Source organism: Osmerus mordax, chromosome 7 (genome assembly GCF_038355195.1).
Source record: "Osmerus mordax isolate fOsmMor3 chromosome 7, fOsmMor3.pri, whole genome shotgun sequence".
Lineage (NCBI taxonomy): Eukaryota > Metazoa > Chordata > Actinopteri > Osmeriformes > Osmeridae > Osmerus > Osmerus mordax.
Genome location: NC_090056.1, coordinates 14200641 through 14488998, shown reverse-complemented (window position 1 = coordinate 14488998; position 288358 = coordinate 14200641). Strand labels below are relative to the sequence as shown.

General features: G+C 44.1%; 11 protein-coding genes across 19 annotated transcripts; 6 read left to right on the top strand and 5 right to left on the bottom strand.

Moving 5' to 3' along the window:
* Positions 1-84248: 84248 nt before the first annotated feature.
* On the top strand, positions 84249-157697 carry prdm16 (PR domain containing 16). Of its 2 annotated transcripts, none has more exons than XM_067239851.1 (16): positions 84249-84299; positions 136586-136726; positions 142024-142126; positions 144831-145032; positions 145192-145339; positions 145587-145740; positions 146127-147590; positions 147669-147744; positions 147917-148004; positions 149843-150015; positions 150148-150225; positions 153455-153624; positions 153802-153973; positions 155780-156040; positions 156934-157111; positions 157620-157697. In XM_067239851.1, exons 1-16 carry the CDS (start codon positions 84252-84254, stop codon positions 157695-157697), a joined length of 3534 nt encoding a protein of 1177 aa, XP_067095952.1. In that variant the 5' UTR covers positions 84249-84251. The 2 variants fall into 2 exon arrangements, with proteins under 2 accessions (XP_067095952.1, XP_067095951.1); XM_067239850.1 differs by having other exon boundaries at positions 157563-157697.
* Positions 157698-162135: 4438 nt separating this feature from the next.
* Positions 162136-164455, top strand: tprg1l (tumor protein p63 regulated 1-like). The gene is made up of 6 exons (XM_067239997.1): positions 162136-162504; positions 162753-162844; positions 163130-163180; positions 163453-163578; positions 163824-163977; positions 164136-164455. Exons 1-6 carry the CDS (start codon positions 162277-162279, stop codon positions 164328-164330), a joined length of 846 nt encoding a protein of 281 aa, XP_067096098.1. The 5' UTR covers positions 162136-162276; the 3' UTR covers positions 164331-164455.
* A 1554-nt stretch (positions 164456-166009) lies between these two features.
* wrap73 (WD repeat containing, antisense to TP73) lies at positions 166010-176487 on the bottom strand. Its single transcript, XM_067239158.1, has 13 exons — positions 176379-176487; positions 175593-175686; positions 175185-175337; positions 174637-174753; positions 169425-169497; positions 168564-168667; positions 168383-168469; positions 168135-168269; positions 167923-168000; positions 167668-167770; positions 167423-167548; positions 166657-166848; positions 166010-166477 (listed from the first exon to the last, which is right to left on the bottom strand). Exons 2-13 carry the CDS (start codon positions 175659-175661, stop codon positions 166368-166370), a joined length of 1347 nt encoding a protein of 448 aa, XP_067095259.1. The 5' UTR covers positions 175662-175686; positions 176379-176487; the 3' UTR covers positions 166010-166367.
* tp73 (tumor protein p73) lies at positions 174653-199006 on the top strand. 2 transcript variants are annotated; one of them, XM_067239155.1, is made up of 14 exons: positions 174653-174892; positions 180018-180113; positions 180213-180354; positions 184978-185223; positions 191815-192001; positions 192136-192251; positions 193160-193269; positions 193469-193611; positions 193721-193809; positions 193982-194106; positions 194463-194620; positions 194947-195079; positions 196317-196410; positions 196558-199006. In XM_067239155.1, exons 1-14 carry the CDS (start codon positions 174861-174863, stop codon positions 196930-196932), a joined length of 2046 nt encoding a protein of 681 aa, XP_067095256.1. In that variant the 5' UTR covers positions 174653-174860; the 3' UTR covers positions 196933-199006. The 2 variants fall into 2 exon arrangements, with proteins under 2 accessions (XP_067095256.1, XP_067095257.1); XM_067239156.1 differs by lacking the exons at positions 174653-174892; positions 180018-180113; positions 180213-180354 and adding an exon at positions 183780-183963.
* A 481-nt stretch (positions 199007-199487) lies between these two features.
* rer1 (retention in endoplasmic reticulum sorting receptor 1) lies at positions 199488-205255 on the top strand. Of its 4 annotated transcripts, none has more exons than XR_010876881.1 (8): positions 199488-199548; positions 201214-201295; positions 201465-201569; positions 201782-201881; positions 202382-202460; positions 202981-203116; positions 203392-203805; positions 204720-205255. XR_010876881.1 is itself a non-coding variant. In XM_067240600.1 (8 exons), the coding sequence occupies exons 2-8, from the start codon at positions 201215-201217 to the stop codon at positions 204728-204730; spliced, it is 567 nt and encodes a 188-aa protein (XP_067096701.1). In that variant the 5' UTR covers positions 199488-199548; position 201214; the 3' UTR covers positions 204731-205255. The 4 variants fall into 4 exon arrangements, 3 of the variants coding, with proteins under 3 accessions (XP_067096701.1, XP_067096699.1, XP_067096700.1); XM_067240600.1 differs by having other exon boundaries at positions 203392-203446; XM_067240598.1 differs by lacking the exon at positions 204720-205255 and having other exon boundaries at positions 203392-203944.
* A 434-nt stretch (positions 205256-205689) lies between these two features.
* Positions 205690-209168, top strand: tas1r2.2 (taste receptor, type 1, member 2, tandem duplicate 2). Its single transcript, XM_067240568.1, has 6 exons — positions 205690-205892; positions 206166-206463; positions 206670-207410; positions 207657-207860; positions 207946-208066; positions 208246-209168. Exons 1-6 carry the CDS (start codon positions 205690-205692, stop codon positions 209166-209168), a joined length of 2490 nt encoding a protein of 829 aa, XP_067096669.1.
* Positions 209169-214757: 5589 nt separating this feature from the next.
* her3 (hairy-related 3) lies at positions 214758-219636 on the top strand. Its single transcript, XM_067239072.1, has 5 exons — positions 214758-214808; positions 214933-215028; positions 215127-215208; positions 215414-215614; positions 219611-219636. Exons 1-5 carry the CDS (start codon positions 214758-214760, stop codon positions 219634-219636), a joined length of 456 nt encoding a protein of 151 aa, XP_067095173.1.
* Positions 218378-233866, bottom strand: LOC136946057 (probable G-protein coupled receptor 153). Its single transcript, XM_067240238.1, has 5 exons — positions 233499-233866; positions 230509-230938; positions 225818-226007; positions 223531-223715; positions 218378-221522 (listed from the first exon to the last, which is right to left on the bottom strand). The coding sequence occupies exons 1-5, from the start codon at positions 233864-233866 to the stop codon at positions 220692-220694; spliced, it is 2004 nt and encodes a 667-aa protein (XP_067096339.1). The 3' UTR covers positions 218378-220691.
* Positions 233867-243576: 9710 nt separating this feature from the next.
* On the bottom strand, positions 243577-272823 carry acot7 (acyl-CoA thioesterase 7). Of its 4 annotated transcripts, none has more exons than XM_067239740.1 (10): positions 272661-272823; positions 268771-268888; positions 267763-267919; positions 262996-263087; positions 262522-262636; positions 262293-262307; positions 262012-262098; positions 254515-254631; positions 250383-250567; positions 243577-243994 (listed from the first exon to the last, which is right to left on the bottom strand). In XM_067239740.1, the coding sequence occupies exons 1-10, from the start codon at positions 272708-272710 to the stop codon at positions 243896-243898; spliced, it is 1035 nt and encodes a 344-aa protein (XP_067095841.1). In that variant the 5' UTR covers positions 272711-272823; the 3' UTR covers positions 243577-243895. The 4 variants fall into 4 exon arrangements, with proteins under 4 accessions (XP_067095841.1, XP_067095839.1, XP_067095842.1 ...); XM_067239738.1 differs by lacking the exon at positions 272661-272823 and adding an exon at positions 271394-271528; XM_067239741.1 differs by lacking the exon at positions 262293-262307 and having other exon boundaries at positions 272661-272811.
* Positions 272824-273944: 1121 nt separating this feature from the next.
* On the bottom strand, positions 273945-274883 carry LOC136945306 (transcription factor HES-2-like). Its single transcript, XM_067239065.1, has 4 exons — positions 274806-274883; positions 274596-274691; positions 274390-274474; positions 273945-274270 (listed from the first exon to the last, which is right to left on the bottom strand). The coding sequence occupies exons 1-4, from the start codon at positions 274881-274883 to the stop codon at positions 273945-273947; spliced, it is 585 nt and encodes a 194-aa protein (XP_067095166.1).
* A 3786-nt stretch (positions 274884-278669) lies between these two features.
* Positions 278670-279483, bottom strand: LOC136946385 (transcription factor HES-2-like). The gene is made up of 3 exons (XM_067240697.1): positions 279394-279483; positions 279102-279285; positions 278670-278995 (listed from the first exon to the last, which is right to left on the bottom strand). Exons 1-3 carry the CDS (start codon positions 279481-279483, stop codon positions 278670-278672), a joined length of 600 nt encoding a protein of 199 aa, XP_067096798.1.
* Positions 279484-288358: the final 8875 nt, after the last annotated feature.

The window sequence follows — 288358 nt, the reverse complement described above, 5'->3', positions numbered from 1 at the left end:
CTATTTCTTAGTGCGGATTTGTTTTCAAATACTGTAGACCCACTTTATGATCTATTTCATAATGGCTTCTGATTTTACACATATTTGAATTTTCAAATGAACGAATTATTCTAGCCCATGCAGACAAGACGCTTGTTGGAAATTCAGGCAAAGCCACAATTAGGCTACTGTGTGCATTTTGTCCATCAATATTAACGAATGTTGACGCAGATTAGGAGGAAGACAATGACCAAATTACATGTTTGGTTGACAACTTTAAGTCCTATGAAAACCGTTGTTTATGGCTTTCATAGAATCAGTAATCACAACATAGCCAATTTTTAATAATTAACAAAATACTTTCAACAAAGTGTTGTGATTAGGCGAAGGCCTTCTCTAATTTAGTGTCTCCCATTTCTACATATTTTTGTTAAATAGGCCTTCTATAGCCTATTGGCATGTTAATAATTGAATTTATGTAGCAGTGAACATTTACAGTTTTGTTTGTGTTGTTTGGACCACTGAATAAACAATGAATAAACTGCAGAGTTTTGCTGTTGTCATAGTTGTAAAGATTGTTATTGAAGCATGCTTAGGCCTATTGTCTAGGCTATATCTCACACGGACATTTAAGTGTGTAAAGATTTAAAGATGTAGGCTAGCCCTATGTAATGCTGCCTACTTGAAATTGTTTTGTGCATGTTGAAAGGTTATAGCCTATATTTTTACCTTTACCGAAATAGGACTTGATCTCTAAATGGCCCCGATTATGCCTGTTGATCCGAGTGCTAATTAACAGAAATGCCTGGCTTTGTAGACCCTCGGAGTCTCTGCGAGCAACTTTTCTTGTGTAACAGCTAATCCGGAATTTATTGCACAGAGAACTTTCAGTATATACTTTATTTAGACGTTACTGGCATTGACATTCAAAACAAGATCCAGAACGATGAACTTGTAAGCCTTAGGGCTAGCCTACATTTTCAGTAAAAATTCTGTAACGATTATGAAACTAATTCTTTAATTCTCAAAGCTTATAGGTCTATAGAACACTGGCTACATTTTCTGTTTAGTTGTATTCCAGTATTTGCGAGTACCTACATTGAAAAGGAAATGGCTGATGTTTTAGTAACTTGAAAAGACTTGCCGACTTGCCTGCTCGAGAATGCTAAATCCACAGGGATTCGGCACTCAGAATTGCCTCTGTGCATTTTTGAGAGTTGTCTAAATTGATAAACCTGGCATTGATCAATAAATAGAGTGACGGGTGGTAGCCTAGTATTTACAAACACGGTTGTTTACATATTACATATTAGGCCTATCGTAGCCAGGTGGCCTGTAATTTAGATGAATGTTGGTTTGTTTTGCTTGTTTAGGTTTGACAGGCCTTTATATTAGGCTACAGATGGGCTAATAGTCCATTTGTTCACAATGAAAAAAAAAAAAAAGATTATTAATTGAATTAGGCCTACAATAACAAACCACATTAACATTCTTATTAATAGACGATCGTGATCATAATGATAACAATAGCAAAATTAAGAATTATAAATAAAATGTCAATAGGCCTACGTTTCATGATTTTCAATAGAACTTTTAGGCTATATTATTGTTATCGTGCACTTATGTTTGTCATCAAAGTCTAAGATAGAATATTTATTCCATTACTCCCCCCCCCCCCCCCCCTCTTCATTATTGTTTACTAGTGGAGACCATTTTAGGCGGCTATGTTAGAAGCTATATGTAATTTTTTATGTAGCAATATTTGAAGGTTGGTTTAATTTCTTATACTTAGTAAAATAATATGCCATACTGGTTCAAAAAAAAGAAAATACAGGTGAGATCGTTGGCTATGGGTGTCTCAAAGTTTTGTAAATTAATATGTAAATAAAATAAGACATTCTATTGGCAGCGTTAATGCTGATGAGCTAAGTCGTTTGTCTTGAACCTTTGCAGGTTAAACCTTTGTAAGTGCCAAATATGAAATTCTATAAAGTTCAATTAAGAAGCTTAATTTGATTCTCGGTCTATTGGGGTTGCAATAATGCAGCCGAAGACACTGGGAATTGAAATTAGCCGCCAGATTGGAAAAATTGAGCATTTTATAGATTGCGCAGGTTTAGAATATGGTATAGGCTACTCTCTCTCTCTCTCTCTCTCTCTCTCTCTCTCTCTCTCTCTCTCTCTCTCTCTCTCTCTCTCTCTCTCTCTCTCTCTCTCTTTTACACACATACAAACATTATTTCCCTTAACGCATGTATCCTATACCACTATCGATGTGAGAGCTGCAACATCTAAGAAGATGACGCAGTCCAAACGGTGTGACTTAAAAAATCACACTATAACACCAGCAGCAAAGTAGGGCGACCTGTAACGAGATGCTTTTCCCCACAACCGTGATGGATATTTGATTAGAAAACGTACGTTTATTTTCTCATGGAGCAATACTTTTTACAAATGGCACATTTAGGTAGGCTGGTTGGCTGGTAAACAAGATTGCTACGTGAGAAACCAAGATGTCAAGCAGTTTAGACCAAGGAAAAGGTGCGTTTATCCACGTTAACAGCGAGGATAACAGACATGATCCTACAGTAGTAGCGTTTTCATTGAAAGTAGGCTAGGCCTTAACATTGCCATGTCGCATGGTCGCTTTCTGTTGGGCCTAACATAGCACTGCTTTCTCGTTAGTGGTCTTCTTTAGATGTGATGTGTGTCATGAACCCAAGTGTTATTGTACAGCTTCTGATGTTTTGACAGAACTAATAAAACCAAACCCATAACACTGTAAAACAACAATGGGAGCAATGTAGAATTTTTGGCTCAAGCCTCAGAGCCCCACGAAGAAGACCCTGGGCGAACACTGCTAAAATGGCTGTCAACTATGAGCTCTTAGCTCAGGTAGAGCTGAATAAAATCTTGCACAAGCCTTAACTATATTTTTTAGAAATGTTCTTATGTCAATCTCTTGGCTACCACTATATTTGCAGTGGGTTTATCACAATGAAAGTAATAACCATAAAGGTTGTGTGAAGTTGCATTGTGGATCATTCCTAACAAATGATTGTTTCTTTTACTTTCTGATCTTTGCCAGGCTGTTTCTGGGATAGTCAATCCAGTAGTACTGCTTAGTTCAGGGTGACTCCTCCATACAGGCATGCAATTTTGAGCTAAACCAGAGTGACTCGGCCTAGATAGACAGCAGATGATTTTTTTCAGTCTATTTTTGAATTTTTATAAACGATGTGAATCAGAGATGTTATATAGTTTTCTTTCTTTTGTGGACTGTCCTTTTAATAAATCATACTCAAGTGCACATCCCGAAAAGTACACACACACACACACACACACTGAGAGGAACACACACACACACACACACACACACACACAGAGGAAAGGGTGCTTGCAGCTGACAATTTAAACCCAAACTATCACAAATTGTAAATGACGTCTAGCAAGCAAGAGTTGGCATTGCTGGTGTATGTGTGCTTGTGTGTATGTATGCATTTGTGTGTGTTCACTCAACCCTTTGGATCCACAGTTTAGTTCTGGGAGGTTTAGTCAGTGCTTTGGGCCTGAACTTTGCCCAAATCTCTCTCAATATGAAGGCATGCCTCATTACAACTAAATTTGGTCATGACGTAATAGACACACCTAACACGCACATACACACTCATAAAACATCTCTTGTCTCAATCTCATCCCCTATGATGATATTGTGCCTCATATATCCACATCACCATGCTTTTCCTCCAGTCGCTGGTAAATCATCCGCCATATTTGTTAAAGCTTGAATGTGCATGCCTGAGAAAGTTAAAGATATCTGTGTGTTTTCTCCTCAAACAAGCCCTGCTTTTTGTCATTCTCCGTATCCGTCATTTTTAGACGAAGATGAGATGGATAAAAATAGACAGGCAGCATACTAGAGAGTGGTATGCATTAGGCGAAAGGGGCAAAAAGGAGCCATTACATTGCATTTAAAGGCATTTCGGGGTTGACCTGCGGTGCTTATCGAGTTACAGCCTTGTGCTGAGCTATGTCTCGAAGACTGTCTGCTCTCTCACTGGCCAGCAAGGCCCTCTAGCTTTGCTGTCTTTAACAATTTTATTTTAGTAACCATTCTGTTCCCAGTGACATAAAATGGAATTATTATGTCACTATGTGCACATGTGGTTACATCCCCTGCTGGTGGACCGTCTGTTTTGATTGCAAAACAGGGGTGAATATTATTAAAGAGTTCATACATGGAACTAATTAGCATGCGTTAGCTCCACACATGATTCACTAAATGTAATATCCTAGGGATTTCTCCATTGTGACAAGTTTTATCAGGATATAATACTTGTTTGTTTGGCATAAGCTCTCCGCATCCATTTCTCTCTTCACCTTTCTTCTCTTCTTCTCTTTCTGCCTCTTTGTCACTCCCTGCTCCTTTTCTTTCCCGCATATCTTTCTTTATACAGTAAATATTCTTTCTCTTCTCTTTCCTTCTCTTTCTTTCTTTCTTTCTCTCTCTCTCTCTCTGTCTCTCTCTCTCTCTCTCTCTCTCTCTCTTTCTCCTACGTTAAGGATCATGCAGTGTGGGTATGCTTGTGTTTCCTCAGGGTCATTGAGGCTTGTCCATGGTCAAGGGCACACCTCAGGAGACTCCAACAACACTCACATTCAGTGTGCTGTATGTATATATACAAGTCTGGAGTTTAATAACTAACTGCTTTTGGACACAGAGAAAGCACTAAATTCACAGATTCCAGCAACACACTCACTAATTTTCTATCAATCTACAGTACATAGAGACACAGTCATTCCTACCTCCTCCCAGCTCAGTCCCTCGTCACTGACTCCCCCCACCTACTCCTACCAGCAGCTGAAGGGTGCTCGTGTGAAGACGCAGGCCCTGATGTTCCATCCTGTCCTCATGATAAGGAGACAAATGCCCTCTCCCCGGAGGAAGGAGAGGGAGATGAGTTTGGGAGCGGCGTCACTTTAAAGCCGGCGTGTTCAAAGCCCTGGCTCCCTCGCCAGTTATCTCTTTCCCTCCCCTCCCCTCTGTTTTGTCATTAACACAAAGACGTGCATGTAGTGTCTCATTAGAACGGATTAGAGTTGCTGTCTCCCACTTGGGTGAGGGGGGGGGTGATCAAGGAAGAGACATTTGTCTTTATAGTCTCCTCCCTCCTTAGCCCCTCTGAGATCAGGTTCTTTGATTTGCCACGATAAAGCCCCCCTTTCATGTTGGTCGGGACGGTCGCGATTATACTGTCAGCCTCTATAGTTCGGCGGTTTTGACAAATTTGCTGCGGCGGAGAGGAAAGGGGGTGGGGGTGGCGACGGAGAGAGTCACAGTAATTGAGTCATCATTATCCAATAGCTTCAGCAGGCGAGTGGCCGGCCGTTTCCTCAATACTAAGCTAACTTTCTTTGAAAGTAAGATGGACTGTGAGAAAGACGAGAGAGAGAGGAAGATAAGAGAGGAGAGTTTGAAGGGGAAAGAAAGAGAGCGAGAGAGCGAGAGAGAGAGCGAGAGAGAGAGTGAGAGAGAGAGAGAGAGTGAGAGAGAGTGAGAGAGAGTGAGAGAGAGTGAGAGAGAGTGAGAGTGAGAGAGAGTGAGAGTGAGAGAGAGAGAGAGAGTGAGAGAGAGAGAGAGAGAGAGAGAGAGAGAGAGAGAGAGAGAGAGAGAGAGAGAGAGAGAGAGAGAGAGAGAGAGAGAGAGAGAGAGAGAGAGAGAGAGAGAGAGAGAGAGAGAGAGAGAGAGAGAGAGAGAAGGGACGAAGACAGGGGTATCTGTCCCTGGATGAATGGTCTGCTTATTTGACTGCCTCTCCAAGCACTCCTGTCCATGAAAATTGGCTTCATTATATCAATGCTATGCCTGCCCCCTCCCTCTCCTCTGACCCACAGTGTTTGCAACACAATTAGCCCATCTCACCAACTGCCATTTATATTGCAAAAAAAAAAGAAGAAATTAACCAGTGGCATGTTGATTACGATTTTCCCTTGAGAGAAAGAGCTACTATTGGTTTAATTTCATTAACTCCACGGCTTGTAAGAGAAATATATAAAGACCTCAACCTGCCTCCGTTTTTCTATGCCACCAGTGTCGGCATGCTAAACAAATCATTAGAACAAGTCCAAGCCTAAACTGTGGAGGATCGGTTCTCTCATTCCACAGGAGCCCCAAAGTTATTAACACGGTGCATATCTTCTCTCAATTGTTCTTATTTCGCATTCTACTTCTGTATGTCCAATCATTCATGAGTGTGTCATAGTCTCCAATAAGATCCAACAACCGTTTGTTGAAGTCGCTTAAATTAAACACTTCAGAGTTTAACATATTTTCACACATCACAAATAAGGCACATAGTCAATAGTGATCCTGTGGACATTATAGTGTATTGTGCTTATGTTGATGATTAATGGAAAAAAAATTGCCATCCTTGTTAACCTAGAGTCCGATTGTTTGCAAAATGTTGAGTTTGGTGGTGTGTGTGTCAGTCATGTGGGAGAGTGGTGTGGGTGTCAGGGGGAGGGGAGGTCTTCACTAAAACATTTCAAGATGGGCCATTAGTCCCCTCTGCCCGTCCGACACTGTGATTCCTCTATGCTGCCCCTCCAACCCCCAGCCTCATCCTGCCCAGTGTCCGGTTCCAAAGTAACGATGAGGCTTCGTGTGAAAATATTGAATTGCAAAAACATCCCAGGGTGAGAGGGTGTGTGAATGGAGCTTTCAGCGCAGGGGCCGGGCAAAACCCGCCGCTACTGAGTGACGGACAACAAATGGCATTTGTGACCAGAGAGAGAGAAAGAGAGATAGAGATGGGTGGTGGTGGTGGTGGTGGGCGGGGGGGGTTCATGGCTCTTAGGCCTCATTTCAGACCTTTGGGCCTACAGGCCTGAAGAGCGTTATCACATGACCCATCTGACCTTTGAACCATGCATTGCCATGGCTGCCAGGCCACGCCTCAGTGGGTGGCCGCAATCAAAGCCAGCCATTCATTACCCCCCTTACAGAACTCTAAAGGTAATAGGTAAAAAGTTATATCAGAGACCTCAACTTTCCTGCACAGTAAGAGGTCAAACCTCTTTAGATCTGGGGATAATGTCAAAGGTAGGCGGCCATTTTAAGTCCTCTTGCGCAGGGAGATTTGATGCAATTGCACTCATTGTTTGAGAGTTTATCTTGCATACCGTTTCATAGAAAGTCCATTCCACACAGCTTTGAGAGCCACTTGTGAGTCTTGTGATGTCAGAGGTGATTCTTGGATTCTTACTAAATGTACAGTATGTGTTGGAGCGTAGTCATGTGCCTTTTATGTGATTGTGTGTGTATGATATCATGTGTGGGTGGGTTGGACGGGGGTGGTGCTAGTTGATTCCTGATGTCTCAGCAGACTTGGTGCCCCCCATCTCTGGCAACCCACATGTTGGCATCCTGTTCTCCCTTGTCTTTCTCTCTCTCTCTCCCTTTGAGTTTTCCTCAAGAACGTTGGTCTCTCTCTCTTTTCTTTCTCTCTCTCTCTGGTCCTTTGAAAAAATGCGGTGTCTTTGTCCTCGTCTGATAAAAGATGCCATAGTTTCCCTTTTCCTCTTCTTTGTGCCCCTGGCCGGCGGCTCCTGTAGAAGTGCAAATTGTAGCCTCTCGGAGGGGCTATCCCTGAGCCCCGGAGGGCCCCTACTCTAGCCTGCTAATTACGGACCAGAGCCCACAGCAACCCGGGCCCTGGAAAGGAGTGCATTCCCACAACCACCTGGCCTTCTTTTCTCCTCGGTCTTTGATGGCTGACACCCCGCCACCCCGCCAACCCTTTTCCACCCCAACCCCCTCCATCCTCCTCATCTCCAGCCCCCCCCCCAGCCCCCGCCCCCATCCCAACATACTACCTCACATGTCTAACTCTCTCTCTCTGCCTCTCATTAATAGGGGTTTTAAATTGCTTTCTGACCCTGACAAACTCCTTGTTGAAAAGGGAGATGAGGAAGAGGGGTGGGGGGTTGGGAAGGTGGACTGGTGGGGGTGGGATGCTGGGGGAACGAGACGAGGGAAAGGAGGCAGAGGGTTCCATGCTCTGGAGGTAGTAAGGAGGTGAGGCATGAATCTGAGGTCCAATACCATGGGTCTGGGTTGTGTAGGATCTCCCGAGGAAGACGTCTCCTGGCCGGCGTGACCGCCAACACATCGAACGTGCATTGTGAGAAGAGACTACACAGAGGAAGAGAGTTAACGATTCCAATCCTCTCCTCGTTCCATTCAGTGCACCCTCTTCACCCTCTGCCCCCTCTCGCCCCTCAGCACGTGCACTCTCCTCCTCTCATCCCTAATTCTTTGCAAAGTTTGGTCAAATAGTATTTGATAAATAAGTGCATTCCCCTCCCAGTCAACTTCCAGTGTTGGGAAGGATTAAAACTGTACAAAGAACATGTACACAGGTAGGGTTTGTTGTGCACCTTCTCCATCCGAATGTTTCTAGATGATGTGGCCCTCCTGGTCAAAATAAAACAAAACAATAGAAATGTACCGTATCTAGCTCTTGAACTACTGATATCTTCTGAACAGAATGTTTATTGTCGTCAATTAATAGGCTTCCTTTCTTTTAAGGTTATTAACATGTTTAACTACAGGCGAAGGTTGGTTCCGGCCTTAAATCAATTTGTGGAAAATTTCTCATTATAAGTTATGCTCACTCACACACACACAATCATGTAATTCACCCTCTTATTTGCGTTCTATTACAGAAAGCTCTATTAAAAGCCAAAAATCAATAATCCTTGGTGCAGTGTGCCAATTAAAAGCTCCATTTTACCGGGGAGAATGAGGTGGGAGAAGCAGGGCGGCCCTTCACAGGAAAACAAATGGCTCTATTAAAACCCCCAACTCTATGATGCTATCACCTGGGACTCCCCAAGGCAAAGCACTGGCCCACTATTTGCTTCTCCTTCACAAAGTAAAGGAGGCCTCCTGAGTGGAGCTTACCTTCCGACCGGCCTAGTGCATAGCTGATAGCAGAAGTAAAGGAGAACAGAGAGATAGATAATCATTAACCGGCTTCACAAACAGACAGGCAGATGTCTTGTCATCTGTTTTTGTCGTTTGACAAGTAGTCTGACTGTACAATAACCAGCGACGATATTTGCTCAGAGGGACATATTTAGGTTTAGGATCAGGAAGTATTTGATTGGCTTTCCCAGAAGTGAGATCTTCCTGGCCAGATTTATAATCATTTACTGGAGGAAGAATGGGAGAAGGGCATACAGTACAGAGAATACTTTTTACTTCTTCCTGCCTAGTATTTCCTCATAACTCCCTGGCTCTTCACGGGCCAGACTCTCCAATCACAATAGGTCAAGGAGCACTCCCCTCTGTCACCAGCCTATCGGTGGCCCCCATTCCAGCTACAGCTGTCCTCTTCAGACGTGGCCCTACTGTTAACAGAGTCCTGTGATGTAATGACTCATAGTAACTTAATTCCTTCATCTTCTGCAGTGCCTCAACCTCAATGACTATCATGGTCAACTGGATATTACTTCAGCATTGCATCATTCAGTCATCAGGCTTTATGATCTGTGCTTTGTGTGGGTAGAGGTTGGCAGACACACATCCCAACATGGCCATAACTATGGTTTAGTATGATGGGATCCATGGATGAATAGCAGTTTGATGCTAGGCTGTGATTGGCAGGCTGATGCCTGTACTTGGTATACATTGGTAAGTTATAGAATATAGACAAAACGAGGATGCTAAGATTCACACAAGCTTTTATTTAGTCCTGCTAGAGTGCGTTTCTCTTTCTCTCTTCGACTCTCCATCAAGTCAGCCCACATCCTTTCCTTTTCTCGAAAAAAAAAGCAAGATCCTGTTTCTGAACAGTGTTTTATGAGTGGTTGAAACGGCAACTTTTGCGGTATCCTTTGACTGCATTGACCGTTCAACTTAAGCTCCTGAGGTTTTTGGAAGATGTCAATTAAAAGTTTTAATTGGGAAGACGTTATTTGAAACAAATGCTTGTGCTTGGGGACAGAGCTGTCAGTCACACTGGGCTTTTAGCCGAGCTTCTTTGCGTTTGACTTTTTTTTTCTTCCGCTTACTGCTGGTCTTGCAAGTTCTCTTTTCCCCATCATCCAAACTCCAATAAAAACATGCTCGGATGACCAAAGGGAAAACACACAAACACACCCACCCACGCACACAAAACACAGACACACTCACACACAGACATCTTTTTTTTCAACACTGGAGAGCAATACGCAGCACGCTGATGTGATGACACTGAAAACTTGGGAGACCACGGCTCTGACTGCTTATTCAGGAAGGAGCTACTGGATGCTAGATTTTTTGTACTGTTTTAACAATCTTTTCTATAGGTACATTAATGTACTTTCATGCTACCCTCTCCAGTAACTACCAAACATGGGAAAGGACACTACAGCAGGTGAATACATTTAGTTTAACTACATTTTTGTCCAAATAAGTTTCATATTAGTCTTAGAATAACTACAACAACTTCCGTAGTATCTCAGTCATGGACCTTTTGCTATAAGACTGTTTTTCCCAGCAGTTTGGAGAACCAACTCTCAGGGAAATCTAATGACACGGGGACATTAGTGTCTGTATCCTATCCTTAGTTTGACCTCATAGCCCTGACCCTTCAGGACACATCACATAAACCTCCTTAAAACCTCTCCCTCCTCTCTCCCTCGTTCTATCCCTCCCACTTCTCTGTATAAGTGAGTATGAGGGCCATCACCACTCCTTCAGCCCTCTTTTCATTAAAAATAGGTGTGTGGATTCCTCTCCTCTCTTTTGACACCTCGCTATTTATCTACCGGACACGGCTCAGGGCAGGACCCGCGGAAAAGAGGGAAGATTTTTGTTTTCAGAAACACTTTGATGCCAAGTTCCTCCACGCAAAACACGATCCCCGCCACACATCTGAGATGGGTTTACTGAAATAACAGCAAATGTTTGTCTTGTATTGTATGGCATGCCGCGCAAGGAGCAATAAAGCCCTTCTTCCAGCGCCTAAAGCGCCTCTTAATAAAATAGTCAAGAATAACTTCTTTACCTTAATCTCCCCGATAGATTACAGCTCTGAGGGTGGGAAATTAGCAGCAGGCCTATTCCTCTGTTTCCCTGTTTCTCCATCTCACTCTTTCTTTTCCTTTCCGACCTTTCTCTCACTCACCATTTACCTCTCTCTCCCTCCTCCTGGCCATCCTTCCTCCTCCTCAGTTCTTTTCCTCTTTTCTCTATCTCTCTCCTCTTCCCTCGTTCCCTGTGTTTGCCTGGTAATGAACTTTTACACGGCTTCTTCACAGCTTGTGGGGGGATGGGGTTTTATTGAGGAGATATTGGAACAACATGTGGCTAATGGGAGCAGAGTTTTCCATAGCCTGGTCCTCATCAGCAGAGAGAGGGGCTAAACAACTAAACATGGCCACTGACAATGGATATGAGTCCTTTTAAGTGGATCTGGGGGGATCACAGGAAATAGGTATTGTGTTTGTGTGCGTGCACTTTATACGTGTGTGTGTGTGTGTGTGTGTGAAAGAGAGAGTGTGCTTCTCTATTCCTTCGGGGAGATACAGTCCTATTGGATAGAAGAATGCCAGTGTGTGTGTGTGTGTGTGTGTGTGTGTGTGTGTGTGTATCCCTTGTGTCCAAGGTGTAACACACACCTTTACCTCGGCGGCGGAGGCTTTGAAAGCTGCGCGCCTTGCTCCAGCGTCTGATCTTCGTAAAAGGCTGCTCGTTTTACAGCTTCCTGTCGTCCCGGGCCGCAGACGCCTTCGCCCGCCATCTGGGGCTTCCAGGGGGCGGAGCCAGACGGAGCTTCTAAAGCAGCCACCGCGCCATGGGACAGGGGTCCCAGCCTCTACCCTGGAACATCCCCTCCCTCACTTTGAAACCAATATCACACAGAGGAGAGGAGAAAAGCAACCTCCTTCCTCTCTCTTTCCTACCTTCCTTCTTTCTTTTCCCGCTTGTTCCTTGTCTGGTGCTCTGAGGACCATGACTAAGATGATATCATCCCACCCGCAGTTAAGACAGGTGTGTGGACTGGATGTGTGTGTTCATGAGATGGTTGCGATGGTTGACCGGTCCATTCAGGTAAGGACACCCTTGAAGTTCTCAGCCTTGACTTCTGTCTGACCGCTGGGGTCGAGTCCCCTGCTCTAGGACCAAGGAGTCTGGTAGAGCTTCAAAGGGTCTCGTACACTCAAAGATGGCGAGAACATCAAAGCGTGGTGGCATGCCCCTAGTTATTTAGCTCCCGTTGGCATTTCTTTGTGTGTGTGCCTTTATGTGTATATGTGTGTGGGTGAGAGTGTGTGTTTCGAATCAGGCCGGTGGACCGAGAGGGGGCGGTGTGGTTTGTGGGATGTTGCTCTTTGATGGTGCTGTGGTGTCTGGGGGGTCAGATCAGCAGATAGCCCACCCCCCAGCCCTCTTCTCTCCCAGGACAGGCAGTGTCAGGTGTACCAGGGGACAGAGCTGGCTGGCTGGCAACAGGCCAGCAGGGTGTTCATGACAATGACAGTGTTCGTGCGCTCCCAAAGTGACTCCTCTCCTCTTTCCTCTCCCCGAAACACTCAGCGTGCTACAATGTTGACATAAACAAAGAGAGAAAAAGAGAGAGGAATTGAACTTTTCCGATTTTGTATCGGAGTAAATGTGAGGGTTTAAAGATACAATTTGTCGTTGGTTGAGAACATACCATCCAAAAAGGAACACAACTTGAGCGACAAATGGTTCCTGGCCAAATTACTCCAGTGTGTTAATTGTGCCTGCGAGTGCATATGTGTGTGTGTGTGCGTGTGTGTCCAAGGGCAGAGGGCAAAGATGTGTGGGGCGTGCAGCTGGCTAAACAGACTGTTTGCTCCTCGCTGACAGTGAGAGAGAGTGTTTGAATGATGAAGGCAAGTTTAAGTAGCTGTGGAGAGAGCGGGAGAAAAAAAATGAAAGCATGATGAAAGTGGATAAATAGAATTGTTTTTGCTGGCGGTGCGTGAGCTATCCTCCGAGTCAAGTGTTTAAGGAGAGCGAGAACAAAAACAAATACAACTTATTTATTTTTAGTGCCGCAGGTGCCTGTTAAAAGCTTATTGGTTTTAGGGTGACTTGTTCACTTTCAGAGAGTGACGAGCCTCTCTCCCACTTGGAAAGAGAAAGGGAGGAGGGAGGAGAGAGATGTTGTCAAGAACTACAGCATACAAGGTTTACTGGGAAGAGCAGGGTGAGATATGATGGGACAGGACAAAAACATTTTTTTATTTTTTATTCTATAACTCCTGGAGTTGATGTGTGGGTGAGTGTGTGTTAGTATACAGTACATGTGTGTGTGTGTCCATCTGTGTATGTCTCCATGTGTACAGTAGCAGGTCATTGAGATGAGTGTGGAAAGGGCACCAATTCCCTGGGGAGGGAGACTCTTGAGTTACCCCACTCCGAGTTGTCCTTGCTCCCTCTTCATCCATTATTAAGCACATTAATTCAGACTGCGGACAAACTCATTACGCTCTGAAATGGGGACAGCCTTGGGGTCAATCGGCTAGGTAAAAATGTCAGCTTGTGGTACTTGGAAATGCTTTTTCAAGGCTTTTTTTTTGTTGCAAAAGATATAAGACGTCCCTTGTTGTTTCGTTTAAAATGTATCTGGGAAATGAAAATACATTTTTTGTTTAATTAAATGTTAATCTAAAAACACGGTAGGGTTTACTGTAGGGTTTCAATGGAATAATTGGACTAGAAATATGAAAAGTGCCAGCAAGGCAAGAACACTGTTAGTTTTTATAATATTCAGAGGCATAAATCAAAAAGTTAAATATTATTTTAGTCCAGCACCTGGTCTGGATTTGACACTTCATGTGTGGTTTGTAAGCAGAAGAGCATATTTGTTTTCCCAAGTTTCCTCCAAGGTATGATATAATCTGAACACCTGTGTGTGTGTGTGTGTGTGTGTGTGTGTGCCTGTGTGAATGCCCAAGGATGAGCTCATAGTTCTGCTCAAGGTGACCACTGTAGAAGGTGGGCTGTCATGTGGATAGTTTAGGGTTTGTTGTTTCCTAAACACTGCAGTAAGATACACACACACACACACACACACACACACACACACACACACACACACACACACACACACACACACACACTGATGTTATACGTCAGAAGGCAGTGTGCTGATGTTCAAACCTGCCGACTGACAGCAAACTATATTAATATGGCCTGGCTGGTAATAAAGTGACCCATATGACCCCCCCCCCCCCCCAACTCCATTCCCACTTAGAAGTATCAATAATGTGATTGATGTCTCAAGCTCAGACCAATAGCCTTGATTCCATTACAGGCCCTACAACATCAACCTACCTCACAACCCCTTTCCTCCTCCCTCCCTCCCTTCTGTCTCTCCCTCCGCCTCGGACTCCCTCGATCTCTGCCTCCCTCGATTTCTGCCTCCCTCGGCCTCTGACGCTGCCTCCTACTTAGCAGGATCTGTTTCCAGCAGCAGACAGGGTCATGCTTTTTGTCATGGTCATGACGTAGTTCCTAAACAAGCAGAGGCTCCCCTCTTCTGAATCAGATCTGGAAATGAGAGGGAGGAGTGGAGAGGGAGGAGTGGAGAGGGAGGAGGGGGAGAGGGAGGAGGGGGAGGAGGGGAGAGGGAGGAGGGAGGAGGGGAGAGGGAGGAGGGGGAGGAGTGGAGAGGGAGGAGTGGAGAGGGAGGAGGGGAGAGGGAGGAGGGGAGAAGGAGGAGTGGGAGAGGGAGGAGGGGGAGAGGGAGGAGGGGGAGAGGGAGGAGGGGAGAAGGAGGAGGAGGAGAGGGAGGAGGGGGAGAGGGAGGAGGGGAGAGGGAGGAGGGGAGAGGGAGGAGTGGGAGAGGGAGGAGGGGGAGAGGGAGGAGGGGGAGAGGGAGGAGTGGGAGAGGGAGGAGGGGGAGAGGGAGGAGGGGAGAGGGAGGAGGGGAGAGGGATGGGGGTAGAGGGAGGAGGGGGAGAGGGAGGAGGGGGGGTCACTTGTGGTTTAGTTTGAACTCTTCATTGTCTGCATTTCCTCTACTTTTTTCACATAAATGTGATTTTCCTTCCCTCCCCTGTGTTTCGTGTCAGATCGGACTAGGAGATCTTTGAAGTGGGGAGGGTGGCTCCCCTCACCCCCCCAGGGTACGACCCCTTCATCTGTCCCCCACGCGACCGCGCTCCCTATCGCACACCAGACATTGTTCATTACCTGTTGGTATCAGAGAAGAAAGAGAGGCCTCTAATCAAATTGACTGAAGTTCATTTTGTCTGACAAAGAATTGAGTCCGTGGAAAAGGTCACTGGTTTAATTTGAGTCTGTCTGTAAATGTTGAACATTTATCCAGTGAAAAGCTAACTCCTTATCTTCAACTAAATCAAGACTGGCACTATTAGAACATCATGAAACCCAAGCTTTATTCACTTACATGTTTAATGTTTTCCGTGCTAATACTAGAATGTACCCTCTGTAACCAGGGCCAAAGGAGAGGAGAGCAGAGACACATACAGATACGCACTACTATGTTTGGCAGATCTTGGGTGTTAACATCTTGACCAAGGCCTGTCCAGCCCAGCCAGCACAGCCTGGCCCTCAAAGAGCCCTTTCAGAACACACACACACACGCACACACACACACACACACACTCCCATCCAGAACACATCAACTTGTGCAGCTGTTTAGCCAAAGGAGTAATTAGCGTCCTGTTCACCAGGTTGCAGTTGGCCCTTCTCCTCTGGGCTTCTGGGAGACTCTGGGTTTGTTTCCTGGGCTGCTGCCGCTCAACGGCACTCTCACATCCTCCGAGGGGGTTAGCTTATCCCAGAGATATGCTGCATCTGTCACAGTTCGGTGTAGTGTAGAGAGGACGGAGAAACGTTCTCTTTAATATCTGAGGAGGAGCTATTCATGCTAGTATTTTTGAGTTTTTTCTCCTTTTACCGAACTCAGGGGGCATCGTCAGACTCGGGCTTTGTTGCCGTCTCCCTGTTACTCCTACGCCGGACACAAATGGCCAAGTTATGGTTCTCAGCCCCCACAAAATGTGGAGTTCCTTTTGCTCACATGTATAATATGTCTGTGAATTCAGTTTTGCGAGAGATGAGCACATTCCATATGAATGAGTGTCCATCTGATAGAGCCTTGTGTGACTGCCATCAATAGTCTTTTTCACAATGGGTCCCTTTTTACACCCTGCCACTGGAATATTTATCTCTCAACTGTCTTAACTATGAATTGACTGTCTCTGTCCAAAACCCCAACCATAAAGTTGTGTAAGTTAGAGAGGTTCAAAAAGAAACATAGAATGAAACCATTATTATTTTATGGCATGTTCTTGAATACATCAAGTATTCAAGTCAAGCCAGCATTGTATCTTGGGAAAGTATTTTTTGAACAGTCACATCCATCAGTTTATTGCAACAAAAAAAACTGTGCTAGACCATCAGTTTGCGCTGATAGGATTTGCGACAACACACATCTTAGAGAGAGGCGTTAGGTAAAATGCCTAGGGTGCTTCTCTTGACCTTTCAGGAGTGCTGCCTCTTACCTACTTGAGTGGCCTGCCTATCAGAGTGTCATCCCTCCGGGCTCTTGTCACTGGTTGAACAGATACAGAGGCTGGAAAGCAATGGTGAAGAGTGTGCGTGTTTTACTGTGTATTCCTCTGTGTGCACGTGTGTGTGTGTGTGTGTGTGTGTGTGAGCTTGTGTGCATTTACGTTTCTGTGCTTGTGTGTGTGTGTCAGTGAAGGGCAGTAGAATGGCATGTCCTCTGTCGCTGATCGCCTCTGCCTCGGCACTGACTTCTCACCCAAATTAAAACTTCTGCAAGTCTCTCTCTCTCTCTGTCTCTGTCTCTGTCTCTGTCTCTGTCTCTGTCTCTCTCTCTCTCTGTCTGTCTCTGTCTCTGTCTCTGTCTCTCTGTCTCTCTCTCTCTCTCTCTCTCTCTCTCTCTCTGTCTCTGTCTCTGTCTCTGTCTCTCTCACTCTGTCTCTCCCACTCCCCTCCTTCCTTGACTTTTCCTGTCTTCTTTCCCCACTTCCAGGCGCTTTTGTTTTCACATGCCCGACTCAGGGAACACACTCATATTTGCGGCTTTTGGTTGGCAGCAGAGTGTGCTAGGCCTGTCAAGTCTTTCAACTTTGACTTACCCGGCGTCGAAATTCAACTGTTTAGTAATTTCCTGTCTTTTTTTTCCTTTCAGAATCATGTCAGATTTTAAATTCAGCCTTGTGTGCCACAAGCACAAGCATTATCAGCACCGACGCCTAAAGTATTTCCTCTCAATTTGCCAGCCATTGTTGTGTCCGCTTTAAAATGGAAAGCGCTCCCATCAACAACGTTAGAAAAAGAGTCCTCGCTGCAATTTAGACGACACTGTGATTGATGGAATCACTCTAGAAAAGTCAGCCTTAGTTAGGGTTATGAATATGTACTATGCATTTGTTTACATGACAGAAATACAAACAAATGACTCTGTTTCCAAGTGGCAACAATAACACTGGTTTAAAGGCAGGATCAGAGAAATCTGCCTTAAATAGCCCAACCCCGTCCACAGATTCCCTATAGAGGGAGATTTCTATCTGAGCTGAGGTCAGATATGAAACATGTCATAGCAAATTAAAACCATGTTGTTTGAATTACTCCTGCATGCCCCTTAAAACACAGTGTAGAACAAAACAAAAAATGTCGACGATGGAAATAGACAGCAAGAGAGAGTGGGTAGTGGAGAGGACAAAGGCTGAGATAGAACAAGTGGTGGGAGGAGAGAGATACACAGAGAGAGATATATAGAGAGGAAAGGACAGAGAAAAAAACAACACAAAAAGCAAAAAAAGTGTTTTCTCTGGAACAAATAATATCACTAGGGCTGACTCATGAGCCTGAGCAAAATGAGGAATGATGAGAAGAAGTCCCAGTCATTCCTCTGGCTAAGTTTGGGGCATCATTTACTGAAAACTGGCATAGGCCTCTGTGTGCAATAATAACCACATCCTCCAAGCATCTTTAGCTCTGGCCTGTTTTTATAGCTGGGAATAGGGATGGGCAAGCACTCGTTAAGGAGAAAAGACTATTTCTGAAAAAAGGAGAGGGGAAGATGACCAAAAAGGGGTGCACAGAGGGATAGCCGGCCACAGAACAGTCACTCCAATCAGTACGTGTTACGGGATGGAAAGCGGAGCAGTGTGCATGGGAGAATCACTTCTAGACGTGCTTTATACTATACAAGCGTACAGGGGAGAAACTGACTGGTTGTGTAGCTGTTCCCTGGTATTGACGCTTCCATTATCGATGGTGAAAATCTACATGGAGGAAATGCATATTCAGCTGAAAGGCTCTCATCTGTGACCATGTCTTATTCCTCCGAGTGTTCGGTTCTTTTCTATTCTCAACTTGTACAAAACATGTTCAAACAACAATACCTCCCTTATGGCAATAGACATTCGATTACAAATGGTAGTCAACAACCAATCCTCAATTCTCAGCTGAAACCAATGGGCTGACACTGTGGGGGGGGGGAAAAGAAATGAGAGGGGGGGGGGAAGGTGTGAAGGAGTGATCAAGAGACTGAGAAAGGATTGATTAACTGAGAAAAAGAGAGGGAAAGAATCTGAAAGAATATATATCAGAGCTGAGAGAGAGGGTGTGTGTCTGTGGATGTGCGTGTACGTTAAGGTCGTAGTGTTAGTAAATGCTCTCAGAGTATATGCTACATGGGATCTCCACCCTCTCTCCCAAGGTGAGGATACTGTTCCCAGGCAGCTGACTAAGAGTCAGCGAGTGTGTTGGTGCAGTGGTAACTAAATGGAAACCCCCCTTCCTTGCACACGCACATGTGTATGTGTGTGTGTATGTGCTGTTCCATCACCAGTTCTGTTTAAACAAAGAAGAAGATCCCACATTGATAAATAAGAGTTAAATACCAAGTGTTTATGTGCCCATCAATCCTAGCATCCAAAAGTCAACATTATCACTGCATTCACCACTGTCTGCTTTCTGTTTAGTGTTAAACAGCCAGCAAACGGGCAACTCTTGTTTGTCATCGGCAAGAGGAAAACTCAGCGAGCGTTTGAGCCTCATGAAGAGCAACAGTGTGTTTGTACACCATGTGATTTTGAACACATCAGGCAAATCCAGGCGGAGAATCAATCACTTCGCCACTGACAAGTCCAGGGATGGGAAATAAATATTTACGCTTGAGAAATGACATCCAGTCCCCCATTTTTCGTCTTTTCACCATACGCCCAGCAACAGCATCTCCCCCCAAGCCACAGACAGTGTACCCACTGAGGTCCCCACAAGATGCACAGCAGAATGGGGACCCATGTGGATGAGGAGCGGTGGTGAGGTTATGGTACACACACAACACACACACACGCACAACACACACAGACACACATGTACTGTACACGCAGGCCCGAGAAATCCATCTGGGGTTTGTCATGTTAGACATGGGCCCATGTCTTTCTCTTCTGTAATTATGGGAATATTTATTTTCTCTGCGTCCCACTGTGGAGAGTGTATAGTGGCTTGGTTTTGGACGCGGCTGAGCAGGAAAAGCTCTGTTCTAGAGCTCAAGCTTTGCAAAAAAAGAAAGAAAAAAAGGAAAGTATATTGACTAGAAATTGCAAACCCATAATTCCATGATTTAATGTAATGTGAGTTTGGGATATATATAAACGTTGGTGTGTGTGTTCATATATGTGTGTAGGTCTGTGGTAAAAGCTACTCTCAATGTATGTTAAAACACTTCTGAAAAGCAAATAGTTAGAGTTTTAAAGCCTAACCATGCCAAGTGTGAGATGTGATACACTAATACCCTGAGATCCTTTACCTCAGTACTGCTATCCTCTCCACCACATCCACTGTGTTGTGTATAATAGCCTTGATGCTTTCTTATTGACCTATGTTCTACTAAATGAGACATAGTTACATAATCCATACTGCCTATCCACCCCCTCCTCTCTCCCTCTCTTCCAATCAATACTATTCAATATCTTAGATTATGCTCTTTCTCAATATTCATTAGGCACATTCTCCATCATCAAATTGGTCGGCACTTACGGGACTGTCGCTGTGCTTTTTTTTTGGTTGAGAATGATGATATATGTATATTGGCTGAGTTCAGTCAGATAAATCAAAATCTCCATAAAGAGTAAATGGAAGCGATTTGATTTTTGCCCTGGGAATATATGATGTGTCCTGTCTTTAGCTCAGCAGGCTGTTCTGGAGGCCAGCGAGACACTGATTGCTGCCCAGCAGGGTTACACACACCAACGGCTCTACCCTCTCTGGGATCCAGTGTGTGTTCTCCCTGTGGAATATCTCAGCCATCACACACATGGTCACACGCACACAGGCACACAGACACACACGTGCATCACTTGTAGTCTGATTAAGCTTACTTCATATTCAGTGGCATGACATGACATGGTGTGCATTATTCTACTTTTTGAGTTTTGGATCTCTCTCTCTCTCTCTCTCTCTCTCTCTCTCTCTCTCTCTCTCTCTCTCTCTCTCTCTCTCTCTCTCTCTCTGTCTTCCTCTCTCTCCCTGTCCTCTTCTCCCCTCTGTCACTGTGATAGTGTCTGCTGACCCAACTGGCATCCGTCTGTCCCAAGCACACTCAATGAACTTGGCACACAAAACCCTTTTCACTCTCTACCTCTCTCTCTCTCTCTCTCTCTCTCTCTCTCTCTCTCTCTCTCTCTCTCTCTCTCTCTCTCTCTCTCTCTCTCTCTCTCTCTCTCTCTCTCTGTCTCTGTCTCTGTCTCTGTCTCTCTCTCTCTCCAGTCTCATTTCTCCCCTCTCCACTCTCCCAGTCTTCCTCTGTCCTCTTTCTTTACTCCCCCATTTCCATCCTTGACAACAAATGCAGACGATTCAGAGCAAAAACGAGAGATAATGGCCACCGTCCAATCGGGGCCTGTGCTAATCAGCGAGCATCGTGGGAAAAGCGCAGGATGAGGGAGGAAAAACAGGCCATTGTCCAGAGGAGATTAAAGTCCCCGAAAAGGCGGCATTGTCTGCCCAGGGGATAAATCTTCCTGCTGTCACTCAAACCTGAATTAAATTCTCCTTCGCCTCTAAAAGGGGCTTATCTCCGCTCAATAGCTTGTTGCGCTACAAGCTAGAAAGGAATGTATTTGGTTGAACCTCTGTCTCTGACACCCTCTGGAAAAAAATAAATAAGGAGCGAAGGGAGAAGGAGAAAAGGGAGAGGGCCTGGACACAGTAGCCCCCCCAACCCCTCTATTTTGAGGGAGGATGTGCATTTGGGGGAGATTGGGATCATGACAGAAGAAGGGGACAGGAGGACACAGTTTGATTGACTGCAGCTCCGGTATTGAGGCCAGAGGAGAATATATTCCTCCTCTTGCTTTCTCTGCCCACTGCCGACATGGCAGCAGCAGCAGGACTTGGAAGGAGAGGGAGTCGCACTCCGGAAAGAGCCACTGGGGACTTTGGCACGATGCAAGCACAACGTGGTTGTTCTGTCTCTCTCTCTCTCTCTTTTATTGTGACCTCCCTCTAACTCCTACCCCCCCAGCTCCCCCGCTGCCTTTGCCGCATCACTTTATCTCCTGTCCAACGAGCATCCCGACTTGCCAAATCCTGCTTCTTCACACCGAGGGACTTGGAATTGTCCCGGCATTACCCTCGGGGACATTCAGACCTCCTCGTCCCCAGTCAAAGGACAGCGGGAAGAAAGAGAGAGGAAAAGGGGGAGTATAAAAGAAAGTTGTGCAGAATCTGGCCCTATAGTTTCCCTGCCCCGCTTGGCGAAGAACAAAAATGCTCGGGTCCCCTATTTTTCATCCTTTTCTTTTCCTCCCTTTCATTCCCTCTATTCTGCTATCTCTGCAAAGAAACTCCAAAAGGAAGAGAGATATTGATGATTCATCCCCCCCTTCTTTTAGAAAGAGTGAAAACAAGTGCCCCCTCCCTGGTCGCCCCTGATCTTAAACTGGATTTTCCGCTTTGCCATTTGGGACGATTCTCTGTTTGTTGTTTACGCCCCACTTTGACGCAACACCCACTTTGACATTTTTCACAATCTAACCCCCTAACCCCCCCCCCCCCCGCCTCCCTCATCTGCCCCCCCCCCCCCCCCCCCCCACCAAGCAGGATCCTGGGACCGAACTTTGCTCCCTGCCGATCCGACTTGGCTCCCTAACGAGGAGGCTTACACCTGCTTACAGGATTAAATTAATTAACACGAAACAGAGATGGGTGTGTGTGTGTGTGTGTGGGGGGTGGGGGGGGGGGGGTGTATGTAGGAGAAAGTACAGAAGGAGGCACAATGGAGGCAGGGTGAGGGACGAGCGTCCCTGATCCCTCTGGCACAGGCTGTACCCTCCTCCAGGGCCCGGATGCTGGGAGGGGGGATGCTTTTAGCGGAGGAAGCAAGGATGCCAAATAGTCAGAGGAGGTGGGGGGCACAAAAAGTCTCTACGTCTGTGTTTGGGTGTGCGAGGTCAGAGGTCAGTCTCCGAGAGAAAGAGAGAGAAAGGAGGAAGTGTTGTGGTGGATACGTCTGGGCACAGGCACTCCGTTGCTAGGCCGCTGTCCACTCAAACGGCTTTGAATCCGCTTGGTCACTGAAGGACAGCGACAAATGGAACAATTGTTCAACAAATGGCGTTTATTGGGCTTTTTCTTTTTCTTGAAACGATGGCTCAGACATGTATTCCAGAGGTCTTAGTTTGATTGTCTGTTGGTGGTCATTTTCAGGACATCCAGTACAGAACCTCATAATCCAGCACTGTTTCCCCATACTGACAGGTAACATACACCTCATCTGGAGGGACATTCTTCCTCAGTGAGGTACCTGAGCCTTCTTTGGCAAGTTCTCCCTCATCTGTCCCCTCCCTCCCTTCCTGCCCTCACTACCATGGTAATCGAGTGGCTGGAGTAAATCCATCATGCTAAACACTTACAGATGGGTTCCTGCCCTTGTCATGTTCACAGACTCAACGCTCCGTCTCTCTGTCTGTTTCCCTCTCTGCCCCCTCGCAGTTCCTCCGCTGTCTATCTAGTGAGTCATGATAAAACGATAGCAGGAATAATCATTGAAACGCTACAGATTTTTGGTGTACTGGGTGCGACCCTTTTTCTCCTCGTTCTCTCTCTTTTACGTCTCCCCCCCCCCCCTCTAGTTATGAAGGCCTGTTCCTTCCTAGAATGTCCTGGCCCTGCCTCCCTAGCCCCCCTTTTGTTCCCCTCCACCAGTTCTGTCTGAGAACAGTGACAACGGGGGCCACTTGACCTGTCACCCCCCATGAGAGAGAAGTGACCGTAGGAGTGCAAGAGGGGGCCCAAGAGATTGACTGACCAAAGCCAAGGGGACAAAAAAAAGGGGGGACAGGAGGAGGAGGTAGGGAAGGAGGGAGGGTGGGGCCGGGGGGGGGGGGGGGGGGGGCTGTGTCAGACGATGGGCTCGGTGAACAGTGTCCGTCATCAGAGCGGTTGAGGTAGTGAGGCTTGATGGGAGACAGGTGGGTCGTTGGCCTTGTTGCAGAGAGACGGCCTCCAGACCTCCTTTAGAACTTGACACGCGCACACGCTCGCACACACACACACACAGTGTTTTTCAGAGAGGGCTTGAACAGAGCTGAGCTGGGTATTGCTGTGGGGAGCGGTACGGCGTGGGCCTGTTGCATGGCATTGGTGCTCCAATCCCTTCCGTATGACAGTGATTAGGCAGGACGCAGACAATGAGGGGGTCTGAGCCTCTTGAGCCTGCGCATTCCCCCCCCCCCCCTCACCTAACCCCCATAACTTCCCCACACTCCCCCTCTCTCCACAGTCTGCTCGGCTTAGCGCATTCTTTACCTTGCTTAACAAACAGCATGCTAAGCTAATTGCATCCCATTATTAGTGCCAACCCTTGATCTCTGCTATAATGGAATGATCTATGAAGTGTATTTCTGATTGTGGTAAATAAGGATTTGCGGGTTGAGTTTTGCTTGTGTTGAAAATAGACCTACCTGCAATGACTCAAAAGTGTGTTTGTGGGTGTGTATGTGTGCGACAGACTCCAGCTGTGTCAGCCTCTGACCTTGGGACACCTGTTGATAACACTTTCAGCAAACAGATGGACTGACAAACATGCAGGCAGGCAGACCAGTAGACAGATAGACAGTAGATATGGATGTTTAGCTGACTCAGATATAGAGAGAATAAAAAAAAGAGGGCTCAGCTCAGAGAGGGGACACCAGCTCAGAGAGGGGACACTAGCTCAGAGAGGGGACACTAGCTCAGAGAGGGGACACCAGCTCAGAGAGGGGACACTAGCTCAGAGAGGGGACACTAGCTCAGAGAGGGGACACCAGCTCAGAGAGGGGACACTAGCTCAGAGAGGGGACACCAGCTCAAAGAGGGGACCCCAGCTCAGAGAGGGGACACTAGCTCAGAGAGGGGACACCAGCTCAAAGAGGGGACCCCAGCTCAGAGAGGGGACACCAGCTCAAAGAGGGGACCCCAGCTCAGAGAGGGGACACCAGCTCAGAGAGGGGACACCAGCTCAGAGAGGGGACACCAGCTGAGAGAGGAGACACCAGTTCAGGCTTTAAGTGCAGCAGAAGGCCTTTTGATCCCCTCCCCCACTCGCCTTTTTTCAGAACAAAAAAAAAGTGGAAGAATTTGAGTAAGAGGACTAGTCCCAGAAAGAACCTTGATCCCATCAGGTATTCACGCCATTGTCAGGGCTGTAGAACGCCTCTCTGTCAGGCCCTTCTTAGCCCAGCTCCCCATCCTGTGCTCCTGGTCCCGCCCAGTCCTGCCCTGGCCTGGTCCCGCCCCAGCCCCACTCCCTCCACCTAATCTGCTTCTGCTCCCCACCATCAATAGGACCCCAGCGCCATGTCAGGACGACCCACAGGCTGCCCATTCACTCTCCCCCGCCGAACGCAATCAGTAGACAACCTTGGCAATAAGTCTCTCTCTCTGTTTCAAACACCGACACACACTCTTCCCCCCCTTCTACCCGTCCCTACCCTACCGGTGTTCGGAGAAAAAAAACTAAAGACGGACGTCTACACAATGGGAATTTGCTCTGGCAAGATAAATCATGCGCTCAAAATTAACTTCCATTCAGTGGACAGCGGCAGGAGAGGAAAAAGAAGGAGGAGGAGTAAGAGCAGGAGGAGTAGGAGGAGGAGGTGAGAGAAAGAAAAGAGGGGTGTGTCTGTGGGGCCAGAGGGGCCAGAGGGGGCCCAATCCCGGCGCTCTGAGGAGCCGGGACGGCCGTCGCTAAATGTCAAGCCGGATCATTTGAGGGGTTGTGATTAAGATCTTATCGAGGTGGGAAGTTAATGGAAAAGACTTCATAACCTTGTAGTCCTCTCTCCCCCCCTTTTCTCTCCTCATCTACAAATTCAGCTCCTCAAATTGGTCCCTCTCCCCACCTCCCTCCCTCCCTGTCTCCTCCTCCCTCTCCTATTCTTCCTCTCTCAAAGGGTGGTGACACATGCTCATAAGTGGGACATCCTACTGCTCGCATTGAGAGAGAGAGAAGACAATGACACACTCCTCAGATTGTCCAATAGCATCAAAGCGATTAGAAACTGCCCAGGTGATCCCCGCAGCTTCGGCCCCTCCTCCTTCCTGCCTCAGCTCTCTTATCAGGCTAATTGAAGACAAGCTCTTTTCAGACGGCCGGACAATAGGACCAACAGGAGAAGCATTTCCACTCAGGGGATAGACCCGGCGGGTAGCACAGAGAAAAGGGACTCCGACACCAGACTTCAGGCCCCCACCCCACCAGCCCTAAGCTCCTCTCTCTGATCCACTGAACACCATGCATCTCATTCAATGGCCTACTTGACATTGGGTGACCTCTGAACTCCCTAGTTTATAACCTAAAATGTTCTCTCCTTTCGAAGAGTTTTCAAGGGGCGTTCTTTCCTGTGGTCGGAGTGGTTTTAGCGGCGGTGAGGTCACTGCGTTGATCTCTGTGTTGAAGCTGATCAACTGTTAGGGGAATGAGAAAAATGGAAAGAGAGAGAGAGAAGTGAGGAAAAGAAAGTTAGGGACAGAGAGTAAAGGTCTCTTGTTGGGTTCCTGCACTGCTCTCTGGCAGAAACAGAGTGGAGAGTTTCACACTACTCACCAGCACACATTCACACCAGGAGTTTTATCTAAGCTGTGCCACCCTTTTGCACCTGCTCTAACAGATTAACACCAAAACACACACAGGGAGTAAATATATTTGATAAACATCTTTAAGACTGTACATGTCTGAATGCGCACAGGCATCTTTTGATATCCACAAGACAATCAATAGAAAGAGTTTGATACAGTAGGGTGTCATTAGCATAATGCCCAAACATACCCCGCATCTTGCCTTAACAAGCCATCGCTTGTACAACACAAAGGCGTGTGTGTGTGGAGGTGTAGTTGGGAGATGGTGTCAGGGGCAGGATTGGAGCATCAGGTTAGAAGTGTCTTTGGCCTGGCCTCTGAGGAACGCCAGGTACGAGCAAACAGTGAAGCCTGCTAAACAAACAGTGAAGCCTGCTAAACAACCAGGGGAGGACAGGAGAGCAAGACTAATGGTGAGACCGACACAGCTTGCAAACACACCTCACACACACACACAGTCACAACCCAGGGGGGAGGAGGCAAGAATGTGTCCTCCCTCCTTGGAGCTCAAAGAAAGAGGTGCGGAGGGGATATTTGTACAATAAAGAACAAAAGTGAAACAGTCCCTCTATCTCTTCCCAAAGGCATGTCTCTTTTGTCTTTGAACCCCATGTCAATATACAACGCCCTCTCTCCTCAGGCAGAAATTTGCCTAATGGTTACATTTAGGACAGGTGGGTTATGCTGGCCAGGCTTGTAATGTAGCAAAAGGAGTGGAGTGGCACATGCCCAGCCTGTACAGCAGAAGCCCTGCATTTGTTTATCACACAGCCAACAGCCACAGATGACTAATATTCAAATCCTATTTGTTCCGGACAACAATAATCCAAAAGCTCTCCATGGTTTATGATCTACTTGTCCAGACTACACTCTCTGTTTGCCTGCACATGCATCGGGGGTTTGTGTGTGTGCATGTGCGTGTGTCTGCCTACATGCGCACATAAGCGCATGGGCGCCCTGATGGCATTGTGTGTTGTAGTCCTTGACAGAAGTGAATTAATCAGCCCCCCCTGGCCCATTTGTCTCTATTTGGGGGCTAATTGGAAAAGAAGCAGGTGTTAATAGAGCAAGGGAGAGAAGGGGTGGGGCTACTCTCCACGCTTCACCTTGTAATGGAATTCCCAGGGCCAACTTAACCAGACTTAATTAGACTTCTTCAGGCGCAAAGCAACTCTGTGCCTTTCACCCTCTCCCATCCTCATAGGTGAAGGCTGGAGAGAGAGAGGGAGAGAGGGAGAGAGGGAGGGAGGGAGAGAGGGAGAGAGGGAGAGAGGGAGAGAGGGAGGGAGGGAGGGAGGGAGGGAGGGAGGGAGGGAGAGAGGGAGAGAGAGAGAGAGAGAGAGAGAGAGAGAGAGAGAGAGAGAGAGAGAGAGAGAGAGAGGGGAGAGAGGGGAGAGAGGGAGAGAGAGGGAGAGATTGCTGGGTGTTGTTTAGTGCACGCGGCTGGTTCTTCTTCTGTGGTGACTGAGACATGTGTAGAGCCCCTGTCTTAACGTTTAGGCGCAGATATGTCTGCGCCTTTGTGTCTCTTTATCTCACACACACACACACACACACACACACACACACACACACACACACACACACACACACACACACACATACATAGAAGGCTTTCAAAGCCTCCACGCCCTCCTTCATAAGTTGTTTACTTCCTGTTTTAAATGTACACTCTGTTTGTCTTCTGTTGTTTGAGATGCTCAATTAAGCATCTGTAACATGACGGCTAGTCACTAGTAGTTTGAGAAAAACGCTGCCATGTTTGGAAGGCCGAGCTCTTCTCCGGCGGCCTCGTTAACTCAGCGACGTACTTAGCCGACGTACTTAGCCGTCTAAGTGATGTCAGCAAGTTTTAATGGGGGGCAGCTTTTCCCAATTACACAGAGAGAGGGGTGTACACTGTACACTGCTGTGTACGAGTATGTGTATGTGTGTGTTTGTGTTTGATGTGGTGTTTACTCAGGGGAGAGCTGTCTTCTGTGTGGTCTCTCTATTCAGTTATCCCCATGGATCTCTCTCTAGCTCTCTCTCTCTTTCTTTCTTTCTCTCTCTCTCACACAAACACCTTCTGTGGCAAAGGTTATACATGTCTGTGTGTGTGTCAGAGAGAGAGTAAAGGGTGTGGCTAGAGAGTAGGTGGTCATACATTAAATGTGTGTGAATATTTGTACTGCTTCATCCAGACCATCCACTCTACACACACAGGCACACAAACAACAGCACAGCTATTTCTTCTGAACAATAAAAAAATATAATTCATTGATTCATTTGTACCCAAAAAAGTAAAAAACACAAGATAAAAGAGACAAACACACCGAACACTTCCGTACACACACACAAGCACACACAGACACACACACACACGCACACAGGCACCCAGGCCAGCTGATGCTGGCAGCCCTAGCTCTCCTCCAGCAGCTCTCTCCACATGAGAGGCAGCAGGCCCCCTGGTTCCATCTGAACCACTGAGATCTCTCATTACTGTCAGCCAGCGGCTTGCTCTGAGTTATAGCTCTCCAAACCTTCCTCTCTCTCCTCCTGGCTCTCCCTCCCTTTTGCAGCCCGCCAGAACTCCTGCCAAAACAGCAAATACATGGTCGCTGACAGCCACCGCACTTATCCTGGACACAACAGATAAACAAACAAACAGACCAACAGACAGGCCCGGGCCAGCTCTTCATCTCCCATAGCTAGGGTGGAGACGCTGAGGGAGACATCGTTCTGGCCTCCCAGGGGCGTGGTGGGGGTTCACAGATGACATCCATCCTGAGATGCCTCCTTGGGGGGCTCCACGTAGAGAGTTCCGTTTCAAAGTAGTGAGTGTGCTGGTCCCTCCTGGAGGTTGGGACACCATAGGGTCATGTCTCCAACCTGTGTGTGTATTTCTGGTTGTATGTCTGTGTGTTAAATTGTGTGTAAATGTGTCTGTGTGAACAGCCTGCCCTCCTGAACCTCTGACACCCCCTGACTCTGTGTTACACACTCACTCACACACACACACACACACACATCCTCTCGGAGGAGCCCAGTCGGTGGTGGGATGGCTGCAGGCGGGGAGGCTGCAGCGATTAGAGAGGGGCTATGTGTGTAATGGTTGCCATGTGCGGACCTCATCCCATCCACCATTACACAGACAGTTCTCTCTCTCTCTCAACCCCTCCATGATACCGTACACTTCCAAAAACATTAGCGCCTAATGCTTTAATGCCCACTCCCTCTGCCCGGGTTTGACTGGATAAATGGAAGGACTGGAGGAATGCGCTGGTGTTTACTTAGCATGTAGCAATGGCACAGGGTTTTGGCTTTTGTCTGATTCAAACATGATGCAGGCCAGTTATGCCTAGTTTCATGTTCCCGGAATCCATGTTTTAGACGACTGAGGCACCCAGGTGGGTGAATGAGAGACTTGCTGTTGTCCTGTCTGAGAGAATGGGCTTTACCTTTTTGTTTCATATCCAAGCTACTCAGTTCCATGAATCAAGGGAGGGAATGTAATCCACGGCCAACTTATTGATATACATCACTGTCTGTCATGCAAAGCCCCAGCTCATCCAAGTATTTACATAATAATGATACCAGGTAAAGCTAAATGGCTAACAAACGAGCCATGGCAAGTAGTATTTCTTCAGAGCTTGGCAGGTGTTTGTTCCAGTTGAAGGTTCGTGAAAAGCAGGTCATGACCTCAGGTTGAGCGTGTGTAACATGAGCTCTCCTCTATGTCAAAACTAGGCACCTGAAAAGTACGTGCCCCTTCTCCTTCCGCCCCTCCTCCTGCCACACAAACAGAGCCTGCGTTCCATTGGATAAGAACAGCAGCCTTGTCCATACCTCTGGGCTTAGAGAGAATAAACACAACTGGCTAGGGCACAAAAACAAAGTGCTATTGCTCCCTAGATTCAAAATGTCAACATCTTAGAATCATACGGCGGAAAGAGGTCTCAATACGGGGTATTTACTATGTATATGAGGTGCCGTGAGATGGAGGTCATACTGTATGGCGCTATCAGAGAGGAATGCAAAGTTCACCTTCAGTTGCACCCTCTCTTCCAATCAGCAAGAGCAACAGTTTCACACAGAGGGGTTTTAGGCCTACCTCTCAGGTTTCTTAGAAAGCCCTGTTCCAAATCCAATCTGTACAGGAACAGCCCCTCTATTCTGACTACAGTCACTGGGGTCATGTGCATTCATATATATATTTTTTTAATGCGTTGTTGGAACCAGGAAATTATCATGGAAAATAAAGCTCAATTTGTTTGTATGAATATTCACATGTACTTTTTGAAGGGTCTTTAGGCTGTGATCTAGCGTGCACATATTTACACATTTGAGTTCATTGTAAAAAGCAACATACCAGGAACTTGAAGAAAAATGTTGGTTTCTGGCTGTGTGGGGTGGGGAGGATGCTAGGCTGTGTGGGGTGGGGAGGATGCTAGGCTGTGTGGGGTGGGAGGATGCTAGGCTGTGTGGGGTGGGGAGGATGCTAGGCTGTGTGGGGTGGGGAGGATGCTAGGCTGTGTGGGGTGGGGAGGATGCTAGGCTGTGTGGGGTGGGGGGGATGCTAGGCTGTGTGGGGTGGGGAGGATGCTAGGCTGTGTGGGGTGGGGAGGATGCTAGGCTGTGTGGGGTGGGGAGGATGCTAGGCTGTGTGGGGTGGGGAGGATGCTAGGCTGTGTGGGGTGGGGAGGATGCTAGGCTGTGTGGGGTGGGGAGGATGCTAGGCTGTGTGGGGTGGGGGGATGCTAGGCTGTGTGGGGTGGGGAGGATGCTAGGCTGTGTGGGGTGGGGAGGATGCTAGGCTGTGTGGGGTGGGGGGATGCTAGGCTGTGTGGGGTGGGGGGATGCTAGGCTGTGTGGGGTGCCCCCCTCCTAACAGAGAGGTGTGGATGTAAACTCACCCCTGTGTTGTATTAACACGGGCTTTGGCCTCTTTGTGTTTGCTCTCAGCCCGAGGGAAAGAAAAATAAACTTTTTCCTGTGCCCATTGACACAAGGGCATATTTATGCAGTCACTTAAACATGGTCTTTCAGCTCTCTGCCGCTGCAACACACCAGCTCAGTAATTGTTGCTCAGGCTTGTTTAGCTTGATTAGTAATTTGGGAAAAGCGACAATGGGACTGACGATATCTCAGCACTTAAACTCAATTAGCTAAAGCCAATGGAGGTCAATTCAGATGTGGTGCTAAAGGCTGGGTTAGTTAGTCAATAGACTGACCCTCCCCATGCCTGTCTGAGGCTGGCCCACAAGTTTGTTTACATTACACTGACCATATATTCCCCTGGCCCGGCTGTAGCCGCGGGCTAGCTAAAAGCTAACATGCTAACACGCTCAAGCCCCTTAACTCTCTTATCACTACTGTGGATGTGGTAGGAAAGCACCGAGCTGGGGAGTGTTTATTTACAGACTGACAAAGGGCAGCCTGTGAGTAGGACACAGAGGTTGAGGGAGGACGCTTTCAAAATGGAGAATGCAAGGCTGGCGGAATGATTTTGTGACTGGTTGTAAATAAATCTAATCATATTTTTGGCTATTAAGTCATAAATAAATAAAAATGTTGTGTGAAGTGGTATTGGATAAGGAGCAACTAACAGTAGGCTATCCCCTTTTAAAACTAAAGGTTGCCTTGACTGCTGGTGGTCATGCTTTGTTGGAAAGGATAGCTCCAGTGTGTGACTGCAGGCCTCCACCTCAGCCTCTCCTCATACATCACTTAAGACTGTTAGGCCCTTCAGAGTGGTGGAAAATGAACCACACCAAATCAATACGTGGGGCTCTCTCTCTCCCTGCACCCTTCACGTTGGACTGTTTACCATGAGCCAAGTCATTAATGCCTAGCGCTCCGCCTTTCACTCAAATGAACAAGACAAGGTGCACAATCAACTGGCCTGCCAGTGCTGCCCTTCACACCAATTAACAACCTCTTTAATTATGGCCTGAGCTGTAATCAGAGCAGCTGATCAGGCCTCCCCTGTAAAAGGACCGACTGCTCTGTCCCACATACACACCCACACAATACAGCTCTCCAAAATCTAGTGTCATTTATCTCTCATCACATAGCTCATTTACTCACACGGATAATGAACAATGTCATTAGTAAAGAAAACATCTCCGCTGTGTTTTCTGTTGAGGAGGCGCAGTGGAGCTAAGTCTCTCCCTCCCCTTAGACTTAGTTGGCCCAACCAGCCACTGCTAACGTATCTGGGCTCAAAATAACCCAAATACTTCTTTTGCATCACCAAGGCAGCCCAGGGCACAGCCACGGTCCAAAAACATGAAGCAAAAAGAAGAGAATGTCTATGGGCTTGGTCTGCCAACTGAAATTTGGCTTCTATTATTAGAAGGAAAGAACATTGAATATTTCACTCATAGCATGTATGGTAATGTCTTAACTTGTAATCTGCTGTTGACAATTCAAACCAAAGGAAATACTGGGGGTTTAGAGAATGAATGATTAGTTGTTGATTCTAGCTTTACGATTAACGAAAGTCATTTTGTTTACCTTGTGTGTTGTATAAATCACAGTCTCCTCCCTGTCTCCTCCATGTTATTATAATCACAGTAGGCTTTGTTTCACTGTCCAATTCTCATTATGACAGATACACAGAGAATAGACTAACTCCCACCCAAACACATGCTCGGCATATCCACTGCTGTATGTGATATATATATATATATATATATATATATATATATATATATATATATATATATATGATAAGAACAACAACAATGAACCAATCGCCACCCCCCAGGGCACTGTGGCCCAAAGGTCAGGATCAATATCAAAGGTCGTTTAGCTAAAAGGCAAACGGCTCCACAAGTCTCAAATGTCAGATTTGAAATATGTGCTTGTTTTGAGCCATGCAGTATGTAAATGTGATGTAGGTGTGTGTTTATGTGTCTGTGTGTTTGTTTGCATGTTCTGTGGTCAGGTTAGGTGAGGTCTAGACTGTTCTTCTGAGATCTGCAGTAAGATGTAAAGTGGATTTTTATCTCTAAAACAACGTAACAAGCACGTAACCAATCTCCTTCTCTGCCTTAACATGTACTGTAGGATACATCAACTAGCTTGTAATGTCTCACTGCACAACTTTGTGCAGATCTCTTGGTTGAGTATAGACAAAGACAAATTGTTGTGTAAAAGCTAAAGAAAAATAAAGGCTACAACTTCTCTTTGAATGTTGATGTTTCCCTCCCTCCCTCCCTCCCTAGACTATTTTCTCTCTCTAGCCTGCTCCTCTCTTTCGTTCCCTCCATCTTCTTTTTCCCTCCTCCTCTGCATATTCCCTTCTGCTCGTTAGCAGAACTCACCTGCTGTTTCCAATCAGCTCTCTTTGTGTAGAGCAGCACAGTGCCAGCACACACCAGAGCGAGCACTCACACACGCGCACACACACACACACACACACACACACACACACACACACTGGAGCGAACACATGCACACACACGCACGCACACATACACGCGCCCACACAAAGCAGTAGGAACCAGAGCCTGTGCATCTTTCCAGAGAGCGCCCCTCAAAGGTCAGAGGTTAGGGTCAACACTATCCAAGGGCCACCTCCTCCCCTTCCTGCTTCTCCTGATGATGATGAATGTTCCTCGGCTGCTTGCTAAAGAGCAAGTTGTGAGCAGTCAGTGATGCTGGGTAACATCATAGGCCCTGGACACACACGCGCACACACATTTTTTCCACAGCTCAAGACTGATATCCCGATGAACTCATTAGCACAGATGAATGGAGCTGAAAGAAAGACCACTTCTTATCACTCAGAAGTGGTATGTTGTCCATGGTATCCCTGGAACACACCTGAACTGCTCTCACCAAGCTCGTCTGACAGAGACAGGGACACTAATCTGGCTCCTATAGCGGCTCCATTATGGCTATCTTTCAAAAATAGACCAGATAACTCTGGGTCCCATTGACCCGGCCTCCTGTTTGAATGAGGCTGCAGGTGCTGTCTAAGAGTCACCAGGGCTCTCAGGTGAGCTTCCTGTAACCCAAACTGCTTTCATCCCTCAGTGAGGGAATTAGTATGTACTTGCACCCTATGCCTGGGTGCATTGTCTGCCACGGTGTCTGGTGTCTGGATCGTCTTACAACGGTAAATAAGGAGACAAGCAAGCTGTCACTCAAGGCTTCGTAAACCCCTAGCACCAATCGTGTTTTCCCCTCCCCTACACTATTTAGTTTAGTGTATGCAATTATGCGATTAGACTGGTGTCTTCTTACACCCACTCCCAAGCAGACAGAGGTGTGTGTTTTGAGCTCTTTTTAAAATGTGTGTAAGGTGTGTTTGTGGTGTAAATGACACCATGTGGATGCAGTGTGTCCCCACCGCCGTGTACATGATGCCACGCTTGAGAGATTGTACGCGTTGCATTCCTCTGTGATAGGGGGACACTGTTTTGATTCATCTTAATACACACTGTTTTCCCCCCAACCATGGGGTAGTGTGTGAGGTTAGATCATGCGTGTGAGGCTCCCTAGAATTCTAGATACACCCCGGACCCACTGAATTCTCCGGGACAGAGAGAGACTCACCGATGATATTTGACCCCCCATGGCGTTTTAAAGGGTCTGTCTAATAGGCCAAAACGTTGACACCTCAGAACACCCAGAATTCCATAGGATCTGCTGGAGGATGGACCCAGAGTCTACCAGATCAAAGTAGCCATGACCTAATTAAAGTGGGCCGTATAACAGTCAAGCAATAAGAGTCTGCAGGGACGTGGTGATGGTTTGGGGACGTGGTGGAGATTGTGCGTAGGGGTGGGGGGTTTGGGGGGCTCACACAAATCTCAACTTAAACGTAAAGAGATTAGACAACTTTTGCAAGATATTAGCTGTTCAAAAATGAGAAAAATGTCCCTAAGCCTCTTGAGCGAGCGTCGGGTGCCGAGCGAAACAGGCAAGCCTTTTGTTTTCCCCCTCGAGGGGCTGTGGCGGTCGGGGATAGGGTGGGGGGTGGTAGAGGAAAGGGGGGGGGCGGGGTGCGAGCCCTCGGTGTGTGGGACGGGGGGACACCACTGATCCCGAGCCAGTAAACCCAATCAGCCAGGAGAATTAGCCAGAGGATTAGACCCCCCACCCCTGCTTGCCCCTGCTAGCTAGCTAGCTAGCTCTGCACTTGACAAAATACCAGGAAGGGAGAGAGAGAGAAAGAAAGAAAGAAAGAAAGAAAGAAAGAGAAAGGAGAAAGTTTGGCCACCCACGAGGTCAGCTGCAGCAGTGAAGAACCAGGGCTGGAAGGTATGAAGGAAAACTTAGGCCTACAGAGAAAATGACTAAATGACAGGCTCCTCCAACTGTCTCACAACAGGGGGGATCTCCATCCAGCCCCTATCTAGTGACCTACGCTGTCTACAGCCCCCACCGCTAGAGACAGTGAGAGGGCTTCACTGAGTGGAACAACCTGTTGGTTGTCAAATGGTGGTATAGGGTTACGTGATGGTTTGTGTGTGTGCGTGCGTGTGTGTGAGTGGGTGAGAGAGAGATGGAGCAGGGGGGGGCTGTGAGATAACGAGCCATGGGAGCCCGGGTGTGTGACAAGGTCTGGCCGCTGTCATCGCTGACCGCTTGTTGTGTCTCTGAAATCTCCCCCTTCTCCCCCCTCCCTGCCATCCCCTGGCCCGCCCATGAAGAGACAGGTCTGGGTGCCCAGACAGGGCCATGTGAGGGAGTGTCATATGGAACAGATTTAGTCCCAAAGAGCCCCCCCCCCCTACCCCCAACCTCACCTCGGTATCATCCTATCAAAGGAATGCTTCCCAGTCCGCAGTGAGCAGAGCAAAGCTGAGCAGATCACCCATACAAAGCTGCAGCCTCGTGTGTGCCAGGAGGAGACGGGACCTGGAGAGAGAGGGACCTGGAGAGAGAGGGACCTGGAGAGAGAGGGACCTGGAGAGAGAGGGGACATGGAGAGAGAGGGACCTGGAGAAAGAGGGACCTGGAGAGAGAGGGCACATGGAGAGAGAGGGACCTGGAGATAGAGGGACCTGGAGAGAGAGGGGACATGGAGGGAGAGGGACCTCGAGAGAGAGGGACCTCAAGAGAGAGGGACCTGGAGAGAGAGGGACCTGGAGAGAGAGGGACCTGGAGAGAGAGGGGACATGGAGAGAGAGGGGACATGGAGAGAGAGGGACCTGGAGAGAGAGGGGACATGGAGAGAGAGGGGACCTGGAGAGAGAGGGACCTGGAGAGAGAGGGGACATGGAGAGAGAGGGGACATGGAGAGAGAGGGGACATGGAGAGAGAGGGACCTGGAGAGAGAGGGGACATGGAGAGAGAGGGACCTCGAGAGAGAGGGACCTCGAGAGAGAGGGACCTGGAGAGAGAGTGACCTGGAGAGAGAGGGGACCTGGAGAGAGAGGGGACCTGGAGAGAGAGGGGACCTGGAGAGAGAGGGGACCTGGAGAGAGAGGGACCTGGAGAGAGAGGGGACATGGAGATAGAGGGGACATGGAGAGAGAGGGACCTGGGGGGGAAGGAGGGGGATGACGGAGAGGGGGGGAGAGACCTGTGGGGGAAGGAGGGGGCAGACGGAGAGGGGGGGAGAGACCTGTGGGGGAAGGAGGGGGCGGACGGAGAGGGGGGGAGAGACCTGTGGGGGAAGGAGGGGGAGGATGGAGAGGGGGGGAGAAAGAAGGGCAGGAGGAGAGTGGAAATGTTGAGAAAGAGAAGAAAAGAAAGGAGGTGTGGGCATCAAAGCACGACATTTAACATTGTTTTATTGACAATACAATACCCCTCCTCAGAATGCAATCGGTCACTTGAGTTTACTCGGCCTTGACCTGGACGTACGACAAAGAGAAGCTCTTCTGTGCTGTTATGTGATCAATAATAGCCAGGCCGACTGTCTATCAGGAAGTGATATTCACACTTCCCTGGAGTGTGGGCAGCTCTTGCGTCCCTGTGCTTGACCTCTGCTGCGACCTTCACTTCAGCTCATCGTCTCGCCGCACTTCCACTATCTCTGTCACATTGACACTCGCATTCTTTCACGTTAGCGCATCGCGGCGGCAGATATGACCGCTCACTTCAGCCCTCCAACACACACACGCGTGCACACACCACGTGCACGCACGCACACACACACAAGTGCATATACACACTGTTAATTGATAACCAGGGTTTATGGCGACGGGGAGCTTCTAGTTTCACCAGCATGCTTCAGAGGACACATGAGATAATAATGTCTGCTCCTGGTGAGTTTCTGATATTTATGGCAGTTGTTTAAGGGGGATTTGGGAGTCTTTGCTTGTTTTCATCACAGTGACTGGTGTTGGTGTAGGTTTAACATAGTTTTTTTGTTGTTTTCTGGGTGTCGGGAATGTATCTCTAAGATGAGACATCTGTGTCGGGTCTGTCAGCATCTTTCGTTGAAGTGTGGAACGCGAAGGGGAACTGTTGTATGTGTGGCTGTGAAAGATTGTTTAATGCCTTGCTCTGTACAATTGCAGGAACGAAGGGAAACAGTGATTTGCTGTGTTGTTAGTACAATACGTTTGACTAAAAGCAATTCATCATTCAAACCTTTTTGAAATCTGATGTTCTAAAATCAGTCTGGAGGCCTTCGTCCTCTCCTCAGCTTCCCAGTCAATATTAGTCAAGTTCAAATCACTTTAGTCTAGTCATCCATTACACCACCACTGGATCAATTCTAGTGTCATGATCTCACACACTGTGTGTCCGTGCCCTTTTGAAGATTCTGGGTGTTCGATGTTCTAGTGTGCCTGAAGAAACTGGTTTGTACAGACTCTACAGCCCGTTGCTTTGAGGGCATTTGTCACTCAGCGTCTTTAACAGTTTAGCTGGTGGATTTCCAATTGTGTGTTCTCGCTGGTTAACCCTGGGTAAGTTGCTTGGTAACCTCCCATGTGTGGATGCCTCAGTGGGTCATCCATATTCCTGGATGTCATGGCCCCCTAACTGGGTCCATCCCTCATCCCTTCCCCTCCGTTTCTCCCTCTTCTCATCCGTCCATCCGTCTGACAGGCTGAGGTTGACCTCTCACCCCTTGCGGACATGTGAGAGCCGCCCCCCTTGTTACCCAGAAGCCCTGGCTGACTGGTGCCCGTGACCGGTGTCTAACAAAGCCTTTCTTTCTGATCTCACTAGACCAGGTCCACACTCCCTCTCTCCGGATGAGTTAGAACCCACAAAGTCACGGAGATTTATCTCAGAAACAGCAAGGAGGACCTTCACACTCTCTCCAGTGTGAAAGTCAATGAGAAGAACAAACCAAGGAGGAGGGGAGAAACAGTGTTGATGTTCTTTCTCCTTTCTCTGTCGTCTCCACCCTCCCTTCCTCCCTCCCACCTGCCTCCCCCTCCCCCTCCCCCGTCCTTGTACCTTGATTCCTGTTTAATATCTAGACTGATGAGCCCAATTTGGGCTGCTTCTCGGACCTGACCGCTGTGATTAATGGGCCTGGTGAGGTGGCATCAGCACCGCCTCGTCCTCATCTCCCACACTTGTCACACACACACGTAGGCAGATACGTGTGCATTTGTGCACACACACATTGTGCACCCATTGCAGTCAGGCGAGGCTTGTAATTGATGACAGAGGTCTAGCCATTTGCAAACCAAATGCAGGGGAGAGAGACCGGGCAAACTCTGCCCCTAACACCTCTCTCTCTCTCTCTCTCTCTCTGTCCCTCTCTCTCTCTCGCTCTCTCTCTCTCTCTATCTCTCTCTCTCTCTCGCTCTCTCTCGCTCTCACTCTCTCTCTCACTCTCTCTCTCATATCAATATCTTCCTCTTTCTTTTATTTTTGCTTTTGCTCTCTCGGTTTCTCTCTTCCTCTCTCTCTTGTCTTTTAGTGTTGCTCTGTTGTTGCTGTCATTCTCTCTCTCCCTCTATATGTCTTTTTTCTTTTCTGTTTCACTTATTTCATTAAGCGTTTGTCATGCAAATTGAGAATCCGGGGTCGGCTGTGTGACATCTTCTCCAACAGCACCATAAATATTAGATCAGGCGTAATGGAAATTGTCAAGCCGGTCTAATTGTGCCACATATTATCTGAAGCGAGATATCAAAGTCGGACATACCCTTTGATCTTGTCTCTCTCTCTCTCTCTCTCTCTCTCTCTCTCTCTCTCTCTCTCTCTCTCTCTCTCTCTCTCTCTCTCTCTCTCTCTCTCTCTCTCTCTCTCTCTCTCTCTCTTTCTCTCTCTCTCTCTCTTTCTGTGTCTCCCTCTTTTTCCTTCTCTCTCCCCCTCTCCCTCTCTCTCTGTCTACCTTTGGTTGTCTCATTCTCTCTCGCCCCCTGACGTTGCTCCCTCGCTGCGTGTGAGTCTTTGCATGTGGTTCCTGGTGTTTTGTCATTCTCAGTCCCCATGCTTGCAGTGGTGACTCTGGTCACTGAAGTCTGTCTTTCCTGTGTGTCAGCCTCCTTCCTCCTCCGCCTCCCATACTCCTCTCCATTGTGTCCTCCTTTGGCTCCCTTTGCTGTTGTTTCCTGTTTGTGGAAATGCAAAGCTGTGGCTTGGAGTGAAAGAAGCACACACACACACATCAGCTGTTGTCGATGTAGTACTGTAGTTTTAGACATGGACATCCATCATGAAAAGGCGTTAACACCCACCAAGGTAAACGTGTCGAGAATTGCCACGCTGTTGAAACCCCGATGCCATTGCATCACTGTAGCAGATTTACAACTGGCTTTTTCTGGTGAGTTCACTTGGTGTGAATGGGGAGAGCATCTGTTGTCCAGCAGAGTGTCTCCATGGTGTGTCTCTGGGAAAGCCTTGTGCCGCTCCAACACGGTGGACAGCAGGGGAAGCGGGATAGTCGTCTCCCCTCAGACTAAAGGACTGTGTTTGTTGTTGTTGTTTCATGCCGTGACTTCTAAAGGTCCACGGCGCAGAGTTGTTTTTTGCACCCCCGTTTGCGTTCCCCCCCCCCCCCTGCCTCCGACTTCTCCATTTACTCAAAGACAAAACAAGCTAATTAGATCGGAAGCGCAGGCTATCAATGGGGAATCAGTATTCAAATCAAGCGTTGTCTAAACACAAAAACAGCAGGAAGCCAAACAGGCCCCAGTGCTGATGAATAGGAGTCTACAGGCCTGGCTTTGGCAGTGTGCTGCACTCTGTCTAGACCTGGCTCTGTCTACAGTATGCATGTGTGTATGTGTCTGTGTGTTTGTGCGTGTGTTCATGTGTGTGTGTGTTTGCATGTGCACATGCTTGTACCAATTTCACAGAGGAACCATGGGAAATGCATAGTCTACCTTCGCTTTGTCATACAGCACTAGGATCTTGACCAATTGGGTGTCAAATGAAACTTTATTGGCCTGTTTTATGATCACATTGTGCCTCTTTTCTGGCACACTTCCCAAGCCATCATACTCATACAACAATGGGATAGGATGAGGCCTGTATAGTTAAACAGGCCTACTGTCCTGATTAAGGTCCAAAGGTGACAGTGGAGAGAGAAAGATATTACTGCAGTAATCACAGTGTTAAAGTGAGTCTGCTAGCAGATTAAGTGTATGGTGTCAACAGCTATATTTAGCAGCAGAAGCAGCTTTAAAAATGAACAGGTGCACTGGAGGAAGAACTTCTAAGGAAGCAGGTCCATTGTGTGATTTGTCAAACATATTAGCTGTCTGTGTAGTGTTGTCCTTAGGTTATGTGTGTGTGTTTGTATGTGTGTTTGGGCGTGTGTTGACAATGTTTCAGTTTGTGTGCTACTTTCCATACCCTCCCTTTCTCTGCTCGACTGACACTTAACTGTCTCCCTATTTTCCTCCTTTTCCCCTCCCTCGCTCGCTCTCTCTCTCTCTCTCCCTCCACCACCAGTACACACACTTCCCATTCTCTCTGGGCAATGCCCACTGGCCTCTCTCCTGACCCCTGCACCTCTGGCCTAGAGAACTCTAGAACTCTCTACATCTTGACCAGGGTAGTTGGAGCCAGCAGGTCCCAGGACAGAGCCCCGGGGTCTTGAAGCAGACAGGCAGTAGTTGGAGCTTGCAGGGACAGCCAGCCAGGGCCCTTGTCTAGCTGGTGACTAATAGGGAGGAGAGCCTGGGCAGCGGCCTCTGTCCCTAGAGCCCTCCCCGCCCTCCACCAGCTACCAGCCAGCCTTATTTGGGATGACACACACACGCACACATGCACTTTCTCTTCCAGCCCTAGATAACAGAGACAGAGGAGAAGGAGGAGGAGGAGGGGGGAGGAGGAGGTGAGCCTCCCATTAGAGCACAGGGAGGGCCACCTGAGCTAAAGACAGACATTTGTTCTCAAATCGACCTGCCGACCCCCGTCTAATTACCAGCCAATTATCTCCAAAATGGACGCAGTTCCCCCCGCCACTCTCCAAAGGGTGGGGGGGAATTGCTTTTTTCTCTATCTCTGGCTGCCTCGCTCGCTCACTCGCTGTCTGCTGGTGTCCGAACACACACTGCACCGCTCTCAGTAAGGTCAATGAGACACACACACACTCACTCACTCACAAGCACATGCAGACATGGGCAAAGTGTGCTGTTATTTATTCACAGAGACAGGAGGGAGAGGGCATAAATCACACACGCACACACACCTGTACAGGGACACACAAACACACAGGCTCTGGGACCTTACCCCTACACAGCATTGTGACTGTTAATTAATAGGAGCAGTTACAGAAGAATCAAGCAGGGAGAGAGGATGTTGATATTGTGTTCATGTTATTCATCTCGAAAAGGAACACTCAGGGAACACAAAAGTCATAAGTACTATATAATCTCCTTTGTGTGTGTGTGTGTGTGTGTTGGGGTGGTATTTATTTTGTGTGTATGCATGTGTGTGTGTATGTGTTTGTGTTTTACAGCTTAGCTTATCTAATTAGAAGTGAGTGTGTATGCTTGTGCAATGTCATGGTGCCATAATGTGACACTGCAGACCTGGGGGAGGGGGTCCCTGGTGAGAAGTAGGGCACAAACAAACATGCACACGCGCATTCGCACACACAAATACACACACACACACAAACACACACTCTGGACACTTGACACAGACTCACAATGGGCCTGACCACGTTCTCTCTGTCGCTCTCTCGCGTGCACACACACACACACACACACACACACACACGGAGTGGTGGTGGCACCAGTCAGTCTCTGCAGGGACGGCCAGAGGGGTCCACAGCGGTTGCAGCCGCGGAGAAGCGAGCAGTGCCCCTGTTCCCAGAATTCTTTGTGGCGGGCCCATTGTTTGCGTGGCTGTATACAGTATTGTGAGGCTTGTGATTGTGCGTCTCCGCTCTCAGCCCTCGCCTTCGGCTGCAGAGGAGAGCAAGGGGGAGGGGACGGGACCTGACGCATTGTCCCCCCCTCCTCCTCCTGCACTTGTTGCCCATTCTCCTGGTTTCCCCATCTGTTTCCCAGTCTTCCTTCCCCCTGCTCAACAAGATGGTTTCCTCCCCAGACCAGTCGTAGTGATACTGGTCCCGGGGAAGCTGCAGAGGAGGGGATGAAACAGAACGATCCCCGATATCATCTCTCTCAAGTGGCATTCACCGGCATCTGGCACAATGGCTTTTCGCTGGCGACCCTGGACGTCAGTCCACTTTGATCTGATTATCTTACTGATGCATGAACATAGAACGTGTGTATGGGTGCTCTTATGTATCAGTGCAGGTTTTCTACGGAGCCCTACACTGATCCATTTCTCACAAGACGTCTTGCTCCTTCAGGCCCAGGCTGGCTCCAGTGACTACAATTATTTGATGTTAAGTGGATTAGCATCACTCCTATGGGAGCCACATCCATTCTGACAGCGTGATGAAATGTGCTGGCTGAGGACTTCAGGCCACCTGAGGTGTGCCTGGGCCAGCTTGTCAGGTGCAGCCAGTCAGGACCAGCCTGTTAGGACCAGCCTGTTAGAACCAGCCTGTCAGGAGCACAAGCAGGTGGACCAGATGGAGGGCGAGCAGAAGGGGCGGGGCTAAGGAGTCTGCAGAGGTTTGCCCTTATATACTGAAGCTCCTAGAATCGCAATTAAGATATTTTGTCACATACAAATAATGAAATGGTCAGTCCTTACGTCTCCTCTTCTCTCTTCTCTCTTCTTTCTTTCTTTCTTTCCTTGTGGGCCAGCATGATGTGATCTGTCAGGAGTGTGTGGGTTCAGTTCAGTGAGAACTGCATGTGTCTTCTCATCCATGTCTAGGACGTGTATTACAGTGGAGTACAGTGTTGCTGGAAGACCCACGTTTTACTGCATTCTCCCTCTCCCATTCCTCCCATTTTGTTTGACCAATGGTACTTTTATACTCTTACTTAACCAGATTTTCCCATTGAAATAAAATATTTATTACAGGGAAAAGCTGCTCCAAGGTAACTGAACAAAGTTCTCCTGATATAAAAAAATGAGTTGATATCAATTTTCCAAAGAAATGTCCTCCTTAACAAAATCCATTGCCAAGGCCTTTTTAGTGTTTCTGTGACAGATGCCCAGATTTACACAGCCCAGTCCAATGGGTACCATCCTACATCCATGCACTCACAACTCTCCAATGACACCCTAAATCTATTCATTCACAGTCCCCTCTCAACATAAAGGAAATAATTCACGAATGGCATTCATTAGATCTTCAGTAAACATTCTGTTCCAGAAGCAATCATTTTGACCCCAATTATCATCCCCAACACAGCTGTGTACACACTACATCTTGAATGTGGGCTCTTGTCCTTCTCTCCAGATAGTCATCATATCTGCTACTCCTCTACTTCATTTTTTTCACTGGCTTGTTTTTATTCAACATTTTGAAGACATTTGTCTTTGTTTTTTAGTGCTGTGAATATTTGGAATGTAGCCCCATTTTCTATAATGGCTGTTGGTTTTGGTGTGAGTGTGGTGTTTTCTTACTGTCCCTGAACTTCTCTGACATGAAAAGTGTTCTGGCTGCAAACATTCTTGGGTAGAAAGTGTTATTCAGTATGTGTGTGTGTGTGTGTGTCTGAGGGAGAGAGAAGAGGAGGGAGAGTGAAAGACAGAAAAAGTAAGAATCCCTGGTCTTCAGGGTAGAGTGCAGTGATCTTGTAGTGATCTGTGGTTTCTCATCCCAGTTTCCCCCCAGGTGCATTAGACTCTATTGAGGAAGGGTTCCTGTTTCCTTTTCCAGCATTCATCCTTCTGTGCCTCTTTTCCGTTCCCGCTATGTATTTTTACCCTCTCTGTACGGTATGTCCATCCTTGCTATTTTCTTCTATTCTCTTTTTGCACCTGCCCGTACTGAATCCTTCTTTCCATTCATTCATTCATTCATCCATCCACTCATCCATCCATGTGTCCATCCATCCATCTGTCTGTCCATCCGCTCATCCATCCATCCATCTACTTCCTAATCACTGCTTAACTCTCCTCCCTTTACCTCACTTTCTCCAACCCCCTATGTATTCTCTCCTCCTCCTCCTCCTCCTCCTCCTCCTCCTCCCCTCCTATGCCTACAACCCCCAACCTTCCCTCCCTCCCTCCTTCCCTCCTTCCCCCAGCCCATGCTCCCAGTGTACTCACGCAGGTCAGCAGCGGTGCTAACACTTTTGTCAGTGTGATTAATAGCACAGTGGATTGCCGTTAATTCAGTGGCTAATGACTGGGAGCGGGGCGCGGGCTGGGAGTAATCGGGTGATGTATGTGGGGAGGCTGCACCCCGTGGCAGAGGTGAAAATCATTTCCCCCCAGTCAGATAGCTAGCGTTCGGCACCCTGCACACACACATACACACACACACACACACACACTGCACTGTACACACGTGCACAGATACAGACACACAACACAACTCCAAACCTACTGGCTCTTTCTCACCCTGTTAATAAAAATGCTGCATTTTCTGTAGTTGCTGCCGGACTGTGTGGCTGGCAGGCTGTATGGCTTCCTGGCTGGCTGATTTCCTGGCTGGTCGGCTGTTTGACTGCTGTCTGACTGTGTCACTGGCTGGCTGTTTGGCTGGGTTATTTCTGTCTGGCTGTGCTACTGGCTGCCTGGCTTCCCACTGACCTGCTAAATGAAACTGTGTGGTGAATGAGCACAGAGACTTGGGCTCTGGAGACGCTGGATGGCTCCTTCCTTTAACCTACTCTCTTCCTCACACACACACACACACACACAATCATAGGGATCTCTCATGCACCTTTATGGTTGGTGTCCATTCAGGAAATGGCATTGCATTATTATGTAAAATTCACACCTTTTGATTATACAGAATAGAACACAATTAAATAACTGACTTGATAAAAATGAATTGACTGAATTGAAAATGAATCAAGCCCCCGGTATTTGCCATACTGTAGCTTGTACACATGCCATAATGTAACATACAAAGCAATATTTTTCCAGGGCTGATTTTGAATTTGTATTTAATGAGTATTTTGAGGAATAATTGATTTCAGCCATCTAATCAAGTTGACCCTGTGTCCTAAACAACTGCAGTAATCTAAGGTCAACAGCATGTATGAGAGGACCTATTTTACAGGCAACTTATGTTGTTACCAACAACAACAGTTGACCTCAGTGTCTCTAAGCAGGTGGATCAGTTGTTTAAAGACAATGTAGACCTGCAGGAAAATGATCTGTGTGTGTGTGTGTGTGCTATCTCACACTGTTCACACTCCCGTTCACTGCACACACACTTTTCCCCCGTTCCTTCCCCTTTTCTATGCTCACGCCATGGTTACGTTGTCTGCTCTCTCTCTCTGTCTGTCTCTCTTTCCCCCTCTCTCTCTCTCTCTCTCTCTCTCTCTCTCTCTCTCTCTCTCTCTCTCTCTCTCTCTCTCTCTCTCTCTCTTCCTCTCTCTCTCCCCCTGGGTGATGTTTGCAACTCAATTTGGCAAATGTAAGTTGCTATTGATTATTATTAATATTTATCATGTTTGTGAAAATGTCTTTACCCAGTGCTATTAATCTGCTGTGTTAATAAATGTCTGAGCAAGCCAAGACTGGGCCCCTGGGGAGAGCCACTGACCAGAGGGGCAATATCCTGGCTGACAGCCGTGTAGACATTCACACACTCACACACACACATACACACGCACACACACAGCATTTAAACACACAAACAATAAACATTCACGTAAAAAATATAAACACACACACGTACACACACACACACCTGCTCTCCACAGCAGGAGGTTGGACTTCCATTTGCCTGGAAGAGGTTTCAGTCCACACACACAGACGCACACACGCACATCAGGTTCTGCTCTAGGCTGCTCAGCACAAATGATATGTCAATATATCAACCCTGTGGTACAGGCACACACACACACACACACACACTCACAGACACACAAACATTTACTGAACATCCCTCGAGTAAGTATTTGTGCTCTTTTCTATAATGCACAGGAGCCACACCCCACTGCATTTACAATGAGAATGGTAAAGACAGAATATTATGTCATGACTGCTTTTAAACAAGCATGTCATTTTAATGTCCTCTATGTCTTCCTAATCATCTCTAAGGGAAGAGCAGCACTTTAAAACCATGGTCCTGCAGTACAAATGAAGCGGGTGTTCAGGACTACAAGTCTGACATCGACACAGAATACACGTGGGCGCGCATATACATGTGTGTAGAAATGGATGTCATGTGACCAAGCCTTTAACGATGTAACCAGTTTCAACAGGCATGACTGAGTGGAAGGTTCTTCTTTAACATGCACCAGGGCTAACCCAAGACCTTTTCCGGAGGCCTCGGGCCTCCATTGCACTCACCCCTCTCTGGAGAAGCAATATTGCTACTTAAAGTGTTGGAAATGTTCCCCACTGCTTTAACAAGGGGAAACAAGTGTGCATTTCTGGAGAGAGTCGTCTGTATTGTAGTTGACCGTTCCTCCCTCCACCCCTGCACCCCCCCACCCCTCCACCCCTGCACCCCCCCACCCCTCCACCCCACTCCCTTTACTTTACACCCACCCACTCTCACCTTCTCTCCTCCTGACTCCCTCCCTCACCACCTCTCCCATTCGTAATGTATACATACGTCATCGTCAGAAAACCGCTGCCATGGAAAAGCTCGCGCCGTCATCTCAACCCCCCCACACACACACACCCTCTCATTCGCTCGCGTTCTTTTGATTTTTACGGCCGCCTCAATCCTTTCTTCCCTCCGCTTCCCTCCTCTCCTTGGTCTAAAACTGGATGGCGATTAGAGCTTTGTGTTGAGACAGAATCATCAAAGGGCTGATTATTAAAGAGGAACAGGTAAGGGGGTTCTCCCTGCAGCTCTTGCGGCACCAATAACTTGTCTAAGTGGGACCACATTTGCAGATTATTGGGGGCACGAGCGCCAGATTAGGCCTCATCGGGTGTTGGAAGCCCCCCCCCCCCCCCTTCCTCCCCCCACCACTCACCACCCCCAGACTCTTCCACATCAAATGTTTTTCACATTTCTTGCGCAACCAGTCAGCCGCTCATTTTTCATATCTGTCATGGTCTCCCCCCTCCGACCCCCCCCCCCCCCCTCCCCTTACTCTACTTGTACTGAACAGACAAACTTTTTTCCCCATATTTGGAGCGGAGGAATATTGCATATTTGTGCGTTTTCCCCCGATGCTCGCTTTTCATCAGAGCCGAGCTCCTTTGAATTGAAATATCAACTTACTCTGAGACAAAGATACAGTCTCTATGTGCATTGGGGTGGGGAGACTTGACCACCATCATAAGGCCCAGCCGTCCAATTCCACTCTCTTTATTGTTATTTTAGCCATAGCTGGTCTGAGACACACTTTTCTTTTGGATTCTTTTACCTCCAGAGTGTGGAGTGAATGGTCCATCTGGCTTCTCACTGTGCTGGTGCTAAGGCTATAGAGAGGCTCCAAACATTCCCACATGAGAACATACATTCCCCGCCACTCTGACTTGCTACCGGTGTGTGTCTCCTCATTTAGATATAAGCATACTATAGGATTTGTTTAGGAAACAGGAACCATTTTTTTCTGTGGTAGAGGTTTGATTGAACCTCATTGAACTGGACCTATGCTTCAGGGCAGCATCTGTGTCCTACACATCAAGTCAGTGTTCCAGCTCACAGCCATTCCAAATGCAGTGGCTCTCAAACCAGACCAAATCAACAGGTTCTCTGCCACAAGGCACATGTGTTTGTGTGAGGCCATGCAGACTGCAGAAAATTGCCACAGATCTCTATCTCCATGTTTCAGTCTATAGAGGCTTGATTAAACAGCGCCCCAGAACAATCTGGCTTTTCTAAACTCTCAGATCATGTGGATGATTGTCATGTCAACACAATGTCCTTTTGATTGAACTTTACCCATCCACGGCACTGTTGATTACCTGGAAATGTTGTTCTGTTTCTTAATAGTGGTTTTATTTTCCCTTCTGCCATTTTGTAGACTTTTTAAAATGATCTTACAATACTGGTGCATGATAGGGTCTTTTGTTTTCACTCCTTTTAAAAACGATGTATTACACTGATTCGAACAAATCACCAGGAGCTCATCTTTTGTTAATAACATGGTGACCCCTGACACAGCTGTTCACAGACAGTCCGCCCTCTCCCACCGGGTGCCCGGGGAGAGAAGTGTACACCCCAATGTCTCTTTGTTTTCTAGCATGGCTAACAATAACAAAGGGGGCCGTTTAAAGGAACGCATTTACAATTTATCAAATAAATCTGATGCCTTCATGTCACTGGGCCTGGGGATCCCCGGCTGCACGGTAGTTTTCCAGTGGAATAACACGGGGCGAACAAGCGGACCATTGTAGGCCTAGCCAGCGCCGGGACCCCCAAGGTGCGAATTAATGATTGACCCCTGATGTAATCAGGATAAATAGTTCCCCGTGAAAGAGCGAGGGAGAGGGAGAGAGTGTCTGGGAGAGAAAGAACAACACGGGGAACTGAGAAAGGAAGGGCCTATCTGGCGGGGCTGTTTTTTAAGAAGCCCTCTAGGAGACAGGGCTAACATCTTTTTCTTCGTCTTCAGAGACCAAGGACAAACAGTGGAGTTCCAGCTCTGAGTCGTCAGTTTGGAGCTCTCTCACTCCCCCTCCTCTTCCTGGCCCCCTTCATTATTTTCCTGCTTTCCTTTCTCCTCTCTTTTTTTGGGGTCGTGAATTTCATGGTCAAACATGGCTCTCTGCTTGAATGTCACAGTCAGGGAGGGAAGTTTGTCTGTGGTAATTAATTTGAAACTTTCTCTTTTTTTGGGTTAAACATTATGAATAAGAGACCAGAGGATCTTAACTCTTGGCCACAATTCCCTTTTAAATCACATTGTGTTTGCAGTGGTTGCTTCACTCCGGTGGTTTCTGTCCTACACAAATGATGTTTTGTTCATTAAAATTAGGGCTGTTAATTTTTTTTTCTTCCTCTTTGCTCTGTTTCGACGTAGTGATCTGTGCCTTTCTCGTCTGAGGCTCTTAAAGTCGAACAGTATTTAATAGATTTTCCAAACCCTGTCTTTCGAGTTGTTCAAATTGTGCTCGATGGGTCTGGTGCCAACTCCAAGAGTGAAAAAAAAGTTTTTAATAGCTTGAAAACACTTTTGATTTTTGAAAAAAGTACACACTAGATAGGCCGCGGTTATAAAAGTTTAATTGATCTGTGAAAAGTGGAAGCTACTGCTGGCACACATGTTCCATGCTTAATTGCCTGCCTGCTCTGGGCTGCTATGAAACTGGGATCATTAAAAAAAATGGGTGAAACGTTTCTTTCCCCTCAGAATCTCTAGATGACGCAAAATCGGTCATAAAAGCCTTCTTTTTACAGCTAGAGTTTTATATGATAAGTTTCCCGGATCTCTCAGGAAGGCCCCGACTTGCCAGTTGCTGAAAAGACTGTCACATGATTTCATAGTTCCCATGTACATTTAAGACTAACATGTCAGTTAATTCAGAAGCTGTTAATTCAGATGTTCTCCAGTATTTTATTGGTGGTAGCACAAGCATTTATAAAATATATATATATATATATTCAGCATTGTAATCAGTGTCTGATTACTTTGCAATTGAATTTTTCAACTGTTTAAACATTTTCTGTATAAATTCTAATGTCCATGCACAGATATTTTCATTTGTTATATTTATATTAAATGAATCTTATCTTGAGTCAAATGTATATTTTACTACTACTTTCTGTATACAGAAATATTTCAAAAGTTACTTCACCAGACCCAATGTATTACACAGTGCATTCTGAAAGCAGTGAGAGTAACTGAATGTGAATGATTCAATACCATGGCGTTTTGAACTTCACTAACAAGTTAATGGCTGCCTGTGTTTGCGCCAAGCCCTCCCAGTGCTCCAGGTCCTGAAGCGGTGTTGTTGGCAGGTTTGGCAGCAAGCTGCGGGGACGGGCGATTGGAAACACTCCTGCTGTAATTGCGGGCCTAGTTAGCCCCTGATTGCCGGGACTGTGTTTAGATAGTAAAACTGCTGTGGTGCTTTCACTAAAGACACCAAGGCTTGTCCATGTTCACAATCAGGCATGCAAACACACTCACACATGCACACAGATACGCCCGCTTGCACACACACTAACACACACACTCACTTACTTATGATACAGCATGTTCATTGGTGAGTTTTGTCTATAATCCGAAAAGGCACCTTCATGAATGAGCAGACAGAATGCATTTTTCTAACTTCCTGAACATTGTGCAGAATTGACCTCAAGGTCAACGTGAGTGTCTAGACTCGCACACTTACAGTCCCCGTCCTCATCATTGTCATTGACATGGGATGGTGGAATCCACAGAGCGCCGCAATTATACTGTCAGACCAAAAGTGACAATAAACATAGGTGACTAATCTAAGCTGGCGTGAGACTGGCAAGGCCTGGGTCGTTTCTACCTATTATCTGTAAGATGACCCTGGCAGGAAATGGCAGTGGTTGTGACTGAATGGAACACACAGTCTCCATCAAGGCCTCCCAACATTCTAGAAGCTTCTGGGAACTCTGTGGCTAGCTGTAAACTCTCATTGAAGCCTGTTCAGGTTTTCCGTCTTCAACTGTGTTGGTTGAATTGAGTCAGTTATGAGGCAACAAGGATGCTCCTTCAACCTGAAACTGAGAACCAACCACATTACTGAGACAACGACCTTCTATTCAGACGGTTCCACCCATGAATTAATGACCTCATTAAAGATCAAAATAAAAGAGTGACGGACGTTGACTCCATGATGCTGTGCTAACACAAGTTACTCTAATGCCAGCTTTTTCTCTGTCGCCTTGCTCTTCCATTATCATTGAAATGATGCCGCTGGTGGACAGATGCACTACGAACATTACATATGTAAAGATTGTAGCATGTCCCCCGGATTGTAACATGCCCCTCTCTCCCCTCTCTCCATCGCTCTGCTAGATGACAGTGAGCCAGTCGACAGCATGTACGAGACAGCGCCTGGCCTCCAGGGGGCGCCGTCAGGGGGAGGCGGCGGCGACAGCGGCGAGGAGGAGAACGAAGACGGCATCGTGTCCCCCGTTCCCATCGAGGGGCACCCCGCCATGTCCCCCCAGCACCCCAACAACCACCTGCACCCCCACCTGCACCCCCATCCCCTACTTCACCACCGCCACCACAGCAACAACAGCAACAGCAATGACGAGGACTTCACGCCCAAGGAGGGCTCACCCTACGAGGTGCCCGTCTACATTCCCGATGACATTCCCATCCCCAGTGACCTGGAGCTGCGGGAGTCCTCGGTCCCCGGAGCCGGTCTGGGGATATGGGTCAAGAGCCGCATCACGACGGGCGAAACGTTCGGGCCACACAGCGGACTGCAGAGCACCACGGACAAAGACGGCTCCTTTGGATGGGCGGTAGGGTCATACCATTCTTATTTCTTTATTTGTATTTATATTTAACATTTATATGATTATATACATTTATTATATGAACGTTTATTCATTTAGCAGACCCGTTTATCTAAAGGGTCATACAAATAGGGAGTAAAGAAAGTACAGCAGAATATCAAGGATCATAAATGCATAGTTCTAACAGTATTGTGGTGGTCAGAATCAAGGTAACCACCTCAGATACCAGGCACAGTGCAAGAAAAATCATATTTCAACGACGGAGCACAAATAACATCTCACTCATATGTTTTATAGTAGAGTGCAGCAAAACAACATTTTATATATATCTAATGGTATATCTATATAAATTAGAGAACATTAGAACATTAGAGACGGAGGTACAACAGGATTCAATTTAGCATACAGAGAAAAGACAAATGTGCAGGTATTACAGAAGCAATGCACTGCTACTGCTTGTGCTGCTTTCGGTGGCCTAAAAACATTCTGCATTTAGCAATAGATGTAATACAGGCGCACTTTGTTTTGATAAATAATTCACAAGTTTAAATCTGCTTTTATAACATTATAGCTCATGTAGTATGAAACAATCGAGCCCAAAGTCTTTGCAGAACCCTTTTGCATGACGCGACCTTGAAATAGGTAAGTACCCTGCTACAAGCCATGTCCCTCTCACTGCTTACCCATGCAGTGTTTCTATCTCCCAGAGCTAAGACGCTCATGTCATGTGACACTCAACTTGGGATTGATACTCATCCTTGACTACACATCCTCATCCCCCCTTCCACACTCCCCTCCCCCCCCCCCCCCCTCCACACTCCGTAAAATTCCATCGCCGGCCAATGTTGGAAAATCCAGCTGATTAGGAGAGGTATCAGCTTATGGCGGTAGCCCTCGTCCATCCGAGCCGGGCGCTCTCATTTGGTCACGCCACCCGATATGGAAATGGAAGAAGCGTGGCATGAGTGGCTCAGGCCTGGATTGAACTATTAATTTTCATTTCAACATGACACTAGGATATCGAAGTTGCTACGGTAAAGCTCATTAAAGGGAGTCCTGATTTCTCTCTCTTCACCGCACGCTTAATCAGAGTCGAAATGGTCCCTGCTTTTCATTTCACAGACTTCATTTTTTCTGTGGGGAAAGGAGGTGGTCATTCACATAGTTTTATATTACTTTCATATGTAATTATGGTCGGAAACGAAGACCTCAAGTTAATCACATTGCTGAATATTGGAGTGGAGAGTGTAGTCTGTGGCAGCCATCTTGGACAGGGTGTACTGGGCTGAATGTACAGCACTGTAGGCTGTGCAGAACTATGCTTGAGCCAACCGCGGGGCTCAGTTGCTGGGTTCAGCCATAGTCTGTAGGGACACTGGGACCCTACAATGGCCACCTGACTGGATAGTTGATAAAATTATCAGCTTGTGTGTGGAGGAGGTTCTAGAACAATTATGCATAGTACTTGTCGATACATCGTTTTGGTTCCTCCTGGAGTCCAATCACATGAAAAACATGCAGGCGATTAGAGCACCGAGGCACACGCTATGTGGCATTTTGCCAGGGAGAACGTTTTCCTTTGTAAAGTTCATATTATGACTAGACCTTAGGGGCACATGAGACGCCCCTCTAAAAGCTACACACTCGGTTCTCTCTCTCTCTCTGTCTCTCTCTCTCTCTCTCTCCCTCTTTTCCCCTGTTTCCTGGACTACCCCCACTAATGTGTACTCCACAGCCCAACCCTGGTAACTTGGCCTGTAAGAAAAAAGAAAAGAAAAAACTCTTCTACACCTTGACAATACTCACATTACCAAATCCCAAAACCACCCTAACTCAGCACATTGTTTACATTTATTTAGTGGGGTCCACTCTTTGCCCGGCTCCATGGTGAAATAACTGATGAGAGACTGATAGCCCTTGCCTAATCTAGACAGAGGGTCAGAGAGAGCGCTGTCTGTATATGTGTCCGTCATATCAATGATCTTGTATCAATAACCCCACTCATGTGGCTAGCTAAATCAAGTGACGACCACATTTGAAATCCTACCCCCGTGTTTGAACCTTAGTGGATGATTTCGCACAGGTTTTATTTTGTGGCTGCACTCCTGTAACCAATGTCTACTTTACTGTTTATCTCAAAGGTCACCTTTTCTAAGTCTTTTATCTTTGTCCTTCAAAAGAAAATAGAAAAAAAGAAAACAATCATCTCCCCATCCGTTTTGCCCCCGGGCGTGTCAAAAGGAGGGCTCAAGCCTTCCCTGTCCCTACAACAGTCTGTCGAAATCCCACCTTACCGTGCCTCGCCTCGCCTCTCTTGGCTGGGCTGTGTTTTCTATGAGACATCCTGTCTGCCTCTCTCAGCGCTCTGCGGCGCTTCGGGGGCTCTTAGAGCCCCTTATCACAGATAGTCATAACAGACTGACCGTCGATAGCCATCACGAGACTCCCCCAGGACTCCCTCCCTCCCCCCGCCACACATCCCCCCCCCTCCAGCCTCTGGTCTTAGAAAAATAGACAGGGTGGGAGAGAAAGAGAAGGAGTGAGAAGAGTCAAGAGAAGGGAAAATGGAAAGGAGTGAGAAAGGGAAGGAGAGAGTGAGAGTGATAGAGAGATCGTTGGGGCCCCTAGACAGACAGGGGGAGGCAAAAGCTGTTAATAGGGCCTGATGTCGGAGCCTCTCCTGTTGTGTGTCAGCCGGGACCCCCTTCCTCCAGCTCCAGACAAAGGGCGTGTTTTGAGAAATAATATTTGATCCTAGATTCTCATTGTCTAAACGTGATCCATATCTACCCCCTGACCCTTTATGGAGGGTCAAAAGACTGGCTGTATTGGTGGGAATTTGAATGGAACAGAAAGTTGATGTCATTTACTTTAAGAGTGGGTGTATGCTTGAGATGGTATATAACCACAAAGTACTGCCACATACGGCTCTGTGAGCGCTGCAGTGGATGATTTGTAAGGCCTATATGATACATGGGCATGGAGAGGAGTGTGTGTGCATGAGGTCTCTGTGTAATTGGGCCTGGGGAGAGTTAATGGCCAATGTGAGGATGGGGCTCTATGGGTGATAGGCTTAGAGGAGTGTGTGTGTGTGTGTGTGTATGTGAGTGTGTGTATGTGTGTGAATGTGTGGGGGGGTCCTTGTGTGGATGTGTGCATGTGGTGTGTTCTGCCCCGAAGCCTGGCACAGTGCTCCTGGATAATGAGAATGATCCAGGTTGGAAAAAGGAAGCCCACTCGTGTCTGTCCTGGGGCGGCGGCAGTGGAAGAGGTGTTAACTCAGATTCATTTTAGCGAGACGGACAGCTCAATCTAGAAGATGCTTAGCTCCAGGCCACAGCCATTCAGCCTGTCTGTGCGCCGCCACTATAATAGGAGAGCCACCCCAAGTCATCCATTTGAAAACCATTATGCTCCCCTCTATCACAACATAATATAACGCCAATGCTCCAGGACAGGGCCCTTTTCAATCAGGCACGCCCCTGGATGGAAGCCCCTTACCGGGGCTAGGTATGAGGAAAGTGGGAACCTTTGAGAGAGCTTCTGGCCAACTCCAGAGCTCCCACATCAGAATGACTGGCTCTATTATCTGAGTGGGATTGAGCTGGGATTGGGCCAGATCTGGTATTGACGAGAACATACAGGCTAACAATGACACAGGAGTGAAGGTGGTGGGGCCCTGGTGGAACCACGCTGCCTCTCACCAGTTCTCACTCAACCCCAGCATCCTGACACACCTCCCAGAGGGTGGAGCGCTGCTGGGAGCCAGGGATAGAAGGCAGGTGTGTGTGTGTTTATGACTGGAAGAATGAAAAGTACAAGTGGCCACGTGTATCTTTTGTCTAAGCCCATGTGTGTCATAGGGACTCCAGTATATCCAGCCTTGTCAGTGACTGATGAACCCAACAGACACATCCTTCTTTGTTTCAGCCCTGTGATCCACAGGAAAAAGAGAGAATCCAATATCCTCTGAATTGTCTCTGACAGTTGAGTGAACATTGCAAAGCCCCAAATCAAACAGAGGCCAATCCCCTTTAAAGCTATATTAATGGTGTTTACTCACCCTTCTCCTAACCTTGTGTCAGAGAGGTGTGTCACCTTCTCTGATTCATGCCTTTTGTTACTCTTCTAACACCTTTTCTTGCTTTTGTCATCTGGCCCTTTCTTTGTCCCTGACGTTGAAGTGTTTGCTATCTGCGAGAAGCACTCGCGCTAAGTCAACACATTGTTCAAGGGTGGGAGAGAAATTTCACTCAATGTGAAGACACTGCACATTGACTGGAAAACACACCATGCCATTATTTCTGTGCAATTAAAAGGGTGATCTCCAACAGTGTAATTACATACTTGCTATTGATTTGACTGTGTTGGTCGATAGGATGCTGGTTGTTCGCTGTCTGGAAGCCAGGCTTTCTTCAGATGGTGACGTTGTGGCTTTGGTGATCCATAGGGTGCTGGTTAACCTTGTTTGTTCATTTACAAGGCCTGTATATTTCAGAGTATAAGGTTTTCCCCAAACACACCATCACGCATGTCCTACTAATGCATATTACTGCTCATCACCCTTCTTTTGGGTGTCTCTTGTTGCTTCAAAGACAGCTCCCAGCCAAGGACCTTGAGTTGACTTTGTTGCCGGGCAAACTTATTCTTCTGTTTGCTCTCATGCCGTTGGGTATTTTTCCATATCGGTATCATTCATCCGATGATGTGAAGAAGGAAAAAGTGGTACACAGTGTTACCTCTTCTATTTACCATGTTGTTGACTTAACGATACGCTAAGACGTTAGATGGGCGCTCTCAGCACCCACGAGCCTACGTGACAGATACCCACCTCACCATGGTGCTCACCTCATATTTCTCCCTCATACTTCATTGTGCCTTGATCCCCTGGATGACAGAAAGCTTTTCATGCCATCGCTTGGCCTCCTTTTGTTTGCTAGCAGGACGCGAGCTAACGGCCCTCTTCGTTCCAACCCCAAGGAGCGAAGAGTGCCGGTCCCCGCCCTGACACTTATCTGTCCTAACCCTACCTCTCACCTCTCTCTCTGTTTGCTCACCTTTTGTGTTTCAGGGTGGATAACTGATCCCTTATGCAGAGCATGTGCCAAGATAGCAAGCACTTATGGCGTTCAGTTAACAACTTGTCTGGTCTGTTTGTCGAACGAGACAGATTTTATCTCGAGTTGGGCCAAAGGACGAATGGTACCAAACTGATAGGGCAGGAACCGCCAAGGACTTAAATGAGACAATAGCCACACCATGGGAATGGACTAGTGGACACATTGCCAGATAAGGATAGGTTACTCCGTGATTTAAACCAGGACTAGTGTCCTGCCAATGTCAGGCACATTGCTGTGTTGCCGTTAATGGTCTCAAGGTTAACATAGAAGACTGTAACCCATCTAAGTGTATCACTTCAGAACGTGTTTTGTTTCAGGGCAAGACACTGACTGTCCGACTCTTTCCAATAAGTCCCTGAGGACAACCCTACTGTGTAGACCTTCGAATATGTCACAAGTTGAGCTCTTCAGGTAAATGGGTTATTAGCATCTCTTTTAGTAATCAAATCAGAGCCATGCTCTGATGAGCTCCTGAGTGCATCTCGTCTGGAGGCCACTTGACTAAGAAAAACAGCAGACCAACTGGGTTTCTGCCACAGCACCTTTAAAACCCAGGTAATGAACATGCAAAAGGAAAGGCAGGATGAACTGCATTTCTTTTTCCTGTCTAGTTCAAGTAAGATGCAAGATGTGATGTAATGTACCGTTTTCCACTTTGTATGAAGTGATTGATTGTGAAAAGATTACAATCGATGTCTAGGATTATTGGAAGTTTCCAAAGATAGAAGGATCCTAGGATCTAATACTATTGAAAAAATACTTTTTTATTGGATTCTCCGTTCTCAAGATACTGGATATCATACAGAAACAAATATCAAACTTGTGGTATTTCCTAGATGTATTGACCAACACATTGTGGTTTTCTGTCATCATTATTTGCGTTTAAACGAAACCCCAAGTTTATACACAGAGAGGGAAAAAAACGAAGAAAACGCTACAGTACAGTGAGAGTCTCGGCCTCGTAATATCTTCCATTTACGTTCATTTTATGTAGGTTTTAAACATGCTATTAGCCAATTTAATCCAATTTTCCCAGCTTTCGGAGCACTCCAGTGGAACGGATTACATCTAATATTAAACATATGGTCCCGGTTGCCTTAGAGACACCATAGCAGCCCTTTCAGGAGCTGTTAAAGACACGTTCCTTTTGTCTCTCCTCGCCCAGAACCATTGTCAATTATGCACCAGAACATGGCCATTGATAACAAGGAAGCAAGGCAGCAAATTAAATGTCAGGTTTGATTAGAACACTGATGCCTTATCATTTGTTCATAACTCGTTACCAACATCTGTTAATTAATCTTAGACCTCCAGATGAAAGCTACGCTTCAGAGAAGGATGCCAACAGAGAAAGTCATCCATCTTTGAGGAGTGGAACTCCATAAATATTGTCCCTGGGATCTTGATGTTATTATTCGGTCATTGGTTTCAGACCTCATAGACTTGAACGAGTTGATGTGAATGGAGTCTGTGTCTGCCTGTGAGAGCCAGCCACAGTGCTACACGCATCTCCTCAACAATGCCATCCTTTATTGCAGAGGGTTTCTCTAAGCTGTGGCACAAACAGCACTTTACTGTAACCAATGTTTAAAGCCTGTGCATTTTCTAAACGTTAATTTAACATCTCGCGCCGTCCCTCTGTCCTTAATGGCCAAAAGCAGGTGAGTCGTGCCCCCCCCACCTCCCCCCCCCCCCCCCCCCACCTCCGCTGAGTGTCTAGTGAAACCTCATCGTTCATGGCTGTCCTGAGGAGAAGCCACATCAACACTGCTGGGAGCCCTGGGGCAGTGGCAGACAATGACACTGCTCTGTGCCGGCAGAAAATGATGACATTTGTCAAACGCTGTTTATGTTGTTAATTAGATTGATGCTTTCACTGGGAAAGGCAGACTTGGGGCCTGTGCAAAAAAAAAAAAAACCTCACCTCCCCTTCCTTCCAGACCATCTCATTTTATGAATTAGCCATGAGGCAGCTTTCATTTTCTTTCTAGGCCGTTCTGTGCTTTCCCAGCATGTTTTGCTGTGTGGAAAAAGCGATGTGTGTGTCTGTGCACTTCCATGAGTGCGAGGCTGTGCGTGTGCATGCACCCTCACATGTGTATGTACAGCCTGTGTGTGTACAGCGTGTACAGTGTGTGGGTGTTAGTGGAAGGGGAGGTGTCAGAGAAGGGTCAGAGTGGGGTTTGGCAGAGCCTCCAGCCCATACAGCCAGGGCTTACCCAGGCTTAAACTGCCACACACAGGAAAGACCGAGCGCCAACCAGCCCCCACCACACACAGGCAGACTTGTCAGAGACCCCCTGGTACAAACTCTCTGTTCACGAGCACTTCATGTACTGCAGCCCCCCTCACCCCCCCCCCCCCCCCCACACACACACACACACACTCCCTACCTAAACCTCCTTTAAGATAAAACAGTTTAACTTTCAATCCCCTCCCAACTTGCCTTTATCGGCTTGAAGTATTTCCTAAACATTTCTGTGAATAAGAATGGAGGCGCTGACCTATTCATCTGGCCCCCGTAGCTATTTTGATTACTATTGCCGATAATCAGGTATACAATACAGTCCACGTTGAAATCAAGTCAGGCTTAGGTCTGGAGAGGGAAGAGATTTGCTTTGCTTAACACGTTGTAGTTCTTTGTCTTGATTTTAATTAAGCCAGCAACACTCCCCAGGTGTCAAGAACTTGTGTGTTCGGGCGCACACTCTCTCTCTCACACACACACACGCGTGCGCACACACACACTGGAAAATAACAGATCTCTAATGTTATTTTTTCCTGGAGTTGGCTGTTTAGAATAACAGCACAGAGTGAAAACCCAAGCACAATGACGACATTGGATGTAAAAACAGTGTTGAATTGTTGAAGTGTCGAATGGGTCTTTACTTTGGAAAGTGTGTGGAGTCGCTCGAGTGATTTTGGTCATAGTCTCCAACGATGTGATTGGGAGCAGAGCAGTGTGCCTGTCCTAGATGAGTCTATGCTTCGGGTGGTGAGGTTATGAATCATCCCAGGCCTACCCTAATGTGTCCTCTGCCCAGCTCATATCCCTAAATCTGTCATAACTCCCCCACATCGCTGCTATGGATTTTATTTTACCTCTATGATATATCTTGGGTTCAGGATGTTGTGCAAATATGTATAAATACTGTTCATTTCTAAAGAGGGGTGATATCATTTCTGTTTACTTTGGACTGTGTCATTTGAACATAAATGACTTTTGCTGAGAAAGAAAGAGCGGGAGAGAGAAAGAGAGAGAAGAGATTTTCCTCCTTTGTCTCCACAATGCTGAGCTCAAACCTTTCAATCATTATGGTCCTCTTGGCCTGTCTCATGATTCTGCTCTTTGTCACCTTGTCGGAGGAAGGCCAGGCTCCCTGTGCCAGCCGGTCCCAATCCCGTCTGATAAAGGAGGCAACATCTCGGGCTGAGCCCACGGGGCCAGCACCATGTGACTGCATGGTCATGCCAACAGATAGAATGTCAACTATTCATGTCAGTCCTGGGTGTGTGTGTCGGGGAGAGGCGGGGGGCGGAGGGGAGGGAGTTTGGTGTTATTTGTATAACCTTTTATGTGTGTCTGCGTGGGTGTGTGCACACTTCACCTGTTCGACTGCATGTGTGTGTCTGTGTGCATGCATGCGTTGGTGAGGGGCTAAGACTTCATGCGAAGGCTCAAAGTCACAAAGGCCAGCTTTCACAGAAACATAGGTGACTTTTTAATGGTGGTCATCAAGCTTACCACCCCCTGCTGGTAAGAGGTGACAATGCAAGGCTGGGAAGGAGAGTGGCTGTCCCTTTCCACTGGAGAGGAAGCCTGCCTTTTGTTCTCCGTTTCGGAGAGAGACCTGTCTGAGGTCGGACTCCTACTTTCTCTCTCTCTCTCTCTCTCTCTCTATCTCTCTCTCTCTCTCTCTTTCTCTCTCTCTCTCTCTCTCTCTCTCTCTCTCTCTCTCTCTCTCTCTCTCTCTCTCTCTCTCTCTCTCTCTCTCTCTCTCTCTCTCTTTCTCTGTCTGTCTCTCTCTCTTACACACACACACACACACACACGCGCATACACACCCAAACCATACTTTGAGCGTGACCTCTAAGTGCTCCAGCATTGCAGAGTCAGCTGCTCTCCAGTTCTCTCCCTCTTTCCTTCCCATCGGTCCAGGGTTATAGCAGAGGACCCTCGCCCACCCAGCGCCTTCTCTCTCCTGCCACTTCTCCGTCCTCGCACGTTCACATTACACACACACACACACACACACAGACACACAGTCACATGATGGATCACCACAGGGCCTATTGAGCATCCCACACTGTGTAGGGAGCCCAGCCACACACACACACACTCACACACACACTCACACTCACAAATGTGAGCGCTCTAACCAGGATAGAACAAGGGTTCCTTTTCTCTTGGTCTTGTGTCAACAGACAGGGTCTCAGAGACACAGTCACATTTCATGATGTTCGTCCCTAGAGCTCCTCAGTTATATGGCAGGTAAAAACATGAACGTGGAACATGGTCCCTCATGGCTAGTTCTAAGATGAGAGTGTTCAGGGAAATAGTGAGGAATGTTTTCCTTCTGAGACTTGAGAGCAGGCTTTTTATTATGTGCTGAGGCTGGACCTTCTTTTGGGTCAGCTTTATTGATTTTTCACTGCCAGCATCCACCCCTTCCCTGCCCTTCCTTGGCCTCCCTCTCTACTCCCCATCCCTCCCTCCTCCTCTTCTCAGCTCTGGGATCCCGGAGCTTCTAATTCCGCCTTATCAGTGAAGTAATTTAGCCAGCACAGCTTGGGTTTCTGTCGCGCGGCGAGCGCCCCATTGTCCCACGCCGCTGTAGCCCAGATAAACTCTCAGACGGAACAAAGTCCTGCCTGACCTTTACAAACTCCAAATCTCACTTGTTTCCCCCCATCCCCTTCTCCCTCCTCCTTCCAGGCTCCTTTATTGGGGGCTCGGGCCCACTGGCACTGCGGAGGGTACGACACGGAGGGGTGTGCGTGTGTGTATTCAGGGTGGATTGAGTGAGCGTGAGATGGACAGGGGAGAAGGATTAGGATGCCTGACTGACCCTGTCTGTATTTCCAGTGGCACTCAGAGGCGGGCCGAAAAAGTGCTATGCAAGCAAATCATCCAAGTGTGTGTGTGTGAGGGTGTGTGTGTGTATCCATGTGTGTTTCTGTCTTACGGGGTGGGTGGTAGCTTAAGAATGAAGCACAGATTCAGTATTTTAAAGAAAGGAAACCATATCGGGTCAAACCAACACATGGTCATATGCTGTTTGTTGTTTTAATTTGTTCAATCATGTATTGTTGTCTTGGACTTAATATGTTTCCAGTACAATATTCCGAACAGTGTGTCTGGGATAACTTTGCAGATCTAGGTTTATCCCTATTGCCACTTGTTCTAAACCAGACCTCCTTCCTCAAAAGGACTATTTCATTCCCAGGACTTTCTCTTTTTGTCATTTATCATGTCCCTCAGTCCTCTACCTTGGCACATGGCCCAAGAGGAGTCTGCTCGGATTGTTGCTTTGACACACAGTGAAGCGCTTGAACAGGAACGGTTGAAGTGAAGTGGTCCGGGTAGCACTCGAGAAGGGGAGAGGGAGCGACAGAGAGAGAATGCATTGAAAATGGGGGTCTCTCCATTTTGAACCACTGTCATCCTTCAAAATCCACTCGATGAACACTCCAAGATGTAAATCCAGCCCAATCCCATCGTCTGTCCATCAGGGAGGGCACCTCATCAAAAGCCCTGGGAGGGGTGGGTGGGGGGGGTGGGCCTGAGGGGGGTGAAAGGGTGGAGAGGGGGGGGGGTGGGCTTGTGGAGGGCCATGAAGGCATGACAGGCCCGGTGGTTGGTTGAGTGAAGAGGGGTTGTGGAGGGGTGGGTGGGAGGTTGGAGTGTCTGGCCTTGTAGAGCCCTTGGCCTCAGCAGCTCTGCTGGCCCTGGTCAGGGGGGGCCCCGGGGCCCCCACAACCCAGAGGAGGGTTCCCAGGGAGATGAGCGCCACGGAGAAGAAGGCCCACGAGGGATTAACTTTTCACATGGCTGGGAGTCCTCGTCTGAAAAGACCTGACAACCCCAGACGGCTTTATTAAAAAAGCCCCAGAGAAGAAGAGAAGAGGAGAGGAGAGGAAAAGGGAGGGAGGGCACAGGAGGAGGAGGTGGAGAAGAAAAGGGGGAATTCTTCACATGATGGCCCTGAGAGAGGGATTTTGGATATAGGGTGTCTTTTTTTCTTACAAAGCCCCCCTCTTCATTGAGAATGACCAAATTGTTCCCTGTGCTCTCTGCTGTCCTTGTGTTTCTGGGTGGCTGCTGGTTCAGATAGCAGGTTCCTGTCACTGAACTGGCTCAAGATGTTGTCTATGAGAAAATGTTAGGTGGACATTGGTGGTGAGACTTTGGGCTGCACAGATATAAGAGTCAGATAATGCTGCTCTGAAATGTCTTAAGCACTATGCTTTATGGAAATGTACAATGTACCTTGGTTTGCTATTTGTACATTTGTTTGGCACTTTTCCCTGTCAAGTACATGTTGTATTGATATGTCTTCACATAGCAGCGTGTCTTGCCCAAGTCAATGACGCGCTTGATTCTTCAGGTTCTAATGTTTAACAGCCGAGCCGCCCTATTTCCCCTCTCCGATGAATCACCTCTCTCAGGTTGTCTATGAGAAAAGAGGCAGAATCAAAACAAACGCTCCCAGTGAGATTGGGTTGGCTTTCTCCCGGTAGCGGATCAGCAACTCAACCTTGCAGGACACCAGGCACTTAATACCCTCGGTCTAGCCACAGCAGAGTGGCTGGACAGCAGGGTCAGTGAAGGTAGCAGGGTGTTCCCTTTCAGCCTGCTCACCCTCTCGCTTCCTCAACATGGCTTTCTTCCCCCCTGGGTAGCTCCACACTCTGGCTGGAGGGACCTCACTCCTCCAGTCATGCTCCCCCAGAGACGTTTAACAGGGCACCGGTCTGTGTACTGCACATCCCGTCCAAAGTCATGGCGTTGGATGCATCCTTACGGCCATTTCTTTGAGGATTCACAGCACTTTATTTCAATTGCAAAAAAGACAAATCCCAGGCCAGATCTGCACTCGATGTCTTTGTTAGACTGAAATGCTTCTGTGCATTGTGGTCACAAAGTGATTCAGCTCCTCACAGGTGAGAGCCTATTGACATCTTGGCAGCACTGATCAGGGATCTAATCATGTCACCGAGAGGCAGTTTGAAGTTGTCGTGGCTGGTGCTCACCCCATAGTTCGGAATGCATTAGCAGCTACAGGCTCAGCAGTGAGCCTTCAACCTCAGGAACATTGAACCATCATTATACTAACCACATGATCCCTTTGAGACAATCACACGGAGACACGCACGCACACACACACACACACACACACACACACACGGGGTCAGACGCACTTATACACGGTCACACACTTGCACACGTACACACCTCCCCCCCCCGTAGCTCACCTCACATCTATAGTTACAGTGTTTACTGTCCAACTCTGGCATGCACGCCTGCCGAAAGCCAATCACGTTTCAAGATAAATCTCTTGTCTCGTCCTTCCTGTCTCAGTATCCTGAGCCGGTAGAGTCTGAATGGACCACAGGGAAAGCTGATCTGGTGGCGGTAACACTGAACGCACACACACATGCACACGTACAGAAGCATGCGAACACACTCACGCGCACACACACCTAAGCCTACCGCATCTGCAACACTTTAAGAAGTCTCTACTCAACTTAATAACAATCTCAATTATTTGGGGAGGTTAAAACTCAATATTCAAGACTATTTTTGCTTCTCTTTCCATTTATACAATCCACCTTTGTCTGACTAAATACATCCAAGTGATTTCTTCCACTTTCCTTTTGCATAATTCAAATATATATCCCCCATGTGAGCACCTTGCACTTGACCTAGCTAGGGAAAGGTCTTGATTGCTTTAATAACACTCCTTAGACATGGAAGGTAGGAGTGTCAGGGCACAGAAGTGAGAGCTGTGTGTGGAAGGAGGGGGGGGGAGGGTCTGGTTCCGTGGCTGTCGGGTGGTTGATTAGCTTGGTCTCAGACAGATGCAGGAAATTCGAAATACAAATATGTGAGGGGATGTACTGGAATGACTGTGGGTCTATAGAGAAGTGACGGTGTGTGTTGTGTTTTCTTGCTGTGTGTGTCTGTCATCACACAAACGAGCCAAACCCGCGTTGTTAGCAGTAGCAGTGTTCTGCAGGGTTACTTGGTGCTCTGAGAAGGGATGGTGGCAGGATTGTTCCTGCATTAGCCAAAGTCAGGAGCCTCTAAATAGGGCCGGGATGCCGGGGTGGGAAGGAGGCCTGGGCCCAGACTGAGGCTGAATTAGGCCCACTATTCAGGGCCAGTGAAAGGACCCCTGAGCCTGCCTTTCTCCACCAACAAATTGAGAGGAAATCTGGCTATTGTCAGGAGTTTTGAAGTGACTGGGGGGTTTTGTGCACTGCTTACCTATAGATGAGTGGCCCGACAATGGTGCTGCACATCCAAGGGGCTGCAGACCAGTCTGGGGGAAGCTTGGGGTCCTGACTGAAAAGGTCAATTGAAGTGCTCGGTCAGCAAAGAGCAAAAGCAGCCCAATCAAAATGCAGCATTTTTTTAATCAGATCCTTATCTCCTAATCCCTGGTGCCGTATTAGGGATTATTGTTGTCAGCTCACTTACAAACAAGAAGAGAGTGTGAGGTTGTATCTGACAAGTTCTAGCCAATGAGAACCATGTTCAGCCACCTTAGTGAGTAGCGCCCCAGACCTTAAGCGGTGCCCACTAACTAAGCCACTTTATTCAGAGCAGGCGCGATATGCTGGGAAGCTAGCCAGACTCGCTGCGGTTCAGAAAAAGAGCAAATTGGTAGGCCAGTTTTGTTCCCGCTTCTTCCCCTCGCGTTCCCCCTCTGCCTCTTGTCGGCCTTTCATGGGTGTTTGGAGCACGCTGCCGAGACGTTAGCTGGTCTTCAGGGAGCAGTAGACACGTTTGGAAGTCTGTTGTTTGGACAGGCGTAGTCTGCTGACCCAACCATGAGGAGCCTGGTGGAGGAGAGCCCACTCTGCCACTCCATCATGTGGCTGGGTGAACAGGCCACGCATAAATACATACAGCATGTGTGAAACGTCATTCCATCAGTCAATTGGTCACACACGAAACAGGTCTGGGCTGCTGCCCCCCCCCCCCCCCCTTGGCAGGCTGGGTCCGAGTCTCTTCCTGGCCAGCAGTAACCCCCCCCACCACCACCACCACGCACACACCCACCACCCCTCCACCACCAAGCTCTTCCGGAGGCTGGCCGCCCTTCCAACCTCACCCCATCAACCCCCCTGTCCATTATGCCCATGTCCCTTCTTTCTATCTCTGTTTCTCCTTTCCCCTCTTTCCCTTTATCTCTCTTTTTATCTCTCTCCTTCTAACTCTCTCTCTTTAACCCCTCACTCTTTCCAACGCTCTCCCTATTTTTCTCTCTGTCTCTCTAACTCTCGCTCGCTCTCTAACGCTCGCTCTCTCTCATTAATCAACGTCAACCACCGTCCTAGCCAACAAGGCCAGTATTCTTTTCCCTGCTCCCTTGGCCCCCTCCAGCTCCTCAGTATATCTCATTGTCACCCCCCTCCCCCTCTTCCACTGCCACCACTACACATTCACATGGCCATGAGAGCAAGGCCCATACACCAACATGAAAGGGATGCGACAGAAGAGTAGAGAGGAAGCAAAGGAGGAGGCATTTCTTTCTTCACTTTTTTTTCTCTGTCTCTTTCTTTCATTCTCGGGGAGAAAAAAAAACTCGTTTGCGCACAGTACGTGGAGTTGGAAGAGATGCCCTGTTTAAATAATTCATGGAGAAATGAGAAAAAGGCCATTGATAAAGTTGGGGGGTTGTATGGCTGTCTTTGTGCATCCCCCCGCACCCCACCCCTCTACTCCCACCCCCACTCATTGTCCCTTGTTTGTCATTAACCTCTACTGTAACTCCAGGCTGGGTACTGTCACTTATTCTACCAGGACAGCATTTCTCTTTCTCTCCATGGGAAATAAATAATTTCATCATGTCTTCTGGGAGGGAAATGCTGTGGTTTTCAGGCCCAGTTTTGCTGATGTAGATGTTGTGATAGACAACAGAGAGTGAGGAGTCATTAATCTGGATGGCCTGCCAGGGCCGGTAGTGGTGGTGATGAGGGCTTTTGTATAAACGATATTGAAACTAATTTAGACCGAGAAGCGCACACACACACACACACCTTCTCTCTCACATTCTCAATGATGCCAATGCTCACATTGTACATACTATAAAACACACTCGTCACAGAAGCCTTCATACCCTACTTGGCGCTCTCTTTTTCTCTCACACACACACACACACACACACACAAACCATACACAGTGTGACATGCTGAGTCTCGCTTCGAAGTCGGCACATTTAGCAGGATCAGCCATCCCCTGGGTCTGTTTCAGTTCTCCACCAACACCTCACTCATTCAACTGGCTGCTGTTGCCTTAGGGTAGGGATCTATACTGTCCTCTAAGTCATGTGTCGTCACATCTCTGGGGCAGAACATACACACATTGGATTCATAGGAGAATTTGTATCTATTGAAAAACATAGAAACCAAAACCAATGGTCCTTTGGGGAGAAGTCTGGGGCTGTTCTGTTGCCACACAAGCCCAGCAACTGTATGGGTTTGTCTGAATAATAAAAGGAACAGAAGTTTCGGGGGTCCGGTGGAAGGGGGGGACAGACAGTGAGTGAGCGCAGCCCCGGTGAGTTAGCGTGAAGCTGTTAAACCAAGAGCTCCGTCTCTGCAGGGATGACAGACTGGAGGGTGAGAGTGATGGAGGCTTGACCCCCCACCTCTCCCTCCCCCTTCAATCACCCCCTCTAGATGATAGATGAGCCCCCTCCCATTCATGTCAAGGCTCTTGCCCCCCGGACCCCGAAAGTCACATGGAACATTGTGAACACTACCGTCTGGATACTAGAACCCCCGCCCCGCTACCCCCCCCCCCCCCTAAAAACACACAGTCTCTCTCTCTCTCTCTCTCTTATATATATATAAATATATATGTCGCTCTCTGTCGTCTATCGTGGAAAAAGGCAATCAGTCTTTTCATCTGCAGCGGTGGCTCATGAGCCCCCCCTCGATCCTAACCTCCGCTCCCCGTCACAGCCGCACCAACATCCACGAGCATACACTTCCTCCAGGCACAAGGTATGGATTTGGGAAGTGAGGGAGAGAGGGAGAGAGGGAGAAAGAGAGAGGAGCGAGAGAGAGACACAGCAGAGAAAAGGGGGAGATTGAGGGGAGGATGGTCACAGGGCAGTAAATTACCTTGCCAATCAATCTAGCCCCAGTGGCCTTGATGAAAGCTGTCCAAACTTTTCCCTCACTTTAACTAACCCTCCGTGGTCCATCAGGAGGGCTGGACATTCACTGGATAAACAACAGAAGATTAAAGACTGTTAGGGAGGAGGTGACTGGAGAGAGCGAGGGAGAGAGGGAGAGTAAGAGTAAGAGTGGTAAATGGAGAGAGAGGTTTTACTGGTGGAGGAAATGGGGATACTGGTCGGCAAAGGAACGTTTGTAATGTCACACTCCACCTCTTTCTCCTGGCTACTGGACTTGAGCACACGGACACTATCGCATGCGTGCACTCGTGCACACACACGTGCACGCACACGTACACGCACACCTACGCACAAAGGCAAGGAGAGAATGGTCTCATGGGTCTTCATGGGTGGCATGCAGCCGTGACATGCTGTGACTTAAACATGTGACACCTTCCAATTACAGAACACACTGGACACCGGCCACACGGCTCTGGCTCTGCTTGCTTACAGTGACCCAGTCACACTCACACACACACACACATACCCATACACACACAAACACACACACAACATTTCACATATGCACACATTTTGGAAGTCTTTCTTCTGCAGTGCTTGTTGGCGGGCTCTAAGGTGTCCAAGTCCAACACTCTGCAGGGGAACAGTGGCCGTTGAGAATGTTAATTTGCTAATTTGTTGTTTTATATAAGAGGAGGGTAGGGAGGGGGAGAGAAGCAGGAGAAAGTCAGAGAGCAGCCAGTCTGGGTGGGTGGGGAGTAGGGGGGAGCGGGGGTTAGCGCTGGGTGACAAGGTCTGGCTCAGTGATGCAGATGACTCCCGACCAAGTTATTTTTCTCAGAGAAATCGGGCAAAAATACCATGACGGTCGGAGAGCATGAAGCACCCCATGCCCATAGAAGGTATTAAGATGTTTCTGATCCATAGCCACCTCTCCCTCCCCCGCCATTCCCCTGTCTCTCACTCTCCAAGTCTGGGATGGTGGCCAAGTGCCACCAAGGACACTAGGGCTAATAAATCATCCCCGTTTCAACATCTGCCCAGCCCCAAAGGCTGCCCCCTTCTGAAGATGGGCCCTTGGCTTTATTTCTCACCCAGCGTCCTCACCCCCTCCACCCCCGCTACCGACACCCCCTCCCTGACTGACAAAACGTCCATTGTTCCGTACTCAAAGTGAAGAAGAGACCCTCTTTTCCCCGCCTGACAAAAGCCGTCTGAAGCCAAGATGGGGGCTGCCAGTGTGGAGGCCCGGGCCTCGGCAGGGTGCCCCCCTGTCTCCACTTCTATCCCCCTCTCTCACTCTCCTCCCTCTCCTTCCCTCTCTCCCTTTCTGCTTTTAATACTCTCCTCCTGCGGGGGTCACTCGCTCTGCTTGCCCGCCCCCCCCCCCTCCCCCTTTCATACCGCTGCACTCTCAGCCTCACATAAAGACATCAAGTGACAGCGGGGAAGAAAAAAAGGCAGATTTGGTGGAAAGAGATATTAGACATGGCTGTCACGGCCCATTCTAGGCAACTTTTGTTCATGGGTGTAGTCAAAATAGATAAATAAACAGCCATAGGCTGAAAGCTGGGATCAGAAGCTTGTCGCATTATTCATGTTCAAAGTGAAGAAAGCGAGGCAAAACCTGCTGCTGCCAATTAAGGAGGATAAAAAAACGCAGTTCAGTGTTGAGATGTTGACCGGCTCAAGTAAAAACTAAGCTATTCATTAGCTGTTTCAGTGTTGTTCTAAAGACGCCGCGGTCTTTTAGCTATGTGGGTGTCTCCAGCAATCGTGATGCTGTCTCGGGGCTCATCTGGTATAGTCTCTCTCCCCACAACAACACACAATGCTTCATGCAGCATGTGTAAAGCTCTCTCCCAGTGCCTCAGCCTCACCCTCTACAATAAGCAGACACACATGGACATGTGTGCCAGCCCAGGCATTTGTGTGAGTTATTTCGGGATAGGCCCTCCATGAGCCAACCCTAACCATCTTTCCACACAGTCTCGATCTGCTTTGTCCTGCTCCCGTGTTCAGCTGGGGCTTTCTGTTCTCCAGGTTGGCTGTGTACTCTACAGCTCTGATCATCAATTCTAAGAAAACAAGATGTTTTATGACAGTAAGGCAAGGCAATCACTCATTTTCTTCAGGGCGAGTGCCACTCCATTTTCGGCTCAATCAAGCCAGAACGCACCTGAGAGATTGCATTGATTTAACATAAACCCCCCCCCAATACTCAAGGGCTTTGATACACAGCATGGTTCTCTCTCCCTCTCTCCCTCTCTCTCTAAACCTCTTCTTATTTAACCATGCTAGCACCCTCCCTCCCGCCATTTTGGCGTCGGTGGTGTAAATCTGTGACTATGCAAATGCTTTCATTTGCCCAAACCTGCTCAAGCAGGGAATAATGAACAGCGTTTACCGACAAGGTCCCCATGATGAATTAGTCAATTAGCGTTGATGCCATTTTTTCTTAATATTTTTTTCTGAATTATGTAAATGTAAGCAGTGTAATTAATGTTTTTGGGCTGTTCATTATGCATAGGGATGTATTGCCTGGGATGCGGAGTGTGGATGCATGTTGTTACTCATAGACATCACAGGGGTTCCTTGATTATGAGAGAACAGGTCCAGTTGAACCCTCAGTAGAGTTTCCGTATATTCTTAAAGACAAGTAAAGCTTTATTTAAACTCACACTACACTATCCAGGCAAAAATGTAGTTAGAAACTACAATGTAAAACGAAATATCTCCATACCCCAATTCACTTCCTTAACTTCAGATTGCACTTCTTCAAATCTCTTCCTTTCGTCCCCCCTGCAAAACATTTAGATTTCCAATTAGCTTCGAAGAAGAACTGCTAATTTGCCACAGCCAGACCAGAGTCCTGACGTCTCAATCTGCAGAGTGTCAGTGCAGTGAAAAGAAGCTTTTCACACACACATACACAGCGCCCCCGAGAGAAAGAGAAAGAGAAGAGAAAGGGGAGGGAGGGAGGGAGGGAGGGAGGGAGGGAGGGACGGAGGGAGGGAGGGAGGGAGGGAGGGAGGGAGGGAGGGAGGGAGGGAGGGAGGGAGGGAGGGAGGGAGGGAGGGAGGGAGGGAGAAGACAGCGAGTGACCAAGAACAAGGAACCAGATAGAATTCAACTTAGACCTGAGACGTACACAGAGAGGAAAATAAATAAAAGGCAAAGAAAAGGGTTGGATGGATAGCATGTGAAAGGCAGAGTGGAGGTCTTCTGAGAAGGTCAGAGTGAGGTAGCAGCAGCAGCCAGAGGCCTGCTCCAGATTGACTCGTCCATGGACATCTAGCTCACACAACCCCCACATTGTCCGGTCTGCCAGCGCCCAGCCGCTCTCCTCTCCTCGGGGGGCTCGCCTAGCTGAACACATTATAGATACATGTTAGCCTTGGCAGGACCTTTGTATACAAAATGGGGCGCTCACAGGAAAGGAGAGCAGGAACGAGACAGAGAGGGAGGGAGGGCGGGAAAAGGATGAGAAATGAGACGCACATGGAAGCGATCGAACGTGCAGAACATGGAAAGGAGGAGCTGGAATGTGACTCATGCCACCCTCCCTGAAAAAGTCCCTTTAAAAGTCAAAAACAGAATAGACGAATGAAGACTATTCCAAACTCTAGAAGAAGGAAATGCTCTCTCTTCAACATACCAGAATGATTAGACATCATTTTGTGAGGCGAGAAGCATGTTGGCTTATATTGGCTTCTTCCAAAGGTGGTTTTGGCTGCGTGTAAGTGTCAGTATCAGCTCGCTGTGTTCTCCATCTTTTCATTGTGTTGTTAGGCCCCCTCCCTTGGAAACCCTGTGTCCGTTCCCCATCACCCTGAAATGGACACTCATGTGGGATGGCCTGCCCAGATTGCTCCCTGGGCTCTGATAAAGTGGGATTCCTGTCTGGGTCCAAAACCCAAACAATATTAGTGGCGCTCTTCTACGTCCCCCGTGGCCCTCTCCCACCCCCCACACACACACACATTTATCCCTAGCCCGTTTCGTTGTGTGTGTCATTCACTGCCCTACTGCTATTAACCAGAAGCAAGCTGGCTGACACTCTTTAAGTTGTTTTCGCCCTGCCCCCAGTGCCTCACTCACTTACCGCCCATCAGCAGAGGTGCTTCTTATCTGGTCAGGACGGCCCTGTGATAACACTGTTAACAGCCCCAATGTGTGAGGTAGGAGACACAGAGAGACGCCTCTGTCATGCCAAGCGGGTCGAGACAGCTCACAACCCTGCACTTCCCATAGGCTGCCTCTCTCCCTCTATCTCTGTCCCTCGTTCTACCTCTGTCTCTCCTTCTCTCTTTGCCCCCAGCCTTCTCAGCACATGCCCTGAACATATACCTCCTCTTTGCTCACTTTCGCGCCCTCCTTCCCGCTCTCTCTCGCTGTCTCTCGCTCTCTCTCTCTCCCTGCGTCTCTCCCTCTCTCTGCCGCTGTCCAATGTTAACACGGGAGAGAAGCCGAATAAAAAAAACACCAGAGGAGAAAGACCTCTGCAGACTGAGCAGGCCTTCTCTCTCCCAGAGCCTTGGGGAAACACTCTTGTTATTATAGAAATCACACTGCTAAAGATTAATGTCAGGCTGGAGGAGTGTGTCATCGTTCCTTAACGACGGGGCCGAGGCATAAAGCTAGCACTGTGTTCTCTCTCTCACGGCCAGGACGGATGAGTTCCCTCTCACCACGCTCGGCTCTCTGTCCAACTTCTCCGAGCGTCATCCATTACAGCCCCGCAGACACTACCGAAAACATGTATGGGACAGCGACTTCAAAAATTCACGTCTCCCCCCCCCCCCCCGTCTAGCCGTGTAAGCCTGGGTGTAGAGTATATTGAAGCCTTGCAGATACAAAAACAACAAAACAGGTCAGAGGCCTCCGCAAACATTTTCTATGCTGATTGCTCTACTTACATGACTAATGGAAAGTTCCAATGGAATCATGGCCATTTGACTCCCCCATAAAGTGATCCATCATCTGTCGAAATAATCACGAGACAGATAGTTATAAACCAGGGTTCAGAGACTAAGTAACTGCATCCTGGCTATCTACACCAGGAGGAGACCAGAACACACCTTGATGAGGGCTCTCCATATCAAAACACATCTGCATGGATGTTAGCGACAGCAAATAAATATTAACAAGGAGATGTTTAATGATGCGAATGATAGCCGGAGATGATCTCATATTGCCGAAGAGAGTGTCAGCTAGGGGGACTCGGTAGACTAGCAATCCGAAATTGTTTTAATATCCGTCTGAAAGTTTCAAGTCCTGATAAGGACTAGTTGATAAGCCGGGAACATCAATCTCCGCTGGAGATAGTGTCTCCTTCTTGTTACAGGGCTGTAAAAAGGCCTCTTTATCTTAGCTGCAAATAAAGCCAATTGTGATGAGCCCGAAGGTCAGTCCTCTGTGCCTCGCAGAGGTCATCTGGACAGAAGAGGTCATGCGCTGTCTTATTGTCTTAAGTCAGTTGTGATGTCCATTGCACTTGTCCATTGCCACCGGAGAACAGTAAACCTGGTATGACAGCAAGAGAGCAACAATTACATCATCAGCAATCTCCAGTAGCTCATGAAGGTCTGACTTGAAACAATGTGGCGGCTGAGTTAATGACACATCGACTCATCATCTCGAAAAAGGTCAAGGCCTTTCTGGAAGGGAGTATGACTGTTCCACTATCTCTTCTCTTAAATATGTTTCTCAAGAGAGCACCAAGGCCAGCCATAAAGGGTGGGGTGGGGGTCCTCCCAGGATGTGGCTATCTGTCGTGTCGAACGATGGCACTTGGAACTGAAGTCGCCTCCAGGTTCATCCGCCCACCGACCTCCTGACACTGAGTAAACAGGACACTGGTGAATCATGGGAATGCAATGTCCCTGGACACAGCCCCCTAATCAATTTCATTAGCCGCATCAATCATCACATCCTGACGTTTATTGTGGAGGTGATGGGTTGATCTGGTGGACTTGGAGACAGCCCGCGAGTGATAAATGCTGCTATCTCTGGAGAGCAAGGATAAATAGAGTGTGAAAGGAGAGAGGGAGGGGAGAGGAAGAGAAAACACGGACGTGGGGGATGACAGACCTGCCGTTGTTATCTTATAGCGCCGGATGTCAGAGATCACACAACTCCATACGTCATATGGAGGGAATCAATGAGCACACGATGCAGCCGATTCGTCTTCACAATGGGCTTCAATTTGTCTTAAGCATTAGATTGATCATATCAAATGCTCAGTAACTACTGGTTAAATCTCTGCAAGTGTCCAAGCAGCATTTATGACCTCTGGCTTTTAGCGATGCCTGAAATCTCGGAACCAATGAGCATTTAGTTGAGAAATAGAGCCATTTCACCGGAAATAAGATTTATAACTTATTGTTTTGCAATTCATCTAAATACTGTAGAGAATCACCATTGCTGAAGGTGTTGGCATTGGTTTGAACTTTGCACATATTTGATGCAAGGGAGTGCGGTCCATCATCTAGTAGAACATGTATGACTGTAAGTGAATGTCCCTCTATGTAGACCAGCTGATGGTTATTACAATACATCTAATGGTTAATGGAGCACAACTTAGAATAGCAACAGCTACTGTACCCTTCAATTTCCCTTAGAACATACAGTGCTTCTTGGTTGCAAGTCATTCTTGGTTCATTTAATGCATAAAGTGACATTTGCATATTTTTCTGGAGAACTTTGGCCCACCCTGCCCATTGTTCCTCATCAGCCACCGTAGTAGAGTGAACCGCTTACACTGGTATCAGCAGACGCTATCTCTTGGCAGTAGCGGATGACTTCAATCCTGGAGTTATTACTGTTTGGAAACTTCAATAATCTGATTTCCCTCTCATCAGATCAGTGTGTAAACATACTTCAGCTACAGTCCATTTACCAGACACAAACACTTTTAAGCTTTTATCTTATAATCAGCACAAATTGCTATTGTGCCATTATTATTGCTGCAATTTTTATCGTGCGCGCACTTTTACTGCTTCAATTATCATCAGCAGGTATTTAAATGTATTTGCATTGAACATATAATGACCTTAAATTGAGGAATTTGATAAAATATTGTAATGGAATGAAACAGTAACAGTGAACAGACGCTGAGATTTCATAAGGTGCATTTCCAAGTAACACTTAATTGGACTGGAAAATACTTTGTGGAGTGGCGGTATCCAGTACACCCATGTGTCACATGTACACCCACACTCGCCCACTCACACGCACACACACACACACAAACACAAACAGGGTGCCTGCCTTCCTGTTGTTGATGGTCTGGCTCATGTCCTGTGAGTGGTAACAAGGCCATCTCTCTCCCTCCGTCATGGACCTGACAGCTGCAGGACTCTCTCTGTCATCATGATGGAGAGGAAGAAACGTGAGGGAAGACACACACACGGGCACACACACACAAACACACACATACACGCACGTACACATAAACACACACAGACACACATGCACGATGGAATTCTGAACTCAGACTCAATGGATCTCAAAACATTGTACCCTAACCCCAGACCAGACAGGGTTAGGGTTAGGTTTAGGGACATATTCTGTTCTCATATTATTACTGCATGATCTACAGAATGATCCGCTAGATAACCACACTATAGAGAAGGTGGGAGAAAGCAACACACAGACAGAGAGACTGAAAGACGAACGAGAGACAGCGAGAGAAAGACGGTCAAAGCATGCGTACTCAGAACAAAAGCTGTCCTATATGAAACAGGCGCTGTTTGTTCAGGGTCTTTGCACACGCGACGCCATTTACTTCTGTCGAACTGATGAGACAACTTTGTAGTTCCGTTACGCTCCTTCTTCCCCCAGTAAACATTAGCCAGGGTTCAGAACAAAAGGACTATTGAGAGAGTGCAGGGGGGTGGTGGATTTCTATACTAAATGTTTGGGCAGAAAGGAACACCAATGGTCATATCATTTTTTTCCTCTTCCTCCTGGCCTTAGAGAGTATGGAGATGAGAAAGACCAGTAATAATCCAACGATTTCTCTACTGAGATGGAGGGTATATGTGTATATCTTCAAATACCTTCTTCCCTAACCCTTTTGAAACTCCTAACATGACACAAACACACATGCGCACACACACAGTCCACCCTACCTGCATCAGACGTCTGCGTGTATGAGCAGGAAATCCATGGTCAAGGTATTTATTTATCTGGGGGGGGGGGGGGGGGGGGGAAGAAATCTCATCAGTGAGTCACTCTGCATTTCTCTGGACTGGAAGGCCTCGTCTTGGTCCTGACCTCAGCATAAACCCTGGACCCTGAAGAAAGCCCTCACTTGTGCTTGGTCGACCCACACATACATGCACTTAGCCTCCAACTCACAGGAGACCTTTCAATTTCATGTTTGGGGTTGGTCCCACACTGCTTACTACCCTCTCTCTGTGTCGATATGTGGAAAAGCCACAGGACTGATCTTAAAACACACACACATATAGACACAGTTTTTCCGTAAAGTGTTGAAATCTCTAAACATAGAATATACTTTGAATATCCCTCACCTTCAGCCTCCGGCCGCCCTGCTAGCATGACAGACATGTCCGAGCCGTGTGAGTGGAGGATATGAGCAAAGAGGAAGAAAGGAAAGACCAAATCCCTCAGTTTAGGCAGAAATATGTCAACTCTAAATATGCAAACTGTAAATATTTGGCCAGGGTCTGATAAACGATACCCAATTTACTCGGCGGTCGTCCGTCATCACGTGACAATATCTCTTTGGCTTGCTTCCAGAAAAACTGTCTGATGATAGATAGCATCTCTTAAGTATGTTTCTGTGTTCCTCTCTGCATTCTGAGGTATTCCTGGTTTCAATTAAGAGATTTGTGTAAATTTTGTATGAGGGGGCTTAGAAAATGGCTTTATGTCCAGAAACACTCATTCAACTCACAGTGGAAATAAAGATATAGAAAGCCAATATCAGAATGAAGGATGTTCCCAAATGTAAACACCTCTAGACTTGTGCCTCATACACAGACCCATTTCTCATCTCTAACAAATAGTTGCTACTTGAACTGCATCCACATACTGACCCCTTTAACCAATCTCTACATCCTAGGTCACCACTAAATCTCACTCCCTCATTCCCCCTCTGTGTTTTAAGAGGCAATATGTGTCACAGGAAGAATATGATCATTAGAAATGAGGCTGCATTCATCAATAGGCAGCAACCCTTATCAAGTAAAGATGGAAGATGTGATATATCACTGTGTGAAAGGGCCACAGGCTGGCGATGCTGTGTAGGCAATCCTCTTAGGCCACAAGGTAGCCTTATTTATTAGACCGCGGCCGTGAGGCTGTCAGTGCATCTGTTGAGAGAAGATCTATTGGTCCAACCTTATTCACTTATGATTATAACTGATCATCCTCCCAAATGGCTTATCAATAAAGTGGAGGCTGGACAGATAATTTATCTGTATTGCTCTGTCGATATGAAGTTCAGAGTCAACGGCTTAAAAGGATAGGGCCTTGGAACGTGAGTGATGTATGGTGCTGCAGGACCTCTATGAAAATATGACCCTTTTAATACATCCCTCTCTCGCTCTCTTGTTCTCTTTCTCTCTGTCACTCTCATCCTCGCTGTTTCCCTCTTTCCCATTCTCTTGGTTGGTCTCTTGGTTGATTTCAACACAAATACAAAATGCTTATGACAATGTATGTTGGCTGACTAAATTCCCCTCTTCAAAGTCAGAGTTCAGTTTACCTGTTAATATTTTACTAACTATCATTAACATATGTGTTTGCTTTGATACTGTATGTAGAGGCATTTGTCTTTTTGGTTCCTAAATAGTCTTTGTGAATCATGAAACGATGAAAAAACCTGTCCAGGTTTATTGGAAAGCTCCAGTGATATTTCACCAGGACGTTTGACCCCGGCACAAACCATAAAATGACTCTTAGGATGAACAGGGTCACCGCTCGTACAGTAAATACTGCCGTTTGTGTTTGAGAAATGGCCGTGACGGAGGCCTACAATAGGCTTTAGTGTTTACCCTCTACATCCACCTTTGTGTGCGGGAGTCTATCTCTCCCAGGTTGGTGTTCAGCCTGGGCCACACCCTAAGCCTCGGCCCATCTCGGAGGCGGTTGGGTAACCTGTTAGCTTTAGCCCCGTGTGATAAGTGGCGGACCAATCGGATCTGCACTCTCTCGCCTTTGTGTGAACAAGAAGAACTGAGCATTCCTTTACCATCACCCCACCCTCCACCCCTTCGGCCCCAGCCCTCCAGCCCTCCAGCCTTCCAGCCATCCAGCCCTCCACCCTTCTACCCCTCCAGCCCCAGACCTCCAGCCCCAGCCCTCCAGCCCCAGCCCTCCAACCCCAGCCCCAGCCCAAGCCCCAGCCCTCAAGCCCCAGCCCTAGCCCTCCAGCCCCAGCCCTCCAACCCCAGCCCCAGCCTCCAGCCCCAGCCCTCCAGCCCCAGCCCAAGCCCTACAGCCCCAGCCCTCCAGCCCCAGCCCAAGCCCAAGCCCTCAATACCCAGCCCTCCAGCCCCAGCCCCAGCCCTAGACCTCCAGCCCCAGCCCTCCAGCCCCAGCCCTCCAGCCCCAGCCCTGCAGCCCCCGTCCCAGCCCCATCCCCAGCCCTCCACCCCCAGCCCCAGCCCTAGCCCTCCACCCCCAGCCCTCCAGCCCAAGCCCTCCAGCCCCAGCCCCAGCCCTAGCCCTCCAGCCCCAGCCCTCCAACCCCAGCCCTCCAGACCCAGTCCCAGCCCCAGCACAGCACACAGTATGCTTTTCTCACATTCAACTTGACAGCTCCCTTGTAAGACGTTGATAAGAGTATAATGCAGAATCAAACAATGCTAAGCTGGGACCGATTTATGTTTGTAATGGCTTGCCCTATCAATGGCAATGGAAGGGAGTCACTATCAGCACTCCCTTGATGTTTGCCTTGGCAAATAGCTCGCAAGTCCTCCACTTATTAAAGTCATCATAAATATGTTCTATCTGATGGCCGCCTTGCTTCCTGGTATTTAGCATGGATGATTTCTATCCCCTCACTCCAGCACGGCCCTCCACCCTAAACCAAACCTACCTCCCCATTCCATCCCAGCCCTGCACCCGAAACCAACCCTGTCCCCCCAGTCCACACCGGCCCTCCACCCCATCCAGCCCTCCACCCTGCCCCAACCCTAACCCCCACACCACCACTATTCACCTTTCGCTGTTCCTCAAGCAGACTCCTGGTCTTATGTGTTTTGTGCAGTGACATGTAATATGTTTCATATGGAATGATAAATATGCAGTGATAGTACATCTATCCCGTCTATCTTTGGGAAGTCCTGAAACAGCCACTTGTCCACACTGTTAGAACAACCAGCTTGGAACTATACCTCCACTCCAGTCTACGTGCCCTAACTCAAATAAGGTCAGTTTGAATTAATACCCAACTTCTGTGTTTGGTTATTAAAACAACTTTAGGAATCTAAAGCACATAAGGAAAGACCTCAGACAAGTTATCTCTTTTTTGTCTGTTCCATTCTTCGTGCAGCTACAGGAGCTCGCGTTCAGTAGGTGGTTTGTAACTGTCTAGATTTGCTGGTTTTAGGGAGTTATCCAATACATATTTTGATCATGTTTGACATGATGGTTTGCTCCCATTTTTAAAGGCAGAGCATGGAGAATCAGTTAGAGGAGATCTAGCTCTCTCTTTCATGTGCAAGACACACACACTCACACACACACACTCTCTCTATCTCGTCTCTTTCACACAGACACTCTGAGACGTGTGTTCAACAGTGAAAGGCTGCTTCTACTAATCTACACGTCAAATAATGGCCAGGCACAGACACAATTAAATTCTGTCCAGCTGCTCAAAACCTAGAGAGAAGGTTTTCAATAACTACATAGCAAAACGTTCAATTTGTGGTTTTCTTGGTGTGGCTCTTAAAGCCAATGGGATGTCATTCAGCCCGGCTCAGAAAGCCTTGAGGTTTGTTTGCTGGTGTTTCTTTTTGGAAACTTGTGGCTTCTGACATCCATAACCATCCATCGGCCATGTTGCTATATTGCCTCATATTATCCAGACTTGAGGAGAATTGTTTTTGGCAACGCGTGCTAACATTTTCCTACTGTAAGATCCTCCAAGTAGGATTTTGCACTTCTTATACCCCCCGGTGCTCTGCTAAGATATTAAACTCTTCCAGTATTCCACTGGTTCTGATGCTAATTGCAATCAGTGTACCTCACTTTAGAGTATAGATTAGCTCTGTCTAAGTTTGACTGCAGTCGTAAAATGCAAACCACCACCACATATGCTTGTTAGGCTTGCACAGGATGCCTGAGAAAGAAGGAGGGGGCAAAGTGCCAGCTCTGGAAATTACTGACACCCGATTTTGCATGGCCGTGTACTTCTGGCAGTGACAGGGTCTGTAAAAACACGAGCTGGTCCACTCGCTGAGTGTCTTTCCCCCTCCCTTGTTTTCTTTTGTCTATTTGGTCATCACCACGTGTCAATACGAATGGTACTAAAGTGCTGGTGAAAAAGCCCTGACTCAGTCCAATAACAAAAGCCGTGCTGTAAATGTTAATAATAGGGGACTTTTTCCACCCCCATGTGAAAACACACTCTCAGACATACAGACACACACACACTCCTAATGAGGTTCTAGACAGTTCTACTTGGAAGGATTCTGCAGGTGGCTGCACTTTCATGAAGCACTAGATGGATTTGTTTATGTTTGAGGTCACATGGGCCAGAGAGAGGTGTTTTGTGCCCAGACACACACACACATACACACTACTTAACTGCCACAGTTTCAATGTTTTTAACTTTGTTTTCGACATGTTGACAAGTTAGCATAAGCCAGTGTAGATACTGGACAATTGGACAATTTGGCCTCTTTCTCTGTCAAGGAAAATCCATTCGCTCAGTACAGTATAAACTAGTCTCTGTTTTGACTTTTCCCACCAACATGGAGAAAAAGGGACTTTGACATGACAGTTACGTGAGCAATAAATCACAAGTTCCTAGTTGGGGCCAACTACTTTTTCCATTTCTAATTAATAGGTTATTTATTTGTTTGACTAGGTCTTGTGTTAGGTCTACAAATTCTAACTGTGCGCATATGTGTATATGAGTGTGGCAGTGGGTGTGTGGGAATGTGTGTGTATGTATGAGTCTGCGTGTGTTCTAGCCTGTTCAGTCTGTGACACATGGGGTCCTGTTTAGGGTCAGGTAAATGAGTCCTGAGCAGGCCTGACAGAGCCGCCCCATCTGGACCTGTGGCATCACCAGACCCCTGCTCTCACATCCTGGATTCATCCATTCAGTCTAAAGGCTATGTATTATTAAAACCTTAAACAATTAGAACAAGTGGTAAAAAAGTTAATGTAGTGGGGGCGAGGGGTGGTGGTGGTGGGGGGGGGGGGGTCAGGGGGCTGCAACTGTGTTATGTTTCAGAGCATACTTTACTTACCAGACGGGGAGTGACAGAATGCCTATCCCTTCCCAGCTCCCCGGACAGAACTGAAAGACATTAAAACGTCAGTTTAACCGCTCATGTCTGTTTGCATGTCTCCTACAGTTTTTGGTTACTCTCGCACAATTTGATGCGTACACATATTTGTGTTTGGCATGTGAGAGGGGAAGCCTGAACCTGGCCCACGCTGAACGCCTGGGAGCATTCTGCCAACTCAATGAAGCTGTTGGTTTTGTAAACTGTTACAGCTGGGCTCCCTACATTACTGGAGGACAAGGATCTCCCTCTTTCTTTCGCCCTTCTAGCTCCTTTTCCCTCTCCTTTTTCTTTTGCTCTCTCTCTCTCTGTTTCTGTCCCTCTCTCTCATTTTTTGCTCTCCTCTTTCTACTCTCTCCCTTTCTCTCTCTATTTCTATCTGGTTTTCTCTTTCTATCTTTCTCTCTTGCTATGTATCTCTCTCTTTCTCTCCTTTTTTCTGTCTCCCCCTTCTCTCGCTCCATCATACGAGTCCACCAGTCAAAGGTTTGTTGTCAGAACACAATGTGAACAGGATGGTCCGGAATGTGAAGGAGGGCTTCACTTATCAGCACTGCTGCCACACACATGCATGGAAGCACACACACACACAAACATCGAGACACACAAACATGCACACGCACACAAACATGCACAGACACACAAACATGCACACATATACACACACATGGACACATAAAGTACAAACATACAAACAGTGCTCTCTCTCGCTTTACCACAAACTAATGAAGGCTTTTTACTGTGGAATTGCCTAGTTTAATTCCCTTGAGCTGAATAATAAAGGTGAATGATACCATGTATTTACCGTGTTTATACAAAGATCTTACAGATTCTGGAATGAACAGAAGAGTAAAGTCAAAACTAAAGATTCTTGGTTTTGAACACAGCTCAATGCTTGTAATTTAGCTGAGAATTCAATCATAAGTCAAAGTAGAGTACGTGTACTTGTGTCAGGATCTATGTTGTATGAGCTTCCAACTGGAGAGCATGAAGAGATCTATGAACAGCTTACAGTAGGGAACAGTAGCTCAAGTACAGGTGTCCCCTTAACCAGCCTTTACACTTAGATTGACAGTGCTCCGTATGCCTTCAGATTGAGCTTCTTCCTGTTGGCCTGCAGGGGGGATGTAGACCAACTCACTCACTGGCCCCTCCTAAGCAGGTCTGTTAGGATGGTCTCATAAAAGGAGTCTCTGTATGCCAAAATGGAAATAAAACCTCTACAGTTTCCACATGAGATTCTAACTGAGATAACTGCTCTGGGTTCAGGCATATCCTCCCCTCTGCAAATCACCGAGGAGGAGGCTGGAGGAGAAATGCAAACTTTAATACGTCAAGTTCAATAAAAGGGGTGCGGAGTCTGTCTCCATACCCAACAGCACAGCCTCTGTTTGGTGAGATGGGGAGGATAGGAGCAGAGGAAGGGGGCCAAGGCCATAAGTTATGTGAGAGTGTGTCTGTGTGTGCGTGTTTGAGTGTGTGTCTGTGTGCGTGTTTGAGTGTGTGTCTGTGTGTGCGTGTTTGAGTGTGTGTGTCTGTGTGTGCGTGTTTGAGTGTGTGTGTCTGTGTGTGCGTGTTTGAGTGTGTGCGTGTGGCAGGGGTTAACGTAGACATTATAATCCCACCTAAATTCAGGAGGCTATGCATCAGTCCACTCTCTAAACTTAGACTACGGACCACTTCCCTTCCTTGATCCATGCCCCTGCATGAATGGGCTCCAGTGAAAGAGGAGGGAGTCATGCATGGGTTACCATTGTCACTGACCCCCCCCAGAATACGACCCACAGCTCTTCATCATCCTCTCACTTCCTCTGCTTGGGTCTTCAGACAGTGGGGACTTTCTCCCCCCTTTGACCACTCAGGGTAAATATTGCTTGAAGACTTAATTTCATCTCCTTTCCTCACTCGTACACTCACACACACACACACACACACACACACATACACACACAAACTGCGAGTAAAAGCCAACTGTCTTAGTTCAATTTCCTGCAAGGCCGAAGCAGAGAGTTCATGTCAGATCTATGAATCTGCTGCATGGTGCATTCATACATCAGGACAGAGGACTTGGAGGGAGTTGAGATAGGAGTGGGGGGGGGTTGAGATGGGTGGAGGAGGGAGGAGGGAGGGGGGGTGTTGGAGGGCGGTGTCGGGGGGGAAAGCTTCCATTCCCCACAATCATACGGGCGGCCAGAGGGACCCTGATTACCAGACCCGTTTGCGTGTGTCACCGAGCCATAACAGTCCCCATTGGTGACCGGGGTCCTGATCATTTGGAGCTGTCAGTCAGTGTTGAGTTCGTTCCTGTTTAGTACCGTGTGGCCTGTTGGTAATCCTGTCTTGTTTCCTCCCCAGCAGATGCTGAGTGACCATGAGGCAACCTCCCCTGATAGCTGCATCAAAAAGGTAAGACCAGGTCAACATGATATCACGGCTCCTGTGTTCACACACACACACACGCACACACACACCCTACACACACACACATTCATGCCTGTTCCTTAGAGTGATTCAGATGTCTGTAAAATGAACTAGTCTGGAGACGGCCCCACCACCGAAGAAGATAGTGCCGATCAATGGGCGACTCCTCTTCGAGTTCTGTCCACAGATACGTCCCATTGAACACTCACTGACTACTTTATGAGGTGATAAATTTATTGAGGGGGTGGGCAGTTTGCTTTTACGGCCAGTGTCAGGAGGTCATGGCGGAGAGGCAGAGAGAGTTCAAGTATAAACTTAATGGTCCATGAAAGAACAATGGTTGGGGAGGAGACACCTGTTCAAGGAATCAATAAAAAACACGATGTATGGTTAGGCCCTCTGTGAGAGGAGGAGAGGACGGGAGCAGGAGATGTAAATCATCTGATGAGCAGAGGATAGCCGTGTGCTATGTGGAGGATTATTATCTGTTGAGGCTCCGAGGACTGCCATGTGTCACTGGTGACCTTTGAACTCTGACTCTTAGCCAGTGACCCCTTCAGACTGAATGGGAGGCTGGGGGCTCTTGCCAAAGATGGCCTCCTCTACCGTCCTTCAGGTTCATGTCTGGAGGGATGACGAGGAGAGGAATCTATATTTGGACAGGCCCCCTCCTTCAGCCTCGTTCCTTCCCCGCTCACTCAGGAAAGATACTGTTTGACTAGATTTGCATTTTAAGTCAAAACTCTTTCCAGTTCCAGTTATTTTTTTCCAAACATACAGACATACAATCCACTGTTTAAGTACTCGTCTCTGGTTGAGGGTCGTTTAGAATTCAACATCCGTCAATACGTTTATTTAAGAGCGACCGCGAGTGTTTTCCTTCACTTTTGTGCTCAGCCCTGAATATCTGCAGTGTGGAAAAAAACACCCAGGTTTAACCCTATCACCTCCAAATGATTGACAGGGGCAATACATATTTGAAAGACATGCATGCAACACACAAACACATACAAACCACACACACGCTGCTGCTGGGGTTCATTGTGCTGAGTGTGGACTGTGGTGGACCTTCCTCATCCAGACAGACCGCAGGGCCTTCATGAATATGAATGAGATTATGCTTGAGCCATTCTCTATGACATGACTCATTCACCCACGACACACACACTCAAATACTCAGGCACACACCATCACTGTGCTTGATTAAAACAGGATGCAAATGGAGTATTAGGGAGTCCGTTACTGTATGGAAGGACTAATACGTACTATTTATTCCCAGTCCAAAAGATGTGACTTCCTAACAGTATAACATTATAACACATACACACACACGACACACAGATACACACACACACAGATACATGTAATGAGGTTCATGCAGCGTGTCCTGATGAGTGTGTTGACAGAATGTTGTGTGATGTATTGCCCGTGTTGATGGGTCACCATGGCTCTTTAAAAGGTCTTTAGTGCTGTTTCATCTACTGTGGCTGTTAGCCTTAAATATGAGGATTCATCTTCCTCAACGATGATGTTGTCTCATACAGCCATTTGTCATCATCTGTTTGGAGTCGGAGGGGGGGGGGGGGGCACACATCAGACAGACACATGAATACACACACAGAGACACAAAGAGAGAGATGATCTATATAATAGGATCTATCCATCACACTCCCTGATCCAGGCTCTGTGTTTGGAGAGCCCCAGACAGATGCCCCCGTCCCCATCCCCTACCACCCACCACCACCACCCACCACCACTCACAAGCCCAAACAGAGCCTCACCCAGGGGGCTTTAGCGTGGGTGGCAGTCCTGAGCGGAGGGCCTAGCCAGGGATAAAGCAGGAGAGAAGAAGATGTTATTGTAGCTTCCAAAGCCGCCTTAGTGGAAGCTGCCCAGAGGTTACTCTCTGGCTGTCTGGAGTGGAGGCCCAGCCTCAGATTCATTCCCCTGACTTAGGGATGGAACGGGGGCCCTTATCCCTCTCTAGCTCCACGTCCGTCTTAGCGCTCTCCTCTCCCCCTCTCTCTCCATCCCTGCCTGTCTGGCTCTCTCCGTCTATCCAAACAGAGGTGGTGTTAGATGGATGTCTATCAGTGTTGGCTGTGATAGGATCAGTAGCTGGCTAGGGAGCTGAACCACCACTATCTGTCTGTATGATCCTTGGGCCTGCTTATCCCACCTGCCATTCAGTAGTGTGTGTGTGTGTGTGTGTGTGTGCAAACTACCATTCAGTTCCAAAGTCTTAAACAAGGATGCGAGCATCACAACCCATAATGTGTGTGAGAACGTGTGCTTTGTGTGTGTGTGTGTGAGTCTGTGTGTGTGTGTGTGTGTATGTCATCTGTGTAAATCCCCTCTTTAAAAAAGCCTTGGTGTCTTTTGAGACATGTGTAAACATACATGCTACATCAGATGGCAGATAATGTGTTGGAGAAAGACACCCTCAATCCATTACAGGGAAAATCAATGGTCTGTAATTGCATTTTTCCCTGGACGATCTTCACCCCTTCAGCACTATCTCTTTCACACAGTCCTTTCAGTTCTCAGCCTGGATTACACCCATTTATATCTCTATTTCCACCATGAATCTTTTTAAAGTGTGGGGAAAGATACAGCGATAGTCTACCTATTGACTCTCTTTCTCTCTGTCCAAGAAAAGTATACATGGTTTCCTGAGGCACAGACTTGATTTGATGCTTTCGCTTGAAATAGAGATTAATGGTTTTGTTTTGTCCTTTGACAGGGAACGTGGGACAAATGTATTAACCTTCTTTGCTCTGCTTTTTTTGTCATTCCTTATTGATAAGAATGTGGTTAATGTATTCCATTGATTTAAATTAACAAAAACATTCAACTCCATGTGTTTAGGGTTCGTGGTGAACTATGTGACCCCTGGTTTGGCCATAGCGTGTGTGTGTGCATGTGTGTGTGTGAAGGATAATGTTCCCTCGGTCACATGCTGTAGGGAAAGTAAATTGTTTGGGGCTGTGGTTGGGAAAATTGTCGAGAGTGTGAGAGAGGTGTTGGACGGGGTCATTAGCATTAGTAAGTGTTGGTGTTTGTGTTTAAGGTTTTGGATGGGGTCACTGGTATTATAGTGTGTGACTGAACCTGAAACATTGTTTTTTTTCTATCAAGCCAGGGAATTGAGTCTTTAAATGTGGTCTTTAAATGGCCCAAAATTTATGAAGGTTATTAGGTAGACACTGAAAAGCATTACAGGTCAGAGCAGTGATTCAGCGCCCCAGGCCCAAATCCCCCATCCCTCCTTAAAGAGGCAGATGATTGATTGATAATTATGATAATTTGTTTGAAATGATTATCTGGATATTATAATCACTGCCACCCTAGCGCACCATGGGGGCAACTCATTTCCCATAATGTGGGCCATCAGAAATGCCCCCTGGTTATGAGAGAGTGTGTGTGTGTGTGTGAGGAGAAAGGGGGAAGCAGAGGGCCCCCCCGGTCACCTCCCCAGGGGCAGTGAGAGGCCGATGAGTGATGACCCCTGGGAGGTGGAAATCAGAGCAGAGTAAACAGGCAGGAGGAGGACAGGAGGAGAGGAGCGGGGGCTGTTAACTATCTGTGGCGGGGGGCAATTATACGCCAGGCCAGAGCGAGACCCCTCCCACCGCCCCGAGCCCTGGGGCAGCAGAGGGGCCTACAAGAATGTTGGGGTCTTCCTCTAGAACAGACTGGGAACCTTTTTTCTCTCGCGCCGTCTTTCTCTCTCCGTCGCTCTCTCTCTCTCTCTCACCAACACACACACACGCTCACACATACACACACAACTGCCTAGTATGGGTAAGACCATGGGACCAGTATATATAGTATACAGACAGTTCACTCTGGCCACAAGCAGTCTTGTCCATCAGAGATTTGCCTGTTTCAGGTGAAGCACTAGTCAAAAGGAAAAGTCCATGTGCAACTCAACACTGGTGATGTTACATACTTGATGTTACATACTTGGTGCAGTGTGGCCGTAGGGTCAGCTAGTGCTGTACGTGTATACTGATGTGAAGATAAATGCCTTTGTTGAAATATAATTGGCAAATCTCACATTTGTTCAGCTTTCAGTGAAAGGCATTATAATGTTCTATTATAGCTCCATGTACGTTGAACATGCAATAATTTAAAGCATCCGGGTGGGTTCTGTCAGGGGAATGGAGGGAGGGATGTGTAAGAATAATATATGTGGTTTTTCCTCCACTATGACTTAATGATAATATCATTTCTTTCTTCTCTGAGGCCTGGTTACATTTTAATGGCTCCGACTGACATGTTGTTTTATTTCAACCCGTCCCAAGTTCCCGCATTCAAAATATACAGCAGGCTGTGTCTGGTCCGTCAAAGCTACTCGTCAGAAACCAGATTCGCTGAGTAGCAAAGTTCTACATAACATATTAGCTGGGAACAAGCAGACAGTTATACAAACATGTTGAAAGCTTGAGAGCTTTAGAGGTATGTTCACATCGTTTGGGGAATATCCGAGTTTGGCAAAGGGAGGGGTAATCTTTCAGGGCCCAACTTTAAACATGTGACCATGTCTCTCAACTGTCAGGAATCTCTCATGTCCAGAGCCTAGAGTGTGTCCTCTGTGTGCCGCGTCATGGCTGTTGACTGATGATCCAAGGCCAGGGCTTCAACCAGGGGAGTCAGAGGAGGGCAGGGAGGATCAAGATCTTCTGGATCTGTGGGAATGTTCCAGGCTCGTCGGTGTAGAATGGTGTTGTGTCTGAGACCTTCACTGAGGGACTCACACCATTACCACTGTCCCAAAGGCCAACTCTGTCCCTTGCCACCAGTGTGTTGTGTTGTGTGTGTGTGTGTGTGTTTGAACCCATGACTGAAGAGATGTCTGACAGTGTGTGGGCTCTGTCTGACGCTCTCTCTGATCAGCACCCAACGTCACCACGGGTGGAAGCGCTGGGAGTGGAATTCAAGTGGGAGACAGAAGGGGGGGGGAAGAGAGAGAGAGAGAAAGAAAGAGAGAGAGACAGACAGAGATCGAAAGTGCGAGGGGGCGGAGGAGAAGCTTGAGACACCATTTCACTCGAACGTCAGATGACTGACTCTCTCTCTCTCTCTCTCTCTCTCTCTCTGTTTCCCTCTCTCTCTTTTTCTTTCTTTCTCTATAATCTTTCTGTCAATGGGCATTCCCCCCCACTCTACATTCTCTCTGAGTCTCAAACAAAAGGAGGAGGGCAGACAGACTGTCAGTGGCTTGGTTTGTCATGTGAGTGTCTTAGCCTACTACACACACACACACGCAGACAGACAGACACTCACACACACACGCATTCCCTCTCTTTGTCCACTCTGGCACCCACACAGATAGCAGGAGTCCATTAAAGCGGAGCGTGTGAATGCAGAGGGCCGCCCGGTCAAGCAGCACGGATAATAACATGTAGAAACTCTCTGTGTTGCTATGGGAGCCTGGTGTTGCCCTGAAGAAATTAGGGAGGACACAGTGAGGAGAGAAGCAGTACGCGCTCCCTCTCCCTCACTGTCTCTCTCTCTCTCTCTCCCTCTCCGTTTTCTCTCTGTCGCTCTCTGTCTCTCTCACTCTGACCCTCCACCCACGCACACACTGAACACACACCGAGCCCTCCTGCTGTAAGAAGACCTGGTAGACCAGCAGCATAAGGGGAAGCGTCTCTCTGAGTGCAGGGTGCTCTGCCTGTCCTAATGCGACCGAGGAGGTGACTGCTCTCACAACCGGGCCTTTGCATAGGCATCTCTTCAGATGGACTGTCTGGAAGTTGAGACAGCTGCTTGGCTGGGTAGAGGGGTCTGTGATGAAGCCAGAGAGTTGGAAGACTGAGGGGGAGGGGGGGGGGGGGGGTTCTGAGCATGCCTCTGCACAGTGAACAATGTGTCCGTGAAATGTTGTCCGTTATGAGCTAGTTGATAAACACACGCATTCACACACAGGGTGGCTGCCCCCCACCTTTGGTCCTCCTGTGTTTCTGACTCAAGCCCCCTTGTTGTCCCATGACTCTTATTATATACACACAGAGAGAAAACGGGTGAATGATGATTGACAGTTAGACACAGATAGGCCGTTAGACACAAGCAGAAAATGACAAAGAGACAGACCTAGAGAGCAAGATGGACAGGGGGAGAGTGAGAGAGAGCGGCAGGGGGAAAGACCCCCTCTCAGGGATGTGGAGGAATGCCAAAATGCCCAGGAGAGGCGGGCTGCCAGTCCAGAGACAAACTCCGTCTGGAGAGAGAGAGAGAGAGAGAGAGAGAGAGAGAGAGAGAGAGAGAGAGAGAGAGAGAGAGAGAGAGAGAGAGAGAGAGAGAGAGAGAGAGAGAGAGAGAGAGAGAGAGAGAGAGAGAGAGAGAGAGAGAGAGAGAGAGAGAGAGAGAGAGAGAGAGAGAGAGAGAGAGAGAGAGAGAGAGAGACTGGCCTAGCCAACCCAAGGTCATGTGAACGAAAATCCTCCCTCCTCCTAACATCCACCCATCCATCCCCCATCACACAACCCCCTTGAATATGTTAGGCAGACAAAACAGTCAAACTTTGCGGGTGAAAAAATGTGACCTGAGGCGGGAAAGGGGGATACTGGAGAAGAGAGGTGGAGATGGGGTGAGAGGGTGGTGGGGTACGGATAGGGGGCGATGATGAGTCTTTGGGGAGCTCTTAGCTAGAGAGGGGTGGGAAGTGAAGTGTGCCAAACTATCAGGTGTTAAACACCTATAGTCAGTTTATGAAATATGGTAGAGGCATTTTTTATGTTAACTAAAAAGTGGGTGTTCGACTTGTTCTATTTTTTAATTAGTGCCCCAAAAGAGTGAAATGTGGCATATTTACACTCCATGAACACAGACACCCAACTCCCTCGTCCTCCAGTAGTGTCTGAAAAGGTATCAGATCATCTGAAGGTAAAGAATCTCATAGCATAGATTCATGTTGTACTTGACATGTTTTTTATGAGCGGTCAGCTCGTGAAGCTTTAGGGTTCACATACATGCAGAGACACGCACATGGACACACAACACACAGGGCTGCCTGTGAATATCTTTGTGGCTGAACTCTGGGAGGAAGGTGGTGTAACCAGATGTGTGTGTGTGTGTGCCGGCTTACTCATGGGGGGTCCGTGCATGTGTATTTGTGCAAGGGAAAGATAGAGAGATAGGGTGAGTGTGAAAGTGAGAGAGATAGAGAGAGCGAGCTCCCATCTGTGCCACACATGGTGAGGATTGGCCAGTAGTAGGTCTAATCCCTAGGTCACTCTCAAACATACCTTCAGGGTTTTCCACAGCTTCTCAACTAGACACAGCCCTGTGTGTGTGTGTGTGTGTGTGTGTGTGTGTGTGTGTGTGTGTGTGTGTGTGTGTGTGTGTGTGTTTGTGTGCGTGTGTGTGGGTGGGGTGCGAGAAAGAGAACATGAGTTTCGGTGTGCAATAAGTATATGATGCAAGTGATGTTTGAGAGAGAAAAAGAGAGAGAGAGAAAACGACTGCTTGAAACACTCATTTAACCTACCCAGGCTTGGTTATTAAGTTCAGAATTGATTCTTTATGGGAGGAGTATCATTTCAACAGTCAGCAAAAATATCCTGAAAAAATGTCACTCAATACTTGTCACAGTTGAAAGCACCTAATCAACTAGTAAAATAACTGCTCTAAATTGATACACAGTCAATTGATTTTGAAATTGATCCGGAAAAGAGATCTCAGGAGGATGTTTAGTGGGTAATGTTGGTCAATATCTGCAACAGAAAATGGGTCTATTTGTGATACCAGTGCTATGTTTTTGTGAATGGGGAGGTGTCTGTAAAGTGCAGTATTGATCAAGGTAGATATTTTTCGGTTTTGTATTAAAGCAATTCAAAACCTGCTGTCGTTTTTACCTGTGCAGTTTTTCAACTGAAATCATTAACCATTATGACAAAATGCAGCAACAATGCACATAAAATAAGGATGTGAGTAATGATTGTACCATTTGTATGTGCACAGTTGTGTGTTTGGTGGTGTGTGTTTGTGTTTGGCATCGTCTCCTGGGTGTTATACAACGCCTCGACTACAATATCCCTGTAAGCTTTCGTCACAGACAAGTTAATAAAACAAGGAACCTAGCCCCCTCCATTTCACCCACCCACCTCCCTCCCTCCTCCCTTCCCTGCTTCTCCCTGTCTTTCTGTGGAACACTGGGGCTTTGAGAGTCTTAATCTTCATTACAGGGCATTACCCCACCGGGGGGCCTCAGACGGAGCCTGGCACCCGGGCGTCCACGCCACAGACACCCACCTCGCCACCCTCTCCCCTCAACCCTCTCCCCGCCACCCTCTCATCGCCACATTGCCTCTCTCTTCCTTTCCACTCGCCCGACTCAGTCAAATGAACTGTTAAATAAGCGTTGTGGGCATAATCTGAGAGCCGGAGCCCCGGCCTCCACAGCCCCGGCCTCCACAGCCCCGGCCTCCACAGCCCCGGCCTCCACAGCTCCGCTGGTGCTGCTGGGGGACGTCTTCTCTGACCATTAACACCAGCTATCGATCACACTCAGGGGAGAGACTTCTCTTTTTACAGATTCATCATTAATTACAGAACCCAAGGGACTGGGGTGTGTGTGTGTGTGTGTGTGGGGGGGGGGGGGCAGGCTTCCGCACCCAGACCTAATCTCCGAGTGTGTCTGTGTGTATGTTTACGTATTCAAATGTCTGTGAATTGATTTGTTTTTATTCTTGTCAACCCAGGCTCACTCCTAGTCCAGCCCCAGCACATAAACAACACTCACATCCCAGCACCTCTTCCTCAAACATGGAGATGCACACACGCTGACACACACGCTGACACACACGCTGACACACACACTGACACACACGCTGACACACACGCTGACACCCACACAGATATCATGCTATCATCTTCCCCCCTTCATTAAGCATGCTAATGAGGACAGTTGACTTCCCATGATTAAGATAATTAAAGAGGAAGCCTAATTGAGTAAACAAGCGTGGAGGCCGTCACCCCTAATTAAGCCATTAGAGGGAAGAGCAGCCAGGGTGCTGGCAGCAGTAATTAACCCACGCCTGTGAGGACACAGAGAATTATCTGTTAGAGAAACAATGATTAGGCCAAGTGGGGGACCCCAAGAGAGACAGGATACAAGGGGAATCACATAGACACACACACACACTGTGTTACAAACATGTCCTTGTGAAAGCAAGTGCTACCACGCAAACACAAACACACACACGTGCACACAGACAAGTTCCTTGTGACGTTGTGTTAATTCATACCAGATCATCTTTTTCTTCAGCTGCTGTAGATATTGTGATTTTTACAGTAAAGGCTGCAGACAAGCACAGCCCTGTTCACACCTGAGAGAGGTGATGACGACAAAGCCGTGTGGATCAGGAGGAATCTCTTTGTGTCCACTGATCTGGAGCTGTTAGTAGAGACATACAACTGGCTTCAAAGTTTCGAATCTTTCAATGAAATATCCATTGAAAAGGCCTTAGTTCGAAGCCTTTCCTGTTAATGTATGTATATTTATATTTACATACATTGTCATTCATGCCTGTTATTGAAGTATTTTCATCCAACCATTTAAAAAAAAAACTAGATAATACTATAGGGGAATCATTTCTACTTGAGTAAAACAAGACATTTGTATGTGTGACATTTAAGATGAGAATATTCCCAATCTGAGGTTATTATCATATAAAACAGAGTATGATACAGTACATTAGGCAGGGAGTCAAACAGATTATTTTGCAGTGATTTACCTTGGGGAATATGGCATGAAAACCAATGACATAATATATTTTAATACAAACCAAATCTATTCAAATTAAGACCATATTTATTTTGATAATAATGGCATCGGTCACTGAGAGACAACCCCGTGAATTGAAAACAAATGCTTGAAAATATAATGATATGAAAATGGTAACCGTCGTATTTTTATGAAATCTCTGCCGTTGTAAGGCAAGACGTTTAGTTTCACAATCTGTATTAGAACCACCAAGGATTTTTGCTGTGGAAAAACTAGTAGATTAGAGCTGCTTAAATTTTCACATTTAATAAAAGTGTGTTAATTAAAAATCACTCCAGGCACAAAATATAATTGTTTTTGGTGTAAAAAAAAGATTTTCCATCCAGGTCAGGATAACTCTGCATGGTGTTATCTGCTAACAATGAGCTTTTCTTTCTCTACCCAGTGGCTGCATTCTGAATCTGATTTAAGATCCCTCTGTAATGGGCATACCTGCTTGACAAACATGACTTCTTAGTGGGTGACTCGTGTCAAGTATGTCTGAAATAGCACGTAAATGAATTAGCAATAAAATGGACTTAGCCAGAGTAGCAGGGGTGCCCATTATTGGTGCTCTAATCACTAAAGAGATGCCATTCACTTGCCTTGAGAAGGCACATTTCTCACCGCTTGCTGGCCACCGGCCTTCATAAAGCCACGCATTTCTAATGGAAGCCTCTCTGCTTGAGCCCCAGCCCCAAAGCCCCCAGTGCTTTCTTTCTCTTTTTTTATCCCCTGCCCCCCTCCCTCCCTTGTAAGATTTTCAGTTTTGATTACCGCTGGCAACAGGCTCTTAGCGGCCGGTGGAAGCGGTGCCTCGCTGCTGAAAGGGCCCCCAGCAGGCCGCAAAGCCTTTGAAATTACGGGGCGAAAGGGAAAGTGCTCGGCGCGCCGCATTTAGGCCATTTAATCAACTCCCAGACTTTTGATAGTCAAACAATGGTTAATTACAGTCGCACCTGCCCACGGGGTTAAGGGGTGGATCAGCCTTAATGAGAGAGAGCTAGCGATGGGCGCTTTGTACCTTCAGCATCTCCAAGGCTGGCAGAATAATGCTCTGACTCCAGGGATGCCCCTGCGTGCTGGCGCCCCGGCTCTGCACTTAAGACTTGTTTTTCAGCCACCAATGATTGACGAGGGCGGGACGGAAAAGGGAGAGAAAAAAAAGAGATTGACTTTGATTCCATCTCTTGTGTTTGTGGAAATTATACAGTACAGCTATCCCTCCGTGCAGAATAGCAAGGAATACATGCGCCAGCGCCTTTTTCTTGTCAGATAACGGAACTCGGTTCATTCGAAGCCTTTGAAAGCTTCCTGTCGTTCGGCAATGTGGATCTCTCCTCAAAGAAGGATTCAATTTTCAACATCCACAATTGTTTCGCTATTAGTCAGATGACTATGATCATAGGCTATAAGTAGCTGAAGGAATGAGGGGTACTTGACACATGACAGAGGTGGAACTCTGTACGCCGGCTTACAGATGCTGTCTCTGATCAAATCTAACCTTCCTTCCTCTCCTTTCCTTTTCCCCTCTCTTCTTTCCTCCATGCAGTCTGTCTCTGTCTCTTTCTCTCCATCTCCCCAGGGCAGAGAGTGAGAGATAATGAGAGGAGAAGAATGAGGCTATTAAAGGACAATTTGATAGTTCACACACCATGTCCCGAGTCCCAAAACAAGATGTGCTCAGCGGAGCACACACACTGCTGCCCAGCTGGGGCGACAGATCAAAGCATATTAAAAATGACCTCGGTGTCAGAGCATTGATCTAAAACCAGGTGCCACACACAGAAACAGCTCCATCGGCTTGTTCCTTTTCCCCCTCCCTCCTTGTGACTGGCGACAACTTAGCCATGGCATTCTATTGTTCCTCTTACAAAGGGAATGTAGCAGCATGTCAGCGTTTACAAAGCTGCCATGGCATGGACCAATTACTCAAGCTCTCCACCAGGTTCCAGAGGCTCAATGGCAGTGTAACTTGCATTCTACGTGTGTGTGTGTGTGTATATATACTCAGGTGAGTCGTAGGTGAGAGTAATACTTTAATTTAGGTAGTGATGAACACACTTGTGTGTGTAAGAAGTTTGGCTTAGTTATGACAGAGTTGGCATTCTTGTGAGATATTAAGGTGGGCTTAACTGTGTCAGCAGTACCAGAGTTGCGTTCAGTCTTTCATGTTCCATTTATTTGACCCCGACCCCTAACAAACATAGACACACAAACGCACACACACATAGACTACATGTACACATCTACGACTACCTTACTAGGGTAGTAATCTATTTTTTTTCTCCCTCTCTCTGTGCTATCACTAACCATATTTGCCCCGGCCAATCAGTTTGATTGATCATGGGCCAGGCCACAGGTTTGCAATCAGCTGGCCGTGGTGCCGCCCCCGGGGTATTTCCCCAAAGACACCCCTAGCCTGACAGCACCATAAACTGGCCATTCATCAAAGTGTCCCCCTCGGACCGCAAACAGAGATACTCCCCGAGTAGAGAGACCAGCCTGGGAGGACTGTCACACAGGCCCTCAGGCCCACCCTCGGTCCAGACTAGGCCCGTGCTAGGATGAGGCTACTTCAAGACGAGACAGTAACCCTAGGTCTGGACTACTGCTAAGGTTAGGGTTGATGGCACAAAACAGACAGAATGAATAATCACTTGCCTTGATGTTCCCATTAACAGACACAACACAAACGCACGCAATCTCATACACACTGAGAAAATCTTGTGCTTGGGAATTAGCTTACAGTGTGTCTATTTGGCCTACAGACTTGTAGCTATAAATGCTGACGGACATTCCACTCATTTTGATTTGGATTTGTGTGTGTGTGTTTGTGTGTGTCCACCCAGCCCCCCCTCCATTGCCCCAATAGTAGCAGCGTCCTGAGGGTTGAGAAATGCTGGGCCCCCACTGAGCTTTATGGTGTATGGGTCAATACCAATAATAAAAGAGATATTCATAGACATGTCAAAGAGTAGTGGGGGATAGGCGGAGCTCTCTCAGTCCAACATATCAGCTGGATATTTAAAAGCTATACACACACACACACACTCTTCTCTCTCTCTCATTCTCTCTCCCCCTCTTTCTCCCTCTCTCTCCAGAGGGCCCATCAATCTGCCAGCCCGGTAACTCTGAGGACTTAGCGGTCGAGACAAAGAGCCCTAGCATGACCCGGGTGGCAAACCCAGTCAAATGTGGCCATCCTTCTTCCCCCTGTCTCACGCACATGTAAAGAGAGAGAGAGAGAGAGAGAGAGAGAGAGAGAGAGAGAGAGAGAGAGAGAGAGAGAGAGAGAGACAGAGAGACAGAGAGACAGAGAGACAGAGACACAGAGACACAGAGACACAGAGACACAGAGACACAGAGACACAGAGACACAGAGACACAGAGACACAGACAGACAGAGAAATAGAACAGGCTGACATGTATGTAGGGATACACATTCTAGCTGTCTATTGCACAGCCATTCTCTTTCTACCCAGGTATTACTGTACAACCAAATATCTTCTATGTGTCCCAATGAGCCATGTTAACAAAGTAAGTAGCAGCTTTTCTACAGCAGTCCCAAGTAAGCCATGCTAGACTTACTGTGGTACTTTCACCTCTGCTGGTCATTGCCTTTGTTGTAGCTGCCCTGCGTTACCGAGTGCTCTTTATGTCGGCAATCAGGATATGGGGGTTATCCTGGCTGACCTGGATATTGAGCCATTTCCACCAAGTGCTAGAGTGAAGCGTCTACTGCACCAGGAGGGTGAATGTGAGAAACAGCTTTCACTGCCGCTCAGAACAGCCACTGATAGGGTAATTTGAACCTTCTACAAAGTTTTGGCAACTCAAAGGCAACATGGCAACACAGGCTGTCTTAAATGTTTGTTTCATTATTGTCATATTTTATCTTGTGACATACCTGTGCCGTACTTTTTCGATTAACTAGATTCTGCTGTTGAGATTCATAATTGAAATGAACTTACCCCTTTTTTGTTTGACCTCTGACTTTGGTGTGAGGGGTTCAAAATGGCCGACCAAGGAGGTAAGCAGACGACAGCTGGTTTGAAAACATGTTGATTGTTTTGCAGAGGAATTAGCTCACACTGACCTTTTTGCACCAAGTCATCTTTTGAAAGGAACACTTTATTTTGTTAGGTCCTTATAACAACAAGACACACAGAACACTACAGTACCCAATACACCCTGGTATTGTCTCTCACACACACACTCACTCTTCCTCCTCTCCTGTCCTCGCCCAGAGACAAAAGCACCAGCCTTTAGCACAATCACAGGAGGCTAACATTAGGTGTGTGTGTGTTATGATAAGATGGAGAGATGGTGGGGGGCGGAGAGGGGTAACACATAGACATAGACATGGGAAGAGAGCGAGCGAGAGGGAAAATACAGAGAGAGCGTGTGCGCTAGGGATAGAGAGAGAAATCAAGAGTGAGAGGGAGAGAGGGACAGAAATTAAAATGGCAAACGAAAAGAGCCTTGTAGGTTGCCCTCTTTTGGGTTTTCAAACTGAGCAGAGGGGACGAGCTCTAGTTGTCTGTTCGGACTGTCCGATGGTGTCCCTTCCCCTGGTGAGAGAGCCTACCTCTGTTGCTTTACCTCACTGTGTATTAGCAGGGACTCTGAGGGTTCGTGTGTGTAGGGATTCTAGGTTACAAGAAATCGAGGCACTGTAGCTTTTTTCTTGCTTCACCGTATAAAGAATGTATTTAAATACTTGTGTGTGTTGGTGCGCGTGTGTGTTTGTGTGCTACTGTATATTGTGCGACAGGGTACTGTGGAATCGCTTGTGTGTCCTGCTGTGTGCAGGCGCCCCCTATTGCCTGCTCCTTCTCTGCAGGCATTTAACCAACTGAGAGGGTGCTATGAGGTTACACACACACACACACACACATGCACACACAAACACGAGCAAACACAAACACTCACATCAACCGTCAATCCCTGTGTGACCTCTCTTTAAATTCATTAACAAGACTTCAAAACTTGCAGACACAGCAATCACCCAAAGCAAAATAAATCCCTGGGCCGTAGAGTAAGAGTGTGTGTGTGCAGAAATAATAGGCCCGTCGGCATCCACACAGACCCGGGCAGGAATCTGTTTGGACAACTGCTGAATGTTTTGTTTTCCCCATAGCGCCTTGAAAACGATACAGTGAATGTATCTTTTACAAATTAGCCTTCCTCTACCACCAAGCACTTTCGCTTATCCCTCCTGTAAGCCTCTTGTCTGCCCACCCTGGGCTAACCTGCCCTGGGTCCCTTGCTGCCGTGCTAGCCCTAGCTGTCTGGTCAACCTGGCCTCAGTGGGCCTCATCTAAGACTGAGGATGTCGGGACAAGGAGGTTGTAGAGATGAGGGCGGATCTGGATGTGTTTTGTCTCCTGACCTCTTCTGTATCTGACATTCACACAGGATCAAGCTGATGATCATTTTATGATAATGCTGCAACTGCTTTGGGTTTTCTTGATGTGCATTTGCAATATCGCCAAGCACTGTAGAAACCTTTCAGTAAATATGGCAGTGTATTTATTTAATGTCAATTTATGTCAGGTCTATGGAATAAAGAATTAGAAATCCCCCAGCTTTCAGCCCCTGGCTCAGCTGATTCAGAGTGTATTAGGAGTACAGCTGCTGTTGGATGACCTCAGCTAGCATTGTGCCCTGAGGGCTCGATTCTTGAATGGTTCTCCAATTATTATTATTTTTACAGCTATTTCTTAGTTGAATTCAAGTTAAGTAATGCTGTAGAATCATAACTCTTACACTAACAAAACAGTTTCATTTGAATTAGATTCTCAAAAAAATTTAAATTATTAGGTTATTATTATTCTTGTGAAATTCATTTGATCTGGTAAATAAATGTTTGACATAATTTGACAATTTCTTACTAAGGAACCAAGTGGAAAAATTTATTCGGAATGTGTGTGTGTGCGTAAATATAAATAAAAACCAATTCCTAAAAAACTTAATGTTAAAATGACAGCCATAGTATGTTTTAAATCTGCCTGTTAAAGCTACCCCTACCAGCCATAGGCTCTCTCAAGCAGCTTCATGTCTAAGCCCACCCACTCCAGAACATAAAGCCTTGCTCAGGCTGGCCCCAGCAAGCTCCAGTGCTGCTGAAACCGTTAAGCATGTTCTGAATTTGTGGTTGGCTCAGAGCAGTCAGACTGAGGAAGGGGATAGGAGAGGAGAGAGGTGCTGGTGTAGCTGTGGGATGGTGTAGCTGTGTGGATAGCTTTAATCGAAGTGGTGGAAATGTTTCCCTTTTTGTTAACCCCTTAACCACAACAACACGTGTCCACAAATGAGCAAATTGATTCCAATTGAACCTGGAGGCAAGACTGTGATGTGTTATGTGTGTGAGTTTGTGTGTGTGTGTCTCAAAATTCGGATAAAGGACTCTATCTTCTCCTCTTCAACCAACGCTGTCAGGAGTCTTCCCCCCCCCGCCCCCGTCTCTCTCTCTCTCTCTCCATGCTCCATTGAGACACACACTTTGTGACAGCAGCATCCATTATTGATGCAGCGTGGGATGTTAGCAGCCGCAGCAGCATACGTTTGTACATGTGTCTCTGGTTAGACTGGCTCGTAAAACCAGATACGATGCAGGAGGATGTCTCAGGGAGGGGAAGGCTTGTTGCATCGCTACACAGGCAGACATTTCAACTGTTGATTTATCTGCTCTCTGCATAGAGTAGGACGAATCGCCACTCTGCGGTTACGGGAGACCCCGTCTGTGTAGCGGATGGAAGACTTACAACCAATTGTGTTTCGTATGTGGACGCGTGTATCTGTTTGTCAAAATTTCACTTTGATCGTCGTTCTGTTTCCCTCTTTCTCTCCTGTTGTTCTCTTCCCTTTTCCCACTGTTAAATCACACTCTGTGAAATGAGTGGTTGTCGCCCATTCACACTGGAGTAGGGAGGGACCGTGGTGCAGATGGGCTCCAACAGGCTTTTAAAGACCTTCCAGGCCCCCCTCCGCTGGTCTTATTCACATACAAACACACACACAATACACACACAGAATTACATTTTTGTCCAATTTTTCCAATCCCAACAACTGCTTCCAATATGCTCCCCGATTTTATATGGGAGGAATGAAGCCGACCAGGAGTGCATGACCACCACGGCCTCACCATATCAGGAGAGAGGCCGCAGGCTGCTTTCACTTTTTATTGTCGTTTTTTTACAAGTCAAGGTTCTGCCTCAAGTTTGGATTCCCTAAAACAAGCTCCAGAGTTTGGCATGCTTTTTTGACTCTGTTAAAGCATAACCTTTCTTGCCCAAACAAAACTATACTGATTCAACCTTATCGTTATTTGTCCTCTAGTCTCTTTTTTCTCTTTTTCTCTCTCTCTCTCTCTCTCTCTCTCTCTCTCTCTCTCTCTCTCTCTCTCTCTCTCTCTCTCTCTCTCTCTCTCTCTCTCTCTCTCTCTCTCTCTCTCTCTCTCTCTCTCTCTCTCTGTCTCCCTCTCTGTCTCCCTCTCTCTCCGTCTCCCCTGACGTATAGTGTCACACAGTATTAGGTCCCCCTGCGTTGAGGAGGAAGTCCTCCGGGCCGCTCACGTCCAAGCCCCACAGTTTGACCATTGTTCAGCCCCTCCCACCCTACAGCCTCTTTCCCTCTCCTGTGTTTGAGGAGAGAGGGTTCCTCGCCTGGCTCTGAAACAGAGGGCACATTTAACTGTTGTAAAACACTCAATGCTGATTTCAGAAATTGATTTTCAACAAAAACTTCCCCATTGCCGTCTTTAAAGTTGTGTTTTTTCAGCTGAGGTGAAGGGGGAAGATAATCAATAATAGTTTGGTCACACAATATATTTGCCTAACCTATGGCCTTGTTATTACCACTCCATTTCCATCCGATGGACATTTGACATTTTAGAGAAGAGGAGCTGAAGGGTAAATGATCAAAAAGCCAATTATAGGATTTCTTCTGGTCCAAGTCATACTCAGCAGAGTTTATGTAAATCATCCCCCCATTCACTCTTACACATACACACACACACTCACTCAAGTGCACACACACAAACACACTAGAACACACACTAAAGGGGAATGTTCTTGAACGGTGATGCTAGTAATTGAATCAAGTCAATACAGCACACTGCCCCCTCCCTTTAAAAAGGTAAGCCTTATGGATAATATGAAGCAGATGTGGGCTAACCGAGTGTCTTAAAGGGGCAGTGTCAGACCTCCAGCCCCCTGAGTCCCCCCCCCCCCCCCCCCCCAGCCCCCCACCCAGGATATATCTTCATTTAGAAGACATGGGGTGTCCATTTACATCTGCTAGCGCATCAACTCACATGTGTGTCTGTTTGTGAAGGTGTGTGTGCAAGCATAGGTGTGTGTTACAGCCCCCTGGAAGGAGGCTGACACCCATCCCTATCACTATCCCTACCAGCTCCGCACGTCTGGGTCCAATATCCCCCTGCTGTCTACGGAAACGCCATCTCCACACCATTATCCCATAAAAACACTGAATACACACACACGCACCCATCAGCATGCGAGTAAAGAGCAGTCCAGAATTTGCAAGCCTATCTGAAATGGTCTATAAATTACATTGCTTGTATATATTTAATTTTCAAGTGAATATTGTCATCATGCAAAAATGGCATCTCTCAAGTCATGTCTCAGCTGTCAGCATTCAGATACAAGCCAACGTTGTGTCCACAGTCTCTATGTGTAATTATGTCCAGCTCCACTCCTTAGCTCTGTGCTGTGTCTGTCTGTCCCTCCTCTGTTCTACAGACATAATGTCCTCCAGCTGCCCATCAACATGGGGACCATGCGGTTGCTTTGAAGGGCAGTAATGGTTAAACCAACGCTACCAGCCCAGCCATGTCTATAGGTTAGGCTACTACCACATAGCCACTACTGTTAGAAACCTCGCTTTAACTTCAGCTACTACTAATGGGGAGCTGAGACAAGTGCTTGATAGAAGTGTTTTTATCCATTAACAGAGGTAGTACAACTACTACCACCGCCACTAGTAATACTACTACTACTGTGACAGTAAATGGGTTTCATTATACCGAGTCAGGCTCTGTGAGTGACAGTGTTTACTTTAAAAATGGTTACGCTGTAATCGAACCCTGGTGTGATCTGGTGTGAATTGAGATAGTGGATGGCTTCTGCTGGAACAGAGTCAGAGTAGGGCTGTGTTCAGTGGTGAATGGAGCTAGTTGAGCTGTGTGGTACTGTAGTGTGTTGTTCCTGTTCTGACCTACAGACGCGTTTGTAGTGCGAACAGACACAGTGTCTGTGCGTCTCTGTAGTCACATGTCTCATGTTAGGTCCCGCCTTCTCCGCCTTGTTTTGTTTACATGCTCCATTGGAGGTTGAACTGGATGTAAACAATACTGTGGTGGAAGTCTGGAACTGTGACACGGTGCCACAGATCTGTCACTCATCTTTGTCTTTCTCTTTCGCAAACATCCCAACATTCCTATGTTTCCTCTGGGCAACACATGTCCACCTGTCTGCCAGTCTGTCTTCTAGTCTCTCCCCACACTGTCTTTTTCTGTCTTTCTATTTTCCTCCTCTCTCCCAGTTTCCAACCACACGCTGCATATTAGACTTCTTTCGAGTGTTCTCCTCCCCTTCCCCCTCTTCCTCTCCCCTCCCCTCTCCTCTCCTCTACGCTCTGTTCCTCTCCTCTCTTCCCCTCTCCTTTCTTTTCCTCTTCTCTCCCTCAGCCAGAATGAAGAGGGGATGGCAACATTATCTCAGGCTGGAATGCTGCCGTGATCTAATGAGGGATTTACAACAGCACAGTGAAAACAAATACCTCTTTTCCTTCCTTTCTCTCCCTCCCTTCGTTCTCTCTGAAAAATGATGAGATTGACAGGCTTGTAGAGTGTTTTCCCTCTTCTCGCTTTTCACTTACGGTAACTTCCTATTCCTCAGAGAGAGATAGAGAGAGAGAGAGAGAGAGAGAGAGAGAGAGAGAGAGAGAGAGAGAGAGAGAGAGAGAGAGAGAGAGAGAGAGCAGAGGTGATAAGAGAAGAGAGAAGAGGGACGAGGGAGCCAGTGGACAGAAAATGATGGAAAAAGAGAATAAGAGACTAAGAAACTTGTGAAAGAGAGAGAGAGAGTGAAGCGGGAGAGGCAGGATGAGGAGTACACTGACAGACAGCCAGACAGATAGACAGAGAGGATATGAGTGGGGAATTCCCCCTGTGCAGACATTCAGTGGAAGGCCAGCTGCACCAGAACTGTGCTGTAAGTGAGACAGTAAAGTGAGACACAGTGTAGTCTGCCCACAGGCTCCCTGCACTCACAGGCTTATTATGTCATCCACAACCACTTCTACAGACCTGGAGGGTCACAGACACGCACTCACACACTCAAACGGAGATTGACAGAGACGTCCCACAAACTGAGACACACATACAGGCACACACACACACACCCACATTATACTCAAAACACGCACACTAAACAGAGCAAGGGTCTAAAGTGAAACTCCAGACCTCCTCTTCCATCAGACAGCTCCAGGCCCGGTTACAGTATAGGTGTGCTGGCGAGAAGCTCACTCCAAACATCCCTGGGCAGTGCTCCTCACCCCCCCTGTGGGCCAACACACACACACTCCTACATCGACACATGCATACCAACACAAGCATGCACACACTTGTACACCCCCCCCCCCTCCCTCCCTCCCTTCCACCCACATACACCACAGGGACTCCTTCCTTGGGAGGGTTTGCAGATGTCTACATTCATTGGGATATATGACACTCACTTGTGGGGAGGCCCACCAGTCAGAGGATCATACAAGCCTGTCTATTCTGACGCACATACCAGCCCCTGACCTCATGCTGGAGAAGAATAGTGAGCTGCAGAGTCTCCCCTGTAAATCCCCATCCAGGGTTCTGGTGCTGTCGAACACATCCCTCACACCTGAAGACATTCATCAGTGTCCTGGGATGTTATTCAGTAGACAATAATGTTCTGACAAGAACTGATGAGGGCAGGGTGGGGAGAAGGATGGAGGCGCTCTAGGGGGGCTGATGAAGGGGGAGAGGAGCAGGTGGAGACAGAGAGGGGAGGGGAGAGAGGAGCAGGAGAGACAGAGAGCGGAGGGGAGGGGAGAGAGGAGCAGGAGAGACAGAGAGTGGAGGGGAGGGGAGAGAGGAGCAGGCGGAGACAGAGAGACGGAGAGAGGAGCAGGCGGAGACAGAGAGCGGAGCGGAGGGGAGGGGAGAGAGGAGCAGGAGAGACAGAGATACGGAGGGGAGGGGAGAGAGGAGCAGGAGAGACAGAGAGCTGAGGGGAGGGGAGAGAGGAGCAGGAGAGACAGAGAGCTGAGGGGAGGGGAGAGAGGAGCAGGAGAGAAGATCCCAGGGCCAGAGCGTCAGCCCCCCACGGCGTGCTGAGGTGAACACGACACCTCCTCACCCCGGCCAGTGGAGAGAGAGAATGCTTGGTACTGACCCGGCTCGACCCCGCCAGCTCTCCCTGACCTCCCCTGTAGCCCCACGTCGCTTAGTTCTCCCTAATTACATTCCTCACTGACAGAAAGTTGGCCTGGGCCACCCCTGCCCAGACCCAGGTAGTACGGCCCCCCACCACCCTGATTCTAGAATTCTGGGACAGGGAGGGCATACAACCCAGGTTGTGGGGGGGGGGGGGGGGGGGGTGCTGACAAAGTAATGAATGCAAGTGTAAGAGAGGAGGGGAGATAAAGGATACACACACACTCACAACACACACGCCACAGTAGGTACAGTACATCCACCCTACTGTGCATGTGATGACACACCCCTGTGCCCCGGCCTCCCCCATAGACCCCACGCCGCTGTTAAGTAAGAGAGGGATGCTAAACGAAACCATCTACTTTACAGCAGGGAGGAAGCACGGGGCAGAGAGGAGGACTGAATCACGTGGACGCTGTTTTTAGAGCATCCTGGAGGTGGCCCAGCTACAGGCCCCTGTCAGAGCTGTGAACTGTGAGGCCTCAGAGGCCATTTTGTGGGTTATGCTCATGTTGAGAGCACTCTCCTTCGGCCCGCGAGTTTTATCAGAAGGTGCCAATCTGCTCCAGCGACTGCTCTGCTCAGCTGGAATGGATCAGGTTGCAGGAGTTTGCCTGCATTTGTCTTTACAATGTAATTAAGGGAGTTTTGGGACCTACGTTCTCTGAATGACAAATTCCTCATGCAGAGAAAGCTGGCTGCTTGACGGCCTTTGTATTTGCGTATCCCTGGCTTAAACATATGGTCAAACTACATGCAGCTTAGCCTTTAGACATTCAATATGTTGAAAACACTGTCTGAAGGTGTGTTTCACAAATGTACTGTAATTAGTGCCACAGCTTCATGCTTAGAGCACTACGATGCTTTCACATTACCAAGAAAAACCAAAGCAGCATGGTAAACGGTAAACACAACTTGATAGGTGTCTGTGTCTGTCCATATGGACATAGGACCATAGCACAGGTCAATCTTAACACAAAGGTTTCATATGACTGTGCAGCACTCTGCTTAGATAAATATCAGCGGGCTTAGCTGGAGGGAAAAAGGACGTTCCCTATTTTTTTATATCACATAATACAGCTCTTGTGTTCCCATAGAAGACAAGGGAGCCTTCTGCTAGCCCTTCTGCTAAATCCCCCAGCTATCTTTCAAACAGTGATAGTTACGGAAATTAGGGGCGCAGAAATCCATAAGCGTCCGTCATCGGGGGGCTTATTAGCTGTCTTTGTGAGGTTATGAGGAGAGGACAGAGCTCTGTAGCACCAGGGGGGCTCCCAAGTCGCTTCCCTTACACACACACACATGCACACAAACATACATACACACACACACACATATACACGCACACACACAGCTGTGGAGGGTCTTCCACCAAACACCAACACATGGGCCACCTGGGGGCACATACAAACGCATACATACTGTATATTCAACACACTCTACACCCACACACACACATCATTATTCAAATTCAGCATGCACTATTCAAGTACTGGATACACATTATTCAAGCAGCATTTGTACATCATATAAACACTGCATTGCACTGTGATAATTTTTTTTAAATAATACAAATATATATATTTTGGGTTCCTGTGAACAAAAGGACTTCTACTTCCTGGTGTAAGTGAAGCATGGTTAAGGCATGTCACCAGCAAACACATTGTCCTAAAATAAATATTGTGATTTAACACAAACACACACAATCTGTGACACCTGAAAATGCATCCTATTTGAGTAATCTATCCATCCCCTTGATCTCAGATAGAAACAGACACACACACACACACATAGACATACACAGACGCACACACACTTAGTGTGACTTCCATTCCAAAGAGCTTCTCTATCCACTCCTGCGTGCTGTGTGGTAATAAATCTAAGCAGACATGGACATTGATTTCAGTAATAACACAGGGGGTAAGGGAGGGTGTGTGTGGCTGTGTGTCCATGCGTGTGTGTGTGTGTGTGTGTGTGTGTGTGTGTGTGTGTGTGTGTGTGTTGAGACAGCGAGAGAGCTGCACTGTGGCAGGCAGGCAGACGTCAACCCGGGGTTCATCCATCTATGAAACAGGACATGCTGGTAATAGGAAAACAGCGTATGGCCAGGGGCTAAGTATATAGGCAACTTATCAGGGCGCGTAGAGAACGCTGAACTTTGAGGCGTCACGCGCGCAGGGGTAAATATAATTCCATTATTTCTTCACAGCTGAGGAGAGGAGATGAGGAGAGTGTTTTTGCAGGGCCATGAACCGGGAGACACTTACACACACATACTGTACCACACACACACCAACACACAGGGGAAATGGGCCTTTTTTCGCTGAGTTGGGAAATGCTATTGTTATTTTTCGGGTGGCTTTTTTCAGGCTAGGTGTGTGTGCTGTTATTTGCTGTTGCTTGGTTGACTAGCTTGTGTTTTGTTGGATTTTGTATGGGGAGAATGTACAGGATTTCAATTTCTGGCTGTCTGATTGTTCCACGGTATTGATGTAGTTAATTATAACTGGAGCAATGCAATCAGGATGGTCGTGTGCTCAGATAAATGATCTTATATAAGAACCCTTTCATACAACACAACATGAACACCCTTTCTTCACCTTCAGCCTTGTGTGTGGAGGTGTGTTGATGTCTATTGAGGTGTGTTGTGTCGAGGTGTGCTGGGGTGTGTTGAGGTGAGTTGAGATGGCCGAAGGCTTGTGCCTCCTCCAGATGGATCAATAGAGGGTTTAATAAGAGCAGAGCAGAGCTGATGATGGACAGTCCCCCTGGGTGACCTGTCTGACCAGAGGTCACCAGACCTTCTCCTGCTCAATCAGTCTGTTTGTCTGTTGTAATAGCCCTGGCAATGACTAACATACGCACACACACATACACAAACACAGACAAAGCATTTCTCCCTTTGCATGAGTGTGTGTGTGTGTGTTTGTGTGTGTGTTTGTGTGTGTTTGTATGTGTGTCCACGTGCATTTCCACAAATAGTATCCATCTTAGTCTCTCTATTTCTTTCTCACTCTGCCTGGCTCTTTCTCAATCTCTTGCTCTTTATCTCTTTCTTTCTCTCTTTCTCCCCCCACCTCTCTCTCTCTCTCTCTCTCCTCTTTCTCTCTCTAATGAAAACCAGATCCGTGCTCCAACAATCCCTGTTCTGTTACGGCTTGTCATACTCTTTCTTTACCACTCTCTCTTCCTATCTCTTTCTTCTACTCCTGGCCTCCCTCTGTGTCGTCTGCTTCCTTTGCTTGTCTCAATAAGAAGGAGAGGGCTGCTGGGCTGGAGAGAGGGAAGCAGAGAGACGGGTGATGATAGACAATGAAGTTCAACACAGTTTTAGAGAGAAGTTCAAACTCAACTCACACTTTCCCCCTCTTTCCTGACAAAGCTTCTCTTTTCTCACCATGCCAATAGTGTGTTTTAACGAGAGCTTGGACAGTGCTTTGCGGTCACCACTAAATCTTGGCTGCCCTCTCGTTCCATATGCTAATGGTCTCATTAGCCACGTTGCGGCATTGCTAGCAAACAGAATAATTTTTTGATGTCGAAGTGCGTGTGTGTATGAATGTTGGTGTGTGTGTGGGTGCTGGTCTTGTGCTGTCCCCCAACATTGGAGCTACAGCAAAAAGGGCTAAATCATTTCCTATTCCCCTTTTCACTTCCATTTTTTTGTCTTTCTCTTTCCTCCCCATTTCCCTCCCTCCATTCCTCCCGTCCCTAAACTGCTGAAAAGTGCTGATCCCAGCCAAAAGCTCCAGACTGCGGGAAGAGAGTAAGGGGATCTGTGAATGGTGTGAAAAGCATTAAGTGCCAGTAATAATTGGAAGCGAGCCTAGAGAATCCAAATATAATCTTACAGCAGGAACACTTGTAATACATTGGCTCTGGAGCTGGGCCCAGCGGCACTGAGAGCACAGAGATAGGGTAAGGCAGAGAAAGAGAGACAGAGACACAGATACAATAACAGAGAAGGAGAGGGAGGTAGAGAAACAACGAGAGAGAGAGAGAGAGAGAGAGAGAGGGAGAGAGGGAGAGAGGGAGAGAGAGGGAGAGAGAGGGAGAGAGGGGAAGGGGGATGAGTTTCACTCAGCCAGGCAAACTTGGGAGAGTAAGTGACTTGTGATAGTAGGCTTTGGGACTTGCTGCAGTAGTTATTACCCCCCCCCCCCCCTCCAAAAGGAACTGAGGCCCCCACATCTCAAACTAAAATTCCTTCGTCCCATTTGTCTGATGAAAATGTGACATTTGTTTTGGCAATTTCTGCAAATCTTCCCCTCTTTTACCTTGTCTCCTTTAAAACGCATGCGCATGAGAATTCACTGGAGAACACAAACACATTCAGGTCTGCTGGCATGGAAATGTTTAGGTGTTCCGAGGGCATATACAGTGACAGCGGGTAGAGTCTCCACTGGCCCTAATCCTCTGTGAGCTTCATGCACAAGAGGGAGATTGTTTTTGAAAGCATGTCTGAGTCTCTCCCTGCAAAGAATACACTTTGAAAACACACACACAGTCAAGTCTAGGGAGGCTTGTAGGGTCTCATCTGCATCAACATTTGGATTTATTGATTTGTACGGCCTATTTTTGAAATAAATGTAATGTTGTATGAAGTAATTTCTATCTGGAAATATCATGACAATTACCACACCATGTACCAATGGCATATTAACCATTCATAACATTGTGTGTCATTGAAGATAAGCCATCACAAAAAAAGTTAGTTATCCTGCTATCCTGCTATCCTACTTTGGAAGCAAAAAAGTGGGCCTCAGCCCTTGGGCGTCCTAGCAGGTGCCAGTCGCAATTTTCAATAAATGTTGAAAGGAAGCCGGTGGTTGGCCAAAGCATTCCAGCGGCAGGGCCGCCCCGGGTCCTCAACCCTGGCTCAGGCTCTGGGGCTGGCCACAGAAATGCCAGCTCGCTCAGACACATACACACACACATAGCTGCTGGTCCTGACTCTCTCCAATTGTATTTTTAGACCTTTCTGTTTTGAAAACCCCATTTAGTGCCATTTCTGCCTGGTGGCAAAAGTTTAGGGTTTATTTTGGGAGCACTTGTATTTCAGGGCTGGGAAGCAGGTACTGGTGCTCTACCCTCGGTCTGTGGGTTGCCATCGCGGGCAAGAGAAATTCTAGGGCAGGAAATAACAGTGTGGGATTTTTTCCCTCTTCCCTGTGGCCCCATTTTATTCTGCTCTTTGAGAATTTGGGAAGTTGGGTAATGCAAAGCGGGTCTCTCAGGGATCTGTTCCAGGCTGAGGTGTCACCAGTGGAACGCTGCTGCGTGGTCCGTACAACATCATCTCCATCAGTAGAGAGTAGCTCATCACCCTGCTCCAATTCAGTACAGTTCAAATGATCATTCTGGTATTGAAACCTGGCTGAAAATAGAAAGGTCATTTTAACACAAAGTATCGTGAGTGCAGTTACATCTCACCTCATGGTGTCAGGGACCAGGCAAGTGGGAACCCCCACAACTTCTATGTGTGTGTTTGTGTGTCTGTGGAGGGGGGCAGCATTCCTCAGTGGCTCTCCGGATGCTCTGCGGCTAGGCCGGCCTGCTCTTTGTCACAGTAATTCCCCAAATGAGGGGGTGGGTAGACCTTTCCACTCCAACCTCCCCCCCCCCCCCCCCCCCTTCACCGCTGCCCTCACCTCCACCCCCTCTCTTCCCACCTACAAAGAACAAGTCTAATATGAGATGCCTTGGTAGCTACGCAAACCACAAGTACTTAATTTTTGAATAGGCACATGTTGCATAATATTGCTGAGTTCCACATGGGCTTGTAAGTGGCCCTTTAAAGACTGAGAGGTCTCCCAGAGCTGGTATAGGAGCCCCAGTTGTTTCAGCGGTAAATGTTTATTGAATCACATGATGTTTTTTTCCAGGGTAGGGGGAGTGAAAGAAAACAACACAGAAAAACCTGGACGTGTTGCCCTTCCCTTAACAGTAGCACGGAACCCCCCCCCACCACCACCACCACCACCACCACCACCCCACCCCGCCACAGCCACCACCTCACACACATACACACACACATCATCCTCTCTCCGAAGAGAAAGAATGTGTTCCTCACACTGCTTGCAGTTTCTGGAGCTCTCTTGTAAATCTCCCCAAACACCTGTCGTTTTCTTTTCTCTGCCTGGCTGAACGCTGGGTTTATTTTCTCTATGTCCGTGTGACACTCTGTTCCTCTTTGGAGAATCATGTCAGCCGTTTGTGTGTTTCTTTCTCAGAGCACAGTCCTAACCCGCAGTCCTTAAAACATGTCCGAACACACGCACGCTTTCTCTCTCTTTCTCACATATACAGTACACACAAAAGGTTATGTAAATCACACCCTCGAATCACACATTCACATCTGCACCTATCACATTCGCACACACACACACACACACACACAAGGAAGAGCAACCCGGTAGGATAATAAACTTGTCCCCTCGACTGAGCATGTTTCAAACACAGTCAAATCTTGCCAAGTGTGATTTTTCTGAATCTGAATGGAAAATGTTTAGAATTCTTGTCAGAGAAAACATTGCGCTCCATTCAGAATGCAGAGGAGGAGTAAGGGGATAGGGGTCCGGACATATCCTGTTTGCTCAGACGACCCAGTGGATCTCCCGCTCCAGTCCTACAGTGTACCCAGGCGGGGAGGGCTGGCGGGGGTTGCCCCCCCCCGACCACCTGAAACCTACAGATATACTGCAGCACAGTGGTGTCTTAGTGTCCTACCACACGGTCTAACAGACTGATAGGGGAAGGGAAAGAAGGAAAGAGAGAGACAGAGAGGTGAAGCTGGAGGTCCAAAAACAACTAGTAGCAGCGTGTTGTTTGTTAGGTGAGGGCTGGAGGTGTTGAGGAGAGACCCTGTGTGGAACGGGATGTGGCAGAGGAGGGGGGTGGAGGGCGGCGAAAGGCAGTGTTCCTATGACATCTCCAGGGAGGGGGGATCAGACTACACACTCCCCTTGCCTCCACCCTCCGCCCCCCCCCCCCCCCCCCCACGGATGGAGAACAAGCCCCATCTTTGACAGCAAGGCCGAGCAGGTTGGAGAGAAAGTCGAGCTTTAGGACCACACAGATAAAAGACAGCGCTCTGTTCTCCACTACTGACCCCGCTTTTCACTTCATTTTGAGGAATTACCGCTCAGAGGGGCTGGGGGGGTGGAAGGGCTTCTGGTGTTCTGGCGTCTTGCGTTTCCCCCCGCAGAGACGGTTAGGAGACCGTCCAGGGTTCCAGGAACTGTTCTGAGGTCACATCTGGGCTCTTCAACATGTAGCTTTGGGTTTCATAACAGTCAGATGAACAGGTACATAAAAGAGAGGAGTGCTGTGGCCAGCACGCTTTATATCCTTTCAACGTATAAACATCCACCGCCGACACTAGACTACACATGCTTCAACTCAAAGAAGATTTATTGGAAATTTATGAAAATATACATTGTATATATAATATGCATAGTTATAAACTGTATTACGACATGTGATGCATGGTAATGTAGCACTGTAACAACACACTGTGCCTCTATAATTCATGTAAATGCAGTATGCAATAGGCCTTGTCAGAAGGCAATGCTCTGGTCCATTTGGAAGTGGAATTATCACGTTTGTTGCGTAGAGACCTCCAGACCACCCTCCCCACCATAAGGATCCAGAGGAGGAGGAGATTGCTTCCCCCTACACACACACAGGTTGCTCAAACACAAGGGGATGCCCTGCACACTCCCCCTAATTGCTTGTTTCAAGCAGGGACTGATTGAGGTAAATTATAGCCTTTGTATTTTCTTCTTTTTCGTCTCCCCTCCCTCTGTTTTCTTTTTTTCCCTTTACTTCGTTTTAAGAGAGGAATTGGGGGACTGCCTTTTGGTAGGTATACATGCATGTGTATGTGTTTGCGAAGGAGCAGTTCAATTGAACTGAACATTGGTCTCCCCAACTACACCACAGCACACAGCAACGGCAGGCCTAAGCCCTGCCATGACCAGAACCAGAACCAGGACGCATGTGGAACTCTTGGTCTGTGTCACACATGCACACTGTTTTTGAGAGAAATTAGATTTGCCTGTGTAAATACAGGGGCTCCGGGTGTGCGTGTGTGTGTGTGATGTTCCGGGGCGCAGTGGGAGTGTGACCAGGAGGGCGTTCAGTTCCATTGCTCTGAGGACCAGACTCACACTAGAGACTAATGTTAGCTTTTGCATGAGGCTCCAAACCACTGCTGTAAGATCTGCCAATGAAAAATTGTGTGCAGGCGTGTGTGTGTGTATCTGTGTGAGTGTGCGTATCTATGCTAGAAAGCCCAGAGTGATGCATTTAGGAGCAGGCATAGTGAGCAGCTCTTTACAAGCAGCCAGTCCTCCATGCCTGTGGTATCAAGTTTAAGCAGCGATGACCTAATAGGCTTTTATAGAGAGAGCCTTCCCCCTCTGACGGCCTGTAAATTGGCCTGTGTGTGTGCGTGTGTGTGTTTGTGATTGGCTTCTGAAGTAATGATTGTAACCTTAATCTTTTACCTCAGGTGCTCGTCATGACGATAATGAGGACGATGACGACAATGACAATGTCATTAACTAGTGCAACATTATGGGGTGGTTGGATCCTCCCAATTTATCTCCTCTTTCCTTTCCATCTTATTTTCATTCAAGCTCTCGTTTACGGACACACCTCTGTTCCACCTCTCCCATTTCCACACGTGTGGCTTCTCTAAGTGCTGCCAACCTTACTCATATATGCATTGGTGGGTCTGGGCCAAGAGCAACCTATAGGTCTGGGAAGCTCACTTAGCTGAGGCTGGGAGCGTGTTTGTGTGTTAGGTTGTGAATTAAGCCGGCCCCACAGTCCCCTCACCACAAGGTGGGCTGCAGAGGGGCTCCCTCTATAACTCAATGAATCTCCAGACCTGCATGTGGACGAGTGGCTTTGCCCTGCAGGTTGCCGTGTACCGTAGGTTGTCACCCACAGAGACATTGCAACCCTACAATACTGGACAAAGACGGTACGGGTGAGTCGACAGAGTGGGTGACCAGCCCATGGCACACTGAGCATGTGGGAACCCTCCAGGAGAAAGAGACGCAGAGGGAGTAGTTGCAATGGATCAGACCGAGGAGGCCTGCTCCACCAAAAATATACTGTGTATCTACATGACAGATGATGTGGAGCTTAGAGAGAGCTTCACCCTCTCCCCCCCTCCTCCTCTCCCCTCTTTCCTTCCCTGTGCCCTCCATCTCTCTGGTCCAGCACGCCTCCTCCAAGGCCCCCTAACAAGGCTCTCCTCTGACAGTGTGTGGAGCTCAGCCTGTCTACTGTGTTTAAGAGGCCAAGTAAATCTGTCATTTTACCCACCAATCCTCCCCCCCACCCCAGCCTTCCAGCTGGAAGGCATTAGGACGTCTCCCTCTCCTCCACACTGGGGATGATAACACCGGCCACAAGCCCTCCTTCATTTGAACACCATTTATTTTACAAATTAAGAAAATATAAATTTGCCCCCAAGCTATAGAAAAAGAAGAGGGCTTTATCTGAAGGGTGAAAGGCGAGTCTGTTTGTGAACTGCATACTGTAAGGTTAAAAGGGGTATTCAGTGCAGAGCGTGGAGTGTGTGCGCTCACACAGGGGCACGCGCGCGCACACACACACACACACACACACGTCATTCTTTGATATGTTGTTTTTCACCTTTCAAATACGTTGTGACCCACAAATGTAGTCAGTCACACACGCACACACACATTTACACAAATCATTATCTGATGTTGGTCATCACCTTAAGAACAGCGTGACTCATTTTTCCTGTGTCAAGTCCTGAGCCTCAGTCTGCAGCCATGAGCTTATGTCATTAACTGGTGATTGACCAACTTTAAGATGGGGTGCCCCTCAAAACATACTTGACGTTAATCTAGGTTGGCGTCTCCTCTGTTTAAAAGATTTTCGAACACTGTGGCCATTTATTGCTTGTATTATAATGCCCCTCGTCTCTCACTTAGCCCCCTCTATTACTCTTATTCCAGACACACACACACACACACTCACACACACGGTTTGGTAACATGAGCCTCTCTTCTTAGCAGTAGAGGATGGGGCTTAGGGACAGTCTGTGTGCGGTAAAGGTACGTGTGTGTGTGTGTGTGTGTGTGTGTGTGTGTGTGTGTGTGAGAAGGGCTCTGGCTGCCAAGCCCTGTTGAGTCCTAAAGTTGTAGTTTTGACATGGGCTGAGTCCCCTGCTTGGGAGATAGACAGCACTTTTCAGTCTGTTGTCCCGTTATCTGCTCCACACAGCTCACCAGCCTGCAGTATCACCTTTCAGCGGGGAGAGAGAGAGGAGGGCCGAGGGAGGGAGATGGACAGCAAAGAAACGAGAGGGAAAAGAGAGAGACTGGACCGAAGGAGGGAGGGGGGGGGGGGGACCGAGAGAGGGGTGAGAGTCAGAAGGAGGGCAAGATGAGAAAGGACAGCGTGGCGGAGGTAGAGAGTGTGAGGGGAGGATGGCGTGATGGAGAAGAGGAAGGGATCAGGGAGGAGGAGAGGAGAGGAGGGGGTGATGGGGGGTCTGTTTTGTCTCGGGGATAAAGAAGGTGGGGTTCTGGCAGCAGCCGAGGCCACACTCAGGCTCCGAGGGACACAATGTCCCTTCTGTCTCCTGGAGAAAGGAGCTCCTGACAGGAATCAGCTTTCAATTAGCTCCACACACACACGCACACACACACACACACACACGTACACACACTGGCATAGAGACACATCCTCGCAAACTGACACAGGCGCAGATACACAGTCACAAACACACACTCCAAGTGACACACACCCTCTCTCGCCAGAGGCATGTAAAGGCCTTGCAGTTGAGGCGGACCTGCGAGAGGTTGAAGATTGAGGCCTAGATTATAGACGGCCTCCTGACAACCAAATTGTCCCTTATTTCTGTCTAATGGCATGCAGAGCAGCAGCCGCTCGCATGGACGTGCCTTCAGTTGGAGCACTCTCCCTGTGCCCTCCTCTCTCCTCCCTCCCTCCCACTCCCTCTCTCTCTCTCTATCCTCCTTCTCTCCCCGTCTGCTCCCTCTGTATATCCTCCCTCCGTCTCTCTCTCTTTCTCTCCTCCTTCTCTCTCGGCGAAGGCGGAGAGCCCCAGATTAGCCTGCAGACACTTAATCTCCACCATTACCCTCGCAACGTGATGAGCCCCGGGTATCGCGCAGGACCGAAACGGTGGCCATTTGCTGCATCTCTCAACCCTCTCATTACTTCCGACCCTGTCGTCTCTCCTTCTCTCCCCCCCCTCCACCCCCTCTTCCCCCTCCCCCCCTGTCATACTCACCCACTGGGTTCAGAGGTTGAACTGGTTTGACTGACAAGGAGGTACGTGCTGGGTTAAAAGACTCCGGTATCGATGCAGTTGGAAAGCTGTCTTTCGTATCATGTGCTGCCTTGCCTATTTCTACATCAGTTTAGAGGCCCAGTTTCCCAGTTTAGAGGCCCCGTTTCCCAGAGGCTGAGGAGTTGATCTCGCAATCACGCTTTGTTTGCTCGCGTTCTTCCAGGAGTCGTAACTCTCAGATGAAGTAAAGAAAAGCGAATAACAGGGTTTAAAGCTCCCACCAGACGACGGCAGCAGTCTGGGTACAGGATGCTGTGTGTGTCCTCCATTGTCCTGGCGTGTTCCCACCATCTCCATCACTCATGTGTCACAACAGCACTGACGGAGTGAGAGGATCCTATGGCCCCCATTGACTCAGCACTGAATGGACACCGGACAAGGAAGGAGGCAAGAATGTGGGGACAGAGAGAAGAATGTGCTGTGTGTATGTGTGTGTAGCAGCAGGTGCTGTCCACTGGGAGCTCTCGGAGCTATCTGAATAGAATCAGGATATGAATATGGGATATGTGCCCTTAGGAGCACCTGCCGGACACAGACACACAAACACAGCAAAGAAAACACACACACGTGCACACCGACACACACACACACACGCAGACACACACACCGACACACACTGGGGGTACACAGTCTGACTACCTGCACAGAGAAGAAGAAATGCCAGTCTTACCACATTCCATGGCACATCCTCACCTCATTGTACGCGACATAGACACGTACACTCAAGCAGGATTGTGAACTCGGTTATGTGTGTGTGTGTGTGTCCATTCTTGTGTGTGTGTGTGTGTATCTACTCCGTTCTAGCCCTCTGGCTGGATCATTATCAGTGAAGTGACGGTGCAGGAGTGGTGCAGACAGAAACAGATTGAGTTCTCAGTGGAGGAGGACGAGTGATACCCCTCTAGTGAGCCTGACCACCCAGCCACTCTGAGCCCTCCCACACCCCCACATGGTCCCCAGCCTCTTCCCCCTGCACACCCAGCCCTCGCTCTCCTAACCCTGCCCACACGGTCCCCATCCTCTTACCCCGGCACACACCCCATCTAGATGCGGGGTGTGTCTTTAAACCTGCTCTCCACCCTTAGGGCTGAGCTTCAGGACTACCTGTTACCAGTTTGCTCCTGGCTCTCCCCTTCTCCCCCTCTGCCCCCTCTGCCTGTCCTGCAGCCCCACAGCCCTGCGGTATCTTAGAGTCCACTGCCACGTCACCTGGGCTTATCAGCAGTGTTGAGACAGTTCACTTGTAAATACATTGGATCTGGTGGCAGGGGAGATTACTCTACAGGTGATACTGTACCCTCCTCAGGAGTGACTCACGCGCGCGTGCGCACACACACACACATCCCTGTCCCCTCTATCCCGGGGGATCGACCGTCTCTCCGCTCGCTCTGGCTCTCGGGTGCTGCCACGTTGACTCCAGGGTCGAGGGGTCCTGCAGATAAGACCACGGGGGTTTTGTAAAGGGAAGCTTGACTTTCAGCACACAGGAAGAAGGGATGAATAACCCGAAGGAGAGGAGGAGGGAGGCCGGCTGAAACTCCAAACCGCCGGCGCATCTGATAAGAGGGCGCACATTAAAGCTAGTGTAAAAGAGAAGGTTAGCGGTAAAATGTCAATAACCGCCCAGAGAGAGGAAGAAGGGAACAGAAAGAGGAAAAACAATGCTAGCAGTGGAGGGACATTTCGTGTGAATGAAGAAAGGGATATAATAAAATGAGAGGGAAGTGTAAAATAAAACAAACATTCAGCAGACCACCAAGGGGTCTGAATAGGTGATGTGATGTACTATGTTACATGGTGCCATTAGACACAGACTCAGAATTGGTGGAAACAAAGGAGGCAAAAATCCTATAGGAGAAAAAACAGCCAATAGTCTGAGACCAACACGTGCGGTTGATTCTTTCACTGATGTATTGAGTGGGTATGACTAATGAAGTGTGGTCAGCCTCAGGTAGCAACTGGTTCTGGGTTGATTCTCAGTGTGTTTACGGGCCTCTTGACAGGGCCCTACTGATGATATGCTCTGAACCTCACTCTCAAAGACAGAGAAGAACAAGAGAACAAGAGGGAGAAAATACAAAGAGTACACCAGAGTGAAATCGAGGGAAATGTGATTGGAGTGTTGAATAAGAGATGAAGATTGTTAGCGACGAAGTCGGAAAAATATGAAGAGGAAAATTTGGATCGAAAAGAGTGAAAAACGATCACCCCCCCCCAAAAAAACATAAAAGATATTAAAGATCAAAGCTGACATGCCATGGCAAGTTCTCCCTTTTCTACAGATGGACTGCAGTCTGTCCAGCTCGACCTCTCGGAGACACTTTCATGACAGCAGAATTTACTGACCGGGCTACAGGTTCGACCACGGGGTGGACTTATTTAACGGATTCCACCGTAAAACGGTCAGCTTGAAAATATGAGAGCCCCGGCAGGGGGGACCAGAGCCCACCTCTGGGATCCAATTGCTCATCGGCCCTTTCACATGTAAGGAGAGACAGACAGGAAGCTCCCCAGGGAGACACACACACACACACACACACACACACACACACACACACACACACACACACACACACCAACGCCACACATAGACAAGAGTACAGATAGGAGAGAAAACTCGTAAATGACTCCCCCACACACTCTTTTCCCCTTGCTTATAACCCACTGACCGCCTCTCTGTCTGGGAGCAGCAGCCTGTAATGAGAAGGATCAGACACGCAGGGAGACAGTTGAAGTGGTGCATGCGGTTGCTGCAGACGTGCATCGGGCCTCGAAGGCTCCGGTGAGAGCGTGCGCATGCATGAATCCGTGTGCGCGCACACGCGTGTATGAGCGGGACAGAGGTGGACGCGATCAGGTTGGGGATGTATGCGTCGGGATGTGTAAGGTTAGTCCTCCCTCGGCCTCCCCACCTCCCCCCGGGCTGAGGTTAGCCGAGTGGCTCCCTGAAACAGTGGTCCCTCTCTGCAGGCTCCTGGTGTCCCCTGTCAAACAATCCCTCTCTCTGTGGCCACTGGTGCAGAGTCCCCCTCCTCCTCCACAGACAGCCGTTCCCACACTGCTAACGCCAGAATCCTCTCTATCCTCCAGGCCATGCATGGCCCTGGGAACAGAACACTGATGTTCCCCTCTCTAAACGTGCTCTTTCAGACGTGAAAAGATTGATTGGAAGTGGAAGGAAATGTGCAGTACTTAAGTTGGCGACTGCGGTTGTGAAGATAGTGTAAAATGCTTTGAATGTTATCTTGCTTTTGTTTCAAATAAAATTGAGATGCAGTATATGAATACATAGATATCTAACTTTTGAGGTTATATAGTTTGGGGCGTTTAACTACAGTATGAGCTATCCTTTGAGAGATGATGGATGTTAAGAATTGGAAAAATTTGTGGAAAGTGCCTAAAAGCGCTGAAAAGTTGGAATGTTTACTTTGCGAATGAGATGAGATTTCTGCCTCCATCTTGAAGCTGAGCTGCTCTCAAGAGTCTTCAGCTCTGTGAATGTGTCTTTGTGAGGGGGCACACACACACTAATGCACATCCACACACACACGCAATTGCTCACGCACTCCCGCACACAGACACATACACGAGTACACATTTACATCCAGCTCGCCAGAGGTCAGTTTAGCCTGGCAGATGATGTTTGATTTCACGCTCAATTCAAAATATTCCATTGAGTGGGATCACAGCCTTAAGCCATGGGCCTCCTCACTGGGCTGTCCAAAACACGGCCCTCTGTCTCGCTCGCCCACACCCCCCACCCGCCCCTGCGCTCACCTCTGAGCCCCTCTCTATGTACAGTGTGTGTCACAGTTATCTTTGCCCTCACATTGATTAAAGCCTCACCCTGGGGAAAATAAACACGGACACACAGCTCCCTCTTTTAAATCTTAAGTGAATTTGGGAAGTTGAGGTATTGCAGAACCTTTGGGCTCCAAGGTTAAAAGCTTGCGCAAGCCATGTCCAACATCGAAAATGCAATGCTTTCTGACTCCAGTACAATCAAACCCTCTTTTATTCGAAAACTAAATTCATTCTGGACATTTTGTTTGACTGTAAGCATGCCTCTCAAAAAGACACACACACACACAAACACACCACACACAGGACTCATTGGCCTTTCTCCCAAACGAAGCGTTTCATGGATCACCGAACCCATCAGCATCCCCATCTCCCCTTTCTCGTCTCAGTTGAAATCTGAGCAATTATTTTTGACGTGTAACATCAATAATCTCATTTATTTTTTCTCCTTTTTCTCTCTTTCTCCCTGCTCCCTCACTCTTCCTCTCTCTCCTTCTCTCTCTTTTCTCTCTCTTTCTCACTCTCTCTTCGAGAAGGGCGAGCGCGTGTTCCCATTCTCTTATCTGTATCTGGAGGAAATATCAGATGGTGGCACTCGATAAAACCAATTTTTTGCACCATCGATCCTCGAGCGCTTGTTTTCTTTCTGTTCCTCCTCTATGGAAATAATATTGGAGGTGGCGTGGTGTTAAATTATGAAGTAAATGTTAGTAGATTGCGGGGAGATGTGTGTGTTTTGTAAAGAGCAGCGGGGTAGAACTGAGCTCCATCTCCCCTGATGAATTGAATGGCCGGAGGAGGAACGTGCCAGGAAACAGACACTGATAGAGAATGGTCAGACACACACACACACAGACACACACCCTCTCTGGGTAGGACATACTGTACTGTGCCGTGTGTGTGGACACCTTTAGAGTGTCGTGTTTGAATAGAAGAGGACTCGGCAGGAGTGTGTTTTTCCCTCCAACCCCACCGTGACAGATCAATGTGGCTCCACACACACTCTCGTGTCTTTCCATTCTTAGCACCGGTGATCTTTTTCAAAAGAATTCCATCTTGCTCCATCGATCACCAAAGTTGTTGTTTACCCTATTATAGCCCTAATTGCCGTGTTCATTGTAACCTTTTCATATGGGCTCCGAGCACACCCGAGCGTTAGGCTAATGGCTAATGGCACGGCTCTAATGGTGCTAAGCTAATTTGGCTAGGCATGCTAATGTGTCACGCGGGCCCCTGCCCGGCAGTGCCATAGTAAGGAAGCAGCCATCATTCCCTCTCTCTCCCACAGCTAACTAGCCTAAGCTGCAGTGGTGTTAGCACAGTGTGGCTCTAGGGCAGGCCCCGCTAATAAGTCATTCTTCTGATATGGCTTTTTAATTAGCGCTGCGTGGCTAAGGGCCCCACATGGACCCTTTTGGCCCCCCACCCTACCTATCCATCACCGGCTCCTTTGTTTGCTTTTCCATTTACATATATGCACGCTCGGCCCAAATTAAAGGGGACCTGATTAATTGTGCATGCTGGGAAATAAATGCTTGTGGCCCAGCAGAGAGGATGCGGGAGTGTGTTTACCTCCTAAACACCCCCTCAGGACCTGCCGCTGCTGCGGGGTCAGGAAGAGTGACGCCCCTCTGGATGGAAAGACACATCTTGTTGTTTGTGGAGGTGTAATTATGATAACTAACAAGCTCACGAGCATCCAGGTACAGCGTACCACACACACACACACACTCGCGCACACACAGTGAAGTCATTTAGATAAACAAAAGCCATCTGCCACTGGAAATACACCTGGTCAAAGCAAAGTAACAGATCTGATAGCACTTTCAGTCTGATGTTTCACACATCACTAGCATCACATTAAAGCCTGTACCTCACAGACTTGGCCACATGTTGTTATTGTTATAAATTATAACATTTTAGGTTCAATCTCAGAGCGGACCTAAATAATGGCTTCTATAGGTCAACAGTGCCTCTCTTCTGACAGTTCGCTTTATCATATTTTTTGTTCGACCAATCACACCATGAAGGCAAATAGATCAAGACTCTAATCCTGCATGAAATTGTCCAAGATTTATTCTCAATCAAAGAAATTGGTCATGTGATGATCAATAAGCAATAATCAGTAACATTTCCTAAGTGCCTGAGGTGCCAGTCATTGATCAGGGCCTTCACCCAGCCCTGCTTCAGTTACTGTTGCAGACGCAGAAGCCATGTCATCCAAACGTCCATTCAGTCGCTCCTCTCCTCTTCAGTCAATCTCTTATCAAAGACGATGTCCTTGCTCTTATTTTATTTTTTTGACTGTGTACCCAATCTCTCTCTGTGGCTTTGTTTTCAACCCTCCTTGTGTTATGAACACCATCTTGATTGAGCAATTATGGTTGATTATTTTCCTGGAGGTAGTCAGTCCTTAGAGTCTTTAAATCGTAGAATTATACCAGGGCATTTAAGAGGCCAGCAGGGAGCCATACACTACTCTGAAAGTTGTTTGCTTCCTCAGAACTACAGGTAAAGTAAAACTTGGAGTAATTATTCACTGGTTCATTTGAAAGTCCTTGCAATTGGACAGACTGCCTCCAATGCAGCTTTGGTGTCCCAGGGGCCTTGGCCCTGCATGTTGGAGCCCTTGGTGGGCTTGAGGGCTTGGGTCCCTGCCCATAGTAGTGCCCTCACTGTCCTTCATCATCAACACCAAGCACACACACACACACACACACACACATTCCCTGCTGGATATGAAAATTGCTTGTGTTCCCATTATTAGTTGATATTATGACATTATTACTATGACATTAGCGATTGGCACATTTCAGGCTGCTGCTTAGTTTTAAAATAATATAATATATCAAGAAACATGATGTGAAAAAGACTTTGTACACTTTTTATCTCTTCAGATCTCTTTGTAACTAAGTATGCCAATTGAGATGCCCTTGTGTGTCTTGTGTGTTCCATGGTTGTATTAGACTGTTCTGTGGGACTTTCATCGGATCTTAGCTGTTGGAAGCTGTTGCCCCTATTTGAACGTTTTGGTATTTCGTTTTTAGCTCGCTTTTTGAAACACCCTTAATATTACACCCTCTTTCCATCTCCCTCTCTCCCCTCTTCCGTTCTTTCTATGTCACCTCTTTCCCTTTCTCCATCTCTCTCCCCCATTTATCACTGTAGCAGCCCTCCTGCTGTCCTTAATAGCTGCTAAAGCAGTGGAAGATGGGATGGCGAGCCTCCTCGCGCAGCTCCGCCATAGGCCCCCCTCTCTTGCTGAGCGCAATCACACTAATGCACCCGCTTAACCATTACCACCTCCACAGGGGGGCCTACATCCCTCGATATATCCCTCCATACATTAAGGCAGATTGATACCCATCACTGAGACCCCGGCTCTCACACGCTCTCAATATTATGTTTAACACACACCAGATGGCTTTAGGGGTCTTGAGCCACACCGCCTCTGTAGATGAGATGAGCTCCTTTAATTAAAAGGCAGTGGGATATATGGGCTCTTGGGCGGAGGTGGACAGCCAGGATCCATTATCTGCGTGTCAGGGCCCACAGGAGTCATTGTTAGGGTGAAGGTTAAGGCTGCAGGCCGGGGCTCCCAGGACCAGGGGCAGGCTGTAAACATCAGCTTCAGCCCCGGCTAGCCACTGGAAACCATCGTTCACAACCACCACAGCTCTGCTGATGTATGGTCTTTTGGAAGGAGGGAGGGGGGGGGGTTGCGATGAGAGAGATGTGGGGAGGGAGAGAGAGAAAGGGAAGGAAGAGGGTGGAGGTAGAAAGAAAGAGGAAAGGCTAGAATGAGAGGCACTAAAGGCGCTAACTCTAGCGCTTAGCCTGAAACAAGCCCAGCCAAGAGGGTGCTGCTTTGGAGCTCAATGGCTGTATTGTGTTCACATTTGAACCTTGGCCAAAGTACTGCGAAATTTCGAAGCGGGGAAAAAAAGAAAGAAGTGGGAAATTAAACAATGGTTTACACAACAGTAAAATAGGCCTTTTCCTCTTGTTCGCATGTGTGGCACCGACACTCGTCGAGAACTACTTTTATAGCCCCTCTCTGCCTGTGTATTCTCAGCCCCTGCTAAGGCAGGAGGGTGGTCCCCCTTCACACACTCACAACAAGACACACACACACTTACACATACACACCACCAACCCCCGGGCTGCAGTGAGAATGCCCAGATACTCCCATAATCCTCGTTTAACAGTACTGCACGTCCCCTCACATTGCGTCGGCTTTTAAAGCTAAAGCTAATCCCATTGGACAGACCGCGCTGCACGAGCCCCCCTCCCCAAACTCCAGCACTCTCAAAGACTGGAGCCAAACTTCAGATCCCATACAAGTATGGAGCTGGAATCAAACTGTAGCTTCGCACAAGTAAGTTGAATCCACCTTGAGATCCATGCAAGTAGCTGCAATCCAAACATGATATTGAAGGACCGTAGCATGAAGTCGAACAGGGGGAAGAGAGAGAGGAGAGGGTCGTTTTTTTTTTTTTCCTCAGGTCTACTTTGAGGTTAGTCAGAGTGTTACCAAACATAGAAGCACATTATCTCCCCGCAATCATCTGGCTTCAATCTGGCCTGCTCTCTACTGTTACTCCTCTGTCTGGACCTCCATCAGAACTTCTCCTGGTCCACATCTGTCTGCCACCTACTTTCTGGTCTTGCTGTCTTCATTTACCATTCCCTGCCTACCTCCCCCTCTCTACCACTTCATTTCCCTCCCTTGCTGTGGCTCTCTTTCTGCTGTTCCTTCACCTCCATCACCATCCTGTCTACCTATCTGTCTGGCTTCCCTCCCTCTCTCCATCTTTCCTCCTCACCCTCTTCCTTCCAACGCCCCTATGTTTTTGGGATAAGGCAGCGTTTTCGGTGTGTCCAGGTTTCACAGGAGGTTTGAATTTGAAAGTCATATCTGAGAAGGAACGCTGTGCCACGAATTGGAGCCCCATAAAATGAATTTGCATTTCACACAGCACACGGATTTGATGGAGCGACCAGATCTCAGGGCAGACTAAGGCTATTGGAACCAGCTGCACTGAATCTTCATTTAAAGTTACACTGTTGCCACTCTTTCAGCCTCCCTCCCTACCCTGAGCATGCCTTTGCACACATGACCTTCCTCTCTGTGTCTCCTCCCTGTCTCTCTCCACCTCCCTCTTTTCCTCAGTTCCTTTTTCTCTTGTGCCACTTTAAACCTGTTCCTGTTTATTTGTCATTTGCTGTGGATGCTGGAGGAAGGAATGTTTCTCTAACTGGCACAGCAACAAGGAGGGAGAGCGGGGGCCTTGGATGTGGTAGTGGTGGGCTGGAACTGCTGCCATCAGCACTTTCCCAGTCCTTCCTCACCTGTGCCAGCTTTCTCCCCCTCTCTTCCTCTCTCTTTCTCACCTTCCCACCGATGTCCCTCAGAGTGGAAGTGTGGAGTGGATATTGGAGGTGAGTGCCCTAGGCTGTGCTGACAGTAGCAGTGGGCACAGTGGACCTCCAGTCTGTCATGTAACGTGGTCATTAGTGCCTCCACCATCCAGACCACAAACACTGTCTAACTCTCACACACTCACCTCCATTTTAGGTCAAAGTCCTTCACTTGCAGAGTATGCTAAACCATTAACACTGTGTGTATTGATCAATGCATTTTAAATACAAGCTAAATATTTCTTTTGAGAATCCATATCTTCAGCTTTATTTCTCTCGTGCCCGTCTCTGTTTTCCCTCAAGGTATTTTATTGTAGTCAGAACAAAAAAAAGAATGTCTGTGTTGATACAGTATTTGATAGCACTACATATGCCACAAATTAATATCAGCAGTCACTTCCATATTTATGTTTGCCCAGTTCCGCAAATTGTCTGACCTCACAGTTGGCCTTCAGTGTCAGAGCTGATTTGAGCAGGGTTGTTTGAACATTAGTTACACACTTCCTAGGGGTGGCTTCATATGCTGTCGGACCTGGCAAGAGCACACTGGTTGGAGTGATTTAGTGAACTTGGTTTTAATCCAAGAACCTTTCAATTTACATCTCAATTCACATTTCTGTGTTCAAAGTGTACATCACCCTCAGTCTCTAATTAAATCCATTTTGTGCAATCATAAGGATATATAAAACCTTATCCTCTTTCTCCCACTTTTGCTCTTGTGTATAATTCTATTTGATGTTTCAATAAATAAATATTTGAAGTTGTAATGTAAGAAGGTCTTTCAGGTCAGCTTGTTGTAATTTATGGTTTCCTGGTTTGGAGACTCCTACCCATAGAGGCTTTCAGGACTGTGCACACATGCAAACACAAATACACACTTGTACCTACACTCACACACACACATGCAAACACAAATACACACTTGTACCTACACTCACACACACACATATAATTAAAAAATATATATATATATTATATATATATAGAGAGAGAGAGATCGAGAGAGTCCAGCACCACCTGCATTCCAATACATACACACAAAATGCACACAAACAACACTAGACCAAGGCTCAGATAAACATTACCACTCTCAGTTTGGACCCCTCCCATCACTGTGTCCCAGGCTGCCAGGGAGAGGGAGAGAAAAAGAGAGAGAGAGAGGCCAGGTAACCACACAGGAACCCATTCAATCAGACTGCCAGCAGGACAAGTCAAACATTGAATTTCTCAGAGTTCAGAATCATAAAAACCTGTCAATTTTGAAGGGTATAGTCAGACATAGCGGATTGTTTATTGATTACAATGGGAGGGCCTGTGATGAAGCTGGATGTGTATTGGTGGGTAGTAGTGTTGGATCCAGTCTCCACACTTGTCAGGGGTTGGGTTTCACCACCAACGCCTGGCAGGCCAGTAGCTCCAACTGCATTTCACTTTTATGAGCTACTTACCACCAAGCCCTTATCTTTACTGTCTCACTCTCTCTGTCTCGTTTTCACACACACAGACACGGGTGCTGACACACACACACACACACTTCCATATATACACATTTGACTACACATTTTTACTGCGATGTCTTATCAGTCTATGCTCTAGCATCCTGGCCTGTCTACAGAGGGTGTGACTGACAGTCATGATACCCTGCTAGTCATTCAGATCCTCCCTGCAACAGGTGCTCGTGCAGACAAGCACCTCCAACACCTGCTTTGTTTAATGTACTACTTTTTCCAAATATTTCCAGAAATTGTTGATATATACTGTATTTTTTATATATTGTGTAATACCCCTTATTTTTTATTTTTTTACATATTTATTTTATGTTATTAGAAGGTTCATCCATAATCCTTTGCACCAGTAACTGGCAAACCGGCATTAGAATGTTTGTGCAGTAGAACCGGTTGGTGCTCAGGATAGGAGAGGAATAATAGAGTTATTTTACAGGAAACAGATAACACAAAAAACTTTACATAAACACACACACGCTCCTCATCTGTTCCGTGTTCAAACGTTGACCTCTATCTAGCGTTCATATATTTAGCTTTAACACTGCACCTGCTTTGCTATAATGAGCCAATACATCTCCTCCCTAATTGCCCTAAATACATATCATAAAGTGAGGCCATAAAAAGGGGCCGACTTCCAAAGCTGCTCTCCAGTAAAGCGGAGAGGCATAGCACAACACACAGCACACCCCCCTCAGACCACCTTAACGAGACACCGTAAATAACACACAGCCATTTCATTAGCGAGGCGCGGGCTGAGAGATGGCTCGCTCGAACCGCAGGGCCGGGGAATTCCTGCCAGACGGCAGAGATGCTGCTGCAGGAAGGGGGAGGGGGGGGGGAGGACACGGCCACGAGTGAGAAGGGGGGGACGTTGTTTTCCTCAAAACTATCAATACAGCACTGGGCCTCTAGCTGCTATCATCCAAAGCACGCAATGTTATTTTGTGTCTGTATGTGTGAACTACGGTTTAAGCCTGTGATTCGGCAAATTGTTGCACTGATGTGTCTGTGTTAATCTATCCGTTTTGACGAGAGGGGCAAAGCTGGGTGACAGTGTGTGCTGTCAAGGCTCTCATTTGAGAGGAGTGTGTTGGTTAGGCCCCTCCACAGGACAGGCACTGACAGTTCCAGCCCAGTCTCACCACAGCCCAGATGGCTTTTTACAAGCTGTAGGCCCTATTCTGCCTGACCGCCCGCCCGCATGATCGCCCAACCGCCCGCCTTCCCAGCTTTTAATTATTCAGATCTGCGCTCTGACAAGTAGTGACAAGAATTATGATCGGATATGAGGGAAAAGAAGCCACAGTTTTTACATGCCTTCATTCAATAATGGCCACATATGCATAAGCACACATGATCACCAACACGCATCCTTACAAGCCAAACAACATTACTCCCACTGTAAAAATCCTGCCTACAGCACATTCATACCTCACACTTTCAATACACATACTTGAACATACCAAGGGACGAGGTCCATTCCCTCCTTGACTGTAAAAATCCCTGTCTGGTTTCCTGGACGTATGGTTGTCTGTGGAGGAGTTAGACAAGGGCCCTGTTTTTATGGCCACTAATATGGGTAACAGTACACCTGTGTTGCCAGCCTGCCTGCCTGTCTGCCTGCAAAATGATGTCCAGAGAGGAAACAGGCTGTAAATCCCCACACAGACCCACCCTCCCTTGCACCCATTCGCATGCAGGGCATTAGAAGGTGTGTGTTGCGCAGGGGAGGAGGGGGGGGGGGGGGGGGGGCTTCATTAGTGCATTTCCAGAAAGTCAGACACATATCAAACCACACCACATAAAAATGTTGAGAGAGAGAGCAAGAGAACGCAGGAGAGAGAGAGAGAGGGGTAAAATGAAATCCAAAACACAGGATGGGGTTTACAGTATGGGGACAGATGGCAACATGTTGTAGTACAGGACACAGCACAACACCTTAACACAGTTGTTCATATGGGACTCCACACGTGTTTCGTCATCATGGCTGTAAAGTGTGTGTACGATAGACAAGGTGTGTTTTTATGACATTATATGGCACCGCCTTGTATTTCAGAGGAAATTGAAGGCTTACCATGGAATGCACTGAATCTCCTCTTGTTGGCACCTGTGTGTGCGTGTGTGTGTGTGTTATTTGACATCTAACTCGTAACATAGATAACTATATTTATAGATGATACTCTTATACTTTTGTATCTTTTCTTATGTAGACTTGTTAGTGTCTTAGGTGCTGCATCCTAATCCATCTTTAGTGATTGTTTTCAAGAATAACTAGAGGACAATGCCTGGTGGGGCTTTCTTCTGCCCTCTGTTGTGTCTTTTTTCAAACTCTTTTCGATTCTCCTCATACCTCCCACATCATCTTCTCCCCGGTCAAGAGCTCTTTGAAGTTTAGAAATATGATTCATCTCTCTCACTCTCTCTCTCTTTCTCCCCCTTTCTTCAACTCCCTTTCTCTGTCTCTGTCTCTCTTTCTCTCTTCCATTATTGTGTCTTTTCCTTCCTTCCCCATCTTTAGAGCAGACAAAAGCTGTCGGACCAGACTGTTTAGAAAGAGGCCTTCTTGGCAGGACCCCCCGCTAGTCTGTCCACCTCCGCGCACACACACTCACAGACACTGTTGAGCGATGGGGCGGGGTCAAGCCATCTCAACTGGCCTCCATCCATCCATCAGACACACACGCACACGTACATACACATGAGCACATGCACACGCACACACATTGTGGGCCAGTGAGCTTCGAGGGCCTGCACTCTGTCAGGCGCTTTATTAGGCAGACCTGAGTGTGTGTGTGAGGGAAGTGTGTGTGTGAGGGGAGTGGGGGGCTCCCAGACGGAAACAGGACCCCTCCAGAACAGACACACGCACTCACACACACTCACTTATTTCACGTTGTCGTCTCGAAACTTAATTCCCAACACCTCAAATGACCAGGCCTACATCCACTTCACGGCCACTCAATCTCTCACAATCTTTTTTTTTTTTTTTACCAATTAGAATTGTTCCTGTCTACATATCTGCGTGTGTGTCTATGTGTGTGTCTGTCTGTCTGTGTGTGTGTGTGTGTGTGTCTGTAGGGAAAGAGTAATGACCTGTACCTGGCATAATGAAGCCTGCAGGAAATCCTGTGTGAGAACTCCAGGTTGCCCTCTGCACCAGATAAAGGAGAATGAATGGGCACATGTGTGCCACAGAGCCAGCCATCAGTCCAGACCTGAGTGTATTTGCGTGTGTCAGCAGCCTCGCTTTTCTGTCTGAGCCTATTGTATATGTTTCTTAACTCTGTGTGTGTGTGTGTGTGTGCTTGTAGAAGGAAGTCTAATTTCCACCAGTGCTTGACCCCACTTCTCCACCCAGAAAGCTCTCATGCTAGGCTGCCCCCTAGCTGCTTTTAGAAGACACACACTCTTTCTCTCTGAAACACACACACACAACAAAAAACAATATTGATAGACAGAAACAATTGAAACTACTGATATTTAAATATGGAGACACACAGTTCTCTGACAGTGTAGAGAGAGGTCTTTATTCTGAATTATCCCACAGCAGAACAACAATAAAAAAATGAGAGAAAGAGAGAGACAAAGAGAAAAAGAGAAAGAGAAACAGAGAACGAGAAAGAGAACAAGAGAGATACAGAGAAAGATAGAGTGAGAGGTGGTTTATCATCCGAACACCCCCCCCCCCCCTCTCTCCTCCCCCCATATGTTCCCTGGGCTGCAGCGAGAGCCCTCGTTTGTTGGGCCACTTCCCCAGGATATGAATACATAAACCAGAGAGAGCAGGGGAGCATTAACTGCCACAACACCATTGTTGCCGCGCAGCTCCCCTCCCTCCCCCCCACCCCTAGATGTGTCAGCCAAGCTTTCCTGTTTTCCCCTACCACGAACACTCTTTACAAGGAAATCTTTCAACAGGTCTCTGAAAATGAAGGGTCCACCTACTGGTAGTCCCATATGCAGGCCCACAGAGCTGGGGAGTCAAGTCGGGAGAAACAAAAACAGACGCCATCTTTTTGTCTGTGTTTGTCCTTTTCTAAGCCATTTTGTTTTCCGGCCATCTGTGTCTGGACGATCACATCTCACACAGCATATATACTTGCATCTGAGAGGCCTGCTTGTTGTGTGTTTGCATGCACACACTCACACACAGGCACGTACGCATACACACATCCCCCCATATCTCCGTTTTGGAGGGGTCCTGTTACGATTTTGCTTGTGTCTTTGTGCAACCTCTTGACCCCCCCACCTCCTTGTAACCTCCTGCCCCCCTTCACACCCCCACCCCAACCCCAACCAGCGAATCTCATCCAATCTCCCTCCACAATGTGTTTTAGGTTTGGAGACCACCGCAGGCCTCCCTTTAACAGGGCAGAACGGTCAGAGGGACAAAGACACACACACAGTCACACGCAGACACGTTTTAAGTGCATGCACATCCACCGTTACACACATGCATACAGATAAATGAGTACACCTGCCCTTTGTTGCCATGCCCATGCAAACACATGCATGCATTACCCTGGTAACCACAATGGAGAAAAGCTTTGTCAGATACTCCCAGACACCCTCCAATACTTAGATGTAGTCCTTTTCACACCAAGTAACATTAGAAGAAAAGAAAATCTTATATTCAACTTGTCACCAATGGCAACACCTACCAGCTGACATTTCACTGGTTATTCAGCTTTGCTCGACACATCCGTCAAGCTAGGACTGAAATAGTGATGGCCAGAAAGGCCGACCTAGACATCCATTACCGTTCCTAGCTGTCAAGAGTTCCCCTTTGTGTTCTAAGGAGTCTTATGCCCGTTGCGCTCTTATCTCTGCTTCCTGTTGAGAGTGCCCTGCTTCCTGTCCACTTGGACAGGGTTGACACTGAGTAGCTAGCTCAGTGAGGTATGACAGCGGCTACGTTTCGCTACGTCTCTCCGCACAATGCTTGACCTTTTTAAAGTGGTACTGTTTACGATAGTAATGGTTATATTGTTTCATTGTTAAAACCATCTTCATTGGTTTGGTGGGATAGTTCATGGAGCAAAAGGTTGATGTGTTAACACTGTCCATGTGTCTGTGTGAGGATAGTCTTTGGAATCATGTACCCGTGCTATCACACACTAGCCCCTCTCAACATACCCTCCTAGGAACACACTCTGGGAGATTGGGAAGGGCCCTGTCTGCCCTGAAGGAGAAGTCTGGGCTCTCTGTTCTCCTTCCCCCTGCTGGCCTTGATTAGAGTGGGGATCAGTCACCAAATCCTGGGGGACCCCCAGGTCTCTCTCTCACACACACATCTTATGTATGGAAACCTCACAGTTCACACTTCACCGTCCATTCTCACCCCCAACTCCTCCACAATTCTCAGATTTCTTGTATACGGCATGGTTTTGGTTAGCTGTTAATTCATCAGTTTCATAGATGGGTTATCAGGTTATACATTGTAGGCTGTAAGATGCTAACAGGGTTTTGGTTAGGAACTGAGAGAGATAAAGTGGTTTGACTGTGGTAGCTATTGTGTTTGCTTACTCCGGTAAGCAACAAAAAAGTGGCCTCATTTTTCAATTCCCATAGTGTACTGTGTTAGCTGTAGCTTCATGGCTTGTGGAAAGTCACATTGCTAGAACAGCTCAACACTGACTCACTGTTGCCCATACACTCTCCACACACACCTGATCACTTTCATTGGTCTCTACTATGTAAAGGGCCCTCCCTAACCTGTTCAAGACTTCAGAGAGTTCCCTGGCATTCAGACCATAAATCAGTCTGAGAAACAATACGTTTGTGGTTGGGGTTAGATAGAAGAGAGAAAGGGAGAGAGAGGTTAGCTTGGAGAGAGATAGGAAGGGAGAGAAAGAGGGAGAGAGGTTACGATTAGATGGGAGAAAGACTGGGAGCAAGAGGGACAGAGAGAGGTCAAACCCCAGCAAGGGTGTGGCAGTGCCTATGTTGGGATATCTTTATGACTCCAGCACGGGCAACTGCTTTCCCGGCGAAGTGTCCCTCCTGTGCCGTGAAAGGTGGAGAGAGGGAGAGTGTAAAAGGTAAATAAATAAACAATCAGCCGCAGGGTTTTTCTGGTTTTTCTTCTCTGCGCTGCACCTCATTTCAGGCCTTATAAATCAGGGCTCCACCTGGACATGGAGTGTTCGCAGGCCCCCTGACACAGGCCTGCAGCTCATTAGGCCCCAAAGCAGATCCTCAGCTACCTCTCTAGGTGTGTGTGTATGTATGTGTGTGTGTGTGTTTGTGTTTGCTTTAAAGGCCAGTCAGAAGCAGCACTGCAATCCCACAGCCTCCCTGCCCCTCCCCTCCCCCTCAGACGAAGCTGTTCTCCATCTGGTCATAAAACATGTACAATACCTGTTTGAGCTCCCTACAGACGCTGGGACAAGTGCACTCTGACTCCAACCTGCACAAGAGATTGGCTTTTTTTTCTAAAGAGGGGAGAGGGAGGATAATTTTGCCTCTACGCCTGGTTAGTTTTCAGTGACTGTTTTCACACATAAAATAAAGGCCTGGACTACATCATTTTAGACTGCTTAACACATAAACCGTGGTGGAAGCAGTAGCTCTTGTTCAGCTGACTGTTTTACTATGTTTATCTACTGCAGATGAAGAGAAAGTCATCGTTCTCTCCGTAAACTTCAGTAAGCTCCAAGGATGAGAGAAGTACATTGATCTCCACCTCATCCAGTTTTTCAGCCCAAATACATAACATAACATTTCAAATCCAAATCTCACGCCGTATTTCCAGAGGGGATGAAGAAGTGGTGCGTCATTAGCAAACATCTCCGTCTCCACGCTCACAATCATGCCGCTGCGTGAACAAAAAAAGTAGCCACAGGTTCTTGTAGATGTTAAACCGGATTGGCTACGAAAAAAGAGGGTTTTTTCTCATTATATTCTCTCCAGCGGGTGCAGGCTTTGCTATTTTAGAACAGGCACAAAGCAGGAGGGGGGCTAACCTAACACTTTCTCTCAAGTCACAGGGTGAATAGAACGCTAGTGTGAAGCCCAGCTGCAGATCGGAGTGAGCTTACCCTAGCTTAGCTCAGCCACTAGATTTACAGGAACACGTGCAACCGGCCTTCACACCTCCAACCAGACCTCCAGTTCCATATTTGCTCACCAAACATGGCACCCACACTTCCCCTCACGACAACACACCTTCTGCACGCGCCTGCTCACGACCAAAAAAAGTACCATTCAATGATTCACACTTTACAACCCACAGGCCAAACTTTATAAAGAGTTTTTTTTTTTTTTTTTTTTTTTTACATTAGACTGTTTCTGATATTGGCAGTTTTCAGTGAAGATTGGCACCTATCTTTCCAAGGTCATAGGTAATCATGTGGGCCTCACACAGTTCAAAATATATGACATGAGGCCTCCAGTGCAAGATAATAAGGAGACAACAGGAACTTACAGTACATGATGAGTTATGATATTTTCATGGTACACAATTTCAAGGATAGATGCTATGCCCTAGAAGGAAAGTATTCAATGGAAACTATATTTGTACTCATTCACTCCATTGTATATAAGTTACTCTGTAACCTACCCACTTCACTCATTAGAACCACAACTCACAAGGATGAAAGGCTTTACTGATCAGAGCTCACATTCATAAAACATTTTGGTCAAACTTTTTTATATTATATTATTATTGATAATCATAGTTTTAATCGTAGTTTCCCCCCAGTCATTGAATCTTTCCCACTGGATATCATCACAACAGTTTCTTTGGTTCCGCTCTTGCCACACCACCAAGTCCTCCACAGACATTTGATTGTGATTAGGAGCAAGGGAGCCAGGCTGGAGGTCAAAGGTGAGGCCAGCGCAGGCTGATTAGGACCTGTAATTAGAGCTGCAGCTCCGCCTGGGACCCCCAGAGGATCCAGAGGACCTGGTATCACTTCCAGCAGCAGGAGAGAAGGGAGCTCTGCAGAGCTTTGTGGAAAAGCAGCGCTGTAAGATTTCAGGTCTAATTCATCCCGTCATCCCACCCCCCTCACTCTCTGGAAAACCCCAAAGCGAAGATTAGCAGACAACAACTACCTTGGTCTTTACACTCTAGCCCTTAATACCAGACTAAGTCCACTCACGCGACCAAACCAATATGTTTCTTTACTGTCCTTTTCTCAGCCTGGCATTTACCACCACCGTCATAGCGCAGTCATTTGGAAGTATTTGTGGTTTACATTTGAATATGAGCAAGGTCCATTTTTCTCCGACAGTAGATAAAGCACTGGCAGTGGTGGACTCCTCCAGTCAGTCCCCTGCTTTCTTCCCCACAATAAACCTCTCTTCTCCTCTCCTCCTCCATCTCTTCCGTCTCCCCTTCATTATTTCTCAGACAGGAAACTTGAAACCTACTCTCTCGCTCCCAAAGCAGCCAGGGGTTACCAAGGGTGATCAATATGTGCCAGAGAAAGTCTTTAGACAAGTGAAAGAAGATGCAGTTTCTCGACCTTCCACTCCTTTTCCCATTTCCTCTGGCTGCTAGCAGAGGCAACAAGTTTAGGAGGCCCTTTACAATCTACTGACTGACAGGGACACACATACACACATTCAAACTTTTCTACTATGGCTGAATACATGTATGACACATAACACATAAATGGACCCATTACCTAATCATTTTATGCACTTACTCTAACTTTAACAAAGGTACACGGACCCATACTGTTTTTAGTTTGTAGTTGTTGCGAACTATTGGAAATTGTTGCTGGTAAAGTATTGTACTGTGAATGAAGAGACACTTTTATAGACCTTTTATGTGTTGTCTTGTCAAAGTGCTCAACGTTTTGGGAGAATGTTTTACAATAGAAAGTTTGCGTCAAAATATACTCTATTTTGAAGTTATTTAAGTCAAATATTGAATGTGTTCCTCATTCAATCCAACAGGTGGTGGATGACATGGGCAATGTCAAGTTTTGTGTGGACCCAGGCTCAGAGGCAGCCAGTGGCAGCTGGCTCAAGTACGTCCGCACTGCCCCCTCCTTTGACGAGCAGAACCTGGCTGTCTGTCACCTCAGTGGAGACCAGGTGAGTGGCGTCCCCCTCCTCCAATCAGCTGTCAGGTCTCATTGTGTGGGCAGAGCCCGAGGACAGATAAGGCAGGGAGCACATGGCATTGTCAGGGAGACTTGAGTGAAGTGCCTGCTATTGTTCGTGTGTGAGTCCCACTTTATGTGTGCATGTGTGTGTGTCATTGTGAAAGAGTGTGTATCTGCATTGATGAGTTAAGAATGGACCCATTGTGTGTCCAAGGCCGGGATTATTCAACTCAGTGTGAGGAAGTGACTCACGTCAAGAGGTAAAATAATAGATTGACACCCCTTAGTCATATAATCACTCCAGCCCTTCTCTGGAGGCAGGACATGTTCTCTCACTGTGCTCAGTGTTTGTTCAGCCTCATTATTGCCTGGGTTAATAGTGTCAGAGGAGTCTGTTCTCCTCCCCTCTCCCTGTCCTTCCTTTCTCCGGCCGCCCCACTGGCTACCTCCATTTCCCATCCTATTACCTGTCATGAAGACTAGCTGGTGTCCCTAGCCTCCCCCCTATTCTCCCCCAGCCTCTCCCTTATCCTGTCCTCTGGCCTGTCCTCTGGCCTCTTTCAGCCTGTCCAATGTCCCTGTCTGCCACCTGTCTTCGAGCAAGATCTCAGGCAGCCTCTGCTGGTGTGTCCATTCAGGCATCAGCCACTGACACTTGAGCCAGTAGACAGTGAAGCCCGAGCCGTCGACGAGGGGGACAGGGAGGACCAAGCCTGGGCCTCCCAGAATGACAACCACCAATTGACTCACAACACCGGCCCTAATCCTTTTAAGATTTTCACATCAATGCCCCCTGCCACTGCAACACAGTGTCAAAGACATAAACGGATCACGACTAAAATGTGCAGGCTGGCCCCAGTGCTCACTCCAAGTGCTCGCTTGCTTTTAGATGCAGGCTTTTGTTGTTTTTGTTTGGTCCTTTAGTGGATGACTTTGCTTTTGTTTGTGACCCGTTTGTGTGGTGTGGTGACTCGCAGGCGAGACCCCATCATTTATTTAGAAACCTCACACACACAAGCACACGATGCTAAAATGCATAATTTATTCAACTTTTTACTCTGCCGGGTATTTTATTTTTTGTGCATGCACAATGCATGAGTTTATGGAAATGTGTGTGCAGCAGGAAAATTCTAATACAAGCAGTAACCTTTTAAAACATAAGGAAATCATTTATTTACTCGTTTGTCATTAATGTTTTCAGGAATCAGAAAATACATGGATAATCCTGAACAATTCAATCAAAAGATTATTGGACCATCTAATTATACTATTAGAACTATTTTCACCTTTAGACCAATTTGTTCACTCTTTCATGACAAATTATTTGATGGTTGTCTGAAACTGACCTTGGTGTAAAACAACTCACATCTTGATTGACCGGTTGGACCTGTTTTATAGAAAATGAAACATTTGAGTAGGTGAGGTGTGTGTGTGAGAGAGCATGGGGCTTCATCTACACTCGTGCATTCAGACAGACCATTAACCTCTGAACCCACCATCCCTCATTTCTCAAGATGCTCTTAAGCCGTTTGTCATAACAACACAAGTACACAATGAGTCCCTGCCAGATCCTTCTGCTCACCGGGGAGAAAAAACACACTCACTATCTCTCACACACATATGCAGACACACACATGTACTTATGGACACAGACTAACAGTGGTAAACATTTACTTTAACTTTAGCCTTAATCCAAACCAACCATCATTTCAAATGAATTCTAAATCAATATGAAAACTCCTAACCTGAGGGTTATGTGAATGAACATCAACAGTTTGTGGGAGCTTGTTCGTTAGCATCTTAACATGGTTTTCCAAATCCATGAAGACAAGATCACATCAAATGACAGGAAACGTGGTTCTCCACAGCTAAAGGCCTGTCCTTAAACACAGAGCAGTGTTGTGTCTCAATAGGAGAGGGGGGCTAAAATGGTCCGTCTCTCAGCTAAGACTGGCTTCACCATGTAGTCCTATGTCACACGGTCTTTGTCTTTTGTATCTTGAGTGGACAGGCCCCCCAACATTGTTTGATCTCATTTTCCAGATTGATCACACACTGTTGGGATACATAGTGTGTGTGTGTGTTTGTGTCATGTCAGAGAGAGAGAGATAGAGAGATAGAGATAGAGAGAGAGAGAGAGAGAGAGAGAGAGAGAGAGAGAGAGAGAGAGAGAGAGAGAGGGAGAGAGAGGGAGAGAGAGGGAGAGAGGGGGAGAGAGGGGGAGAGAGGGAGAGAGAGGGAGAGAGAGGGAGAGAGAGGGAGAGAGAGGGAGAGAGGGGGGAGAGGGGGGACAGAGAGAGAGAGGGGGACAGAGAGAGATTATATTGGGCCTTAGCTGGCATTGATGGATGACACATCTGTCCCCCGGACACTCAAAACAGACAGGAAGAGGTCAAGACATGTCTGAGTGCTGTCAGACCCTTACTGTAGAGATAGACTGTTCATATCCCAATACTTCACACAGACAGCTTCAAAAGACAGCCCAAGATGAGGCCCAGCTGCATAGCCCATAGGGAGAAAAGCGTTAATAATGGTTTTGAAAAGGAAACTGTCTTGATTGCATTATTGCTCAATTTTACGTGGCAAATGTTTTTTCAATGTTATATTTATTTGCTTGTATAGTGTAATGACTTTTTTATGTTGTTTGATCATTTTTAAAGCTATCTTATCTGACACAAAACCTTCTCTGTTTATCATTGAGACCATTTTTATTAGAGAAGACAGAGCTTATTTAATGTAAAAACATCCAAATATGTTTTCGATTTTATCCAACATTTCCTGACAATAAATTTATTTTCATGCAGTATCCAAATATTAAATACAAACATTCGTACTGAATTGTTTTAATAATTTCATCCAAAATATCTGATATAGTAATAAAAACAATATAGGCTAGGAGGCGATGAATTTGTAAAATAAATAACGTCCACATGCATGAAGATATGCCTATTAATTTTGTGCGTTAAATAACAATTTGGCTGTTCAGGCCACGGCACTCAATAGCATAATCACAAATTACTTTCCATTTAATATGAAAACAGCATAGGATACTTTGATGCGAAAGGAAAACTGTAGAATACAGGCAAGTCGTAACGTCCTTTAAGGTAACCTAATTTATGTAATTCTGCAGAAATTATACTGGTAATAACGAAGTACAAAATTTGATTCACATTATTCTGAGCGTATCCAAAAAAAATTCATGTAATTGTTTACGTTACTCCCACAAATATATGTAAGCACTTGCACAAACTGTGAAAGGCATCTGGTGAAAGATAACAAGTAAAAACACGTGTAAAAAAATTATGAACTAAAACACATTGCTCAGCATTTGTTCGGGAAGCCTTACAAAAAACGTACTAAACAGTGCGCGACTCACCTTTTAGGCTATCGCGTGTTTGTGTGTGTCGGCTGTGTGTGTGTGTGTGTATTATTTAAGTATTTGACCACTGTAGATACATTATTTCCATCAATAATAGATTAATCTAGTGACCAGAGCAGGGACGGGGATGCGGGGAGGGGTCTCCGCGGCAGATCAGTCAATCCTTTCGTTTGAGATAAGAAGGGGAGGAGTGGCCGTCGGTTAACTCCGGGCGCTCCGAGGGGCAATAGGGAATCACTAATGAGAGCTCACCTCATCATCAAAGACGCGCTCAGACTGACTAGAGAGTGGAAGCATCGGCTCCAGCTAGAGAGGACACTCCGCTCACTGCCTGCCTGCCTACCCGGCGACCTCGACTCTTTCCCCGGCCCTGCCGCCCCAGCCCCCGGTTTCTCTCTGATACTATGGGTTGTGTTGCCAACTCCACCGGGACAGAACTTCTATTGCAATTGGACGCTTTAAGATCCGCCGCGCAACTTTCTCAACTATTTCAACTCACGGAAAACAGAAAGGTCAGATAACATATTAAATATATGCATGGCTTGTAATAAAACAACAATAACAACACATTTTATAATAATAACAAAAATAAAATTATGTTATATTAACAGCCAGTTAATAATTATCTTGTTTTCGGATGAGTCCGGAAAACCCGCAAAGTCTGTACGAGTATTCAATTGGAGTTATCGGTCCTTTCTCTCTCTATATCTGCCCTCTGTCTGTTTGTCTGACTGTCTGCGTGTGTGTGTGCGTGTGTGCGTGTGTGTGTTCAGCCACTCTAACTGATTTAGTAGTGAGCGCCCCCATGTGTCCCCAAAAGACACATCCAGGATCCAGGTTGCGTTTTTGGAAGTTCCTTTCAAATTCATTTAATACATCGATTGATTGTGTTTTGTGTGTTTTATTTCACAATTTTTGCATATTGAATTTGCTCTTCAGTTTAATGTTATTTTATAATAAATAATGAACAGTTTGAGTCACATATTAATCATAATCATAAAGGGGTTTTAAGATTGAAGTGATCATTTATCAATAATCTCCCTTTATATAGACATGTAGCCTAATAATAGCCTATCAACATCGAAATTCTTGTAACCCTCTGGATTTCGATTTTCATGTAAAATGATCATCCAAATGGTTTATTTGGCTAACCGTGTTCTGCATTTAACAAACGACACTGAAATAGGCTACTTTGTTTCTCTGTCTGCTTTTCATCAACTTTAGGATTGCACCTGGTCTCACAGTCTTTAGGCCGACTTGCATCAGATTTTTTTTTCGATGTGAAGGTTTATGCTTTGTCTAAGAGTTTCTTGTAACCTACAGATGGATTCAATATATATTTTATAGGCTGTCTGATAACAACGGCTTTGAATGTTGTAGTTTGAAGACAGGTAATTTATATTTTCTCTTTGTATAGTAGAGCTATTTAACTAAAATCATTTCGATCTCCAGAAATACATTCGTTGGTAGAATTCACGTTTTAACAGTTCGGCGAGAGGGGACAAGAAAACACTGATAAATATAAAAACGTTTTCACAGTAGCCTATAGCCCACGTGAATTACAGCCGAGGCTAAAGTCTTTAGATCGGTAGTAGGCCTAAATCGGGATAAGAATGAAAATGTGGTGTTGGCTATCCTTTTTTTTTAACGATATACGTCAATGTCTGTAGCATAGCAATATCTTAAATTGCTCTTTCATACAAACATTTAGGAGGACAATAATGGTAAGATAGATTAGCAGTTATCAATAACTTGGATAAACAACATCGCAGAAAGTAGGCCTAATGCAAGTAATGTCTTGGATCCGACTTGAAACCTATGTAGGCTATAAATAAAATAGGCTAACTAACCATTGGGGTCGGAAGAGTGCACCCTAACTGCTTTTCTGTCTTCTCTCTGTTTTGCAGATTTATTATAAAGCTATTAGGGATATTGAAGTCGGGGAGGAGCTTCTGGTTTATATGAAGGACGGAATTTTCCCCGAGGGATCGATGGCACCGAATCTAGAAGGTAAGATGAATGCGCATCATTAGCGCATATTTTAAACAAACTCTAACCAGCATCATGTGTTGTTGGCCAGTGAAGTCTGCAGGCGAAAGTGCAAAAGTATCATCATCCTCACACCTCTAAACTTATATGGATCAAAGGTTTTTTCTTTTTTTTTGGGGGGGGGGGTATCTTTAGGTTTTTTTTAACAATCAAAAATGTTGTTGCAATGGTAATCTACGCGCAGATGTATTGAGCCTAACGGAATTTCATGACTATATTAACATTTTCAAACCTCTAATTCTTGCTCTTAATTGCCCACAATATAGCCTTTAGCCTGCCTACACATGAATACAAACATATCTTTTTTGCATCATATTATGATGATAATTCGCGGAATTAATAGACCGATTTCAATGGTCTATGTGAATAGATAAGCCTAAAATGTCTTTGGATGTTATATCAAAATAGTTCGAATTTGGCATGAATGATCCACCTTTTGTGTGTAATTGCTGTTTCGCCAAACAATCGAACAATGCATAATCACTTTAGCAAAACGGATTGATGAATTTTAAGATGATCCAGGAAAGCCCATGTCTAACGTTTTTACGTTGCCTTTCTTCTCTTGGGTGAATACTGTAGAATTGTTGCTATAGAGTAAAGAAAATACTATCGCAGAAGTCAATTCTGATCCAGGGATTCAATTGTGATCAAGGTTTGGAATGTTACTTAACCAAAAAAGGACCCAGTTGATTCATAACATATTGGTCTCATTGCTATGAAGTGGAGTTGTCAGGTAACATTGTTTTCTTGTGTTTTGGGATTCTGAAAAGGAGAAAAACATCCCTTGATTACTTTGAATTGTCATGGACAATAAAAACGGCAGAGACAGAACAAGGGTTTCACAAGCCAAAATGTTTTCTCAGAAAGATAGCTTTCCTAAGATCTCTTTGCCAAAATATTGGAGGAGGGTGGAAGAAGAACAAAGAGAGACCATTTAAAATAGCAAAAAAAAGAAATAGTCACATGTTGCAAGAGCATAAAAAAAGAGAAAAGGAGCACAAGAGGCTAATAATGAATCAGTGTGTGAGTTTGTCTGAAAGAGTGTAGGAGAGTTTGAGCGAGCGGGTGAGAGCCTGGCGGTGTAGCGCTCTTCTTCGTCTGGCTGATCGAAGAAGGAATTTGGAGTGGGGCTTGAGGAGTCCCCTGAGACCTCACCCATGCTCCCAGATTAGCCGCTAAACTGCACATAATTGTGTTCCCCTTCTTCTCCCAGAGAGCTATTAGTCTCCCATTTATGAGCACCCCCCTACACACACACAAACACACACACACGTCCAGACATATCCACACACACTCACACACACACATTCCTCCCTTAGTCCTGAGTGTTACTGATGGAACACATAGATAAGTGTGCCAAATTGTTCTTCTGGACATTGGAGTAGGCACCCTTTACCTGGATACAGCCTATAACAGCCATAGTTGACCTTTGGTTCGCATTCTGGTTTGCATATACTGTGAAGTCTTCTCTAAAGGGTACCCCTTTGTAAAACAGTTCAGCATACAACATTCTGTGTCTCAGTGTTTTAGGAACACACAATTCATTCCTTTATTTAAATAAAGTGTTGTTTGATTTGATAAAACGTACATGTCATAAAACATGTCATAAAGCCTCAATCAGCCCTTTACAAGCCTTTTCATTGAAACATGTTGCCGCCTTCAAAGGTGATGCATAAAATTATCTGGGCACCGAGGTGGTTTTAATGCAGGAGTGGAACAAAACCAGCTCTTAGTCTCTATGAAATATGTGCAAATGGTGGCAGCTGCAGTCATCGTAGAGCCTTTAAGTTCAGCTAGAAGTAATGGACTATGGTTGCCAGATGGTCATTTGTTCAGATCCCCTGTTTAGACACACTACTGTTGCTATAGTACTCTTATGCCCTTCTCTTTAGTGAGTCAGAAATGTTTCAGTCAAAAATGGTTATGTACAGTCGAGACCAAGTGAGCCGTGAACTGTAAGTCATATTGGATAAACTCTTGTAGCAAAGACTCAAATGATTGATTGTGTTGGAGGCCATTAGGGGCGAGTCAATATGATGCCCACTTGGGTCATGCCCCATGCTCCCTTCTCTTTGTGCCCCATTGGGTTTGAAAAACACACACACACACCTACCTACACTCCATCGAGCTTTCCCTAAGATGTTGAATTTGGCATCAGATTTAGGAACCGAACATTGAAAAGACGGTCTCTGTTAAATTCATTTGCCCTTAGTCATGAAAAGAATTGCAAAAGTTATCAACTTGGGAAATGAAGAGCCGGACATGTTTATTCCCTTGTGTGCACTTGTACTATCTCCACTCTGCATCCCACAGGCCTAACATCCAATTAGCCATGTTAATGCAGTCAACACTATATTTTACTGCTAATTGATTTCTGTTTAAAGCGAATGCCAATTGTAACAGTGTTGTTAGAACTGATTAACACTAGCACAATTAACTTAGTCAACTTAGGACAAGGTAAATCAGTGGATTGATTTCGCAATATATAAATACTCCCATTTGAATGAATACACCAATACTGTAAAAAATGAAAAGCAAATATTGAAGAAATGAAGCTGTGAATGAACAGTGTTGGTCTTGGGTGTACGTATAAGTTCTCTGGCTGCATGTTTATGTTTGCTGTCGTCTCTTGCGTGTGTGTGTGTGCGCGTGTGTGTGTGTGCAGACGAGCAGATGTACCGCTGCGAGGACTGTGACGAGTTGTTCACCTCGGCCCTGGAGCTGCGACGGCACCAGAAGTACTCGTGCTCCAGCGCCGGCTCCATCTTCGACACGCTCAGTGAAGACTTCAAGCAGGAGCGTGAGGACAGCGATGAGGCCATCCACGAGTGCAAAGACTGCGAGAAGATCTTCCCCAATGAGTACAGGTACTGTACCACCACCAATTCCCTCACATCCATTTTGGGGAATTCCTTTCTGCAACCTACAATTGTTTTCTGTACAATGAATTGTATTACACTCATCTTGATGATCTATCTGTTGTTCCCCTGGTGACTGATGTCTGTCTTCCTGCTCCTCCCTCCCAGTCTGGGCCAGCACATGATCGTACACACAGAGGAGAGAGAGTACAAGTGTGACCAGTGTCCCAAGGCCTTCAACTGGAAGTCCAACCTCATTCGCCACCAGATGTCCCACGACAGCGGCAAGCGCTTTGAGTGTGAAAACTGTGATAAGGTACAGCACACACACCACGTAAGTTGTCCACACAACACACAGGCCTCATTTGTATCTTAGTAATGTTGTTCAGTTTGGGAGCAAAAACGACCGTTAGCAACTTGAAGCCAGAGAGATATGTTCATTTTGGTGCTTCGTGTTTAGTAGGCTACTCTCCTCAGCTTTCATGTTTTGATAGGATATTCACATGTATGCATATGCAGTGTTTGTATACATCTATGTAAAATGGTCGTCCTGCCTTCCTCAGGTGTTCACTGACCCTAGCAACCTGCAGCGCCACATCCGCTCCCAACACGTAGGGGCGCGTGCCCACACCTGCCCTGAGTGTGGCAAGACGTTCGCCACCTCCTCAGGCCTCAAGCAGCACAAGCACATCCACAGCAGTGTCAAACCCTTCATCTGTAAGTGAGCCTTCATGGCTAAGAGCCCTAGATGTAGATGCATGAGATGAAGGATCTCTCTGTGGATGGATATCTGCTCTTCAGCCCCATAGACAAATACTGAAAGGATGCTGTCCAATTATTGTCTTTTTTCTTTGCACACATTTTACCTTCTGTATAAATGTTTATTTAAAGTGTACATATTTTTTTTTATGCAAGCAACTTTTTAGACTCTTGAAACTATTCCTTGAGGTTTCTGAATGTCAGGTTTGTTGCAGGTAGCACAATGAAGTCATCAATTTTGTACATCTCCATTTTGTGTCACTTGTTGATTTGGTACCCAAAGTTAGTGACAGTGTTTAAATGGGCTTAACCAGGCCCTTGTGGGCTGTGTCCTGTTCCCCCAGGCGAGGTGTGCCACAAGTCCTACACACAGTTCTCCAACCTCTGCCGTCACAAGCGCATGCATGCCGACTGTCGCACACAGATCAAGTGCAAGGACTGCGGCCAGATGTTCAGCACTACCTCCTCCCTCAACAAGCACCGGCGGTTCTGTGAGGGCAAGAACCATTATGGTGCTCCGGGGGGCATGTTTACTACGGGCATACCCATGAGTTCCAGCCCCATCATGGCCAAGTCCAAGTCCCACCATCCCCATCTCCCGGGCCTCAACCACTCGAGCCTGGGCTTCGCCGACTACTTCCCCTCTCGACCTCACCCTCATGCTGGGCTACACTTCTCCACTGGCCATCCTGGCTTCCCCTCCCTCTCACACGGCTTCCCAGGCATCTTCCCTCCATCACTGTACCCCCGGCCTCCATTACTGCCCCCCAGCCCACTCCTGAAGAGCCCCCTTGGAGGCAGCCAGGACGGCAAGCTGCCCAGAAGCCCCTTAGACATCCCTCCACTGTCCCTGGTCAACTCCTTGAACAGTAGCAATGGAGGAAGTGTCCTCGGTGGTGGTCAGGGAGAGAGCAAGGAGGCCAAGCTGGACCTGTCCTCCTATGGGGAGGCGAAAGCCAAGAACAAGATGGCGGACCTCTCAGACGGCAGCGATCTAGAAGACGTAAACACCACGAGTGGCACGGACCTGGACACCACCACTGGCACCGCGTCAGGCTCCGACCTGGACAGTGACGGTGAGAGCGAGCGTGAGCGAAGCGGCAAGAGGAGGAAGTCTTCGGGCACGACGGCAGGACAAGAGGCTAGCCGTACAGACGACATGAGCAGTGGTTCCATCTCAGCCGTGTCCAGCTCAGGCAACCTGGCCTGCGACCGCCCCTTCCTGTCCTCCGCCTCTTCCCAGCATTCCTTCTTCCCACCACCAGACGAGCAAGCGCTACCTCCCACCGGCGCAAACGCAGCCACCACCGACTCCATCAAGGCCATCGCCTCCATCGCTGAGAAGTACTTTGGTCCAGGCCTAATGGGCCTGCAAGAGAAGAAGATGGGTCCTCTGCCCTACCATTCCATGTTCCCCTTCCAGTTCCTGCCCAACTTCCCCCACTCCCTCTACCCCTTCACTACAGACCGGGGAACTCTCAACCCTAGCATGTTTTTCAAGTCCGAGCCCAAGTCGCCCCGCGAGCAGCTGCACAAGATAGTCAGTGGGGGGCCAGGTGCCACCCCTACAGGGGAGTCACCCTTTGACCTCACCACAAAGTCCAAGGAGGCCAAGACCACCCCTCCCACCCCTACCAAGCCCGCTCCTCCGAGCAGCGGCAGTGGGCCCAACCCACCTACGGGTGGGGAGGAGCAGCCACTGGACCTCAGCATCAGCAACCGTAGTCGGTCCAGCCACAACGGAGTCTCCTCAGAGCAGCATAACCGCAAGAACAATGCCTATACAGGCAAGGGGGGTCCTAACAAGGATGATCACCTAGGCAGCCACCTGCGCCACCAGTCCCAGCACGCCCAGGCCTTGCTCCAGCCTACCCTGCACCAGCAACCCCTGGCCCAGCCGCCCCAGCAGCCCCCCCTGCACTACGCCAAGCCCTCACCCTTCTTCATGGACCCCATATACAGGTATTTCAGACCCGAGTTGCCCAGAGAACCGCATTACCCAACTGGAGTGCAACCTTAGTGTGTAGACTAAAGGAACAACAGCTTTGTGAACTCCTACAGTGGAGTTTGACCTTGAGTGTGACTGTTGGCCTTTGACTTTGGTACGTAACCCTTTTCCTTGCTGTCCGTCCAGCAGGGTGGAGAAGAGGAAGCTACTAGACCCAGTAGGAGCTCTGAAAGAGAAATACCTGAGGCCATCCCCTCTACTCTTCCACCCACAGGTACATACACACTCACACACAAACACATACCATACTCTAAACATAACTAAAGTTGCAGATACAATCTTTTTTTCTACCATAACATGTATTATGTAAAAAACCAACACTCCCACACCATTGAGACCATAGCGGAATTGATACAGCACTACACCATCATTCCAGATTGTTGATGTTATTCATAAGAGCTTTATGCAATTTATTCCTTTGTTTACTAAATGGCGCCTCCGTATTTCACCGCCTCCACCTTGCCTATAAGACATGAAGTCTGTTACTGCTTGCCTTTGATAATAAGCCACATTGTTTGGTTGTCCCCAAACCCCCCACCTTCACAAATCATGATAACAAGGAATGATAGTATTAATAAAAAGAATACGCTTTTGAATTTGAATCAAGCTACCCACAAACCACTTGCCACTGCTAAACATAGGTATTGCATTGTTTCTGCTGGGCTTGAAGCACACAGGGAGCTAATAACTTCCCCTGGAGTGCTTTTTTCTCCCTGGCTGGCTAGATAATAGCAACGTGTCCATCAAGGACATCCTGTGTTTGTGTCCAGGAGAATGGGGGCTCTCGTTGGAAAACTTGTTTTATCAGACCTCGAAATCTAGGTCCTCTATCAATTGTGAGACAGCAAGCTAGAAGAAGCACACACACATACATCCATGTACACAAACACATACAAAGCTTGTTGGTATGTGGGCACACATATGCCATATAATCCATACCACGTCACGTACATCAAGGGATTCAATCTAATGTCCAAGCCAGGTTTGGGTGGTACAAAGACAATGAGATCAGGGAAGCTCTCAGACGTACATATACAGTACGTGAGTTAACCAGAGAAGCTGTACACCTGGTTCTTCAATGAGAGAAGACTGCCCCCTCCCAACCCTCCTCTCACCCTTTCACCCACCCTCCACCCACCCTCCATAAACGTATCTAGAACATCTGACCTTCAAACGTTGCAGTTATCGGAAGACAATGCAGCAGCTTATTCAGTTAGATGACAAGATCGAACCACAACCCTTCCAACCCCCCACACCCCCTTCACAGACAGAGAATAAATAATTTGAGACGCCATGTCTGTCTCTGTGCCTCCCCTCCTATTCCAAAACAAGGAAGGATGTAAACTGTATTTGGCAAAAAAAAACTCCCACATAGCGAAGCCTTTGTTCTGAGGACTGAGGAGAGGAAGTATTATCAATGAGGGGTATCTTAAACTATATTGTATAGTTCCCGTTGGAGCTCTTGAATGGTTTATTGAGCGCTGGCTAGCGGCAGTGGCTTCAGCAGAGAAAGGGGGATGCTGGGAACAAAGTCTCCCTGGCCTGCTGGTCCCCAGTGGGGCCCTTGAGTGTCTGTGAACGTGCGATAGGTCAGGGAGGTGACTCCCAACAGCACAATCAACAAGCTCGACCTCTGATGTACTGCTTCCTCCTGACTTCCGTTCTTTTGCTCTCTCCCTCTCTCTCTGTCTTTGTGTTTGTCTCTCGCTCCTTCTCTCTCTCTCTCTCTTGCGCGCTCTCTCTCTCTTTGTCTATCTCTCTCTCTCTCTTTCTCTAACTCATTTCCGCTTTGCTAAAAGAACACACAAATATAAACAGACACACATACAGTAACAGGCTGCACCCTGTTCTTTTATCAATTCTCTTGTTGAAAAAAAGAGTTTTGAGTCCAATTTAAGACAGATCCTCTTGACCAAGCGAATCCCCAGTATGGAGGTAGTTCAATTATTTTGTCTTCACATTAACCGTCCTCCTGCTTCTGCTTGTCCTCCCCATCGTAAACCTGTCCTCCTCCTCTTCCCCCTCCTCCTCCCCCCCCCCCCCCCCCCTCAGATGTCAGCCATGGAGAACATGACCGAGAAGCTAGAAAGCTATGGAGCCCTAAAACTGGACGCCCCGCCCAACTCACTGCAGCACTCAGCCCACCCGCTCTTTAACTTCCGCTCGCCGCCCCCATCCCTCTCCGACGCCATCCTCCGCAAGGGCAAGGAGCGCTACACCTGCAGGTGAGACCCTGGACTGTGGTTCCCTCCACACAGTAGGCTCACGTTCTAATCTAGATTTGAAACACATTACTTTCTTGTTCTTCTCTCAAATCAAATCTTTTCTTTGTCTTTATTCTTCCATCATAACCTTAGGTACTGTGGGAAGATCTTCCCCAGGTCAGCTAACCTCACCAGGCACTTACGAACACACACAGGGGAGCAACCCTACAGGTAAGTTATCTTTCATCCTCTCCCCTTTCCCTTCCCCCCTCTCTCACCCTTTCCTCTCCCCCACCTCTTCCCTCTTCTTCCCTCCTCTCCTCTGTGACAGGGGCCTTAGTGCCTTGCATCCAACACAAACATCCCTTGATGACATCACACTCCGCCCAAATGATTTATCTCCGCTCATTTGGAACAACTCAAAACAAACACATATACTCCTCATGCCTGGCACAGTCCTTACTCACACATACTCCTTCTAACACATAAACCCTTTTGTACACCGGACACACTTACAAATCATGGGTGCTGATTTTCTCAACACACAGTGTGTGATATAGGCATCCTGGAAACGTGCAGATTTGAGGGTCTGGCAGTTGAGAAGAGAGAGGGAGGAAGAGAGTGAGAAAGAGAAGGAAGATTGATGCGGTCTGTCCAGATGTTGGGATGGTGGGAGAGGGTTGGTAGAGCTGGCGGGATGGTGTCCTGGACAATGTAGGCTTGTAATGGTGCCCTGGAGAGATTCAAGCTCTGTTTATAGAACCAGCTAATTATCAGTGATTTGGCTCCTGCCCAGCCTCTGTCTCCCTCACTACCCCTCTGTCTTTCTCCTTTTCTTTCTCTCTGTCTTAACTGCTTTAGGAGAAGGTAAGATATGTTTTTTATTAACAGGCAGTATCGTTATACTGTGGAACCCTCCCTATGCCTCAGAAAACATATGCAGGCGTCTGATAACAGATTGTAGGTGCATAACTCTGCTATTAAAAGTAGTGGGGAATACATTTGTCTTGTGCAGCTTGCAACAAATACAATTGTATTATATACCAGATAATAACACTGACTCTTTCTGACCATCAAATAATTGCAACTGTATCCATCAAATGCTGCACTCAAGTCAGATCAGTCCTTTGTGACATGAGAATAAATAATTGAATGTAATTACATGTTTAAAAAGGTTCCTGTTATGTAAGGTTCTTCAACAAAAGGCACTGTTTTTGGTATTATATCTCTGTTGACCTCAGGGCACAGACTGAGTGGGGTGCCAACTTTGTGAATACACACACACATACTAGGTCTCTGTGGACTGAGTGCCAGTATAGTTGGCCCAGTCTTTACAGTCTACTGATTAGCTCATTTAGAAACAATTTACCCTAACAAATAGCAGACATTATCATTATCTCTGCCACTTTTCAGGCAAATAAGAAGTAGGAGAGTGGGGGAGAGGGAGGCATAGACTAGGGGAAGAAGTAGAGACTAGGAAAAGAAAAGCACGGACAGAAAGGGTGAGAGAAAGAGAGCGAAGGAGGGACTAGAGAGAAGGAGAGCCCCCTAGCCAGGCTCTTCATGCTTCATTGTAGCAGGGCCATTTGCTTGCCCTTAGATGCTATCTAGCTGCTGCTTTCTGTTCTGAAATTGGCCCACTTTAGCCTGACCACTCAAAAACCCCATTCAGCCGGTAACGATCCATGTGTAACAGTCGGCTGGAGGGAAAGAGAAAAAAGTGTTGTTAAGATGATGAAGTAATTTCATGTCCCCTTGGACACACATACAAATAAGCAGAAAGGGAAAAAGAAAGAAAAGGGGGGCGATGAAAATTTGTTTTGGCACTTGACCATTCTCCATCAAGTGTGATGTGCCAAGTCTGGACTTTAGTGAGCATGCAAACACGCACACACAAGATCACACACACACACGCACGGTAGAACATGAAAAGACCCCTTGCATCTTGATTCCAGTTCTTGATGACAAGCAATTTTTCCCCACCAAAGCAATTAGTTGTGAATAGTGGCCTTGCAGCAGGGGCTTGATGTCTGAGTTCATGTGTGTTTATGTGTGTGTATGTCTGCGTGTGTGTATGTGTGCACATTTGGAGGAGTAATTAAGGGTTAGTGAAGGTCACAATGTACTAGGTTTGCAGGCCCTGTGGGTCCACCCAACAAAGAGGCAGTGTCTGTGATCTGGGGTCCCTGACAAGACCTGGCCAGTGTCTGTTTACAGGCAGGTTAAATGGATGCTGTCCGGATGAGTCTGGATGTGTGTGTGTGTGTTCAGTTAGAGCAGTGAATTGTTTATTTTGGGATAGAGAGAAAGAATGGCAAGAATAACAGCACGGTTGTCCATATTTAATCCATCTAAGGGACAAATGCTCCCTGGAAAAACTGAAACAGCCGTTGAGACGCAAATATCCAAATGAGCCGATTGTAGTATATCTAACACCTCTGTCCATTATCAAGAACTAAAGGCCTGTGTTTCCAAAAGCACTCCAGAGATCTGCCTCCCTGTTCTGGTTCACATTTCTGTCTTCCCGTGTGTCAGTGAACATGCATTCTCTAATGTTCTCTCATGTCCAACAAAACATGTTTGTTTACACGGTTGCTATGCCAACCAGTGTTGCACTCCTGCGGTCAGTTTCCCCCAGAGTGAGAGTGTGAGTGATCCACAGTCAGAACACTGTTGAGTTCCCTGAGCTGCTCTTTGGAGTAGGGAACCCAGGGTTCTGCAGTTATAGTTACCAACCACAGGATGGCAATGGTGACATACACCTCCAGCAGAGGGGTAACATTCATTCATCAATATGCTGTCCAGAGCAGAGTGTAAGGTATATATATTGTACCGACACAGTGTGGTTATTTCACTGGAATTCCTCTGTCTCAGCTATTTTGAGCACAGACATGTAAACAAACACACACACACAAAAAAACGCACCTCTCCCACCATGCAGGCCAGTGAAAACAAGCAGAAGAGGTCACAACATGGGTGCATGTTTTTTAGCAGGGTTGGCTACCATTCCTATCCTGAAAGAACCAGTCTGAGGTCTGTGTGTGTCAGATAGACGGTGACAAATGTGGTCGTGAAACGAGCCCCAGTAGAGGACCAGCAATGTGCCCTCGGTGTTTAGACTAAAGCATTCTGGCTCTGTTGGAGAACTGATTACTTAGTGGACCAGAACAGAGAACTCATTTTGACCCCTCTATACCTTTAATTCTTGCTCTGTTTGTCCATCGCTCTCTGTCTTTGTTGATCCATCTCTCTATCTACATTGATCTCTATCTTTTGCTGTCTGTCTCCGTACATCACTACTTTCTACTCCTTACTTCTCTCCAAATCCACTCAGTATCTCCCTCATCCCCCATTCTTCATTTTGCTTCTTCCCTCAGTTCCTTTCATGTTTTTTGGCGTCTCCCAATCTTTAACCCTCACGTCCCCTGCCTCTCTTCCTCTCCTCCCTCTGCTCTTCTAGGTGTAAGTACTGTGACCGCTCCTTCAGCATCTCCTCCAACCTCCAGCGACACGTGCGCAACATCCACAACAAGGAGAAGCCCTTCAAGTGTCACCTGTGCAACCGTTGCTTTGGCCAGCAGACCAACCTTGACCGCCATCTCAAGAAGCACGAGCACGAGAACATTCCTGGTGCGTTCACACACACACACACACATATGGTTACGTGTGATGATATTTTCACCCGACTGTGTGTGACAATGATCATGTAGATAGACCCATTTAGATAACGTTATATTGTGTTTCCCCTTCCTGACATTGATTATCACGAAACTAAGGGTGTATGTTTGTGTGTGCTAATACTAATAGTGAGTCAACACTCCGGGATCCTCTCCAATCTGGGAACCAACATCTCCTCCCCCAACTCCGAGCCAGACAATCATGCACTTTTAGATGAGAAGGAGGATTCCTACTTCTCGGAAATCCGGAACTTCATTTCCAACAGCGAGCTAAACCAGGCGTCCAGCTCCACAGACAAAAGGTAAGGGACATCTGGACAGCTGGACACAGACGAACATACACACCCACACACAGGCCGAGCCCTGTGTACCGTACTGCTTCTATACTGACCTCTAGTGGCTCAGTAACTGTGGTGAGATCTTTAGGCATACCCAAGTCTCATCACTGGGTTACACTCAATGACTCATCTCACACCCACCCAGCGCTGCTCAACTCCAACCAGGATGCCCATCAGCTCTGCTGATATAAACACAAAGCTCATCACCATCAAACACAGCCTGTAGTCTATAGCCTCTTAGCTTAAGCGCGCTAGTGTCAAAGATATTACAAAAGAATCTGTTTGTCTTGTGGGATTTAAATACATTTCTTCTAGCTCTGACAAATTGGGAGTGTCAGAAGGGAATATGCAGACTGTCATCTTCAATAGGAGAAAATGAGACATGCTAGATGATTGTTATGACATGTAATGGTTCCTCCCTGATCTCAGTTCCCCTCCGGCCAGAAAGGGAGAGTGGGAGTTGTTTTTTCCCTCCTTCTCTCCGTCTGTCTGTCTCTATCGGTCCTCCTGTCACATTTTACTTATTACCTTTTGGAACAGGATCTCTGATCAGAACATGGGTCAGTCTGGGTTTCAATGAGCAAGCATCCATGTGGGAACCCTGTTTGGCCTGCTGTACATCTGGCTGGGCTGGACCTGACCTTACACTTGCAGAAAGAGCAGGGATAGAATGGGGTGGTGGAACTGAGATCTGGGGTTTAAACTGGATTTGGGGAAAGGCTAAGTGTTAGGAGTTGGGGGCTGAGCTGGTCTGGTGTCTGGTTCTGGGGAGTAGGCTGGCAACATGGCCCCCCAGGGAGACTCAGGTTGGGGCATTTATCTGGGAGATACATTGATGGTGCCCCCCCTCCCCTCCGCCCCTCCAGACCGCTAACACAAACACCCCTCTGACGTGTTTAGACTAAATGACAAAACCCAGGGCCCCCTCATGTCAAAACTCAGCTTCTCTCCTCACTCACACATGGCCTTTCTCCCAGCTATTTGATTATGGGGATATTTAATCTTGATTGAAAGAGGAGAACGAGAGAGAGAAGGAACTTTTTTCAGTCCCCCATCCTCCTTTCAAATGTACTTCCCACCTACTGTGGGACCCGATCCAGTCCCATCCCGGAGGTATACCCCGTCGTATTTGATAAATGCCCCCCACCCCCTTAAGGAAATGACATCATGAGCCATAAAGCCATGGGCCAGAAGGAGGGGTGTGGGTGGTTAAAGGGGGTAAGGGTGGATTGGAAAGTGTGCAGATTGCAGGTCAAAATGGTTGTGTGCTGATAGCCTGTTTGCAGAGCAGTCATCAACCTCCATCACTCACCCACCAGCAGCACCAGAGTTGGTCCTGAACCCTCCAAGCAGAGCCCCAGTGCCTTCATCCTCAGGAATGATCCAATTCATCATGCAGCGCGCTCTCTTTGAAATGTCTCTGGGCGACAGTCAGCACCCATGTTTGTTTGCTTGGACAGTGGAACTACAACTCTGTGAGCTGTCATTGTAACTCCTGGCACCTTACTCATTTTGCTGTCTCTGTTTAGAATGATTTATGGCTTGAAAGCAACAGATTTCAGTGACGCCATGTCTCCCACTGACTAGTCTGTCTCCAAATATGGTGAAGAGATTATCATTGGCCTAAAGAATATAAATCGACATCCCAATACAAACTAATACAAGTTTAAAAAAGAGTTTAAAAAAAAGAAGCCTCCTCGCAGTTGCTCTCCAAAACATTGTAATGAGACTGTGTCCTTCCTGTCTGACCCCTGTGCTGCCCTTCTATAGGTCAGACCCTCAGGAAGAGGAGCGTCCTCAGAGCCACAGCCTATCCAACTCCAAGCTGGGGGTCCGGGGGCTGGAGGACGAAGAGGAGGAGGCAGAGGGTGATGATGAGGAAGAGGAGGAAGGCAGCCTGACGGAGAAGTCTCAAGATGAGGTGCCAGAGTCCCCCTCCCCGGTCGCCATGACGACAGGGGCGTATGAGGAGGAGGATGAGGAGGAGCAAGAGGCCGCTCCACTGGCCATGAGCTACGAACACACCCGCAGGTAGGCACTGAAACGACTGGGGAGCCTCATCCCTCACCACACCTGGTCTGTAGTCACAACCCCTACCACATTTACACAAACACATAAGCACAACCCAAACCACCCAACCACAACCACTGCATTCCAGTGGCAACACAGCATCACAACCACACTTCTATAAGCACACCTGCTCAGTCACGCCTTACACCAGCTTTTTTCCCGTTCCAACTAACCCAACTAATTTGATATAATATTACAAGCAAACCTGTCTGTCTGCTTGCCTGTCTTTCTGTATGTCTGTCTTTCCATCTGTCTGTCATAAGTCACAGGAATTTGGCCCTCTTGCCAAAGCTTCAGAAGTGAAGCCTTTTGGTGTTGATTCCCTTTGGTGCAGAGAGCCAGATTCATCCATGATAGGGCAAATGATGATGCATGGTCTGGATGTTCTGATGACATATCTGTGTCTGTACCACACAGATGAGCAGTGTGTGGTTTTAGTGTTCACTTCGACGTGTAGAACTAAGCAGTGGTTTATTGTTTGTGGTATAGAGAGAGGGACAGGATGAAAATGACACATCTGTAAGTCAGCTCTCCCTTCCAAACCACTTTTCCAGCGCACTCATCCGTTCATTTCCCATGCATGTGCCACCATACTCCATCCATCCAGGTATGAGACGAGTACTTGGCTGGGCTAACTTGAGGTCAACTCCCTCCCTCCCCCTACTCTCTCTTCTATTTGCTCTTTTTCGTTCCCACCTCTCTCCCTTCCTCCTCCTCCTCCTCCTCCACCTCCTCCACCCTTCCCCATTCATCTCTCTATCCTACCCGATCCCCTCCTCCCTTCCTATCCTACCCATTCTCCTTTACCCTGTTCCATCCTCCGTGCCACCCCTCCATCCTCCCCTGGTGTGCAGGTGTATAGAGGAGGAGGGCTCCCTGTTGGACCTGGAGGGCCTCCCCAGCTTCCCCAAGGGCCTGGAGGCGCTACGTAAGGCCAGCGAGGAGCCCCCTTTTGACGTTAAAGACATATTTAACACCTCGCTAGAGTCGGAGGCTTTGAAAGAAACGCTGTACAGGCAGGCTAAAACCCAGGTATGTGACCAACTCTGGAGTAACCATGGAGACTAAGAGTAAGAGAGGAGGACAGAAAGAGAAAAAAAGAAGATGGAAAATGGCTCTTAGGTCCAATTTATGTAGATTTGTTATTTGAGAAAGTGGGTTGACACACTAGAGTCCAGTTAGAGCTAGAGGATGTATCTTGTGTTGTCCCTGCTGTTGTGCAGTACTCAGCAGTTCACCTGTCAACATGCTCTCCCTTCACTTACCCACTAACTGAAGTATAAACTCAAACTTTCAACTCTGAAATCAATATTAAACTTTGAAACTAACGTTGTCAAGCCACTGAAGTTCTTGTCATTGCTGCCTTGCATGCAAAGACTTCAAAAGCAACTCTGAGAGAAAATCTTTTGAGGTTCACCTTTTATTAGATGGTGACGGTTAGGATTTCTTGGGTAACATTTCTGTTCTGGATTCTCTCTTCTAGGCTTATGCAATGATGCTGTCTCTGTCAGAGAACAACCCTTTGCACGCATCCTCCCAGAACTCTCTGGACGCATGGCTGGGCATGGGGAGCGGTCCGTCAGAGACGAGCAGCTTTCACCCACTCAACCACATCTAGGAGAGAGAGATGGAGGAAAGGAGGCAAGGAGGCGAGGAGCAGGGGAGAGTAGTAACACAATGAAGAGAACCAGAGACTGAGAAAAAAAAGACAAAGAGGCTGGAAGATGGAAGAGAATTCAACATTACACACTTTTATGCCCGAGAAGACAGGACTTGTGCAGGGGAGCGTGTGTTTGTGTGTATGCGTGTGTGTGTTTGTTTGTGAGATTATGTCTGTGTGTGTGTGACGGGCCTCACAGATTGACAGACTCTCGTAGAGAGCTAGCACTGCCCAGCCCCAGTAGATGTGAAGGACATGAACACACACATCTCAACCAGCTGTGCTGTTCTCCAACTCCAATCTACAAAACCCACTCAGTCACTATGGAGCCCTATGGAAGACATTCACATGGACGGTCAATTATGAGTGTTTCACCCAGAGACTATGTCTAAATCCACACAGTCTACCACAACAACACCCAGTTAGAAAATATTTGGAATGTGTTTACTGCATGTCCATGGGGTAGTGCTCTTTCAACAGGTGGAAGGAGCAACAATAGCCACATAGTGGGCGTGTACTAGTGAGTCGCATAAACCCCTTGTTATGTCTCATTTCTTCATGCTCTTCATTCCTGTTTCAACTATAGCTACAGAATAAATTATGTCACAATACAATACATTCTGGGTTTTGTTACGTAGTACCAGACGATGTATATGGCTGATTTTAAATGATAATGTTATAATGATACCCATTTACACAATGTTTGTTGCAGAGGACAAATTCTCAGTTTTAAAAAGTTGTCCAGTTTGATTGAGTTATCGGATGACAAATTAGGTTGGAATGACATTTCTTACTCGGTTGTTCATGCTATTTGTTAATTTTATTTTCCATTTCATGTTTTTTTTTCCTTTTTTTTCTTTGTTAAAACAGTATTGTTTCTTTTAGGCACTTCTGTGCTAAAATGTTAATATAATTATTTTTAGTGAAGGACCAAATTGTATGATATTGTTGTATGATGTACAAAATAACCTAGACGTTCATAGCAAGAGTGGTATGTGCCAAATAACCCATAGAAAATGTTTTGTTTTCTGACAATCATTTCTTTTTCAAGGGGTTTGCATTGCTGTCATAGTCGTTTTGTTGTTATTACCCTCTTATGTATTTGATTTCAAGAGTGTGTGTATTCATTTATTTATTTTGGTTTTGTCCTAATTGGAGAAGAGTGACAAATGAAAGAAAAAAAAAGTCATTTTATCCCTCTTGTTGCTGAAGGAATGAACATCAAACAAGACATGATTGAGATTCTGAATCTTTGGTTTTGGCTGTGTTTGTGTATAGAGCAGTGTGCCAAAATGGAAACAACCCACAAAATCACCTGTTTAATTTATAGTGACAGTATAGTTCAAGGTAGTTTAAATCATGTTTTGAAATGTTGTGTCTTTTGTAAGGTTTGGTTTGTCTTGCTTCAGTTTAACCATTTCAAGCAGTATGCTTAGTGTTTTGTGTTCAAAATGGTTGAAGTCTTACAGCTGCAATTTTAGGCAGCCTTCCCAATTGTCAGGTGACTTGGCCGCCGGGGCATTGTATTTTTTTTTTTATTACTAATCAAAAGTTTTGTAGGCAAATCTATGTCTTACAACTAAGATAGAGATCTCACTAAATTACTTTAACATCAAAATCCCTTTTGCATCAAATCCTACTGCAGAAGTTATTCTACTTTTAAATGCAAATATTCTTTATCAATTCAAATGCCTAGTGGTATATAGTGTTGACTCAAGACATTTTATCTTAACTCAGAAGCAATGGACAATTCGTCATTTTTTTCATTGTTAGAATGTTTATCTGGGATTTGGCCTTAACTATGGTTGATTCAGATCAGAGAGTGGTTTTAGTATCTGTCAGGGGGTTTAAGACCCAATACTTGAACTGTGAAAGCAGCAACTCAATAGTCCAGTACACCCAGCATCTTTGATAAATACACACAATGTATAGGTCTTACAGAACCCAAGCATTATGACACTCATTAAGACAACTAAGATCAAATCAACCTTTGGCTAAATTGCCTGGGTGAGTGTCTATGCTCCTGAAAGACCCAAAACATGTCTGATAATGTGTCCAAGAGCATTGAGAAGTGTATTTATTAAATCTATCTTCTTCAATTTCAGATTTTTGATGATTACCTATCACCTTGTCACCCCATCTTTTGGGGACCATTTCCCAAAATGGATCCTAATGTAGAGATGGCACTTATAATATGAATATTCATGTGATAGTAACCTGCCATGTGTTCTGTAGCCTTGGCTTAGGTGTATTACTACTTTCAGGACAAGACATTATAATGTATGTTCAGGCCAGCACTTAAACACATGGGTCCAAATATCAAACTCTGTATGGTCTCTGAAGCAAGGTGGGAATTTTCAAGACTGCTTTTAGGTGGAATGGTCAACTTACAGTCAAAATGACTTTTGAAAAAAAAAAAAAAAAAAACATTAACTGAAGCACTGTAATTTTCATTTTTGACAGCAGATGGCAGGGTTATGCTAGTCTTGCTGTGTTGTTCCAGGGGTCTCTCTTTTATACTCTACTAAATGGGGACTCACAATTAACACATTGTTTTGCAATACATGATTGTTAACTGCAAAGCCTGGGGTTACTAAATATTTAGGTATACTATGTATGGAGTAATTCATGTCATGTACTACTGTAAAAGTGCGCGCTGTCGGTTGTAGAATATTGGATTCACATTTGAGTAAAATATCCCATTACCAATGTTTCAGAGGATGCTGGCAGAAGTTCACAAACTGATAACTTTAGAACATGGTTGCTGTTCTTTCCCCAATGTTACATGATAAAGTTTAAAAAAAAGAATATGGTTTCTTTTTAACTGTATAGTATTTTAAAAAGAAATATGTTGCATATGTCTGAAAAATTCATTGAAAAAATATGGGTTTAAATGGATGGTGCTCGTTTCGTTTGAACCTGAGTTGTATATCGCCTCTGTTATGTTTATTGAGACAAAAAAAGAAAAAGATATTGTGCATGACGTGTTTAGCAGTCATAATGGTCCATTTGTGAAACGTGTATCTTAAATTTAAAAAAATAAATAAAAATAATGAATCCGTAGATGCACTTATTGTACATGTGGTTAGGTTAGTAGATTTGACTTCAAGTCCTTGACTGCCTTACTAATGTATTGGGCAGGTGGTTCTGATATACAGGAAATTTGTGGGAGAGACATAATAAAAAAATTAAAGGATTGTAGAATAATATTGAACAATTCTTAAATTGCAGTTCTTTTGATGCTTGTGATTATTGAAGATGTACTTTAGAGAAATGTCATGGAAAAGATATGATTCTGATGTTAATTCTGTAGAATAGAAATGTATACCAAATGTAATCTTTCCAATGCTATGAAGAATTTATACATGAAATTGATATGCAATAAAACCTGTGTGCTTTTTACATGACATGTCCTTTGGAATTTGTAAAATAATGATGGACCTCATTTACCTTTACTCATAATAATTGTCATTCAATGCTCACATGGTAGCCATGTAATGAAAACACCCAATCCACTTGTCTTATATGACCTAATTACATTTCTTGAGTAAATGGGCACTGACACTTGGAAGAAGAGCACCATCACATGGCTGACCCTTATGATAAGACCACCATCTTGTTGTTAAAAGATTCTACAAAAAAAAGTTTTGTAATTTTAATAGTTTAATAATACTGTATTTACTATATATTTTTTCACACATTGTTTACCCTCACTTCCACTTTTTGCAATAGCAATTAGAGAGACCGTATAAGGAAGTTAATTATTAAAATAATACATCTTTGTAGCCTTTATGTTAGGGAAAGCTCAAATGTTTGACCAAAATGTTCAATCACTGGGCTGGATATAGACATTCCCATGCGCATTTGCCAGGAATCCTTTTTGAACATCTCCCAAATAGCTATGGGTGATCAGGAATGTCTCTATTCTCAGTCATGTCAAAACCGCTAACTCCAGTGTAATAACAATGTAACAACAGTGTAATAACAACATAATAACAGTGTATCAACAGTGTAATAACAGTGTAATCCCAGGATAAGAAGTAGAAAGAACAGTTATTTGTGTATAAAAATTAAGGAGTGAAAGAAAAAGTTATCAGAAAAATGTATTGTGAAGTAAAGTACTAAAATATATACTTAAGTACAGTAACAAAGTATTTGTACTTTGTTACTTCCCATTTCTGGTTACCATTAACCTATTAATAATTAAATAGTACATTTTCTACAATAGCCAAAACAATAGCAATCAAGATATCGTAGGCTCTATTGCTTGCAATATTGAATCAACATTAGCTATTACCAGAACGGCTCTGGCCATAACAATCTAACAGGTTGTGCCTTTAAGAAAATAAATCGAAGAAGGGGGAAGTGAGGCAGGGGTACTTCCTTGTCCACGCCACTATCAAAACATTGTGCGCAATGATCCATCCTAAACGTGCCGACTTTCTCTGAATCTTCATCGTATTTTACAGGATATATCCTGTAAAATACTGTATTAGGACATCTTTTCTGCTGTGTTTACTACAGGCCACTTTGCACTATGCTTCAGTTGAACGACACAGTGGAGCCGGAGAGTCCGGGTGCTGCAGTTCTGCACCCAGCGGAGACTGAGGATGGGGTCGAGGTTGCCTTCACGCCACCGGGGGCCGGAGGAAGCCTTGGATATGGTTCCTCCGTGGCATGCTGCTCCCCCTTACAAACACTGACGCCTTTTCATGTTCATAACCCCACAATGCAAGCGAAAGTGAAGGACTATTTCGTCTTTAGGGTAAGTGTTCGTCCCCAACGTTGCCAATATTATCATACGTTATAATAAGCCAGTAAGAACGCTTATTTAGCTTATCTAGCTAGCTTGCGGCTTGAGACGATGTGCACCAGCTGCAATCACGACATTTTATGAGAGAACCACTTGTCTTATATAGTGTGTAGTTATTAGTTGTTTTGGATCACACAATTATTAGTTGATTACTCAAATGATATATGCTGCAACAACCTACCAGCTTTTTTATATTGCAGCCTGGTACCATTGAACAGGCAGTGAGTGACATCCGGACAGTGGCGCTGCCTTCAGAAGATGGAGAGGTATTGAGCGTGTGGCTTCTGACGGAGTGAGTCACAGACTAGTCGCTGTCATCTTCTTACTTGATCTCATTGTTGCACCCTAAAAGCGCTCTAGTTTAAGATCGTGTACCTCGTAGATGGTTCGTGTTTACATTATGCACTCTTGTGACTTTTCTGACAGCAGATGGCACAAGATTAAGCTAATTTATTTTCATTTTTAAAGCTTGACTAAATAAAGTTGGAAAAGTAAAAAAAAATATTTGTGATAATATTTGCTTAACTACATTGCATACAATATCCTCAACAAAAATGTTGTTCATTGTTTCTTTTAGAGTAGATCATTGGAACAATGAAAAGGAGAGGCTGGTTCTCATAACTGACAGGTAAGCCTGAATTTCTACTACTATTAGAATCCAACGTTTAAAGTAGAACAGGGCCTTTGTGTCCTATTAGCATGCACACCCACCACTGTAGCTTTAATAAATGTTGTCAAGTACAAGAATGCACTCTAGAGATTGCTCATAGTTATCCACCCACTTAAGGCTGGCCATGGCTAAATAACAACCTGTTGTATAAAACACAGCCTTTTTGTAGGTTGTGGTTTTTTTAAGTTTAAAAGTTATGACATCAGTTCTGCTGGGTTCTCACTCTGCAGGTCGCTGTTGGTGTGCAAGTATGACTTCATCAACCTGGTGTGTCAGCAGGTCATAAGGATCTCCCTCAATGCTGTAGACACCATTTCAGTGGGAGAGTTTGAGTTCCCGCCCAAATCCCTCAACAAGTAAGGCCCTGATAAATAATCTGGTGGTGGTTAACGCCCTTCTTAAAGCATCAATATGAATGACCCTAAAGTAGATTCGCTATGTATGTGTGTGGAGGTGAGTTTGTTGCATCTAATGAACATGCCTGAGAAACCTAACCTTTACAAGATTACGGCAAGCAGACTTGAACAGTAGCATGGGACTTGCATGTTGCCTTCACAACAAAGTGAGCCTTACCGTCCTGTAAATGTTCCTGGTTCCACAGGAGAGAGGGCTATGGGATTCGTGTCCAGTGGGACAAGCGTCCACGTCCCTCATTCATGAACCGCTGGAACCCCTGGTCCACAGACATGCCCTACTGTACCTTCACTGAGCACCCCATGGCCCATGCTGATGAGAAGGTGGCCTCTCTCTGCCAGGTACACACTTCTGATCATAGGGCCATAGAGTGTTTGGATAACCCAGATACTTTGTTTCTACGAACACAGAGCTTAAATTGTACTGTCGCATATGATTACCAAGAACAATAAAGTGCGATGTATTGTTGTTAATGGAACAAGGCTCTCCTTTATTCCAGTTGGATAACTTCCGGACCCAGCTGGTACAAGCAGTGAAGAAGGCCCACAAGGAGTTCCCCATCCCTGGGCGAGCCAATGGGGTCCTGATCCTGGAGAGACCCCTCCTTATTGAGACCTACCTGGGCATCATGTCCTTTATCAACAACGAGGCCAAGCTGGGCTACTCGATGACTCGGGGAAAGATTGGCTTTTAACAACATTCAGGGAGCTCTTTCTTCACTGCAGTATGAGGCTCATTGTGTGTGTTGCTCTCGTGTGATGCCCATTACCCCTCTTTGCTCCTTATGCTAGTGTCAAACCGTATTAGAGAGTGGTTGGGTCAGCCTGGCACCTTTGCGTAAAAGTGTCACACACCACTGTCAAGTCATGTCCGCTGGTCTGTCTCCACTCTGCATAGTGAATTATTTTCATATGTTTTCCCATCATGTTGGTTCTAGGCAGGGGGTACTGTGATGGTCACTTTCAGTATTTGTGTGCTTGGGAAACATTGCTGAGTGCACAGCGTTATGCACTTCTTGCCATACTGAATGCTAAATGGACAAAGCTTACTTGACTGATGCTTCTAGGTTGATCAGTGAGTGAATGGGTACCTAGGTTATTACAATACATCTAGGATCAGGTCTGTTTCTGCAGGAGTCAGGAGGGAAACTTGCTAAAGGGGTCATTTAAAACTGCTTAATTTCTCATAGAACCAAGCGGGTGGTTTTAGAACTTTTGCCTGCATACGGGCACTGACGTCTTGGCAGATTTGTATGTGACAATACGATTTGACTGTGTGAATAGGCCGATATTGTTTTCTGCATGAAAAAGTCCCAAATATTTTTGGTGTAATATACAGAGAAGATACTGAGTTGTGACGTCAAGTAATGCTTACATTTTGCCAGTTGCTTTTAACACAATCATAAAACAATATAGTCAGCCCTCTGAATTGAATGCAGTCTATCTGCTGCTGTTCAAACAAATGTTCCAGAGCCGTTTCTGTTAGGTTCTGCTATGATAGGGTGGCGCTTATGATTAAGAAGTGAGATTGGGTTCACGCTTACACATTTAACATTACAATGACAAGTATATTCAGGGTAAGCTTGACCTTTGACACGGAATACACTTTTGAATTTATGATGGATAAAAATGAAGGCATAAGGAAGGGGTGTACAAGCCTGATAGGCCGATCTAACCCATCTATCTGTTTACAAGAGTTGCATCTGGATTATGAAGTTTGAAACTGTGATGTGCCACCTGCTTCAACAGTACTGTATGCTGTTTGTGCTACCAAAGGTGAAAGGATATCACGCTTAACCTCTTAATTACGTTGTCTGTTAAAAGGCCTTTTTAATGATCTTAACTTGTTCTGCATGTTTTAAATATTGAGGTTGCATGAAGTCTCTTTCTCAACAAAATTTGGGACTGGTAACAATTATTTACTAGTTCCTTGCCTATATTGTAACAGTGACTCTATGCACATCTGAATAACATTTGATAAAAGAATAGCCAGAAAATATTTACGCCTGTGTTTTCAGTCTTGAGTCACTTTAAAGAGCTACTGTAAAATGTGTCAATGCTTTTGGTTTTTGACATTTATCTGTATGGAGTATCCACTTAACTATTATTCCTCAAAAGTTTGCTAAAAGAAAAAACAAGTGCAATTCTAAACTATTTTTGTTTTGGTTTCTTTTCTTAATGGCTTGATCAAGGTCAATGTTCATTTTTAGACTACAGATTGACAAAATGAAGTTTCATTCTGCACAATATCGTAAATTGCTATTTAAACACATTAAAACATCTTGATAGGGAGCCTTCTGAGTTTGGCTGGTTGTTTGTCGTCAACACAGAACGCAGAGGTCGTCTCCAGAAAAGAACACAGTAGGCTGTCAGTCCTAAAATGAATAGTCACAGCAATGTTTATTTAGAAAAATATGGATTCTATCTCTAGACTTACATATTTACAAGGTAACGCCAAAATACTTATGTATACTTATGTAAAATATATAATTTCTAACATTGAAACCATACTGAAAAATGTAATCAGTGATTTAATGAGCTTCTTGACATACTAGTCTAATCTACAGTTTGTTCTGGTCCTCACAGTGAACAAGAATTGGATTTTAGCTGTAGCAGGAGATAAACGAAACAGACAAACAGTACAGTGTTTTGGTAGCCAGCAGAAGACTGCCGTTCAGATTTGGGTACATCTTCAAGTGCTAATGCTCCTGCTCTGGTCCCGTGTGTGTGTATCACTTGTCCTCGTCTGTCTCCATGTAGCACACACACAGGTTATCTTTTCCCAGGAGGATTAAGGAGTCGCCACTGCAGTGCCAACTTAAAGACTGAACCTGGAAACCACCTGTTAACCAAACCAACATAGACAGGCTGAGTTGAATATCTACAATTGCTGAGCCACACGCTAGGAACTGCACACGACATATAGATTTTCACTCTTACCTAATGGCATGGAAATCATAATTTACTCCTAGATAACTGACCAGGTTACAAAACCAGCTTGGTATAATAACAATGAGTTACCTTCAGCTGGTACTTGTACAGAGACACACCCTGCAGGGGACCAGAGGTAGAGCTTGGCGTTGCCAGTGCAGAGCACCAGTCGGGGGCGGCAGGGGTCCCACTGGAAACAGCGCACTGCTGACGTCTGTTCCAGTACAGCGAGGAGACTCAGCTTCTGCATGTCCCATATCCAGACCACACTGGCCATGCTGTCTACAGAGGTAGGGCACACACATAATAATAAACAGAAATTGTTTTTGAAATAGATGTTATCCAAGCATATTCAATGCCAAAGAAAGCACAGCCTATACTGCCATCTTTAGAAATCACACTAGTAAAAGAAAAAAAATGTGCGCTATGTGACTGGCCTGCAAATCCCTGGGATCAACAGTGAGTGTGGTATTTTCTCTAACACATGCCAAGGGACACTTGGCACCCAGCTAAACTGAAAATGTTTCGGAATGTACTTTCCTTTTTAATACAACTTTTGTCAGAGTATCCTGGACTGACCTAATCTTGTCGTTTTGAAAAACCAAGCTGGTGCGTGGCCATGTTGACATTTAGACCAAGGTTCATTGAGAAGAGAATGTAATAAAGATCTGTTAAGATTCCCACAAACGTCCCTGTACCAGACACTGACTTAACATTTATGGACAAAGGTATTGGGACACCTACACATTACACCTACAGGAGCTTTTATGAAATCCCATTCTAAATCCATAGGCAATAATACTGCCATACATTCTTACAGCAGAGTTCCTCAAATGTATTCAAGTTGAACCTGTACCATTCTTGGTTGCTAGGTAGCAGTTGTCTGAGCTGAAAGCCATGGATGAGATCCCTATTTTAGGATTAGCCCGGTCAGGGTCCGGTTTGACCACTGGGATCTGGACCGGCAGTGGAAAAATCTCATCTGTGACAGGGAGGGAGAGAAGGAGTTCATAAGAAGCATATGGATACAAACATCCAGAGGTCTTTACATTAAACTGACTTAAACCCCTGGATCCAGGAAACAAACATGTTGTGGCTTACATTTGCTCTGGGTGTTGAAAAGGGTGCTTCCTACAGTGATATGTTGGATGGAAATGTCCTCATTCCCAACCACTGGCCTCCTCTCTACTTCCTTATAAACCACCTGACAACAAAACAAGTCAAAAGTCATTTTCTCATTTGTGCATGGAGCAACACTGAAATGTTAGCCTATTTGTCAGCAAAGTGAATATGGTGACTCAAGTTTACTTTTCTCCAACTAGGGTTTCACTACAGTAGGGTACACAGAGTACTCACAGCTTTTGTGTTGTTGATGCTGGCAGGGTGATCAAATTCTGTGATTTTCTTCCAGGTGATGTGATTCAGTATGCGTACCTTTGCAGATATGACCAAAATCACTGTTAAACTTCACATCAACGGTCAAGTTGCTCATCTTAAATTTCTTCATGTTTGATATTATGTCAAAGAAATCTGAATATCGATTCTTCAACTTGAACAGGTGGTCTGACCTTCTCGTCATAGCTTCCAATGGCCAGGAACTGGCTGCTGGGGCTCCAGGTCAAAGTCTTGATGCCCAGTGACCACTCATACGCACTGTAGGTGGACAGAAGGCGACCGTCCAACGAATACAGCAACACCTTATACTAAAGAAACACATGTGAGACACAAAGGGATTCAAACAGCAAATCCTGAGGTTAAGATATGCTGCAGTCTTCCTGGTTCACAACCCCCTCCAGGATCTGTAGAGAAAGCTTACCTCGAGACAGCTGTCCCACACAGCCAACACACAGCCATTAGGAGACCACTCCACCCCTGCCAGATCCTGGGTCTCCGTCTCAAAGTGCTGTAACAGACAGTCAATTACATTTGTCAGGAAAAACGTCAACTTTCAGCTCGGACCACTTCCCTTCATGAGTCACACGTCCTCTATAACCCACCCTGAGTAGGTGCCAGTCATCACACACAAACACGCTGATGTAGTCTTTACAGTCACGGCGCTCCGCAAGGGCCATATAACAGCCGTCCCTACTGAAGTCCATCTCTGGAATGGAAAGACAAATGGATGGTAAAAATAAACAATAAATACATCAAAAATAAACAGCTAGAGGGGGTCAATTGTAGTCTTTCAGTGTTCGACTAACTTTCTTTTTATTCAGTTTTGAAAACCACAAGAAGTACGGCACTGCTTGGGCCTCCTGAGTATTCAATGCGAAATTACCACAATGGTCTCAAAATGAACTTCAAAACAAGGCATCAGGTTGTTTCATTCTTTTCAGTCAGCAGACACAGATCTTGGGTTCTGACCTAAGACCATTTTCCATCATCATGTGATAAACAATGTTTGAACTGCTCTTATAACCTTGCTGTGAAGACAACAATGATCTAGGACAGGCCGAACCCAATGTCAATATCAGCCAACCGTAGGCCTATCAACTCAGGAGCAAGTGGTTAGTATTACTTGATTATTTATAATGTCCAATGATGTTTAGGTCAAACAGGGGCAAGTGTTATATCTGATCTGCTGGCGAGTGACTGGGGAGCCAAAGACAATCATTTCACCACTTGATGACAGGTAGGTTATGACCAGCATGCACCATTTACTGAAGAGAGACACAGCTGTCAACCCAATAGCCATAGTTTGGCTGACAATCCAGGGCCGGCCCTAAGGTCAAAGGACAGAGTTGGACATGATTCACTATCCTCTGTGTCAGATGGCACGGCACTCACCCCAGGTCCTCTTGCTGTTACCAACACACTTGCATACGTGCACACACAAAATAAACACATCTCAAACTCACCCTTCTGACATGCCTTTGGGTACTTGATGTAAGACACAGCTTTGGTGCTCAGGGACCAGACGGTAACTCTCAGCTGTTGTGGAAGGGAAGAAAAAACAACTGTAACTCATCCCTGAGTGAAAGTACAGGACTGTATGCCAAGCAGCGAGCACAGGACATAAATACATCAAAGACTGGCATAGCAAACAGTCATCTTTGATCTCTGATCAGTTTTTAATACCCATGATGCTTCACGGGGCACTGGGACAGTGTGATAACAACTGCATCCTCTCTTGAACGGAACCGCCTCTCCTCTCCCTGTCCTGGGGGACACAGGCTCCCAGTCAGGGTAGGGCTCTGTAAGGGGAGTACTAATGCGATGAGTGTCAACCTCCGGGACTAGGCGCCAACAGCGGCCTATTAATAAGAGCTCAATCAGCCGGCCAACTAATGAGGCCGCTGAGAGCTCCTCAAGGCCTTCCGCTGGTGCATCAGCTCAGGTTCATCCAGCCACCCACGGGCCCTTCGCTCTGATCAAGGCCCCAGCACCCGATCGTAAGGAGGTTAATGTCTGAGAGGAGACAATCATGATGGATGAGAGGTTGTTGTGTAAAGCACTAATTTGACCAATCACTAGTAATGCCAGGCAAGGGCATTTTGTATGTGTGTGTGGGGTGTCATTATACCTCCAGAGGGAATGAATCCATGAGGAAGATAAGAAATGAACACTCCTTTTACTGATTTAATGACTGAGAAATAAGGATCTCTACTTGTAGTATGATCATTTTACAATTTAAAAAGCTAGTAGCTCAAATTAGTTAACGTAATGTTGGAAAGTTGGCAGCAGGGGCTGCAGTTTGCAGGCCTTCAGCTGGGCTTCAGATCCACAGCACGTGTACATTTCCAGTCAGTCATGTACTTCACCTGAACATGTTTCCAACTGAACGCATAGCATGACAGGCAGCACACAGTCCAACATCTGACCAAGGAACATAACCTACATCTTGCCCTTCAGGAAACAAAGAGCACAAACTGTTGAACAACACTGAGGACATGGGCAGGAACCACATGGCTCCATTTCACACTACTTTGCAGCTCTTGCCAAGAACCACATGGTTTGCATTGCAGTATGTACTGTAAAACCAAATCACTTGAACCACTTGTAACAAGGGCGTGTGTTGAATGGTTTAAGTGTCCTAAATGGACCGACAGCTTCCCAAAGTCAATAAGAATAATTTAGATCTAGATACCAAAACCTCTATTCAACAGCAAGCCTGTTAAACCCTCTTGAAAAAGGTCCAACACAGTAGTTATTGTAAGCGATCCAAATAACAACACAGACCACCACAACCATGTTCACTGCATTAAATGTGAGGCCTTCATATCTTCTTTTACAACCTAGTAAGCCAATATAATGTGCGTGCATACAGTGTTCCCAACCCCGTCTTATCATGCTATGAATGTTAAGGCTATGAAAATACTGAACTAAACTGGTCTTGACTGTTGGCCAAGACAGTTGCATGGCTTCATACACAAGAAATTGGGTTTAACAGAGACGTGACAAATCTAAGGGATGAACATCTTCTAAGTGTTAACTGTAATTGAGACTATCAGCCACTGTGTGGCTTTGAAGATTGTGGCTTGTGGTGTGCAATGGCAAAACCACACTAGCCGAACACATCACAATAGAAAGAGACTTGATAAAACTATCTATTAACCGACAGTATATTACCATGGTAAAATGCCTAATTGGGCATTTCAGACTATGTCTGACCTGACATCCATCATTCACCCGGAGTTTGAACTGTCCACACTCCTGTTGTACCCAGACATCCTGTGGTGAGCCCCATGTAATTGCACCCACTAACACACTTCCTAGACACGACCCCCTATCCACAGCTCCATGGTAACTGGTCAACAGAGCTCAAACACACTTCTTGGATGCCTTGTGCCCACCATATGGGGGAACAGGGCCCCCCAAGTCATATTGTGGGCTAACTTTAAACTGGGTGGAGGGAGCCTTAAGGAAAATAAGTGAGAAATGCTTCTCCATCTTGCTTGGTGGCATGTTAGCATGGGAGCTCTGAAGCTGGTAAAACTACACCTTAGCTGCAACCCCCACAGAAGTGTGAGTAGCAGACAGGGGTTGTCTCTAAAGCCGGCTTGGGGAGACAGGATGTTTCAAGAGTGCACTAAACAGCTGCTGTTTGTTTATCAGAAAACAAGAACTGTCAAAAGTGGCCTACAACTGTCAAAAGTGGCCAACTGCCAAAAGTGACCTACTATGCTTGACCATCTACAGTCAGGATGTTATCCACAGACAAATCTTGAGAGTTTGAAAAGTCCATGCCTCCTTCCTAAGACAAATGATGCAGGGGAAGTCCCAGAGCGACCCATGGCCTAGAGTTTCATGCTGCTCAAACGATGTGGTTCGTGAGATTAACATGCCACACAATGGAGGAACATTCCCAACACTGGTCACTGAGAAGATAACAGCTGATAAAAAGGTTCTGGCACTGAATAATCACAACAAAACAGTGTCTCTACGCAAGGTAGTGTTGGTTATGCTGAACCAATGTTTACACGGCCCTATCAGCAAACAAAAAGGACATAAGCATTCCACATCGAAAGCCATATCAAACCAATATAGCCCATTTCTCCTGTTACAGCAATATCATCCTTGCTTGGATATGGGGACAGTGCACCCCAGACACTTTTGCTGAGGTCCCGAGGGAGCTTCCTACAGTCACAGTTCTCGACGCCCACTTTCCAACAATGCCAGGCGTTAGTGAGGTCCAGCATCACCAGCCAAGCACGACAACCTGATCCCAACAATGTAAAAACCATTAGAGAGGTATAACATTCAACACTGTCCTTGGGTGGATTTTTTCCACCCTTATTTCATGGTCGCTCAGTTGGTAAGGTGGATTAGCATAGATGTGGCCAGCATAGTGCTAGGCCCAGGGATCAGGAGGGAATTCAAACGTGGACTTTTGTGAATCCAGTTTGAAATACTTTCGAGAGAAGCTAACTAATAAACCTAAATGAAAGCCATACATCCCAATCCATTTCAAAAGGTCAGAGGAAACACCTCAGAAATGTATGCATTTTTCAGATATGGAGTCCACGTCAAGCAAACAGCCTAGTTCAAGACCAATATGTTGTCACAAATGATATGAATCCAACTGTTTCGTAAAGGCTTGAGGACAATATTTATATAGATATACAGCACACTGCATAGCAGCAGTGTCAGTTACACTGATACTGAGGCTCGCTACTCAGTGGGACCTGAGTTGGCTCTCAAACATGAGTTGGCACGGGCCTCTCTGTGGAGATTAATGTAAATCCATCTTGTCGTCTAGCACTGTCAGCTGTGAACTGACAAATTACACCAGTATCAAAACAGTCAGTAGATATTCGGTTCATGGCGGAAGAAAAGCAAACACACACAAACACACTCACACAATCAGTGCACCACACAGGCAGCTGTCCTTAAAACAAGTTAATATAGAAGCCTGTTTATGAGGGATCTGAAACTGAACCCTGACATAGACACCCGTCTGGCACGGCCTTAATGAAATCTTGGGAAGGGTGAAGGTAAGGTCAGCAGGTCCCCTGGCTATTGAACAGGCATCTTCCAAATTTCTGGTAAAACAGCGTGGCAGCCCGAAATGACAAAATTGTCAATTTCTCAATCGGGGCCACATTTCATAATTGGCTTATATTGACAAGCTGCTGAACATTGTCTCATCTCTTTTGAACCAATAGTAAGATCTTTAGTATGTCCTTGAGCATTATTGCATAGAACATTCCCATGCAGTACATCACTTTCTCATTCCCTGCTACAGTAGACTATGCAGACAGATTCCTCCTGTGGAAGGAGACAGACAGGGGGAGCCTTCATTCTATTCCTGTTTTTGTTGAAGATGCAGACACAAAGCAGACATGCCACAGACATTTGCACTCCCTGCTCCGTCCTACAGGCCAGACACAGTTACTCTGTGGGCCTTGACACCTGTCAGTGATTCCTGGAGTCAGATTCAGGACAGTAAGGGCCTGCTGTGGCATGGTGCCCAAGTCGTAATCCACACAGGCGAGTACTGCTCACACATACATCAACCGGATACCTACTTACTGACAAATATGCCCACAACAAGCAAGACGGCTGCCCTTTGAATGACAGGAAGTAGTGTTCAGCTGTATAGCAAATATACTCATTGCACCTCTAACTAGGTGTTATGGCAGCATAACACCTTTTTGCATATTTTATTAGCATACTGCATCACAAAAAATAAGACCTAGGCCTAGCCTTCACACACACACCATACAAGACTGAATTAAATGCCAATGTCAAAGTGAATTTTGTATTTTATTTTGTGAATATTATAGATAGGGATGCACCTAAATGAAAACAATGTTTGGGTATAATTGTATTAATATGAGACTTTTTAATCGGCACTGTACCCCCCACCTCTTGACATTTCTTCTGAACCAACACTGCATATGAAAATTTGATCAAAAAACTTTGAAGTATTTCCACACCGCTGAAATGATTGCCATTGTTTTAAATATTTATGTAAAATGACCTGAGATGAAAAAGGACAGTCTAATGGGTGTGCATTATGTAAGGATAATTCACGGATTGTTTGAGCTTAGTAAGTCACATGACAAATATTAAAACAATATAAAAATGTGAGATGAAAATAGACCATGGGTGTCCTACATGTGTCATTGTTACTGGGCTAGCTAGAACCAGTTTTGAAAGTTTTAGGAGTAATGGATAAAGAGCTATTGACATACTTACAACTTGTAACTTTGTTGGTCCCTAACTGCCTAACTGTTCCCTGTTAGCGAACGTAAGGAAAACTATTGTGGACTATCTGTAGAATATCCAACCTGAACTAACTTGACTTCGGTCCTGTGATAATGACTACATTGAACGAGGGAAATCTGAATCTTTTTTTTTCTCTTTTGGCCTAAAACTCAATTTTCAGCTGACATTTTTGCCAGCGGAAATGTTGGTGCATCCCTAATTATAGAAAACTAAAAGGCAGTACTATGGTACTGGGCTGGACACATTTGGCTGGTGGGAGTTGAGGAAGGCTCTGGTGTCTGGCTATTTTCAGGTCTCCTTCCTTGTGGGCCAGCAACAGTTGACACCAGACAGACAGACATACATACAGTTATAAAACACACACACACACACACACACACTTGGTGACTCCACACTTACATGGAACTCTGTGGTGTTGAGAATGTGACGTCCATCTGGGCTCCAGCGTGAGGAGACTAGACCGATTGAGCCCTCGTCAATCTTACAGTGCCAGTCCGGCTGCTCCAGAGACCACACCTGAAGATAGCGAGACAGAAGAGAGAAGGGGAAGAACACCAGACTTGATAACTGCCCTGGGCCCAACATCAATCACTGCTAACTGCAACAAAACAGAATTAGGCAACATGAAGGACTGGCGCTGGTTACCTCTACAAAGGTAAGGTGCCTGTAGAGACAAGGGTTTGTAGTGTAATGGATTTCAAGACACACTTTAAAGTAACATGCTATTCCACTTTCATTTAAAAACTTGTTTAAAGCTCATGGTAAACAACAGTAGAACAAAAATCTCAAAAGATGAAAATCCATGTCCAAAACGATTTAGCTTGTGACAAACTGAGCAAGCCAATAGTACAATCACTGTGCAATACATGTCAGTATGTTTTCAACAATTCAGTTACTTGATTATTAACTAAAAGACAACAACTCAACTGTAGTTAATTAACACATACCTGTACCAGTCCCCTCTTGTACATGGCACAGAGAATGAAAAGAGAGTCAGAGGACCACTCCATGTGGACAATCTGATCAAGGCAGGTGTAAAGGTGAAGGATCTGTAATGTGTTTACATCTCGGACAACCAATCTGTACTGCACACAGGTGGCCTATTGGAATACAGTGAAGAGTCAGGCAGGCACAAGAACAAACTGGACCTATCAGATAGATACTGTAAGATTAAAGATATTCAGAGATATGTAATGTATTCATAGACTGCATGGAGATGCATAGACTAGGCTATACTGTTTGTCCCCTGTCTGCATGGATGCAAATGTGAATGTAAGTATAGCCTATTCAATATTACACATGAAAATAAGTATTTATTGGCACTGGGTTTACTTATGAGACATCTTGTGACTCACCAAGTAGTTTCCATCTGGTGAAACTCTGCACAGTTGATTAGATTGTTTGAAAACCTCTGAGAAATTCATATTGGAAGCACCAACTGCACAATCACTGTAATAAATACAATATAAAATATACACAAATGACAGGATTAAGACTACCAACAAATCCGGTTTATCTAAAAACAAGATATCATGCTGCTGTGGCCACTGAACTGGCCCTTGAAAATTATATCTGCGGGTACAAACTGGCCGTTGGCTTTGCTTTGTGAATCCATTACTGCCTACAATATCAGCTTCCCTGACAACGGCGCTTACGGCGATTCTTTTGTGTAAGTTGTAGTTTAACAATGTGAACACGTGGTGGCGTCAACTGGCCATTAATGAATAAACTAAAAACGGAAAGCAGTTTGAATAAGAATATGCTATAATGTAATATTAAGCGAACTTAACCTTGGTTACATTTCAATTGCACGTGACATATTGTACGATGCCTAACCTCACACATTGGAGCAACAGATTGTTCGATTCACCTGTTACAGTACCCAGCCAACGTTAGTTATCTAGCTAGTTGAAACCGCTAGTAACTAGCTCTAACTACTGCTAAATATAAATACATCCAAACTAAATAGGAAGTTGAACGTTACTAGTACAATTAGACGCTCTGAAAGTATATAAACTAAAATGTTCCACTTCCAGATAGCTAGCTTTATTGCCCTGTGTGGAACGGTTAGGCTAGCTAGTCTAGCTGACTGTACTTGGAGTTACAAGCAGATAGTTTACTATTGATCCTCATTTAATTACCTTAGTGTAACAGTCTGTCATTCAAAGACCATGCAATGTGCTCCACTGTCAGCAATACGAAGACAGTCTTCGGAAAACTTTTTCGTTCTCACATGCTATTGACTTAGCTGGTAGCCAGAATGGATGTTTTGTTGGCATGGACAGATGAGGTAGACCGCCATCCAATCAGTATCTGCATACAACTTGCTGGGAAATGTAGTTCAATATTCCTTTGCGATAACGTAAGGCAGGCTCAATGTGGTTTTATAAGTGTCAGGCTAGTATAAAATAGTAGGCTTATATAGATTTATTTAATTTATCATATTTGAGAACCAATGTATTAATGGAGAGTAGTCTACTAATTGTTATTCAATAATGTTGGTTTATTAAGTTGCTAAATGGTTTAGCACAAAGGGCAGGAATATCTCGTAATATATTTCGGAGAAAAAACTATTCTCAGATCAAATTTTCGAATAGATCCTACACTGTCAAGATAGATAGCTATTCGCTTCCATCAGCCCCCCAGTGAGTTGGAAGAAATGTTTCCCGCTTGTGTGCGCCCAGACCGCGGCTAACGCCTCCTCCTGTCACCCTTGCTTCCCCCAACCCAACCTTTTATCTCAACACAATCTCTCTAAAGGTAGCTAGTGCACTACCCTGGAATAAAACGAAAAGTTTTTCAATCCATTATCATCTGGTGATTTTCCTCAAAAGGTAAATAATTTCCCTATAGACAAGTCGATGACGTCCTTTCTAACCTGAATATTATTTTATAAAGTAGCCACCTGATTTGCATTGGATGGACATAAATGTTTACAGGAATACTTGAAGGATTGGGTTCTGATTTGGAACGATTTCAATCTGGATTACGATTATTTAGGTTGGTAAGTACTATTTTACTTCATATCTTTACCTATCGGAGTATGAGAGAACAATTGAAATAGGCTAGATTTAGGCTGCCTAAATATGTTATGAACAGCAATTAATTCAGTTCTACAGGCCCATCTGGCAAATATTGTTCTTCATGATGGCAAAAATTGAGGCTTTGTTAAATATGTTTAGCCTAATTTGACAAATTGTTAACAATACTTAGCCTATTATCTCTCCTGTGACTACCCAATAAAAATAAAAATTAAGAAAATAATTGCTGCAATTCTGAAAAAAAATCAAATTTAGCTAGATAATATTTTGTAAATAAGGAGTCTAATGATTTCAAATGAGTTCTTTTCTGAAGAACCTACTGGTTCTCTTTGAATTCTGCTCTATTTTCTAGTCTTGTCAGTAATCTAATAAATCAATTCTCAACTCCAAATTGTCTGGTACAGGTCAGAGTACAGTGATAGTTGCAAGAAAATGTTTTGCAATGTCTCATAACAATTGATTATTGGTCAATAATATGCCTTTAAAAGGGAACTAACTGTAACTAACTGTAGGCTAATCATAATAATAGATTTGACTATTAATAGCAATACAATGGAAATGTTATTATCACACTGCAACCTACTGCTGTTATTTTAAAAGTCAGTTTGTATAAATATTTGCATAGCAAATAGGCCAATGAAAAGTAGAGCTATAGCATATTCTCATATAACCTATAGATATGCAGAAAATATCGTCTGATTGTTCTAAAAATTGCAGGTGCACTGCACTGAAGTGTTTACCCATGATTTTACATCATTTACATGTCAAAGTTCCTAAATCAATTTTCATTTTAGACATATGCAGTGGACTTTGCAAAATGAAATTAATTTAGATATTCGCTCAACACGGGACGATTCTAATCTCAAGGGAAACTGATGACCCGCGGGAATTGTGTGTCGTTGTCATGGGTGTTGCTACCCGAGCGTGGAAATAGGTGAATAAAAATCAGTAGCTATATCAACAAGCAATAAGCAATATGTTAAGATGATTTTATATAGGCTATGGGTTAAGGCCCACTTATTCCCCTTCGCCTATGACACTATGTATAGCATGTGATAAACTTGAGTTATTTTGGTGCATTATTTCAATGCTGATTAGCTGATTGCAGGATTTTGTCTTACACTGGTGTGCTAGGATAATAGAAATAGCCTACATTTAATTTGACATTTAAAAATGATCCGAATGAAATCATTAGGGCCTAACTATTCATTAGGGCCTAACTAACTAAACAGTTTTCTATTATTTTTTATTTTCTCATGCCGTTTAAGCCTATGCATGGTACACTAGGCTAATGCTGATATGCCTAAACGTGAACAGAAATATTCAGGTTGTCCTTGGGTTTAAAGCTGTGACAATGTGAGTAGACTTTCCATGATTGGCTGAAACAAGGCTGATAGGCTATATCATTTTTGCGCATAGAATGCACGACCACCACCACCCACCATAAGGTTGTAGGCCAACTGTAACCTAGTTATAGGCTCATTATGTTCTCGAGGCGGCAGCTATCACAAGCGAAGCGGGAACCATAATATGGTCGCATCAGGTTCACCTGCTCTTTCGCTAACGCATGACATTTGAAGTTGATGTGTTATTAAGAAGAAACGTCGTCTTGTATTTCGAAACATCAGCACATCTACTTTCCAACTCTGCAAACCCACGAACCTTTGCCACAGTTTTCTTTTCATACCTACAATGGTGTTGCTAAGGAGATGTGACGCTTCATAGTGCGCAATGGTACATAACAAGCTTAGTGGCAGGACGCACTGTCCGATGACAGAGGACTTTTTGTTCTATGAGTTGAAGACGGTATTGAAAAGCCTGAAATCTTTGTAGGAACATATTGCGGTAAAACGTTGTCTCGTGGTCTTTTATTTATCAACTCATCATTTCGCTGTTTGTTTTGCAATTTGGTGTCCAACGGCAGGCCTAATGGTAAACAGATTCTGTAAAAAAAAAAAAAAAATCAATACTTGCTGATGACCCTGCAAAAATGCTAACATTTTTAGTTGGTCTTACAGTACAAAACATAAAACAAGTCTTGTATTACTGCGTAAAAGTTTGACTTTTGTTTTATTCATTGTGGTTTTGATGTGTTCAACTAGGCCTAATCACTTGTATAGTTGTCGCTTATAGCCCATCTTTCGTTTGCTCCCCTGATATGTGATTATTGTTAAAAAAAATATATATAACGAACTATAAGGATACATTTTTGTCTGGCAGTGCTCGGGGGAAGGAATGCGTCTCATTTCAGCCATAATGCCACAAGAGGGAGGTGCACAGTCAAACAAAAATAATTAAGCCTACTGGCGTGTTTAGCTTTCCTACCAAGTGATTCGCAGCCCACACCAAGTGTGTAATAGAGACTGGAACCATATCCCTGTAAAAGGAAAGATAGTTTGAGGTAGTATGTTTGCCACGTGGCTTGCACATCCCTCTTGGGGTGAGAGGATGATGAGGAGGATAGGGCAGGTCCAGGCACGCCCAGACCCATGACACTCCTGTGCCAGCTCACTGCGCCCATACCCGGTGTGATCACACCTGGAAGTCAAAGTGTGTGTGTGCATGTACACTATTGATAATGTTGATAACCCTCTGTGCAATCCAACCCAGACAAAGACAAAGATGAATACAAAATTACGATATAGAAAAAAAAGGGGGGGGGGGGGGGTGGAAAAATAGAAAATGTCAGATAACTAAATTCTGCATAATTAAGTATTTATAAATGTGTGTGTTTCACAGAGTGATCTACCCTTCGGTGGATTACCCTTCTGTTAAGATGTCCCAGTCAACCACTGCTGATGAGGGAAGCTCATTTGAGCACCTGTGGAGCAGCTTGTGAGTTTTGTCCTTCTCTTTACCTCGGTGGGTGATGGAGGCTTTCTGAAAGTTGGTGCTTGATCAGATTATAAAGTATCGTTGTTGACCCCTGTACAGGGAACCAGACAGCACCTACTTTGAACTCCCCCCTGGTAGTCACCCAGGGGACCGCTCGGCCCCCTCCACAAGTGTGCCCAACAACCGCTCGGAGGTCTGCATGGACGTCTACCATATGAGGGACATGAACGACAATGTCATGGTAGGAATACAACTCACTTTTATTGTCCAGTTGTCTGTCAAATTTATTCTATTTGTATTTAATTCAATGCCATCTTTAAAAACCCTTTACATTAATACTCATTATTTCATTCATATGTAATTATTGCAAATTATTGTAATTTAGAACATAGGCATGTTCAACAAAGATTAATTGGCCAGGAAGTGTCCATGGTTCTTCCATCCCTGGTTAGACACAGCTCTGTGTTCCCTCCAGAGTAGTAGAGATTCCCTCCTGGTTTCCCTCTCCTCCGTAGACTTTTCCCTCCCTGGCTGCTGGGAGGTGAGTGGTCTGGGATTAGGGGGAGGTTAACACTTTAATTAGAGACCAACCCAAAATCCCAGAACACACATCACCTGCTGCTCCACCATCTGTAGAACGGGTGGAGAAGAAGTGTGTGTGTGTGTGTGTGTGAGAGAGAGAGAGAGAGAGAGAGAGAGAGAGAGAGAGAGAGAGAGAGAGAGAGAGAGAGATTGTAAATCCAATGCAGTTCTACAGATCTACTTAAAGTTTGCCATGGAGTGAAGAACTAGTAATATTAATATACAATCATTGAATTCAATTAAAACAAGGGATTGTTAACGTATGTCTGCAATTGTGTCTGCTTTGATAACTTAATTAAGGACTACAGTTGCTGTTTGTTCATTATATTTTCAATAAAATCTGAAAATATGTTATCTGTCCAATCTAGAAGTCAATGTAACTCAAATTAAATGCAGACTTTACCGATCCCCCTCTGATCTTTAAAATTGGTACAGTCCAATATATCATCGGGCAAGCCTGGGCCTGCCTTGCTGGTTAATGAATAGTCATGAGAAAAAAAGGGAGGTCCAAGATTTGTTGTTAGATGCAGGACTAGTTGACAGGGCCCAGTCAGGGGCTGAAACTAGTGGAAGAGAATCAGACTTTTTCAAACCCATCTATCACATCTATCCACTGGGAGGACCATATGGAGCTGAAACCTTGACCGTGCATGCGGTCTAGAATAATGAACAAACTGACCAAACATCACTACTAGTCAGCTCCTAGTCTAATGACGGCCGGATGAGGCCAGCACCTCTGGCAGCCTCTCCCTCCCTGCAGGACACCTAAGATGCTGTACATTAGTGACCCCACACAGCACTTCAGCACGGTAGGTGGACGTTACCTTTGACAAGTAACTCATAGTCATTTACCTTTTAATTAAATACAGATGTTGTTTGTGGTGCATTTCTGTATGGGAAGTTCAGGTTTTGTTGTGTCGACTGTTTGCAATAATGACATGCTTAGTTAGAACAGGTGGATTGGCTTTTGGCTCTTAGAAAAATGGATTTGTTTGTGATTGGCTGGATGGAACATGTAGTAAGAGGTCGGCAAAAGGTCAAGTCCAAATGCAAAAAATTTTGTGCATACTGTAGACCTTGATAGATTGTCCTTCAATTAAATGTAATTGTATTGTATTTCTCAAATATGAATTATATTGCCTTTCTTTTGTGGTGTAAAAACAAAATGACACTATGAACAACCTTTGGGGAATATACTTCCATGTTCTTAAAAAAGGATAGTATTCTGATTTATTTTTTATTATTATTGCTCCATTCATACATAGTGACAATTCCAACCTGTTGATTTCCTCTTAACAAGTGTTTGCCAATTTATAATTATTTGAATTCTGATTGGCACTGATGAATGATACCATGGGTTGTCATGTTATTTATGGTCATACAAGGCAACTGGAATAGTTGTGTAGGTATTTGTGAATGATTGAATATGCAAATTACTCTGAAAGTAATTAAATATCAATCTATAGCATTTAGCCTATAAAGGGAACATCTGTACCGATGAGGTATATGGTCCTCTTTAAAAACAAGGAATGGTGTAAACACGCCCATGCACTCATGCACATACTGGAGGCACCAAGTTTGATGCAGTCTCACATTCTCCCAACAGAGGGCAGTGTTCTGGTATTTCTTCCATTTCGTCAATTTCCCTCCTCAGTGCTAACTCGTACTCCGAGACTATGCCAACTCCACAAAGATACTTTTCAAGATATGTTGTGTACAGCACCATTGTTAGCTAACCACATAGTAGCCTATACGTCGTCTTATACCAGTCCCAGATGCTGTTGTAGAAAAGGTAACATATAGCCTAGTGCCCTAGTCTCTCCAGGAGTTCACCTCTTTGGTGCCTTATTCATTGTGATAAGTGAGTGTTGTTGTGTCCGGCTTCATTTAGAAAGTTGATTGGTAGATGCCCGGTAGCAGCCAAAGGGGACGTTAGCTATTGTTGAGGTGTGAAGCTCAAATGCTTTAACACATGCACACACTCACAATACCATGCACACACACACACACACACCTGCACACACACAGTGGCAGTGGGGATTTTTGTTCTGTTTCAACTTGTTACAGCACAAGCTGAGACTTTAAGTCCGAACACACCTGTAGCGCGGGTGGGGGTGCTGCAGTGGAAACCCCCTGAGCGTCGCCTAGCCATTAGACTTTTAGACTTTTCACTGCTTTTATGAATACCAAATCTCATATACTATTTAGCATCAACAGTTGCATTTTTGAAAAAATTATGGTTGTTATGGTATATGGGTAATTCATACTCTGTTGTTACTGAGCTGCTATCAGACATGAAATAAATACTATTAACTATCAGTAAATTACACATTTTAATTCAGAAACCTGCTCATAGAAGTTTTGTATTCTGGTGGTGTGAAAGTTTCACTATTGACTTACTGGATGAAAGGAAAATTTAGAGGTAGTGTTGACTCTCACACACATAATAAATAATAATAATAATATGGAACAGAAATGTAGAATGAAAATAGAATATGTAGCTCTAGATCTTGGGCTTTCTCCGTTTCGTGAGATTTGTAAAATGAAAACAAACTAACTAGTTTTGTCTTTTAGTATTAGTATTACAAAATAGTTAGTTAATAGTAGTAGTACAAAATATTTAGTTATTTGGGCAGCTCATGAAGAAAATCCAAATAGGCACGTCGTACAATTTAGGAATGCTAAAGGTTTTTGCCTTACCAGTATTGATATGTGGAGGAGGTCAAATATAGACAATTGCATCTTCCTTATATGGAAGCCCACTATCTCTTCCCAGGTTGACCCCTGAACTATTCTCAGTCTTTTATGTGTTTTCCTTCCCCCCCCCCCCCCCCCCCCCATTTTAAGGCATGTCGGACTAGACAGTGTTTACCTAGCGCGGGCCTTCACAAGGTGTTTTCCTGCATGTGTGTACTTGCTCCGATGTTGCCGTCTAAGTCTGGGCATGCCGTAATTAGAACATCATGCCATGTTTTGGGTTCCCATCCCTCTTTCCCTGTTCCTTTCTCAGTGCATCTCCTCTCTTTCTGTAGACCAGTCCGATTTCCTAACCCTCACTACCTTTGAAGGTTATTTAGGGTTATTGTGGGTGTGTACCTGTGTATGAGTGTGTGTGTTTATTCATGCACATCTCTACTGAACCCCTACAATTAGGCTATGATTTCTCTCATTTGCCCTCTTTGGTTGTGTTTGGATACCACTGATTGAGGACATTTTGTATAGGAGAAAATATCAACCTGTTTGGAGAATGTACTACGTGAAAAAGAAGGTACTGTAATTGATTGTATGGTCTTGTATTTAGATGTTGCTTCAGTCTTCAGTGTTGCTCAGTTTATTGAGAGAGCTTGTGATGCCTGGCTACAGGCCATGCAGTTGGTATAACCTTTGGTTTATTGACATCAGTATGTTTATTTTGTGAATATTCCATTGACTGAGCAGTTTTCTATCCATTGATGTTTTCACCTCTTGACCATTTGGATGTGAATCTGTTATTAGCTTCTGCACTTACCCAACAAACCACTGCATTTGATAGACATATTTCCACTATTAATGTAGCATTAATATAATTGATGTGTTGTCCTTTAACATTTCAAATATATCTATTGACTTTGATCTAGTTCTGGTGTTTTCTAGTATACTTTTCTAGTCAGTGCTCTGGGAACACAAAATGGCTAAATGGATCATAGTGTGCTACTTGACAAAGACAGAAACAGAAAACATTTCCTTCCAGGTTTCCCTCAACCTGTGTGTATGGGTATTCTGGTCTCCAGCCTTACAAAGAGCAGTGGTGGTGGTGGTGTGTTACCTCCTACCACAGTGGTACAAATCCTCCTTGTCTGTTTGAGGTGGGAGGGGAAAAGGGGGGACAGGGCTGTGGGGAATGGAAGGCAATTAGGCAGAGCATGGGTTATGCTTGTCTTTTACAACCCCAATGTACTCCCTCAGGGAACTACACAAAACAACAGATACCCCTCTTACCCACACACACACACACACACTCATACAGGCTTGAGAGCGTCTTCTGTTGGCACAAATGCAAATACACAATCTGTAAGCATGGGGGCATGTGCGCACACACACACACCAAGATCCTCCTGCGCTGTCTCAGAGCCCTCACAATTGTAACCCGAACCCTTCTCACTAGTCCACAAATTTAAGTATCTCTCCAGGTGGGTCTTTTATCCTCCCTTTCTTTCTTTCTTTCTTTCTTTCCCCTCCTCTCCCCCTCCCTCTCACCTTCCTCCCTCCTCCTCCTCCGCTTCCTCCCTCCCTGGTTCTCCAGTCCCAGTACAACCTGCTGAGCAGCAGCATGGAGGCCAGCCTGGGGAGCCGCGCGGCGTCCACCAGTCCCTACAGCTCAGAGAACACCTCAGCTGTGCCCACTCCCTCGCCCTACTCGCAGCCCAACTCCACCTTCGACGGCATGTCCCCGGCGCCCGCTATCCCCTCCAACACCGACTATCCGGGGCCTCACACCTTCGAGGTGACCTTTCAGCAGTCCAGCACCGCTAAGTCGGCCACCTGGACGGTGAGTTGACTTTATTGATTTGAGCGAGAGTTTGATCGGCAGGAAGCATGCTTGTCGGCGCACGCCATGCAACATACTGTACACGCACGCTCACTCACACATGCATACAGCCATGCTTGCACGGAGGAGCAAGGTCATGTTATGATCAAATGTATTTATGTCTGTCTCTCTCTCACACACACACACACTCTGTATGTGTATCTCTGGTGTTCTTTGTCTCACCCATCGCTTCCTTTTCTCTCTGTACATTCCCCTCATGGCTCTGATAGCTTTGGCTGCTTCATGAGAGGAGTGTATTGAACACAAGTTTGAACACATTTTAAGTGGCTTGATGCAATCAGGCACCACAAACAACCCTTTTCTTGTATAACAAGTTGTGTGTGTGTTCTATAATTTTGATTTGTAGATAAAGTGACATTGAGAAAAAGTGAATACTTGACTAACCGATGCAAGGTTATTCTGTAATTTTATTGTTGTGGTTACACCTTTAAAGCTAAAGACCAAAACACAAGGGAATCTACGAGTTTGTCTAAAGACACTTAAAACAGGAGCACTGTGATTTTTCTTGGATAAACAAGTAGTCACCCCAGGAAAGGTGTAACCCTGTGTCTGTCGGAGTGTTGACCTTTGTGAAAGGGGATACCACATTTCCTTTCCTGTGTGTGTGTTTGTGTGTGTGTGTGTCTGTGTGTGTGTGTGCGTGTGTGTGTGTAGAGTGTAGCGTGAGTTAGAGAGGCTTGTTTTAGGTTCTGTTTGTTAAAAGTACTCATGCATGGGGGGTCTTCTGTTCTCGCTTGGTGATGCTGTAAACGGATCCTCCCCTCGCCACTGAAGTGGTGGTCTCTGACCCTCTCTCTTTCTTCAGGGAGCTTAAGACACTCCTGGCTGTCACCTCTGGTGCCTGGAGCCCCACTCTGCTCTCTCATGGATGGTCTACATGACAAGTGTCTGTCAACCCAGCTCTCTCATCCCCATTTTGACTGAGGCTTATCTCACCCTCTTACCTCATGGCAACCAAAGATACACTGGGAAAACATTAGCCTCAGGAAACCATTTTCAGACATAAATAAAAATAATAGAAGTTAATTGCTATGTTTTAAGGGTATTTTAAATGTTTTAAGAAACAAACACAGGTCTGAATGTAGTCTTACTGATAAACATTAAGTAGCCATCAACAAGCAAGTTAATTAAAAGGGAGTCAGGTGGCTGAGCGGTTAGGGAATCGGGTTAGTAATCAGAAGGTTGCCAGTTCGATTCCCGTCTGTGCCAAATGACGTTGTGTCTTTGGGCAAGGCACTTCACCCTACTTGCCTCGCGGGAATGTCCCCTGTACTTACTGTAAGTCGCTCTGGATAAGAGCGTCTGCTAAATGAGTAAATGTAAATGTAATTAAGAAATGTAAAAACTCTCCCATCTAGTGGCAGATGGTTGATCCATTCCCTCTTTGAAGTAAGAATTGTCTCGTGGTCATGCCAGGTCATCAGGAAAATCCTCCACTAACTTTACAGTGTTACACTAAAATGTGTGATTGAGTAATTAGTATGTGTCCGAAAGTCACTTGTTTTTCTGTAGTATCTCTCGTGGTGTAGACGAGGAGGTATAAACTGTGTCTTTACCAATTAAGACTCCATTCTGTTCTATCAAGGACGTTTAAAAAATGTCTCACCTTACAAAGATAGCACATGAACTTCCTAAACTTTGTTTAAATCATTTGCTTAGGAATCGCTTTGTGTACATTTTGTATTTGACCACATAGACATTAATACTATATAAGGTTTAACAGCGAGAGAGGTATCCTAAGATGCTTTGCTGTCTGGCTGACAGAACAATTAAAGCGCTCTTCATTGTTTTGTTACCTGGAGGCAGTAGTTACTGAGTGTTAGAGCAATGTTTAGTGCCACGGCGAGAAAAGATACACTGTTATTACATGACAGAGTACTTTTGACTGGCTAATGCTTAGGGAAGATGAGCCAGCAGAAAAAAGAGGATTTGTTGAAGCCTGTGATTATTTTAATTCATCCTCTATCATAAAAGGGCGGATCATGATGTGAAAAGAACAATTCAATTGTGTCCATTGAAACTGTATGTCCCTCAATTTGACTGTCCAGGAGCAGGTTTTTAAATGAATGTGCACCTAAACCTGTAAAGGTATACAAACATAAACATAGTTTCTTTGTCGGTGTTACCAGTTTTCACCTTATGGTCGAAGATGGATTAGGGAGAGAAGGCTGGTCCTAAATTTGTGCCTAATGGGGGCCATGACCATTTGAATAACGTTTTAAGGACCTCCAAAATATTTGTCTTTCAAAATCAACAGTTTCAAATAATGGAAGAGATTGTGTTCAAGATCTCAAATGAAAGAGCCTATTGTAATGCAGGGGATTCCCAAAATGAGTTGTAAAAGTGTGCGTTTGTGTTTGCACATTGTACTTTTGTGTATGTGTGTGAGAGAGAGACAGAGAGAGAGTGTGATAGTGTGTGCGTGTGTGTGTGTGTGTGTGTGTGTGTGTGTGTGTGTGTGTGTGTGTGTGTGTGTGTGTGTGTGTGTGTGTGAGGGTGTGTGTGTGTGTACGTATGTGTGCAACATCTTTAATCCTAAATCTAAGGCTTGTTCTCTACATGAATAGATCTACACAAGGATACCTGTCTAGGGTGGATTGAGTCACTTTGTGGTAGATATGAGGGGGTTAGCAGCAGGCTGTGCTGGGTGTAGTTTAGTGTGGCCTCAGGCAGAGGGGAATGCCATAGGGGCATACTCACTGCACTAAGCTACCTACCTACCTACGGTTGGGCACTGATCTCAGCTGGCATTGATGGCATGCAGGGTTAAGGGATTAAATACTCAAGCTGCAGCAGAGAAAGCTTTTTGTCACTTACAAGGTGCTTGTTAGTGCTCCATCAACGCCATTCCTGTCCTCACTCTCATGATCACACTAATCATGCTGACATTTTTTATGCTCTTTTTTCTGCCCTCGCTCAGACCCTAGGTTGGGCATCTTGCGCATGCAACAAGCAACTTTGTGTTAAAGCAATTTAAGCAATTTTAGCAATTTAAATGGTTTGGGATAGAGGTCATTGCTAAATTGACAGTCATGGTTCTTTTGCAATGTTAGGTCAATGTTGAAGTCACATCTTTTTTAATCGCTTTGTATGTTTAACACAGAATACATCACTACAGACTAGAGCATAGCTGGGGTTTTGTAACATGCTTTTGTTGAATGATTGGTGGTGTCATAGCCTTAACAGTATAGTATAGAAGGAATAGAATAGAATTTAGCACCTTCTGCAAGATGATGCCTTGTATAATTATAATATTTAATACAAGGAGCCCACCCCACCCCATGTTAAACCACTGTATTACAACTGATCTCATAGCTGACTTTTTTCAGAGTTGGATGTCTTCTCCACACATGGTTATGCTTTATTAGAGGTAATTGCTCAAAGCATGCAGTTCCTCAAAAAGACTACTTTGCATGACAACATAAAACATTCCTGGGGCTCCGGAGCAAGATGAAGATGGATGGAAATGAGATATAACACCTCAGCTTTCTCCAATAACGACCCCTCTCGACACTACGACACTTGGTTGGGTGTGTGTGAGGGCTAGACAGGCCAGAACATGCTCCGCATCCCAGCATGTTCCAAGCTGCTTTTCCCAGCTATTACCCTCTCTCCGTCAGGACATGGGCCCCAACACGCCCCAGACCACTCATCCTTCCTCTCCATCCTCTCCGCTGTCTCTGCATTAGAGTTGGGAAAACACACTTGATAATGAGGATTGTTCATACACGTGGTACTGGTGCATGTACTCACATGCACACAGACTGCATATGGGAGGACACAGTAACGCACATCATCATTCCAGGCTGGAGCCAAAGTAATGCTGTATGATAGACCGACATCCAATTCTGCTGACTGAACATAAATCTCTTTGATCATAATGGTTTGACGTCTTGTCCAACTGAGACCTGAGCTTGCTTGTACACGTCCTATGGACCATGTCAGTGTTGTAGAGACCCCTCACACACAGTGAGCAGTGAGTAAGGCTTTCATCTCCAGCAGCACTGCCAGTGCTGCTGGCATCACAGTTTTGTCTTTTATGCGATCTGTATCATGTTTATTTTATCATCGTATGTGTACAATCAGATAACATGGTTGGAAAAACATTGGCAATGTGTTAACTAATTGAAGGGAAACATACCCCTGGAAAGTAAATCATTCAAGTGAAACTTGATGGTCACCCAGAACATTCAGACAGTAGAAGGCACATTCAACAGGAAGGCGTTCGAGAGACTGAGACAGACAGGCAGATGATTACATCTTTCTCCAAATCTCCAAATTCTTACAAACAGCCATTAGAGCACATCAAAGGACTGTGGGTAATTCTCATCTTAATATTGAATTTCCATGGGTTTTCTGAGAGGAATCTCTCCAACATATACATCTGATAGAGGGAGAGCAGAGAGGCGTTGCTGTCTGTGGATGCGCCAATGTGATTAACAGGGTATTGCCGGTTCCTGCGTGTGTTAACATATTTTGGACAGTTAACCGAATTTGCGGACGGCAAGCTAGAGCATGTCTCCATGGATGACAGTCTGGTAATTATCACTCAGTCTCCAACTACATGTCTGGACCTGCATCTGCTGGTCCACTGGACGGGAGGGCTTACTCACGGTGAAGCAGCCTGTCCTCCTTCTCCTTCACACTTCTACTCCTCCACCTCTTTCTCTCCTCCATCCCAGCTTCTCTTCCCATCCTCTCTTCATTTCTTTTCACCTCTCTACCTCCATTGCTCTCTCAAAGTGCTCCCACCCACCATCTCTTTGCTTTAGCATCTTTGTCTTTGTCTACTCCATTATCTGTGTCGGAAAATCCACTGGCCCACCTTGCCTCATCAGATCCTCCTATATCGGTAATCCATCATTTGGGACTGTTATGCTGGACTGAGCATACTTGCACAGAGCCATCTGTTTGTTCCAATATTATCTTGATATGGTAGATATAGTCTGAAACAGGGCAAACATTTTTGTACCATATCAACTTCATATCAGTTGTCTCCGCTCACTAATCTGAGAGCATCACCCAAAGGACTCTTCTGAGGAGCTTAACACCCCATTGATGACAGATGTATATAAACTAAAGGAAGGGAGAAAAGACAGGTTGAGACATATTTCCCACACAATTTCAGCCAGATAGAGAGAGAGAGGGAGAAAAGGAGAGAGAGATTTATGACTCGTATGTACACTCAGGTGTGACTGTGCTCAAACAGATTACCAACTGTTCAGCCCATACAACTGCCCACTTCATGTCAACAACTAGTTCGCACAGATTGCACAATTTACAATTCAATATTATTCATTAATAATTGAGTAACTGCTTATTTGTTGATGAACCCTCAATCCAATTTTTTTCAAATATATCATTTTGGATTTACAATCCAAATTGTAATTTGGAATTCCATGATTTGGCGTAGATTTTACCATCCGTTCAGACATAAGATTATAACCTATGATTTCTTTCATAAATTCATTGTTAGGGCAAGTCCCTTAGTCTTCAACTGTGAGAAAGTACAGGTTGTCATTTTCAAAATAATTATTCATGATATGGATGAGCTGTCAGGACATGCAGCACAGGTAGGAATATGTACGTTTGCAGAATAGTTTAATGTGTTGATTCAGCTTCTCCCACACACCCTAAGGCCTTTAGGGGATTGTAATGTGATTACAGTGTCAAAACAAGGAATCCAAGCAGATTTGAGCTTTTGATGTGATCACTCTCAAATGGGAATTACGTTCAGCAATAGGATAGCCTAGTCAGTAGACAAAATCCATATACAAGGTATAAACAGTAAGTCTTGTTTTGTAGGTATTTTACTGGGGTGTAAAAATGTAAAAGTGATCCGTAGACTTATGGAAGGATTAGAACTGCATTCACTCGGATGGTTTTGTTGTTACAGGGGAAAAGATGTATCATCGTTGAAACAATCATACAATCCCTACACTTGCCCTTGAGCACATTGCTGCATGTGCATTCAGATTCTCTTCAGCTTCAGAGTAGCAAGTCCACACAAAACACACTTTTTTCATGGAAGGTCCCATTTTTATGTCCTCAGGTGGATTTTTGGGATTTCTTGATATTGTTAGGACATGTTGAAGCTTGTTAAGTGAGACATCCCCCTCTCCCCCAATGGCTTTGGATGCATTTGAATGCTTTCGGCAGAATGACTGCCAGTATCAGTAATGGCAGATGTGCCTGTCAGAGAGCACAAAGGGATCTTTAAAGATGCATGTTTCCCTTCAGTCAGGTATCCAAACAGATATATTATCCTAGAAATCCACAGACCACTTATATGCCTTCTTCCTGTCATTTATTCTTACTTACTCATCTTAGTGTTCAATGTTGAATACTGCTTTTCATTCACGTATTATTTAATTCATATTTCAATGTTAAGGCACAGTTATCTGTCATCCACAACAGAAATTAAAGTAAAATTTGATATTAAATATGAATAAAATGAGCATAGTACTGTAAACATAACAGACATTTCCCTTTTTCTCTCAAACATTAATGCCCATGCCTTTGCCTCCCTAGTACTCTCCACTGTTGAAGAAGCTCTACTGTCAGATTGCCAAGACCTGTCCAATCCAGGTCAAGCTGTCTTCCACACCACCGCATGGCAGTGTTATCCGGGCCATGCCTGTCTACAAGAAAGCAGAGCATGTCACCGAGGTGGTCAAACGCTGCCCCAATCACGAACTAGGACGTGACTTCAATGATGGTATTTTTACAAAACCTTACATGCTTAAAAGGTCATCCTTCCTGTCTATATGTACACTGGAAGTGGTCTAGCGAAGCAGACCTAAGGCCAAGTGAACCTACTCTCACTTTTTCTTCAATCTGTTCTCACTTTAGGCCAGGTTGCCCCAGCCAGCCATCTGATCAGGGTAGAGGGGAACAACCTATCCCAGTATGTGGATGATGCAATCACAGGCAGGCAGAGTGTCATGGTGCCCTATGAGTCCCCACAGGTGAGTGTCTCCTAACAAGCTCCCAGGGTGTGGTGAGGTGTGAGATGCCCAACATTAAAACAGGAGGCTTATAATGAGAAAATTATATTAAATTGATGGAGGTGTGATATGATAGAAATAATTTGATTTGTAGGTATTCAGGCCCCCCTTATATCAAGCAAGTACAGTAATCAATTGTTTACATATGAATACAGAAGCACAATAATAATATAATATAGTAACGCATTAATAAAATACAACATGAAAATAAAGACTTAAGTGAGATGTCATGTTTAGACTAGTATGGTGGTGAAAAATCACATTGTAAGAGACAGCAAGAATAATGTGACATACACAAATGACTGTACATTGCGTTGTTGCAACAGCTTTCACAGCACAGTTGATGTGCAGCAATACCGCCACCTAGGGGCAATGAAAAATAGCTTTTAAAGACAGGTTGATGACAACCTTGGGGTTTCCAGTCAACCGGATTAGAAGAAGAAGAAACATGTATTCGTCTTTACAGTGTGACACCTACATGTGTAGAGGGAGCAGTGACATCAGGAAACACACACACACATGCTTCCTCTCCATTTTCCCATCCTGCTGTCCTTCCTTCAAGGTCAGCCAGGAGCAGTGGTCTACCATATCAACAGCAACCAGGGGCCACGGTCAAATGCTCATCCATGTCTTGGCGAGGGAAATGGGCAGGAGAGAAATCTGTTCTTCATGTTTTAGGATTACATTATATTTGTTGAGGAAAACCTATGTGAGCACGGAACATGCAAACTCCACACAGAGAGACTTGGAAGATAGCCCACCCAATAGCATCCCGTGCAGGAATCAAACCTTTTTACTGTGAGGCGACAGTGCCAGGCACTGTGTCACCATACCAATATTAACCAGGGTCCTATGTTTGTCTCTGATAGGTGGGGACTGAGTTTACCACCATCCTGTACAACTTCATGTGCAACAGCAGTTGTGTTGGCGGAATGAACCGAAGACCCATCCTCATTATCATCACCTTGGAAACAAGAGAGTGAGTGACTTGTAATCATTACCAAATATCTTGTCTATGTCTATATGTGTATAATGTATTGCATTATGTTTTCCCAGCAGGGGAAAATTACCCACACAGAGCATACTTAAATGGAACAATAATTGAAACCCAGTTATAATGATGAACATGCGGGTCCTCTCTGATAAATGGTTTAATTTGTACAACATTTCTCTTAAAGTGGTCAGGTCCTGGGACGAAGGTCGTTTGAAGGTCGAATATGTGCTTGTCCAGGACGAGACCGCAAAGCGGACGAGGACCATTTCAGAGAGCAGCAAGCCCTGAACGAGAATGTAGCAAAGAACGGAAACAACAACAAGCGCAGTGCGTCTCCCTTCGGTCAAAGTTTTGAATATCTTTAATGTTTCCCGCAATCCTTCATTTACGTAACACATTTACATTACAATAATTGGTGTTTTGTTTTTGTTTCCAGATTTCAAACAGGCCGCTCCAAACATTCCTAATCCAAACATCAACATGAAAAAGAGGCGGCATGGAGAAGAGGAGGTTTATTATATTCCTGTAAGGAATCCTGTTCAGCAGCACCACATCAGTACCAGTTTTGGTTTCACTCAGCCACAAATAAACCCTCACTGTATGAATGTGAAATACATTGCTACTGGTCGTGCTTTTTCATGTTTGTGCTTATGCCTGTGTGTTTGCATTTGCTTCTGTGTGTGTCTGTGTGGTGCAGGTACGTGGCAGAGAGAACTTTGATCTCCTGATGAAGATCAAGGACAGTCTAGAGCTAGTGGAGCTCGTACCACAACAGCTGGTGGATTCCTACAGACAACAGCAGCAACAGATGCTCCAAAGACAGTGAGTTGGCTGCATACGTGACCATAAGCATTTCCATACCCACACATTTGGTATGTGATTTATCACGTTTCATATCCATTTTATTGAATTGTACACACTCAGATACATTGACACTTACCATGTATCCTAGCTGCACACACATACATTACTGTGCACATTTCTAGAAAGAAAATTATGTATTTGTGCAGAAAACTATTCTGAAATTATTTCAGAACTATTTAAACATTGTGCTTTCTACTGACACACTAAAAGAATGCATGAGACTAAAACAACAGTACATTGCACAGTACAGTATATTGTAACTTATATCTCTTCAAGGGTTTCTTACACTTCTCTTGTCATCTTCTGGTCTACAGGAGCCATGTAGCATCTCCATCCTCCTACGGCTCTCCTCTGTCCAACATGAACAAGCTGCATGTCCATGGAGGCATCAGCAAACTGCCCTCTGTCAACCAACTAGTGGGACACCAGTCTCAGCAGAGTTCTGTACCCTCCCCCAACATGACCCATATGGGTGAGTGTGAGTGTGTGTGTGTGTGTGTGTGTGTGTGTGTGTGTGTGTGTGTGTGTGTGTGTGTGTGTGTGTGTGTGTGTGTGTGTGTGTGTGTGTGTGAGTGTGTGTGTGTGTGTGTGTGTGTGTGTCTGTCTGTCTGTCTGTCTGTCTGGTTGGGTTTGTGTGTGTGTGTGTGTGCACATACAGTACGTCATTTATGAACATTACCTTTCCAAGAGTACTTTTGTTTCTAAATGAAGCTGAGGAAACATTGTACCATAAGGTCATGTGTGATACAACTATTGATTATCTTTATTAATTTATCTATGATATCTGTCCCTCCACAGGTCCCAACATGCTCAACAGTCACCACATGCAGACCAATGGTGACATGAATGGCGGACACAGCGGCCAATCCATGGTGTCCACATCGCACTGCACCCCTCCCCCTCCGTATAACCCTGACCCCAGCCTTGTCAGGTACCTCACCCTCCAATGACTTCTTCTATCCTACTGTCACAAGCAAAACTAGCCAATAAGAGCCATAAATAGACATCTAAGTTGTTGTTGGGTGCGATGTTAGTCCAACAGTGCCAAATTATATAATAACAGTTGCAATGTTACCTTAATGAAGCGTTTGCTTCCAGCATTAACTTGGGTTGCCTCATGTGCAAACTTTAATGTAGTGCGTGAAACTGCAGTTAAAATGAAACAGGGCCTCCTACTTTGCCTACCAAAGTTAAATATAGACCTATATAAAAGGTCTATATATTCCTTTGTTTTATTACAGGCCAACTTATTCAAGATTTAGATTCTATTTTCCAATAAAAAGTACTATTTGCATTCTCATATCCATCCAATCCACATGGCCTTCTAAAGCAGCATATTCAATATAAAAAGCAAATCTTATCTCAGCTTTGTCACATGTAGGACCATGACCTGACCATGTGACTCGGTAAAACATTGTGCCCTTAGTGGAATCTTAAGCTCTTGATCTCTTCACATTGCATCGGAACAAGGTCTGAAAATGCCCAGTGAATGGACGTTCAAAGAATGCAAATTTTCAGATGTTTTGATGCGATTGGTTTACAATTTAGGCATTACTGTGTCCCACTGTTAAGGCTTTGATTTGGCAGTGTCTTGAATTATGAATCCAGAGGTAAATGGGTTATTGTCTTGTCTTGTTTTTGTTTTGTCAAAATTGTATGTAGCAAATACTTTTATATGGATGTATTTATAATAAAGGATTTGATTAAATCAAAATGGCTTTACGAATCATTAATACATTGCATGCACTTAATGATTTACTTTAAAATCATATTGTAAGTTAAAGATGGTTTGTTATCATTTGTGACATACATTAATCATGGGCTACACTGATTTAATTGTGTAAAAGTAGCCTACTATATAATTTAAGACTGTATTATCTTCTCTTCCCATAATTGCATTTTAATCAGTGAAATAAAATAAAATGCATCAGTTTACTTTGCTATTCACATTTTTTACTTTATGTCATATCCCTAAACACCTATGGAGATCTAAGAGCATATTACAGACAAGCAAATGGGAATAACAATTCATCAAGCTAAGCCCGGTGCGAAGCAGAGCTACCATCACACTGTTTCTGCTTGACCTGTCCCGTTCTTTTAGGAATACTTGATTAATTAAATATGAAAGTAAGCCAAATCTTAATAGCACTGCTTTTCTCTCCATACAGTTTTCTAACCAGTCTGGGCTGCCAGAATTGCATTGATTACTTCACCTCCCAGGGCCTCCAGAGTATCTACCACCTTCAAACTCTGTCCATGGAGGTAATAGCTTCAGAAAGTGCACAACCTCATGTTACTAATACTATGTATGTAGGTTACTTGGCTCTCTTTTCCACACTTTTCTGGTCCTTTTCCCACTCCTTTTCTGGTCTTCACCATGACTTTTCTCTCTATCATTGCCAACCATAGGACCTGGGTGCTCTGAAGATCCCTGAGCAGTTTCGTCTGGCCATCTGGCGAGGCCTGCAAGAAATGAAACAAGGTGGTCCTCCCCATCACCACGACTATCACGGCCAGCAGCTCATTCGCTCGAGCAGCAATATGTCCGCAGCTGCTACCGCCATGGCGATCGGCAGTGGTGGCGAGCTCCAGCGACAACGCGTCATGGAGGCTGTGCACTTTCGTGTGCGGCACACCATCACCATCCCCAACCGGCCCGGCACCGGCCCCCCTGCAGTGGCAGCCGCTGATGAGTGGCCCGACTTCGGCTTCGACATGCCCGACTGTAAAGTATCACGAAAGCACTCCATCAAAGAGGAGTTCATGGAGAGAGATCTCCACTGACAGAAATCCAGTGAATGAGAAATTCATTGACAAAATAGTTGGGCATGAGTTTTAAATGTTAATACTTTGCTGTGGCTGAGGTATTTTTATTTCCCATTTTTATGGGGGGACATAGTTGTACATTTATGCAGTTCTCTGGATGTATCTATTGTACTTGAACTATCAAGCAGTGATGTTCCAAGATGTTACATGTATCCAATAAATTAGTGAACAAAGGGACACTAAATTGTGACAAAATGACATTGAATTGGGAAAGATTTTTTATAATCACAATCCTGGAAACTTTTTTGATGCAATAAAACTGTTGAAAACTAGTTAAAAATAACAAAGATTATGGGCTACTATGGAAAATCTGTATTTACCCCATTTCCAAAGTAGGTCAGCAAGGAGTGTAAATTATTTTGGTGAAATCATCAATAATCAGATGCTTATGGCCATACTTGGGTGGATACAAAAATATAGCTACCACTATGTGACCGTGTGCACAATTAAATCTTAGTTGACGTATTTATTGTTTTTACTATTGTAATTGTAAATATATGTACATTCTGTAAAATCTATATTACATTTGTGGTCAAACTGAAAACACTTATATTGTGTTTTCAGATTTTTTATGGTGTCATTATCTGATGACACCAAATGTTGCTATAGATATAAAACTGAAAAAAAGCAAGTAACATGGTACCAGTATATAACATATGTTTGGTTAGAGCACTTATTTAAAGTCTCTGTGCCTAGTTATCTTTTCACCACAAAATAATTGCGAGGAACTAATCTCCCTAGTGTATTAAAAGTCTTATTGGATAATATGCCACCTGAATTGTATACATATTGTAGGTACATCTAAGTCCCATGTAATTTTTTATTAAATTGTTAGCGGAAGTTGTGCAGTAACCCAAAAAACAGTATTACAGATACAAAAGATTGGACAGTTGGACTCTGATCCTGTCAGATGTTAAGATGTTAATGTAAGTGAGTCCCTGTATGGAATTGCTTTTTTGACGAAATTTTTACTTTGTAATTTCAAAAGAGGTATATTTTGTGTTGAGTAGTAAGGATTAATCAAGAGAACATTAAAGAGACCATCAGACAAAACTCAGAAATAGATCAATAATATTTTTTATGTTATGAATTGTGTTACATGACATCCATTAGGAAAAGTTATAATAACAAAGTACTAAACAAAGTAGTAAATTGAACCCAGTTTATCTTTTACTGGTTTTTACAATGACCTTTTAGAAATTTGGGGAATCAAATAATACCTGAATTTACTTTCTACTTTCATGTAACTAAAATGATAGCCTTATCTCTTTGTTTTATTTTATTCCTCAGAGTCTTGCAGGTCAAGCTCTTCCTTTTGATTACAGTTTGTTTTGTTCAGAGCCGTGTGTGTATCCTACAAATCCTGTATTTCCTTGCACTTGTCTTTGTTAATTGATTCAATGGTGTTTTTTGAGATAGAATTGGAACATTGCTTATCTCTGTGTTCAACTGTTCCTAAATGGTAGTTAGAGGAGCTTTGGCTCTGAGATGTGCAGACAACCTAAATGTGACAGACTTGTAACTGAATATTGGACAGTGCACACTTCTCCACATAGCTCAGTTGAATAGTTGTATCTCAATTGTAACACCATGTGAGACATGCACTCCTATTCAGCTCGAAAGCAAATTTAAATGACGTAATTTTATCTGTAGAAAAAAATATGTTGCTTTGGCTACTTGATACATATGTAAATAATCCACTTACACAGCATTCACCAAACACAATATAATACACAGCCACAGGGACCTTCTCTTACACAGAACTGGAAAGAAAATAAAGTGCTTTACTGCTTTACAGAGACACAGAATAATTTCAAGTTATATGTGCTTATAATCAGTGTTATCCTATATACATTTGTAAATGGTAGTGTGTCATTTTGTTAGGACATTTCCTGTTGGTGTTTCTTTTTATATACAAGATGTACTAATGTTCTAAAGTAATAGTGTTCATATCAGTGTCATGTTCCTATTTGAGGTTGTACATGTAAAGTTTTCTTCTTCTTGTAAATCATTAATATTAAAAAGTGTTTCTTTACAGAAGTACTACTATATATGTATAGCGTATTTCTTACTTAAAATGTAAAACCATGCATTTCTTTCATACAATTTCTTGAACGAAGCCTTGTCAGAAATGTCATGGAAGATTCATTGGAAATGCTACTAGCTTTACCTGCTGTTAGGAAACAGACCCACTGTGCCCCCCAGAGGGTGTTCCTGAGAACACCCTAAATAATATGGCACTAAACAGATGATAAAAAACATTTAAATAGCTTAATCATAAACATATTTCACGTGAATGCAAGTTTGATAAATAATTTTACATTGTTTTAAAAAAATACTTAAATTAAATTAAATATTGTATACAATAATACATCAAACATTTTAAGTTAATTACACAAGCAGAATGTGCGTTTTTTTCGTAATCTGTAATATGGATCATGGTTTCGGATTTTCGGAATTCTACTAACCATGCCTGAAGTTGGAGCGATTCTTTGCGGAAGTACTGACGTGTTCACTAGCCTGCACGAGAGGTAGCTAGTTAGGTAGAGCCGAGTGACACAGCGGCCGCATCAGGTAAGAAATAAGTCTGTCATTATGCATTTTGTCTCTCAGTATGAAATCAGTTCTGTGGTATATCATTTTAGTACCAATAAGGTACCCAAACCGAAGTAAGACCTTCAGTGCAATTCCTACAAATAGCAATTCAAGAGACCACATAGTTGTGGTAGCTACTTAGCTAGCTAGCCGTCAATTTAACGCTAGCTTGGTTTCCAACCGAGAGACAATTCTGTGAGGTACAGCCTACAGTAGCAGTTTCTCCGGAAGTGAGTTGTCAAATGTTTTAGATTCCTGCTGGTGGATGTAGTTCGTCTTCCAGTTAACGCCGATATATAAATTAAAAGATTAACAGATTGGACTTCAGGTCATGTTTACGGAATGCTTAGGTTAAGCTACAGGTCAACTGTGGGGAATGTAGGGTATCATTCATTGCTTTACAGCCGATGTTAAAGAATATCGTTTACGTGAAAACTACAAAACCCAGAGAAGCCTCTAGTTGGACCAGGAAGGTACCATAACTATTAATTCTCAATTATTTCTAGTGAGCTAGTTATGCAAGGTTAGATAACCAACATCTAGGTATCTAGCAGACATAATTTGTCCTATTATTGCAAGACAGGACATGAGTAACATACGCCGGCTAGCTGATCAACATGTTAGCTAGCTTCAGTCAGAATTTAAACATGAAAACCTTCTCTGATAAAAAAAATAAAAAATAATCTGCTATGCATAATATTAAGGCATGTGGTTGATGTTAGTGTAAGTACAGCTAGATAGATGACTATCTTAAAGGGTATATGATCCGACACGGTCATTGATTGAACTAGTGCCTGTTCTCCACTGTAGTTTCACATTTCGTTAGCTCCCTAGTGCCGTGGGGCGTACCTAGCCGGCCAGCTAGCTTGGAATGGTAGCTAGCTCAGTAGCTTGGCTATAGCCGGTGAACGTTAGCTAGCTAGCGTATATAGCTAGGTAGGTTTATTTATCTGTAAATCATATTTGTGACAACGCTCGACCGTAAGTAATTCACTACCGCATGTTTGCAAGCTAGCTGGGTGACATTGATTAAGTTGCGTGTGGTCTGCTACATCAAATAGCTCCCGTATTGGTGATCGGTTGTTGGTTTGTTTGCCGGCCTGGTATATTTCCCTTGTCAGGCCTAGTAACGTTACGCTAGCTGGTGGTTAGCTTCATACCACCTATCTACAGTAGTAACAGCAAGCAAGTTTTGGCTAAACAATACAGTACCGGTGTATTTCTACGTGGACATACAATGGCAATTGCCGTTTGGAATGTTAGATAATCTCTAGTTAATTATAGCAGCTCAAAGTTATCTCACTATCATCCAAAACCTCAAGGAGCTGATATAGATCAATAAAATTACGTTATATAGTTAGTCAAACAGACCAATGCATTATGTACCATCATTTAGTGATGATGGTCACATATGAGTATTTTTGATCTACTTTTTTTGTAGCCTCTTTAACCTTGTACTGAACACTCAGAGAAAAGTGTCTTTGAATGAACTGTTATCACCCTTCTCTTGAGACTCGCTTGGAAATCCAAGACCCTCAAGTATACAATCTATTCTGCTCACTTATCCTAATCAATACTAGACTGGGTTAGACTATGATGATGTCTGATAAAAATGTATGTCTGCCTTTTTGTCTCCACAAGCAGAATGTCAGAAGGGGACAGTGCTGGTGAATCGATCCATGGGAAACCATCTGTAATTGGTAGCTTTTTCACGCGGCTTGGACAGGTACCGACTACAGCAGAGATCGCATAGAACTAAACAATTATTATGACCAACCAAATACTGTGCTGCAATAACAAATTTATTTCAAAATATATGACATTGTAGGGAATTGTTGTCTACTAATTGTTTACTACTGATTTCTTATCAACTTTCTACCTGCTCTCCCATACAGATCTATCAGTCATGGCTCGACAAGTCAACACCGTTCTCAATTGTACGATGGGCAGTAACTCTTCTGCTAACGGCCATTTACATGATCAGAGTGTACATTTTACAGGTAAAGAAGCATGCGGCTTATTCACAATGAAATATGTTGTTTATATTTCCCATGCATTAAAATGATACATATTCAAACAGTTTAGGTAGCATTCCAGTGGATATTCTTTTTCAACGTTGCAGCTATCTCAGACCCAAACTTTGACAATAGCTTGTACTTAATTTTAGGGCTTAGGTTTGTCTAAATGTAAGATATTTCTCTGCTATTTTCAGGGTTGGTATATAGTCACATATGCTCTGGGAATCTACCATCTCAACCTGTTCATCGCTTTTCTATCACCAAAAGTGGATCCATCAATGCTTGATGATGCAGGCAAGTTGTTCTTCTTAATACCAGACATTTACCTGGGATTTTTGGTTTGCTTTAAGTGGTACATGGCTTAATTACTTAAACCTGGTTCACACTATTGCATATTTTTACAGACTGTAAAACGGCATAACTTCTCGATACAATACCTATGTATGAGTATGTTTGATTGTTTTCAAAATGGCCAAAGGCAGGTTGTACTGTGGTTAATTATCGATGCAAAAGTTGAGAAAACTCAACATTTGGGTATTTGTATGGATGCGTATGATCAATTGTAACCCAGATGTTTCAGAACTCCTGTACAGTAGTGTACAGGACAACAATTTGGTGCACCCCCATTCTCTGCAGACACATCTGTAGTAGTGTGAGAAAAGATTCCTGTTTTGGCACTGTCAGCGGCCTCACATTTGAGATTTTTGTACAGTTCACGTTTTTTCAATACATCTGTGAGCTCAGCTGGGAACACTATCACATGTGAACCATTTAGCCTCTCCACCGATTTCTAGATGAAGGCCCAGCTCTTCCCACCAAGCAGAATGAGGAGTTCCGCCCTTTCATCAGAAGGTTGCCTGAATTCAAATTCTGGTGAGAGCCCTTAACAACTCAACCATCTATTGCTACCCTCCACAAATGATTTAAATGACCTTTTCTTTTTTCATTGTAACCACTGATTACATATGCCAACCCATTTTCCCAAATTAGTTTTCCTGCAACCCACTGGTACTTTGTCAGATGGTACACTTGTGCCATATGACAGGATTACTGGTGACCATGCTGCAAAAGGGGATTTGAATAGATTAAGACTAATTAGTATTGCATGCTGATAGATCTGAGCCATTTTGAAGCCTATAACTGTGTCACAAGATTTAGAATAATATATGCTTTTGAATGCCATCATTGGCTAGCCTGTGGGTTGGTGAGTTTAAGATTTGCATTGCAACAAGTGAGTTCATTAGTATGTTTTAATGAATAACAATAATTGGATGTGAATCAATAATTTGTGTCACTACAAATTCAAGTTTGGCAACCAGTTTGACTGCAATGGTGTGTGACTAGTAATTATAAAAGACTGTATATTTATGTTGTGTTGTGCTTCTTTCCTCAGGCATTCGGCAACAAAAGGCATTGTCATCGCTATGATTTGCACATTCTTTGAAGCCTTCAATGTGCCAGTGTTTTGGCCAATTCTTGTAATGTACTTCATCATGCTCTTCTGCATTACCATGAAGAGGCAGATCAAGGTAAGATTATACACATCTGCTACAAAGACCTGAATTCAATTGCAGATAGTAAAGACTCATGATTATTGAAGGGATTCATCAATTTGTGTATTATTGTATTTTTGCATACCACGCTAATGAAATATTCCCTTTTAAATATGTTTATTTACGGCAATTTAAAGGGCTTCAAACTGTCAGGGTAATGTCTACTGAATTAAACAGCTTCAATATGCACATGCTAATTGCAGATTACTAATGTCTTTGTCAAGTAAATGTTTTTTTAACTCTGTTTTCAGCATATGGTCAAGTACAGATATCTACCATTCACACATGGGAAGAGGACTTACAGAGGCAAGGAAGACACAGGGAAACCTTTTGCTAGTTAAAAAACAAAACAAAAAAAACCCTCCCCCAATATTTTTGAAATTAAAATGATCCAAAAAATAATAATTTTAAAGCGTGGTCAGATGGATGACGTGGGTCAGTGCTTCTTTGTAAAGGAGAACAAACAGAGAATGGAAACGAGTTTTGATCCATGTTGACAGTGTTGGATGAGGGGGGGGGGGGTGGTGTCCAGGATTGGTTTAGTCAAGAAACGCTGCCTTTTTTTGTAGGAAATGGGGGTTTGAGTGAGTCATCTTCCATTGGGATCAGTTGTTTGTTTAGTTGGCTGACATGCAGTGCCACCTTTTGCCTTGTAACCCTATAGGGTAAGTATAAAGTCACCTAGAGGATTTGGCACTGAATGGGATTGCAGTAAAACTAAGTTGTGGATTATTGTGGACAATTCCCTTCAACTACTAAGCTCTGTCTCCAAGTTAAATAAATCTGCCAACTTTTGACATTGTACCTACTTGTTTGTAACACATTTATTGGAAATTACCTAGATTTAGAGTGAAATAACCAAATTAGATGTAAATTAAAATTTAAGTAAAAATGTAAGTTTATGAATGATTTCTCTTGTGATCAAGTGTACTGTTGCACTGGCTTGAGAGGCTCCCACTAAAATGTCCTTTGTACTTCATGCTGTCAATTTTAGTGAACATGCATACACTATGAAGGCTGCCTATCATAACCATTCATTTATTATTTCAACAATTATGAAAACACAGTTATTTGCTGTTTTGGATAGAAGACAACTTCCTTACTGCATAGTTTTCCTGGAATTGTTAAGATTAAGAGCGATTATGATGGGCTTCATGTCATATTTTATCACATGATGCATAGTTCAAGGTTGGTGGCATCAGTAGTTGTGTTACTGCTTCCAGTAGATTAGAGTATGTTTGTGTTAGTTCCTCTGCTTTTGTGTCTTGTATTGTTCAACCAAAAGAGAAAACTGTCCGTCCGCACTCCTGGAAACTATCCTAGGATTTTGCATCATGGTCCCTGTTAAATTTATAACCAAATTTCTTTCAAATGTATATTGTACATTTTACCAATCCAAGATACACCAAGTCCACAGGCTTTGACACTGCAATGAAACCATGTGTGTGTTCAAGCTAGGGGTACTTTCCATGGAAATCTAGTAGCATGTACTTTCTTACATTCTGTGTTTATTTAGAAGCTGATGGCAAAAATCAAATAATTCCAAACAAATATATTCTCTCTTTCTCTTCTTTTGCAGAGGACACATAAGAAAATTGAGATTGAGAGATTTTAATGTAACAAATGGATGAAGGGGGTTGTGAACACGTTTTTCTTTTTCTCTCCACCCCAAACTTTTTTGGCATTTTTATCAGTATGCTGGGGATCTTATAAGTGTGTGCAGTAGTATTTTTGGTAACCAGAGACATTTTGGAATACCTTGATCAGCACTGTAATAAAGGATCAAAACATTTTTTCCTGTAAAAAAGAAAAGAGTTCATTGTGTTTAAAAGGGTTGTCTTGAGGATTTATATATTTTAAAAGATCAAACTGTTTGATTATTTTTACTTGTTTATTTTCAAATCACAAGACTATTTTCAGTTGTTGAACCCATCATGTTATTTGAAACAAATTAAACAAAACCGGTAATTAGACTCTAGATTTGTGTTTCCCATGGACTACATTGCATGTTCTTGGTTTCTCTTGTGCTAAAGTTAAAAACATGATTTTAATAACTAAGTGTAATTTTTTCACTCCAAATGCTATTAAAGAGACTGTGTCCCTTCCAGCAAAGGATTGGTGTTTCAGATTCATATTTTGAAATTAGAGGTGGGTGGACCTGCTTACTTTGATTTATGGGTTACGATGTTTGTTACCATGTTTATTTGAGTCATGCCTTTGGACAGCAAATCAATTTTGCCTTCCGCAGTTGGTATAATATTTGCAAAGAGAGGCAGCTTCACAACATTTGTTTCACAGGAATAGTCAAATGTTTTCATTATTTCTTTTGACCACATCCTTATTTACTTAGGTGCACATCCTAGGGTTAACAATGAATTGATTTATTTTGATTCATTGGTTTTCTAAAGTACAGCACATTTGCTTCAGGATGGTTTAGCAAATGATGCATACAGAAGAGTATGTAAATTGACAAATGTAAAGGGATTGTGAAGTTGGTGCTTGACATTTTGTTCTTGACCAAAGGTAAGGCAATAAGCTATGAAAGGTACATGTTGCTTTGTGAATTCAAAGCAATGATGGGGGAGTTCTTAGCTTTGCTGGTTCTGTCGGGGCTTCTCCAACATCTGCTACCCAATGGCTCCTGCATGGAGTTTGACCTAGATGGAAAGTATTTGCTGGGTGGACTTTTTGATGTTCATACTACCATCACATACGGTGTTCATGATCTGCCTTTCGAATTGGATTGTTCAAAGTGAGTAGGTTGTTTTTTTGTAAATTGGTTTTCTGCCCATGCTGACAATCTGTTTGATACATTCAGTGCATCCTTCGGTTTTAAGGGATTTTTAAGATTTCCTTATTTGAAATGCTATGCACTCATATCTTATTTTCTTTTCATTCAGTGTCCTCATTTTTAGTCGACAGTGCTGTTTAGAGTCATACAGTATGCGGCACACATGCTGTTTGATTTTGAATGGATGTTGTGACATACCTAGATTAACTGAAACTTCCCACAATCCTCCTACAGACAGCCCTTTACACTGGCAAGTTATCGAAGGCTCCAGGTGATGAGGTTTGCAGTAGAGGAGATCAATAACTCTACCCTCATCCTGCCCAATCAGTCACTTGGTTATGAAATATTCGACTTTTGCTCAAATGTCCTCAACCTTCCAACTGTCTTGAGTCTCATGTCCAGTAATGGATCCATAGAAGTCAAGGATGAATATGTTGACTACCTCTCCAAAGTAATAGGAATCATCGGTCCATACAGAAGTGAAGATACCATGACTATTGCTCCTTTATTCATGATGCACCTCATTCCTATGGTAAAGTTGTGTTTTTATATCTTCAAACAACAATTTCATAGTTCTAAACACAAGCTATTATTATTGTTTGAGAACATGACATAGACAGTCCTGGTATTCAGAGTAAAAGTGTATAAGCCTTGTATGTAATAATGTAAATGTTATGTTGATGCTGGATGTTTTGAGCTTTAGAAACCTATGCAAAAAAACGGTGTCTGTCTTAATAGATCAATTATGGAGCTGCAAGTTCAGCTCTGAGTGAGAAGAGCAAATATCCATCTTTCTTTCGAACTGTACCCAGCAACCGGGACAATATACAGCTGATTATTTCAATTTTGCAACACTACAAGTGGCATTGGGTTGCTTTCATCACCAGCCAGGATGCCTACAGTGAAGACGGCTTGGACCTTTTCATAAGCATGATAAAGGACACTGAAATATGCTTAGCGTATACAGCTAATGTGAAGAAAATATCAAATGTCCTAGATATGTTTAGAACAATAGATAATCTTGGGGTAAATGTTATTGTTGTTTTTACTTTGCCGAGTGATGCAGGGGTTGTTTTTGAAACGGCAATAACAAATAACATACCAAAAAAAGTATGGATTTCAAGTGATGTCTGGTCTTTAGACGAAAAACTCCCCAAACTGAAGGGAATCGAGAAGATCGGCACCATAATTGGGGTAACACTGTCAGTTGTACCCATACCTGGTTTCGAAGAGTATCTCTATTTCTCAAAAGAGCAAGGACAATGTACAGCCTGTGCACTAGACTCTTCTGAGGAGATACTCTGTAGACATGCTTGTGACGAATGCACTGCTGTGGGTACAGAGGAAATCCTTTCTAAAGACGTATCCCACAATTTTGCTGTTTACTCTTCCGTCTATGCGTTGGCCAAAGCATTACACAATGTGTTGGAGTGCAGCAATGAGGGATGCAATGAAAATGTTACAGTACACCCCTTCATGGTGAGTTAATGCAACCTATTAAGCACATTTGTTTGAAGATTTTAGTAAAAGTGCGTCTTTTTATGTTGTAACAGACTAGTCACTATGGATAGATTATTGAACATAGGTAAAACTTTAAAGGTACTGTTTAGGTACTAATTCAAATGCAATATTCAGGCTAGCTGACTTTTTAATGATTTTTTACTTGATGTAATATGCATCTCTTACTCATCTAATTCTGCAAGTATTATATTCATATGTTCACAGCTTCTGAGGGAGTTACAGAAGTCAAATTTCACGCTTTTAAACCAAAATATTCAATTTGATGTTCATGGGGACCCAGTGTCTGCATCATATGAAATCCTTTTCTGGAAGAATGGCTGTCATGTAATGTTTGGGTCTTACAAAACTTACCCAAATTTCCAGTTCTTTATTAACAACAGTAAAATACAATGGCATACCAATGGCTCTGTGAGTTTTTCATAATTATTTTTTTTATCACAAACAGTACATTCTTTGTCTTCACAGTAATTAACAGATTCTTATTTTTGCTTAGGTGCCTGTGTCACAGTGTTCCCCTGACTGTCAAAAGGGATTTGTGAGAAATCAGAATGGAGACTACAAATGCTGCTTTAAATGTGAAATCTGTCCAAGGGATACCTATATTGACAGAACAGGTAAGAGCTTCCATAGATATGCATAAACTCCTTACACCCTTTAATAAGCAATGTGCTCTTTCTGGACAAAGCTATATTTATGTTTTTAAAGAGCAGCGTTATCCATTCATCTTGTACACACATCTGTGAAGAATAGAGAAATATTCATGTCTGTGTTCTAATTTTCTCCTGTCAAACAGTGAGTCTGTACCAGTGCAAGAACTGTCTGAAGACAGAGTGGTCAGAGCCAGGAAGCATTGCTTGTCTTGATCGTACAGTGGAGTATGTATCTTATACAGAACCTTTTGCCATCGTTATCCTGGTCTTAACTAGTTTATTGCTTGGACTAACACTGGCTGTTACCATTCTTTTTGCTCGCAACTTTGACACACCTGTTGTCAAGTCTGCCGGGGGACCAATGTGTGTCCTTGTCTTGGGCTGTCTAAGTGTTGCTAGCTTCACTGTGTTCTTCTACCTTGGTAAGCCAACAGAAATTAGTTGTTTATCAAGTATTTTGTTTGTTTTGTTATTTTCTATTTGCTTAGCCTGTTTAGGAGTGCGCTCCTTTCAGATAGTTTGCATTTTCAAAATGGCGACTAAGTTCCCTGTGTTGTACAAATGGTGGACAAAGTATAACGGACAGTGGCTAGTCATAGCTGGGACTTTTCTTTTTCAAGCCTTGTTGCTTACAGGGTATGTAGCCAAACCACCTAAACCATATAATGACACAACAAGCAAAAACCTAATTATAATCAAATGTGAAATGTTCAGCTCTGGACAACTAGTCACATCCAACTGTTTTCTTGCTGTCTTGTGCATTTTATGCTTTATAATCTCATACATTGGAAAGAATCTGCCCAAAAACTATAATGAGGCTAAAGCAATCACTTTTTGCCTGCTTATCCTTATCCTTACCTGGATGGCCTTTAGCACAACCACCATGCTGTACAAAGGGAAGTACATTCAGGGTCTTAATGCATTGGCCGTGGTTTGTAGTCTGTACTCTATCCTCCTTTGGTATTTTCTACCAAAGTGCTATATCATAATTTTTCAGCCTCAGAAAAATACACAACAGCACTTCCAAGGTCTGATTCAAAGTTACACCCTGAATATCAGCAACTAGGAGCACAACATACAAAGTTACATGGATGATATTTAGCTTATATTTGATCTCTTCATAGATTTAGATTTATACCTTTTTATGAATCTTTATTTGGTTTGGGGTACAACAGCATTTTTTACTTTTACTTTAGTGATGACTGTATACTAGGTTTATAGTAAACTCTAAAGTAATTCACTTTTAGTAAAGTAAATAATTTAAGTATGTCTTTCTACTGTCAAATAACGGATTTGTCCTTAGTAAATATAGCTAGTTGTTTTTTTTTACACTATAGTTGGTCTCTATAAACTACAGACCTTTTTACTGACATATTTCTCGTGTTATATGTTCCTTAACCACATGGTGTCGCTACCAGGCCTTGACACTGACAGTCTCTTCAGGATTGGGTAGGGGGCTATAGGTGAGCTTCAGTCGTGGTTTAAATAAATTCCAGCTCCTTACTGTTAGTATGCTTTATGCTTATTTGTGGAGTATATAATACAAATTGTTTATATAAAATGTAATTCAGTCGCATACATTTGAGATTTTAGGGTTATGCTTGCAATAAATTGCTACTAGACTGTGTAAACGTAGGCTATAGTGAGAAAATACCTGAAGTTCAACAGTTAATCTTCAAGTATTTTGTGTAGGCATACCAAACGTAGACCTATTATGTTTTGCCAATAAATCAGTATATGGGAAGATAATGTCCAGCCTCTTATCTGTCTCTCATACCTAATACTAATTTCACACACACACACACACACACACACACACACACACACACACACACACACACACTAGGCCTACTATAGCTTGTTTAAGCTCTCCATCCAGGCATATACCCCTCATTCTTATATCTGATAGCTTCCAGTGTCCTTAGGTAAAAAATGTTTTAAACACACATTATCTTAATATTTAAAAGAGGACCTGATATAGGAATTACAAATAGGATATTTGGGATAAAAATCCCCTTCGTTTTATGCAAACTGTTGTAAGGCGAAACAGGTCAACACGTAAAATTAGAGGTTTTAGGGGCCCTGGATTTGCTCCTATAGTTGTGTCAACGTAAAGGCCTTACCTTGGGGGGTAGCCTATGTGGCCATTTCAGAGAGTAAATTGCTATTTTGTTGTGACCATTCAGTTCTCTTCCACGGAGAATTTGGGGGACGCACCGTGAAACTAGGAACGAATCGCTAAATGGTGCCTGTGTGCGTGGCATATGGTGCGGTTCGCCAGCTGGACGCTGACACCAACAAATTGACAATTTCATACCAATTTTAGGGTAGATAGATAATCCACACCCCACACGAAGTTTAAGGAAACTCAGCCCTCAGAGTGTAAATAAGTTAAACAACTCGTAAAGGGGAGCAAGAGCGACAGGGACAATTATCCAATCCTCCTTGAGGCTATATTATTTACCAAAATCCTTGTAGTGTATGCCATATTCAACTTACATCTGGTCACGAAACGATCTCTTTGTCTAACTAAAGCACCGGTAACCGCATTTGCCACTTACGCTTTTGCTGAGAGACTGCATATTTCTTTTCCACAAAATATGGAGCGAGGAAAATTGGAGGAACGCCTCCTGGCTTTTCAGTTGTACATTCCGATTTTCCACTTTTTCTAGATAAAGGAAATGTCCTGGGAAAACCTGCTGCAACAATTGACAACAATCACGTCTTTCTTAAATGCAAAGCACCCAAACTTCTGAATGTTTAAAATGACAAAACCGTCTGTGATTTGAGGCTATGGCTAGGGTTCGAGTTGCCCGCCTAATAGATGCCTATACATTTTATCATGGCTTTTCAATTAGGCTAAGTTTACTGATCAAATAGGCTAATGCAAACATAATATTAAAAAATTGCATTGGCAAAACAAAATTACAATTTCAGTGGGCCTAATTGTCTCCAGCCAGTCATATAATGAATCCCATCATAAAAATCAATTCCCTGGTCTCATTGCACCCCAGTCTGTCTATTTTTATCTGGTACTTTAAGGTTGCTGGATGCCCATTGTATGATCTTCTTGGAATTTATGCTCAAGGCATGAGCCTAATAGGTTTTGATAATAAAATCTCCAATCCAGCGTCGTTGATGCCAAAATAATCATACTTAGTAACTCTGTTGTCTAACATATGGGCAAAGATAGTGTTTTAAAAAGTAGCCACGTTATTCTTATTCTAATCCGTCTGAAGTAGTGTAGAGTCATGCCAGATGTTTAGCAATTCAAGGCACTTCAATACCCATGCGCCATAGTGACTAACAATGACGGGCTCCTTTTGTTAGGTGCTTGTGTCTTTCAGTCAAACGCTCCACAAAGGGACTCATCCTCAGTCGAGTTATAAAGTTACTTTCCACTAGTTCATTTCAGCTCTTGAAAAAACCCTAAGCGATGTTAATGTGCACCTCTGCTCTTTTCAGCTGGTAACCCCGGTTCACATAGCCAAACACCAGCTATTGTGTAGGCTTTCCAAAGTAAAGACCCTTAAATAACCTGGTGACCAGTCTATAGAAATTCATGATATTTGATGTTTGATCAAAGCTTCGCTAAAGGACCGTCGCGTGCACAGCCTTTCTTTCTGCAGCCTACATACTGTCATTTTTGGTCAGTACAGTAGACACGTGTATGGTACTTTTTTAACAGAGCTTCAGTAATTGAATACACTTTGCCCACATCACTTTTGCTGAAGACCCTGAACGGAAGGCGTTTCCACAATTAGTTGCGCTCTCTGTCAGATAGAGACAATCTGCATCATGCCGTTCATATATTTACTTATGGCCTATATACCTTACTTAGACGTAGGTAAGGTAGCCTAATAGGCCTAGGTAAACTAACCTACAGTTTATGCACTGTGGAACTCTTGTGTTATATATCCTACACTATTAAAATCACATAAAATCTTAATATTATTTTCTTTCATACAAAAGCCCAATATCTAGGCTACAAGTTTAATGGCCTAAAGGAGGAATTCACAGCCTTTACTTTTCTGAATGGCGTTTCAATTCCATTTAACCTCACTTTCCTCCCTGACCATTCGCTTGCTAATATGACCAAGTTTTCTTCTGTGGAAAAAAGTTTATTGTAGGTAATTGTATAATTGCTTCACTAATTGCTGTTAACAAGTCCTCAAAGTCCCCAATAATTACAGCATTCTTTGTACGAACCCCACTGCCACACATACATAACAAAAGAATATTAGGGTTAATGAATTACCCGAGAGAGAAAAGGGAAAGTGAAGGAAAAGCAAGAGGTGCTTTTAGAAAGATACAATTAACTTGTAATTTAATGGCATGTTATTAGCATGTCCGATTTGTACACAGGTCTCTTTGCGCTATTATTATGGATAAACGATTGTCTCTTCTTTTGTATATCAGTAGCACTGTGGTTTAACCTATTCGGCTAGCAACCTTTTAAAGCCTCGCTGTGTCACAATAATGTAGGCCAATGTTATTCTCCCCATAAAGCCAAGTATGGGCGCTAATTGAAATGATAGGCCTCGTGTCCATGCCATGTAATCAACGTGAAATCGTTGTCCCTGAATCAAAAATACATCGGTTTGCTATGTTTCCAACCATGGCAAAATTACGTGTCCCTGTAAAATCTGAGCGTGAAAACACGGATAATGCAGGACAAAAGAAACGAACCAGCACTCATTCACCAGTGAATCGTGGTCGAATTTCATACTGATTAAACGCTGTATTACCACTTTGAACACAACATAAAATTCCTGGCACCAATTATTCGGTTGATTTTACGCAATTAGCCATAGGCCGAACTCTACATAGCCTTGCACGTTTTAATATGAGCAATAGCCGTTTTTAATCTTCCACTGACAATGTTAAATCCTCAAAAAATGCTTCTAGTTTTGATGATAAACGTCTATAGCCTAATTTCTAAGACCCATTTCAAAAAATAATTAATAGGCCTAGCAAACTGCTTTGTGACGTTTAGGCTACCTATAATTCATTCAACAATTCATTCGTTCATTATTTTGACAAAAGTTTAAAAACGTCCTTATTGGTTATTAAGCTATACTTTTTCTTTTTATATTTCAAAATAGCCTTTCTGACTTTGGGCTTGTGAGTTAGTGTTAAACCACTGGGGAATCGGTGACGCAGACCTTATTTGTGAGCACAAAACAGACAGAAGAAAAGATCAAGGGCCTCTCGCCATTGCAGTCTTTTCATTGGTGCTTTGCTTCACAACTAAGATGTTAATGCGCAACCCCTGTCCCTCTCCGCCATTTGTTCCTGCGCGCTCAATTGTAATCATTGTGTGGAATCAAGCTTGAGTAGACTCGAGCAACTTTGAAAGTATAACCTTTGAAAATCAATATAAGATGTCGCGTGTCTTACAAATGGCGTAAACAAATCATGTTCAAGTTTCTCTTTGGGTTTCACACTTCAAATGTAACTATAACGTTGGTATTTTTTACATCTGTGTGGACATTGGCTACCCCCAAATACAACACTGCCACGTTTCTATACAATTAATAAAATAAGCCTACATTGTTCAAGATACTCCATGACAAACACTGACAAAAGTCCAGACATACAACGTTCTTCTGAAATGTGTTGTCTTCTTCGATTATTCTTTCAAGATAGAATAGTGTCCATCTATAATTTTGGAGGTCTTGTGATGTGCAGAAGACGGCATTGGTATTCTGTGTCCACTGACACTGCTGGCATGACTTTCCCAAGACATGTGTCTTTTGACAGTGCAGTGTGGATAATTGGGAGACAAGGGGCGGCCCATGCAGCGATTCTCCTCGGTGCCTTGTGTGTAACAAAGGTGTTGACACATTTGGCCTATATCTGATAGCCTAACAAAAAGTCATACCAAAGTTAAAATTGTGTATTTTTCATTTCTTACAATGTCGTTTGCATGTCGGGTTACTTGAGTATGTTGGTGGTGACAGTCTAACAGTTTGTTCAACAGGTAACTCAGATTGAAACATAACCAGAAAATCGTGATGTTGTGGAGTCATGTAAAGAATTTCCACGGATAGTGGCGTGAAACTAGTATATAAAGACTGAATAGAACTAGCTGGCAGGCCTACCCCAACACACAACAATATAATTAGGTCTTTATGTGGTACATTTAACGCATCTTTGGGGGGGGGGGGGGAATCACCTCACACGTTGGTATCTTAAAATGTTAAAGTCTTAGGCCAAATCAACATCTGAATTATGATCGGAATTTGATTAAACAAATTTGGTTTGCAAAAAAGACTATATTCCACGTTGCAAATATACTTTTGCCAATATAATATCTTTATATTTTACCAAACAGTTTCTGGATGTAAACATGCCATTACCATGAACATGATTAGCCTACCAAATTCAATTGACTGTAGCTCTATTTTCATAAACTGTGAGATTTTTCGAAATTATCTTCATAGTAAGAGACATGGCTTTATTTGCTTCAAAAAGGGAGACATGGATGGCGCTGTGAGCCTATTTCTTTGAGCGCAAAGTGGCTGACACTACACTTGTTCCATTGAGATGTTAAGTGGGTGTCGCTATATAAATCGGGTCGCAAGCCAGAATGCCATTACTCGTCGGGAGAAGATCTAATAGTAACCAAGCTCAGCTCAGGTTCAATTCAAGAATGGTGGCGACATCCGACTGCATTAAGGCTAAAATAATAACTGCGAAAAAGGTATGTAGGCCTGTATACCTTACAATAAGTGAGGCATGGGATATTAGACATCTCGTATCAGTATATTTAGCTATCCAGAAAGTATACGTAGCCTTTAAAAGGTATATCCTCTCAATTTCAACAGGTGTCCAAACCTCTTATGGAGAAGAAAAGGAGGGCTCGCATAAACAAATGCTTAGATCAATTAAAATATCTACTGGAGAACTACTACACCAACAATGTAAGTTTGATGACATGAATATAATTTGGTCTACATCAAAATTAAGGTATCTGCATAAATGCTAAAAAAAAACTCTAAATGTCTCTTACGTTTTTAAGATTCGAAAACGCAAGCTGGAGAAAGCAGACATCTTAGAACTAACCGTGAGGCATCTGAGAAATCTACAAAAGATTCAGAATGGTAAGTTATTTCACGTCACTTTCATATTGTCCAAGTTGTTATATAGTCGGCCTGGGCAATGGACGTAGACCTATTTCATCCTATTATTTTTACCAAAACTAGCCAACAATGAACTGAAAACGCTATTTATATAACCCCTGCATTGTATGCACATGTCTACGCTTGGCGCAAAGTTTTATATAAGTCCTACGTACATATTTTTCAGGCTCTTCCACAAACTCTGAGATCTCTGACTATCAAGCAGGCTTCCGGAATTGTCTAGCGGGCGTTAATCAATACATGTTGATGGCAGACAACTCTAATGGGAGCAGTCGTTTGAGCGTACTGGCGCATCTTTCAAGCAACCTGCTATGCATCGGGGAACAGGCGCTCAACTCCAGCACCGTGGACAGCGACTACCCCACACGTACAGCACCAAAGGCAACAACGCAAAAACATGCCGCTGAAGCGAACAAGGCACGGTCTACTGTTCCCCTCGCCCGCTGTGTCCGATCATTGAAACCCAACAGTTTAAGTAGGACGTCCCGAGTGTCTCACTCTCAATCGAATGGAATACCTGGAGAACTATCTTCAGGGGCTAGTCAAGTAATTGGTACAGCACACATAAAAACTACCCAAGACAATAAAAGCTGTAGTTCATGTCCAAATAATAAAGATCATCCTATCGTTCAGTGTAATGAAGTAGTTGGAATACTCTTACAAAACATTTGGCGTCCTTGGTAGAAAGTTTAACGTCGACTAGACAATAGTGTTTCAGTTAGTTAGGCTATATCTATTGGAATGCAGATTTAACTGTTTTATTTTACCTGATGTACAAAATAAATGTTCTATTTTATCAATAAATGTTTGAAATAATGTTTGGCCAAGCAAAAAATGTTTCAGGGGATGGTGTGGGGGTAAATCTGGGTGTAAACAATCTGATCTTGTAACACTCATTCCTCCTGACAAGAACAATACGGTGTAAGATAAAGACAAACCAGTCTGTTTATGAAAAATAACACATAGTAGCGCAAACATGGGTACACACATTGTTTAATCAGGTCTCAATATGCATCATTATTCTGGGACAGTAGCCTAACTGCTCTCTGGTGCTCCTTGGCTGAGTTTCTTTCATCATTTGCGTAATTCCAGGTTAGGTATAGCCTATATATGCTAGGCCTATATAAAGTCTAAATGTTGACGGTTGTAGCCTTTTGGATATTGAGAATCATGTGCATGTGCATGTATATACAATGTACAATCAGCCATTTTGCACAGACATCGTTGAGACCACACATCCACGTTTGTAGGGTTGCAAACTGCCCCAGGCGCTTGTCCTGACGTGTAATTCTACCTATTCTTCTCCGGTTACGCATTAGTGCCGAAACAGCAGCGCGCAAATTAGTCTCTTGTTAAACAACTGTGTAATTTTCTGGTACTAATTATGTAGGCCTACACTCACAACATGTTCCCTTTTTGGGTATCAGCGGTTTGGGAGGATTCTACAGATTAGATTAAATATTTGTTTGTGCAAATTATCCACATTTTCTGTTCAGAATGAGAAGTGACTGCATAGGCTATTGATTTAACAAAATTGTAATTTAGACCTATCAAATATTTACATGAAATTAGATATTGACCCTTCAAGTGGTGCATGACTTATAGGCTACTTTGAATGACTTCATGCTTTTCGCAGGGTGCAAGTGAATGTCTGATATTTTTATTTTAGGATTCCGTTAAATTACCTTGGGTTTCCAGTGTTTGGCATCACTGTCATAAAGTGGCTCTCTTTTCATGCAGAGTCTGTGGAGAGGATGGCACCTTGCAGCGAGGAGAATTGTGGAAACGCCCACCGTTCTTTCACATGGTATTGGCGGCCCGTTGCGTGCTGGGGCCTTGTAAAGACATTGGGATGGAGAGAGGAAGAGGGTGCCTCTCAAGAAATATGTAAGAAAAAGGGAATGTAAGACAACGCCTCGTTCAAGATTTGTGCAAAGCTCACGGTTTACAGAAGGTTCACTTTACATGGAGCCTATGAGATGTGTGCAGGCTATCCGTAAAAGCTGTGAGGACAGCCCGTAAACGTCTCTTAGGTCCTAGCAGCTATCACATACCACAAAATCAAAGCTGCTCTTTTAGTGAATCGAACACAATATCAAGAAAGCTGCCAGAGCTCTTGAGTTTGTTTTTTGAAGAAAAGGAAAACCACGTGACCTGTACATTGAATGGCCTTAAACTCTTTAAGAATTTCTATGAACTCCTCGGTGTTGTTTAAGTAAGCTAGTTTGGTTTGCACCATAAAGGCGGTGCATTAGAGCTGAAAACTTAAGGGAGGGAGATAATACATAATTTGCATTAGACTGTGTCCAGTCAAGCGCTCTTAAGAGGAAGCCGTGTATCTTAGGCTTCGAAGAAGCAAGTCCCGTGTCCACTGATCCTTTCAGCTTTCTGTAAGAGAGATTCGAGCCGTCCGATCGTTTTTTTCCAGGTGGGACATTTCCAAGTTTTTAATTTAATGATAGGCTAATTAAGCAGTCTACAGTTTTGCCAATAATACGTAAAAAGTAGCCGAATGACAATGACTAAAGGCCGACTGAGGCTGAATGCCATTGACTGAAAATGGCTGAAGGGCACAGAAACACAACGGATTTTAACCTATCGCTTAGTATCATGCGGACTGTAGCGTTTTTGCTGAAGGCAAAGGCTATTGACTGGAATCAAACTTAACAATGTTTTTTATGGTGCGAAACGCTTGACTTATCAACAAAAATGTCACATAATCAGGCATATAATTGTTTCAAAGGGTGTATATACCATGTGATCCATGGAATGTAAATGTAAATGACTAAATGTGATCCAGGTCGCTGCACTGCAACACCACACCGTGGAATCACTTTTAGAACCGGAATAAAGAGCTATGTCGTGGCTCACTGACTGCGGGTAACTCCGGACAAAGTGTGGACATTCTCGGAAAAGACAAAACCCGGTCCAATAGGCTATAGGATCTGCAGAGTCAGGCTTTCAACCGTTAAAACACCTGCGTAAATGGTCGCTGAAATTTACATCAGATGGTTAACTGCTGCTTGGCTGCCTATTATGAGAACGAATGATGCATCTCATCTGTATGTCTGCTACTGAAGACTCTGAAGAAGTCAAACTAAATGACACAGCTCAAGACACATATCCCGAAACATCAGTTTATTTTTTCTGGTTCTTACATAATCATATTTCAAATGATCAAAAAAGTGTGAACATAATCAAATTGAGTCATGGATCAAATTCTGTAGTTGTGCACCTTCAAACGGTAACCTAATAGGCTACACGCCGGGGAAATATTGTCAGTCCTGTTTTATACAAACTCAAATACACTTTTAACAACTTTAAACTAAGGAATTGTCATCCAATGTAAATTCTTCTTATCTTTTTAACAAAACCATTATCTGAGCAACAAAGAAACACCAAACATTGCTCATAATTTAGACTGTCATAAGTTTGAACAAAGAAGGATATGTTACAAAATTAGAATCTGTTTAGACTTGTAAACACAGAATAAAACTAAATGCCAAAAAGGCAATGACGTAGCAAAATCCGACAGGGGAAATAGAAAAAATATTTTCAATGTGGTATGCTATTGAACAGGGAAAAGCAGGATGAAAGGTGCACCAATACGTTAAATATATATAATTTTTAATTGAATGTATATATTTGCAAAAGAAGACATGTAAAGTCATTGTTTAATGGACTGAACTATCACTAAATAATATCAAATAAGGCTTTATCAAAGGTGCAGGGTAGGTTTCAAGTTGCATTTATGAGCCTACTATGCTCACTGTAATTTATTTGCAAATGTTTTTTGTGTGAATACATTCATAATATGGGTCTAGCAACAATGTAGCCTTTGATTCAGTGGGCAGTTACAGAGTAAATGAGGGAAAAAACGTTCCCACTAACTCACAGTTAGTGGAACATAAAGCATGAGGAAGACTTGTTTACCATGGGCCAATAACAAATTTGCCTTTTATATGGTTTTCCATTTGCCCTCTCTTAGCCTATTTATATCTAGTCAAATTTGTTTCCTATACTCACAATATTATTGCAAGCATAGAAAAGAAACAAAAAAAAACTATAGGCTGGAGATTACATGTTTTATTCCAAGTTGATCTAAATGTGACAAGATCAACTTTAAACATGTGACCAATTTAAATCACTGTAGCCTATAGAGCTTGTCTCATCTGTTCATCAGCTCTTATCTGAATTAGCAAGAGGGTTGCAGGCTGATATAAACCAACATAAACAACGTGTCTTCAACCTGTACTCAGTGGTGATAAGGGATGGGAGCAAACATGGAGGCTATTGAATCACTCTTTGAGTTGACTTTTAGCAACACTCTCACATAACTATGTACATCCCAACCCATGCTCAGCTGCCAAGATCAAGCACCATTGGTGAGATAAGCTACTGTTCATGGCTGATGCATGTTTTATAATGTGTGCATGGCTGTAAGTGTGATGAAAGTCTTAAAATGTTGAATGAATTCTGTCATTTCTGAATATTCCAGTTAATGCTTTAATTAAAGAACACCAAGCCATACATCCAATGTAACTTTGTCTTCCATATATACAGGACCTGCACTGGCATTAGCTTTTCATAAGTGTGAAAGGGCTTTCATAGATAGACAACAATGCCCAAAAACTAAGGCTATGCACTTGAATTGACAAACAGTTGTAATAATGTCCGTATAGTCAGTATGGATATGTTGGAAATCTCCTCACAAAGAGTTTATGGAGTTTATGTAACAAATCATCATAATATCTGTGTATCTCAGTATTGGATATGTTGGTAATATTCATACAAAGTGTTTATGGAACTTTATATTTCTTTGTAACTGTGGAACTGAGTAGATAAAGACTACATTAAATTTATTCTGTTATATTGAGATCAAAATCTGGCATATTTTCTGTCCTTCATAGCTGCAACTTGAGTCATGGCAGTTTTGGCTCTCTTCTTGTTTATGTCTCCGCAATGGAGAGTGATTAAAAGACATGCACCCATTAGATAAAACACTCACCCATTAGATAAAACACTGCTTTTACAATAAGATTTGGAGTCATCAAGTGCAAAAAAATAACAAAATATCAATGTTCCCCCATTCCTTTGTGAAGATAGAAAACTACATCAAACAGCAAAAACATGAGTGAAATATGGATTACATTAAAAGAGATGTTTTGTAAGTGGATCTGTGCTCTGAAAAACAGCTGATTCATGTACTAGCCCCACCTACTAAAGCCACGGTAGGCCACCTGTCAAAATCTTCAAGGTCAGTAATATCAGAGTAAAAGTTCAATTTTAGGGATACAGTGGTATATAGTAAAATAGAATAGTGGTACAGTACAAAATAACCATTATACAGTTAGGCTTAATTTATCTGTCCACCTCCCTAATTGCTTGGTACCATAATTCTTTAATGACAATAATAGTACTGATAATAATGATAATAATGTTTCCTAGGTGGTGGAGCCTATGGAATCCGAGTGAAATGTAATATAACCCGAGGATGATGCAGAAGGGGAACTTAAAAAGCTATTTGTGCTTCCTTTACTCTCTGCTTTACTCAGGTGTTTTTGGTCCCCCCAGGCAGCCCCAGCCACAGGCCCAGCCCCATGACCTGTCCTGCTGGGCCTGTGAGTGGAGGGCTCCCCTGGCTGCTGGATTTGTCCAGGTGGGACCAGTTCACTATGACGCTTGCCTTCCCGCCTGTGCTCGCGGCAGCTTTTTCCCGTGCCACAGGCCCCAGAAACTTCTCCTCTGTCCCGCCTGGGTGACCCATCGGGTGACCCACCTCGGCTCCCACTCCTGCTGTGCTCTGACAACCGGCGCAGGGCCTGCGGCTCACGCTCAAAGTCTGTTAGTGGGAAATGAGGAAACAGGACCGCGTGATGCTCATAAACGTCTGGGATGAGTGAGATGGTGGAGGTGCGGCGCGGGCTTCTCATGGGGCTGGGCAGCGGCGTCTCATCTATGAAATTGATCACCTCATCGCGGCTGAAACACTTCAAGTTGTCCTCGTAGCATTCCCCGCTGCCGCTGACCACCCGTGGGAGGTGCTTGAGGGAGTGCACGCTATCCTCGGAGCGCCGGCGTTTGCGGTGCTGGTGGCTCTCCTCGTGGTAGGAGACCAGGCTGCTCCTGCGCCTCTCGTGGCGTGGCAAGCTGGAGCTGTAGTGGGGGCTCCCCATGATGTCCTCGGTGGAGCCCCAGCGGTGCAGGTAGGAGGGGATCTGGCCGCTGGTCCACATGTCGGTTTCGTCGTGGGAGTATCTTCTTGTAGGGGGCACCTGGTGCAAAACAAAGTTCATACACATCCGTTTAGAAAGTTATGACTGGCTTGTAATAATATACCCTAAAATAAAATGAAATGACAGAATATGATAAAACAGGTCTACAACATAAAGCCAACATAAGACCTAAATAATATAAATTTTAGGCAATACAATTACAAAGTTTGTCATTACAAAATTACAATATTTTCATCCAATATTTACATTAAAAGAAAATGTTTCTCTACTTTTCAATTCACTGGTCAGTCTCACTTTGAGATGAACGCAGTCACTAATCTATTGTAATTTGGTAAGACTATCATGACAGCTAAGTTATTAATTATTGGCATAGGTTATATTCCCCAAATTGATACTCACATTCCACATTGTTCTGAGGACTATGCAAGAGAGACAGGATTTGTCAACGAAGTATCAAGTAAAATACTGATATCAGAGTGCCCCCCAGTGGTGGCTTTAGGTAAAAGCAGAAATGAGACAGCAGACTATACAGTAGCGTTGAGTGAAAGGGTAAAACAGCAGAGGGCAGCAAAGCATAAAAAGGATCAGATATGACAAATGGAGGGGAGAGGATGGGAATCCAAGACAACATGGCAAACTTGATGGCAGTGTTTTTTTTTATATGCCACTTGAGAACTATTCTTGCAGAATCAGTACTTTCTATTACAAATCATATTATATATTAGCTAGTTATAGATTCATTTTCTGCATGCTTTAAGTTGTAGCCACAAATGCATTTTTTTTGTTAAGACCATGATGAAATATGGATTGACACTTAATACGTATACCTGCTCTCTACAAACACATTAGGTCAGATGCAATACACATGTGACTCATAATGGAGCAATGAAACAATGTAGTGAAATGAGAGCTACTGTATACATCTCTGTTTCAAAAACTGTCCAACGATCAAATTGCATTGAGATCACGTAAGAAAGCTTAATGAGTTTGTCTGATGTGAGATGGCAAAAATACCTAACCTATATGTGACATCACATTATATAATTTATCAAATACATGTGCCAATAAGTATAACGGTCCAGTTAAGGGCTTTCTTATATGAATGAAAATGTATTAATATTTATGTAACCACTACATGTTCTATTATGTGTTATATACCATGTATATTCTATCTTGCTGTTCTTTTATGTGCTGTACTGACTGAATCCAATAGGGTCATTCTTAAGCAGTAGTATGGGACAAAGATGAAACAGTGGTACGATGTTTGTCAGGGGGTGATCATAAGTCAGGAGAGTGTCTGGTGAGGATATGTTCATTCTTAGGTTGTCATGTCTCCACATTCAGTCTTCCAGGACTTATTGTCAACAACACATTTTCTGCTTTCATACTTTCAATATGTTCAATGAGTGTTCCAAGTTTGTTCAAAATTATTAGCCCTGGAAAACTGCATGTTAGGAGATAAGCTTGGGGTTAATATAAGATCAAAGAGGAGCATTTCACAGCTCTACAACTGACTGGCTTGGGTGAAGGATCGAATAGGTTTTTGCGTACTGGTTAGCATTTTTCCTGGGTTCCCTGAATGTTTCAGTCAAAGTTACAATATGTAGGATAGCAAAAAAAAAATGTATTTCACACAAAAGTATGTTCATTCTGTTCAAGATGTATTATATTTACTAAATGTTTTGGAATTTAAATAGGTTGATAATCCATGTGAGACCTGCATATTATTGTAAATGTTGAAACATTTATAATGCACATCTAAAATGAAGGTGAAAACTACTGATGGTCATATTTGCCAAACATAAGTCAGCCAGAATAATAGTTTGAGACGTTTGTTTGAGCCACCTTTTCCAATGTAATCTCTGAATATATAAAATGTCATAGTTAAAAAAGGTTAACGTTCTCCAGCAAGATTAATCAAGCTTAAATACTGTACCGTATTATGCCTAAGAGGCCAAATCACCATGCACATTATCATCTGTATATGAAGTATCACTGAAAGTAGATAAATTTATTAGGTAATAAATAAAAATCAATAAAAATATACCTGCAAATACTGCATTTTATCTTCCTGTAGTTCCCTCAATGGATACCCTTGCGGGACCCCCCTTTCTAAAGTTGAGAATTCGTACTTGGCAATACGGTCTACCGTCACGATTTCAGGCACGGAGCTATAGTCATATGGTCTGTCATATATTAAGTCGGCATGAATTCCTCCATCTTGGCTGTTTTCTGCAAACGCAGAAAAGCATACGCGTCAGGATTAAGATCAACGTACTCAAATACACAGACAGACAGACAGACAGACGAGAAGATAAGAGAGACAAATTCAATCTTTCTCTTTGTTTTTTGGGGTCCACTAGTAAATTTGGGATATTATCAAAATTGCAGTCGAACTACAAAATAAATAAATAACTGTAATGAAGCTTCTAAATTCAGAGTCCAAAAAGTTATGAATCTCTAAAACTACTGAGGCTTAGTGGGAACCATATAGAGTAAATTATAGAAATTATTCAAGAGTCATTTTACAGAAGACTGGATAAGTAAAGTTCAGATCCAAAATATTGGCTTCAATTAGAGATCAATTGGAGATGGGTGTAAAATGCTGATCTTAAGGCAAATTTTGGCCAGAAGGATGGAGGATGAAATTAGCTATTTGCACAGGCAGCTTAGCATGCAAGTCAGTAGCTTTGGAAACAAGAAACAACCCTCATACATACAACTGAGCTGTGTTATACAAGGCAAGCCCTCTGGAAAGAAGCAGAGAACTGGACACATTAAAAATCACACAGATGATATCATGTTTTAGGTTGTTTTTGGCTTATGTTTAACAGCAGAAAATACCCATGGATTAAAAAATGAGCGCATCAAGAGGTGTGGAAGGTTAGGAACAGGGGGAGGAGGGGGGTCCAGGTTGAGTTTATACAGGCAACACAAAAAGGTTCAACTCAGAGTTGGTTCTCATTGCTTACATTTGAAATAGTGATTATATAGAGTAAAACGTAACTTTCTTGAGTCAAATTTAACTGATACCATTCAAATTCATGTGCATGTAATGGGGGCTATTTCATTATCATGTGACCTAATTTTGGGACCAAAATTTGTGGAAGTGTCTGTTTATTATATCATTTTGAATCACTTTCTGAAGATTATGTATATATATTTTACAAATCTACATTCAATATTAGGGAGATATGCATTCTTAAAAGCGGATGAGTAAATTACGTTAAAATACCATATGGTATACTTTTTCTCCATTATTATGTTTGTATTACTATTCCAACATAGAACACATTCTAAAATAGTTGAGGGAGAAAGTAACTCATAATTTTGAATGATCACTTTTGATGTTAACTGCAGATTTAGGATACTTACTGAATGTATACAGAAACTTGAGCAACATAACCTTGTAATTAAAAGGAAATATGACCATCATGTAATCTTTAAAATGCCTTTTTGTTCTACTTCAGTTGTAACAGTATCAGTTTGGCTCAAAACATTTTTAAGTATTTCCTATTTATTTCAGCATATTCTCTTGTTGTGGGCATTCCAGAGGAAGATTGCCCAGTTTAAATGCACTGAAGTGAAACAAAGTAAAAAGGCTGCAGGGAAAGAATGTGCTTTTCCAGCAATATCCTATTTCCTACCTTCAGTTCAGTAGCATAGTAAAATAAAGCACTTACTGTATGAGATGTACCAATTTATGGTTTAGCTTATAATGTATTGTAGATGTAACTGGATGTATAACCATCCTGTGCAAACAACAGACACTCATACTGTATTTTACCACTTCCTTTCTTCTCTACTACAAGGTCACATGATAGGTCACATGATAAGTCAGACAAATTGTCCAATCATAAAAGGACCCCAATTCAAGCATACATTTACGAATCAATAGATGTTTGAACAGCTAACACACTACATATGTACAGAATGACACCTTCCAAAACAAGGTATCAAACTCTGCTCCTGGAGAACCCTCTAGATCCAGTGATTTACACTTTAAAATATCTAATCGACAATTTCAGTTGCTATCAGGGAAAGGTGTAGCCATGGCATACATTGTTGACAATGTAGTAAATCAGACCTTTATCAATAAAGTTTTAGATGCAGCACAAGCCACAAGTTCCTGCAGCTCTCTAGGACCAAGGCTGGAGACCTCTACCCTTTGCAAATGTAACTCATGCTCAAACTCCCTAGCATAAAGTTATGTAGACCTCCACCCTTACTTCTACCCTAAATAACCTCCCTTCTTACTGAAACCTAAACCATCCTCATGTCTTTATGAGTGTGAGGTCAGGGGTGAGGATCGAGATGGCTTACTGGACATTTACCTTCATCCACGTCGTCATTGGACATGATGGCCACACACTTCTCCCAGACCATGCGCACATCAGCGCGATAGCGGTCACAAGCCCACAGGAACATGGGCAGTAGGATGGACTGGGCGATGGAGCACCAGAGCACACACAGCACCATCCAGTTGTAGGAGCGATCATACTTCAGACTGGCAAAACTCACCACCTGGGAGAAGAGGAGAGGGTTGGCAATGCATGATTCATGTGAGGCCCATTGACACATGTTTCCTTCTACATTACGTACATGGTATTAATAACAATGCGTTTAACACTGAACAACTACACTGACTGCTATTGAACTTACGATGTACAAAGATGCTCATGCGGGCCACACTTCCCCCTGGTATCTAATACCAGCAGCCATACACATCCTCCAATTACCATGATCAGAATATCCAGACAGTCTATTTTAATGAGCCCATTTATTATTGTAATTAATCTCTAATGAGTTTCAGTCATTTTTTAATGGGTATCAATTCAGTGTTTCCCAATTATCTCCAAACATAAATGTCTAGCTGATGCTAGGGTGTAAAAATGCATGTTCATGTGTTGTACATGTAAACACTACAGTAGTTACATGAAACACCTATAGAAGACAAGAACTGGTTCCCCCTACCCAGTGGTTTGAACTGGAACATGGATATTATTTGACAACCGACTCTGCTGCGCCTGTAATCCCAATTGACATTAAACTGGTTTGTTTGTCTACATACACAATTCCAGGAACATTAAAGTGCTATGTCCTCAGTACATTACCTTGGGCGCAAGTACTTAAGTATCCTACCATGTCTGTGTAAGTGCTCGCTTACTTTGGGTCCTGACACTTTCATCAAACTGATGGATCCCACTCATTATCTAGACAGAGGGTCACCTCTCCAGGTTTCCCCTGTGAACTTCAGTTAGAGCAGCATGAGGGATATGTCATTAAGTAGTATCTCATATACTTCATGAAGTATATGTGATAATGCTCGACATTTAGTAATATACATTGACATCCGTGAATCACCTAGTCCAACCACGTGGGATCATCAGGAAATGATCAGGATGAGTCTTCATCAAATATGGCTATTAGAGACTTAATAGATGTTGGCATAGAACAGTAATCAAAGCACAACCAGTCTAAATACATGGTTGATAAAGCCTATGTAGTGAATCACACTGTGTCACTGGTTACAGAGCCAACCAGTATACAGTCCAATATGAACCTCTCAAACAAACCATCCATCACGCTAGTCTGTAATGATAACTGTTATGTTTGAGCTCCAGTGAATAATTGAAAGTGTGGCTTTTTAAAGCCTAGAAAGAAAAAATAAAACACTGTACCCTTGAACCATTCTATAGAATAAAATGACATACAGGGTTAGGAATATACTCTGTAAATCCTTTTAAGTGAAAAGGATGAATGTGGTATAGCTGCCCATGCATTTAAATATCTCATTACTACAGGTCATAAGGCAGTGGCAGGAGATTTGTCCTGCTTCAGTTACCAAACTGGAAATATAATTTGCCTTAATCATTTTAATGCTTTTTGTTGCACACACACACTCGAGTCAGTCAGGGGTTCAATATGTAGGTAAATATATTACCCACAGTAAAGCTCTGAATAACAAGAGATACATATATCAATCAAAATTACATTTCATGGTTACTCAGAACGCATTTAGGCTGTTACTTAACTGTCAATGTGTGTATGATCACAAGTTGTGTGTGGGAAGGATAGATGTCTATGTATGATATATGGATCTATAGTATCATGGGGAATAATGCTGGTGGGCCGCATTCAAGGTCAACACAGCAAACCGTCGAGTTATAAAGTGTTCATTATAGTTCCCACAGCCACGGAAATAAATCAATAGGTTAGAGTAAAGAAAGTGGTCTCTTATCGATGTTACCACAGCTGGACATGAACAACGTTTACTCGCTTGGTTTACCTTCTCTCTCTGATTCTATCTCTGTCTCTGTCTCTCTCTCTGTCTCTCTATCTCTCTATGCCTCTCTCTCTCTATGTGTCCCTATACCCATTCTCCCTCAGGGTACAGTCAGTGAGTTAATGGGAAAGTTGAATGGGGATCATTCTGGAAGTCTAAAAATGGAGAGGCACAGATATTGAAAATTCTTAGATTAATGGTTAAATCACATGTATGCATGCACATGATGAACACACAAGCACACACACACATTCTTCAATACTATGGTAGATTAGAGTGTATCTGAGTTCCTTTCTATTCATATTCAGGCTGAACAGTTACCATTTCAAATCTGTCAGTTCATGGAAAATGGGTTTAACTCACCTGTACCAACTGTTGTGCCACAAGACAGGAGCATTTGTCATGGTTTAGTAATCCTGCTTTATAACCACACAGGATTAATGACACGCTTTGATCTCCATCTGTGAATCTAACACCCTAAATAAACCACTAACAACAATGCACTGTGACATCCTGGAGGATGACACCCAACTGGAACCACTCTAATGGATCACAAAAATCTCAGTTTGATCAATTTTCTAATTGCTTGGTAAATTTGAATGATCACTTGACTACTACCCACAGCTGCTAAGGGTGACAAGAATATCTCAATATATTAGTGGTGGTTTTATTGTCATATGTCTGTGTAATGTAAACATGAAAACTACATTATTGTTCAAATGATTGGTCTAATGAGTGGTTTACACACATAAACAGACTCACAACATCGAATACAATGACTCAGTCAAAACCAGGTTAGAACGAGGTCTCATCCCTAACACCACCTTCCAGCTTCCAGAAAGCTTCAACACACAGCTGGGCAAGGCGAGCTCAGAGCTCAACACCGACTCATGTCTGCATGACAACCCCAAGAAACGATTCACTGAAAAATGAATGAGAACCTGACAGGAGCTGGCAACCTGAATACTGAGGAGAGGGAAAATAGCTCCCTACGCCTCCATCCACTCTCTTAAAGATGGGTCTTTCCTGGAGTCCAGACTAGCACCTAGCTCTTTGGTCACTACCTCACAGCACAACCACAAGGGAATTGGACTATGGGTCTGTTGGCAATAGTTTGTCATCCTGTCTGCATGGTTGTAAATCTGCAGCTCCATGGTTTCTGCTATGCTGTTGGCCACTAAAACGTATTAAAATCAGCCAGGCAAAACGGTTCACTCAACCAGTTAATATATTGTTCCCATGTATAATTTCTCAGTCTGGATGCAGTCATGGACAGTAAAAATAAAGACAACTAGCATCTGGAGCATCACCTGTCCTCCATAATAACCAACTCTAAATATGGATCCAGTGTAAGTCGACTGCAGCTAATCAAATGATCTGAACAGCAGCTGTTGTTCTCCACAACGTGCATTCAGGTTAGTTCATGGCTGACTTGGCCTTGGATCTCTGCATGTTCGAAACTCCTTCCATAATATAGTTCTAAAGGGCGTGAACAGCAAACACTCTGACACAATTCAAGGTCATTGCAGAGCAAGGAGGAGTACATTGATAGGGTCCACTGTTGTTCCTTTGTTGAAAGCGCCCGGAGCGGACATGGCACGGGACATAGAACACTTCCTTGGATGAACGTATCACTTTCCAATAAGAAGTGTTGTGTGCTTTACATCTTTTCATTAACATTAATGTCAGCAGACACTGATTATGACATGCAGCTGTTTCCCTGGCAGTGCTGCAGCCATGCTTTCATGGCAACATCATTCTTCCTATAGTCAGGAATGAAAGAATGAGGAGAAGTTTATTGCTACACAGTACACACACACATATACACACACAGTACACCCTTTACACACTGTGATGTTTGGGAATAGCTCTTGAAGGGCACTGGAGCATAGATGACACACACACACAGAGACACACACAGATACACTCAACATTCACACATCTTGTAAGCGCACACAGGGTCCTCCCAGCCTGACCTACTTACAGCCCCAGATGAGATGGGAAACATTAAAGTTCATTTAAATAATAAAATAGCTTTATAGGAGCCTCTACAGGGAACATTAGCACACTAATTAAAAATGACGACTACGTTTTCTCCTTCCCTTCTTGCATTTGTTTGACAGTGGCGCACAATGAGCATGCTCTGTGTCTGATTATCTCCACTGCTGACTCAAGTGCTTCCTCCTCATTCCCCATCCTCTCTTTCCAACTCAAAAGTGCAGAGAGAGCTGCCACACAACATGGCCCCCACCACCATAAGGGAGGGAGGCTAAGGAAAGAAAGAAGGGTAGATATTGTACGGTACACTGCATCAACATTTAAGGAGATTCACCAAATTCTTAGCAGCATGCAGGAGAAATTTAGGCCTCAACATATGTACTTGAGGGAGGAAAATGTGACACAGCCTTAGCCTAGTTTGTCAGTGCCAACTAAAGTCATGAGAACACAACTGAATACATAAATATTTCAATCTTGCAGTTGACATGAGCTGTTTCTGTGGAAGCCTCTTGAGTACTTTATATAGTACGTGTGTTTGAAAGCACACAGCACACTTTTATATGCACCAATTGAGGCTTGTGTGTTTTTTATATTGTCTTTCCAAGGGACCACATTAAAGAACGTCTACTAGAGTTTTACCTACAAGGTTTTTAGTAACACCTTCCTCAGAAATCAACTACCACTCATAAAATACATACATGCATTGCATTTAGCCAGGTATAACTCACTAATTCAACTTACCAAAATGGGGAACCCAGTGAGAAAGTCATAGATGAAGACAATGCCACTGATCAGGTATGTGATTTGTAACGACGTCTTGAGGGGCTCCGAGCCATCAATGGATGACCTCCTCTTCCCTTGGGCGTCCTCCACCACAATGGTTGGCACATTGAACTTGTTCTTGTCTGCGTTATGGCCTGCCTGGATAGAAAAGGTCTGGAAGAGGGCTATGCCGATGCAGATGACCCCCATGGCCACACTGCCGCCAATCAGCAGCAAGAAGCACACGCCGAAGCCCAGGCCGATCTCTGTCACAATGAAGCGGCAGTCCTTGGCATAGAAGCGTTCGTTGGTGTCATGCCAGCCCACAGCAGGCAGTGTAGACAGGATGAAGGAGACCATCCAGATGCCCATCACTGTGTGGACCGCCTGTTTTTTGGTGTTACTCAACCTGAGGTATGGAGCAAGAGAGATAGAGACAGAGGATTCCCGTCATATTAATAGAGCGCACTTTTGCAAAGAAGGAGGTTAGACTGTAGGGGCAGGAAATGTCTTCAGACTTTCTGTGCCAAACAGAAAGGTATAGAGGAACTGTGAATTTTGCCCCTATTATGAAAACAATAAAACCGTAAACATAAACCTCCACAATTGACATGGTGCATCAGAGGGACTGTGTTAAATAGACATATAAGAGACCATGAGCTGAGCGAGAACATATTCAGTCTAAATCAATTTGGGAATCTGATTGAACAAAAACATCTTAATATCATTCGAATGGATGTAACGAGAGTAGGAGGAAATCAATGGTTTTAAGATTGTCTAGATCGCTTTCATGCCCTGCGGTCTCTTTGTCACTTAGGTCTATTTTGGTGAAGGAGATCTGTGTTCCTCTCACCTTTGAGTAATTGTTATAGCCAAGCAATTTGCTGAATGTGTTTGTGTCCTCTGGCGGCACGGTGCTTTCTACGTGCACATCACACATCTAAAAATACTGTACGCGTAAGGGGTGTTTTCCTTTTCAGAAACTTGTGTGTAGACAAGAAGCTTTCCTTGATCCAAGATGCTGCACAATTACACCAATTTAACATGCAAAAATGATATTCCTCAGACATAACAATAATAGATTTAGAAACCAGAGGTACAACCACCTTAGACTGTATGTATGAAAGCATGTGGTGGTATTTCCAATGAGCATCAAAATGGTCAAGTGTAATAGCCTCCCACTACCAGACCCTCCTACAACCAGACTCACATGTGTTTTGTGACTGTCCATTAGGGCCCTGACGGAAAACCGAAGCTGTCTCCCTTAGGAGGTCAACAAAGCTAAGCCATCCTTGCCTGCCACCCCTCCCCCTTCTCCCTCTCTGTTCATTAACATCTACACATACACTGAATTGGCTTGACAGCAAGACGTTCTCCTGTTTCCATGGAAAATAATACAGAGTTCACTGAATTAAAAAAACATACATGGAAGGAATGACTCAGATGACATGGGCAGGGACTAGAGAAACGATCAATAGGTGGTAACAGGCCTGTCCCCCACTTTTGCATTTTGGTCTTTTTGCAGAGAAGTAGGTCTCTTTGTTGCTTCGAGTCAGAGCGCTAGCCTTTCCTGAAATTGCCTGAGGTGAGAGAGATTTACGTCACAGAGCTGCTTGAATCTATTACCAGATAAGGGGGGGGGGGGGGGGGGGGGTGAGGGAGTCTGCTCCTGAGAAACTATGAGCAGTTGCTGATGAGAACAGATGTTGAAGCATTTGTTTCGAGTACAAGGGCAAAACTCATAAATCAGGCCTTCAGTGTATGCTAACATCATGGTAAGGAGTCATACACACTTCGGATGAATATAGATTAAATGGAGAATATAAAGCTGAATACATGCTGTGTTAAGGTAATATAAGAACAAGGATGAGACCAATGACAATTAAGGACAATTGTTAATTGTCCAAAGATTTTGATAACAAAGACATAATATGTTGTTTTCACTTAATCTCTGACTAGATGGGCTTGCATATTGCATATTGATTGCAAAATATCACATTTAGATAGTCAGTATTAGACAGAACAAAGGGCTTGAGATGCATAATAATTAAATGGGTACAAATAATATAGGATATATTGGCCAAACAGGAAAAGTTTATATTATTTAATTAAGCTATAAGGTTGGCCTTGTTAACTCTCATCAGGGATCTGTTGAAAGTTTATTGGGGATTGAACTGGTAAGTGCATACAAAATGCTGTATATCTGTATAGACATAAATAACATTCATAAGTAACATCTCATTAAAGAAGACAGCTGCTCTTTAACTCTTTGCTACAGCTGTTCTTTAACTCTTTCTTTAACAGTTGCTATAGATCCACAAACATATAAATAAAGCACTACATTGGAGAGGTGAGTTTAGTCTCTAGTTGATTGTTCTTGTGTTGTTCAGTGTGAGCCGATGTGGATGCTATTACTTCCACCTGTATTGGAGGCCAGATGGAGCTGGAGTTGTGGAAGCTCTCACAGTCTAGCGACTCACACATGGGATTACCTGGGTAACCACACACACAGATGTGCCCAGAGCAGAGAGATTTCACAAGAAACGCATCGCAGACTCTCTCTCTGTCTGAATTTAAGTCAATGGAATGGGAATCCGATTTGAAGTGTGGATGGATTGGACAAAGTCAGATTGGAAAACTTGTACGTAGTGTAATGTACAATTTGTCTCACAGTATTCACAATGTAATGTGAGACAAATATTTCGGCCCAGTGATATCATGTTGTGGTGGTTTGGAACTTTAGACTGTTTTGTATTACTAAAATGTTCGTGAGTACCATTGCTTATACTATGCTAAAAGTATTAAATGAAGAAAGTGAAATAAGAGAAAGAAGAGTATTAATCTACTGTCAAACTAATTTCTGATTTAAAGCTTTCAACAAATTTCTATCCACATATACTTTGCAACAACTAATGGACTCGTTTAAACAACACATAAGCAACCCAGTAAACTTAAGTTCTTCCTCCTACCTGTAATTGACTGGCCAGCGCACCATCCACATGCGATGGTAGGACAGGGAGGTGACGGAGAAGCAGGTGACCAGTGTGAGGGTGTAGAAGGTGGACACAAACACCTTGCACAGCCCCTCGTTCCACTCATAGGTGGAGTGGCGCCGACGCAGGGTGATGACACAGTACATAGTGACCGGGATGGCCATGTTCAGGATGTGCGTGCCGGCCAGTGTGCAGATGAGGAACTCCAGGGGCTTCCACTTCTTCTGCTTGGCGCTGACACTCAGGATGCCCCAGGTGTTGGCCAAGATGGACACGCCCGAGCAGACCAGCCAAGCCAGCGCGTTGGTGCTGATGATGTCATCCTTCGTCACCTCATCCTTCATGGTGGAGCGTGGCGACGGCGCCGGCGGCCGCTGCGTAGTCGGCGAGAGGAGAAGGTACAACCGAGGAGGAGGTGGTGGTGGTGGTGGAGGCGGGCAGGAGGGGATACAAGGCGTAGGACGAGGCAGGCATCCTACACAGGGAGATGGGCGTTCTCCTTTGGATGGGCGCAGTGGGAGGACGGCATGGTGATGACAGGAAGGCGGGAGAAAAGGAAGAAGGGGGCAAATCCAGGAAGAGTCGCTGAGCTGAGCCAGTGCACGTAGAAGCCTGGAGTGGAGGAAACGGGAGGAGAGACAGAATACAGAGAGAGAAAGAGAGAAAGCAAAGTGGTACAATAATTGGCACAGTAGAAAAACCATAGCAATATGTCTGAGGAGAATCATTTGATGTATTATTTTAGCACTATGGGAAACCAATAGTTAGAAAATCTGCTCTCAATTTGTCATGTACGGCCTTAAAACAGTAGCACACAGTAGCACTGTCAAGAGACAACACAATACTATAATGCTTGTTCTCTCCCATGATGAAGTGTAAAATGCTTGGCGCAGCTGGTGCCTGTTGTCACTTCAATTTCCTGTCTGTTTGGTTGTCCGAAGAGAGATGCGCTTTGGGCCGCACCCCCGAGGAGGGACACTTGAAATGACAGTGACACGTCATCGCTCTCGCCTCTCAAACATGACCAACTCTCTCCAGGCTTCTCTGTCAACCAACCAGACTCTCCTCTAAGATCCATGGTGGTACAAAGAGGTTACGGAGCAGTGTTAACCAAACCTGGCCATACTGTATACTAGCAACAATACAGGTAGCCCATGGTAAAAAAAATGCCTAGTTATTTTAACCACGGTTTTCGGTTCGGTTTGGCTTGATGACTTGGCACATCAGGGTGCTTTTTGTTATTCTATGCTTAGGCGACAAGAGGTTTAAGAGGGTTTTTTAATGCACTACTCTTTCTTTCCTTTCCTTAAAAGCAACAACAAAAATGTATTTAGTGCATACCTAATGATTGGACTCACGGGAGGCATTTCCTCAGCACGTAGACTCCAGTGTTGCCAATTTAGCGACTTTGTCGCTAGATTTTTTTGCCTTCCCTAGCAACACATCTGGTGACTTTCTGCTACTTCAGAAATCTCTGGGGGGGTTTGAGCAACATTAAAATAATTGTAATTGTACTTCTGTGTTGTCATAAAAAGTTGCGTCCCTGCGACTTTTCAGAGAGACAATAATGACTTACATTTTCTAACATTGGTAGAGTCATGGACACACAAACAGAGCTGAGAGAAATAAAAAGCCCCAAAAAACGCAAAACTGAAAAAAACATAGTAATACACTATTCACAAGTACGTATTGAACCGTGGATGTTGTACCAAACGTCTTTTTATGGGAATTGTGGCATCGCATCCCTACTAGCAACACTACATACCAGACTCAATGCCTAGCTTTGCGGCATGGCAGCTTACCCTTTAGCCTAAATGGTGAGCATGTGTTATATCCCAGTCGTTTCAGCTCATTGCCTATTCAGGTCTTCCTATCAGAATGGATCAGTGCCTCTTTCACTAGCTTTATTATTCTAGGATAGACAGCCATCATCCGGCCCCCTCTCCTTTCTATTTCTCTCACTGAAATTGCATCTGGAATCACAACAAACTCAGGAGAAGCAAGTGGATCACGGGAGAGGAGCCCAAATATATCTTATTTTCTCAAATAATTAGCTTTTGTTTGGAAAATAACTGCCATATTTACGTTTAAGCAAGGGAAAACAGAAAGTATTATTTGGGAATGCAATTTGAATAGGGCATACATCCTCAACAGCATTGGTGTAAATTAAGATGATTTCAAATCTCACAGTGATGGCTATGTGCATTCAGAAGGGTAGAAATGAATGACTGATGGTACAAACATTCAGTAAAGTTACTAAAATAATATAAGCTTACAAATAACCAGAATACCGTATATTATTCACAGTAAAGTATGATCAGGACTAGTGAGTTAAACTTAAAAAAATAAAGAGTATAATGAATTTGAATGATGTCCCTGCATTTCAGCCTGTATTTCAGACAGCTCCGTGGATATCAATTTAGAACTTGATGCTCAGGCACAGACAGAAGGCCAGCTGTGTTTTCTATGGAAAGCATTGTGAAGTTTAGGACAGGGATAACTTGATTTAAGTGACAAGCAGTGTCACCTAATGAGAACAATGACAAGTTGGCATTTTGGGGCATTGGAAATAGAATCCATGGCATAATGATGTCAACCCAATTTGTTAAAATATTCTGGTTGCAGCTCCTTCACAACATGTTGTGAAGGAGAACTACATTTTATTATTAGTATTATTATTTAGTATTTAAAACAATTAGCATTCTTCTAATAATCACTCATCCATACAGTTGTGAACAAACCAAAATGATTTGTCAAGCATAGATCAGTCTCACTTTGCTGTACATTTGGTAACCTAGTGTCTTTAACTGGATTCATTTGTTTTCTAATCTGTTCTGTACTCTCTTTTTCGTACTTTCAGATTTTTCTTGAATCCATACTTGACCTTTGACATTTCAAAAGCAGCACAGAGCTAGCCCAAGTCTGCAGGCCAAACGTCCCCCATGCCAAAATCCACAAACTCACACATAAATCATCTCATAACAATCTAGCTTCATCAATATTTTCTCAACTTCCTGTTGCTGTATATACGTATGTCCCACTTTCATCACATGCATTCTGCCTACCAACTGCATAGGATAAAATGGCATAATATGTATTTTCACAAAGTAAAATAAACAGCAAAGAAATGCAAAACATTCAATGTCTAGCCTATTGATCAAAATGTTTTAGTGAGGATCATCAGTGCATCTTTTTTTGTGGCATTTCTGCCTCCAAATGTCTTATTATTTTCATAGTGACAACAATACTGATGGGATGACAGCAAAGGGCCCAGGCCAGATTTGAACCCAGGCCACCACAGTAAGGCCTTAGCCTATGTACTACACACACTCATCCGGTGAGCCACTGGATAAATTAACACCGTATGACAGTCAAATTTCACACAGAATGGTGAGATGTATCTGTCATGTAAAACATGCTCAGTACTGACCAACAGGTTGCTTCTTTTATTAAACAAACAAATGTAAAACCAGCATTGTAAGTGACAAAGTGAAAGCCTACCATAAGAATTTAAATGAAGGCCTTAGATGGAGTGTTGCATAAGAAACCTATATTTAGTCACGTCCTCCTACTCTTTGAATGAGTAATTTATTGCTTTGCAAATCTGTCAGCAACGCTTAGTAAAGAATGAGACTACACAGTGCATCACTTCATCAAGGACTATTACAGAAATCAGGATGAACAGACTGAGAGACATATGGCCTGGACAAACATACGGAAAGACAGGTTATGGGACTGAAGGACAGGAAGAGAAATCGACACACAGACTTTGAAAACAGGCAGAAAATTGGCAGACACAGACGTATCCTTGAAAATATAACTGTTAAATCATTCTGAATGAGATGTGACATCTAAAAGAAACCTTGTCTAAAAAGTCAAATACACAGAGATCTCTCAATCACTCCCATCTCTCTTATTAGCAAAATGTCGGTCAGTGTGTTCAGAGAAGCAGAACAGAGGAAGTGTGCGTGAATGTGTTTGCCTGTGTGGATGTGTGATGTTGACCTATATCCGCACCATCGGTTTGGGAAGCTTAGCAGGAACCACGTACAACCTCTGTGCATTCCCCCCAATCAACACGATACACTGAGGACCTTGCTTGAATATAGTGCAGGTCTCTCTAAAGCTGTGGGAGAAAGAAACGCGCAAAGCGCAGCTTCTATCCACCGGCTCTAGGCACAGTCTGCACCCCCCCGCAGCTGAGGCCATGTGCAACCCCCCGCCTGGCCCCCTCGCAACAAAAATTGACAAGCACATTGCATTGACCCCTGTGGACACTTCTTAAGTCTAGCTATTCGCCTCTCCAAAGGGGGTCCCAAATAGTGTACCTGAGTGTGCAGTGAATTGCTTTGAGAGGGGTTCCAAAATGTGGCAGTGATGATGTGTAAACAGCTACAGGGGAGCCACTGATGTCCATAGTATAAGTCCCACAAGCATACTTCTACGGTAGGAATACAGTACACTGCAGAGTTATGGAGCAGCTCTCAGCTAACATTAATCCATTTCTAGTATGCAGCTGAGAATGTGAGGAATCAGAAATCATGTTCCAACACTGCTCCATGGGTCACAGTATGTTCAAAAGATCTCTCAAGCTATGAGAATACCTGTTGTTGTACTGTCCCCTGCACAGCTAAAGACAGCACCAAAGGACTGATTAAACCTAACCGATGTAGGGTGCATGCTGGAATCTGAATTTGAACTAAAAGCATGGATCCCATGATACAATCATTCATGATCAGATCATGACTACGAGTACTTACACCTGACAGAATGCATCTTTGGTGTTTTTTGGTGGACAATGGTTATTCCTAACCATTGTCTACTCTGTGTCAGATTTCAATCTAACTGAAACATTACAGTGACTCAATTCTCCTTTCCAAAAAGTGAATGCAACATAATGTACCACCACACATTTTGAAAAGAAGACAATACATCATATGTTTCGATCACCTCACACTTCCATTCTGTATTCCACTCATGTCATTAACCACACAGTGCTATCAAATTACTGTCTACTGAGAGTCCTTTCCAGCAAACAGGCCTCTTGGCTTGTACCATCAGCAAGATCTGTTACCGACAGATACCTGACCCGCTCATTGTTCACGAGTGACTAGCTGAACAGCAGCAAAGTGGATTCTATTCTCAGCCTTAACTAATCTATCTTTTAGAATAGCGAGAATAGTAACATGTCATTGAAAAAAAAGCTTGTCTCCAGAATGGAGAGCCAGAGACCGGTTAGGAACTACATTTGTGTGGCACGTAGTCATCCACATGAAGCAGGCAGATGTCGTGAAAGCACTTTCACCCAGTGAGAGATGAGGTAGTCCTTCAGCAGCCAAATTCTCATTCATCTGATGCATCCCATGTGAATTATGATCAGCCGGTGATAAACGACCATCCCAAGATGATACATACCTCTGATGCAAAATGATCTGCAGCACCTTTTCTCTCCAGTTGCTATAATAAATTACATGGTCGAGTCCCTGTATCATCTGGCTGTTAGACTAAATAACTAATGAAATCCTCAAACCTAAATCACACACTTAACATTAGGAATGCATCAGTTTATTATATTAAGTAGTTGTCTCATATCGTTGTTCAGAAGCCTATTCATTCTTAATTTTCCCTTGTATGTGCCAAGGAAAGACCATTCAATACAGTAGGCTGTGCAGTTAGGGTAATTAATGTGTAATAAACTGTAAACGATTACAAGTTGGGTCCTGAGTATGTATGACTCACTTAATCATGTACCTAATTTAAACAGCAACAGGTTGATTTAAATAAATATGACTGCAAATGGTTGTTTTAAGTTTGGAGGTCTATTTCATAAGGTTGACAATTAATAAAAACATGGACATGCACTTGTCTGCATTATGTGGGAATATTAACATGGGCAATGTATCCTAAGGCATTTGTACAATCAAACTATACATCCAGCTACTTATAATACTCAGTAATCAAGGACTTTTTGGAACCTTCCCGTCTCGTTCATCAAACATTGATTTATATGCCCAACCGCAGCGCTAAATTTGGAAGCTTACTGACATCCATTTTACATAGAAAAAAAATACAACTATCAAGATGGTTTGACATTATTTAGAACGTAGATTAGCCAGTGGCAAACTGAGTCGTTGACTCAACTTCCCACAAATTATATTTTCTCGGGATAAACGTAACTGTATAGCATAAAACCGTGGTTAAAAGCGAAACACTTTATCACGATGCACGTTTTTGGTTAAATGTAGCTGATGTGTATCCAATAATGGGGGTCGTGAGATATAGTATTGTTAAAGACAATAATTAAAATGAAGTAGTCATACCTCCTGAAACGTGCTTAGATCGATTGATTGTTCCAAAAATTACAAATTACCCGTCTCGTTAAAAACTGTGCTTCTTAGTCCACAAAAGTTCAGTCTTTACATTCCAAATTGAGGAACGTTATGCGCGATGTCAACCTCAATTCCATGGTGTGACTTCGAAAATGAACGGTGAGTCTACTAGCAGTAACCCTGTCACCACAGCTGTACTTGGCCATTATAGCGCGCGCCTCCTTTGTCTCACGTGAAGATGAAATGGCTAATTGTCGATCCGTTCCCCCCATTAACAAAATGCTATCTCTCAAAAAGACATGTCACGCACGGAGTATTTAGAGTGAAACATTACTAAACAAGCTAATTCAACGCCAATATTCCCTACATCACTGAAGACGTCCTGCTGAAGGGAAATGTGAGTGAGGCATGAATGCGTCGTGCACTCATGCGCGCCCACTATGGAGGTGGTTACCAATGGCAGTTTGAGAAAATCCCAATATTAAAGGTAGCCTACAATAGGTAAAATGTTCATTTTTTTCCAGACAATTCCTTCTTTCCAGACAATTACTCAAGTAATCCTGTTTCAGCCAATCTCTTTCCGAGGAGGGTTTTCCACTTTTACTTAGATTATTTTGTAAAGCCACTGTCATCAACAATTCAAAGTAGGCCTATCGACAAGAAAACAATTAGGCCTACGACTATGTTGGTTTTATAATGTAGGCCTACAACCTTCGCATTTATAAACCGCAGATTACATTATTTTGTTTGGTGAACTAGTAATTTACACATGGTATGTTATAGGCTACCATGATACCCAATCACGAATCATGACTGGAGTTTGAATATCTGCTTAATGGCTTCTTATACGTCACCGACGGGAAAGGCGTTGTCAAGTGCTCAGAGGCGCATCTTTATTAATAATCAATAATTTTCTCTTTCTGTCTTTCTGTCTTTTATCCATGCGCCTTTCATACCCTTTTCATTCACGTTATTGAAGGCTGCTTGTTACATAACACCTAAGACTCCTTTCCTGGATAACTCTGCATGAATGAGTTTTCCCTCTGGGACTTATGTTCCCAGTGATAAAAAGCTAATATATACAGTATGCTATACATTTACATTTAGTCATTTAGCAGACGCTCTTATCCAGAGCGACTTACAGTAAGTACAGGGACATTCCCCCGAGGCAAGTAGGGCGAAGTGCCTTGCCCAAGGACACAATGTCAATTTGCATGACCGGGAATCGAACTGGCAACCTTCGGATTACTAGCCCGATTCCCTCACCGCTCAGCCACCTGACTCCTATATGCTGTACAAGACTAGGAAAAGAGAGACACGTGGCAATATTCATAATGAATAATATTTATACTCACGTTTAGCTTACCTAATCACTTGATGTCATGTCAGTATAAAGAAATATGTTTCTAAAAACATCCCTCTAACATCACCATTATGTTGACCTTTTATGTGCACCATTATGTGCTGCAGTAGTTCTGACAGAAGGTTTTTGAAAGCCTAAACTGCTCTATCTGTACAATCTATCAGCCAGTGTGAGTATGGAAGTTTGTGTGGGGAAGGGCAGGGCAGGGGTAGCGTGGTGTGCCTGTTGTCAATAGTATTATAGCATTATACCGTATAGCACTGTAAAACCCAGTCCGCTGAACTAAACACACTGCTTTCATGTCATTATGAATGTAGTCTCTCTCCTCAACTAAGTGAAAACAGTACAGACTTACTTCTCAGGCAAGCAGCTAACAAAGGACAGGCTATGGATGGTCTTTGGTCAAATAAAGAGATTAGAGGGATTAGACCACAGTGTGAAGACATTTCAGTAGTCATCCATAGAACACAAACCACAGTGTATTGGATTGCATGGAGAAGGAATGGGAGGAAGAGAAATAACCGTTCTGTTCCTGTATGGTGCTTGGTGACCTGGAAGTAAAGAGTAACAGAAGGCATCCCCGCCCACCGGCTCTGCTGGCTCAGGGCTGCCCCCGCTTCCTGTATGAAGCAGACGTTCACTACTACTGAATATTTACCACTGAATGTCTGTTTTTACAGTTCGGCCATGCCTATGAAGCATAAATAGTGAAGCCAAGCTGTATTCCCTACAGAATATGGACAGATTTGTGTTTATGTTTAATATTTTCTTAATGTCCTTCAAGGGAAGGGAGCTTGTATATATTCCTGTAGGCCCTGTCCTCAATGGAAGAATACTGTCCTCGCTGTTATCGAATGCCTAGTGATTGTTACTTGCTGTATAAGGGCTGGGGAATGCAAAACATGTTGGTTGAAAAAAGAAACATGAGATTTTTGTCCTTTCCTGGCTGGATCATTTATCCCTTTTCCAGGAGCCCTAATGGGATTCTCCCTGACAGTGTGCATCATCCGTCTTTCAAATGGCCTTGTTTGTCACGACACTGGGTTGCAGCTCAGTGCTGCAATTCTCACTGGAAGCTATATGTAAGTGTTGAATGATCTTTGAGATTTGTAGTGTTATGATATAAGTGTTATAGACAGGTTATATCGTTTTCTATCTAAGAGCAATCTGTGAAAAAGGTCCAGCTTGGCTTAGTTCTTCCTATTTAACTGTCATTTATAATGAAAAATTGAAAACAACTGTTATCGCAACATCATGGTTGCTGTCAGTTTATCTATTTTTTGTACGTCCAAAGAAATTTCCCACCATCCACTTTCCTATCAGACATATTGTAGATTGTATCTTTCCTCTTCATACTCCTTTCTCAGTCGCCCTTCATTCTTCCCCCTCCCCCTCCCCCATCCTTCCCCCATGAGATGCCTGGACTTCGCTGAGGATAAAAATAGAATTAGCTCCCCCACTGCTGTAGCTTGAGATAATTCTATTTTAATTAGAGAAAATAAAAAACTAAATGTTCTGTGTGGTGTAATGGGGAAACTCAGGTCTGTGTAACATCAATAAATACATTTAGCACATTTGAAAGTGATTGCTCAGATGCTAAATAATATCCCTTGCTAATTTCCAAAAGTCGGCTCTGTCATTTTCCATCATTTACTGATCATTCACCATTCATTTGGGTTTAATTTCAAAACTGGTATATACAGTCACAAGTATAATTTACCCCCACTTACCAGCTACTTATGTCAAGAGTATCTCAGAGCCCCCTATTTTCCTTATGTTTACTGAAGTAAAACAACTCCTCCACTTAAACCTTTTGGGTTCTCCAGCCATTTTTGCATAGACCATTGTCATGAGATGATGTCAATGTGTCATAAAGGAATAGGTGAGAAAACCAGTGCTTTGAATATATTTATGTTATTGTTTCTGATTCTGATTCTGATTCTGATGTTTATTCCTATTAATTTAGCTAGGGACAGGTTAAACGCCACACTTGTTATCTTGAATAAATACAAACTCATCAGGCCACTGGAGAATCCTGTACTATATCAATCAAATTATAAAGAGAATGCAAAAAGGAAATAGAGGTGAAGGAAGATAGTAAAACATCTGAAGCCTATGTATAGAATGCAATACAGACACAGTAGGCAATGACAGGGTGATTGAGAAGGGTGCAAACAGAGAGAGGGGACGAGGAGAGAGAGAGAGATGACTGTTGAGTCAGAACCATGCCGCCCAGGGCTGACATCTCTGTGAATAACAAAATGCAGAAAAGATGCATCGTGGTTGCACTCTTCACCAAGGCAGGCCCAAGACAATGACATCAGAGAACACACCAAGGTCGTAAGGCAAGAAATGATTGTTTGTAGAATATTATTTTACTCACATATATTTATTTGTTATCTTCTGACGCACATACAGAACGTTTAACACAGATGTATGCATGTCTAGCCTTCTTAAAAATAAATATTTAGTGGATAAAATAATACTTTTATAGTTTTCCTTCATATACAGTTACAGTATAGACACTTTGGTGTGTTGCACGCACTGAAACAAAAGTTAAAAGAAGCAGCTCATCTTTTCTTCCAAGTCACACGTTTTTCTCTTGGTTTGCTATTTAAGACAGGAACGGAATGGCATGGTGCTACTGTGTTCCTGGGTTTCTATCGTGGTGGAGAGTGATGTCATTGTTTTCTCTCTATGCCTGCCAGTCTCTTTGTCTTGTTCTGAAGATACCGTTCTTTCCCTTCCTCAAACTTCTTCTGCTCTTCCTCCCCTTCAAGCTGCAAAGAGAAAAGGGTACAAAATCACATGTACACCCTTAGGGATTCATCTTTCAATTAACACAAATTTGAACTTTCCACACATTTCCCTGTAAAGACTACTACTTTTTAATTTAATGGTTTTCTATTCCTAGCAGAACTCACATTTATCAAATCATTGGGAAATGTCTTAAGCGTGTTTGTCAGCTACACATATTTGCACACACACACACAAACCATGTCACAATGATGTCTTATATGGTTGTCTCCCACCTCTGTCTACAGCTCTGCTTGGCTGTGTTGAGGGATAACTTTTTACTGCCAGCACAGTGTTAATTAAACTTCCTGGCAACCTCATGACTTACACAATAACGTTGTTGCAGTGTCAATGTCAACACACACTTTTATGGTAGTGCCTGACGCCTGCTTTATTACCTCCATTGGCACTACAGTGTCTCTCTCACACACAGGAAAATGTTTCATCTGTAGAACTACAGTGCAGATGATTCGTTGAGTAAGTTCCCAGATGTGTTCTTTTATCAACAACAATGGTCCTGATCAATGTGTGCAGTATAGGGAGCTTTTTAGAATTTTTGGTTACTTTAGTTTTTTAGAAATATATTGGACATTCAGTATGCTATTCAAGGGCCCAGTGGTGACAGGGCTTACCTTTAGAGCTGAGATGTCACAGGCATGACACATGTTTTATATATGTCAAACAGAGAAGTTATACCCCTGACAGATGATTGAAAATGACAAACAGACTCATAGATGGTATATGGAATATGAGGTACATGACTACGCATGTATAGAATATGTGTGCAGGGAAGTCCAGGTGGAACAAAGTGGATTGTGAGCCTGTGTCTAAATAAGTGATCATATCAACATGGATGCAGTCAAAGCCTCCATTTACAATTTATTGAAACACTTGATACACAAGTCTGACACGCTGCATAGCATCTTCCATAATTTTATGATAATGGTGGACGCGTCTGGCATTATCACTTATGTAAACTTTATAGTTCTCCAATCGTAGTGCTATTTTATTCATGCTTTTACCTTTAACAATTTACAACCGTTAAGGGAATTTTGTTTATGGTCCTATTCAAGATTGAATCCATCATTGTAGCTTCATCAAATGTCCACTGACATTGAAAGAATGTAGTCTAATGACATCATTGTACATCATTTTCCATTATGTTGCTGTGTATTTGGTTCTTGTCCTCATCTCACCAGTCGACCAATAATGGCCGGGTTTCCCAGATTCGTTAAGAAGCTCTTAACGCTAAGAGCTTCTTAGGAGCGTTCTAAAAGCGTTCATACACTGTTCCCATTCTTTCAAGGACTAAGGACCTTTGACTGCATCTACGTTTTGTTCCCTAATAAGTAAACAGTAAGCAGTGGGAAGATTAGCAAAAATGACTGTGTGCAATCCCAGGCTTCAATGATAAAAGTGTTTTAAGTGGTTGAAAGGGTCTGAACAAGTGGAGAGATGTTGAAAACAGGAACTGTTGACGTCATAATCTTTCAAACAAAAACACTAAAACAACTTGACCATAGAAAAAGTACAAGTCCTCAATTAAGATACACAGGTATAGTGGAATCTATGTAGAAAAGGGATACAAATCTAATGGTCTGCTAAATGGGTACATGCATCTCCATTTTCAACCATTTGGCTGCTTTAGAGCAGAAATGAATATTTGTCATTGTCTCATCTGATTTTCCTTCCATTGTATGACACTTTGAAGGAACCCTGTTCTGGGTGACTAGCTGTCCTGTGGCAGCTCAGTGTGTGTGTGTGTGTGTGTGTGTGTGTGTGTGTGTGTGTGTGTGTGTGTGTGTTAGAGTGAAGAGGAGCAGAGGATAACAAACAGTTCTTGTCTTGAACAAACTGAGTTAATCAAAGGGCAGAGGCTACATACTCAGAGAAAACACGGCCAAACTGATTCGGTAGTGGTTCAAAGCAATACAGAATACATTTTTGCATAATATAAATTGTCATTTTTGATAGAATATAAAAGAATACAATTTAAAATTGAGGTGAATCTTCATTGACAAAATAATATCTACAGGATCTCTGACCTAAGACTATAACCTTCTAACCTTTTTCACACATACATTTATTGCACACTCAATAACTCTTACACAAACAGCCAACTCTCTCTCCCAGGTACTGTACAGACAGCACCACACGCCAACGCACAAACACACACTCCACCCTGGAAAGACACATTCCTCAATACTTCATAATTATTTTTGTTGGAGTGCATAGAAGGGTACCTATAACTCACTTCCTCCTTCTCTCTCTTGAGCCCCTCAGGGGGTTTCCGATCCTTAATTACATACTACTTTGAGCTGTTGCTCGTTACAGTAATAATGTGGCATCTTTGTCGATGTGACAGCCAATTAAAATATACATCTGACTACTGCTGATGACGAATGGAAGTCCAAACTGTGTATTATGTGTCTCTCCACTGATTTCTTATTACTTAATAAATGATAATCATAGGGATGGACCATATGGAGTAGACCATAATCAAATGTCTGTGTGTGTGTGTGTGTGTTTGTGGATCTGTTTATATCTGTGTTTATGGGCTGTGGATGGGGGCACATGACTGTTCTGGTTTGTGTGTGTGCATATTATGTTTTCTTTGTAAAACCAAATGAGACTGTTGGCTAAATGTCCTTTTGGTGTCTGTACGTCATTGCTATTTCCACGGTAACCTCTCTGTTCCATGGTAACCTCTTCCTTGTGTTTCTCATCTCCTAGCGGTGATCCTGGCACATATAGATATAACTGTTTGCGACATGGGAAATAGTCATTTATCTAGGCCTCAACTATGAAAGTGGATTCACTGAGGCTCTTTTTGTGCTACTGCCAGCAGAGAATGTTCCTAATACCCAGTAGACTATGATCTAGTATAGAAATAGAAATATTACATGCTGTACTATTTGAGTACTGTAGGTTAGTTTGTCAATTTCACCCAGCTCACATTCTGCAACTGTTGAGTGTATATGAAGTCTCAAATTAGCGTCATTGCACCCATGCTATCTCTGTATGTAGCTTCAGTCATGCACATCCATTTTAGCAGCGCTGGAATACTGAAGGACCTTTCCCATCTTACCCTCCAAATGACCACAGCTGATCAATACGCTCAGTTCAATAAGCACTGAAAACTGTTATGGCAAACACGGCTCACAAAGACAAGCCTACAGGTTTCAAAATCATCATGTAACCACTCCCACAGTTTTGTCTGAAGAAGTAAATTGCATTCTTACATAAGGTTTGATAATATCACTTGACAAGTGAGATGTAGCCTTTATGTTCCTCCAGATGCATTTCAAGGTAATGAAGATCACAGTCATGGCTTCAAGTGTCAGACCCAAAACGTCCTTGTTGAATTCATAATGGCTCTATAGGCCTCTAGTCATTGGGCTATTACAACAGCCCAGAGTGGGACTCCACAGGCTCTTCATAATGCTACAGTACATTATTATGAGGTTACTCAAGGATACAGTATGCACTCAGAGAGAGAGAGACAGAGAGGACAGAGTGAAAGAGCTGGGTGGAATTGCTATGAGACTATTCAATGTAAAATGATAAAACTGTTAAGATAATGAGTTTGTCTTTCAGTGATTGTGGTCTGGTCCAATGAGGAAAATGTTCAGGAGAAACCCCTGGCTGATCTCCTGTGTGTCAGAGAGAAGATGAGAGCACACTGGAGACAGAAAGGGTAGCGGGTAGAATGGCATAATCTTGGCCCAGTGACACAGCGTGTGGGGAGGGCCTGCTCAGAGGGAGCCACAGAAATGCCAGAGGGGCTCCGCTACGTTGGCATGGCCTGTTATTGGAGTGGCCACAGGCATCAGTGACAGTGCCAAATGCCACCTTCTCAACAGTGGCACTAAGCAGTAAGTAACCGGTAAGGGAAACATAATAGCCATCTGCAGGATTGGTATGAGGTTGGACGATGTCCTCAATGTGTCTCTGAGTACGTGTGTTTTGTCAATTGAGTGAGTCAATGTATGCTTGTGTGAGAAAGCATGACATTTGCCAAAGCACAAAGGGTTAGTTGTCAAACAACTCCAGACGGCCCAAATAAATCTGCTAATTATTCTTGATGTAAAATTAAGATAAAATATTGTTGTAGGACTTACTGATAAATCCACAATCACATAAATGTGAATAAACCGTGCATTTTATGTTAGCACATGAAATTAATAAAACTACATGTACTTGTTATCTTAGATTCAGTGGACTTAGTTACTGAGAGAATAACAGGCACAGCTCCAACCCCAACATTAACCCATTGCTGATCATCTTCAATGGGAGGCATCTAAAAATAAACACACGCTTCATGTGGACTACTGGGGGTTGCCATGACAACCCAGCTTGTTTTCATTTCAAAGGGGTCCAGCTGAGTCTCTGCCAGCTCTAAAGCAAAAGGGAGGGATGGAGGGAGGGAGAAGAGAGACACAGGGATGGATAGAGAAAGGGATTGAGGGAAAGAGAGGGGCTGCCTCTTCTTTCTCTTACTTTACATTTGATTTCTTCCTGTCTCTTTCATCTAAGTATTCCTTCACTCATCAAAAGCCAATGCGATGCCACATACTTCTGGCATCGCAAGATGATACACATTAAGGTGAAGACAGGCAAGATCCACACAGAGAACTTTTCAGATATTTTCAGTCTTTCCTGGCACAGTCATCCTTGCATATACATAATCATAGCCATGATCATGTTCAAGGGTACTGCTTCTAAGAGGCAGATTGTCCCGCCCATCCCCCCTCCTCTGCTGCATCCACAGTACATTGCAGTCACTGCCAGCCCATCCTCAATCCCCCCTTCTTCCCTCGCCTGTGCTCCCCCCCCACACACACATACACACCCCTTCGCTGAGCTAAAACGGGAATGTCTAAAAATAGATGAGATTTTTCACTTGAGAGAGAAAAAAAGCACCTGAGGTCAAAAAATAGAAGGCACAGTCCTGTCGATAGGCTATTTTTAGGGGAGAACATGGGTGTAATTGGTCACAATGTGACAAGACCCATTACGGAGGGGATTTTTACATTTGTTCATGCACTTTTAATGCTATTTTTATAGTACAGAACCCCTAGCCAATGCTATTTTGAAAACTTGATGTTATTATTGTGATGAATGTTCAGTCTTCCTACTTAAATTCTACATGGCTCAGTGATCAGAGGAAAAAGCAAACACTCAAACACAAACAGTGTCCTAAGACAATAAGCTTTCTAAATGTGACTTATCTTTTTTATCTATATGTCCATTTTATGCCAATAGTTGATATATTTCATGGGAATTTTCATGTGCAAATGCAAAGCTTGGAAGAGATACTTTTTTTCAAAACCAAAACCAAGTGTAAGCACCTGTTTTAATCAGTGGAGTGATCAGATTGGAGTGACATGATACACCTTTTATCCTGCACGTGAAGCCTGCTTACATGGCTCTGAGGGACTAACTGCTATGACTAGAAATGTACAGATCAATGGTATGTATGGGCTCTCCCTCGTTTACACACTCACCATGCTCTCCTCAACCCCATAGAACATAGTCATGCCCTAAATAGCTTTGATTGAGCATTATTCCACACACACACACACACACACACACATACACATGTAAATACACACAGAGACATACACACTGTCACAAACCCATTCATGCATGCCCGGAAAAACACAGGCACACACACATGCATGATTCTTTCTTCTCTACCATGGTACACAACATCCCAGCACTGGCAGTCTTAGCCCCATTTGAGTTTCCATTTATAGTGAAACATTCATTATTAAACACAGACATTTCTAAAAGGTGTTTTTATATTTTATATATTTTTTCACAAGCATTTCTCAACTTGGCAGAGAGAGTAATGCAAAAATTCCCATAACCTTCATTCACTTTCCCTTAAAATCCAAGCACTTGTAATCAGTGTTGGAAAGAGAAACTGAGGTGATCAATGCAGAGACTAAAAACAATGGTTACATAAGCAAGGTTTGTCTGAAATGTAAATGTGGATAATGCTGCTGTTAGATGTTCAAATACAGAGCTGTAGCATGAGGCGCAGTGTCTGTGCTGTTTTAAGAGTGTCTTAACTCGCCATGGATAAGAGCGTCTGCTAAATGACTAAATGTAAATGTTAACTGGAGGTCTTTCTCAAAAATGGAGATCTTTCCAAAACTAAGGGGTACTAGCAGTTTGGTGCTATAGAGGCAACAGACACTAGGAAGAACCAAAAACGTGGAGAGAGGTGGAGAGAGTGTGAGTAAGTGTGTATCGTCAAGTAGAAATCAGGGTTCTGAAGGGCTGTTTCAAGAGCTGACAATGCAGAAGGCCTGAGATACCCAGTCTTGCAGGCAGGAGCAACATTTAAGTGGCATGGTGACGTACCTTGAGTGGGGGAACGGGTAAAGGCTTGCCCTCCTTGTCCAGGGAGATGTAAGTGAAGAAGGCTGTGACGGCACGATACTTCCCCTCCTCTGTCTCGATCAGAGGATCAGCATCCACAAATACCTCAATCTCCATGGACTTGTTGCTGGTGAACGTCATCTGACCAGACACAGTCACCACACAGCCTTTGGACAAGAAAACAAAAACAACAATTTCATTACAAAAAGCTTTCACGCAGTGATCTCGTATTATCACAACACAACACCAGAAAATATGAAAGTAATCAAATATGTTAACGGTATCAACATCCCATACAAAAGTTAATTACTGTGTCCTAAGGTAGCTGTACTAAACATAGTACAGTACATCTGTGAAGTAAAATGTGTTCTATTAGGGTAAGTGGTATGTGTTGGGGAAAATATAAAAGAATATACCCTACATAAGTTATGAGTCCTGGATATTTCTTCCTCTATTGGATAAATAGACACTTAGGTCTACACACAGTCACTGTACAACTACAATTACAAGACTGGAAATCTAATAAGTCTCATGCTGATTTCAAAGCCATCTAAGGTCTTGCATCACAGCTTCTAAACCTCTGCAGGCACGAAAAGACCATGAAAAGACCATGAAAAGAGGCAAAGTATTTGTCTTTGTCTTGAAGCAGGGAACAATTCAGTTCTTTCTATGTTCCAACCAGGGAGTAATTAAAACTCGTTTTCCTTCTATGTTCACGTTTACCTTTGCCAGCAGAGTTTCAACTACAAAGCGCTTGAAGCAGCACTTCCTAAGGCACAGACAGAAAACAAAATGATAATGTACATCTTCTTCGGTCCTTTCTGGCATATGGCTTTACTTAATTCATGGGCTGTGTCCTACGACTCTGCTTTCATTGGGATAATTAACTGAAAACTGGATAATAAACTTTAATGCACAAAGTAAGTAATGTTACACCACATTGTTGAATGGCTCATAACGAGTATTTGGCATCCAAGTCCAAAAACAACTGCTCATTTAGGACAGAGCCATGCCAGGAAACTGTGTTACACACTCCCACTATTGAGCTCAAATCTTCTCACTTTGATCTAAACACACCTGAACTCAGGCACAATTTTAGCTCTTTTATTTTTCCATTGCACATCAGCAAGATGAAACAGATCCTATATGACAGCATGCCTGCACTGTTACCAAGAAACCTGAAGTAGAAAAAAGACTGTAGTCAGTAAAGACAGAGCTCACATTTGGCAAGAAAACTACTGCAGAAGTCAAATTAGCATTTTATCCCTTCCCACGTATTACTAGGGCCTGAATAGGTCCTGATTTGAAAGTAGGACTTTGAAATTGGATGGTTGTAATTGTATTGTCAGAGGACTGAATGTGTACAGTATGGATATTTCAGTCAACTGCGCAGTCACACTGGTATTATTGACGACACCGGGTTTCTATTTCTTCGTTCAGTTTATGTACATTACATTGCAATTCTGCCTGGTTTCCATGGAAACAACAGGTGCCATTGCCTTGCAAATTTTTTACTGCTTGTAAGTTTAAATACTCACCGGAGATCTTTGTCAATTCACATTCAAGGCACATTCACTATACTGTATTCTGCTGTTATATTATAATATTATACTATTCTTCCTTTCAGCCCAGGAACACCTCACAAGTAATAAAAACTCTCAATCTCCTCAGACATGAGACCTCCAAAGCCTCTTTAGGTTTCATTCCCTCTCCCTCCTTGTGGCTCTGTCATCAGGGTGATGGATGAGGTACAGGAACAACAATTGAACTTGTGTCTCTCACACAAACGGGCAGCCCCTCTGTGGCTCTGTGGAGCACCAGATCAATCACATCATATCCAGAAGACACCACACTTTACCTACACTGACTAAAAAAGCTTTTTTATTTACTTGCTTCCTAGCTTGAGATGCATTCCCAAGGAATATGCATTACCCAACTGAATTTTCTGATGGAACTTCTCGAGTCTTGAGATGTGTTTAAGTGTTAGTTATGTGGCTCTGGTGACATCATAGTAGACTAATGGTAAAATAGATCAATTGTAAACACATTGTGTGTATTAAGTAGGAATAAACTGGGGCCAAGAAACTGGACCAGAAAATGTATTAGGCTATGGGTGTGCACAACATGATTTATTCCAACTCCACAAATTACTGTGTCACCACACTATTTATTTGGTGTACTACTCTGCTTATATGGTCTTTCTAAAGACATAGTGGGACCACCAACATCTTTTAAATTTATTAGACTTAAATGGGCTACCATCTGTGTCAGCTCCACAGATTCTAAAACAGATCCTGTGAAGAGACATACCCACAGTATCTGCCAGCTAATTGTGTGCTCATCTGAGTCCGCTGTCTGTTTGTGTGCATTGGCACTCATTATTGCTGAAGATAGCCTAAAGGCACTATTGTTTGACTACACAAATTAAAGACAGCGTAAATCCATTGTTGAGGCCCTAAACAAAATTAAAAATTTAAAAATTTTAATAAAACTAAAATAATTACAAGCAATCTAATATAAAATTATATTTCCATATGTATGGAAGTTTCTCCATGTTTCATACTACATACTAATTGATCTTGAACAAAGCGTGTTTTGTTTTCTATTACATGAATCCTATACAATCTTTACAGTATATGGTATATATATTTTAAATATGGGTGAACTTCTCATGCAGCATCTTAAATTTCTACTGGCATGGCAGAGAGAAGTAATTCCACTACTCAAGACACTCACCATACCCAGAGACAAACCATAACACTACTGTCACTTAAATACAACACTTGATATCTGGAACGTATCACATTAACACAGCCCTCACAAAGATTCTCTTTAAAAGTACATTTTTCCCCCTTTCCTTTAAAAATAGGAATCCAAGACCTTCTCCGAGAGTCAACACTTCAACAAAAAAGCGGGGATTTATTGTATCTAGGTGAGAGGGCATACTACTTTTATTAAACATATAGACTCAATATATAAAACAATATTTCTGTAAGAGAAACATGCCAGCATGGGACAATGACTATGGTTAAGGTGTACTTGTCCCAAGTAACCACTAAAACACAGGAATGATAACACAATCACTGTTTACAACACTGAAGTCAAACAGTTTCTAAATATTTTACAAATGGTAAAATATCTGTCAAGATATTAAGGTGGTCTGAAAGTTGCTATGAAAACCTGGTAGGTAAAATAATTATTCAATAAACAGCAGAAAATTATTATTGGACAACTTTGATGCCAACTAATAATAATTTGCTAAATGAAATCCTGTAGCATTATTATAACAGAGCTGTTTCAAAGATTGGATTATAATGGCCCCTACCAGAGGTCTATAGCACTATTCATGTCATGACTGTTTTAGAACAATTGCCACTGACTACAGTGAGATTAGCCTCCACTAATCACATAATATAAATAAATGCAATAGAACTGGAGGAAAATAAAAGGAACTAGTGTCATGAATAAAATGTTGGTTCTTGTGGAAAATAAGGGGAAAAGACCACATACTTTCCCAGACATGATACAGCTCCAATAAGTTGGCTGATCTTCATTATCTATAATGTGATGCCACTTAGCTGCAGCTAATTCACCTGTGTAATATTTAGCTGCCTGAGGCCATATTTATAGCCTGTTGGGTTTTCCACATTATCAGGTAATGGACAATTCATGAACTGGGAATCATTAGCGTCTCAGCTTATTGTAGACTAGTTAAATAACCTAATACAAGTGGCAGGAACATCACTCTTCCTGTAGCCAGTAGCAGCAGCAGTTAGCTAATTACCTAATTGGCACAGCTAATGCTAATACCTGTTAGCACTGTTTGTACAAACTGACAAATCTGTTTAATAAAACCCTACCTTGAGTCTATTTTATTGACTGTATTACAGCCTAAAAACTGGATACCAGCACCCACCTACATTGGCTTTAAAAAACTTTAACAAGCAAATGTGAACTTGCAGCTGGGCCTCTTTCTGCTGATATTCTGATAGATGGTTTAGGGTTTAGGAACTCCTTCAGTACAGGTGAAGATAAGCATGGGTCTACAAGGATAAATTACAGATGGTTACAACTGAATGGTAACCATCTGTATAGTATTTGAGTGGGAATATACCTTTTTTTATCTTGCGATGGAAGTTGATGGCATCCACAGAGGCAGTGACAATGTTGGTCTTGCAGTGTCGAGCTGCCACAATACCAGCCACTTCGTCCATTAACTTCATAGTCACACCTATTGTTGGAACAGCACAGTAAGTGACACACATTATGATTAGGAGATACGTCAAATTGGTGGGGTACAGTATACTCATCTACTGTTGATTACATTTATTTTGGCTTTGACTTCATTTAGAAAAACAGAGACTTTCTTGGGACTGTAGTTCTCCAATATGGTGGGGCATCTTGAATGTCTAGGAGAGGTTGGTGGGGGGGGCATCTATTTCTCATCAAACCCATGTGCAAAGGTGCGTTTCTGAGTTTTCGATTATAGGCCCACCTCAGTCATTCATTCACTGAAACCTACATGTTCAAGTATTTTTTTCCCCTGCCTTACAGGAAATCAATAGGTGTGCTTGGTGATTCTGTCTTGACTTCCGAAGGCTCTCCCCATCTGTGCTAGCTCTGTTTTTAAGAAAAGCTGAAACCGTGGGTGAACACAGGCAGAGCCTGCCGTTCTCACTCGGATACAGCTATAAGTGTACTGTCTGTTGTGACCTGGAGAGTTGACAAAGAATTTTGCTCCCATTCCAAATGCCCAAAGTGTCACTGTGTTTGGATTTCACTGACACTGTTTACATCTGCGGAGGCCACACTATGGATTAGTGGAAACTTAACACCTTGCTTGAATAAGGAGAGGAAAATAGGTTCCACTGTCTCAGTACAATCTCAGGAACTATCATTTGGATCGCAATTTGAGATTTAATTTGTGTTTAATTTTATTTATTTTTTTATTGACAACATCATGGGAGGCTATTCGATTGTCAACTCTCACTTTTGCATTGAAGAAAGCAGGGTCCTGTCCAGAATAAAGAGGTACCTGGTCACCTCTCCCCTGTGTCTCTGTTGATTTGATGCGGCTGTACATCTGAGAGGAGGCTACAGTTGGCGCAGCTGTCAGTGTGTGGGTGGGGAAGTTATTCACTAAACCCCAAACGCCTGTTGAGAAGCGTTTTCCAAAGCACAGCTTCGTCATCGTCCCCCCCACAATGTGCTACGTGAAAATTGATGGGATCTCACTTCGGACTGAATTTCCCCTGGGTCAAGAGCATCAAGTCGTCTGCTGTATTCAGAGCCATGGGAAGTCGTGTCTGTGCATGCAGCCACCCTGCCCATGATCTGGCACTTTCCAGAGGCCCCTTGGGAATCATTAATCAAAATGTTCAAAGATAATTTGCACTCAATATCTTTGTATCTACAAGTGCAAAACATACTGGAGGGCTTTTAGTTCTAGGGTAGGTGATTGTTAAGAAAGTATGTTGATTCTGCACCTCCTAATACAGCCTAGAATGTCTTCATTGCGGATTTCCAGACACAGTAGGCACGGAGATAGAGAAGAGTGGTTTGGGTTCTAATGAGACTGTGTTCCCATTGCATTGATTCCCCTCCACTACCTCCTGCTGTTGTCAGCTCTCGAGGAAAAGAGTTTGCCTCAAGGAGAAAAATAAGCATTAAAAAAACAAAACAAAAAACAAAGTGGATTGCCAATTAGCTCAACACTGTTTTGTTCTTCCAAGTCTCCATCACCAGTGTAACTAAACAGTTGGCTCAGACCTGGAAAGACATCTGGCTACCAGGACCATTTAGTTGATCACAATACAGGTTCAGGGCTAGGATATCAGAGAGCCGTCCAGTAGTGACCAACACACCTTAGTAAGAAAGAACAACTGTAGTAAACTCCTAATCAACACCATGCAGGGGAAGCTGGGATCTACAGCATTAATGAGGAACAGTACGCTGAATTTGCTGTGGAGACCTTGCATTTGTCAACCAACAGATTTGTGGGATTTCCTTGTGGGATCAGGCCCAGGTGGTGTCTAAGGATCTCCTCAGTACAATGGACATGAAGTGACGTAGATCATTTTATCAGGTCGCTCTGATGAGGGTAGCCACTATTGCCTCTGCAGCTCTCAGTCCAATCTGGGGCTTATATCGCAGGACTGGTCAGGTGGAAATGCTGCCCTGCTTAGGTACTTACTACTTACTTTTATTAGCTGTGATGCAAACAGTAAACTAAACCTGGAGAATACATTTAAAATACAAATTCAATAAACACGGCAAAAGGCCTTCTGTAAAACCCTACCCATTTACTGTAAATGTGAAAGGTTGGCGTAGGTCCTTATGAGATGGCAATGAGGACAAGCAAGGCCACAACTGCCTCGGGCTGCACATTGCACATCCAAAGAGTGACATAGCGCACTATGACTCTCACTACGCCTTAGGATGGAGAAGAGGAGGCAAGGGAGAGAAGGACAGAGGGAGAGAGGGTGGGGGTGGGTGGCGGCTGCAGAGGGAGAGCTCACTGCACAATGGAAAAAAGAGCAATTAGTAACCAAATCCCAGAGGAACCCAGTTGGCCACGGGGCAGAGTATCTTCGTGATTAGATTCCTTGTGACGATTACCCCAAATCTTCTTGCACAATGCTCTCAGCCAAGAGCAGGCATTAGAACAACAAAAGGAGTCTTCTGGGCAGCTCTTGTCTCCGTCAACCCTGACTACTAACTTCAGGCCTTTAATTATAACCCACAAAACAGCCCTCTGCTGGTAAATAAAATGTTCTTTTTTCTGTCCTCGCACTCTCTCTCTCTCTCTCTCTCTCTCTCTCTCTCTCTCTCTCTCTCTCTCTCTCTCTCTCTCTCTCTCTCTCTCTCAATCCCTATATTTTTCTTTATTTCTCTCTCTCCCTAGCTGCATCACTCCCTCTCTCCCACACATGTTCTTTCTCTCTCTACCCAGCAAGCGCTTTAATCATGAACAGTATAATCAAACGGCTCAAACTGCCTCCTAATGAGGTGTTTCCATAGAAACGGCTCCCGTTAATATTTTTGTAGAGCAGCCCAGAGGTCCTGTAAGCCATACACTTTATGTATATTTGTCCGCTGTTTTACTCTTTCCAGCTGTTCAGGGCCTTACTTGGCGTGGGGCGGGCATAAACAACAAATCTGTGGAACTTTCATGTAATTGTGCACGGACAGTTCTAGAAATAGCACATAGGCGCTGTCATGGTTACAGTTGAAATTCAGTGCCAGCATGCGGCTGCTATGAGAAAAGTGTCACAATTATAGACACAGACTCAAGTTAGCAGGATACAAAGAACCAGCATAAGTATAGGAGAGGTTAAAAGTTATCTTGAGACTTGAGTACACTAGTTACATTTACATTTAGCAGACACTCTTCTCCAGAGTGACTTACAGTAAGTACAGGGACATTCCCCCCCCGAGGCAAGTAGGGTGAAGTGCCTTGACCAAGGACACAACGTAATTTGACACAGCCAGGAATCGAACTGGCAACCTTCAGATTACCAGCCCGATTCCCTAACCGCTCAGCCACTTGACTCCCGTACTACTTACACTGTCATAGATTTGGACTGTTAGTCAAACCAGCCACAGACCTGTGATCAATTTTATCAGTCTTTAAAGTCATGAAGTGTCAGATCCTACCAACAATTCCTCTCCTAAACTGATCCATAGGCAATGTAGGTTTTGTTATTACGTAACTTGAAGTAAATGTGCGTGGGCTGCTTCAGTGCATTAGTGTTTGGGTAAAAACTTCCACACACACACATGTTAAGGTTTGATCACCTAAATGGAAATATCCATAAAACTGACTTTTCCAAACAGTCATGAATGATGCATAAAATACACACACACACACACACACACACACACACACACACACACACACACACACACACACGTCAACACATATCCGTACATACACTCTCTCCCTCACACACACTCCTCCCAAAGGTCACTTGCACAAGCTTCAGCGGACACAGATCCCTGTCTCCCTCAGTTGGTTCATGCAGAACAGTGACATCTTTATATCTTTTGAGCCCTGTGCAGAGTAGATAGACCCTCGGTGATGCGTCGGTCTTCTGGCGCCTGGCAGCCTGGCTCTCACTCACACCCATATATCAGTTCAAGAAATGTTCCTCTCTTCCTCTTTCTCTCTCTCTCCCACTCTCTCTCTCTCTCCCACTCTCTCTCACACTCTCTCTCTCCCACTCTCTCTCTCTCTCCACTCTCTCTCACACACTCTCTCTCTCTCTCTCTCTCTCTCTCTCTCTCACACATCCTGTGAACATAAAGGAGAACATTAGAGGAAAATAAACTTTCATTTTGATTCAACCTACTTTTACGGTAACTTGGGAACAGCTGGGAGGACATTTATTACCTACAGAAAATGGCCTCAGAATGCAGCCTTCTGCTGCAATAGGATGGTACCCTTCTATACAAAAAACTAGTTGATATTTAAAAACAAGAAGTCCATGAGAGGATACTAATGTACATTTTTAACCACCACTAACTACCATTTTCACTTTATTCATTAGTCTATTTGTTTTAATAAGACTGACATGGTCTGCGAGCCTGTGGCAATCAAGTGCTGTTTCCATGGAAACAATGGAAAGCTTCTTTAGAACACGGGGACTAAAGGGGGTGGGGGGGGTGGACTGAGATTGGCTTCTCTCTGATCTCTTCTCTCATTCAGACACTTCCATGCCGTTTCTCCAGACTTTCATCTCACCCAACCACCCCAACATCTTGTAGAGGGAAACGAGAAATGGATAGGAGATGTTTCTAAAAAATTATAATAGCTAGATGGCCAATATAGTGCTGCATTAAATATCACACCAAAAAGTTTATAACCCCTAAAACAGACACGTCCCCAAGGAATGAGGTGAGGTGTGAAATCCACCAAAAGCCACTATGTGATCTACAGCACATTAGTGTCAGGGTAAAGTATGCCCCATTGACGCATGCAGTCAACTCCCTGAAAGTATGGTTTCGCATTACTGTAAACAGAATGGGAGAGGAGCTATGCTATTATCGTTCACTGTCACTCACTTGAGCAATGGAAAATGCACTGCAGTCTGTAACAATGTTTATGTTAGAGTGTGTTTGAAAGAGACAGAGAGAGACATATCGAGAAAGAGCGAGCGAGCATCTTGGTTGGTTGCTCTGATTGAGGGTTATGTAAACACAGCAGCAGCAGCAGTATCCTCCTCGGTAGGGCTCATGCAGCGCTGCTTAATGAGCCTGCTCATGTGAGGGAGGAGAGGCAGAGAGAAGGCCACAAAATGCATTCTAAATGGATGGTGCTTGTTCCCCATTTGCTTGTTAATTGGACTGATTCCTCGGTGCCAAACAAATTAAAAAGTCCCACACATCACATCTGCGTCTCATCTTGCCCCCTCTCCTTCCCTCTTTCTGTTTGTTTCCCTCTCACACTTCTTTTCTATCACTCAATAATTGTCCTCACAATCGATATTTCTGAATGTTTTTCGCCCCGCATTGTCTTACACATCCTCACAATACACACACATTCACACACAAACACACACATTCACACACAAACACACGTCTTATTTAATAGCCATGTCCAGTTTTAATTTACTTCCTACAAGTACAGAAAGTCAAAAAGCAATTCCACAAAACCCATGAAATTACTCTCTCAAGGACATAAGGGCTCTGATAAAATTCCAGACCGATTCCCCATACCCTACAGTAATATTGTACAACTTCTCTAAGCCCCAAAAACTCTTGCTTTTGCATGTTTTTGCAGGGGATTGATTCCTGCAGTTTTAAAAGTTAGATGAAACCTGGTCAATGATTCATTAGCTGGAAAGGCATGCTCCAGGATGTGAGGTGAGGGGTTGATCTCAGAATCTGATATATCTTGCTCTTGTTTACCAGCTGTTTTTTTTATATGGAGTAACGAGGCCAGCTTAGAGGTTGGCAGGCAGGAGGAGGGAATCAATACGCCCATCATCGACACATATCCAGTCATCCCAAGCTGATTCTTTTCTACGTCTGTCTCTCTAACTCTCTCACACACTATTTTTTTCTTGCTTCCTTCCTCCACCCACTGAAGGTTTTTCTTTTCATCATCCATCTCTCCCGGAGGATCACAAGGGAGACAGGACTGGGATAGTCCAGCTGGACCCTGACTAGAATACTGATACATTTGCCTGCAGCTTTTTTCTTACCTTTTCCCTTTCTTCTTCACATTCCACAGTACTGTCGGACAGAGTGACAGGTACGGGAGCGTGAGGCACAGATCTGATAGATCTGGCATCAGTTAGAACGCACTGAAACGTTTGAAGCTGATGCCGCAGTCATCGAAAGCACTTGTTGTCTACCTTGGTACTTCTGGTGAAAGAATGTGACAATGCCCTACTAATTGTGATAATACTCACATTTATAAATCATGACATGTTTTCAATGAAGGATGACTATTTTAGGTGTTTTTCAGTAAAGGACAATGACCAGTGTCTAAAGACTGACCTCAGAAGACTAAAACATATATATGTTGCATTGCTAAACTAACTGCAGAGCCAATACCACTAACCATTGAAAATAGCAGCAGCTGGCAGTACATGTACCTCAAACAAATGTGGGAAAACAGCCATAGTGCCAGGGTTTAATCTGACATATATTTACATTGTCACAATATTCATGAATTTTCATATTTTACACAGTCAGAAATGGAGTGCATATGGTACCTTCCATATGGTATATGAGCATGCTGTGTCACTGGCCAGCTGAGTAGCCCACAGCAGGATTATACTGTGTTGATAAGCTAGCATCACCACCTTAGTCAGCAGACAGGACAGCTAAAGAGCTTTTCACATGCATGGTCACGTGCTTCAGGTCACCATTTGACATTTAGACAATACTATAGGCTGCTTCCTCCAGTCTGTTTTTTCTATGACAATGTGCCCCTACAGCATACTGTCTCGACTGATTGCTTCATTAGCAATGTGTGAGAAAAGAAAATGAAAAAGAGCTAGAGAGAGAAAAAGAGAGAGGGAGATAGAGACAGAGAGAGAGAGAGACCCAATGCAACTCACATGATTGATAATCAAACAGTAATCGCAAGCTCCTACCAAACCATGTCCTAGGGAGGCTTCAATGCCTGCTAGCTTCTCTCCTCTCTATCTCTCTCTCTTTCGTTCTTTGGCTGCTAAAACCACTATCTGTTCTCCCATTCAGCTTGTGTGTCCTAATCGCTGAGTCTTAATGACTTGGCTACTTCCAGAGGATGAATCAGTATTGATCTGAGTGGAAGTGAATGGATGACTTGGGAGGACAGAGCAAGGAGCAGTATGGGAAGGCCAGTAGGACTGGCCTCTGACAGATAGAAAGGAGTCTGGACTTAAAGGCACCCTTAGACAGAGCCAGCCCAAGGTACAATGAGTATTAGCATGTGTGTTTATGTGTGTTCAGCACCGTGCTGGATGAAACAGCTTAGTGGTATTTCATTCCAGGACATCCTGTGTACTTAGTTAAAATGCAGTTAATTTACAATCAACTCACTAATGAATGAGCTGATCACTGAGCTTCCCCCCCACACACACGCTCTGCTCATCTCTGTGCATAGTGATTCACTTACCTCCGTGGACAAATCCTAGCAGTGTGCAGTCAGAGGGTCCCACTAGATGAATCAGGCTAGACTGGCTGAATCCAACAGTGTGTGGCTCTGCATTACACACACACACACACACAAACACATATGTAACCACATACACGCATACACAGAAGTAGAGGAAAGTTGTAGTATGACCAGTGTATTCCTGTCAAGTCTTAAGAGTAATTATTATTTTGGTCAACTTCTATGTAACCCCCTTTCCAACATACACACACACACACCCAAACACAATGAGATTGTCCTACCTTTTGTTGTTCTATCTGCAGCAGATCATTTGAAAAAGACAAAATTACACTAGGCCCGAAACGCATACCTTTTATTTCGCTGTGGCACCAACCAGTGGCTGAGGCAGTTCATCAGTACAGATGGTTTAAGATTATCCTCAATCATGACCATTATCTTATTTCATCAAATCTTAAGAACAAATTCCCTGCTGCAGTTATCGAGTTTTGTTTACACGTTCTCGCTGGTTACCTGGGGCAGGCACAGGACGACTCAGCTCTCCGTTTCTCTCCTTGGTCTCCAGTCTCTCCATCTTCTGGGCTTCATATCGCCTCTTCCCTTCCGCCTCCTCTTCCGCACTGGCATACTGGAGGACACACGCAAACACAAACAGAGATGACACATTAAGATGAATGGTGAAGAAGGACCATTAGGTGAGCCATGGTAGCCTCAGTGTGCAGGTTGTCACATACACTCCATCATACTGTCATATTCTACTGCCCACTGTGGCTACCCTAGTCTTTATGTTGACCAGATGGTTTGGGCTGTGTCCCCAGGGTTCAGAGGCCAGGGCTCAGTCCTCCTCATGAAGATGTGTGCTCACCTCCACCCTTCACAGCTCATCTGGGCTACAGACAGAGGCTAGCCATCTAAGCCCCCATCCATTACTTAACCATTAAATAGTATTTAAAGTTCATGTGCAAATGTGTTGCTTAGTCCACCTACTTTGATGGGAGGCACTTTAATAATCTTCTCCAGGTTCTGGATGGAGAAGGGGACATACCATAAAGCTGCCTTGTTGGTCAGTTTCTTAGAGCCTGTAAACATAAAACAATTTCCAACCTCATTCTTCCAAACTGAATACAGTAGCTAAACGTTCTGTAGTAGAAAACAACTGTGGAATGAGCTCAGAGTGAGAGAAGCACCCTCCCTCCCTCCCTAACCCCTTCCATTCAAAAGAGAAGCTGGAATCTTTCAAATCTTCAGAAACATTGGTTGTTACTTAAACCCATACGCTTACAGGAAAACAATTACGAAGTATTGTTGATCATGAACATCTTGAGACAAACCTCTGCAGGAATCAAATGGCTGTGGTGTTGTCATGGCAATATAGCTTTTTTCTAGCCTCCACATTCAAACTTTTACTGAGAAGGTTCTATTTCTGTTGTGGCACACAGTGGGATTTGTCCCCTTAAAACAAAATTGGGTGTGAGCAGGACTTCCTGTCACACTATTAAAATCTGATCACGCAGAACAATACAGCCATCAAGAAAGGTGATGTGCATGGTCAATACATTTAGCTTTAGCTTATATTACATTTACATTACATTTAGTCATTTAGCAGACGCTCTTATCCAGAGCGACTAACAGTTAGTACAGGGACATTCCCCCCGGAGCAAGTAGGGTGAAGTGCCTTGCCCAAGGACACAACGTCATTTGACATGGCCAGGAATCGAACCAGCGACCTTCTGATTACTAGCCCGATTCCCTAACCGCTCAGCCACCTGACTCCCTTATATATTGTTTAGCTACTGTATATATGTATATACTTCGATATGTCCTTATTAGATACCCTTGGATTTGGAAACATGTACAGAAGGCTTCATGCTGTAGCTACTGCACAGTGTAATTATGTAGTATTCCTTCTGTAGCTTACATTGTAGAACATTCCCTGTTCAAAGCATTCTTGATCCTTTATGGCTCAAGTCAGAAAACCTTATTATATTCCTTAGGCATCCTGTAACCTTTACACAATGCATAAAATATGAAGGTAGCCTAAGACTATGGACTATTAGTGCACTACTTCCCTGCAAGTGGGAGAGGGCATGTGACAGACTGCTTTTGGGAATAACATTAGCATTTTACATCCAAGTCAAAGCCATGCAGACGAGGCCGCGTTGCCATGCCAACCCAGCTTTGCACAGCAGCCTCTTTCTCATTGGCTCTAGCCCACCATCCAGGAAGTTCCACACAGCACAAATGGAGGATATATTTACATATGCTCGGCTCTACTAAGACTGACATGACTCTATAAATAGAAAACCTCTGGACCTTCTGACTTCACTGTAAGGTAGGAGGGGGCGTAGGGTTGTATTAGAGTAGCATACGAATGAGTCGGTTGCTAAGGTGAAGTAAAAAGGTTATTTATTTATGTATGTATAAAGGATTTGAACATACCGTTGGTCTTTTTTTCCAAAAATATATAAAGTCTGGAGCATTTTATCCTTGGAGGAACTACACAGCAGTGGCCACCATGATGACAAATCTGCCACGGTGAAAACAAAAGAGTCCCACCACTTCCCCGGTCCAAATGTTCCAAGCCCTTTACTACTCTCCAGAGGCCGTTCTCAGAGGGACAGCTTCTCTTCACATTGATTTTGAATGCTCCAACCTCCCAGGAGACAGACTCCTCAGCTCTGTTTCTCTATATACATGTGTGTATATATTCAGTATCTCTCTGTCTCCGGGCTGCTTAAAATACTTAAGTGTTCCACTCGTCCTTCAGAACAACATGTTCCCAGTACAAAGACTGTACAGCAGGGCTAGTTTAGAACTTGATCCCATAAGTAAAGCCACAGATTTTCCACAGAGGTGAGCCAAGCTAGCCTTGATACAGAATCCTCTCTGCAGGCCAACCAGACACAGAGGAGAGGAGAGCATATAAATAGAAGGAACAGAATGGAGCTCGTACTTCTAGAACCGTTCATTGAAGAAAAAAAATCGGCCCTTTAAAAGGCCAGACGTTCCGGATTAGAAAAGCCTGTTGTATGATGACTGGGGTCAGAGTTTGTTCTGGTTAAACTGTTGGAGCTCCAGATGTTGCATCAGTGTCATTTCGTCCTCTCTTTAATCAGGTAAAGGCCAGATCAGGTTCTGGTGCATGGTGCTGCATTCAGTCTTTTTGATCTCCACGCAGTATGTGTTTCACTATGAAAACTTAGCACATGTCAAGGTATGCAGGCATCTCTGGTTTTCCACAGAGAAAGAAAAATGTACTGTATGTCATCTATACCACATGTTTATGTTCCCTGTTCACACTCCATCCCCCACTGAAGCATGTGCTATGTTGTGTGAGCTACAAGCACTGCCATGCTCATTGTAAGCTTTGGCCCACAATGCACTGCAGTCGGCTGTACATGCTGCGTGTGTCTGTGGGAGGAATCTCTGGATGTGTGTAAATGAGGGCATCTATGTGTCTGTGCCTCTGTATGTCCAATGAGTGTCTGTCTGTGTATGTGTGTATGTGATACTGTCTGTGTGTGGATTTGTATGCATGTTATGTGAATTCCACATTTATATCCAGCTAACTGTGTGTGTGTGTGTGTGTGTGGGTCTGGACGGTCCACCCAGCGGGAACAATCATCACGGCCCGTGCACACAGTAACTAGAGTTCCCCTGGGGGAGCGTGACTGAGGCCACGCTGACGAGATGAGGCCTGACTGGCTCTGTGGAACCTGAACGCCTGGTCATGTGACTGCCAACAGCCCCAGTGCCCCATGCACATACACACACACATATACATGTACATGCATAAACAGACAAATAAATAAACGCACATATAAGAAACACACATACACACACATCCATGACCTCCATTCCAATGCCCTGCTCCCGTCCCTCCACCCAGGAAATACAGCATGAGGGCTTGTTTTCTATGAATTTGCACAATGATCAAACCCCTGACAAAGTGTTTATTATTATGCGTGTGTAAGCTACATATACCACCAAAAGTGTTCTTGTGACATAAGTTAAGGGAATTGAGTAAAAACAGAGCTATCTGTTTGGAATATGTGCCCAATAAGAGCCTTGGATGTAGAAGGGCTGGATGTGCAGGTATATACACTCAGTGTTTGTGGCTGACTGGGTCAATGTTTGTGATGCCTGATGCTAAGTAGACATGACAGAAGCAAATAATGTCTGCTCCCGTTATCTTCTCTTCCCCTAGGCCCCGCAGGAGTCTTTAAAGGGGCAAATACTGACACAGCACACACACACGTTCACACACATATACACACTGCGATGAGTGCAAAAACACACTTACAAATGTATACATACACAACACACATTCACACACAAACACACGTGCAGAAAGACACACACACACACACACACATATACCTTCATGGAGACACATTCACAGTAATGCGATGTTTTTGCATGCAGCTCACACATGCGCAAACACATCAACACTGACACCTGTTTCAGTGAGAGCTTTATTTTTCATAAGGTGACCTGATTGCCAGGTCCCACCCCCTTTTGGTGGTGTGCCTCTCCAATTTGGAAGGACCTCAACAGAAGGGTGCCTTTAACAGTGCCTGTGTGGAGCATCAGCTAGCTCCTCTCCACCTGTCATCTCATTGCTCTGCCCCCGCATCTCCCAACCTGCTCTTGACACACCACCCAACGAATAAACCCTGTTGCTGTGGCAACGACCGCCTGGGGTGTACCTCTTTTGTCTTCTCACCCCCCCCCCCCCCTTTCCTCCCTCCCTCCCTCCCGCCCTCCCTTCCCATCTCTCTTTGCTTATTCTGTCTTTTCTCTCTTTTGGTCTCTCATTCATTCACAGACTCCCGAGTTGTTATTGGTCCAAATGTGTGTTGGCACACTGACATTGGACCGGTCGAACAAGACAAGGCAGGGTGTGAGATGAATGTAAAGGTATGTCCCTAATCCCTCTGTGATTTAAGGAATATTCACTAACTCTCTATACATAACTCCGCTTTACATATCTACCTTTAAATAGTCCCAGCTCTCGCATATGTAGCATGTGCGTTGTATGTATACTACATGTACTATGTGAAGCCAATGGCTTGTGCCCTTGTAGTACCTCAGCATCTGTATCTGGTCACAGATCATATCAGGGAGCCAATATGATCAGTGCTGACTCCAGACAGGTATGATGAAAATGCACGTCAGATGGATTGTCCACATTGTTTTGTCAGATGTCATTTCAGGGTCAGAGGACCATGTTGGGTCAGGCCATTTTGATGTTCGTTTTTTTATTGGTGGACAGGGAAAAAGAGCAGGCGTGTGCATGAAGGAACACACTTTCATGAACTAAGTTTGTGCACAATAATTATGTTTTAAAACAATTTGGAGAATGTAAACATATATACTTTTTTATATTAGGGTATTGAAAATTACTGGTAGAAATACTGTATATTGACTATCAACAACTGCATGAATGATTGTGTTGCTGGTAGTACACTGCCCCCTTGTGACTTTCTAAAGGTATAACACCATGAAGTCATTTATTAACCATTTCAAGGCCAACATAGAGGCACTTTAGAAGTTAGTATTGAAAAGTCAGGACTGGAGGACCACCTTCTTAAATCAGGCTAGCTGAAAAATTCCCAAGAAAGATTTTATGCATGTAAAAAACATTCAGCACCAACATTAATTGCCATTGTTTGGCTACTCATACCTTTGTAAATACACAACCATTATGTCAATATACTGACACTGTAGTAACTACAGTATCTCAGGCCTTACCTGTGAGGATATTCTCAGACATGACGTTGACCTGCACCTCCACAGAGTGTTTAGAGGCGTAGGTGATCTCTGCGCTGACATGAGCCACCTCACCAATGAACATGGGGTACAGAAAGTCCGTGCGCTCCACCCTGGCAAGAGCGGCAACACAGCGATCCTAACAACGGAAGGCAGCAAATAGATTAAAATGTTCACCCTACTCCAAAACGTAATAATGATGTGATTACAATGCAACTATGTTATTTAACAGTTCCCTTTAGATAATTAGCCTAGAGAGGTTCGCTAATTACGGTTAGCTGATTAAGGCTGTTGCACTGTGTCAGATAAAAACACAGACAATTCTTTGGCTACCACTGGAATACGAAGATAACTGGGCACTTCTCATCCTTGATTATCTACTGTATTTATAAGCACTATTTGATGTCACTCTATAAAAATGTCTCCTCAATGATTACAAATTTTGAATGTAAAGCCCTTACTACATTGCTCACTAGGTGACCACTATGGTGGACCCAACCAAAATGGTTTCAAAAAGTTTTAAGATGTTTTCTATGACACTTCTTTTGAGAAGACTCTCTTCACAAAGTACACTGCTAAAAACAATGCATTCAGTATGCAGAGTACCATAATGCAACATTCTGCCATCACTGTAACATATTCAGAAAGTTCTATGTTCTGTAATAGGATGTAAATCTAAATGTGGCTAAAGATAAGGAGGAAGAATGCAATGCAACACACACACACAATGGTTCCAATATTTTCCAAATATTTTCAAAATTTCAAGATTCTCTGAACCACTTTTAAGTCACTGGAAAAGTACATACTTTTTGTTTAATGGTTTACAACAAAGTTCTTCATAAATCCATGCCAGTCAGCAACACTGTCCTCTGACAGCCCTGACATCTGCAACCTTCAACTGAAAATCTACTGAAACACTACATCCCAGCTTGCATACAAAATGTCAAAGCAACTCAACATAAAAAAGTAGGCCTACACACACATACTTACTCCTGGCTGGGTGTTGCAGTGGCGTGTGCCAATGATACAACCGGCCTCTTCAATCATTTTTAGGATGGTGCCACCATGGACGTTGCCCACAATGTTGGCATCATCCGGGCGCATGAGCCTATCCAACAGACACGCACTTAGCATTAGCACTAGTACTTACAGGTACATACTCAGCATTAACACTGGTTAGGGGGGAAGGAGCGCCACCCTAATATAATGGTAGGGCAAACACTGAGTACTTACAGGTACATACTTAGCATTAGCACTAGTACTTACAGGTACATACTTAGTTAGGATTAGAAAGAAGTACATTTGTCTTGACCCCAGTCCATTGGAGCTATAACCATTAGCATTTAGCTAATGGTAACTAAATGTATTGCTACTGCTATGTACTGTTAAACTTGAAAAGGCTCTGAGGATATTTGAAGGCTCTACTTTAGTTTAAAGTCAGAATTACAGAGTAGCCTAGTACCGTCACAGATACTTGACACCACAGAGATACACGCTTTGACACAAACGTAAACACTTTTGGGTACTAATAGCATTGGTTAGGCTTTCTCAGCTATTAATCATTATAAACCTTCTTATCCAGAACATCCAGCTAGGGGTTCTGTCTCTTGCTAAGTAAAATCCACACAGAGAATGAGACAGTTCATCTTCCTGTTGTCAGGTCTCACTGAAGGATAGTCCCCCTCAAAGCCCATCTACATCACACACCCCACAGGACTAATGGGATGCTGTTTGATTAAGTGATCAGCTCCAACAACTGACACCCAGACGGACACACGCATGTGCACACACACGCACATACACAAAGATCTAGTGAAATCCAACAGGTTCTTGGCTATTCTCTTTACTTCGAGTATATAACTATAAAGGCAGAAATTTCTGTGGGTCTGTGGCTCAATAACCTAGAAAATCGGACAATCGAAATCCGGCAGGTGTATTGCTCAGTGTTGCTCTGGACCCAAGGACGTGCGGTTTTAAGTGAGTTGTTTGGATGAGCGGATTACGAGAAATAAATATAAATGTGTTTGACGCCACCTTGGGATGGCGTCAAACACCATCCCAAGACGCCATCTTGGGAGTGGCTTCCAGAGTCAATGCTTTGCAAAAAAAAAAAAGTGCCACTAAGGATAAACACATTGGACAAACACCCTTCATGTACATTTCAGTAGCAGAGTGTATGTGTGTATGAAAAAGAGCTAAAGAGAGCATCTGTGTATTTTCGGTGCCACCATCTCCTGAACCTCCCACAGTGTGAGTGAGTGTATGTGAGAGGATGTGTGTACTACCTGATGAGTTATGATCCCACTTCCCCTGTTGTGAATCTGCATTTCCTTTATCACTAACCCAAAATCGAGAGTGAAAAGGATCAGCTCTTTCTACAATGATCGCTCTCTCGGCCCCTCTTCTTGTCATTGATAGATCACTTCATGACACGACAACCCTGGGGACATACTGTACATCACATGAGCACTCCTCTATCCTCATGTGGAAATAGAGGACAATTGAGCTATTTGTTAAAGTAGTTTGCAGTACAGCATGTAATAGTATTAAATATAGTGGGGTAAGGGACCTGAATTAAAAGTACAAAAGGTAATATTTATCTGTTAATATAGAAAAGGTTTGTCCCCTTTACACATGTATGCTGATAAGGCCCTCTGAGAGTTGTTTAACAACACAGACAGTTCAGTGCCAGTGGAATGTCAATTTATAATTTTGTAGCAGCCCGCTACTATCCAGCCAATTGTGTTCCAGAAATCCTGTTCCTCACCTGCGTTTCATTTTGACCCTATTTTGTGAAACCACTGTCAAATCAAACTCAAGCTGGAGAAAGTGCAGGTGTTGAGACAAGAATTGGGGGTGCTGTTTCTCATATTTGAATTTATTTGATAACGTCACCTGCTGTATCTTAAATCTTCATAGTAAAGATAAGTGATGATGAAGAGAGTACAATTCTGAATATATATGCTCAATCTCTGTGAGTTTAGGAAGGCTTGAAAAAATGGGTTTGAAAATGCTCTTGCCTCTTAATCTGAGACAGACATTTAGACACACACACACTCCACACTTTATCATAACCAGAGTAACAGGCCCAGCAACATCCTTTGTCTTTAAGCATCTGACTGAGTGGTGATTTACCCTGATAACAACTAGTAAAGAACATAGGATATGGCTACCTGATAAGGCTTAGAATCAGAGATAGGTTCAGCCAGTAGTCTATGACAATCTTCTTTAAGTCTAGAAGTCTTGAATTTCTGTAGAAATGTGTTGTTCCAACGTAAAGGCTAATGCATTGGTTTAATTTCTCCATTTTGGTTAAGAACCATTAACTCAGCAAGAGTGCTAAAAAACAATTGAATGATTGACCATGAGCTACAAATAGAAAGCTTAACAACAGAGATTTCAAACCCACCAAAATCATTTAACAAAAGTTTGAAACTCTAAACTTCCTGAAAGTATCATTGAACCAAATATTTTGCCTAAATGCCCAACAAACAAGATGTCAAGTTCAAAATGTAAAGATATTAACATACACAAATACAGCATGCAAACCCTTACTTTTGACACTGAAAGGGTTATTATAATATTATGTCTGTCTACAAAAGACTACCGTTACCTGAATGGATATACACATTTCACTTGCTTCAAAAAAAATCTTTTAAAAGTCCGATATTTTCCATGAAAGTGCCACATTGTAGGTAGAAAGCTTTTCAGATGTGGAAGGCAGCAGCGGATGCATAAGGGGACTAACTGGGTTAGAGGTTGAAGTAATGTAAATAAATACATCATCTGTTCCTTGTGGTCCTTATCTGGTGACTGAGGAATCCACGAAAAATACAAGTGCAAACACACAAGCACTTTATCCCACCTCCACCCCTTTCACAGTACCACATATGATCATGGTTTCATTTTATATTTGATGACTTGTTCTCTGAATTCTGATGTTCTCTTCATTGTTGATATTGCTCCAGTACAGAGGTCTAAACCTGGTACCTTGAGAGCTGCCTTCCTGTCAATTTTCGCTCCAATCCTAATCTAGCACACCTAATTCTAATAAAATGGTAGACGGGTTGAATCAGGATAGTTACAAAACCTACAGGAAGGTATCTCTCTCAGAACATGGTTGGAGACCCCTGCTGTACTGAGCATTTAAACTTGCTTTAATGCTAAGAAGTGCAGGGCTTCTTTCTACCTTTTAGGGGGATCTTGAGTGCAGCAGCCTACGGCTACGGAAGTTGCTAGAAGGCTACATTGGTAGGCTACATTGTAATACGAAGCAAAGGCAAACCCGTGCATATTCGATTTGTGACGATAAACACACGTTAATTTGAGTAATCGTTTGTTTGTTTGTTTGTTTTTTATGACAAGAACTTTCCTTGACTAATTTGAGTTACATATTAAGAGATCGTGTTGGCTAATGTAACATATAGTCTTTCTGCGTGCAGTTGACGTTAAAAACAGGCATGGAAGATATTGCAAACCTGTAGGCTACTGTGTGTTATTGTTGTGGTGTAGACTCAGTAATACTAAGGTCGACCTTACAATGTCCTTGTTAGCAGGGAAATACTGTAGTGTAGGCTAACTTCAACCGGTCTACACTCTCAAGCATCATTGCTGAAGTCAGCCTAGCCTACGACATGGTGACGTGCACAATTTTCATATGCAGTTTTATTTCGTACGCTATATGAAATAAGGCGAAAACACTAGGATAAATAATTACAATAGCAGGATGAGTCGTCTTCCGTATGCGTTATAACTACAACTGAGAGGGAGCATTATTTCGAGCGGAAGCAGTGGATTATCGGATCGGTCTGAAAACGCATCGCGTTGTATCTGTTCCTGTGCATTAGATACACTGAAAAATACATAAAACCTTAGATTACCTGCATATTTGAAGGCCATGTGATGACTCTTGCGATTTGGTTGCTGACATGACTTGCTTTGTGGCCCAATAGCTAAGACTCGTTTCTGCCCGAGACTGCGTGAGTAGACTAATAGGCTACTCTCTAGACTTCTACTGTCATTCAGGCTGCGGCTCTGGTAGCCAGACCGGTATAGCTAGATACTGAAGATGAGGTGGCGCGCGAAGGATATTTCAGATTCAGATTTTTGGTGGATGTCGTTTTATGTGTGGACAAAGCTAGTATGGTAACATTTGACTGCGCTAATTTCATTCTCATTTTCAGCTAAGTAGCAGTTCAGTTATTTGATCAATGAAGAATTTAGGACCTGTAAGTAGAACCTGAACGTTATCACAAACAAGGATCCGTATGATCAAGGACAACACCAACATATGCCGTGAGAGGGCAGTAGAGACCACGCAATGTGTGGGCTTGGCTGCGTTGAGGTTCTTACACCAACAGAGGCGCATTTGACCACAACATTCTGACTGGAAAACTTACGATGTTTAGCATGGTCTCTTTTTATTCTTCTAATTGCAATATTATCCCTCCAAAAACACGTTTTGATTACCATATAAGGTAGCATTTGTATGCTTTGGGATGACCATTTGTGGGTACAACGTTTTCACATCATTGCGCATGCCTGACTGTATAAATTCTGAATTTGCGCGTCTTGGATGCCGCATGAATAGACTCAATAAACATCTGTGAAACTGAATAAATGTAGGATACGAAACAATTTACAACTGAATCATTTATTACATTGTATTACCAACATGCCTAACAATTTAATACATTTAATAAATACATCCCTAAAATAGAGATACTCACGTTTTAAGATAGAATAATAACACAACGTGCTTACATGTCCTTCATCTGCACGAACCCAGAAATACTGAAGTCTTCAGTGCAAATTCTTCACAAAAATACAACCCTTTGGGTTTTACGTGGGCGTTTTTTCAATGGCCCTTAATCATCTAACCCAAAAAAGGATTAAATATAACAAAATTACATACATGCAGATCTCGAGAAATACGTCTTCAAACTTGTCATTTTAAAGGACAACGAATACGAGTGCGTAATAACTTAAGTATATAATACTCAACAACTATCGTGATTTAACGACGAATCCTAACTGTTCATCAAGATAATACAATGATTCTCCCTATGTATATGATGAAGAATAGTACACAGGAGGTTTTCTAACATGTGTAGGCTATATCTTACGGTTCACATTGACTTGTTAGGGAAGGGACTGGCTACAATCTACCAAGGCCTCCACATGTTAGCATTGACAGCTTGTGGCACTGGTTGTGGTCGGTTGGCAAGGGGACCTCTGATGTGTGAGTGGTTCTCAACTCTGGAACTAAGATTGGCTTTGAGGCTCATGAGTCTCTGTTGAATCGGGGGGACAGCTCTGGAGTTCTGGGCGCAACAGTTCTGACAGGCTGGGGTGACAGACGTAGACATGGACTGCTGAATAAACTCGTTCACCCGCTGGCAGGCGTCTTTGTCCAGGTTCCTTTTGGGGAGTAAAGCGGATACGCGCTGGAGACATGCTTTGTACCCTTCTTTGTAATTGTCAGTTGAACCTGTGGATCGAAATTGAACACATATGTTAGTTTTTTTACTTTTTACGTTTATGTTGGCGAATGCAAAATACTCAAAACACACAAAAAAATCTGGAAATAAAACAAGAAGGAAAACTCACGTTTGGTTTGAGCGGGTATATCACTGAGGAATCCCACGGTCATCTCAAGGATATCAGCTTTTTCAAGCTTTGAGTGTCGAGATTTCTGGACAGAAAACAGCACATATTAATATCTTAATCTACAATATATTCAGTTTCTGTAATATTTTAGATGGGCTCTTCTAATGTAGCCTGTATTGGTTGTTTAGTGGTTGTTTCGAACTTACATCTTTGCCGGTTAAAGGAAGTATAAGAGTTTTCAGTTGATTGAGGCTCTGGTTGATACGTGCGCGCCTTCTCTTTTCCATCAACGGTTTCATAGTCTGAAAAGAAGAATGAAATCTGTTTAGAATACAACCACAAAGAATAACATCACAATTCAGATGAAATGTAAAGTGTTTGCGCAACCTATGTAGCCTAATAACTTCTTATTTTACCTTTCTCAGTTCCAGTGCCTCCTTTCTCCGGGCAACAGTCAGCCTTGGAACAAATGATTGGATCTGTCCAGAGATCATTTTTAGATTAAATGTGAAGAGAGGGTGATGTCTAGTAGAATCTGGGAGAGGATATGCACCCAGTGGCAGCGAGTAGAGGTATATATGCTGGTCTAGAGCGTCCTTTCAATGCGTCACTGGCACGCCCCCAAGCTACCGTGTAAAATTTGAATTGAGGACCATTGCTTTCAAAACGACACAAACGTGTATACATTGCTAACATAGCCATCTGTGTACTCGTTTAATCCAGGCGTAACAACAAAGCGTGCCTTTGATCCTTGCATTTTGTGGTCAGGTTTATTTTGTCGAAAGTGTTCCCAATTTCATATAGAATACAGTGTCCTTATAACTTTCTTTTCGTCGGAATTACATATAATGCACTGTTATACTTGAATACACAATACTATTATGATATTCACATGACATTTAACGGTTTTGTTGTTGTGGAAGGGTTGGAATCTGTGCGTAATTACGCATTCACCCATATTTTCTATAAATGTTTTTTTTTTTTTTTGAGGGTAGAATTAAAACAGAAAAACAATGCATTTAAGATATGTTCGAGTGGCCAGCGATCATGGTCCGATATAGCTACATACCTATCTCAGAGAAGCCACATGTTACAAAGGAAAATCAGCGTGCATACAAATCGCATATAATTATGTCAATATCCGTCCGTTTTTTGGGTTCTTGTGGTTGCGGTTGGGTACAGTTTTATGCACAAAAACTACTGAAATAATATTTATTTTGGAGCTTGGATGCACAAAATATGCCAATAGTGTTGCTTAACTCTCCCCCTATTTTACGCGGGTCTCTGTGATGACGTTGCACAGAAACTATAACTTTATCCCATTGGTAGAATGTTTTGTTATAGTTTATTTACCAGTAGATATATCATCAAAGTTATACCATCAAGTTAGAGCACTTTTCCAGCATTGGTGTGGGGACCGAGGGAAGTGTTGGATATTCTGAATTGGACATAGGCCTACATAGTTTACATGATTCCTAATTACATATACAAAAACCCTAAACCCAAGCCAAGCTACTTTCAAATGACATCTGCCTTCAAATTCAAAAAAACAAACAATAGTATAGTCTTTTGTGACGTCCTACAATCTTTCTCATTAGTGACGGTGAAGGAGTGGCGTGGTCTACACCTGTAGCCAACTGGGGGCGGAGCGAGTATCTCTGGACGCTCGACCAATACGAAGAGGATCTGGGGGTGGCTAGCACCTTGGTTTACGAATAATCACAATGTCTAAATGTTTGTGCATTTCTATGAGTTTCAACGTCATTTATAGAATCTTATTATCATTTTGAGTTATCTACATGTTATCGACGCACATTATATATTATATATGAGTATTATTTACTATTTTGTAATATGGGTACAATTCTGAAGGTACTGCGTGTAGCCTATATTAGACATACCGTTTTGTTTTTACTAACAATCATTGTGCTAAGCATTAACGACCGAAAACTGTCCCTCATGGGAACCACGCGTGTAGCACGCGCCACAGGGAGCAGATGGACTTCTGTTACCGACCCGTAACCCCCCCCCCCCCCACACACACACACACACACACACACACACCCCTCTCTTTCCGCTCTCAATCCCACCTTCCAGTGCTTCCCTCTCCAAGTCCCACCATAGGACGAATCCCCCCTCCTCACTTGTTGTCGTTTCATTCCATTTAGTGTATGTCTACGACACAAGATTTCCATACAACTTTGGCGTGGGTAGCCCATCTGCATCCCTCAGCCATCGATGTGCTCATTGTAGTCAGTTTATAATTAAGAAGGGGGAAGCTGAAATAGTTCCATCCCCGTTTCCTATAGATGCTTTTTTCTCATATTCCGGACGTCTTTTTTTGCGTGACTCTTACGTTCTTAATAGCGTCCAAGCCACACATTCAATGCATCTTTATTAAGTGTTTGTGCAGGACCAGTCTGCTTTTCAAAACCCTGAGACATTGCTGAGACATTGTAGGCTTCAAACATCTGATTTAATTTACACGTGCAGAATAGGCCAATAACGAAAGGAAGATGATAGACTTATCCTAATATCAATATTTATTTACAAAAACGATAGATAAAAACGCCTGGTGCTAGATTGTTTAACAAATGTGATGGTGGGATGCATAGCTTACTGAATTTATACATCGTCTCACGACAATCGCAGAACAAAATGTTGAATTATGAGCCTTGAGATAACCATCGATGTAATTCTTTGGGGAGTGCATGCTGTCAAAGCAACGCTTGTAGTGTTAAAAGCGATGCACTGAAATTGATACGCGCACTTCCTGCACGCGCCCCTCTCACCCCAGCAGGAGGCTTCAATTAACATGAGGTTCTGAGAATTCTGAACTATTCATTCCACTGCTTACGGTTAGTCACCCTTTGTCTTCTTCGTGAATTTGGCGTGGGTAACCCATCTGTGCATGCTGGGTGGACAGGGAGGCATTGTCTAAGAATATTCCTATACGTGGGATTTAAAAGTTACGCTTTGGAGATGGGGGAAGTTCAGATCAACTCCACGACTGACCAGACGAGGATCTGTGTGTGTTAGGTTAGCTATTTCCATGTTCAGTCAGTGTCAGTTATGACTATAATGTTTTCAAACGTATGTAATTGATAAATGTAGCAAAACTATATCAATATGAAAGCACATTTGCACTGTGTTTTTATTTAAGGTAATGAAGCCTTAAAGATGATTTACAATAAATTACACTAGGCTTTAGGATATAGGCTACTTCAGCATAGATATACAAATAAAACCTTTAGCCTTTCATTTTAAAACGCTGCCTAACTCATGTGGAAGGATAGCTTGATACATGCATGTTTGTCCAGTGTTAAACAAGTGAAATGGTGTCTACTCTCGATATGAGTGTCTTCTCTCTCTTCAAACATGTAGCGTAGGCCTACGATGTGTGTGGATTCACTAGATAACGCACATGCAACTCCTCTTTAAATTAAAAAGATTATGAAATGTGTCATGTCTGAAATGTAGGCTAGTATATATGTTTTATTGGGATGTACATTTGCGAGCAGTATAGCTAACATCACTACACCAATCTGAATGGCATTTATTTGGACGTGCTTATTTAATGTTTGAAATGTATTAGACCATCTTGTTTTCGTTGAAGCCTATATACAAAGCCTGTTTTAATCGTTTTTATTATAATATACAAAAAAGGGCGCGAAGAACAGAGGTTCAATGTTCACAACTATGGCGCCCAAAGCTGCGCGGAGAACCCTCTGCTTTCAGCGTGCGTTCGACCAGATTAAATGGGCGCGCGTATCATCTAATGAAATGTGTTTATTTTAACTATTTTACGCAATTCAAAAACATTTAAGAGACAAGATGCCCAACTGTTTTTCAGAACTGTTTTTTTATTCAGACAGTAGTCAAACACTAAACATTTGAAGTACAATTGTTTTCTTGTTTTAAAATAATATGCCAACTACAACACACAGTGTTTACAGACAGTCTTTTGCACAGACCAAAATACTTCAAGTCAATAGTGCAAACCTCAAACAAAATAACCCTTGGGGTTTACAAATGTGTTGTCTACAACCAATATCTTTGAAACCCCAAAGAGGATTGCATTTAACAAAGTTCTTAGTGTTCGTTTTCTCATCAGATCTGTGCTCTTTTGGATTTTCATTGAGTATGTACATTGTTAGTCAAATGCTAATATTCCCAATATCACTCAATTTCTTCATGTTAATCTCTAAGGCTAAGTATTAGCTGCATTAATTTTCTTAGTAATAAATAATACACATTAAAGTAAAGAAACAACGTCTAATCTACCAAGGTCTCCACATGTTAGCATTTACAGCTTGTGGCACTGGCTGTGGTCGGTTAGGAAGAGAACCGCTGCTGCGTGAGTGGTTCTCAACTCTGGAGCTAAGATTGGCTTTGAGGCTCCGGAGTCTCTGTTGAATCTGGGGAAAAGCTTTGGAACTCTGGGCGCAACAGTTCTGACAGGCTGGGGTGGCAGACGTAGACATGGACTGCTGAATGAACTCATTCACACGCTGGCAGGCGTCTTTGTCCAGGTTCGTTTTAGGGAGCAAAGCGGATACTCGCTGGAGACATGCTTTATACCCTTCTTTGAAACTATCTGTTGAACCTGAAAAAATAAAGTTGAGTTAATATTTTTTATCATAACATTACCATTTATGAAAATACGCAGTAATGAATACCTACATAGCATATAGATCAGAAATGAAACTCACTTTTGACTGGAGTTGAAGGAAGATCTGTGAGGAATCGTACGGTCATCTCGAGAATATCTGCTTTCTCGAGTTTCGAGTAACGAGCGTTGTCTTTGCCAACAAGAGGCAGGATAAGGGTCTTCAAATGTCCAAGGCTGTCGTTGATGCGTGCTCGCCTTTTCTTTTCCAACATGGGCTTGAGAGTCTAAGGAAAAAGACAAAGTGAACATTAGGAACTGGGAAAATTCCGAAAATTGGATGAGAGAAAGTACCGGCTATTGATGGGGAATCTAGTCCTACATATTCCGCTTACCTTTCTCAGTTCGTTTGCTTCTTTCCTCTGTGCCACGGTGGACCTTGAGGGGAGAGACTCGTTTGTCTCAGACGCGACGCTTGGTGTCATGTTGTTTTCGTTGTGATGTACTGTCTCTCAGAGATGTTCTCTTTGCGAGGCTATGAGCTGAAGTGTGCCCGGCAGCCGGAGATTTTGCTATTTATATCAGTCCGGGGCATCAGAGGGGAGGGACTATCAACTATTGTGCGCATATCAACGCAGGAGGGGTATGCCTTTGGGACAGCAAACCGGCGCTCCTTAGACCATCTGGTCCATGGTGTAGAGATAAACCAGACACCACTGGTATTTCACTGGTTTTACTTTTTGTGTGTTGCAAGCTTTTCCCCCACACCAGGTTTTTTAGAATAGCCAACCTTTGTTAATACATAGGCTATGGATTTGTATTCAAATATGCGGAACGCTTCACTCTTGTCTGAAAGGTTTAGCAGCTATAAAGAATAGCCTACCCATTTTAAAAGCAATCAAACTGTATACGTAGGCCTATTACACATAATTAATAACGGTGTGGCTAAATACATTAGGCTATATTTTCATTCATTAGGTCAATTAATAATCCGTTCACACTTGTTTCCTTCAAAATCCACCACGTTTTATATGACATCTTGTATTCAGCCTTGCATTCCTAGACAAGTGTTACAGTTACTATAAAATTGTTCTTATTGTGAGACGTAGACTACGTTTCATTGTGTCCGATACTTGTTTAGACTATACCCAAATCTTGATCGAGGACCAATACATGGGTAAACTGGGGTGGATGGTTTTCTGAGGTAGGCTATGGAAATCTAATAAACAGATACCCAAGCCACGCTATGTATGGATTGACATCTGCTTGAAAGTCCTCATCAACATGTTTTCAACGCACTATGTATCTGTCCAAGACCTTTACCTGTGGAACTGACTCTCGATTTTGGGGAAAAGCGTCAGACAAGAATGAGGGGGGTGAAAATGTTGCCATAGCCTAGCCTAAACTAAATAAGGAATTATGTTAAAAGAAGATATTGTAACTGGATGAAGGCTATACCCAAATAGAATTGGGCATTATGGACGCTAAGCCAATTATGTTCAAATCGCCTATTAGATTTATTTTTGCGTCTCATACAACGGCTATGAAAATAATATTCTATTACATTTTGCACTACCGTAAATTTCTTGTAAAATACATACAGATATCGATAAATGTTTTATTTTTTTGTTCTTGAATAGTCAGATGCTGGTTACTCGCGCTCGGCACGCGCCACGACTGATCAACAGATGGTAGTCTAGTGAGCCCAGCCACTGGGTCCTGCAGCGGAGCTTTGCACGCGCATTTGTTCGATGTCCCGCCAACCCCCTAACCAACCAATGCATGCCTTGGTTTTGATTTGTGCTCCATCGTGTTGCTGGTCAGCTTTTAAAAAACGATTTGGCGTCGTTGGGCTTTTGCCATCTGCATAAGACCGAGTGGGGGAAGGGGTGGATTTTAAGACAAACAACACTGACAATGCCAATGTTTTAGGTTGTTTTATGGTGATGCTGTGACGCTATGCAGTTACAGCTCATACACTTTAAAAAGGATATAGCCATAACCTTGTTTACATGATCTGTTAACCGTGCCATGAAATAAATACGCTCTCCATACATCTTTAATCCGATTTATTGAAGCTACTTGATGCAATGCATGGCATTGTTTAAGGAATGAAAATGTCTAGCGTGAAGTTGTGTTAGTATAGTTATATAACAATGTATACTTTTCACTTTAAATGGAGTTACTACTGTTTTTAGAGTGTTGAAGATAGAGTTGACAAGGTGGATTCTGTGGCTAGTTCCTTTGTGAAACAAGGTTGATTCGACATGGATAAGGGTTTTTGCACGCGTCCTGTCGGCCCATGGGGCCCCAATTAACTGCCACGAAGGGATGGGCTCTTAGAGATCTGACCAAAATTGTACAGGACTTACGGTTAGAACCTTCTTTGTCCACATTTCGGCGTGGGTGTCCCATCTGTGCCTTCTCAATGGACAGTGATCCTTTGTTGAAATATACATATTTAGAGATTCAAGCATGATTGTAAAGAGACATGCTGCTTTTCCATAACTAAGCCTACATGAGTTCTACTTGCTGTCATGTAGCCAGAAATATTCATGTTATATTCAGTCTTGCAATACGTAATGTTAATTGATAAATTATGTGTTATAATATCGTGCATCATATATTTTCTTGATTGTACAAGGTGGCCTACAAAACACGCAGGGGATGGGCCTGGCAAGTCTACATTTTGGGATTATTCTAGTTCTTTCTTTTCTCTCAAAAACATAGCTTCAATGCCTCCAGTATGCCTAATATAACATAGCATCGTCACTGGCTTAAGGTTTAAGGGTCAACGTATAGCCTACCCCTTTACTGAACTCCTGAACGGCATGAGACCGACACGAGCCAATATTTCTAGGCAGATGGGGTCATAGCTTTAATGAAGAGCAAAGCCAAACGTCGAGCTTCGATTTGTTAACCCCTTACTGAGGATTTTACTTCCATAGTTTTGCCACCTTGCCTTTAAACTTTATACATATACCAATGAATAGATGCCGTTAAGAATACAAATGAAGTGACTATCGGAAAAGGACTAAACTAAATCGTCTTTGGAATGACAAGAGCATGAATTTGTCTAAAAGCTCAAACGGATGGCATGGGCAAAGCGTTGCACGAGCACAACAACCCCTCTGATCATCCTACCCAATAGTAGATCTAGATAGCTTGCTTGCCAAGCCAAATGGATATTCACTAACAATCTCCATTCTGTTCCAAAATGTATTTTGTTTTGCCTCCACCTCGAGAGATTTAGTTGGGAAATACATTGTATAACTCCTAGATTTTATTGGCCAATAAAATTAATAGTGTTTATATATATATACATTATAATGCGTTTTTCAAGACAAGAGCATTAAGGATGATACAAACATCCCAGAATCAGTTTCATATAATGTATTCTGAGATGGAATCACTTGATCCTGAGATGAGATAAACATCACACATAGCATGGAGCAACAAGATGTAAAGACAAGTACAACATGCGATGTTCAAATGCTTTAAAAAGTATAAGGAAAACAGGATTCCAATTTCGGTGACCAAATGAAAATTATAAAGAACCCTTCAAATAGTCATAAGTGGTGACGGTTAATGAGTGTATTTAAAGTCTTGGTGAGTGTATAGTGTATGTGAGACAATGCAGTGTGTGTGCATGATGTCTTTTAGTCTGGTAGGGGTGGTAAGTTGCAGATATAACTGTGCTAGTGTAATGGAAGAGTGATGGTGTGATTAGATCGAGTATTAAGGCGTCTGCCTTAATACATCATTGACATGGCATCATTCCCGACTATGTGCTTGAGAGGTTGTGACATTCATATTTCATGGGTATGATTTTGTATTTACACGGATCACTTACAGTATGTGCACCTATACTCAAACACGGTTAGTGAAGCAGGCATCAGTTAACTATACTTAACATAGCACGTATGCATATATACATATTTACTGTACAAAATGAATGTATTTATGTTTGAGACATGCGAGCGTTTTGAAATGTATGTCGTAATCATGGTACTGGATTTTTACAGCTATTTCAGCCAAAGAGTCAATATAAGTTCTTTGTTTGAGCTATACACAAGCTTCTAAATGGATAAATGGAAGCTTCTACATGGAAGCTTCTTCTCTGGATAAGAGTGTCTGCTAAATGACTAAAATAACTAAATGTAAATCATAGGTCGAATCACAAATCACATGGTAGAATTATAAATTAAAGTCTTGAGTTTCATGGACATACATTTGCCTGAATATGAAATGATATCCCATGTACTGTAATTACACATTGTAAAGCAGATATCAATGTTGTGTCTACAGTTGAAGATAAGGCAAAGGGTTCATTGAATTTCCTTGATTTTATGACCAAAGACACTATGCATATTCACATAAAATAAATTTGTAGGCAGACAGGCTCTACTTTCGGATGGCAGTTTATCGCAACTGGACTACAACTAATCATTCTTCACAGTATTTTACTTATGTTTTCTCTGGTTCTACCAGCTGTAAAAGGGAGATTTGTGGGAAACAAATTGCTTTTGGATATGACTTTCTCACTCAGAAGAAACAAGTCCAGACATTTTCAATTTGCCAATCAATGACATGACAAAGGCAGTATTAGTGAATCAGTTACATATGGCAGTGTCAAAGTTGGCTAGTCTAAAGTCGCTTAAATAGTTAGACCTAAACAGACTGTCTTAATAATGGGAAAACATTTTACCTTAAGTGTACATTAACCGCTTTGTAACTACTAATACCTGTACAATAACTGCTGTAGTGACAGTGGTAATAGAGTTCAGCAGTACATTTGATATGAGGCATCTGAATTTGTTTGGCAATACAACCTTCAGCTGATCTTTAGTCATATTCACTTACCCCTAGAGTGCCCCCTTCTTTCTGAGGTTCTGTCTAAATGTTCAAGACTATGGTAAAACGTATCATATCGTAACAGGTTTTGACAAGTCATTAGCTTGCTAGTTTCTTCTTGGTTATTTTACTGTTGCTTTGTGTTGTCCTTTGTTGTTATTTACCGTGCTTATAAGTCTCTCCCACCTCTTCAGATTCAATATCCTAACTGTTATTAGTTCATTTAAAGGTCCTGGAATGGACATGAGAAGGTCTAATTATTAAAGAGTTTGAAAATAATAAACCATTATTAGGATTGGGTATGGTTTCAGAGATGGGTGTATAGGCTACCATCTGTGTTTAATATCACTGCCTTTAGGAGTGTGTTAGCTTGAAGCAAGAAAAAAAAGCAGTGACCAAAAATAGCTTCCCAAGCCACAAACAACGCAAATTCGTCTAACATCTGCCACTCAAACACACCAAAGACAAACAACATACAGGGCTGTAACATTTCCAAACCTCTTCAACAAAGGAGTCAACATGACGTCAGTGATTTGGCTGTGCGTCTACCAGTGGATGCAGTACCGGGCAACTAAAGTCCAATTAATATAAATAACAATAATAAACAAACGCTTTGCAATGTGTATTTATATATACGTTAAATATATATTTAAACAACCATTGTGGTAATTTGATTTAACCGTTTTGAGCTGAAAAGCTTCGCTATGCCTATTGTACCATACTCTAACATGCAGGCTATCTGGAAATTGTTAAATTGCAGTAATTTATGTCACTATAGGCTACCTACAGCCACGTGTAGGCCTAAACATTGGGCTTCTATAGTCCACTTAAAATGTCCATTATTTAAGGGCAGAAACTGAATCTCTAAACACAATGTGCACTCGAAGGAGGTGGTATTCTACAAAAGCATTATCTGTTAATTGCTTTGTCTGCAAGTGCAACAAATCGTGTCCAACTATATGGCGTCGCTTCTATAAATCGTCTAAATAATGTAAAGCATCAAGCCCTCATCTTGAACAGATTTTGGGTCTCCGACTTTGCAATAAGCAAAAAGCTACCCTAAATACCCAAGCCTAAACCCAAGCCACAAGGTAGCCCTCACATCTGGTGTCAAGTTTTTGTTCATCAAAGCACGTGAAGAGTTGTGGCATAGCAGCGTCACACGTGGAAGATATTCCGCCAATCGCAATAGTCCAATACGATTAAGGTTGTCATATCAAGTACCCCTGGCCTATTTTACCGCCATTTATGCCATTTATTTCAACAGACATTTTTGTCTGCTTTGAACAAAATAATAAAACTTGAATTATAAGACCTTTACTACAATCAAAAGGAATGAAGGCTACTTCAGTGTGTAGAACAACATAGCCTATCATCTTTCACACCATAGACTCGGTGGGAAAGTTTAGAGCACTGCTTATTGGCGCGTTTTTTTTGAATGTTCAATCTATCGTGGGCATTGAGGGTCTCCATTGTGCAACCCTTGGAGATATGGGACGCACGAGAACGGCACGAGCCAGAAGAACAAAAGGGCAGATGGCCATCCAGTACCAATACATTAAAGAGAGGCTGGTAGTAGTCAAGACCATGACATTTCCCACAAAAAGGAGCAGGTAAATTTTGTACACAGTATTTTCAATTTGGTATTACTCCTACTGCTTTCAGTAGCTATAGGTCGGTACTTTTTGGTGGTTGTGAAATGATTTCATCAGCTGACTTAATTGTTGGGAAAAAATAGCAAGAGAGAGAATAAAATATCTGCACAGAAGCCTGTTTGTGGAAGTGATTTCCATTCTTTTTTAATAGCCTCTAAACATCTATTTACTTGCTGTGTGTTTTCGGTAATTTCGTTTTTGTATGTGCCTGCAAACGTTGCAGTCTCCAAGCTTCTGATTGAAGGCGTTGACCATACGCCCCCGCCCACAAATCGGAGGGCACGCTTTGAGCTGAAGCGTCTTGTACCAAAAGGGCGTTCCATCTGATTCCATGCTGCAGCCTTCCACTGACTGACACCATCTACGCTACTGTGCCATTGCTGCAAATCGAAATGATCAGCTTGTTTGGTATGTTACATCTCCCGATATTTTCCTTGTTCGCTATAGCTTTTCTGCTGTAGGCCTATCCTACCTATTTCAACTTGATAGACGTAATGTTTGAACCGTAAGACATGTTGATTCCCTTGTAGCCTACGAGTGTGTTATCGGTAGATAGAACGGGTGTTCGCCTGTGAGTTCAGAAATTAAAGGCTACTATTTATGAGGAAGCAATAATGAACCTTTACACCCATGTAGTGTTAGTGACACGGGCATTAAGAAAACATATTGTAAACTGATACCATTGTTTGCAAATTGATTTACCGGCATTTTATGCATATGTGCAGTAATAGCCTGCAATATGATCTAAACTTCATAATCATAATCATATTTAGCTGCATACTCTTCATAGACTAGCCTAATTAGCCTATATCTTGTCTCAATGAATGTTCATTCAATAGGTTTGCATGCCTGCTACTAATGAGATTCAGAAACTGTAGGCCTAGAAGTGTGAGAAAGTTTGACCATGAAACTTCTCACCAACAATTCACGGATGACTGCGTCGTCGTGGGAGAGCTGCCAGTGTTGTAAGTTGGGGGTCGATTAAAAGTGTTGTGTCAAGAGCAGGCTATAGGTCTAGACCATAGAAAGATGACAATATGGACTGTTTTGTCTTATATTAAAATTTGAAGGAATTTAACATGTCATTGTATCACTTGACATTTCATGTGGATCTAAATTGCAATTGGAGAGTTTCCACTATTCCACTATTGCTTAAAAGGTTTTTCTTATTTTAGGCTTGTTTTGTGTAAGTGCGCTAAGCTATAGGCATAGGCTACAGCATTTTTTAGATCAAGAACATTGATAATTTTTAAGAAATAACACTGTACAATAATATGTAATACCACTTCACTCACGTTAGAGCTAGCCTGATCCAACCACTCACTGTCCCAAACACCTTATAGACAAGACAAATAGGCTAACTTAAGGTCGAAATGAAATTCTCAACTAGTGTAGGTTCCCTGAATTAACTGATGTGATTGACACATTCAACATTCACTGGATGGGTTGATTCGTAACTTTGGTCGTAATTCACATAAGGCCAAGGGTATGATGTATTCACTGTTATGGCTGCGTGTGACTGTGTGTGTTTGCGTGTATGGGCAAGAAAAAATAAACGAATTATTCTGTGTGTCACGTCATTATTTCACAGAATATGTCGAGAAAGCTTAATAAAGATTCTGATGTGTCTGGTCTGATTATTTATCAATACGATATGGGAACCTGAATGTGTCAATTATGGATCAACAATTACGGTAATAGTGGTATAGGCACTAAACTACTTTTGATGGCTAACAAGATCATTAGGCGTAGCCTCCTTGAAAAATCGTTAGGATTTTTTGTAATATTTGCAATCTGTATTTTAATTATAGCAAGAGTTATGGATTAATGGGGGTTTCAAAAATTAAACAAGATGGGACACATGCTCATAAAGTATTCAGATAAAATTACATTAAATATCCCTAACAATTTTATTTAGGACCTTGGATCTCATTTTGTTACAGTTACACGGGTTTTCATTGTCTACAGCTACCGCACGCGTCCCTGCTAGCTCATCCATGGGTAATTAATGGCACGCGCCAACCTGCAGAGCCGTTGGACAGATGGGCGCAGAAATGTGCAAGCTCGGCCATAAGTACAGGAATTTGAAAAGAGTAGGCAAGCCTTCATCCAAAATATTGTTCCATACATACTTTTATAATAATAACTCAGAAATGTTGGCTATGATTTGTGCATAGATCTGGCAAAGTTTGCCAGAGAATCCAGAACACATTGACCTTTGGATGGCTCTTAACTATTAAGGCTGAATGCTAGTCTATTGTTTTTATTTTTTATATATATATATAGATATATATATATATTTTTTTTTTTTACCGTAATGGAGTGTAGGTTACCAAGTTAATGTGTTTTATACGTTGTGAATTTTCACATTTGGGGTTTAACCATAGGCTACCATGGAACTGCTAAACATAGCCTCTGCTAAACATCACCATTTTGTGCAAGTAAACTTAAATTTACTTGGGGGAAAAGGTTTTTCCTGTGTATGCAACTCAAATAATATAGCCTAATTTTAGTACACCACTAATAAGTAGGCTAGACCAAGCCCTTGTCCTGATTTGAATTTCCCCGCGCAGCAACAGATGGCGCTAACAATAGGGCTTTAGTCCTCCCATACTCTGAACATCATTACAAGAAATTTGAATAACTGTCACACGTTGGACGCGTGCAGCGAAATATCACTTTTTCCCAGGCCAGGCTCGTCTAGCGTTCAAGTTGGACAAGAAAACCGTTGAGAGACCCCCTTCAATACAATGGGGATTTTAAAATAACTTGAAGTAAAGGGGGTGTGCATAATAGACCTGGGAAAAGCCCCAAAGATAATGGCTCATGGTACATAAATAAAGTTTGAAAG

Coding starts and splice junctions, on each gene's coding strand:
- LOC136945306 (XM_067239065.1), bottom strand. CDS start 274,883: ATGATCTCTGGACAGATCCAATCATTTGTTCCAAGGCTGACTGTTGCC. Junction 274,692..274,805: donor AGGCACTGGAACTGAGAAAG/GTAAAATAAGAA, acceptor TCTTCTTTTCAG/ACTATGAAACCGTTGATGGA. Junction 274,475..274,595: donor TTCCTTTAACCGGCAAAGAT/GTAAGTTCGAAA, acceptor TTTTCTGTCCAG/AAATCTCGACACTCAAAGCT.
- prdm16 (XM_067239850.1), top strand. CDS start 84,252: ATGCTGAGTGACCATGAGGCAACCTCCCCTGATAGCTGCATCAAAAAG. Junction 153,625..153,801: donor CGAGCACGAGAACATTCCTG/GTGCGTTCACAC, acceptor TAATACTAATAG/TGAGTCAACACTCCGGGATC. Junction 156,041..156,933: donor AGCTACGAACACACCCGCAG/GTAGGCACTGAA, acceptor CCTGGTGTGCAG/GTGTATAGAGGAGGAGGGCT.
- LOC136946385 (XM_067240697.1), bottom strand. CDS start 279,483: ATGACACCAAGCGTCGCGTCTGAGACAAACGAGTCTCTCCCCTCAAGG. Junction 279,286..279,393: donor AAGCAAACGAACTGAGAAAG/GTAAGCGGAATA, acceptor CTTTTTCCTTAG/ACTCTCAAGCCCATGTTGGA. Junction 278,996..279,101: donor TCCTTCAACTCCAGTCAAAA/GTGAGTTTCATT, acceptor TTATTTTTTCAG/GTTCAACAGATAGTTTCAAA.
- rer1 (XM_067240598.1), top strand. CDS start 201,215: ATGTCAGAAGGGGACAGTGCTGGTGAATCGATCCATGGGAAACCATCT. Junction 201,570..201,781: donor TCAGAGTGTACATTTTACAG/GTAAAGAAGCAT, acceptor TGCTATTTTCAG/GGTTGGTATATAGTCACATA. Junction 201,882..202,381: donor ATCAATGCTTGATGATGCAG/GCAAGTTGTTCT, acceptor ACCGATTTCTAG/ATGAAGGCCCAGCTCTTCCC.
- LOC136946057 (XM_067240238.1), bottom strand. CDS start 233,866: ATGAAGGATGAGGTGACGAAGGATGACATCATCAGCACCAACGCGCTG. Junction 230,939..233,498: donor CGCTGGCCAGTCAATTACAG/GTAGGAGGAAGA, acceptor TCCATACCTCAG/GTTGAGTAACACCAAAAAAC. Junction 223,716..225,817: donor CAATGACGACGTGGATGAAG/GTAAATGTCCAG, acceptor CTGCGTTTGCAG/AAAACAGCCAAGATGGAGGA.
- wrap73 (XM_067239158.1), bottom strand. CDS start 175,661: ATGAATTTCTCAGAGGTTTTCAAACAATCTAATCAACTGTGCAGAGTT. Junction 174,754..175,184: donor ACAAGAGGGGACTGGTACAG/GTATGTGTTAAT, acceptor CGCTATCTTCAG/GTGTGGTCTCTGGAGCAGCC. Junction 168,668..169,424: donor CCCAAAGGCATGTCAGAAGG/GTGAGTTTGAGA, acceptor TTTCCATTCCAG/AGATGGACTTCAGTAGGGAC.
- her3 (XM_067239072.1), top strand. CDS start 214,758: ATGGTGGCGACATCCGACTGCATTAAGGCTAAAATAATAACTGCGAAA. Junction 215,209..215,413: donor TCTACAAAAGATTCAGAATG/GTAAGTTATTTC, acceptor CATATTTTTCAG/GCTCTTCCACAAACTCTGAG. Junction 215,615..219,610: donor GGACAGCGACTACCCCACAC/GTACAGCACCAA, acceptor ACCCATGCTCAG/CTGCCAAGATCAAGCACCAT.
- tprg1l (XM_067239997.1), top strand. CDS start 162,277: ATGCTTCAGTTGAACGACACAGTGGAGCCGGAGAGTCCGGGTGCTGCA. Junction 163,181..163,452: donor CTGGTTCTCATAACTGACAG/GTAAGCCTGAAT, acceptor CTCACTCTGCAG/GTCGCTGTTGGTGTGCAAGT. Junction 163,978..164,135: donor AGGTGGCCTCTCTCTGCCAG/GTACACACTTCT, acceptor CCTTTATTCCAG/TTGGATAACTTCCGGACCCA.
- acot7 (XM_067239738.1), bottom strand. CDS start 271,470: ATGTGGCACTTTCATGGAAAATATCGGACTTTTAAAAGATTTTTTTTG. Junction 268,889..271,393: donor AAATGTGTATATCCATTCAG/GTAACGGTAGTC, acceptor TCTGTTGGATAG/GCTCATGCGCCCGGATGATG. Junction 243,995..250,382: donor TACCCGTTCCCCCACTCAAG/GTACGTCACCAT, acceptor TTCTCTTTGCAG/CTTGAAGGGGAGGAAGAGCA.
- tas1r2.2 (XM_067240568.1), top strand. CDS start 205,690: ATGTTGCTTTGTGAATTCAAAGCAATGATGGGGGAGTTCTTAGCTTTG. Junction 207,411..207,656: donor TTACAGTACACCCCTTCATG/GTGAGTTAATGC, acceptor ATATGTTCACAG/CTTCTGAGGGAGTTACAGAA. Junction 207,861..207,945: donor AATGGCATACCAATGGCTCT/GTGAGTTTTTCA, acceptor ATTTTTGCTTAG/GTGCCTGTGTCACAGTGTTC.
- tp73 (XM_067239155.1), top strand. CDS start 174,861: ATGAAGGACTGGCGCTGGTTACCTCTACAAAG. Junction 193,612..193,720: donor CGGAAACAACAACAAGCGCA/GTGCGTCTCCCT, acceptor TTTTGTTTCCAG/ATTTCAAACAGGCCGCTCCA. Junction 193,810..193,981: donor AGGAGGTTTATTATATTCCT/GTAAGGAATCCT, acceptor TGTGTGGTGCAG/GTACGTGGCAGAGAGAACTT.